The sequence below is a fragment of the Choloepus didactylus genome, chromosome 6 (assembly GCF_015220235.1).
Source record: "Choloepus didactylus isolate mChoDid1 chromosome 6, mChoDid1.pri, whole genome shotgun sequence".
Classification (NCBI taxonomy): domain Eukaryota; kingdom Metazoa; phylum Chordata; class Mammalia; order Pilosa; family Megalonychidae; genus Choloepus; species Choloepus didactylus.
In genome coordinates, this window is record NC_051312.1 from 47,764,390 (window position 1) to 48,052,747 (window position 288,358).

The 288,358-nt window shown below is 40.9% G+C and overlaps 2 protein-coding genes across 2 annotated transcripts; one reads left to right on the forward strand and one right to left on the reverse strand.

Annotated features, from left to right (window-relative positions):
- The first annotated feature begins 14,525 nt into the window (after positions 1 to 14,525).
- On the forward strand, positions 14,526 to 230,110 carry LOC119536404. The gene is made up of 3 exons (XM_037839177.1): positions 14,526 to 14,735; positions 112,624 to 112,869; positions 229,679 to 230,110. Exons 2-3 carry the CDS (start codon positions 112,652 to 112,654, stop codon positions 230,061 to 230,063), a joined length of 603 nt encoding a protein of 200 aa, XP_037695105.1. The 5' UTR covers positions 14,526 to 14,735; positions 112,624 to 112,651; the 3' UTR covers positions 230,064 to 230,110.
- A 6,701-nt stretch (positions 230,111 to 236,811) lies between these two features.
- RCN1 (reticulocalbin 1) lies at positions 236,812 to 250,626 on the reverse strand. The gene is made up of 6 exons (XM_037839176.1): positions 250,122 to 250,626; positions 245,364 to 245,557; positions 244,168 to 244,346; positions 242,400 to 242,460; positions 239,521 to 239,720; positions 236,812 to 237,962 (listed from the first exon to the last, which is right to left on the reverse strand). Exons 1-6 carry the CDS (start codon positions 250,370 to 250,372, stop codon positions 237,855 to 237,857), a joined length of 993 nt encoding a protein of 330 aa, XP_037695104.1. The 5' UTR covers positions 250,373 to 250,626; the 3' UTR covers positions 236,812 to 237,854.
- Positions 250,627 to 288,358: the final 37,732 nt, after the last annotated feature.

Here is a 288,358-nt window from a genome sequence, read left to right on the forward strand (position 1 = left end):
AAAAGCATCCTGGATTTCACACCTAGATCCTGGAACACACTTTCCCTCTGCTTGCAGTCTCCCTCTCCCTTTGCATCCGGCTAACTTCCACTCTTCCTTCAATTCCTGCCTCATGGGGCACCTCCTCTGGGAAGCCACCCTGGACTGCTGGCTCTGGTGTCCCTTCCCTGTGCTTGGAGGGCTCCCTGTGCTGTCCTCCCTCACACGGGTTCTCTCTCTGTAATTGTGGACTTACTTGTCTCCTTAAATAGACTCAGAACACTGTGAAGGGCTGTGTGTCATTCTTAGTTCCATTTATCACAGCGTCTGGCACAGAGTAAGTGCTGAGTATGCATTTGTTGAATAAATGCCTGATTGCCTATTCCTAGTGCCTAAAACAGCACTGGCTGCCGGTATGTGTTCAACGAAAGTTTAAGGAATGATTTGGTATCTGCTGATCACTAGGGCTTAGAAAGGTGGTGGAGCTCTTGAAGGACGCAGCAGCCTGAGGGAGGAAGAACCCTGGAGATCCCTGAGCGCATCTGCAAATCTGGAGAAGCTCTGCACAGGTCTCTTCCTGTCGCACCGAGCCCACTGTAGGCTCACTTAGTGCCCTGCTTTCATCATGCTTGTTGTGCCTCTCACTTCTCTTGACTTGATAAATAGAACTGAACTCTCTGGTCTGAAAGGTGCTGCTTTTTTGATTCAAAAGCTGGCAACAGTGACCCCAGCCCAGAAACATTTCCTGGGGATCAAATAACCGGCTCCTCTCAACACTCATCAATCTGCAGCTGGGCTACATGTCCACTTACTCTAGGACTTACTACCTGAACCCTAACCCTAAGTCCCCCAGGCCGGAGAATGGCCTGACTAATTTACTGTCCTCTTTAGTTCCCAGGGTTGTAATTTAGAAGGGCTTGCGGTTAGAGGGAAAACAAAGCCAAGGTTCTGAGAGGTGCTTTCAGGGAACAGTAGTAATAATCCCATATCAAAAATACTTTTTATGTAAATTTTCTTTTCTCGGTTACACACAAAACAGCTGGAGCTAGCTGTTAATATCCCTAGTTTATAAATATGGAAAGAAGTTCAGAGAAAATGAATAACCTACTGTAAATTGCCCTCTAGCTATGGATATAACACTCCTCTAGATGGTAATAATAAAAATAATAGTAATGATGGCTTTTTTATTTAGTACTTAATGTTTATCACACCAATTTTATAGGCAAGACAGTACTATTATCCTCATTTGACAGTCACAGATACTGAAGCTTAGAGACTTTGAATAATTTGCCCAGGATTATGTAATGAGTAAACGGTTGTGCCCGTTATCTAACCCAGATCCTGTCAACTCCTGAACAGGCTCTTCTAGTCTCTCCTCTGCCACTCCACTAGCATGGGGACCCGATTCACCTACCCCGCTGCCATGTCCTCGTCACCCGACACAGAGCCAGCCTGTGGTAAGCATGCAACAAATAACTGTAAAATGAAAGAAGCCCCATTCTGTTTCCAAACCTGATGTTCTTTCTTATTTTCTGTTCTACCTTAAATGTGAAGAAGGCAGCTCTGTGCTATGCATCAGGAGGCAAAGTCAGCCCATCTTCCCCCACCACCAAGGCTTTTCAGCTCCCTGAGCTTCAGTTAGCTCCTCACCAGAATGGTCACAACCACAGCTGCCAGTTATCAAGTACTAACCACATGTGCAGCAGCTTTGCAGGACCTCTGGGGGCATTAATCCCATTCCCACAACCCTACAAGGGAGGTATTATTTCTTCCAGTTTTCAGAGAGGGCAGCCATGATTCAGAAAGTTTAAGTCACTCAGCTAAGGTCATGCAGTAACTAAGAGACAGAACTGAGATTCGAATCCATATCTAATGCTGAAGTCAGGTTCCACGATGTTACCTCTTTTTAACAGATTTGTTGAGATATAATACATATCCCATACAATTCAACCATTTAAAGTGTCAAATTCAATAGCTTTTCGTGTATCCACAGAGTTGTGCAACCATCACCACAATCAATTTAAAAAGCATTCTCATCACCCCAAAAAGAAACCCCTCAACTCTTAGCCATTCCAACAGCCTACGTTCTGTTTCTTTGGATTTGCTGATTCTGGACTTTTCATATAAATGAAGTCACATAATATGTGGCCTTTTGTGTCTGGCTTCTTTCACTTAGCATACTGTTTTCAAAGTTTATCCATATTGTATCCTGCCTTAGGACTTCATTCCTTTTTATTGCCCAAAAGTATTCTGTAGTATGGATATACCACATTTTATTTATCCATTCATCAGTTGACGAATGTTTGGGTTGTTTCCATTGTTTCCTCTTACCCACCGATTTGTCTTCCAGAGTTGTTCTGAGAACCAAATAGAAACGAGACAAGAATGCATTTTTGAACTATGAAGCACTCTACAAGTAGTAGGCAACAGTTTTTATTGTGCTGATAGAAACATAATGAGGGCATGCTGGCTAATGTTTGTTTATTTGTTTCCATTGAGCCCAGCGAATCCTGCAGCTGTAGTTGGAAATTTAGTACTGGAACAAGAGCTGTTTGTCTTCTTATCACTGTTAGTGCCTCTTCAGCATGCCGTTCTGTGACAATAGTTTCTAGTTCAACTTTTATTTTTTGCTATAAAGCAAATGATAGCAAGTGGCTCTTTAAGGGAATGATTTTTATTCCGAGTGATTCAAAAGTCTGGCATTTAACTTTTATGGAAAACAGATCTATCTTCTGCCACTAAACTAGGGAATTGTTGACTGGAAATAATCCTACCAAACCAATTAAAAAAACTGTTTGTGGATCTTTCTCATCAGCAGTTCAACAATTCATATATCTTTTCAGATATCAGAAGCGGCTAATCATGTGTGTGTTACTAAGGAGTCCACTGTGTATACTTTGTAAACACACATGGATGATTCCAAGAAGAAAACCAGGACAGTCAGGAAACTTGCATGCTCTTTTCTTCCTTATCCTGGGGTGAAATGAAACAGAAGTGGGAGATTATGTTCTTTTCCCCCTTCTTAATTTAGCAAACTAGGAATTGTCTCAAGTAAGTCTTATAGAGATTGCATATGCTGCACAAATATTTCTCTATATAACAAACTTCGGGGTTAGGTTTTTCAGCAGCCAGTCTGAAGGCAGTGTAAAAATATCCCTGTAAAAATCTTTTGGGTTTTCAGCCAAAGGCTGCTTCTGCCATTTTCAAAAGGGCCTTTACACAAGTCAGCAGATTTATTGAGTGCTGACTGTGTCTGACAAAAACCATGGAGACAGACATATAGAGAAGGACCAGCCAGATCATGAGAGAAGTATTGACCGAGGCAGGGAGAAAGGATGTGGGGGCCCAGCGCGGAGAAAGATTCTGTACTGGGCAGCAAGTAGAAGGGTCGAGTGGTGGGAATACTAATAGCTAATATTTTTACACACTTACTCTTTGCTAGACACTGTGCTAAACACTTCACGTGTTTCCTCATCTAGACACCATAACGTTAAGATGTGGGTATTCGCATGAACTCCCTTTTAAGATGAAGAAACAGAAGCTTAGAGGCTTATTTGCTCAAGTAACACCCTTAATAAGTGACAGGGAGAGGCCTGGAATCCACACTGACTCCAAAGCCCAAGTTCCTAACCACTATCCTAGGCTGCCTCTCAATCAAACAGAAACCAGCGTACTTAGTACATGCTGTATTAGAAAGTAGACAGGATTTTTTTTTTTTTTTGGAAATAAAGTTTAATTTTCTCACCGCAGATTAGTTAATTTATCTCTGGAATCTGAATGTTGGAGATGAAGGAGACTGGAGTTTATTTTTACCATTCGAAAATTTCTGTGATGAAGTTGTATTGGTGTGGTCCTTGATGAGGCTGGGAAGAGGGTGACTTTCATCTGTAGTTCTTTCCCACTCTACCCCCTTCTCTCCTGTTCGGGCCTGATATCCCCTTCTCTGTCTACCACCTTTCAAGTTACCATTTGGCTGCCCATTACACCCGAGCTGCCCCATATCCCAGCTCTGATATTTGTTTTCTTTGGTAATAGAGGAAGCAGTTTCTAGAGCTGGAGGGACCTCAAGACATTGCAAATAAGGGAAACCGAGGCACACAGCAGTGAATCACCCCCACTCGCAGAGCTAGATACTAAGTTTCCTGTGTCCAGTAAGCTGTTCCTTCCTGTGTGAAATATATTGTCTATTGAGAAAACAGGAAGGGGGCCCATAGAAGTTCCCAAAGTAGGGGATGAAGACCACTAGCAGTTCTTGAGATGATTTAGGTGATGCTCAACAGCATTTAACTTCTCTATTAATCCTTGTGATTTAGGTCAAGGAGATAATCTCTGTTTGGCCCTGTCTTTACCATCTAACACTTGGTAAACTTTTTAACAGGGAGAACAAAGCTCAGGCTCAGAGCCTTTGGCAGGCAAGTAGACAGCTAGAGTCTCATAAAATTGTTTTGCTTTCACTGCATTTATTATTATGGTTACCCTCCATTTATTGAAAATGATACTGACTTTCAATTTACAGTACTGATATAAAGTTGCCTTTAAAATATATCTATTTGAGTTTTAAAAAATTGATCAAAACTGTTGAGCAAATCATGGTACAGATGATTTCTAAATATGACCAAACAATCTTGATTTTGGGAAGCAAATGACTAGAAAAAGCAGGAGATATGGCTATAAGCCATTTCAGTGGCAAACAGTCATGATTTTGGGCCCCATACAGGCCACTGAGGTAGGCATACCTTAAATCACACTTCCCAGCCCCTTGCCAACTTTGAGAAGGGTCACCTCTGTGTGAAGATTAGGGATAAATCACTTAGTGTCTTCTATCCTCTGCCCCACGAATCTACCTCTCCTGAAGTCTGGCTTCTCCTCAGTGTGGCCATTCCTCTGCGCCCCCACTCTCCACTTTCCCCTTCAATCCCACGTGACCTCCAAGTTCCCCCTCTTTTCTCTCTGGATTCTGACACTCAAGATGCCAGATAACTGAAGGGAATTCCTTCACATTGAAGAATGGTGTTTCACCGTGACCTCCCTGACCAGGCTCGGGTGAGAGAAAAATGCAGAACGATGCTGGTGTGGGGCTGGGGGCTTCCCTCTGCCTCTCGGGAATCCTCCAGGCCACGTGTGGAAACTGCTTTCCTTCTCGAGGCCTCAGTTCCTTCATCTTTACAATAATTGTCCACCAGTGCTGAGGACTGTTGGAATGGTTCTGAGTCGGAATGGATCTGTCTTCCTTGATCTCACCTCTCTGTTCACAGTGTAAGTATGCTGAAGAAAAGAGAAAGAAAGAAAAGGGAAATGATGAGGCAGGCAGGAGTTTTCTGAACTGTGAATCCAGAGGGCTAAGTGAAGCCAATTTGAGACCCAAACTCACAGGGTTGTTGTGAGGATAGATTAATGAAAATAATGTCTTACAGTGTCTTACCACAATACCCAACACACAGGAGGTGCACAAATATGGCAGCTACTCTTATTATCATAGGGCTGCTGAACAGACAAGGCAACGTCTACAGAAACCTGAGCTGGGGGTTAGGGGACCCTGAGAGGTGGGTCTAGTCCAGGTCAGCTGGTGGTGGAGCCTCGTCTCAGCCCTGGGACAAGACGGGAGAGAGTCGTCCTTTCTCTTTCTCTGGACTGACTGGGGCCAGGGGGCACAGTCAGAAAAATAACACCAGGAAGCGCGTAAAGGGATTGGGGGCCCCTGTGTGGAGAAAAAAAAAATGACAAGAAGCCAGTCAAAGGTCAAGAAATCAATTTTTTTCTCCTTACAGATCTATAAGTTTAGAGGCTTGTAAAGGTCAACATTGTCCTTTTAAAGTACCTCCAGGATTTACATCCCCAGTAACACTTGGTTTCCTCCATGGTAAACATGAAGATCCAATTAGTTTTCCCTATAATTCAAAGAGATCAAGAAACAGGGACCTTTCCTGTTGGGAGTCAGTTTGGCCATAAAGTTTCTTGCTACACTATTCTGAGGATGAACTTTAATCCATATCTTATCTCCTGCTTGAAAATGAACATCCCTTCTCTTCTTATCATCATGTTTCTGCTTTCTTTTTCATTTTTTTCCCCTTTTCCTTTGGAGCCTTGGCCATATTCCTTTTTGGCAATTAGAATAAATTCTTCATACTTAGTTATTTGTTGCACTCAGTTACCTTAAGAATTTTTCTCCCTGACTTGACTCCAGAAGGCATTTTAAGGTCCTGCCAAAGCAGAATGTTGCTGGAACCCAAGCCTTCTGGGCCCTGATTCTAAGTCTTTTACAGAAATGTGAAATGGTGATCACTAAATATTTCTCTTTTTTATGGCATCCTTGACCAGGGATGAAGTCACCGATGCAGCCGCTCCATGAACCCTGTTTACTGAGGCTGCTTCTCAGTCTCCTGGTTTTTCCCTTTCCCTCCAGGCTCACTATCCATCGGGTCTTTCATGGAGAATGAAGGGGCAGTGGACAATTGCCAGGAACCAGCAGCCCCTAGGGCAGGCTTTCTCCTCCTTGCTGAGCTGTGGTGCTGGTGAGCTGACAAGCAGGGTTAGTTCTGGATTCCTGAGCAGGGTGCTCAGGGGTGTCCTTCCCACCCCTTCGTGGGGTTGCTTTGTAAGTACTCTGCGCATTTCTGAAAGGCAGGGCAAGCTGGTAAGAGATCTATGTTTGAGTTAAGGAGTTGCGGGACCTTTTCGGAAATCTTGAGGTATCTTATTTTGGTCTTTGACCAAAAGAAGAGGAGTGAGCACTTCAACAAGAAGATGGTATCCTGTACAAAGATCATGGCTGGAAGGCTAGCAGGTGACCTTGGGCCTCCCTAGCACAATTGTTAGTTGACTGGAGATTCCTGATAATCACAATAACCAGCATTTACTGAGTGTTTACTATGAATAGGTCCTGCTGGAGGCACTTTACATGTATTATCTCATTTAATGTCAGAGCCTCCCTATGAGAAAGATATTATTATCATCTCCTTTTTACATAAACAGAAACTGAGGCACAGACAGCTTAAGTAACTTGTTCAAAATCAAGTGAGTAAGTGATGGGGCACATTATATGTGACAATTTGATGATTTTTTTTTTTTCCCAGCTTTGGAAACGATAGATGACCACACATTTATTTAACGCAGTTGACATATGAGGGGTGTTTTGGGTTTTTCTCTTAAAAGCTTGTGTTTTGGTTTTCTTCTTTGCCTGTTGCCTAACATTCCAGATGGGAAGTATATCAAATCAGAATGCCTCCCAAAGTTGCAAAGAACAGAAAATCCAACTCAAACTGACTTTAATAAAGGAGATTTATTGGTTCATGTAACTGCAATTCTGAAACTACGGTGATCCAGCACCTCAGTGACGTTATCATGGACTTAATTTCTTTCTTTCTTTCCGTTCTGCCTTCTGTGATGTTTAGCTTCAAAAGGCTGGCTTCTATCATGGTGACAAAATGGCTGCAGCATTTCTGGGCTTCACATCTGTGTAGCCAAGAAGGTGAGAGAGCACTTCTTTTCCAGCATTCCAAGCAAAGAGCCAAATATTCACTCTGGTTGGACAACTTAAGTCGCAGCTAACCCTTGGCCTATCTCCATTTGGGAGAGGAATTTATTGATTGACTTAAGCCAGCTAGTGATCACTCCTGGACATGAGCACAGAATCTGCTTCCACTGGCTCCATGGGCTACATGAGACACATAGGAAAATCTGGGTACAACCTGGAAGGGAAGAGCATAGAATTGTTACTGGGCAGTGATTTAGTTTGCATATCTTCAGATAAAAGTGAATGAATGCCTAACAGCTTAAATGTAGGGGCTTATTGATCTCATTTAACATGAAATGTGAAGGCAGGCCGTTCCAGTTGGCATGGTGGCTCTACAAAGTCCCCAGTGACCTGAGCTGCTTCTGCTTTGCCATCCTCAGGTTCAGCAATGGTCATAAGATAGCTCCCACAGCTCCAGGGATTACATCCTCACATATGACAGCGAAGAGGAAGGAAGCAGGAAGGATGGAAATAAAAGGGCTCTCCTCCCATGTATCTTGTATTTTACTGAGGTAGGAAAAATCTTTCCCAGAAATGCTTTATCCAACCCTCGGATACATCCTATTAGCCTGAACTGGGTCACAGAAGCTGCAGAAGAGGCTAAGAAACGGAATAATAGCAGGCTCTGTAGTGGGGAGTTGGCAAGGAAGAAGTGGATTGAGAATGGCCTTGGATAGTCATCCAAATAGTGTCTTGTTTTGGTGATTCTGTGCTAAGAAATCAGAGTCTATGTCCTAAGATTTTGCTAGTGTCCATCACAGAGGGCATTACCAGGACATGGTTTTAGGTATTCTTAGCAAAACTCACACTCACAAACAGTTAGCTCTTGTCTGTACTATCTTTGCATACAAAGTTCAATGGAGCATTAGGTATTCAAGTGTTGACAACAATGAGAGGTTTATCAGAAGCAAATTTAGGCATCAGTTTACTTCACATGTCAGCACTGGATGAACACTTCACACCTAATTAAACATCAAATGCCTGAAGTAGATTTATAAAAATTGGAAATTCCAACATTAGTCTGTTAATTCATCTGAAGTTTGCTTTTTCTAGACGGCAAAAATATTTCCCTACTAATTAATTGCTTACTCTTTAGTATCCTAAGCTCAGTCTCAAATACATTACACATATCCTATCACTCAATAAATTGTGGTTAGTATCAGCAAAATATTTCTGGCTTATTTGAGGACTGAAGCAACGAGGCCAAGAAAGTGACTCAATAGATTAGAGGAACAGTAGAGTGAGGGATGCTGAGAACAATCAGATTACACACACATACATCCATTATGTTCCTACTTTCAAACTTATTCCAACTTTGGACATTTTATTTCCCCTCCTGACTTCCTCTGAAAAATGACATGAGCAAAATTTTCACTGCAGTTGGAAGCAGACTCTGTTAGAAGAAGGAGGCCAATACGGGGGGAAACTGACAAATGAATCTGCTAGGAGGAAAGAAAAACTTAAGCCATTCAGAGAGCTATGGATCCAGGAGTGATTGCAATGCAGACTTAACATTTAGTACTGACTCACAACCAACATTTCATGGTGCTTTAGCATTTATGAGGCATTTTTACTTACACTGCCAATTGGCTCAGGCTCTAATAAATCTCTCCTAGAGCATATTTGGTATGTATAATTATAATGGGATGTAATAGATATTATTTTTGGCAGCCAGTGGTTTTTACCCCCTATCTTCTTTTTCTGGCAGCAGACTCAGGCCTGGCCAATCACAGACCCAATCACCTGAACCCAGGGTTTCCCCCTGGGATTTTGATATATAGTCATATAGTTACCCACTCACCCCATCTCCACCCTCTGCTGCAAAGCTGGAAGGTTGAGACTGGAGCTGTAGGCAGAGGAGAACAATGGAAAGGGAAATAACTTAGCAACACTTTTGGACCCAGGCTCAATCTTTACCTGACCAGATCCCCTTGGGATATTCTAGTTAAGTGAGCCAGTATGTTCTGCTTCTGGCTTAGCTAGTTCGAGTTGAGTGTCTTTCACCTCCATGAAACAGTCCCGACTGATACCACCATTTTTACAATTTGTACAAGCTACTTTCCAGGTTCAGCTTGGATTGAACCACCTTGAAGAAGTCTTCCCTGCTGACTCCCCATGCAGAACCCTCCTTTTTCTAGGAGCTACACACTCAGCCGTACCAAACAATTAGCACAGTGTGGAATGCAACTGCAGTATTCTCTGATTTTTATGTCTTTTCAATTGTATTGCAAAGTCCTGTGGAAATGAAAAGACAATCCCTAAATAAAAAGCAGGAGGAGTTCTAAAAGTATTTTGGAAGTTGTTTGTTTAGAACTTGAAATACATTTCTCCAGAGAAGTAATGTATGCAATGGTAAGTCCCCCAGGCTAGTTTGCAAAAGCCTATTTTATGAAAATGTGTGTACAATGGCAGGAGATGATAGGAGTCATGCAGAAAACTACTGCTTGAAAGAAAGTTCGATTTGAGAGACTAAAGATGTAGAAGCAGACTTTTCTGGAATATCTGAAAGACCTTTAGATGGTCCTGGTTAGATGGTGCTTGTTCTTCTTTTTTAAAAATTAGTTTTATCAAACATATACATCCATATAGTATAAAGAGTCAAAAAGTTCTACAAGATTTCTTATAGAAAACAGTAATCTTGGGAGGCAACTGCTTTTAAATCTTTCAGTTATTCATTTTGGTATTTCTTGTCTTTCTATTTGATTTTTCTATTTTAGGCATGCTCTATTAATTTCCATTAAGGAATGTAAGAATTTGGCGTCATCTACACCTGTCCACCCTGGCATAGTGTTTATATATCCCCATTTTCCTAATGCAGTTCTATCATCATTTTGGTTAGATTAATATTTTGTCATAATGATTATGTACATGCAATTCACAGCTGAGCCATATAGTATAAAAAAAAGAGTACTAAGATTACTCTTCTACCACAACTTTGTGTTTTCCAGGAAAAATAATTGTCTTTCTTTTTGTTTTTTCTTAACTTTCTAAGTAATCATCATTAACTCAGCTTCATATTCTCTCCTAATTGGCTATATATCTTCCTGGTAAGTCCAAAAACATTATACATGTTGTCAATTTCATTTTTTTGAAGACATAATTCCCTGAGTCTTCTGACCCAGTTGCAGTCTGGAATGGTTGCTTTCTGGGCCTGCAGGATAGTTGTCTTCCTGGCATATCCCTTTATCCTTATTTTGGGTGGTTCTTTTGCCTTGCTTCTTGAGTTGGATTTCTTGCTTCCTGTATCCCAAGTTTCCTCTTTGTTGATTTGCTCTCTCACTTTGTTGGAGTATCTCCTCTCTCTGAGCTTTTTTTTTTTTCTTTTTTCTTTTCCCATGTAAGAATGTTCAGAGCAGTTATTTTCTTTTTTTAACTTTTTATTTTGAAATAATTTCAAACTTAACAGGACAGTTGAAAAAGTAATACAACCCCATACAGAGAACTCCAACATATCCCCATCTACCCACCCCCAATAACTAGATCCAATTTTAACATTTATAGCAGCTTTATTTTTAATAGCCAAAAAGTGGAAACAACCTAGATGTCCTTCAAGCAGTGAACGATTAAATAAACTATGGTATATCCATACAATAGAATACTACTTTGCAATAAAGACACGAGCTATTCATACACAAAATAACCTGAGTGAATCTAGGAGCTTTTTTTAAAAAAAAAGTGCACGAGAGGCATATATTTTTGAGAACATGCCTATCTGAAAATGTCTTAATTATTTTCCCATGCATTGGTAACTTGTCTGGGTTGGATACAATTTCCCCTTATAATTTTTAAGCATTGCTCCAGTATGATGCACTGATTAGGATCATGGACTCGGGAGCCAGACTCTTTCAAGTCCCAGCTCTGCCTGTGTTTTTATTACCTGTGTGTTACTGGGCAAGTTACTTTGCCTCTTCGTACCTCAGATTTCTCATCTGTAAAATAGAGATAATAAAATTATCTTCTTCATAAGGTTGTTGTGATGGCTTTATATGTAAAGCATTTAAAATAGTGCATGGCATATACTTAAAGGCTACATAAGCATTAGCTGTTACTGCCTTCCAACTTCTAGTGTTGCTATTGAGAAATGTGAAGCTGTTCTAATCCTTGATCCCTTCTGGATAGCTTTTCTGGAAATATTTAAAAATCTTTTTGTACCAGTGTTCTAAAATTTCATAAGGATGTACCTTCAAGTAGGTCTATCTTCAAACCTTGTTCTAGACACTCGATAAGTGGGTCCTGTTTCAGTCAGGAAACGTCCTTCAATTTGGGGAAATCCTTGTGATCAACTGATCTATCTATCTAATTATAGCCCCCCCCCACATTTTCCCTGTTCTTTCTGGAATTCCCATTATTTAATTGTTAAACTTTTGGATCTGTCCTTTATTTTCATCTATAGCTTGTATCTCTTAGGCATTTGGCTAAACTTTGGGGAGACATTTACTCAAATCTGTCTTACAACCCTTTTCTGGAGTTTTTTTCTTTTTTAAAAAAATCTTTCATCATATATTTTGTATCCCAGAGAATTGTCTTGTTCTTGTTTCATTTTAAAAAAATTTAGAAACAGCCTGTTCTTGTTTCATGGTTGCAAATCTTTTATCTGAGAATTTTAATGAAATTTTCTTTGCTTTTTTTTCCCTTTATAGCCTTGGTTTCCTCCCAGTTGTTTTTTGCATTTGCTCTTACCTCTATCTGTAGTATTAGAACCTTTCTTCTAACACCTGGTGATTCTTGAGTATCTGCCAAGTGGGGCAGAAAAAAGTTAACTGGAAGCTCTATATGTGTGTCTATGGTGGCCTGTGAAGACAGGCTTCACTACAGGGTGAACTTATTGGGTCTGATCAGAAGACCCTCATACCGGTATCTTTTGTCTTTTCCCTTCGGATGCTCAGATTCACCAGAGTAGAATCTGTCTGTCTCCTCTTTGGAGACTTTTGGGGAAGAGGGCTTGGACAGTATATACATTTTTGTTTAATTCTCTTGTTTTTAACATTCTTATCCTTTCCAGAGAATAAATCTTCAATGTTTTGCTGGTGTGGGTGGGGGTCAGTCACCCAGCTTGGAAAGAAAATCTAATTGCTTCTTTTGTTCTATCTGTGTTCTGCAGTGCAAATGGGATACTTTTCTGTGTTCCCCACTGCCAACTTAGGATCTGCTTTCTTGGGTCTTCTATCAGTTACCACTATTTTTTTTTTCCCCCAAATTATTCCAAAAACAATTATTCATGGTGCATTTTTCACTCAATTCATCAGGAACATCATTCCACGTCAATAAATATTCTCTGAACTGTAACTGTTAATAGTTTTCTCATATTCTCTTGTATAAATGTACCATAATTTATGTAACCACTGTTAGACATTTAGGTTATTTTCCAATTTTTATATTATAAGAAACAGTGTGTTGAACATTTTTGTTGCAAAAATTCTGTTTATAGCCTTAATTATTTCCTCAAGTTCAATTCAACGTTTCTAAGGCCAGTATCACTTTTGATAGTGCATTATTCACAATGAGATGCTTTGTGAAACACAGATTCAGCAAATAAATTATGTTTGGGAATGCCAGGATTCTGTGTAGGTCCACAAATCAGCAGTTTACAAAGCTCCACAGGTGCTTCTGCTGTGTAGTTCAGTTTGGAAACCACAATGATCACAGACTCAGCTTCCATTTTAACCAGGGAAATCTGTTCTGATCAAGGCCAGAGTAAAATGGCAGGGAAAAATCAGCAGAGAAGGGCAAGGGTGGGGGTGGGGTGGGGGGAATGGTGTTCTGCTCAGAATTACAAATAGCCCAAGATTAGTAGGAGGCACACATGATAATCCACCTACTTAGCATCTGTAGGATGTGCACAGAACCCTGTACAGTAGGACATAATTTTGTTTAAAAAATTCATGACTCTCTGAAATAAGGCACAATTTGTTTGGAAGCCAAACTTCATAGTTTACACTTTTCTTTTTTCAAAAGAATGTTTTACATTGCTGAGAGTTTTGAGGGAGAGCTCCATATGGAAAAACAAGTACTGTTTTAACAAAATCAAATGAAGGGCCGAATCTAGTTAATTCTGGAGCTTTTGTGAAGAAGCAGTCTCACAAGGCAAGCTTGTTAGAACGCAGATTTCTAGGCCTCATTTCCCTAATCTAACCCAGAGGCTATGGTGGAGGCTCCAAATCCTGAACCTATAATAGGACTCCAGAAATCTGATGTAGGACCCACGGGCACCACAGCCCAATGTGGACCAATATTTGAGAAACTGGCTTAGACTGTTTTGCCAGAAATTACCAGTGTTGCTGGAATCTGGAAACATCTCTGGAATTCCCTTGTTACCTGTCACAGGATCTGGCATTAAGCCTGAGAACAGTTTTTATTATCAAGCAGCACACTAAGCCCAGGTGACATTTGGGGTGACACAGCTCAGAGGGGTTTTTATGGAGCTGAATGTGTCAGGCAAACATTTGGGATGCTAGGCTTTCTAACCTTCTTGTCTGGTGGGATGTTTCTTCACTGGGATACTAAAATTCATGCAAGCCCTTTAGAAAGCAAGGACTGCCTGGTTGGAAGGTTCTGTAGAGCCATGCAAAGGGCTTTTAAAATCAGTAATTAGAGAAAATGAAAAACCAGGCAGTCTTGCTGTTTGGTGTAAGGAATAGGAAACGGTCACTTAAAAATTGGAAGAACATTTTTTTGGCGGAGGTTGGGGGGTGGTCCCTGTTTTCTGAGCCCTGATTTTTTTGTGTCCTAAACATGTTCCCCCTTCTCTTATGCGTAGAAGTAGCCTTCCTCCTTTGAGTAAATCTAGGGTCTAGGTAAAGTCGCAAATACTCAAACCTTTGACCCCAACAAGTAGCCAACCCTCTCGTCGTCGTCGAACCTCGGTCGGGAGGCCGGGGTCGTGCTGAGGCGGGTGGAGCTGTCACTGCTCGGATACCACTTTTACTGAGAGCTCGAATAGGGGGTGCCTCTTTCGGGCAGACGGACCCTTCTGCCCTTCTGGCCACCGGCTGCAGCGGGGGCTGCCCGGCATTTACGGGTCGGCAGTGTGGGGTGGTTAGGCGCTCGGGTCAGAGGTTGCGGGAGACCAGACTGAGCAACCCGGCGCTCCTGAAGCTCACAATCTCACGGCGCGGGACAGCCTCGGGGAGGTCGCTGCTACCGCTGCGCGCCCTGCGGCCCAGGCCACCAACGTCACTCGTGACCTGGCCCCGCCCGGCCGCTCCCGAGTCCCTAGAAGCGCGAGCAACGCGGGCCACCGAGGGTAAGCACAGCGGGACCCCCAGACGTTCTGGAACCTGGCAGGGGCTGCGGGCGCCGGGCGAGCCCGGGGAGTCACCGGCTGCCGCGGGCTCCTCTGCGCGCCCGGGAAGCAGGCGCGGGGCGCAGGCCTGGCTCGAGCCGCCACCAGCTCGGGTTTCAAGTTCAGATACGCGGCGGCTTCGCTTCCGCCCAGAGAGAGCGGTGGTTCGGGAGTTCGAGGAAACCCTTAAACGTGCGCGGAAACCGCAACTCCGTGGCCTAGGGCGGAAATGTCAGTCGCCGCAAGTTCTTTAATCCTCTACCTCACCTACTGCCCTTGTCTGCTTTGCCCTTGTAGTCAGGGCCGCGCGTGTGGCTGCAGGTCAGTCCCCGTTTGCCCGGCCCGGAGAAGTTCCGTGTTTTCTCATTTGCTTAGATAACAAAAATCCCCTTTAGACACACACCAAAAGGGGGAGCTTTGGGTCAAGCGAAGGCTTTTCTGTACAAGAAAGTCCCGCCTCCCGCGCACCTGGTTTTAATAAGAGCCTGGGGAGAAATATAGCCGGAGGCCCGAAGGATCCCCAAGAAATTCGGTGCGTAGAAAGAAGGGTGTAGATGGATTGTACGTGCGCAGACGCACTCGCTGTATGAGTCGAAAGACGCCGTGCACTTTTCAACTTTACAGCCTTGAGAGGATGTAGGTTGTAGTCATGTCAGAAATGGGGTATAAACAGTATTTAAAAACACATTCGTTAACATCGAGGACAGGGAGACTCTGCACCGTGTATTCTTTTCTTCTCTGTTTTAAAAACAAAAACGGATATTGAAAAAACAACCTCCGCCCCTTCCTATACTCCCGCCTCCTCGGTCCTCGTGCACAGATATTTTTACATAGTTGCAATTAGAGGTACAGGGTATTCTAATTTCAGATTCTAGGACAAGGGAGAAGAGAAGGTAAATTACATCCCGACAGAACAGAAGTCTTCATTAGTGCTGGTAAAAGGCTCTTCATACGTGAACTAGAAGTTAGAATTTATCATGCTTTCAATCTATATTATAAAAGTTTAAATTAACTAAACAGCTTTTTAAAAAGACCCTTGTGATTTTATGTACCTATGAATATATATTCACACACATTCTTTTTGTATCTTGGTTTAAAGCCAAGGAGAAATTTCTTTCCAATAGAGCACTTTGATGTTCACACTCCTGAGAAAATAACTCTTACTTTGCCTTGTGCTAGAGTTTTGAGAAAACAGTAAGCTTCATAAATATTTCTTAAGCCCCTAAATGTCATTTAATCAGAGGCTGCCAGATCTTGCACTTCTGTTCCCTCTGCCTGGAATTCTCTTCCCTTCCCTTTGCATGGCTACTTTCTCTTTATTGAGCTCTTAGCTCAAACACCCATTTCCCTGACCACTCTATATGTAATAGAATGTCCACCCGCATGCCCAGAACAATATTTTAATTTCTTCATAACACCTCAATCGGAAATTATCTGATTTGTTTTTTATATTCTCCTCCCCCTCCTCCAATAATATAAATTCCATGAGAGCAGGGACCTTGCTGTTTTGTTTGCTATTGTATACTAAAATCATGTTCCCCTTTGCTCCTCCTTCCAGGGTCTACCAGGACCAGGTTCTTAGTAAATACCAAAAAAAAAAAAAAAAAAAAAAGAAAGAAAAAAGTTTGCAGCACATAATGTGGCCTCAGGAGCACTTGCTAAGAGAATGTGACCCTCAGGGAAACATCTTTAGTCCCTTGCTCTCCACTACTCCCTAGCCCCTTCCTTTCCCCTGGGTGGCTTGGGTGCAGCTGCTTTTGGACCCACTGACCTTTCTTAGGGCCCACCTGCAGTGTCCCAGGCCAGCCCCAGGAAGTAAACCCTGGAGGCAGCCAGGGCCTCGGGCAGTTTTTCTGGGTCCAGGTTTTGGACTGGAGTGTGCTTGGAGCTCTCTCCCAAAGGCTTGGGGAAGGCTGGCTGCACAAACCCTCTGACCCTTTAGCACTTCCCAGTGCTTGACTGCGTGTGTGAGGTTCCAAGGATCATGGTGGGAGCTGCTTGTGAAAGATGCTCTGTTTATGTTGGACTCCAGGCACGGGGAATAATTAGAGGAGGGACATGCCGCTGAAGTAGAGGCCGTTCCTAGTGGGATGGGCCGCAAGGCTGCTGACTGGCCTGCTTGCTGCAGATTCCTGCACAGTTCATGTCTCCGAGGAAGCTGTGATGAGGAAGAGACTGGGGATGTGGGGAACAGAAAAGTTTGGAATTTCCCTTGGTTTCTTGGGAATTGGCTATTGTTGGAAACAACCCTGGGCAACTCCAAGGTGGAATGTCTGTGCCTTCTTAGGGGTCTCCTTCGAGGTCTGTTTGCTGCTCCTCAAGGACCTGCAGGGTTCCCAGGGTCTCAGAGCGGCCTCTGAAGCCTGCAAGACGAGGGGGTGGAACTTAGATGGAAAACCACAGCAGGAGAAAGCAAGCTCACTGTTCTGGGAACTGCCAGTTGCCAGCAAGGAGGAAGCTTTCCCTGTAACTCCTCAGTGCCCAGCACAGTTTAATGAATGTTCATTCAGGTATGAAGCATGAATGAACTTCAGACTGTTTTAAGCCTGGATGTGTCATTGTGTTCTGCAGAAATATTTGATTTGGAGAGCTGGTGAATATAGGCTCTGCCTGGGTTCACATCCCCTACAGGCTCTGCAAGCATGGGCGTGCAATTGCACCTCTCCACCTCAAATTCTTCATCTGTAAGATGCATGGAATAATAGCATCTACTTCATGGGGGTGTTATGAGGATTGAATGTGTAATTGTTGTAAAGCATACTTATTTTTAGATGTTTTATTAACTGCTCAATATGTGATAAAAACTTGAAAACTGTACCTTCTAATGTGTCATATACTGACTGCATTTTAACACATCGAAGACTGTTGCGGCATTAAGTTGTGTTCCCTCTCTTGTTCTTGTACAAACTTATGAGGGAAGTACTATTACTAGTTCCATTTTACAGTTGAGGAAACTGAGATTGAGCAACTTGCTTAAGGTCTGTATTGTTAAGTTAGTGGAGCCAGGATTTATATTTGAGTTTGGTTTATAACTGTTATATATGTTTTTTTATGTGTCATGATATAACAGGTCGTATATAAGCTTAAAAAAATGAAATTCAGTCCTGTGAATGTCCACTCACATAAAATTGTACACTGTGACTTATATGTGTGAAACAGGATTTTCTCAGTCTTTTGGAACAAAGTCAAAATACAGAAATAAGCTGGACACAGAAATTGCTGTCTTCAAATTGTCACTTCTGACCCTCTGCTTCAAATTTTATGTTCATCCAAAACAACTTATTATCAATAGTTCACTTAATAAGAATTGCTGTATATTTTAATTTAAAATAAATGTATGCAAAATGAGATACCACTTATATGTGTTTTAATCTGTTTTATGTATTGGATTCTACCAAAATTTCAGTAGAAAAAGATCAGGAATGCAAGAACAAACAAACAAAAAATTGAATATCACTGGCTTAAGAATATAGTTGAAGTTTGGGAATTTGATAGGGTAGGAAGCCAAGCTAAATGTTATTTGTTAATTCAGTAGGCCTTTATTAAGGGCTTCTTACGTCTAAAGCACTGTGTTAGACACTTGGGGAAAATATAGAGATAAATAAGACTTTGATATTAAATGCTATTTGTAGTCCTTCACTGTGTAGCACAAATACATAGTTGACTGTACTGCAACTTACAACACTAACCAAAGCTGAGTGTATGGACAACTACAAGGTTCTTACAATTGAAGTGTTCTGGGGAATTCAAAGAAAAGATCAGTTATCTCACGAAGACTCAGAACTTGAGGTGGACTTTGAAGTTGGGAAAAGGAGAGGGGTTCAAACACAGTTGAAGATGAGCAAATGTGTTGTGGTAGGAATCCTTGAAGCCTGTCTGGGGAATGGAAAATAGTGGAGTTCGACTAGAGTGTTAGATTCCCTGTGGTGGGAGATGAAGCTGGGAGGGCAAGTTGGAGAGAAAACTACAACTCACACTAAGAGGTCTGGCCTTCCTTGTCCAGTAGGCAATGGGGAACCACTGGTGGTTTTTAAGTGTAGTTGTGTCATGCTCAGGCCTGTGCTCTAGACATGTTTTTGTTAGGATATTATTAGGGGAAAGAGAGCTGACAGATACAGAGATCAATGAGGAGGCTCTTGGGATAGTCCAGGGTGGACAGTCATAAGGGCTTAAACTAGTGTGATAGCAGGGGAGATAGGTTGGAGCTGAATTTATAGTTTGATAACTGATGGAATATATTGACAAGAGGAGATACAAAAAAAAAAAAGGACTAAGGTTTTGAGATTGAGTGCCACTGACAAAATAGAGAACTCAAGAGGAGGAGGAGGAGCTAGGCACAATTCAAAAATGAACAATGGGTGTGGAGCTGAGAAAAGCTGAAATTCTTATTTCTGTGCCCCAGGACTTCTCAGAACCTTTAGAGAGAACGCAACATATGGTGTTTCCCAGATTGATCACAGGAATCCCCCCTCCTTCTTCCCCAAATATTTCTGAAAACACAGATTGAGAAATGGATCAGTATACCATGCCCAGAAATAAGGAGAGAGCCAAGGGCCTTGGACTCAGGCTGTCACCTTTAGCAGCGTTGGTCCTATATATCAGAGCACGGAGCATCTCACAGTAAGGCTAACACCCAGGACACTGGGACTGGGTGGGTTTGCATTTGCCCATCTTTTCAAGCTGCTGTTTTATGCCCCATTTCATTGTGCCTTGGCTTTATAGCACATGGACAGTACAGTATCATCTTTGAAAGTAAGATGAGTGAGATGTCATACTCATGGGAAATTTTGACTTTTTCCTTCTTAGGAGTACTGTACTCCTCCTTCTGAAGGCCTGAAGAAGACAGAGGACCAGTTTCTATTATTGGTGCTCTGTTACTGTTCTTGTTTAGACATTGCTTCCTTTAGAATGGGGTCTTGGGTTTTGAAACATCATGTGTACTATTTAACAGTAGATCATCCAAATTGACTGATCCCCAGATCTGCTGTATCTAGGCAAAGGACCCAAGTGACATTTGGGGGCAAGATTCCAGTCAAATGTAAAGCTCCCCTTACCAGAGAGACCCCCTCCAATCTTGAGGAAATTCTTTAAGTAGTCCCTGCTTGGAGCTTCCTTCCACACAAGCTGGAGATGCCTTTTAGATTGTTTTTAATGATATTTGAGATGATAATAGGTGATTGTAACCATGCCACTAAATTGACGTGAAATTGGGCTCATCAAACGTTAGAGAAAAAAGACAGCTTTTAAAATTCCAATTTAAAGTGGCCTAGCTGCACTCTATACTTAATTAGGAGTCATTGTTACGGGTGCCAACGGGTGTTTTCTGGCTGGAGAAAATCCTCTTTAGTTTGGGAAGGGGATGGGACTACATTGTTGGTTTAGCAGCTCAGCATTGTGGGGTCCATGTTCTTCCTAGATTTTCGCGAGGCTTCTGGCAGATGGATAGGGGTTGAAGATTAAGTAGGTTGGCTGGAAATCCAGGCTCAGACTCCATGAAAAAGGGGTGTTTTCTTGGCTACTTTGGGGGCTGCTGCTGGTTTTTAGTTTTGAGTTGGAGAAAAGGATGGATTAGAAAGAGGACTTTGGTAAATGGGGGAGGTGGTACCCAACAGATAGTCCTGAGCTCAGCTCAGCTTCTCACACCATCTTCCTCTTTCCTTTTTTCCTTCTCAGAGGAGTTCGGCTCCAAGGAAACGAACTTCATTGTACCTGAGCTGTTAGATGTGGAACCATTTTAAGGCTAGTTGGGAAGTCGCCATTTGATGAGGATTTTTTTCCCCCTTTTTCCAGCCTCACAGGGAACCAGCTTTATCATTTGAATTCACCGGTTCCCAAATTGTGTGCTGAGGCACCTTGGGGTGCTGCAGTAAACTCACAGGAGTGCCTAAATGTTTAATGGAAATACAGCGATACTTGACATCTATGGGGCACCTGTGAACTACCAGCTCGAGGGAGTTCATAGTTTCAACATTAGATTATGCTACATTCCTTTCAAGAATATCATATCTTTGTGAAGCTGGGTTTTTGGTGGCTCCTGGGATAAAACCACGTACCTAATTAAAATCAGTGTAGAATAGGAAATGAGGGTAGCAGTAGCCAATCTGATTCCAAAATTTAAGAAGTTGTGCAGTGCCCAACAGGTACACACATCCAATTAATAAGAAATTATGGTTATTTAAGAGTGAAATAAAAATATATAGTTTTTCAATTTATGAGTATTAGTTTTTCAAATGGCTACCAAGTTGTTAGAACATATATACTTATTAAATTGTTTGTACCTAACTATCTTAACAAATGGAACTGTTAGGTACTTCTTTAATCCTAGGGTGCCATAAAAAAATTACTGAGATGCTCAGGGCACTCTCTGCCAAGAAAGTTTGGGAGTCTCTGCTTTAATCTATCAGAAAATATAAAAATTGTGTATTTTTTTTATTGTTGAATATAACATATTTACATAGAAGTGAAAATTTTCCAAGTGCAATTTAACAAGTAGTTAGAGAGCAAATTTCAAAGAATGTTATGGGTTATAGTTACACCATTTCATTTCTTTCCTTCTAGCTATTCTAATACCTTAGCAACTAAGGAAAAGAAAATTATGTAGAGATTCAGTATTTGCAATCCTTTGTTAAATTCTATATTGTCTGTTGCTACCCCTTCTTCTAGTTTAATCACTTTCCTGATTTTCAGGGATGTCTAGGCAGTGACCACCCTAACTTACTCATATTGAAAAGGGGTTTCGACATTATGGGAAAAGGGGATGGAACTGGTTGATGTTCTCGATGAGGCTGTTGTTCCTGGGTTTTGGGACTTAGCTGGCATAGGAGTTCTCTGGAGGATTTAAGTTTCTGAAGAATCAACACAGTGAGTGAATGTATTTACTTTTATATATATCAAACATAGGAATGGAGATGAGATGGCAAGAGGAATAAAATGGAACACTTTGCTTGAGATTTTCTAAAGTAAATAGCTTATTTTCTATTATAAATTAATATGTATTGATTATAAAAAAATTTAGAAATGGACAAAGTGAAAAGTAAAACTCCCATATTCCCACCACTCCACCTATAGATAAGAGCTGCTAATGTTTTGGTGGATATTCTTTCAGACTTTCTTTGTGTATATTAAGAATAGATATTTCATAAAAATGGGATCAAATACATTCTATTTTGTTTATTGCTTTTAAAAATTCACTATATTAGAGCTATATGTCACCATGTATGGATTAGTTTCTATATATAATTCGAATATAGTTGCTTTAAACAGATTTGCAAATACACTTTCAATGGAGAAAAAGCCCAACAATTCTAAAAAGTTTTAGTTATAGGATGTTTCCACCATTAGAGTAGCTCAACTATGCCCCCTTGTGGCATATGTAATATTTAACATTTTTCTTCAAATATGTTTGTGTAAGGCTTTGTACTATGTATGACATGGGGGATACAAAGGTGAATCAATTAAGATCTTTTCTAGGAGCTCACAGTCTATGAGGAGAAATGAAACATATAATTAAACAACTATGAAAGTAATAAAAAGTAATCAGGTAACATAAGAGAGCTCCAGCTAAAATTCTGTGGGAAGAAGAGAGTAGTTCATAGGTGAAGATTAAAGACTTGATGGTACAGCCACAAGGGCAGCAGCAGCAATAAAAACAGGTAACATTTGTTGAGTGTTTGTCATGAACTTGTCTAAGCTTTTAACTATGGGTAGGATTTCTACTTCGATAAGGAGTGAGAGGATGAGATGGAGGAAGGGGCTGGTACTGCTGGGGGAGGGAGGGTCTGCAAGTCCAAGGCATGGGGAGTCTGCACTGACAGGAGTGGGCTTCACAGGTAGCTTGGAGTGAGGAGGGAACTGACATTAGAAAGTTAGCCTCGGGCCTTAAATTCCAGGCTGAGGAACGTGACCTTAATTCTGTTGGCAGGCAGTAGGGACCAGTGATTCAAGCTTTTAGATAGGGGGAGTAATTAGACCAGAACTGAACTTTGGGAAGATTAACATTCAGTTGCGTGAAAGATGGTGGAGGATCAGTTAGCAGGCTACTGCAGTCGTCCAGGTAGGATATAATGCAGATCTGAGCAGGTGCAGCAGAAAATGGAGAGAAGGGGATGAATCTGAGCTTGATAGGGAAGCCAGCACTGACAGGATCTCTTTCTTGAGTTTCACATTTTTATTTTTCTTGTAATGCTACAGTAACATTTGGTGAACTTTGCATGGAGGTCTCCTTACCCAATGAACTTGTTCTGAATGAACTAAATAGATTGACTCTCCAAGTTTACAGGCTTATTTCCTCCCCAATTCTTGAAGAAAATAATGATTTTGAGAACACTAGCTAGACCATGTTATTCAGTGTCTGATTCGGTAATTTTGACAAACACGTATCCTATGGTATGGCACACCATCCCCAGCCATTCTCTAGGTTTGCAGTAATGGCCTGGTATTTGGAGAATGATGTTAAACTATGTTGCTTTTTCCAATGAAAATAAAACTGGAGGGAATTTACTGAACTGGAGCAAACAGGATTTGGATCAGACCTGAAAAACTGACTACAAGGTTGGGCTGCAACTGGAATTGTGTGATCAAGGAGGACTGCAGCATGCTGTTTTGTGGCCATTTTAAAAGATGAGGCAGGTAATGGACTGAGATGATGGGAGTGTAGTTTTGTCTTCCAAAATAATCATTATTTTAATTTTATTTATAAATGCTTATACAAGAAACCTTGCCTTTCATATTAAAAGCCCCTGGAGCAGGGATTCTCAAAGCAAGCTCTGCAGTCATTGGCAAGCCATGAAGAGCTTCCTGATGGGCTTAAGCTGATCCCCAAAATGTACAGGGTGTTATTTTATAACCTAAAGTCATTTACATGAGCTCACATATATCTTTTACAAAGCTAGCGATAAATAATTCCAGTATCTTCATCTCCATTCTTTGTTTTCACTGGCTTTTCCATGCCTCTGTGGGCATGTCCCTCATAGTTTGAGGACCCTCGAGTGGAGAGAAGTGATTAAATTGATCCCCACTTGTGCACTTCCCCAGTAACGAGCGAGCTGCTCTGTACTTCTTGGGCCTTGGAGATACTGTTCCTCAAGAAACTGTCTTGAGTTTTAACACATTTTTACAGATCAGTAAGGTGAGTTGGGAAAGTTATGCCAGATATTTGTAGAGTATCCGGGGCCTAGAATTCAAGAGGATTCACATAGCTTTTTTCTCCAAATGCTAGAGAATATGCTTTCACTCATGGGCAAAAATGTACAGCTGAATATAATGTAAAATATAACATAGCATAATATAGCATAATACAATGCAATATAATAATATAATAAAATACAAAATACAATATAATATATTACGTAAAGTAATACATAATGTAAAGTAATATGTAATTCTTAAGTTTGTGGATCACTAATTAACATGCTCGAGCTATTTCAAACCTTACTGGACTCATATTTCAAAACTGATAGGTCATTGGTGCACAGCAGTATCATGTTTCAGACCTTATCAGATTATAGTTATGTACTTTATCACTTTTTAACCATTTAAATTACATTCCTGTTAATAGGATCTATGTTTTACCATCAATAGGCGGATTGCATGGTTCATGTCTAGTTGAGTTTTTATGGCTACTTGGGCACGTATGTACTTAACTAACCCCTCCATTTGGAAGTGAAGGGTTTGACTAAAAATGAGCAGATTTTTATTACAGGCAGCTTGATTTCATCTGCTTAAGTAGCTTTTTAAGCATGCACCATTTTTTCAGTACAACTGTATCTTGATGTGTTAACTGTATTTTTTAAAATTCAGATTTCTTTCACTAGCTTAATGGGAATTCACAGAAATCATAGGCTTTTAATTGAAGCCAATATGTTTCAGTGCCAGATATTCTGAAGAATTCCAATGAACCAAAAAAGAACACATTTCTGAACGGAAAGTGTGCATATGGGACCCTTCAGAAGCCTGACAGAAGTGCCTGATGGAAGGATTTGAAACAGGAAAAAGATTAATAAAAAGAATGTCAGGGTAGTTTTCAGAATAGCTTAAATAATGTGTGTAGTGAAATGATTTTCTACACCAAAGGATGGCTTGATGGAAAATTTGAGGCTGTTGCATGGTCTTAATAGTTTAAAGTCTAAATCTGAATTCAGTCCATTTTGAACTAATAAAAACACTAGCTCATGATAGCTGTGTTCTCCAAACCTAAAACTGTTACAAGTCTCTCTAGTTTCAAAACTAGTACAAATAGTCTGACAAGCAAAATTTGGAAGACAAGGGAACACAATATTTGAAATTGAAAGGATCCTTGAAAATCTGGGATTACAGTGACTGTAATATCAGTTGAAAGGAAATTACAAGATACATCTGGTTACAGTTTAATCAAACAGTAAGAGCCTGGGACCAGATGTCAGATGACTTATGCTTTAGTTCCTGCTCTGAGCCTAACTAGCTGTGGGACTAGGCAAGTCACTTAACTTGGCTGGGTTTCTGTTTTCTCAGTTGTTAAGCAGAGACTGTATCTCCTTTAATGATCTTCCAAGGTTATCGAGAGGATGTAATGAGCTATTGAATATGAAAGCTTCCTGAAAAGTAATGCTAAAGCCATAGGCAAGTGGAATTATTCACATGGTTGTGAACAATGCAGAGACCCCGCTTTATTCGCCACTGCCTCACTCAAGTGACTAGTACACGGCTGGTGTAAGGAGAGGCTGCACAGACCTTGCCAAGTGAACAAATGAACAAATGAATGAATATTTTTCTTTGCTCTAGTTTTATTTTCTGCCAAAAGATAATACTAAATTTGTCATTTGGGATTCTCTACGGTTTTGTTCAGGTGCTCTGTGCTGACACCCATCCAAATCTAAACCTAAATATAGTATATAAACCTAAATATAGTCTGATAGATACCCTAGCATCACAACTATATGGGATGTTTGGTGAGACTTTTCCTATGGTATTGGATTTGGCAACTGAGCCCCAGTTGCAAGTGCAACATTTTAAAGAAAGCCATCAACAGTGGTGGCCCTATCCATTCCCCTCACTCCCTCTCCCTGCTCCCCTTCCGCAGATCCTGCTGTGGGGCAGCCTGCTTTGTCCTCCAACCTCCGGCTGATGGCCCAGCTTCCTCTCCCATCCTGTAGGCCTTTTATGGGGGTGACTGGAGGATGGGAGAGAGGGAGAGAGTTCTCTTGGTTGCAGTTTTTTGGGGGCATAGTGTTCATAATTTTCTCCCCTTTCCATGAGTGTGGGAATAGAATGGGGGTGTTTTCCCAGCAAATTGAATGAGGAGAAAAACTTCAAGAGATTGGGATTGCCTGCAAGAAGGGAAAACTGGCTTTCGGCTCCTCCGTTGGACATCTTCTTTTACAGCAGTTGGAGATGTATCCCCTGTTGCACTGGAGCAGAGAAGAGAACTGGAGAGATGGCAGGATGCAGAGAGGGACCACCATGGGCAGCTTACATGTATGTGTCCTGTTGGGTGTGACAGCGTTTCCTGAGTTTATCATGGTCAGGTACACACTGATGCAGGTTTGTTGGATTTGTGTCTCTTGCTGGTTCTCCCACCCATGAGGGTAGTCCAGTGGGTGGGGATGAATTCCAGAGAGCCTACCCTGCAGGGGAGGGAGACAATGAGCTTTAAACTGAGTCTAGGTTGACATTTTAAATCGAACTACCTAGTAATAAGTGACAGTGACCTGGAGGTGATGGGACTTGTCTGAGATCCACTACCCCACTGGGGAAGGGAAATTTGACAGTACACAGTTGAAAGCAGTGATTAAAGGATAAACAGAAAACAAGCAAAATAAAACTCAAACTGTTTCATGTTTCATGTTCTGCACTGAGCAGACTCTTCCATAAAGCTTTTACACTAATTAGAAACATGTCCTTAGGTGGTTTGAGTCCAGATTACTTAATCACAGAATAGTAGAATCATCACAGACTCTGGGCAGAAAAGACCTTAGAGATAATTCTTTCTAGGCCAGTAGATTTCAAATTATGGTCCAGGAAGTCTGAGGTGGGGGAAGTCTGAGGAAGTCTCTCAGCCCAGAGAGGTTGCTCAGGACCCCTTGGGGGTGGGATGGGGATAGGGTTTAGGTGGTGGGGATATGGATGACGAAGAGATGCGAGACTTTGAGACTTCTGATCTCCCTCCCTTGCATTAGCCAGAAACAAGTTTGCTTTTATCTGCTTTCTATATCAAGCTTCATTGTAATATTTCTTTTATCCAAAGGGTTCCCCAGTTTTTTAAAGGATTCCTTATAATCCTTTCCCCTTATTTCTGAGGTGAGTCTAATGAAATCGGATTGGGGAAGTGACAAGCCACAGGCCCCAGCGCCTTAGATGACAGAGTGGGGACAGAGGTCATTCATTTAGTACAATAGCCTATCCCAAATGGAAAGGTATATTTAGCCTTATGGATTCAATATGCATTTCCTGAATGCCTACTAGATAGAGTCATGCAATAGATTTTTTTCTTCTTCTTCTTCCTAAAAGATTAATGCAGTTATTGCATCCATTTGGTTCCTTTACTGCCGGAAAAATAACAGCCAGCAGGGACTTTCTTGGGTTACCTCGGTAAGAGATCTCTGGAAGTCAAACACTATTAACTTTAATGAAGCAGCTTTGATGGTGGGGAAGAGACAGCTGACACCACATTTCCCTAACAATAAACCACTCTGACAGATAAAAACAAACAGGCTCAAGATAACATATAGCATTTCGGAGAACAGGGCCAATAACGACTGCAGACGGATGTGAGCTGCGCTTTCCTCTAAAGCTGTGTTCCTCCATCTGTTGTGGAAACTTCTAAAAGGCAGGGCAGAACGATCTAATCCGGCTTTTACAGAAACCACTGCCTGGCTTATTATAAGGATGGGTCAGGGAGGAATTTTTAAATAAACTCAGTTTCTACCGGGGGTTCTTTGAGAAGACCCTCTTTGCTCTGCTTTAGCCATCAGATGTGGACATCGATGGTTTGTTTATCCCGTTCTAGCAACCTGGACAATAAACTCCTTCACCTTCCGTGCTTTGAGGTGGCCTAACCTGCTGAGCCCTCTTTGTGGGGTGTTTCTCAGCCTCCAGAAACTCTCTGGGGATCGTTACACATGGGGCTGCCAGGGCTTACTCCATCTTGGCAGATCTCGATGGAGAACTTTGTCTAAAACAAAGCAAAAAGCAGTCGAGGTTAGACTAGGTTTTGGTGCTCAGTCCTGTGGGCGGCAGCAAAGAGGAAGGTGGTGTTTAATTTTGGAGCTCTCTGACATGATGTGATCATTACTTATTAAACCCAGATTTCAGTTAGTCCATGACGAGTGATAAATATTCATTTTAAAAATATGTGTATCGCAGTTCCCTCACCAGGCTGTATCACTTAACAAAGTGCCCTACACTGTGTTCTCTCACTGGAGCTGGGTTTGTGTGGGGGGTGAGGGGGGTGAGGGAGGGATCTGTATAGTTATACTTCTGAATTTTTAAGTCACTCTCTATGTGTATTTTCTCATTTGAACTTTACAACCTCCCTGTTCAAGTAGGTTTTCTATAACCCCACTCACTTGCCTGAGTCACACAGGTAGAAAATGACAGAGCCAGGACTTGAATGAATTTTGAGGCTTATTCCACTCTGGAAAACTCTGAGAGTTCTATCTGAAAATGGATGGTGTGGGGTGGGGGAGGTGGTGGTAAGGGAGGAGAGAGGGGGGTGTTTGGAAGGTAAAAGAGCCCACCCTGAATTACTTACTGAAATCCACGGTAATTCCAGGGCCCTGGTTTAGTCTTAAACATCATGCTCTTTCCTTAGGAGCATCTTTCCACCACTAAGACAATCAGGTCTCCCAAGTACTTGCTTTTTTCATGGTAATAATTATTATATAGCAGGTGCCCATTGTATTAGGCATTTATACAAACACCTAATGTTATCTTTACGGTTCACAGCGGTCCTGGAGGGTACTCTTATTTACCCTCATGCTTTAGACATGGGAATTGAGGTGAGAGACATAAAGTAACTTTGCCATTCATGTGGTTGGTAACTGCCTGTCTCCAAGCCTGTGATTGTACTGCCAGACCACACCACTCCAGGGTTTTGAAGTGGTCAGAGGTGAACAGCAGGAGGGAGAGGCCCCGAACTGACCAAACAAACATTAAAAATAATAAAAAACAATAACAACAATAGTTACCCTGTGTAGCAACCCCCATGCTATGTATTTGACATGCATTATTTTATTCATATCACAGTGATCCCACCAGGTGAGATGGGGTTCAACCCCACCTCCATCCTTACCTATAGTGTGCTTTAGAGAGAACTCCTTAATATCTTTAAACCTCAATTTCCTTGTCTGCAAGAAGGACAAGAAGGTTGTACTCTTGGCACAGTGCCTGGCCTGCAGGGAGGACTGCATGGAAGTTATATACTTTGATGAGATGGACATTATTATCTTCATTTTACAAAAGGGGAAACCGAGGCCAAGAGGGGTTATGTATAGTAACTGGATGTGCTCTGAACCCTCTGACCTGAAAGGCCAGGCTTTCAGCTGGCTGCACAGTACAGCCTCCCCTCACCCCAGTGGTTCTTAGCTTGGTATATAAAAATCCTTCCCCTCTTTTGTGGTTTTGTCATGAAAAAAAAAATTGCTCTGTCCTGGACACTCCTCTTTCTCCCATTATCTAGAGATGTCTTAAAATGGAGAGAAAGCAAACTCCACTGAAGACAGAATGCAGATTCAGAATGACCTGTACTGAAGCCTCTAAGATAAAACGTATAAAATTCTGTTTTAAGGGCAAACATTCCGTTAGGGGTGATGGAAGCCTGCTTCAGGGGTTGCTCTTAAGAAAAAGATCTGGGGATTTTAAGTGTCCGCAAGCTTAAGGTGAACCAGTTTGTATATTTATGTCCCCCAGAAAAAGCCTTATTCTTTAATGCATTCTTGTGGGGGCAGATGTATTATTAGTGTGGAATAATTTCCATGGAGGCATGGCCCCGCCCATTCAGCGGGGGCCTTGTTTAGTTTACTGGAGCACTATATAAGCTAAGACAAAAGAAGTGCATAGCTAGCTGGAGCTGAGACATACATTTTGAAGACGGCCGTTGGAAGCTGAGGCAGGCATTTTGGAGAAAGCCATTTTGAAACGGAACCTGGTAACAAGCAGATGCCAGCCATGAGCCTTCCCAGCTAACAGAGGTTTTCTGGACACCACTGGCCATCCTCCAGTGAAGGTACCCAATTGTTGATGCGTTATCTTGGACATTTTATGGCCTTAAGACTATAACTGTGTAACCAAATAAACCCCCTTCTATAAAAGCCAGTCCATTTCTGGTGTTTTGCATTCCGGCAGCATTAGCAAACTAGAACAACCAGTTATGGGAAATGGCTGCTAAAATTGCAGATGCAGTCTTAGAAATAGGATGAATTATGGGTTGTTCTGGGAGCCCTGAGAGAATTTAGGGATCATATAGTCTATTTTTATTATTTTACAGATGAAGCTAAGCATAGTTTCTGAGGTCACAAAGGTGAGTTTGGGGTTATTTTCAGGTGACAGGCAGAAATAGGCTTGCTTACCCTGAGGTCACATCCCTTTGAGTCCCAGTCCAAGCTCTTTATAGGAAAGCAGGCCATCCTTGAGATGGTGGGCTGCTTTCACTGGGGTCCAATAAGGAGCAAGCACTAAGGGCTTTACAAGGATTATCTCATTACCTCATTTAGCCTCTTAGTGAGTCAATAAGGTAGGTATTCGTGTTCTCACTCCTTAACAAGCCAGCAAACTGAGGTTTGGCACAGTTCAGAAGAGGCTGCCTGTATGAAACTGATAATTATAACTGGTTTGGGACTCAACCTGAAGTTTGAAAGAGAAAATTCCCATTGCCCCTTCTTACACCCTTAGCTGAGATCAGGTTTATCTTAGGCATGCTGGGAGGCCATGGGCTAATGGGGACTTTTACTGCAGGGGTGGGTGATGATGACTCCAAAGTAGTCACAGCCCTTGTGTTCAGGTCCCCAGGCAGGGAGACAGGACATGAAGGAACTCAGGGCCCCAAGAACACATTCGCTTGGGTTCTCGCCCAGGATCTTCTCTCAGGGGCCCAAGTCATGGGGGTTTCATGCGAGCCTTTAGTGACAGCACCGAACTGATTCAGAGCAGCCTACTCAGATTTCTCCTGGCGGTTTCCTCTGCACCACAGAAGCACTCACGAGGTTGTTTGCATTTTGACTCTGGCTACTCCAGGCAAACAGCCTAAGGGAGGACAGTGAGCTGAAAGTAAGGGTTGCATTGGGCCCCGAGTCGATGCTCCTGATCTCCTGTATTTTGTCACCCTATATTTTTATATGCAGATGAGATTAGGTTAAAATGCACAGCTAGGGGCTTTATCAGGGAGGAAGGTGCAGCTGCAGTGAAAAGCAGCCTCGGGTCCAAGTGGAGTGTACCCCGAGTGGTAGGGAAGTCCCACCCCCGCTTGTTTTAGTGACAATGGAGGATGCAGATGCTGACTAGCTTTTACTGAGTCTCAGTTCTGCCTTGCTCCCCTGCAGTCGGGGGTACCCACCTCTCTGTTGCCCTCTATCAGGCAGTTAGTGGGGCACTCGCTGTCATAGTCCTGCTTTCCTTCTACCCAGAGGGATGCAGGGCCCTTCAGAGAGGTCTTCGCTGTTGTGCTCTCCCAGGCCTTTGGCAAGGGGGAGATAGTCACCGGCTTTCCAGAAATACCCTTGCAGCCCTTCTTGTGATACTCCCTGGTTGTAATCACGAGGAAGCTGGGCCGATTTAGCAGTTTTTACTTTTGGAACATTATGAAGCGCCCTCTAGTGGTTCTTTGAGAAACATTCACATTCTCTGGGAAAACAAAAAAACAAAACAAAACAAAAAACACTGCTTTTAATGAGAACTGGATTTAAACAGAATGGTCAGAGAACAGATGATTTGAGAGAGCTGAATCCTTGAATCTCCACAGATGAACATTCCTTTCTGCTCCACTTACCTCCTTCAGGTCATGGATACGCTTGGGAACAGTACAAACCAGTTTAGGTTACCTTAATAAATAAATGAGGCAACAGGTCCCTAAAACCAAATTCAGTTTGGGTTCCTTGTTGATTAGGAGAATGCCTCTTAAACCTTCAGATTGTAACTGTTGTTTGCTCACATTATTGAGTGATCACACAGTTTATTCACAGATGGCATCAAACCCCCTCTCTCTGTCCTTTATGAAACATCCCACTGGCATTTCTCACCCTGTAACAAGTAGTTTATTCCTATGTTCTTATATGTTGGGAACAAAATGCCTTTAGTAACATGCCCACCTTGATATTTTATTTCTTCCATTTCTTCAAAGTGCAGACAGATTTTAATTTATATGGCAAGCTGAACTGTGTGCTCCCTTCTTAAAGTTTTTAACTTTACCCTTAAGTTGACTCTTGCCTACTCAGTGACCTCACACCCTAATTTTTCCATTTACTTCCTGTACTGCATTTGAAGTGCCTATAAATCACATCTTAGGTCAACCCTTTCCTTTAACATGGATGATATTTGTATTCTTGCTGTGCAACACAATTTTACAACAATGCCAATTTATTTTTTTGGCAGTCTAGACTTGCGTTCTTTTTTCATTTCTTTTTCAAAGCCCTATTAAATTTCAAGCCTCTCTCTTAGTTTTTGCAGTGATTACTGCTTTAATGCACTAACTTTTCACCTCTCAAGGTACATCTGGAAAATGTCTCATGAAGTTCTAGATAGGCTGACCCAGTTTGTTGTGGGTTCAGAGCAAAACTGGGCCTTGTCAGGGACTGTGATGTGGAGGCAGAACTGGAAGGAGGGATTGGTGAGACAGAGACCAAGTATGTGGATTCTCAGCTGGTACTTGGGTTCACCAACAGGCCTACCGCCCCTTCCCTCTTCTTGCAGGACCCTTCTATAATTAAAGCAACTTTAATGATCTTGTAATCATTGGTTTGTTTCCAGAAGCTATCAGGTTGCACAAGCAAAAGTCAGTGGAGCCGAAGCAACAGGATCCACCGACCTCCTCTTCTTCCTCCCAAGCCATGGGGGACAGAAATTCAGCATTTGGCACAAGCAGATAGGATTAAAAAAAAAAAATAAGTATTTTATTTTGAAATAGTTTCAGAAGGACAGAACAGTTACAAAAATAATACAAACGCCATATAGAAAACTCCTAAACATCCTTATGCCCCCAGATACCCAGATCCACCAATCTATCAATCTGTCCATCTGTCTATCTATACATCCATCCATCTGTTTGTCAATCCATTTTCTGGATATTTGAGTGTAAATTGTATACATCTTACTCCTTGAACACTGAATACTGTCCTGTACATTTCCTAAGAACAAGGGTATCCACTTATGTATCCACCTTAAGTGCAGTTATCAAGTTTAGGAAAGTTAACATTGATAAAAAGCTTATAGCCTATATTCCAATCTTTTCATATGTCCCAATAATGTCCTTTTGAGCTTTCTCTTCTCCCGTATTAGATCCTGTCCAGGATCATGCATTGCCTTTAATTGTCATTGTCTCTTTAGCTCTTCACTTTCCCTCCCCTCCCCTCCCTTTCCTTCCCATATATACAATATAAACTTAACCATCTCAGCCACTTTCAAGCAAACCATTCAGTGGGATTAATCAAATCCCCACCTTCCATTACTAAAACTTTCCCATTTCCCAGCAGAGAGGATTTTGATTTCGATCATATCTTCTAAAAGTTTAGCTTTTTCTGATAAACTCAGGCCAGTGCCTATCTTACCATGGTCCCCTTGTGAAAAATCACTCAACTGTAGTTGTACCCATTGTTTGCTGTTCTTTGTGAACTGTATGACTATTTAATGTTCTCTGTTGGATGGCTTACATTTCTGATTACTTGTACCCTTACATGGTGCCAAAGTCATTGAGCACCTTTCTAGGCAGTCAGCAGTATTTCCAAATGTGTGGGAGCTCAGAACCTTGGGGTGTCCACCTGTCATAAAATCCCGAGGGTGTGGCCCGCTTTGACTTTCATGTAGGTGTAGCAGAATGATTGACAGATGACCCTGCAGTTGGATGACTTCCTAGCTGTGTGACCATGGGCAAATTATGTTTCCTTTCTAGGCCTTGGTTTTTTTAATCTGTAAAATGGGAATAAGAGTGACATAGAGTGAGGATTATGCAAGGTGATGCACATAAAGCTCTTAGCCTATAATGCTCAATAAATGCTAGTTATTAGAATTAGGATTATGGAAAATATGTTATAGGGGATCAGCTTGTGTGGTGAGAACCTGGGCTGTGGGGTCAGAAAAGCCTGAGTGTGGGCCCCTAGCTCATTATGAATTAAGTTCTGTGATCTTGGAAAACTCACCTTATCATTTGAGCCTTCATGTTCTCTGCTGTCAGTTAATGACTATATCCCTCCACCCCAGGGTTGTGGTGAGGCTTGTATCAGATTCAGGACATACCATGCCTGACACATAAAACTCCATAACAAATAATATATGATTTCCTATTCTCTAGGCTTTGTGAGATGACTTGTATTGTCTACAACAGAATTTCAACCCTAGTTTTACTTGATAAGAGTCAAAGATAAACAAAATGAGGATCCCTTATTTCAACGCCCTCCTTCCAAGTTAAACCAACCATCTAACATTTCCTTTTGGACATCTTCAAAAATCCAGGGGCCTTTGGCTTCATAATTTAAAATATTAAGCTAACTGAAATGAATATTGCTGCTCCATTAAAATTAAATGAATGCTGCAAGTATTAATTGTTTAAAGAGCATAATATACACAACCTACTCTCAAATGTTCAGAAAACAGGTAGATGATAGATAGACAGATGGAAAGAATAATATGGCAAAGCAAAGTTGGCAAAATGTTGAAATTGGTGGATTTGGGTTTCTGGGATTGGGGGGTCATGATGGTTGGAGTTCTCTCTATGGGTTTTGTATTATTTTTGCAACTGTCCTTTAAGTTTGAAATTATTTCCAAATAAAAAGTTTTTTCAAAAATTAAATGAATGCATCTGTTGTTACAAAAACAATGAACTGAAAGTTCTAATCATTATGCTCTAGAATAAAACCCCCTGATTGGGAAGTGGTACACAGTGTCCCAGAAGTTCTTCAGGACTCCAAGTGCTTCGGGTGTTGACAGTCTGGTTGGAGAGATGCCATCGCCTGTGCCTTCCGTGTGACTTGTCTTGGGGCTCGTACCTAGCATAGCCCTGGGCAGAATTTTTTTTTTTTTTATTAAATTCAGTTTTATTGAAATACATTCACACACCATACAATCCTCCATGGTATACAATCCACTGTCCACAGTATGATAACATAGTTCTGCGTTCATCACCGCAATCTCTCTCTGAACATTTTCCTTACATCAGAAAGAACCAGAACAAGAATAAAAAATAAAAGTGAAAAAAGAACTACCCAAATCATCCCCCCATCCCACCCCATTTGTCCTTTAGTTTTTATCCCCATTTTTCTACTCATCCATACACTAGATAAAGGGGGTGTGATCCACAAGGTCTTCACAATCACACTGTCACCCCTTGTAATCTACATTATTATATAATTGTCTTCAGGAGTCCAGACTGCTGGGTTGGAGTTTGGTAGTTTCAGGTATTTACTTCTAGCTATTCCAATACATTAAAACCTAAGAGGTGTTATCTATGTAGTGCATAAGAATGTCCACCAGAGTGACCTCTCGACTCCATTTGAAATCTCTCAGCCTGGGCAGAATTTTTGCTGAGTGCCCAAAGGGACTTTTTTCTTTTGTAAATAAAGAATGATGCTTATAATCAGTGCTTTCTGTGGAGTGAGAGAGGGGGTTCAGTGGCAGCCGAGCGACATGAGAGCTTCCTTTGGCTCTGTTGTCAGCCGTGAGGGCCTGTCTGCTTGACGGGCAGGTCCTGGAGGATAGGGACACTGCTCTTGGTGTGAGCAGTCTGTTTTCTGCTTACATACACAGACTTGATTTATAATCGCAAGTCCGGACAGCATCTGAGTCTAATTACCTGGGTATATGAAAGTTCAGGAGATCTCAACTAAGTTAGCAATTCAGGGATGTGCTTTACCAGAAGCAGATGGGAAAAATAAAACACTTTAGTTTATGACTATTTTTCTATTTGGGAGAAGGATGAAGAACAAAAAGAGTTGCCAAATTGATCCTTGTCAAGCCCTAATTAAATATTATTCATGATTAATTCTGATGTTGATGTATTCAGTGTTTTAGCAGTGTCATAAATATCTGAAAGAATGAAATAACTCACTTTGTGTAGCTATAATAAATCATGCATACCGCAGTCCCCACGTGGCCTCTTGAGCCGGCCTCTTATTTATTTATTTTCTAATACATAAACTTGCTAGTGACTTTTGTGGAATGTTATTAGAGATATGAGGAAATAATCTCCCAATCATGCTTTGCTGTTGCCATTTCATCCTATTAACAGCAAATACTTTGAAGATTACAAAAGAGTCCCTGCCATTTAGATATAGATACTAAAACATTTACAGATGAAATATGATATCTGGAATGTGCTTCCAAAAATAAAAAAAAAATCAAGTTTGCTGGAACAAGGAGGGTGGGTAGTGATATAGATAAAACAAGACTAGCCATGAATTGATAATTGTAAAAGTTTGGTGACAGGTCTATGGGGGTTCATTATAATATTCTTCAATTTTTCAATATTTTTGGAATTTTCTGTAATAAAATTTTAAATGACATTTTCTTGGGAAGGCACTCAAGTTTGTTCCTTAAGAAAAAATACAGTAACCAGTTTTCATGAAACGCTTATGTTCTTTAAGTTATGAATCATCGGTCAAAAAATGTTGTTAAACCGGTTGATAGCCTGATGATGATGATGATGATGATGTGGATGAAAACACCAGTAGTAGAACTGAACATCAGTAGTATGCCAGGCAGAGTATTAGATGCTTTGCATGCTTATTTAATCCTCAAGATGACTATGCAGGTTATATATTTTATCTTTGTTTGTGGATGAAGAAACTGAGGCTTACAGAGATTAAATGACTCATCAAAGGCCACATAGTCCATGACAGAGACCAGGTCTCCACAGTTCCCAAACTAATTCTTGTTCTTTCTCTCTGTTTTTCTTTTTCTCTCTCTCTCCAACCCCCCTCTATCTAATTATGAAGAGACTATACTTGAAGAGATAGCTGGGCTGTGTATCAGTGTGCTACAGCTGCTGGAATGCAATATTAACCAGAAATGGGTTGGCTTTTACAATAAGGATTTATTAGCTAACAAATTTACAGTTCTAAGACCATGAAAATGTCAAAATTAAGGCATCAAGAGGATGATACCTTCTCTAAGGACAGTCTGCCAGCATCTGGAACACATCTGTCACATGGGAAGGCACATGGTATCTGCTGGTCCTTCTCTTCCAGGTTTCGTTTCTTTGAGTTTTTGGCTTCACTGACTCCCTCGCTCAGCTTCTGTGGGTATGTCCTTGTCTCTCAGCCACCCTGGGGCTTCTCTGAGCTCTCTGGGTTTTTTCTGTCCTTATCCTCTCATAAAGAACTCCAGTAAAAGGAGTAAGACTCACCTTGAATGGAGTAGGTCGCATCTCAATTGAAATAACCCAACCAAAGGTCCTATACCTACAGCAGGTCTGCACCCACAGAAATGGACTAAGAGAACATGGCTTTTTCTGGGATACATAATAGCTCCAAGCTAACACAGGCTGGAATCATGAATTTAAATGATTTGAGCAGGAAAGGACCTTAGAGATGGTTTAATCAAAAGATGACAAATATACCTTTGTGTTCTGAGACCCTGGAACTCCAAATAGCTTCTGTCTTGGCCTGCCCCATGTCTGCATTTTCAATACTTGTGTCGCTATTTTGACCTAAGGAAATATTTCCCAAAGTTCTGTGTTGTGCAGGTGTTCTTGAAACAGTAGAAGGTGGAGGTAGATCAGCACAGTCTCAGAGTCAAGACAGATTAACCCTTTGGGAGGCAGAATAATGGCCCCTAAAAGATGCCCACACCCTAATCCCTTGGACCCTTGATGAATGTTACCTTATATGAAAGAAGGGACATTGCAGATATGATTAAAGCTAAGGAGCTTGGAGTGCAGAGATTATCCCGTATTTTCTAGGTGAGCCCAATTGAATCACATGAGTCCATAAAAGTAGAAGAGGAAGGCGGAGAGGGTAGATGGCAGCATGAGAAGGATTTGACATGTTATTGCTGGTTCTGGGATATAAGGAGTTATATGCAAGGATGGAGAGAGGCTTCTAGGAAGTAAAGGAAACCCCCCTGTTGACTGCCAGCCAGGAAACGGAGACTTCAGTACTCCCAACTCATAGAACTGAATAATGCCAACACCCAACTGAGCAGGAAATGGATCCTCTCCTAGGGCCCCCAGCGTGAAACATAGTCCCGTGGACATCTTGATCTTAGTCCCCTGAGACTCATGGTAGTCTTCTGACCTACAGAATTGTAAGGTAATAAATTTTGTCTTAGCTGAAAAAAAGCAAACATGGCAAATTCATGACCTGCCTACTCCCTGTCCTCTTGCCCATGTGCTGCAGACATTGCTAATCAGTTGTGACGCTTTTGTGTGCCAGCTCAGAAGCCTACAATATAGTTCCTAGAACGGCTCCAGGGGCTCAGAGTTGGCATTCATGTAGAAACCTATTTATCACCTCTCCTCTATCTTGTCATCCACCAGATAAGGAAACTGAGGTCCAGAGAGAGGCAGTACTCACTCAAGGTCTCACAGCTAATAGACATTTCTCCTGACATAGGTCCAGGGTTCTTGCTACCACAATAGCTAAGGCTCCTTCCAGTTCAAACTTCCTATGATTCTGCACTTAGATGTGTTAATACGTGGAAAGTGTTTAGAACAATGCCTGCTTGTTACATGCTAAGTATTGGACTCATATCGGCTATTACTATTATAGAAGGGAAAACTTAAAATATGCCGATTTTAAGATGTAAGAGCTGTGAATAAAATCAGATCAGTTTGCAAAAGCATTTACTAGTTTCCTACGATGGCCACGGGGCTCTGAGCTGAAGCTGGCCTAACAGCTGCAGCCTCCGGCCCCAGGGTCCCCGGCAATGTGGGCTCCTCAGCCTTCTGTCCCCAGTCACTGCTCCTCAGGAATGTGCAGGGAAGGCATGGTTCTGAGGGCTCTGCCCTGTTTAGATTGATGATGCGAGCAGCAGACCTTAGCATCGCCTTCTTATGGCGCCAGCAGTACCCCACTGGCCTTACCTTGCCTGGGCTCCGCAGACGCACAAACCACTTGGCAGACCTTGTCGAGTTCCCGCTTTGATTCGGCATCCACATTTGGGCTTTACTCAAAATCTCATGTATCCCTCTTGTCCTCGGAAGGCCTTTGAATCCTTAGACAACTTTGACCAATATTGTTTTCACCACTCGCAGCAGAATTTTCATACAATGCAGAAAATTGCTGTTCCTGCAGCCTTTATTCTTTTGGTGGTTTTATGGGTTGGTTCTGGCTTCCCCATGAGATCCAGGAATGATGCAGGTATTGTGAGTGGAATTTTTTTTTTTAATCTGTGAATTAAATGGCTAATAGAAGCCCATGTAATTTGTGTGACAAGTGACAGCTTGTGTGAAAATAACTTTCCCATATCCTGTTACACATTTGCATCCATTATGCTGGGTAAAGCCGTATGTCACTGGTAGACCATTAAGTCGTAGTCACCAGTGTTTTCCTAGGTGAAAGGGTAATTATTTTTGCTGTTTGTTCGTAATTTATTAATAGTCAGTGAGGAGCATTAGAGTAAAGGATTATTTCAAAGTGACAGATCAAATGTGTGGAAGGCATAGTGATCCAGCAGTTGTTAAGAAAAGCTATTAATGTAAAGATAAGCTTTAATTTGGGATCTGCATGTGATACTGATTGGAATTTCAGATAAAATAGGTGCATGCAGAAGATGGGAAGAAGCAAGAAAACTGAAATAATTCAAATTGGATAGAATCCTCTACGCTCTGGAATAAAAGCACCATTTCTCCTCATGTTTATGTGCGTGATACTAGTACAGAGTGATTTCAAGTGGTAGATGAACATTTTTTTATTTTAATAGCTGTGGAATTGCCATAAATGTGTTAGGAAAACAACATACGAACATAGCAAGTCTGCGATTTCATGTTATTTATTTATTTAATTAATTTTGCATAGACATGAATATGTTTTAAAAGAATGAGTTAATTTAAAGGAAATAAATACATAAATAATAGGGAAGGTGGTATTCAGACAAATTGAGGTAATGGTATGTGAATGGATGATATTTAGGGCACTGGACTAAAGTCTTGTTCCCTTGGAACCTCAGTATTAGCCTTTGTTATGTCTTGATACAGCATGTCTTATGATGAAATCGACCTGTGCTCTTACAGCATTTCATCTTTGCTTTAATTTTTCAGTGTAATGTTGTTCTTTAATGTGTGAAGCAAAAAGCAAAACAAAGCATGGAATGCAATTCCGAGCAAGTATTGGGAGGGATTTTCTGTATTTTTCTTCTGTGTGGAGATGAAATGATTGAAGTCTTGAGTGTGTTATCTTCTTAAAGATGAGGTGAAGTCCCGTGTGAACTCTGCCATCAACTTTCTACTTGCTCTCTGGTGTGACCTGAACTTCCTCTGGACCCCAGTTTTCCATATTCCTGAAATGAAGGGTGGTTGAATATCTCCAAGTTCCCTTCTAGCCCCAGTTTTCTTTGATTTGGTCACAGATTCTGGAAGACAGGAAAAGTAATATCATCTTTAGTGGTCGGATGTCCTGGGAAATTTAACACATTTCTGGTTTTCCTAAGAGGTTTATTAACACTATATACACAGCTGATTTCTTAAAATGGACTAAATGACTTCTTTAAAGGGATCAACACCAATTTGAATGGGTAAATTTGAATGTGCTTGTTTAAAGTAAAATCAATTCCCATTTCTTTATCATGCCCAGGAACTTAGATAATTGGTGTCCCTAATCCAGCTCAGGGAGAGGGTCAAAGATGATTTCTCAAGTGAGGAGAACTCTGAAGCTGATTCTTGTAAAATGAGAGGACGTAAGCCAAGGTAATGGGAAGGACAGTTTGATCAGAGAGAGTATCTTGAACCAGGACTGGGAGATGAAAATGCAAGTATTCATTGCCATAGCAAATGATTATTACGTTTCCCACCTTTGCCAAGCATTGTGACCATACAGCAGTGATCAGTACAGACGGGTTTGGTAAGGTTTTAGCATGGGATGGGAGCAGGGAGGAAGTAAAAATCAGTGTTTAGCGTGAGAAGGGGTTGGCTCATGAAGCACCTCAAGGCCATTCTGAGGAGTTTGGACCTCTAGCAAGCCATTGTCAACTGCAAAGAGGCACGTAGTTAAGAAAACTTTGAGACTGGAAGAACTGTGTGTGTGTGTGGGGGGGGGGGGCGGGTAATGGAAGCTTTGGGTTGTGTTCACCCTTGTTTTAAAGGAATGAGCTTCCAGAGCTTCTCCCTTGTTGGAACCTTTCCTTTGAGGGAAACTTTTCTGAATCTGATGATTGGAAGGCCCTCTTGAGCCTGTAATTATAAATGCTCCTGTTGCCCTAACTTTGTGTGTGGGTGAACAGCTGTGTCCCACTCATGTTGCCATTGCAGATTCTGATCCAATCAGATTTGGTGAAAGCTGACTCCCATTTGAGCTGGTCTCCTCAGAAAAGGGAGCAAGCATATAAGGAGATACTTCCATGGATTGAAAAACATGAGCATGCTTCCTTTTGTTAAAATTCTTCACTTTGTAGCTAATTTGCTCAGACCATGTAAAGTGTGTCATTTTAGAGAAAAGCTGCTTGTTCCTTCTGATTATGTTAGACACAAGCTGCTCCTTCCTTCCTATCAAGCAAATCTGGATAAACTATTGCCAATTTGGTGAAAGTATAACATTGGAGCATCAGATAATGCACGAACCAGGTGGCCAGAGGCAGGCACTGGCTATTCTAGAAGGTGTTAGATACATTATGGAGAAAGGATAAAGAGAACCTGGGAACATAACATCCCACTGTTATTTATTTTAAGCTTTGTGTTTGCTCTCCATCTCCTTGAGGAGTTAACAGAACAAAGGAAAACTGCTTGTCTGGTGAATTTGTCAGATTTCCTACATTCAAAATCTGTCTCTGCTGCTTACTAGCTTTGGGATCTTGTGCAGATGGCCAAATCTCTCTGCACCTGCCTTTTCCCATCTATAAAATGCAATAGTAATGTACCTACTGTTGTAGTTTCCCATGACTGCCTTAACAAATTACTACTGGGTGGCTTAAAATAACAGAAATTTATTCTCTTACAACTCTGGAGGCTAAAAGTCTACAATCGAGGTATTGGCAGGTTTGGTAACTTCTGGAGACCGAGGGAGAATCTATTCCATGTCTCTCTCCTCACTTCTGGTGGCTGCCACCAATCCTTCGTGTTCCTTGGCTGGTAGATGTGTCACGCCCATCTCAGTCTTCATATCACCATCTCTTTGTCTTACGTGTCTTCATTTCTGTCTTTTATAAGGATACTTGTCATGGATTTAGGGTCCACCCTAATCCAGGATGATCTCTTCTCAAGGTTCCTACTTAATTACATCTTCAGAGACTCCTTTTTCCAAATAAGGTAACATCCTGATGTTCTGGGTAGACTTATCTTTCAGGGGATACAATTCAGCCCACTACACCTACTTTTTGGCTTCAGGGAAGAGTAAATTTAAATAAGGTAGCAAAGCTCTTGGTAAGTGCTCAATAAATAGTAGCTATTGTTGTCCATTATGCATTTTTGGGGGTAACTATCACCCCTTTCCAACCTTAAATAGTGAAGTAACAACAGCAATTTATATGCTTGCATTATAGAGTATAGAGCTTAGCAAATTTTGCATGGTTTTTAAATATGTGAGCTCAGCTGAACCTGGAAGGCAAGTAAGGCAATTGTTCTTCCATTTTACAGGATTGGAAAGGAGAATTGGAGCAGCTAATTGATTGGACCAAATTACAGGAGTGAATGAGTGGTAAAGCTGGCATACCAACTTCAGTCATTTGATTAAGCCTTGTGCTTTCTTTTTTACCACAGCATCACTCTTCCACCAAGAATGTCTTGTGAGAGACATTTCCATTTAAACTCTACTTGCTTCCTGTGAGTGAACAATCCTTACTCCTATGCATCAAACATGACCAGTCACCAGTGTCCTGACATCAACACTTGGCTTGGCACATCTGCTTTCCTGGTTCCAGGGTTCAGCCAGGCAGAGGAGAGTGCAGTCAGGTGTCTCTGCAGGGCTTTGACAGAGGTGGTTACTGATAACACCTGTGATGTACCTCAGACAGAACCCCAAACCCAATGTTTCATTCCATTTCAGCTCAGAGAAAAGTTACTTACAGTTACATGGCTGCTTTGGGAAATTTGTATGCAAATTAACGTCAGCTGGGAGAGTGAGTATGATTAAATCTTTGCAGGGGCAGCAACAGCTAGAGAGATGTCCCTTTGCCCCCTCCTGTGTAATTAACAGTGGGCGTAAAGTTTGGGCCTGGGACTATTAATCAGCTCCCTCGGAAGATTCCTACTCAAGTTGGTATCCTCCAGCACTGTTTTTTATTGATTTACTCTGGTTTATGGGAGTAAGTTACCAGCTGTCTTGGTTTGCCAGGGCTCATACAACAAAGTATCACAGACCTGTTGACTTAAATAATAGAAATTAATGTTTCATAGTTCTGGAGGCTTGAAGTCTGAAATCAAGGTGTGAGCAGAGCTATGCTTCTCTTAAAAGGGCAGACTCCGTCCCCTGCATCTCTCCTGGACTCCAGGTGTCCTTTGGCGTGTGGCAGCGTGACTCAATCTCTGCTTCCATCACGTGGCCGTCTCTCTCTCTGTTTCCTACCGACTATGTCTCAATTTCCTCCTCTTATAAGGACACCAGTCATATTGGATTAGGACCCACCCTAAATCCAGTGTGGCTTCATATTCACTAATCATATCTTCAAAGATCCCATTTCTAAATAGGATCATGGCCACGGGACCTGGGATTAGGACTTGAATATACCTTTTTTTTTGGGGGGGGGGTGTCACAGCCCAAGAGGGCCATGCCAGTCCAGAGGCCAAAGAAGACAACGAGCATTTTCTGATACATGAACTTTTATTCAGGGCTTAGTTACAAGGTGAGAAGTCGTGGAGAGATCATGACGGCTCTCTCAGGCCAGGCAGGCATTGCATTCACAGGGAAATCGACTGTGTTGCAAAGAGGGCAGAAAGCCTTTTATAAAGGCTTAAGACAAAGGCCTTCCTAAGGGTGGGGGGAGCACAGATGCAGGAACAGGTCACTCTGACCTGAGGGGTGGTGCAAGAAGGACTAGAATAACACTTGAACAATTACATTTTGCTCTTTTTGTGAGACAAGAGCCTCTCGCTTCCTGCCTGCTTCCCATAAAGTTACATTTTAAGGTTAATTTACCGTTTTTTTCTTTACTGGCTTACAAAGATAATAGGTTAAACATTTAGCTGCCTAGGTCACGCAGACTGCTGTGCACCAAAGATCTGCAGTCATGTTTTGCTCAGGCCACGGGTTGCTATGGGACGGTGGGGGGGGGGGGGGGCACAGTTCAATCTATAATACCCATATGTTGTAGATTCCAGTCTTATGACTTGCAGATTCCTTCTTGTTAGAATGGCCTAAAATTCCTTGGTTTGAGTCATAGCTTAAATGCTGCTCCTTCATATTTGTGGTATTTGATTTTATGGTAACTGAAGATCTGCAGTATAAACTATTCTTATAAAATGTCCTGTGATGTACTGTGAGCACTCCTACCTTAAACTTAACAGGACTGTTGCAAAAATGATACAATCCCCAAACCAAGACCTCCAACATAACCCTACCCCCCAGTACCCAGATCTACCAGGTTGTACATTTTGCCATATTTACCACACCATCCTGTCAGTTGGGCAGTCTGTCTGTCTGTCTGTCTGTCTGTCTATCTAGCTATCTATCTATCTATCTATCTATCATCATCGTTTATCTAGTTTCTGAACATTTGAGAGCAGGTTGTATATCTCATAACCCTTAAACACATAATACTTCTGTGTACATTTCCTACAAACAAGGATATTCACTTATTTAATCACCTTACTTGCAGCTATCAAGTTTCAGAAATTTAACATCAATACAATGTTTGCAGTCTATATTCCAGTTTTTCTGATGTCCCCAGAATTTCTATTTGAGCCTTTTCCCCTCCATTTTTAGATCCTATCCAGTATCATGTATTGTACCTAGATGTCATTAAATCTTCAGTTTCTGTTTCTCTTGCTTTCTTTCTTTCTTTTTTAATTGTGAAGACATATATACAACATAAACCTTTCCATCCCGACCCTTCCCAAGCATACCATTCAGTGAGATTAATCTTATTCAAAATGTTGCAGTATCCCCCACTACCTTCCATTAATATACCTTTCCTTTCACCCCAGACAGAAATGTTACACTCATTTTGCATTAACTCCTCATTCCCTCTGAGTTTGCGTATTCTATATTTTTGTTTTTGTGGTTACCATGGGACTTAAATTTAACATCCTAAATCTATAATAATCTCCTTTGTTTTGATACAAACTTAACTTCAATAGTATACACAAAATATGTTCCTAAACCCCTCTGTGCCCCTGCCTTTATCACAAATTACATGTTTATACATTGAGTGAAAAACTACTGATCTATCATTATATTTTATGAGTTTCCTTTTAGATCCTGTAGACGTAATAATTGGGGTTAAAGTAAAAAATCCAATAGCACTGGTATTTATATTTACCCATGTTAATATCTTTGTTTCTTTATGTGGCTCCAGTCAAGTGTCTAGTGTCCTTTCCTTTCAAACTGCAGAACTACCCTTAGCATTTCTTATAGAGCTGTTCTGGTGGAACAGGACAGCTCTGAGCATTTTTTTTTTTTTTTTTTTTTTTAAATCTGGGAGTCTCTAAATTCTTCCCTTATTTTTGAAAGATAGTTTTGCCTGATCTAGAATTCTTGGTTGGCATTTTTTTTGCTTTAAATATGTCTTCTCACTGCCTTCTTGCTTCCATGGTTTCTGAGAAATTGGCACTTAATCTTATTGAGGCTCCCTTGCACGTGATACATTGCTTCTTTCTTGCAACTTTCAGAATTCTCTCTCTCTGTCATTTGGCAGTTTAATTCTAACATGGCAGGGTGTGGGTCTATTCTAGTTTATCCTTTTTGGAGTTCATTGATAGTCTTGGATGTGTATATTCATATTATTTCTTTGAATATTCTCTCTCCTCCTTTCTCTTTTTCTTCTTCTGTAATTCCCATAATGTGTATATTGGTACTCTTGATGGAGTCCCACAGGTTCCTAAGGCTCTATTTACTTTTATTCATTCTTTCTTCCTCCTGATCCTGAGATTGGATGATTTCGATTGTCTTATTTTCAAGTTCACTGATCCTGCCTTCTGCCAGCTCCAGTCTGCTCTTGAACCCCTCTGGGGTATTTCTCATTTCTTTTACTGAGGCCTTCAGCACTGTTTGGTTCATTTTGATAATTTCCACCTCTCTACTGATATTCTTTTTTATGTTCTTCTGTCATTTTTTGATTTCCTTTAGTTCTTTGTCTATGTTTTCCTTTAGCCCTTTGAGTATATTTAGAGCCATTAAAAAAAAAAAAAAATCTTTGCCTGGTATGTCCCAGGTCTGGTTCTCCTCATTGATGGTTTGTAAGGCTTTAATCTTCTCCTTTTCCTGGGCCACACCTTCCTGTTTCTTTGTATGCTTAGTAATATTTTGTTGAAACCTAGACATTTTCATATTTTAATGTGTTATCACTGGAATGTAGATTCTGAGATGTCTGTTCCTTAAGCTTGTATGCAGCTAGTGTTACGATGGATCTTTCCTTGGATGCTAGGAGCTAACCAAAAAACAAAGAATGAAAAAAAAGAAAACACCTTTCCCAGTTATTGGAGATAGACCTATTCAAGTCCTTTCCTTAGGGCTTATCCATACAATGAGTTTAGAAAATAGCCCCAGGCCAAAGCATAGGGGCATCCCTGGTCCTTTCTGCACATATGTCTAGCCTTGGGCTTTCAAGATTAGCCCTATTAATTCCCCCATTTACATGGACATAAATGTCCCCTCTTCCCTAGGGAACAGTTTCCTCAAAGTTGCAGGCACTGCACTGGATGTTTTATAGCCACCATTCCCTTGACCCAGGCAATATGACTTGACTGTTGTCCCATAACGATCTGTAGGAACTTCTACATGCAGGACAAGTTCTGGGATGGCAAGGCACTCAGGCCAGCACCAGGCAGACTGGGCCCTCAGACATACATGCTACCAGTATGTGCATGAGGGTTATTCTGCTCCCTCTGAAACCAGGACCAGAGATCTGCCCTGGGAGCATGGGCCAGCTCTGCACGGAGGCAGTGAGTGGTAGGGAAGGGCCAGCCAGGGCACTGCGGGATTCTGTAGCTTTTAAGTGACCTTTTTCTTGATTAAGTGCTTTCCTGGTTATCACAATCCTTTAACTGTTTTCTGGAGCTTTGAGAAGGATGTTTCTGCCAGTTCTTGATGGTTGATCAAAGCTTCTCTTGGGGGACGGAGCCCTGAAGTTTCCTGCTCTGCCATCTTGAATGGGTAAGCAGCATTTCTAAGGCTCTTATAAAGCCTCCAGTGATTAGGGATTTGGGTTTAGGGTCAGAACTAGATTGGAATTCAGATCCTCCCACCTACTGTTGTGTGACAACCACAGCTTTTGTAAACTCCGTTTGCCTTCATTTGTGAGAAGGGGATAATCCTACCATTTTGTAGGGTTATTGGTAGAGAATAATGTCCAGCACATGGTAAATGCTTGAGAGATGCCAGCAATTACTCTTATCCTCTGTACCCTTTTCTCCTCCCCCCACCTTCTGATACACCCCTGGAAGAGCCTCCTTTCCACCTTCTACCATCAACACCCGGTGAGACCCACTAGGCCCAACTATTTTATGAAAAATTATTCAGGAAGTTCATCGATTCTGCCTTTGTTTGGAGTTTGCTGGTTGGTGGGGGCCTTTAGACTCTGGAAGATTCATTTGCTGAACTGGGTCTCCCAAGGCTGTGTGTAGCTTCCCCATTGACACATATCTGGGGCCAGAGCTGCTCTATCAATTCTTTATTAAGACCTGTTATTTTTTATTTATGATGCTTGCGGGTTCATTAAAAATGGCACTCCCTGTTGGGGATACCAGCAAGGCTTTTAGCCAGTTTTTATCAAGTTGTTAGAGTAGATATGAATATTTTAATAGAGAGAAAGAGCAAAGCCTTCAACAAACTTAATTTGTTCTAGAATCTAAGTGACAGGCTTAAAAGGGGTGCCAAGTAATTCAGTATGGTCAGACCAGATAGTGGAATAAGGAACACAATTAAATGGACCAGGGAGCTTTTCCAGAAGGGCCACAGGGGTATTTTTCCCCTTAAGCAGCTGTAAATCCCTGTATCCCCTGGATCTTTTTAGTTCTTGTAAGGGCTAGCATAGCCACAGGCAGCTTCTGGGCCCAGTTGAATTCCCAAGAAGCCAGGAAGGTGTTTTTACAGATTCTGTTTTAACATTTACAGAATTCTTTTCCCAAGATGCTGCTCTTCTTAAATTATGTAGAAAATGATGGATAAGCCAGGTCCCTGCTGCCCATCAAAAGCAGATGTGGGACCTTAGTCTTGATTGTCAACCATATAGGCAGTGGCTGGTTTCTTGGTGTAGTTTAAAAAATATCCACTTGGGGGAGCTTTATGATTGAATTTTTAAACCCACATCCGATTTTATTTGAATCTGAGATTCAGATGACTACACCCTCCGCACTCACTACAGTGAAAAGCTACTGAAGCAAGCAACGGTTGCTGAAATACAATGATAAATCAATGTGGATGGTTTTATGTTATTGACAATTCCTCCCTCTGGATTTTGAAGTTATTCTTGATTTTTTACAAGCAGCTTCTTCAAACTGAAATAGTTTAAAGATAAAATAAAGATAGTGGTACTTCCTGCTGTGGTTTGGATGAACGTTCTGCATATGTATACAGACACCAAGGCATACTTAAATGTGTATTCTGGTTAAATTCAAATAGCCAAGCACCAGAAAAGTCTCCTTTGGAGTTTTATGAACGCAGTCAGTTGCAAACAACAGAGAATCATAAAACTAAATGTGTGAGCATGGAATGCTGTTTTCCAGTGTATCCATAATGAAACTCTCTGTCTCTCTCAAATAGGTGGGGCATAGAGAGGTTTAATGAAGGACCGTTCATTGCTTCCTGGGCATAAGTCCAGGTTCCAGATGGTCTTTGGGGTCTACCCAGATTTGGACAATTTTGAAGTAAGGGAAAGCTAGTTAGGGTTCCTAATTAGGACATTTGAAAGAGAGTGTTATCACAATATGGATATGCTGTTAACCCATTTTACCATGGAATAAAATGGAACCAATTATAAACCCAAGTATACATGTGTGACACTATTATCCACCTGCCCACACAGAAGGCACTGGAAAATGTTTCTTAATGGGGGATGGCTTGGTCATTGTCGAAGTCTCAGTTTTATTCTGGTCTCTTTTTTAAATGGAAAAATTACAAAACTTTAGTGAAAGATAGAAGAAAATTTAAATAAATGAATAGCCATATCATGGTTGTGAATGGAAAGATTCAATTTCAATGTTTTAAAAACTTTTTTATCATACAAAATTTCAAACATGCACCAAGGTACACAGAATCATATAATGAACCCCCGAGTGCCTGTCACTCATCTTTTATCTCACCTACCTCTACTCTTCCGATATTATTTTTTTTAACTGTTCATTTTAAAATACTTTCAAACTTACAGGACACTTACAAAAATAATACAAACCCCATTCAGAGAACTCCAGCCTACCCAAAGCTTCCCAGATACCTAGATCCACCAATTTTTTAAATATGGTTTTATTGATATAGATTCACATACCCTACAATTATCCACATTGTACAGTTAGTCATACTACCATCATATAGTTGTGCATGCATAATCAGAATCAATTTTTGAACATTTTCCTTATTCCAAAAGAAATAAAAATAAAATTAAAAAAAGAACACCTAAAACATTCCTTCTCCCCTATCCCACCTTATTTTTCATTTAGCTTTTGTCCCCATTTTTCTACTCAACTGTCTAGATACTGGATAAATGGAATATGAGCCACCAGGTTTTCACAGTCACACAGTCACACCATGTAAGCTACATAGTTATGCAATAACCTTCAAGAATCAAGGCTACTGGGTTGCAGTTCGACAGTTTCATGTATTTCTTTTTAGCTATTCCAAAATACTAAAAACTAAAAAGATATATCTATATACTGCATAAGAATAACCTCCAGAATAACTTCTTGATTCCATTTGAGATTTCTCAGCCACTGAAACTTTATTTTGTTTAATTTCTCTTTCCCCTTTTGGTTAGGAAGGCTTTCTCAATCCCACGATGCCGGGTCCAGACTCATCCCTGGGAGTCATGTCCCACTAGCGAGGAGGGCAGAGTTCACCTGCTGCTTGGGCTTAGAGAGAAGAGAGAGGGCCACATCTGAGCAACAAAGAGGTTCTCTGGGGGAGACTCTTAGGCACAATTATAAGTAGGCTTAGACTCTCCTTTGCAATAACAAGCTTCATAAGGGCAAGCCCCAAGATTGAGGGCTCATCCTACTAAGTTGTTAGTCTTCAAAATTTGTGAGAATATCAATAATAACCCAGCTTGGGAAGTACAAAATTCCTGCATTCTCCCCCAGTTCCTCAAGGGGCCCCTGCAAATATATTTTTATTCTCTGCTGAAATTGCTTTGGGATGTATCACAGATTCACCAATTTTAATATTTTGTCAGATTTGCAGTATCATTGTATCTGTCTATTTATCGATCCATTTTCTGAACACTTGGGTGTAGGTTGTATGTATCAGGCTCCTTGAAGACTTAATCCTGCTTTGTATATTAACTGTGAACAGAATATTTAAGTGCAGTTATCAAGTTCAAGAAATTTAACATTGATTTAAAGCTTACAGCTTATATTCCAATGTTTTATTTGTCCCAATAATGTCTCTTTGAGTCTTTCCTCCTCCCTTGCTAGATTCCATCCAGGATCATATATTGCATTTAATTATCATTGCCTCTTTCCTCTTTTTTTTTTTTTAAACTGTGGGAACATATATACAATATAAATTTTCCCATCTCAACCCCTCCCAAGCATACCATTCAATGGGATTAATCACATTCACAATGTTGTGGTACCGTCACCACTTTCCATTACTAAAATTTCCCTGTCTTCCCAAACAGAAAACTGACACCTCTTCTGTATTCATTAGAAAGCTGACTCAGAGTATTGTGCTCTGTGACTGTATTTGGAAATCTCTAAATTAGGTTATCTGCTTTCTGGACACTGCAATGCTTTCAGCCCCAACTGCCTTCTGTGGCAGAGGGTATCTTTCCCTAATACAGGGCAGGGGACAGCCCTCTAGCACCACAGGATGACTGAAGGTCCAGGCATGGGAAGAGAATTCCAGGGAGGGAAAGAGTTTCTTCCTCCAGCCTGGGCTTGCCCCCTAAGGTCTGGTTTCTTATCTGAAAATCTATCTCATTCTCCATAATTACCATGGGGAGTCTCCTTGACTCCATCCCCACAGGACTTTGACCTCGCTCACTGAACTTTGGCCTCACCCTCTGGCCTGAACAAAATAAACACAACAGAATACAACACATTTAGTCTTCTCCAAAGTGAAACAAACCAAAGCTCAGGGGATTGTTTTCTCTTAGTCAGCCTGGAACCTGGTTCCTTGACTTATAAAATGTGTGTGTGTGTATGCAAGCATGTGTGTGAAATGTGCTTTACATCTAAATGATTGAGTTAAATGAATAATCACAGCCACAAAACCTTTTGGAATAGAACTCTTAGACTCTGTGTGACTTTGCATTTTGTTTAATGTTTTCAAGATAATGCTCTCTATCCTGTGTTGTCCCAAATGCATGCCCAAGGAAACTCAAAGATGAGTATAAAAGAGAATGTGGCCTGACAGAGGAAGATGGTGGCCAAGAGAGGAGTGGAAGCTAGTTTGTCCCCCTGGAACAACTAATAAACAACCAGGAACAACCAGTAAATAATCTGGAATAACTGTGGGGGGACAAACGTGACTGTCCACTCATCATACAGCAACCTGAATTGGGAAGAATGCCTGAGATTGCAGCATAAAATCTGTAAATAAAAACTGTGGCTCCAAGATGGGAGCCCCCTCCCCCACGGCCCGAACTGCAAAGCCGCTCAGTGCTAGAGAGCAGCTCTCTCCAAGGAAGTGAGTATAGCTCAGCTGAGCTCCAACTGGGTTTTAATTAACAAGTGTGGACTGCTCAATACAAGCTGCAAATCCCCAACAAGCAGACAGAGGTTTTTGGTGAAGACTGACCTTGGAGAGCCAAAGGGTGGCTGTAGACTGACCCTGAAGGGGGCTTTCTGTCCCTTTTTTCGGCTCAGTGGAGAAAGACTCAGCCATTTTCAGTTCCCAGTGCTTTGACCCAGACAAGGGTGGGGATAGCGCAGGCAGAAAGAGACCATTGAAATGCTAATGACCTCTCCCTAGGGGGTCTGTCTTTTTTAAGAGGAAAGGGGTGGGGCCCAGCTCTACTACCCACCTTCCATTCAGAACCAGACCCCAGAGCCTGGGGGAAAACAGCCATGGGCCACACCTCCTTACATCAGTTTGGAGCTACAGGCTAACAGGTGCCACGTGCTGGGCAGAAAAGTACGGTGACTTGAGGCCTCGCAGGGTGTACCAATCTTCTAAGACAACCTCAGGGAAAATGGATACTATTCTCTCTTTCCAAGACCTGAGGCTTTTCTGGTCTGGGAAAACCTGATTGGGGTAACCAAGAAAACTAGATGTCTAGACAACAGAAAACTACAACCTACACTAAGAAAAACGAAGTTATGGTTCAGTCAAAGGAACTACATTTCAACTGAGGTACAGGAATTTAGACAACTAAGTACTAAATCAATTCAAAAAGTTTAGGGAATATATGGCAAAAGAGATGAAGTGCATAATGAAAACACTGGGCATACATAAGGTGGAAATCAAAAGTTCAAAAAAACAACTGGCAGAATCTCTGGAAACGAAAGGCACAACACAAGAGATGAAAAACACAATGGAGAAATACAACAGCAGATCTCAAGAGGCAGAAGAAAACACTCAGGACTGGAGAACAAGGCACCTGAATGCCTACACACAAAAGAACAGATAGAGAAAAGAATGGAAAAATAAGAGCAATGTCTCTGGAAACTTAAGGACAAAATGAAATGCAAGAATGTATGTGTCATTGGTGTCCCAGAAGGAGAAGAGAAGGGAAAAGGGGCAGAAGCAATATAGAGGAAATAATCAATGAAAATTTCCTATCTCTTATAAAAGACATAAAATTACGGATCCAAGAAGCGCAGTGTACCCCAAACAGAATAGATCTGAATGGGCCTACGCCAAGACACTTAATAATCAGATTGTCAAACATCAAAGATAAAGAGAGAATCCTCATCTCTAATTTGTCAGATCTACAGCTTCGTGGAGTACACTTTCTCTATCTAACCAGCAGGTGGTGTCCACGAGCCACCTATTCCCCTCAAGCCAGTTCTCCCCTGCTTTGTCTTTGTGGTGAGTGGGGTAGTGAGTCTTGTGGGGTCCAATTGGCGTACCAAGCTTGCGTGTGTACTTGGAGTTGCTGCCCTGTATATGGGGCATGTGTCTGGGCAGTCAGGGATGGGGGGGGGCAGCTCTAACAATCAAATCTCCCTGGTATTCCTGGAGATTAAAGCTGCTGCAATAGTCTAATCCTTCAGTTCAGTCCTGCCACAGTTTGTCTCTGCTGCTGACCCACAAGTCCTTGGTATTGGTGTATGGACTCTGAGACTTGTGAGTGGGTCCCTCTTTCAGGCCATGCACCCCCAGGTCCTCTGTTGAGAGATGACTGTGCTATGTCACAGGTGAGTGTCATCCCCCCAGGGCAGTTCTGGACTGCAGGGCTGTGTAGGGAGGCTCCCAGTCTGCTGAAAGGATGGCTGAATGGGGCATGTTAATTCACACTGCTCCACCTTCCCAGCTCTGGGAGAACCAGCTGAGGGTGCAGGGAAGGCTAATGTCCATGCCCGATTTTGTGGTGTGTGCTTGTGTTATTGGAAGCACTTCTGTCACACTGGATTGTCTGGGGCAGCTCTGGGCTATGGAGCCTATGACGGGCAGGACTGTTCCCTGTCCACCAGGATGATGGCTGTGAGAGGACGCCCCCCTTTTCTTGGGAAGTTATGGTATTTAGTGAATTTTCTTGGCCACTGGATTATTGCCCTTTGTCTCAGAGCTCTCTTAGTTCTGCTCTTGTCTTGACCTGCCCAAATTGCAAGTCTTTGAGGCTTTCTGTATTGGGCTTCTTAGAGTAATTGTTTTAGAAAAAGAGAAAAAGATAAAAAAAAAAAAAAAAAAGGCCCTCCTCGCAGATCTAATGGGTTATTGAAATGCTAAGAGACAAAGCAATTAGGGCCATTAAGGAAAGGTCCAGGGAGCAGAGAAACCGATTTTTCTTCTGAATTTGCATATGAGCCTGACTCTGCCTGAGCTCTGCCCTTCCCCTTTCTATGTTCACCAGAACTCCAAAAAGGCTCCACTTTTATTTTTTGGGGTTTTCTTGCTGTTTTTGCTATCCCTATCCCCTCTCCACTGGCCTGGCTGCTCCCAGATTCTCTGGTGTCTGGTCTCAGTCTATCTATGATTGGAGTTTGGATCAGTAGAATGAGTTTCCGATAAGAGCCACAGCTGCAGTTCTCCCTCCTCGTTCCCAGCACTGATGGCCCCTCCTCCCACGGGACTGAGCATGGCAGGGAGGGGCGCAGGTCCCCTGGCTGTGAAAACTTATAGATTTCACTGATGTCAGCAGTTCCACATGTTCATGAGAGTTGTATGAAGTACGCCCAAAGTCAAATTGCTCTGAGGTGTCCAGTCCACGCAGTTCTGGCTTTCTACCTAATTCCCTGGAGGAGTAACTAAAACGTATACCTCATCACTCTGCCATCTTGCCCCACCCTCCAAAGAGAGAATCCTGAAAGCAGCAAGAGAAAAGTGATCTATCACATACAAAGGAAGCTTGATAATACTATGTGTGGATTTCTCAATAGAAACCATGGAGGCAAGAAGGAAGTGGGGTGATATATTTAAGGTACTGAAAGAGAAAAACCACCAACCAAGAATCCTATATCCAACAAAACTGTCCTTCATATATGAGGGAGAGCTTAAAATAGTCTTTGACAAACAGACAATGACAGAGTTTGTGAGCAAGATACCTGCTCTACAGGAAACACTAAAGGAAGCACTGCAGACAGAAAAGAAAAGACAGCAGTGAGAGGTTTGGAAAACAATTTTGGGAGATAGTAGCACAGCAATGTTAAGTACACTGAACAAAGATGACTGTGAGTATGGTTGAAAGAGGAAGGTTAGGACCGTGTGGGACACCAGAACGAAAGAGGGAAGATAAAGACTGGGACTGTGTAACTCGTGAAACATAAGGTGCTCAATGATTGTAATAAAAGGTACAAATATGTTTTTTCATGTAGAACAAATGAATGTCAGCATTGCAAGGTGTTAAAATAAGGGTGGGATTTGGGGGAAAATACAATCAATGCAAACTAGAGACTGTAATTAACAGAAACATTATATTATCCTTCCTTTAATATAACAAAGGCAGTATATCAAAGCTAAATGCATATGGGGTGGGGAGGGACATAGGGGAAGGGTATGGAACTTCTGGCATTGGTGATGTTGTCTGACTCTTTATTCTACTTTAGTTTAATGCTGTCTTTCCTTTGGTTGCTTTCTAGCTGTCATGTTTTTTTTTTCCTCTCTCTCTTTTTTCTTTTTCTTTTGTCCCTCTACCTTCTTTGATTCTTCCTCCTTCTTTGTGGAAGAAATGGAGATGTCCTTATATAGATAGTGGTGATGCTGCTGAATACATAAATATTGACTATACAGCGAACATAAATACGTGACTATACAGAGAACCAACGATTGTTTATTTAGGATGGAATGTATGGTGTGTGAACAAAACCATCTTAAAAAAATGGGTTGATGAAGAAATCTTGAGGGCATTATATTGAGTAAAATAAGACACATGAGAACAAATATTTGAGGGTCTCACTGATATGAACTAAGTATAATATGTAAACTCATGGACATGAAATATAAGTTACCAGGATATAGAACGAGGCTAAAGGATGGGGAGCAGTTGCTTATTATGAGCAGAATGTTCAACTAGGGTGAACTTAAATGTTTGGAAATGGACAGAGGTGATGGTAGCACATTGTGAGAATTACTAGCAGAACTGAATGGTGTGTGAAGGTGGTGGAAAGGGGAAGCTCAGAGTCACTTATGTCACCAGAAGGAAAGCTGGAGGTTAAAAAATGGGAATGTATAAAACAGTGAATTTTGCAGTGGACAATATCTGTGATTAATTGTACAGTTATTAGAAATCTCTCTCATGAACTAGAACAAATGTATGACACTATAACTAGAAGTTAATAATAGAGGGGCATATGGGAAAAATATATACCTATTGCAAAAAATATACTACAATTAGTAATATTTTAACATTCTTTCATCCAAAGTAACAAATGTACTATACCAATACTATGAATCAATAATGGAGGGGGTTGGTTACGGGTATGGGAGAATTTGAGTTTCCTTTTTTTGTGTGTCTTTATTTCTTTTCTGGAGTAATGAAAATGTTCTAAAAATTGAAAAAAAAATTGTGGTGATGGTTGCACAGCTGTATGATGGTACCATGGGCAACTGATTGTACACTTTGGACCTTTGGATAATTGTATGGTTTGTAAACAATCTCAATTAAAAAAAGAGAGAATTTGGATAACTGTCAAGCCCAGTAGCTCCTCCTGTTGGGCCTTTGGTGGCTACAGTGACATGTGACTTTCAGGAGAGATTTTCAGGTCATTGGTGACCAACATTGTTTTGGGTAGAGCATAGTTTTCAAAGTTTTAATTTAACAAAGTAACAAGATCAACCTAATCCTTGACTAATTTAGTTCTCCAAGGAATGCAGGAGCTTCCAAAGGGATGGCCAGCTTCTGTGGGAAAACAGTTCTGCCCTCTCCTTCCTGCAGACCATGTTTCCAGATGGCTGATGGATGCCTGCAAGCTTTCCATGTTTTACTCAGTCTGTGATTATTGATGGGCCATAGAATAGACTCTTGAGGTGGCATAAACTCTTAGACTAAACCTATCAGCTTGGCTGCATTATTACTTTTCTTCGTAAATGCCAGGAACTGGCCCCTGATGTGGCTGGTAGTATCTCTCTCTAGCTCACTTGCTTACTTGGCTTTTTTTTTTCACCCTCTTCCTCTCTCTCTCTTCTTTCATCTCTTTCCACATTCTCACATGGAAAGAACCTGTGTTCAAATCCTATTACTTGCTTGCTGTGTGACCTTAACCTCTTGAAGCCTCAGCTTCCTCATCTTTAAAGTAGGAATAATAATAATATTGGCAGCCTTAAAGGGTGGAATCAGGACTGACTACACAATTTGTGGGGCCCTGTGCAAAATGAAAAAGCAAGGTCTCTAGTTTAAAAATTATTATGAATTTCAGGATGGCAACAGCAAAGCATTAAAACAAGTGTGAAGACCTTCTAAGCACAGGGCCCTGTGCAACTGCAAAGGTTGCATAGCCATGCAGCCAGCCCTGTATAGAATCAATGAGATAATGAGTAGTATTACTATTACTCTTGTTATTTCCTGTCTTCCATTTTCTTTTAATATATAGGCTTGTCAGTAATAGCAAAATGCTCCTCCATCAACACACACATTGTGAAGACCCAGGGCCTGGGGTCCCCCTCCGTATTGAGAGCAAGTCACTGCAGTAGCCACCCACATGACTGGGACAGAAGTTGAAGGTCAACAGACCTCCTTAACGAGGAAATAACGTACACATGGAATTGTGAACCACTTATCTTGTAAAGCACTGAAACGCCCCTCTCCTGATCACTGTTGCTGACAAATCTCCAGAACTCTGTGTGATGGGACCCACTGAAACTCTGTTCTCATACCCTACAGAATGTTTTTTTTGCAAAAACATTCCATAGGGTTCCATAAGCTGCTGCTTGCACTCCTGCCTTTGTGGAGCATGGCTTCCTGAATGGCTGCCACTGGGAAAAATCTTCTCCTGTTTGTGAGTCCTAATAAAACTCAGTCTGATTCTATGCCTAGTGTGTTTTTTGGTCTTGGGGCTGCACTGACCCAAGCCCTTCAGGAGCTGGGCTGGAACACGCTTGCCCACATACAGATGGGTATTATTCAGTGGGCTTAGGGTGCTTCAAGTCTGTGGAATTTGCATTTTTCTCACTTCTTGATTGGCCCTAATAATAGAATCATTAGGTATAAGGAAAGTCACTCTAAATGCTTCCATTTATATTTTTCAGTTTTCCTTTTATCCTTTTTATGTTCATATCTGAGTGTAATTATAATAGTTAATTTTGTAGTTTCCTTATTTCCATGTTGTTCCTTACTTTCATATTTTTCCTAATTAAATTCTTGTAAAAGAAAATAACTTCAAAATTCATGAAATTTAGATTCTAGTAGGTCCTAGGATCTGAAGAAGGAAATAGGGGCTAGTGAGGGTGGAAATGGGAAGGAATCAAGAACTGGAGAGAAAGATAGAAGAGAAATTGAGAGGGATGAAGTATTTTCATGCATGGGATTTGGGGCCCCAGATGGGTGAAGAGCATATTGGTTAATAACAATTATAGCTAACATTTTGTGCTGTATACTATACAGAGTTCATCTCATTTGATCCCTACAGTAACCCAAGAAGATAGATGCTATTGTTTCCTCTGGCACACAGAAGAGGATGTTGAGGCATTGAGAAGTTAAATAACTTGCCTTAGATTAGATGGTGAGTGTTGGAGCTGACATTGGAACCACTCAGATGGATTACTGCAGACCCTTTTCTCTTGTGTGCGCATCTGTTTTCTTGTTGTTATGGCTGTTACTGTTACTGAAGTATTTTAAAGCTAATCACAGTCCTCACCATTCTACCCCTACATTCTTTGGTATGTATGAATATTTTTTTATGTAATTGTCATTCGTTGATGTTATATATAATCCAGTCATATTCAAATATCCCTGTCTCAAAAATGTCTTTTAAAATCTTGATTAAAGAACATTAGGATGCCTTTCATGATCTATACATTGAAATGGCTGTTATACCTCCTAACCTTATTTTAGTCTAGAGCAGATCCATCTCCTTCTATTTTTTAAATGCCATTAATTCATTGAAGAAACCTGGTCAGTTGTCACCTAGAGGTCCCCAGTTTGGATTTGTCTGTTTGCTTCCCTAAGGTATCAGTCAACTTGCAGAACCTGTTTGTTTAATCCCTGCACTGTGTGCTGCCTCTCCTGGACATATTGTTCTGGGTCGTGCAGTGCAAATCTCCTTAGTCGCTTCTTTGAAAGATATCAGAAAAGATTGAATTTATTTCTCAGTGCCTTTTCTGTGGATTTCTGGATTTGTTTTTAAATATCAGCCTTGTAGTTTCCCCAGAGTGGACTGCCATTATTTAACTATTTTTCTGCTGTTTTATATATTTTTGCATATAGTTTTTTCTTCTTTAAATGTGCTTCAGTGAACCTCTTTGAAAAATACTTCTATTGTTTCATTAAAATAAATACCCAGATGTGGGGTTACAATGTCAAAAGTCATGGCGATTTTAATGGATCTTGAAATATATGAAAATTACTTTCCACAGGAATGCATTTTATTTATATAATAAATTAAAACTTAAGATTTCTCAGATTCTGTTGGAAGATTCCCTGGACTCCCTGGGTAACTACAGTTTCAGGGGTGAGTGTGTAATTGGAGATTACAGTGATGTTCAGATATACTGATTTCATATCACGTATTCTGATTTGGGCTCATTTCAGTTCACCGTCATCTATTTTGAAGGGGATTTCTACCAAGAGCCAATTTAGATTCTCTATTTGAAATAGATTGCTTGTTAATTTAAATGTCTTAGAGCAAAGTAAAAAGAACTAAAAAACCTTACCTGTTTGCCTACTATTTGCTAACCATTTACATCCCAAATAGTTGTTTTTTGTTTTTTGTGTGTGTTTTATTTTTTTCATTAGAGGATGTTTTGCAGGTGACTATTGTAGAGAATACTTTATCATCTTCCAGAATGACATATTACAATGGTGATTTTATAGAAAGGATACAGTAACTACAATATTAGTCAGACTGATTCCCTCATACTTACCTTGAAGCCTTCTTCCACCTTTCCTAAGTCTATAGTGTCTCTTCCTTACTCATGAGAATACATTTTGGCTATATTGGTTAGGGTTAGTCTAAGCTATTGTAACAAAGGAACTCTAGCAGTACAGTGGCTTAAATAATAGAAATTTCTTTCTTTCACATATGGGGTGGCTCTGCTCCATGCAGTCATTCAGGTACTCTGGTTCCTCCAGTGTTGTTAATCCATCATCCCTTTTGATATAATCGCTGTCTGCATTATTGGAGCTGAGTCAATGATGAATTAACAGTTCATGGGAAGGGGAAAGAGAGGAAGTCTGGGGCAAAGGTTTTCCTTTTGACTCAGAAGTTGTATACGTCACTTCCGCTCATATTCCTTTGGCAGGAGCTTAGTTACAGGACCATACCTAACTGCAAAGGAGGCTGAGAAGTATAGCTTCTGGCTAGGCAGCATTGTGCCTAGGAAAGAGGGGAGAATAGATTTTGGTGGGCGAGTAGCAGTCTGTGTCTTGTTGTCTGAGACAGCGAGCTCTGGAGTTGGATAGTCATGAATTCTAATCTTGGCTCTGCCACTTACCAGCCATGTGACCTAGTACAAATTATTACTTTGTCTACATCTCAATTTTCTTGTTAGAAAAATGGAGATAATTTCTACTTTCAGGGTTGTTATGGAAGTAAGGATTAAATTAAATTAAAGGAGAGGGTACATGCAAAGTGCTTAAGAAAAAAGGTTGGCGGTTAAGAGCACAGATTTCAGAATCAGACTAGCTGAAGTAAAGTCCTGGTTCTATCATTTGCTAGCTGTGTGGCTTTGGGCAAGTTACACAAACTTTCTGAACTCCACTTTTCCTCTTTTATAAAATGGGATATTATTAGTACCTTCCTCTTAGAGCTATTGAAAGGATTCAATGAGGTCATCCATACTGGGTTTTTTAAATGATTTATCCATGCTTGATAAATCATGGTGGTCTTTTTGTTATTATTATTCTCTGTTCATTTTGTCAACTCCTGAGTCTAGCTCCAAAAAAATAAGTGGTAAACTTGAAATATATTCTTGTGTAAGCATGCATCTCTTGTAAGTTGCTGCATTTTCTTATAATCCTCATTGCTGCTTTGCTCCTATGCCCTGTTAACATGTTTGTTCAGCTTACTGAACTGATTTACCAGTTCCTCTTTGATTTATTGGGTAAGCATCTATTGATGACCTTGTATTCTAAGTTACAGAGTGGGCTATTTAGTGTGAACTCTATGGTATATACAGTATATCTCAGAAGTCGAATACATTTTTTTTTTTTTTTCATAATGGCCTGAGTCCCTTGCAACCATTTCAAATGGATTAAGCTGGCCAAAAAGAAATCTCCCTGTGGATAGGTAAGAAGTATCATAAAAATGGAAAATACAGCGAATGACACTTACATGGCTGCTTTAACCTCAGGGATTGCTCTCCTTCATCACTGCAGTGACTCTGGAGGACAGCGTATGATATTTTTCAGCATGACTTTGAGATTTATTTGCAGATTTCTACTAATCTGGGTAGTAGACAACCTGCAGCCCTGTGATTGTCCCTCATCTCCAGGAACACTTCCACAGTTCCCACATGACTGCAGGTGTACTTCCCTCTTATCCATCGTGCCACACACTAACAGAGCCGACACACTGCTCTGTTGTTGCATTGTGCTATATTGAGTACTGTGGCATTCAGCCTGGCTCCAGGGATGCAAAATGAGGGGTTAAGGGTGCCTTTTTCAAACTTGAGACTAGCAAGTAACAAAAACCCCTTTTATTTGAAACCATTGGAAATGTAGTCTTGAGTTCCAGCTCTTTTAGAAAAACTCTTCCACTGCTACCCCTTGGCTACTGTAGTTTTGCATGGAGTAATTCAGCAAATGAAATACCACACATAAAAGGTAGCATTATCAAAGTGAATGAACGAATGCTTACCTAGCAGAACTGTAAAATATGGAAAAATAGGAAGACAAGTTAATGATCTAGAAATTGTAAAGCTTTGCTGTCTTAGAATCATGGCAAATGGAACATATGGCATTGGGTCATTTTTTGCATTGATATGAAAAGAAAATGAGTTTATTTTACAAATAAATGGAGTTTGTGTTTCTGTTTGCTATTCATGGCTGCAGTGTTTACTTCTCCTGAAATAGAAATATGTCACCTAAATATTAAATATAGAGAAAGATTTTTTCAGCTATTAATGAAGAAATTTTCTTTACATGCCATGCCTTTATCCACTTCAATAAACAGCTTATGCTTTTCTGTTCATTTGCTATTACTTTGTCTGTGATGAGGCGGTCTGTGAACAGAGAGGAAAAAAAAGAGAATTGGTGAAATGACAGGCATATTGTTATTTGCCTGAATATTAGAATTTTAGATTAAAGCCTAAAATTATTCATTTTCTCATGGATTTCAAGATATGGCAGTGTTTCTATTTCCTATTTTGAGATTCAGAATAGGCCCAGATTTCATTAGGGTCACCATTAGAAAAAATTGACTACATTCATTGTTGTCATTTTACTGGACATGTACTGTATTTGTCTTTCCAGAATTCCCTTATTTCAGGAAATAGAATCCTTCTTTTCCTTGTAGAAGCCACCCCTGCTCCATTCTCAGTTCATATGACCCAAGCCTGGCCAATCAGAGTCCACAGTAATTGGGCAAACAGTGGGCTTGTGTCGGAAACTAGGTTAGTCCACGTTTGTTCCAAGACTTTTGAAGAAAAGAGAGTTATCTGTCCTTTGAAGTTACTGGGCTTGATAATGAAGTATGAACTGACAGAGGTGATCTTAGCTTCCACGTGGCAAGAATCTGCCTCAGAGTAAGGCTGCTCAGAGAAAACTGACCTAAGAGGTTGAGAAAGACAGAGTTCTGACCATATAATTTGAGCATCCATGCCTGAAGTGAGATTTGCTTGCCTGTTACCCAGGCCTTGGACTTCCTAGTCCACCCATAACCGCCACCCCAAACTGTTCTGAATTTGATTTTTCACTTGCAGTTGCAAGAGTTCTGACCAATATAACCATCATCATTTTCCTCAGAGAGCATTTGTTCAGTGCTTGGATCACTGCATATTAACTCCTTAAAAATGGCTTCTTATGTAACAGGGAAATGCAGTTTTCATTGAATGTTAGAATTGGAAGGTAAAGCTGGTCCAGTGTTCCATCCAAGGCAGAACTCCTTTCCTCAGCATACTTTATTGATAGTCACCTAGAATCAAAGTCCCTTCATTTTTTTTCCAAGGACCTCAAGACACAAGAATGTTTTCATTTCCTATTCTGAGTTTCAGAATAGGCTTTGAATTCCATTATAGTCCTAACTTTTAAAAAATTCTACCACCATGCCAGGTAACTCACTACCTTATAAACAAGTACATTCCAATTTTGGAAAGTTCTAATTCTCAGTAGATTTTCCCTTTTATTGAGTTGAAGTAGGTTTTATTTTTACTTCATTTATTGGCCCTAATTCTGCTTGGAGCCACACAGATTAAAGCGAATCCCTCTACTACAAGATAGCACTTTGGATGTATTTTTTAAAACATTTTTTATTGTGAAATATAGTGTTCTAGTTTGCTAATGTTGCCGGAAATGCAAAACACCAGAGATGGATTGGCTTTTATAAATGGGGATTTATTTGGTTACACAGTTACAGTCTTAAGGCCATAAAATGTCCAAGGTAACACATCAGCAATCGGGTACCTTCACTGGAGGATGGCCAATGGTGTCCGGAAAATCTCTGTTAGCTGGGAAGGTATGTGGCTGGTGTCTACTCCAAAGTTCTGGTTTCAAAATAGCTTTCTCCCAGGACATTCCTCTCTAGGCTGCAGTTCCTCAGAAATGTCACTCTTATTTGCACTTGGAATATTTGTTCTCTTTCAGCTTCTCTGGAGCAAGAGTCTGCTTTCAACAGCCATCTTCAAACTGTCTTTCATCTGCAGCTCCTGTGCTTTCTTCAAAGTGTCCCTCTTGGTGGTAGTAGCTTGCTTCTTCTGTCTAATCTTATATAGTGCTCCAGTAATTTAATTCAGACCCACCCTGAATGGGCAGGCCAACACCTGCTTGGAAATTATACAATCAGAGTCATCACCCACAGTTGGGTGGGGCATATCTCCATGGAAACACTCACAGAATTACAATCTAATTAACACTGATTGGTCTGCCCACACAATATTACATCAAAGATAATGGCATTTGGGGGACATAATACATTCAAACTGGCATACATAGCATATATGAAAAAGTGATAAATTTCAAATTACAGTTTAACAAGTAGTTATAGCACTTTGGATGTAGTTTTTAAAACATTTTTTATTATGAAATATAACATATATGAAGAAGAGTGATAAATTTCAAAGTACAGTTTAACAAGTAGTTATAGTACTTTGGATGTAGTTTTTAAAACATTTTTTATTATGAAATATAACATATATGAAGAAGAGTGATAAATTTCAAAGTACAGTTTAACAAGTAGTTATAGGGAGAATTTCAAAGTATAGCATGGGTTACAGTTCCACAATTTCAGGTATTTCCTTCTGGTTGTTCTAATACACTAGAAACTAAAAAAAAGATCTATATAATGACTTGGTAGTCATAATCATTTATTGAATCCTAACTTCTCTGTTACACCTCCTCCCTCTCATTTGATCATTCTCTCAATATTCAGGGATCTTTGGGCAATGACCATTCTAACTTCTTCATGTTGGCAAGGGGTGTCAACATTGTGGGGTAGGGGATGCGATTGTTGTTCTGGGAGAGACTGGTGCCTCTGGGTTTCAGGGCTTATCTGGCATAGGAACAATCTGGAAGTTTTCAGTTTCTGAAAAATAAACTGAATAAGCACTTTGCATATTTGAAATACCAGTCATATCACGAATGTGTTTTCTCTCAGCTACATAACCCTGGTTCTTTCTCCCATCCTTCACAAATCAGGTCTATCCAGGCCATCCTGGTTGCCCTCACCTCAATTTACCTGTTAAATGCCCCTTTTAACATGGGACCAGCACTGGATATAGTGGTTCTGGCACTTCCTTTATTTTCTTCTAGACAACTCTATGAGTTCAACCTTATGCTGAATTTTATTTTGGGGCCTCCATTTCCTACAGTTTCTTATTTATAATGAGATTGCTGTGAACTAATGTTCTCTTTTTTTTTTTTTTTTTTTTTGGTCCAAACAGTTCTTAAGCTAGGCCTGTGTTTGAAGTTTGATTATTTGAATCTGTGTTAGGACTTTGCAAACAAGGATAAGCTTTCTTCCATCTAAACATTCAATACCATGTGGAGGATATTGTTTTATTATGTGTTTCTGCCTCATTATTTATTGTGTAGAAAGATGCAAGAGAGATTAAAGAGTTAAACACCTGGGCCACTGAAATAGCCTATTGACTAGATAAGAGTACTCATTTTATCAGGTAAGAACTGCATTCATATGTAAGAAAGACCCTAAAAAGAGTGGCTTAAATATTTAAAGGTTTATTCTTACATGTAAAGAAGTATGGAGGGAGCCAGCCCAGAGCTGCTGTGATATTTCCACAAGGCCATGAAGGACCCAGGTTCCATCTATATTTCTGTTCCACCACTCCAGTGCCTGACTTCCATTCTTAAGGTTGCCTCATGGTCTAAGATGGCTCTTTCTGACCCCTTGTCCCCATTCTAGACTGTGGGAAAGACAAAAGGTTGCTTCTCCCAACCAAATCAGCTCTTTTAAAGGAGTTGTTCTAGTTTGCTCATGCTGCCAGAATGCAAAACACCAGAGATGAATTGGCTTTTATAAAAGGGAAAGTTTATTTGGTTACACAGTTACAATCTTAAGGCCATAAAGTTTCCATGGTAACACATCAGCAATCGGGTACCTTCACTGGAGGATGGCCAATGGTGTCTGAAAAACCTCTGTTAGCTGGGAAGGCACATGGCTGTTATCTGCTCCAAAGTTCTGGGTTCAAAATGGCTTTCTCCCAGGACGTTCCTCAAAAATGTCACTCTTAGTTGCTCTTGGGGTGTTTGTCCTCTCTTAGCTTCTCCAGAGCAAAAGTCTGCCTTCAACGGCCATCTTTAAACTGTCTCTCATCTGCAGCTACTCTCTCAGCTTCTGTGCATTCTTCAAAGTATCCTACTTGGCTGTTGCAAGCTTGCTCCTTCTGTCTGAGCTTATATAATAGTGCTCCAGTAATTTAATTCAGACCCACCCTGAAGGGGTGGGGCAACACAGCCATGGAAATTATCCAGTTAGAGTCATCAGCCACTGTTGGTTGGGTCACATCTTTATGGAAACACTCAAAGAATTACAATCTAATCAACACTGATACATCTGCCCACACAAGATTTCATCAAAGATAATGGCATTTTGGGGGACATAATACATTCAAATTGGCACAGGAGTTTTCTCCAAATCCCCACAGTCCTTTCCTCACTATTTTACTGTATAGAATTTAATCATATGGACAAAACTACCTGCAAGGAAGGCTGAGAAAGAGAGCCTGTAGTTCTGGGTAGCAGCACAACTAGCCAAATATCAGGATTCCACTACTAAGAAAAAAGATAAACTGGATTTTGGAGATCACTGAGCCATGTATTGAAATATTTTATTTCTGGCCGTGGAAGTATAGAGTAATAAAATAGCTACTTAATTTGGACAATACCTCTACTGTACTCTGAATGATCTATGAGCTTGGTTGTGCTATATTTCCTCTCCAGGAATTTTCCTCTAGGCCTATGTAAAAGGATTAAAATGCAGCTGTTAATTTCAGTCCTTCCTCCCCACTTCTTCCTTCTGCTTACAGTTTAATCTGCTAGACCTTGTGGAGGTAAAGATGAAAATTGTTGGGAGTCCAGCACATGTTTTAAGTACATCGAATTTCTTCCTTAATACAATAAGAATGAAGTCTTGTCTTTCTCTCTTTAATAAAAATTGTGGCAATAATTGAACTTTATGTAATTTTTAATAGAGGCAATCCTTACTTTGCACAGTTCTGATAGGCACATATTTCAGTTATCACAGTTTAAATAACACCAGAATCCTGACAACATGGTTTGAACTTCAGTTACCATGTATACTAGCTGTGAGAAATTGTATAAAGTAGAAACTTCGTTGCTTTGTTGCTAGCTTTTCAGTCCATACATCACTACATAAATAACAGATGCCTGTCATGACCAATGAACAATGCATCGTCTTTTTAAATTGTCCTAGTGATTGGTCAGTGCATATTTATTCATCAGTTCACACACAGACAGCAAAGTGTATAGGTGTGTTGCATCCTTGTTTCCCAAACATAAATCCATGTGACATTTTATAAATATCAGTGACTGAAAGAAGGAAATAGCCAACAAACATGAAAGTGTAGCAAAGAAACACAAAGTAATAAAACTAAAAGTGAAATTCTAATTTACCGTAAATGGAGTTATAGAAGAAATAGCTGATTGTGAGAATGCTGACACCATTGCCTTTTGGGACAAATGCAGAGGAACTTAGTGAAGGTAAATTTATTGATGTAAATGAGGAAAGTGGTTGTGATGAAAAGGATAAAGAAGTCTCAGAGGCAGTGATGCTGGCAAAAGTTCAAATTAAAGAAACTCTTGGAGATATTTGATGACATTGAAAGTGCAAAGTACAGATGGAGGATCCAAGATGGCGGATTAGGAGAGATAGAGCAAAATACTTCTCCATGAAAAACACTAGATAAAAGACAGAAAGTGCTCCAGAATACCAGTTCCAGGGTTGTGCTGGCTGGACAAGGTCTGCTGCATCCACAGTGACTGTGCACTTGGTGAAACTGAGAGTCTGCATTGGGAATCGAGTGAGTGAGGTTGCTGGGGAAACGGCAGCTGTGCTGCAGTGGGGAGACAACTCGGGTTGGAGATTAGAGGCAGCTTGGTTTAAAAATCCCAATAGCGGCCGTGGATCCAGCAGAGAGAGCTATGCAGTTGAGTGTGGTGGGGAGTGCCTTCCATGCTCTGGGCACCCGACTCAGTACCTGGCATGGATGATAGCCTTTTGCACACCTGCAGCTAATTGTTCTTGAGCTAGGAATGGCCCACTGCAGCAGGCAGAAGTCTGCAGAAGTGGGAAGTTACCACGCCCCATACAGCCATCTTTTCAGTGGGCCAGGAGACTCTCCTGTGCAGTGCCACAGCTGAGAGCTTCCTTTGGGAATTCTGCTCACCTGTGATGTTGCACAGTCTTCCTCCACAGAGGCCCGCGGAGTGCATGGCTTGGAGGCGGGGTCCTTGTGGGCCCATGGCAGAGAGAGACTATGGGGAATCTGAGCTGAAGAGTTGGACTCTTGCAACAGTTTAAGACTTTGGAAATGGCTCAGAGTTCTGAGTCTTAAAGCCGCCCCCCCTGCCTAACTTTACAGGGTACACCTCCCACCCTCAGGGCTGGAGGCCCCAACTGCACATGGAAATTTGGTGCACTGATTGGACCCCCATAAGGTTTGGACCCCCATGCCACATAGATGAAGATGGGGAGAACTGGCTTGAGGGTAACAGGTGGCTTGGAGTTGCCATCTGCTGGTAAGTCAGAGAAAGTGCACTCCAACAAGTTGTAGCTCTGACAAATTATAGATAATTGTTCAAATAAGTCTGCATATCCTAAAAGAACCCTATCAGGATAAGCAAATTCCAAGAGGCGAAAAAGAACAGAAAATTTTAAAGCATATGAAGAAGCAGAAGATATGGATAACCTAAACCCCAACACCCAAATAAAAAAATCAGAGGAGACACAGTACTGGGAGCAGTTACTCAAAGAAGTAATCACAAACAACAAGATCATGACACAGGATGTAAAGGACATGAAGAAGACCTAGAAGAGCATAAAGAAGAATTTGCAATAGTAAATAAAAAAAAAAAATAGGTGCTCTTATGGAAATAAAAGAAACTATTGATCAAATTAAAAAGATTCTGAATACACAAGTACTAGACTAGAGGAAGCTAAGGAAAGAATAAGTGAACTGGAAGAGTGCAGGCTTGAACGTGAAAGTACAAAAGAAAGAATGGAGAAGAAAATAAAAAAATTCAAAATGGATCTCAGGGATATGATGGACAACATGGAAGCACACAAATGTAAGAATCATTGATGTTCCAGAAGGGGAAGGGAAGGGTAAAGGGCTAGGAAGAGTATTCAAAGAAATTGTTAGGGAAAACTTCCCAGTGCTTCTAACAACATAAATACCCAAATCATAGATGCCCAATGAACTCCAAACAGAATAAATCCAAATAAACCCACTCTGAGACATATTCTGATCAAATTGTCAGATGCTGAAGAGAAGGAGCAAGTTCTGAAAGCAGCAAGAGAGAAGCGATTCACTACATACAAGGGAAACAATATAAGACTAAGTATTGACTACTCAGCGGCCACCATGGAGGCGAAAAGGCACTGGCATGACATATTTAAAATTCTGAAAGAGAAAAACTGCCAACCAAGAATTCTTTATCCAGCAAAGCTCTCCTTCAAATTTGAGGGAGAGCTTAAAATCTTCACAAACAAATGCTGAGAGAATTTGCTAACAAGAGACCTGCCCTGAAAGAGATACTAAAAGGAGCCCTACAGGCAGAGAAGCAAAGAGAGGAGAGAGAAGTATGGAGAAGTTCAGAACTAAAGAGATTTAGTAAGGGTACATTAAAGGAAATAAAGAGAGAGGGGGAAAAATATATTTGAAAAACAAAAACCAAAGGATAGGATGGCTGTTTCAGGAAATGCCTTCACAGTCGTAATATTGAATGTGAATGGATTAAACTCCCCAATTAAAAGATATAGATTGGCAGAATGGATTAAAAAATATGAAACATCAATATGTTGCTTACAAGAGACTCCTCTTAGACCCAGAGACACAAAGAAATTGAAAGTGAAAGGATGGAAAAAATATTCCATGCAAGCTACAGCCAAAAGAAAGCAGGAGTAGCAATATTAATCTCAGATACAACAGACTATAAATGCAAGGATGTTATAAGAGACAAAGAAAGTCACTATATACTTATAAAAGAGACAATTCAACAAGAAGAAATAACAATCATAAATGTCTATGCACCTCAGAAGCAACCAGCCCTCTATGTGTCAGCTTTTAGACCAGGAGACTACAAATCTAGGGCCAGGATGTCTTCAGGGCTGGCCAAATACATACTACTCTGAGTTCACTCACCAGTGCTATAAACCCCACTCCTGGGAGTTCCATTTCTTAGTTAAAGGCCTTAATCCCTATTAAAATGGTAAAATCCTTGCTGTCATCGATCACTGACACATTTGTATGAGTGAATTTGGGTCCAGTTTGAAGGGTAAGCTTTCCTGGAGGAAAAGGCTCCTAGGGAAGCTGGGAGAAGAGGTATCTTCCCCGTCTGACTGTAGAGTGGGAGAGAGGGATGTTTGGAAGCTGGGGCTGAGGAGGGACAACTGTTCTGTCTAAGATTGTTCTGTCCAGAGAAGCCCACTGGGCCATCTTGTATCCTCAATGCAACTTTATCTCCTGTGCCCCTTCTCCTGCAAGTTGGCACTGATTATACTTACCGAGAGGGAACATGGATTTTCTCCCTGATTCTATTTGTTCTAGGAACATTATTAGCAAGGAAAGAAGGCTTCATGAGTGGTGGGAAACTGCATTTCAGGCCTATTTGTAAGACCTTGCATTTTGATGGTGTATATTGTCTCCAGGGCTTTTAAAATATTGAATAAAACCATAAAAAAGTAATAAAGAATTTTTTCATAGCCCAAGGTGGATAATATAATTCTTCTCGTGGGAAAATTATTATGTAATGTTGAAAAATCATTCTTCTTCATGAAGATTTTTTTTAATGAAGAGGAACTAATAAAGACTGAATTAAGAAAAAAAAATGTCTATGCACCCAATCAAGGTACCCCAAAATACATGAGACAAACATTGGCAAAATTGAAGGAAGAAATAGATGTTTCCACAGTAATTGTGGAGACTTCAATACATCATTCTCTCCTATAGATAGATCAACCAGACAGAGGACCAGTAAGGAAAGTGAAAACCTAAGCAATCTGAATAATGAATTTGAATTAACAGACATATAGAGAACATTACATCCCAAATCACCAGGATACACATTCTTCTCTAGTGCTTATGGAACTTTTTCCAGAAGAGATCATATGCTGGGCCATAAAACGAGCCTTAATAAGTTTAAAAAGATTGAAATTATTCAAAGCACCTTCTCTGATCACATTGGAATACAATTAGAAGTCAATAACCATCAGAGACTTAGAACATTCACAAATACCTGGAGGTTAAACAACACACTCCTAAACAGTCAGTGGATTAAAGAAGAAATAGCAACAGAAATTGCTAAATATATAGAGATGAATGAAAATGAGAACACAACATATCAAAACTTATGGGATGCAGCGAAGGCGGTATTGAGGGGGAAATTTACAGCTCTAAATGCATACATTTAAAAGGAAGAAAGAGCTAAAATCAAAGAACTAATGGAACAACGGGAGAAGCTAGAAAATGAACAGCAAACTAATCCTAAACCAAGTAGAAGAAAACAAATAAGAAGGATTAAAGCAGAAATAAATGACAATAGAGAACAAAAAAAAAAAACAATAGAATAAATAAAACCAAAAGTTGGTTCTTTGAGAAGATCAACAAGATTGACAAGCCCCTAGCTAGACTTACAAAATAAAAAAGAGAGAAGACCAAATAAAATAATGAATGAGAGAGGCAACATTACTGTGGATCCAAAAGAAATTTAACAAATTATAAGAGGATACTATGAACAGCTGTATGCCAATAAACTAGATAATATGGAGGAGATGGACAATTTGCTGGAAACATATGAACAACCAAGACTGACCAGAGAAGAAATAGAAGACCTCAACAAATCAATCACAAGCAAAGAGATCCAATCAGTCATCAAAAAGCTTCCTACAAATAAATGGCCAGGGCCAGATGGTTTCACAGGGGAATTCCACCAAGCTTTCCAAAAGGAACTCACACCAAGTTTACTTAAACTCTTTCAAAACATTGAAGAAAATGGAACACTGCCTAACTCATTTTATGAAGCTAACATCACTCTAATACCAAAGCCAGATAAAGATGCTGCAAGAAAGGAAAACTATAGGCCAATCTCCCTAATGAATATAGATGCAAAAATCCTCAACAAAATACTTGCAAATCAAATCCAAAGGCACATTAAAAAAAATTACACACCATAACCAAGTGGGGTTCATTCCAGGCATGCAAGGATGGTTCAACATAAGAAAATCAATCAATGTAATACAACACATTAACAAATCAAAAGGGAAAAATCAAATGATCATCTCAATAGATGCTGAAAAAGCATTTGACAAAACCCAGCATCCTTTTTTGATAAAAACACTTCAAAAGGTAGGAATTGAAGGAAATTTCCTCAATATGATAAAGGGCATATATGAAAAACCCACAGCCAGCATAGTACTCAATAGCGAGAGATCTCTCTAAGATCAGGAACAAGACAAGGATGCCCACTGTCATCACTGTTATTCAACATTGTGCTGGAAGTGCTAGCTAGAGCCATCTGGCAAGACAAAGAAATAAAAGGCATCCAAATTGGAAAGGAAGAAGTAAAACTGTCATTATTTGCAGATGAAATGATCTTATATATGGAAAACCCTGAGAAATTGACGACACAGCTACTTGAACTAACAAATTTAGCAAAGTAGTGAGATACAAGATTAATGCATGTCAGTAATATTCCTATACACTAGAAATTACCTAACTGAAGAGACACTCAAGAATAAGATTCCATTCTCAATAGCAACTAAAAAAATCAAGTATCTAGGAGTAAACTTAATGAAGATGTAAAAGACCTATACATAGAACACTACATAACTTTACTAAAAGAAGTAGAAGGGGACCTAAAAAGATGGAAGAATATTCCGTGTTCATGGATAGGAAGGCTAAATGTCATTAAGATGTCAATTCTACCCAAACAAACCTACAGATTCAATGCAATTCCTATCAAAATTCCAACAACATACTTTGCAGATTTGGAAAAGCTAGTTATCAAATTTATTTGGAAGAGCAATGCCTTGAATTGCTAAACATATTTTCTAAAAAAAAGAAAAATGAAGTGGGAGGACTTACACTCCCTGACTTGGAAGCTTATTATAAAGCCACGGTAGTCAAAACAGCATGGTATTGTCACAGAGATAGACATATTGATCAATGGAATCAAATTGAGAATTTGGAGATATACTCCCAGATCTACAGTCGACTGATCTTTGATAAGGCCCTCACAATCACTGAACTGGGACGTAACAGTCTGTTCAACAAATGGGGCTGGGAGAGCTGGATATCCATAATCCAAAAGAATGAAAGAGGACCCCTACCTCACACCCTACACAAAAATTAACTCAAAATGGACCAAAGACCTTAATATGAGAGACAGTACCATGAAACTCCTAGAAGATAATGTAGGAAAACATCTTCAAGAACTTGTATTAGGAGATCACTTCTTAGACCTTACACCCAAAGCACAAGCAACAAAAGAAAAAATAGATAAATGGGAACTCCTCAAAATTAAAAGCTTCTGTACCTCAAAGGAATTTGTCAAAAGGTGAAGAGGCAGCCAAATCAATGGGAAAAAATATTTGGAAGTCACATATCTGGCAAAAAGACTGATATCTTACATATATAAAGAAATCCTACAACTCAACGACAATGGTACAGACAGCCCAGTTATAAAATGGGCAAAAGATATGACGACATTTCTCTGAAGAGGAAATACAGATGGCCAAAAACACATGAAAAAACGTTCATCCTCACTAGCTATTAGGGAGATGCAAATTAAGAACACAATGAGATATCATCTCACACCAATTAGATTGGCTGCCATTAAACAAACAGGAAACAACAAATGCTAGAGAGGATGTGGAGAAATTGGAACTCTTATTCATTGTTTTTGGGACTGTATAATGGTTCAGCCACTCTGGAAGACAGTCTGGCAGTTCCTTAGAAGACTAGATACAGAGCTACCCTTCGATCCAGCAATTTCACTTCTTGGTATATACCCAGAAGATCTGAAAGCAGTGACATGAATGGATATTTGCATGCTGATGTTCATAGCATTAGTCACAATTGCCAAGAGATGGAAACAATCCAAATGTCCTTTAACAGATGAGTGGATAAACAAAATGTGGTATATACACAGTAAGAAGGAATGAGATTGTGAAACATATGACAACATAGATGAAACTTGAAGACATAATGCTGAGTGAAATAAGCCAGGCACAAAAAGAGAGATATTGTATGTTACTACTAATGTGAACATTGTGAAAAATGTAAAATAAATGGTTTGTATTGTAGAATGTAGGGGACCTAGCAATAGACAGCAAATAGTGAAGGGGGAATGATAATCTAATAAGAACAGATAAGTTATGAAGGGTAAACTTAATGTTATGGGAATGCTCAGGAATGACTGTGGTTTGTTAATTTCTGGGGAGTATGTTAGGAACAAGTTCACATAAATGTAGTTATTTTAAGTTATTTGTTTTTCTTATTCATTTGTTGGGTTATAGTCTGTTTATTTTCTTGGTGTAGGGTAGGAACATGTTGGAAGCAATGTAGCTATTTTAGGTCATTTGTTTTTTCTTATTCCTTTGTTTTGGTTTTGTTTGAAATGGTTCTTTTTTGTTTGTTTTTTAATTTTTTGATAAAGTTAAAAAAACAATGAATGAGTGTGGAAAAAAAAAGTAAATGAACAATGTGGAGAGGAGGGGAATGAAATGTTTTGGATGTTCATTTTTATTCTAATTTTATTTTATTGTTTGGAGTAATGAAAATGTTCAATGATTGTGGTAATGAATGCACAAGTATATGATGATACTATGAACAACTGATTGTACACTTTGAAGGGTTGTATGTTATGTGAATTTATCTCAATAAAATTGCTTTTAAAAAAAAGTGCAGAGTATAAAATGTTGGTAGCTGATTCAAACTAATAAAGGGATATGTGACAGTTCACCAAGGCATATAAAAGATGATCACTCCCTATTTTAAGTTAAATGATGTCAAGAAGGCAAGAACTCTTTAAACTTCTCTTGGTAAATTTTACAAATAGATAAGATACTTTATTCTCAGTGTTGCTAATGTTTTAAACTATAGTGTACTAAATAAATGTTTTAAATTTTTTTCATTTTCCAATACATTTATAATCAATAGTAAAAGTGTTTTAATGTTTTGACAAAATTTTTTAAAGACCACAGAACAATTCTAAAATTCCCCATTGATTATTAAGATTGTTTTGTACAATGTCAAAAATTAATTTTGGTGAATGCACAACTATATAATGGTACTGTAAACAATTGAATGTACACTTTGTTTTGTATGACTGCATGGTATGTGAATATATCTCAGTAAAATGAATTAAAAAAAATATAGCGCAGCTAGGGACCAAGAGTAAAAGATTCTCATAATTTAAATTCCATAGTAGTTATAATATTAAGGATTTATTATTGCAGAAGCACTGCCTAGTTTAGCTAGTTTAGTTAGTTGGGGGGTGGGGGTTACCATAGGGCATAAGGAAACTTTTGGGGGAACATGGAAATGTTCTCTACTTTGACTGTGATAGCAATTACATGGGTGTACAAATACATCATAACCTATCTCATTGTACACTTTTATGGGTGCATCTTGTTGTAAGTATATCAAACGCAATAAAGATGATTTAAAAATGAAAAAAAAAGATTGTTTTGTACAGTTTCAATTTGCACAGTCATTTTTACACACTGCAGTACCTTGCCAAGCAAGGACTGTTCATAGTTCATAGAGTTACACTATTTCATATTCTCAACAATTCTTCAACTCAGGGCAGATATTATCACCCCCATTTTATTTTATTTTTTGATTTGCTGAATGTCACAGAGATTATTGAGTTCAGAATTACACTACTAGTAACTGGTAGGACTTGAACCAAGACAATTTCATTTTAAATTCTTTGCTTCTTATAATCCCACAATGACACTCACATTCTTTTTAATTAATACCATTAGTATGTGAAATGTAAACAGGAGAAATGTTCCAAAAGCTCAAAAATCTAATGTGTTCCAAATCACAGTGCTATGATTGGTGTATAAGTTAGGGTTCTTAGGTTGTAAGCAACAGAAACCAACTCCAACATTACAGGTTGCTACAATAATGGTCCCTAATAAATCATACCTCTGTCTACCCACTTTTCTTGGCAATATTTCTTTGCTGCTCCTATCATTAAAAGACGGAGTCTGCTTTTCTACCACTTGATTCTGGACTGGACTTCAGACCGTCTGTGACCAATAGAATATGGTGGAAGGATGTTGCAGTGTCTGCTTTTGTCCTCTTGAAACATTTCTCCAACATGTAGTAAAGCCCAGCTTAGATTATTGGAGGATGAGAGGCCATATAGAGAACCAAGGAGCTCCAGCTGACAGCTCCAGTCAGCTTCCAGGTCGTAAGAACATATCCAGAATCAGACTCCAGAAGACCTGCCAACTGATTGCAAATGCTTAAGTGAACCCTGCTGACACCCCCCAGAGCAGAAACAAAACATCCCAGCTGAGCTCTACCCAAATTGCCAGTCTATAGAATTGTGAGTAAATAACTGGCTATTTTGTTAAGCCATTATCACAAAAAATTTTTTGTGTTAAAATGTACATAAAAATCATTTTACCATTTTAAGTGTACAATTCTGTGACATTAAGTACATTGACAATGTTGTGTAACATTCACCACTGTCATTTCCAGAACATTTTCATCATCCCAAACAGAAACTTGTACCCATTAAGCAATAACTTCTCATTCCCCACTCCTGCACAGCCTCTGCTAACCACTATTCTGCTTTCTATGTTTTTGAATTTGCTTATTCTAAGTATTTCATATAAGAGAAATCATGTAATATTTGTCCTTTTTGTGTCTGGCTTGTTTCATTCAACATGATGTTTTCAAGGTTGATTCATGTTGTAGCATTAAATCAATACTTCATTTCTTTTTATGGATGAATAATATCCATTTATGCATATATCACATTTTGTTCATCCACTCATCTGTTGATGGACACTTGAGTTGCTTCCACCTTTGGCTATTGTGAATAATGCAGTTATGCACATCGATGGGCAAATATATGTTCGAATCCCTGCTTTCAATTCTTTTGGGTGTATACATAGAAGTAGAATTACTGGGTCATAGGCTAATTCTATACTTAACTTGCTGTGGGACTGCCAAACTGTTTTCCTCAGCAGCTGAACCATTTTACATTCCCACCAACAATGTACGAATGTTCCTATTTCTCTACATCCTTGTCAACACTTCTTCTTTTCTTTTTTTAAAATGCTAGCCACCCTAGTGTGTGTGAAATGATATCTCATAGTTTTGATTTGCATTTCTCCAACGGCTAATGAGGTTGAGCATTTTTTCATGCGCTTATTGACCATTTATATATCTTCTTTGAAGAAATGTGAATTCAGATTCTTTGTTCATTTTAAACTGGGTTGTCTTTCTGTTGTTGAGCTTTATGAGTTCTTTATACATTCTGGATATTAAACTCGTATCAGATAATATGGTTTCCAAATATTTTCTCCCATTCTATAGGTTGTCTTTTCACTGTCTTGATAATATCCTTGGCTACACAAAAGTTTTTAAGCCATTAACTTTTGGAAGGCAAACCACTAACTTAAGGAGAAAAGGTAGTTTATGGATGCATATGGGTTTTTTTGGGTAGGATTGAAGGGAAAACTGAAGAAAAGAAGGCCTTGTAGCAGGAATTACTCAATAGTCTTGCTTGGGCTATGGAGTGAATGAAATCTAGCTGTTTATTTTGTTCTTGTGTTGTTCTGCTAAAGAGTCAAAGTGCTGGGGGAGAAAATCTGCTTGCCTATGCATAGGTCACACGTCCATTTTATGGAAGTATTGATTTATGAGAGGAGAATTTGGCAGAAGGAACATCTAGGATCCTCTTAAGTTTTTGTGGCTGGGGAGACAAACACTTGGACTTAGCCCACAAAAACTTTACACAGTAGGAGATAGATACTTCCCCCAAAAGAAATCAGAGTGATGCCAAGAAGGGGGAAATGAATGCTGGACATCTCCAAAGTGTACAGTCACTTCTGTTCTCCTATGAGTATTTTAATCTGTTAAAAAAACATTTAAAAGCTTTTATTACCACATTTATTTTATGGCAAGTAAGTTTGTGGGAAATCAAAGGAATTTTATTCCCTTATGACATACATACAAGGCAATGTTTGGAGAGAAATTGCATCTTAGGCTCATGGAAGGTTAAAGGTAAAAAGAACTCTAGAACCCAGCTAGTCCAAGTCCCTCATTTTATAGATGAAGAAATGGAGTCAAAGGTCATTAGGCCAAGGCTGAGTCAAGTTCATGACAAAAACAAGACTAAAACCTTTAAAAAAAAAAAAAAATCCCATAGCTTAGTTGGATTAGGAGGGGCATAAAAGGATTTGGTGTGTTTGAAATTTGCATGTTACCTTCCTTTTTGAGTATTCACACAGCAAGGACTCTTTGGAAGCACTTGCTGACTGTGTGGAACCCTCCTTATCTTCCCTCCCATCTCTGCTAACACCTGTCATCTCTTTTCCACTCCCAGACACATTCAGGGGCACTCAGGCAAATGACACTCTGGGGTCAGTATAACTCCAATCAGATGAGGTTGATGTTCCAAAATCCAAGCCAGCTGGCACTTGATTCAGGGTAACACTGTTCTGTCAAGACTCAGACACTCTAAAAACTTCCCTTCAGTGGCAGCTACATTATGTTTTCCATTTTTTAAAAAAACTTTCCAGTTTTTTTGGTAGGATATTTGCATTAAAATATGATCTCATTTGTGTCAGTTCCTGGTGCGTACTGTTTCTTTAAAGAAATAATCCTGTTAGTGAGACATCACATCTGAGAAGAAACAGTTAAGTACAAGCTAAACCTCTGTAAGAACATAGACCTATCAATGGGAAGAGATCCTGATTATTGTTAATGAAAAACAGTTACAAGAAATAAAAACAAGGGAGTAATGGGAGAAAACATATAAGAGACTTGTTTTAAAATTGAGTTTAACGAGTATTTAGATCTCTGGTGTGGAAGGAAACAAAGAAACTGGTGACAGTGGCTGCCTCTGAGAAGGGGAATGGGTGCCTAGAGATAAGGGCAGGAGGGAGATTTTTCAATTTTGAATCACACGAATTCTTACCTGTTCGAAAGTAACTAAATTAAAATAACAAAATTAGTATGAAATGCTGCAAACAGTCTTTCACCAGGAATAAGCACATGTTTTGATTTGAGAACTTCTAATGCATTTTTAATGTTTAAGCAAGTGTTGCAAATAGCTTTGGGAAAAGGGTTATAAACACATTTCTCTTAGCTTAATTCGCTTCACTTAATTTGGGGTTTTCCTTGGCTAAGATTTTGGATTTTGCTACTCATACCACCGTTAAGGGTTTTCTTTTTGTCACTCACACCTTATTTAACTGTTTTCTATCTTGGCATTAATCGATTTTTATCATCCTGAAGACTCTTTGGCCATAAAATAATACTGAATTTTCCATCTTTCTAGTCTTCTTTCATACTGATATTTTAAAAACACATCTCCAACTCCCTTTATTTTCTCTCTCCTTCTCTTAACTGCCATCCTAAGTAATAGCATTCTAAAGGTAGATTATTTTGTCTTTTGTTGACTGTTTCAGTGTGCAATGTGTTAAATCAGGGTTTGTAACTCTAAAGCTTCCATATTGGCATATATGGAAATAGTGGTTCTCAGTGGGTGCAGCTTAATGGAGACTTTTCCATTTTGAAAGACATGATTTTTTATGTTTCTGCCGTGATTTTGCCTCCCCTAGAAATAATACCAGGGTTGCCGTTATTTGTGATAGGAGAGACTGTGGAAAGAAAGGATGTTGGCTTCAAGGTAAGGGTTTTGGCAGATCCAGTGCCATCTCATTGGTTACAAAGCCTTCCTGGAAAGCGTGCAATTATTCCGCTTGCACAGCACAATTAAGCAAACAATTCATTTAGTCTCTCTATTGATACTTCATTGCAAAGGGACCGGGGTGGCTCTGGAGATTGGGAATGGGAGCTGTAGCCTTTTCCCTCGATGTAGTTGGTTTGGATCCATTTGCCAGGGTAGTGGCCACATGGCATCCCCATCTGATGGCTGTGCGATGACCCATGTGAAATAGATTGGTGGTTTGAAGCCCATGGAGAGGCGATCACATCTCAACATCCAGGATCCCAGCTGGCAGAAATATTTGAGGATTATACCGACATGATTCTATTCAGTTTGTGCTTTAGTGAAATCCATATCTTGAAAATCCTACTTGCAGAAAAGTGAGCTTTAAAATATCTTCATAGAGCTCTGAGTGAAGGTCTTAGCCTTCTACATTTGTCTGATGATTAGCACTTTGGCTTGTTTACTTTGGCTTAGAGCTTTAAAAATCTTTAGGTTCGTAAGATTTCACCAGTTTTCCCCCACATTTGTGAGCATAAGGGATAATATATTGACCCACAGTTAGTACAAGTCGCCCAAAGAAACACTGTATTTGGGTACAGAATTGTTTGCAATTTTTAGTAATTCGTGGCTCATGTTTGTAGTTTTAGGCTGAATGAAGCTTCTTGTAATTATACAATCTATGCAGATATCCTTATAAATAAAAAGCATCATTCAGGACTAAGGTATTTCATAACCCTAGACCTGGGGGGTCCTGCTGATTTATATACCACTGGTCTTCCTCAGTATTTTCATTTTCCAATCCTAGTGTTTAACAGCCCTCTCCTGCACACTTACACAAATTTACTAATTCCATTGCTTTTTCTAGTTGGAGGGAAGAATCTTCAGATAGCTTTTCAAAACTGATAAAAAAATATATGCATGCAAAATTCTGGGGTGCCATAGTTAGCTCTGACAGCTGCCTAAGAATTCTTTGAAGATATAACAGGTGTTGCAGTGTTGGGCATATAAGTAAATCTTAATTTTAAAAAAATGTATAATAAAATTCTCTTGAGAGCTTGTGAGGCTGGGCAGATCGAGAGCTGGGCCTAGGCATGGTAAAGTCTAGGACCTCTTCCACCAACCTTTCTGCTGTTCAATATTTTGTTGCGGTCTAAGAGTTCTAAGAATTGGATGCCTCTTGGTGTGGAATCTAACTGATCTCTGGATTTCTGGATCTTGATTTGCCAACCTCAGGCATCCTCCTGCAGGTGAAATCTCCATCCCACCCCCCAACTGCATTACATAGGTCCTGAGATAATTTGGGGAAGTGGTGGCGTTGAATTTTTGACAGCCCCCTCTGTTTATGACATCATAAAATGCTGGGGTTGACTTCTTTCATTAGCTGATTAAGGTTTATTATTTAAACTGCAAGGTGTCGCTTCAATATGAACTGAATTGGAGGAGAGTTAAGTTGCATCTTTCTGTTGACAAGAAAATCATCAACTCTTTCTCTTATAACTTCATCTGCAAATTAGAGAAACACAGTGGGATTTTTGTTTTTTTTTTCAAGTCCTTTGGCGAAGCCTGTGCTAATTCATTTTGCACATGTTTTGAGAAGAATCTTGTGGGAGGTTATAGAACTGATTGACTGATTTGTGGGAAGACTGATTTGACTTTTATCTCCTGAAGTTGGCAATAAATGCTTTTATTTAGTTTCTAGGAGAAAGGCTTTATAACCTTCTCTTTCACATGACTCGTAACTTTCTGAGCAGTCACATTGTGCTTTACAATGAAGGATGTAGTGAGTGTTTGGGGGAAAGCCTTATCTAAACTGAGCCAGCCATTCTGAGTGAGAATGTGAAATACAGAGAAGCAACTGATCTTTACAAACTTCAAATTTGCAATGACTTTAAGAGCTAACTTTCCTCTTAAGAGGAAAGAAATTTGTTGGATATTTTAAAACAAACAAAATTAATTCTGGCTTTAAAACTTTCAAACAGACCTTTCAACTTGCATAGGCTGCCCATATTTTAGAAAAAGTAGGTAGCTTTAGGTTAGATTGTTTTCTCTGTTGGTGGATGTAAATGTGTATGAAAGCTTTTTGTTTTTCACATAAAATTAAATCTGTTGACATGAGCATATTTTTTAAAGCTTGGCTATATAAGTCTGCATGAAAAACTTTTCTCAATGTTGTCTCTTCCTGTGAACTGGAATTTAATAAAACATGTTACTATGAGATGTCACAATTTGAAAGAAATGTTTTACGTAGATTTCTCTCTTTAACTTTGTATCAGAATGGGTTCGTAAAGGACAGTTAAAAGTAAATTTCAGTAGATTGGGGAGTGGGATGGGAAGCCTCTAGGATTTAAATGTCATTTAGGAAGGGAATACTAGAGCTAAAATTAAGTAATGCTATTTTACATTTCTCTTCCCTTGTTTTACTTTGTCATCTTTCTCTGAATTTCCAATCTGTTTCTTTTTTTTTTTCCATATTGAAAATGAACTAGAGTTGAACTAGAAAAATACAGAAAAGATTATAAAGTTAGATCCTTAGATTTAGGTTGTAAAGCTTTCACACAGATTTCATATTTCATTATAATTTATAGCCTAATAGAGCAAAGCAGGCATCATTTCAGTGTATTAACAGGGAACTAAAATAATGTTTTTGTTAATGTTCTAAGTTAACGTTCATACAGGCTTTTAAACTTGTTTTTCAACAGCATAATTTGGGGTTAAAATTTCAACTTTGCCCCCCCCACCCCCACCCTGTAACATTTTGGAGTTCTAACTTTAGTGTCCCATAGCATATATTTAGCAGGCTTTCTTCAGAAATCAGTGCATAATTTTACCCTCCTCCTAATTTGCATTCAAATATCACACCTTCCCTTCTAACCAGGATTGGAGGAGGGAGGAAAGGAAAATGCAAATATGTGGCTATTGAGTACATGCAATCACTGTGCACTTTCCTAGTGCTGCTTCATTCATACTCAGTCGAGTCAGAAGAGCAGTCTGTTTAACTTTGGTCAAGACTCCTTAACCTCTCTGAGTCCCAAGTTTTCTCACCTGTTAAATAAAGTGGTTGGAATAGATAATCAGTAAAGACCTTTACTTGATTCTATGCATAGTCTTTAATTTCTTCAATTTTCTTTAATTTCTCAGGCCTCTTTCTGGGGACATTTTGTTTTCTGTCTGATTTACCAATTAATGGAGAATTTTATGGGCGCTTTGGCCGGCAGGGTGAAGAGAAGCAGGGATTGGGTTCTGCAGCAGAGAATTTTCCTTAAGGCAGCTGTCACCACTCCCATCCAATCTCACGTGTCATTTCTATTTCCTAACTATTTCTTGCCTCTAACTTCTGTCCATTAACAATGCCCTAGACCAGGCCAGCCTATACAGTACCTTGGCAGCCTCCTAACTGATCTCCCCACTTTCAGTTCTGTCTCCTCCATCTCTAAGCCATTTCCCACACCATAGCCAGCGTGATCTTCTCATTTTATTGCACACTCTACTTCACCCATGTGTTCAGCAGTGGCCAACAAGCAGTAACATGCCAAGTTCTTTTTCTTACCAGGAGAAGTGCTATTCCCACCATCTGGAACACCCTTTCTCCTACTTTTAACCTTCCCAGGACCTTTTCTTGCATCAGGTTTTGGCTTAAAACATCACCTCTCTAAAGAGATCTTCCTTCAATAAACAATTCTCTATCAGTCTTCCCTCTATCACTTTTTTCTCTTTCCTTCTTGGCACTTGTAAAAAGTTGTAAAGTATTTATTTGCTTGTGTAGTGAGTATAAATTTTTACCAAATTTAGGTGTGCAAAAATGGAATGTTATTTCTCTATAACTGAACCTAACTCAGCTTATGAGCTCCCATTTTGACTGATGGTGTGAGGGAGAATTGCCAATTCAGGGTACATTCAGACAATTCTGGATTTTTCTCAGTTTCTTTTTCTAAATGCCCTATTAATTAAGAATGCTTTCCTTCACGCTTCTCTTTTTCTTCTCCCTGAGGTAATCAGAATTCTGGAGGGGCTTATGTATTTTCTCATCATCAGAGTAAAGGTGTCTAATTTGTGTCATCTCTGATGTGACATCACTGATGTCCCTAGTTGAGCTATATGAATTTTAAAGAGAATCAATAAATAATGCCCCTCTTCCCTTCCAAAATTCTGAACAATTGAGATACAAGACAAAAGAGGAAGGCATATGGAGGATGAAATATCCGCATTCTAATCATTAAAGCTGAAAGTAGAGGATGTGACTCTAGAGGATGTGACCCTAGTCTGAGAATTAAAATGTTCTTAAAGTGAGACCCTAATTCACAGATGCTGAGGTGATTTTAATTCAAAAAGAACAGTAGTTGTCTTAATCTTTATTCGACATGTATCTCTCCTTGGGGGAAAAGGAGCTTGGTCATGGTCTTAGTGAATTTTTACAATGCAATTTTAATTATTTCTTTTTAAAGAAAGTTCCCAGAACAATGTCTGGTCTAATTAGGCACTTGGTAAATATTTGTTGAATAGATGCATTTGTTATCCAGTAAAGAGAACCAAATACATGGACATTTTCTTAAATCCTTTCATTTAGCTGTAAAACAGAAATGTTGAGAACGAGAGTTACTTTGTAGATGTGTGTGTATCCTTCAGAAGCACAAAAATGCAAAATTGTTTTTATCTGTGGTAGACAACTTCTAAGATAGTCCCCAGTGATGTCTGCCCATTGGAATTCACAACCGTGCAATTCCTTTGCCTTGAATGTGAGCTGGACTTCGTGACTCATTTCTAACAAAGAGAATATGGCCAAAGGGATGGACTGTCACTTTTGAGATTAGATTTCATGAATACTCTGGCTTCCGTATTGTGTTCTCTCTCTCTGAGGGAAGGCAGCTGCTACACTGTTAGGTGTCCCATGGAGAGGCCCGTGTGTCAAGGAGCTGAGGGATGGCGCTGGCTGGCAACCATCAAGGAGCTGAAGCCTGCAGCTCAGCGGCTCTTGAGGACTGGGTCTTGCCCGTAGCCACACGAGGGAGTGTGAAAGTGGAACCTCCCTCAGTTGAGTCTTCAGATGAGGTTGCAGACCCAGCTGACAGTATGGCTGCAGCCTTCTGAGAGACAGAGATACCAACTAGGCTGTGCCCCGATTCTTTATGCAGAGAAACAGTGAGATAATAAATGTTTGTTGTTTTAAGCCATCAAAGTTTTAGGATCATTTGTTAAATGCAATAAATAACCAATTATCTATGTGAAGTGCGATAGCAAAATGTATCCTATCTAGCTCCTAGTAGCAGAGAAAGCGAGCACTCAAAGGTGCCTGATAAATGCTTATTATTATTTATAAGTGGTAGGCAACCAAAATATTTGTTGAATTGTTCTAGGCATTACAGTTTTCATGTTGCCTTTAAGGAAAATGAACTCTTTTGGGGAGAAAGCAGATGACTGTAGAGGGGTAGTTATCCATCCTTTTCTTCTGGATTTATTGTAAAATGCAGGTGCCTGTCATAATTGCTGCTCCTGAAGTGAGGAGGGGGCAGGGGAGGATCTAAACAATTATAGCACATCACATTAGGTAGAATATTGAAAATGATAACCTACAAAAGAAGATCACATTGAAATATGGGCCAGAAAATCTGGTAGAACAAACAATAGCCGAAGCAATTTCAATGGATTTAGTATTTAAAACAGTTTAGTAAATTTAAGTTTAGGGATAGTCTTTATAATAAACATTAGTCATAACAATTTTCTCTCATCATCATATGTTTGTAGTATTAATGCAATAATATTTTCATCATGTTTCTTTCCATTTTAGAGGGACTGAGAAGATGCCTGATTGTATATAGCCTCTGAAGTGAGGTAATACATGTGAGAGGTGGGAAATCCTAGTGGTTGGGAGCCTGCACCTTGGAGTCAGGTGAGCTGGATTTGAATCCAGGCTCCACCACTCCATTTACTAGTCTTGTGATTTTCAGCAGATTGCTTAATATCTCTGAGCTTCAGTTTCTTCAACTTAAAATCACAATAATGGTACTTATTATTGGGAGGAATAGATGTCCATATAAAGATTTATTAAAGTTCTTGGCATGTAACTGAATGTTGGTGGTTATTACTTTTATTATTATTACAAATACTGAACTCTGTGCTGGAGACATAGAAGGTATGCAACAAATATTAGTTCCCTGCCCTATCTTTTTTCATTCAAGAAACATTTTGATACAAAGAATTTTTAAAATACAGTGCTTATTTAATGCTGTTTTATTTTCTCCTTTTATTCTTAAAGGTTTTAATGATTATGCTAGTAAAGTATCCATCTTCTGAGATTTTCAACATACAAGTTTAATCAGTAGCTTGAACTTACTAATTAATAGCAGATTTTTTCTTTAAGTTTAGAAATTATTAATAATCAGGTGAACTAGAGGGGAGATTTTTATTGTCTAGTTATTCTGGCTTTGTAGGATTGAGACCATTTTGTGTGTTTTATGTGAGTAACCAGATTAGCAGGAAGGGTGCTAGTTGTCTAAAATTGTGGGAGCAAAAAGAGTGAACTCAGTGCTGTACCAACAGGCTACAGTAATATAGGAATCATATAAGGAAAATGAGCGATAGGTGATTGTTTTAGACAAAAGGCACAAGGGTGTACCTACATTAAAATAAATTTCACCTATTATTTTAAATAAAACCTTAGTTTTGGTTTAACACTAATGTTATCAATAAACTTAGAAGAATTCTGCCTTTGCAGGCTTTTGAATTTAAAGTAATTGAGTTGAAAGAAGTAATTTTTTTATCTCACCAGGTCAGTGCCAACAGGTGAATTGAATTCATTGCTCAGTTTCTAGGAAGGAATTAAGGTGTATCAAAGACAAATAAATTAGGGTATTGCCAAGAGGCTGAGAAGTGTTCAAAACTCTATATGATCAGGTTTTCATGACATGAAAAGGAACGGGAGGATAGTTTAGGATATTTAGGATATTTAGCAGTGGAGAAGAATTTAAATGCAAAAATAACCTATTCTAGAGAAGTAGAGCCTTGAAAGTGAAATCCTCCAAGTTTAATATTTGATCCGAATACTTTCAAGTACTTTCCTTTGTATGGAAGTGATTTTGTACATTTGTTTTTTAATGCAAACATTGTAAGTGATCAGGTTCAGGTGCTTAAGGATTATCCCTAAGCAAAGCCATTGGGGTTTACTTCTTTGCTCATCCATTTGTTCATTGATTCATTCATTCAACAAGTATTAAAGAATAGCTACTCTCTGCCAGGCCCTGGGATATATTAGGAAATCAAGCAGGCGTGTTGGGAACATTTTGGGCAATGTTGTCTTTTATATTGAATCCCATCTCCCCATCTACAGGAATATTTACAATGCCTGTTAGCACACTAAAGGCTCTGAGAAGTCCCACAGTACTGAAACCTGTTTAACTTTCTTTGACATAATGTCTCCCAGACTTACTTGACCACAAGACCCATTTTTTTTCATGAAACACATTTTTTTTTAAAATGAAGTTCTATTGAAATATATTCACACATCATACAAACCATCCAAGTATACAATCACTGTCTCACAGTATCATCACATAGTTGTGCATATAACCCCATGATCAATTTTAGAACATTTTCATTATTCCAGAAAAGAAATAAAAATAAAAAAGAAAACTCAAGTCCTCCCATACCCCTTGTCCCCTCTATTACTGACCCATAGTATTGGTGTAGTGCATTTGTTACTATTGATGAAATAGCATTAAAATATTACTGTTAACTATAATCCATAGTTTGCAATAGGTACATTTTCCTCCATATACCCCTCTACTGTTAACTCCTTGTAATAGTGTCATACATATGCTCCTGTTCATGAAGGAACTTTTTAAATATTTGTACAGTTAATCACAGACATTGTCCACCACAAGGTTCACTGTGTTATACATTCTCATGTTTTAATCTCTAACTTTGTGGAACACATTTTATATCCTTCAGTGCCCTTTTTCTTTCTTGTAACACACTATGGGAAAGCTAGGTTAAGATGGAATATGCTGCCTAGAACGGCAGGATGACATTGGATAGCAAGGCATGCAAAACACTGCTTTAATTCATACTTGCTGATTGTGGGGGCTCTGTCACTGACCTTCCACTTAGCAAAGGGTGAGCATGTTACTGCCTTGATTTTGTCCGAGACTTTTCACTCTCTTTATTTGAACAGCCACGTTTTTCAAGAAACTGTACAAGTTCAATATCACAAGAAACGCTTTTTAAGTGTTTAACAGTGGTCATGGAGCTAGCTGTTTGTCAAAGGGAACTTCTTTACCATTCCTGACTCTCCCTGTAGGGGGGAATCGATAAAGGTGTTGAAAATCCGGTAAAATTAGGTTCTTTGTAAAAACATTCCAACAAATCTAACTGATCTGAAGTAAGATATAATCTGCCTCTTTTAGAATTGTATATTTTCATAAAGTTAAAATACCATCAGAAGTACCTTAGTGCACTGCTAAGAATCAATACATGCAAAGTAATGTAAGCACATGCTACTTTTGATTTTTCAGTGGCCCTGGGGCACTGTTATCTGCTCTTTTCTGGGAAATCACTCATCATATAGCTATTGGGGAAAGGAGTACTTTGGCCCCTTTTCTGGGAGCAATCCAATGCAGTATGGATATTAATTAAATTTATTAAACAAATAACACAGCGACTCGGGGAAGCAGGGGTCCATCTGCCAGCTCTGCAGACGGATCTCTGCAGAGACGCGAGCTGAATATAGTTCAAGCGAAGTTGCCGAGCTCAGCAGATGGGCTCTTGTCTCCAGTGGGGGAGATTTGGTGGCGGTCCAACAGCTCTTTTTCCCCTCCAGGTTTTTGTTCCTTGCAACTGTGATTGAAGAAGCCCTTCTCTGTCTTTTCCCAGCCTTGTGCTTCTCTCTCCCACCCTACCCCCCTTTGTTTATGTGAGCAATGTTTAAATCTGAGTGATTTGTTAGAGAGGCAAGTCCCGGCTGATCTCATTTTGTGTATGTGCTGTAAAGCTCAAGCAGAAAATAATTAGGAAAATGTAATCCCATTGACTTTACACCCCACTTGTGTACATTGCTGCAGCTCAGTCGTGCCCTGGAATAAAGTCTCTGAACAGATTTGAATTTAGTCAGCATCCCTCTTCTCTGCACTTGGAAGTTCATATTATTCTGAGGTTTAGATGCTTATTCTTAAAGCTGTTTCTGAGATTGCTTTTAGACCTAGAAGCCTTTTAAAGGATGCAATTTAGGGATTCTTGTTTGTTAATTTTTCCGCTAATGTCTTCATATTCTGTTGGCATGTGTCTAGGTGCCTTAAATCCCAGTGTCTCCTTCACTTGCCATCTGGGATGAGATGTCATTGACTGTGTCAGATCAGTACATTTGTGGTCTGCTGTATTTTTTTAGAAACCAGCTTACCCACTTTCCTCCCCAGCCCTCCTCCCAAAAAGATGGTGAATTTGAAACCTTTCAGTAATGAAGGATCACTCGGCTGTCAGTTGACTATCACTTCCCAGCATTTGGTATAATTTTTAACAAAAGCCCTCTTGGACAGAATTTAATGCTAGGATGCTAGGCTAATATAAATCACTCCCTATGCCTTCTCTCTCCCTGAACCTTTGTAAAAATTATTTTGTGGAAGGATCTTTCATCTCTGGCTACCTCCCCTCACCTGGGACCAGTACCTTTCACAGGGAGAAGAGTTAGGGGGAGCCACACAAACCCTGCTAGGCAGATTGTGCATTCTACTGAAGGCAAAGGTTTGGACTAAATAGAAACTACCTTGGGCTGAATTCTGAAATGCCCTTGCCTTGGAGAGATAGGTCTGGTTCCAGCCAACCTGCCAGTGGGGTATATTCGCAGAGATACAGGCACCCTGTGGAATGGAACCTCCTCCAGTCATAATGTATTCCCTTTGCCCCCCTCAAAACCTGCAATTCCTTCCCTGCAGAAATCTCAGCTGATTACAGAAACCAAAGAGAAGAGTGGTTGAATGTGGGATTGTGATTATTCCAGGATGTATTGAGTTTTATGGGAATGTGGAGGCCAAACCCTTGTTATACCTTGTAGAATGTAGCAAATGGATCTGTTTATCAGGAGCACAAAGAATTCTTAGTTAGCCAAATCTCTGTCCATCCAGGGTGCTCAGTTCATTTGTGTTGCACATTAAGGTGTTGGGCCAAGTCCATCCTTGATGCTCATCCCTGTTTGTGCTTTTTGAACCCAACTTGAAAGTCAAATCTCATTGGGTTTAACCAGGAGATGATATATTTTTGATGCTATTGTCAGTCCCTGCCTATCAATCACCGAGATTCTAGCTCCCCTTCAGGCCACGTTGATAATAATAATATGAGAGCTTCTGTTACTATGGCAAATTGCTGGAATTAGGTGAAGACTTTTGTTCTTCATTAGAGCCCTGCCAAAGTTTATTGTGAACTCTAAGAATTACTGTTACACCGCAGTCCTTTATGGAATTTAAAAAAGCTCAGCTTAAAAGACAGTCATGAAGTGGCTGGTGAAAAATGTTTGTTTACCAGTGAATCATAGGTGAACTGCCAATTTATTTCTCTAATTTCTTGGAAGTCAAAATCTGCTGTGGGGTCGGACTTGGGGGGTTTGGGGGAAGACGACTGCATTTTGAATTCACAGGTCATTTACCATAGTGCCTGCTCTGTCTCTCCTTCCACCCTGGTGTACCTGGACTAATTTTGTTCTCTGATTTAAATTGCAATCTAGTTGCTCTGGCATCTCAATTTAAGGGAAGATTGGATGTTGTTTTTCAAAGGGAATTGGAAGTGTTTTACTGTTGTCTGGAAACAGATTGTGGCTTCTTTCCCTAGGATAGACTTGGAAATTACATATAAATCTCAGGGTTTCGTTCTTAGCAAAATGTTTTCAACCCTCTTGTCCACACATTAGTATAAATGAATAAAACAGAGAAAAAGCCAGAAAACACCCTGACGGTGTGTGAATATTTCTGGTCTGTTTCCTGAGCTCACCATTCTGCTGAACACATTTTGTTTACTCTAGAGCTTCTAATTGCTTTATTGCAGATTCTGTGGGCAGCATGACAACTTGGGACTAAATGCCTTAAAAAAGCTTTTGATTGGGAGCAAAAGTTAATTTTCATCTGTAGGGGACCGGAGAGTGACTTCAAACAACAACAATAACAACAACAAAACAACAACAACAAAAATGCAAACAGTATTTTTAAATTACCTGATAAGGACAATTACTTTTCAGATGTTGTTTTAATTCATTTGGTTTTGATGTACTTTTCTTCCAAGTGCTCAAGTGCAAACTTTAAAAATATCCAGTGGAGAATTTTTTTTTTTTTTAAATTCAGCAGATATTTACACTGTTCATAACTCCAGGGGCTCCTCTATTATTCCTGAATCTTCTGATGAACATTTTGCAAAGAAACCATGTTTGGGAATCCCATCACCAGCTGTATGTGTCCACTGTCTCCAGAATTGAATGCTGTGGTTATTCAGAGCATGCATCTCACTGTCTAAAAGAGGAATTGAAGAATGTGGTATTTCTGTGCAAAATTGAGTGAGACCCAGGCTTGGTAGCTTGTAACTGAAAACATCGATGTTTGACCTGTGCCTCAGGGGATATAGCTCAGCTCCTGAGATAAAAAGGAAGGTCCATGGTCATTGTCATCCTTAATGATCTCATTCTTAATATCTTAATGATATCTCAATGTCTGAGGTTTCCTGAACCCTGTCTAGTACTTGCTTGGTATTACCCCATTAAAGCTTTTCACAGTCCTGGATACCATTAATACTGATGACTTGTTGATTAAGTTTGCATTTGGTTTCCAGGAGTCAAGCAAAATAATCCAGCACTCTGTGTGTTGGCCTCTAAGTCTATGGTGGTCCAGGAATCCCTTATCTTTGCAGCACATCAGAAAACTTCTTTGCATTCTTCTAATCCAGTCCTCTTCTGAGGTCAAGCTGACGGATGGCCCTCCTGGAGCTGCCATGAATTCTTTTGTGCTCAGTCTACTATGGCAGTAAATTTTCATTCAAATTCAAAGTCTTACAGTCAGAAGGGACCTGATAAGCCCCCAGCCCAACTCCCTCCTATTGGCAACAGAAGAGAGCTCACCCCCACACTATTGCTGTTATAACTTTTGTGACAGTTTTTAAATGCTTTGGATGTTAGAAACTTATTCCTTATTTTAAGGAGTATAAATCTCAATCTAAGGAAACCCATCCTTTGTTTTTAGTATGAATTTGATAATAAAGCCACAGTTCAGCTTACTAGTGTCACTATTTCCTTTTCTACATAACGTCTTCAAATATGCATTTATTTAATGAAAACTAGCTACCTCAAGTGGACACTTACTTTTTGCCAGCACCTGTGCACTTTACATACATCATGCCATTTAATCTGCAAAGCATAGTGATATCTTCGTTTTAAAGATGAGGAAACTGGTGCTAAAAGATGTTAAATAACTTGCCCAAAGTCCCATAGCTCTTAGCCAGGCCTGGATTTGCAGCCAAGACAGCTGACTCTAAAACTCATGCCTTTAACCACTGTGCTATATTGCTGCCCTGTATTTACTCATTTCTAATTTGTAACTTATTTAGATCCAAAATGAACTTGAGGCCTCTCAAAGTAAAACTGCACAAAAATTTGCATAGTTAAAAGCTAAAATAAAAAGAATAAATCATACGGGAGCCCTTCACATTATTGGAAAGAGCAATCCTGTCTGCACTAAATTTGTACTTCCTTAGTCAGCATTGCCAGTTTCTTTAACTTTCTATCCACTATAGAAAGAGGCTGGGCCACCAGAATGTCAGCTCTTTGGGTGGAGCGGTCTTGTCTGATTCCTGTTCTGTTTCTAGTGCCTAACAGACTGTGTGAAGTAAATGTTGAGGGAGTGGCCAGAGACAGTGAAGCTGAATACATAGATTTGATTCAGGCTGCAGTGGCTGAAGCCGGCTCTTTGAAGATAGGGCAGGTGTTGGGTCAAACTGGATGGCATTTATGACTTGGGGACTCAAGGCAAAAAAGGAGTAGAAGGAGAGAATATTTATCTTCCTTGTCTATTCTCTCCTGTATGCTATTAGCATTTTTTATATATATCACTCACTGTAAACCACCTTGAGCCCTTTTTTTAACTTTATTTATTGGAAAATTAAAACAAACAACAACAAAAAACCACAACATTTCAAACAAAACAAAGTAAAGGATTAAGGAAAACAAATAACCTAAAATAACTGCTTAGCTTCCAACATGTTCCTACTATACCCCAAGAAAATTAACAAACCATAATCAAACAAAGGTATAAGAAAAACCAAATAACCTAAAATACCTACATTGAAGCTATTTTTTTAATGCAATAGCTTTTTTTCACTTTATCAAAAACTTAAAAAAACAAACAATTCAAACAAAATCAAAGGATTAAGAAAAACAGATAACCTAAAGTAACTGCATTGCTTCCAACATGTTCCTACCATTCCCCAAGAAAATTAACAAACCCTAACAAAACAAAGGAATAAGAAAAACAATCTAAAAAATTACATTGCTTCCAACGTGAGAGCCCTTTTAGAATGAGGCAGGATATAAACAAATGGTTATATATTTATACAGATACACATGCATACACATAAAATATTAGCTCAAGTTGACCTGTTAGTGAAATCCTTTGTTGTCTACTTAGATAAAGAAAGGGTGATTTCATTATCAGGAAGGGGCTGGTGATTGCCAGGCAAGCAGAAAAGGTGGGGGGGCATGAGCTGAGCTGGTCAGAAGGGTTGGGGGTTCTTTCTGTGATAGGAGGCACCCCTGCCGGCCTCGGACCGTGATCATCACAGGTCCTGCAGTTTCTAGCCCTTTGCCATGCAGATCGTTTTCTTCTGGATTAACTCCTGTATGAGAGTTCCTCTTATGACTGACTGCTATACCTCAAAGACATGCAGAAAGAACAGAGATGTTCTCACCTTCTTTATTCTTTATTGAATGGGGTTACTTCTATCCATGCAGCTGAAGGCTCTGTTTTGTAATGCTCACACACATCACACTCCGGGTCATCTTGACCCTGCGTTCAACTAAAATCCCTGCTTCTCATCAGAGATTCCTCTTGACATTTTGCTCCCATTTCGTAGATGGAGGAGAATGTTGCGGGAAGCTGAGTAACTCTTGTCTCCCTTGACCTCTTCATTTTTCTCCCTATCCCTTGTGATCTCTGTTCTTTATATGCTCCCAATCCTCAGAGCTCTCCCTATGATGGTTGATTCCACTGTATTCTTTTTTTTTTTTTAATTTTTATTGGGATTGTTCAGATACCATACAATTTTTAATTTTTATTGGGATTGTTCGGATACCATATAATTATCCAAAGATGCTGTGCAACCATCACCGCACTTAATTTTTGTTCAATTTTTAGAAACTTTTCATTACTCCAGGTAAGAAATAAAGTGAAAGATGTAAAAAGAAAAAAGAAAAAAAAAAAAAGAAAAGGAAACTCGAATCCTCCCATATCCCTAGCCAACCCCCGTCAATTGTTGACTCGTAGTGTTGGTAAAGTACGTTTGTTACTGTTTATGAAAGAACGTTGAAATACTACTAACTGTAGTATATAGTTTGCAATAGGTATATATTTCTTCCCTATATGCCCCTCTATTATTAACTTCTAGTTATATTGTCAAACATTTGTTCTGGTTCATGGAAGAGTTTTCTAATATTTGTACAGTTAATCATGGACATTGCCCACCATAGGATTCAGTTTTATACATTCCCATCTTTTGACCTCCAGCTTTTCTTCTGGTGACATATATCACTCTGAGCTTCCCCTTTCCACCTCATTCACGTGCCATTTGGCACTGTTAGTTATTCTCACATCTTGCTACCGACACCTCTGTTCATTTCCAAACATTTAAGTTCATCCTAGTTGAACATTCTGCTCATACAAAGCAACCGCTCCCCATTCTTAAGCCTCGTCCTATATCTTGGTACCTTATATTTCATGTCTATGAGTTTACCTATTATAATTCGTTCTTATCAGTGAGTCCCTGCAATATTTGTCCTTATGTGTCTGGCTTATTTCACTCAGTATATTGCCCTTGAGGTTTTGTCATCAACCCCTTTTTTTTTTTTAAAGATGGTTTTGTTCACACACCATACATTCCATCCTAAGTAAACAATTGATAGTTCTTTGTATGGTCACATCTTTATGTGTTCACCTTCACCACTATCTATATAACGGCATCTACATTTCTTCCACAAGGCAGGAGGGAGAGTCAAAGAAGGTAGAGAGGCAAAAGAAAGAGGAAAAAAAATGACAGTTAGGAAGTAGCAAAAGGAAAAGTAACCTTAAATCAAAGTAGCGTAAAGAGTCAGACAACACCACCAATGTCAAGTGTCTAACATGCCTCCCCTATCCCCCCCTCTTGGTATATTGCCTTTGTTACATTAAAGGAAGCGTAATACAATGATTCTGTTAGTTACAGTCTCTAGTTAACGTTGATTGCATCCCTCCCCCAATGCCTCCCCATTTTTAACACCTTGCAAGGTTGACATTTGCTTGTTCTTCATTGTAAAAGAACATATTTGTACATTTTATCACAATTGTTGAACACTCGAGATTTCACCAAGTTACACAGTCCCATTCTTTATCTTTCCTCCTTTCTTCTGGTGTCTCACATGCTCCCAACCTTCCTCTCTCAACCGTATTCATAGTTATCTTTATTCAGTGTACTTACATTGCTGTGCTGCCATCTTCCAAAATTGTGTTCCAAACCACGCAGTCCTGCTTTCTCCTGTCACTCTGTAGTGCTCCCTTTTGCATTTCCTGTAGGGCGGGTGTCTTGTTCACAAAGTCTCTCATTGTCTGTTTGTCGGAAAATATTTTGAGCTCTCCCTATTTGAAGGACAGCTTTGCTGGATATAGGATTCTTGGTTGGCGGTTTTTCTCTTTCAATATCTTAAATATATCACACCACTTCCTTCTTGCCTCCACGGTTTCTGCTGAGACATCCTCACATAGTCTTATTAAGCTTCCTTTGTATGTGATGGATTGCTTTTCTCTTGCTGCTTTCAGGATTCTTTCTGTCTTTGACATTTGATAATCTGATTATGAAGTGTCTTGGCATAGGCCCATTCAGATCTATTCTGTTTGGAGTACTCTGTTCTTCTTGGATCTGTAATTTTATGTCTTTCATAAGAGATGGGAAATTTTCATTGATTATTTCCTCTGTTATTGTCTCTGCCCCTTTTCCTTTGTCTTCTCCTTCTGGGACACCAATGATACAAACATTCTTGTACTTTGTTTCATCTTGAAGTTACTGGAGACGTTGCTCATATTTTTTCATTCTTTTCTCTGTCTGCTCCTTTGCGTGTTAGGCTTTCAGGTGTTTTGTTCTCCAATTCTTGAGTGTTTTCTTCTGCCTCTTGAGATCTGCTGTTGTATGTTTCCATTGTGTCTTTCATCTCTTGTGTTGTGCCTTTCGTTTCCATAGATTCTACTAGTTGTTTTTTTTGAACTTTAGATTTCTGCCTTATGTATGCCCAATGTTTTCTTTACAGCCTCTATCTCTTCTGCGAAATATTCTCTGAACTTTTTGAATTGATTTAGCATTAGTTGTTTAAATTCCTGTATCTCAGTTGAAGTGTACGTTTCTTTCTTTGACTGGGCCATAGCTTATTTTTTCTTAGTGTAGGTTGTAGTTTTCTGTTGTCTAGGCATCTGACCTCTTAGGCCACCCCAATCAGGTTTTCCCAGACGAGAACAGGTTCAGGTCACAGAAGGAGGAAATATTCAGTATCTGGTTTCCCTGATGGTTTTTCTTAGAGGATTAATATGCCTGTGCTTTTCTGCCCGGCAGGTGCACCTGTCAGCCTGTCACCACCTGTGTAAGAGGGTGTGGCCTGTGGCTCTCCTCCCCCAGGCTTTGGGGTCTGGTTCCTGAAAAGCGGGCAGTAGAGCTGGGCCCCTCCCTTTCCTCTTGGGAAGCTATGCCCCCTCCAGAGATGTCATCTGCATATTAATAAGTTCTTTGTTTCTCTGACTCTGCTGATCAGAGTGTTTTGATTTTAAAATGGCTGAGGCTGTCTTTACCGCAAAGCGCTGCTGGCTGGAAATGGCTGAGGTTTTCTCCACAGAGAGAGAGAGGGACAGAAAAGCTCCCAGGTTCACCCGTCAGCCAGAGATAGCACCCGATCCTCTGGGCTCCCCGTCCTGAGACGGATATGCCCCTCGACTCTCCCAAGGTCAGTTGTCACAAAAAGCCGCTGTCTGTATTGAGCAGTTAACATTAAAACCCCAGTTGGAGCTGGGCTGAGAGAGTGCTACTCTCTAGCACCGTGAGGCTTCCGTGAGGGAGGGGCTCTCGGCTCTCGGCTCTCAGCTTGGGTCCGCAGTTTTACTTACAGATTTTGTACTGTGATCTCGGGCAGTCCTCCCAATTCAGGTTGGTGGATGATGAGTGGACAGTCACGTTTGTCTCCCTGCAGTTATTCCAGGTTATTTACTAGTTTTTTTGTCATTTATGAATTGTTCCGGCGGGGACTAACAGTCTTCCACTCCTCTCTATGCCGCCATCTTAGTTCCTCCTCCTCCACTGTATTCTTGACAAGATGGTACCAGGGCACTGAATGGGGGTGTGACATGGAGGTGAGATGTTAGAGGGGCTTTTCCCAGTGGTCGTCTGTGGGTGGGGAGGGTTTGCAAAATATGATAATCAATTCATTGGATGTCTCCTATACTATCATTATGCTAAAATGGTTGCCTTCCTCTGTCATCCCTATGCACTATGTCTCCAACCCCAGAAAGAGGGAAAAAAGAGGAAGAAACCCTCCCTGGTTTGAACAGAATCCTACATCCCAGTTGTCACTGGGTGCTATTGGCATATCCTTGTTCTGTTCTCCCTGGAGAAGGTTTGAGGGTGAGCTTGGACTGATACCATGGGGTGGTACTGGCTTCGCTTCTCTAATCACTACCCTGTCTGGCCATGTTCAGGATGCCAGAGTCAAGGGATGGGTTCTGTACTGTTACTGCTGGAGGTGAAGGTGCACATCAGTTGTTTCCATGGGGACAGAGGTTTGGGTCATGGATGGCCCTTTCTCTCCTGAGTCAGGCTGGATCAGTCCTATTCAACATGAGAAATCTCCCAGGCATCAGAGTCTTCTGTTTCTGAGAAAGGAAACTTTGGGAGATAAAGAGAAACCTGATGAAAAAGCTTCTTCTTTTGGACAGGCTGCAGCACAAGGAAGAAATCTTTTGTTTCCTTTCCTCTAAGCCTATATATAGGCCAGGGCTACTGCATGACACAAGGAACAAGAAGGTCTTGACTTGAATAATGGGTGTAGCCTTTTTTATTTCTGATATCTGTGTCCTTCCTGGCCCTTATCTGCGGTCACTGAGGTGCAAAAACAAGTTTTGGTTCAGTTTTTGAGAACTTTCATTGTTAGTAATACTCACTGAGATTCATTCATTCATTCATAAAATATTTGTTGATTGCTTACTGCATGCCAGTCACTGTGCTAGGATCAGAGCATACTGTGTACAACAAACAATGGGTCCCTGCCTTCAAAGAGCCTGTTGTCTAGAGGAGGAGATGAATATTAAACAGTCACTGTAACAAACACATAATTACAAAAACAGGTAAATGATCTGAGAACAGATGGACAGGGAGACCTCAAATAGTCTGGCAATTCATGTAATCCCATCCATGAATGTGGACAGCCAGACGTGAGGTGGAGGTGGGGATGGGAGTGAGGATTCAGTGTGGCTGGACAGTAGAGAACAACACGTTGAATAATATGGTAATAAATATTTGTAATGATAACCTTTGAGGAAATGAACTTTTCATTTAATGTAATCTTTGAGGAGATGAACTTTTCATTTAATGCTCTTCTGTTAGTGCTTCAATTGTTTTATCAAGTACGTATGTCAGTTTTATAATAAACAAATTATTTTAAGTAAAAATTAAAGATGATAAGTTGTACTGTTTTATCCCTGTCAGGAAGTTCATTAGTTTGTTGAATCTTTTCAGATTCTATATTTATCTGTATCTCATTATAAACTTTAAGGGTCAAATGCTGTATTTATTCAAATGCTTTTTCTAGTTAAAAAAATGTAGATGTGAAAATGGAAAAAAAAACACGAATGTGTGTGGAATGTTGAATAAACAACTGATACATCTTCTAATAAGTGTTTTCAGATTAGAAAATGCATTTTAAGTAGTTGCCATGCCATTTTTCTGTGTATAATTTCAGCCATTTGGAAAACAGCAGGAAGAATACGTTTACCATTGATATGTGGCCTTTTGTCTTTTGCTATTAAATAATAAACCTCAAGAGAAGATTGTTTCTGGCTATACTTGACTTCAGTGGCTTAATTGAGTGAGTCTGTTTTTTTTTCACAGCCCAAGGCTGCTAGAGGGTGGTTCCATGCCCCTTACATCTTTCTTTTCTGATACCCTTATGGACTTTTTCTTCAGGCTTGTTGCCTCGTGATCACAAGACAGCTGCTGTTAGTCTCAAGTCAGAAGTCCAGGCAGAAAGGAGGGAGGGGTGAGGTCTGTATTAGTGCACCAACAACTTTCCATGAAATGCCCAGCAGATTTTTAATCTGAGGATTGAGTCATCCTCTCCAAAATTTAGGATTCTGTTAGTAGGTGTATGAATGGATATTGGGTAGGCATCAAGCAATGTCTGCTCAAGAGACTTCTAAATTTTGATTATCAAGTTCAGTAAAATTTTGTAAAGTGAATAAGATACAGTATACATAAAAGTAAAGTTTCATCATTACTGATATGGTTCTATGTCCATATTTAAAATAGTCTTCTGGATAATTTTGAATTCTTCTGGCCAATTTCCTGACAGATCTGATTAGCTAATTGTTTTTACCCCATAGGGTAGGTGACCTGTTTTATACCAAGAATTAGGGAGAGATCAGCTGTGCCATTCTCTTACTGCTTTCTTCTACTTGCATTATCGGTATTGTCGTCAATCTGTGGAATTGTTTTAAAGCCACTTGCCTATATATATTTAGGTGTAGATAATACACGATGTGAAAATCCACTTATTACAAGGTCCTAAGTGAGGATGCCACTCTCTAGAATGAAAAATAACCCTTCTGTTAGGATGCCTGAGTCACCCTGTGAGTGAAGGTGCTGGCATCAACCTGTATTTTATATTCTAGTAATGCTTAATTTCCGTTTTAGTTTTGATGTAAAATAATGAACATGAATGGAAGTTCTAGTAGTTCCTTTTTGCCTCCCCCTTCTTCTTGTCATTGGATTATCCTGGGTAGCCCCTTAATGCATACCCCACACTTTGGAGATCACTGGTTTGGAGGAGGAGATGATTTGGTGGGCAAGGGGAGGTTATCAAAAACTAAAGGCAGAGTAAAGCACTGTTTAAAAACACAGGCATGGAAGAAGTGACTGCTTCTTTGACTGTGGAGCCTGAGAAGAGTTTGTTTCTTTCATTGTTCATTCGACAAACAATGAATTGAATGAATTGAGCAATTCCTGCCAGAATCTGTACTACACACTGGGGAGAAAAAGATAATCCACTTAGTCCTTGCCCCTGGGGAGCTCACAGTTTCATGAGGAAGACTGACATGTGAATGAGAAATTGCAAAATTATACCTGCAAGAGAGGTAGTACCAAATGTTCAGAGGCCTTCATCGCCTTATCTTTGTCACTTTCTTAATAGACTCTGTTCTAACTACCTCTTTTAATTGCAGCTGCCCCATCCACAACCATCAATTCCAATTTTTACCCTTCTCTATCTTTTCTCTATACTACTTAGCAGCATATAACATTCTATATAATGTACTTATTTATAATGTTTATTTTTCTTGTTTGTCTCCCCCCACAAGAATGTCAGCTGCCCAAGGGCAGGGATTTTTGTCTGTTTTCTTCTCTGATGTAGCCTCACACCAGGAATAGTTTGTTGCAAAGAATGAATGAAAGAGTGATCACTCATCTCTGTCTGATTGTTGGAGGTTGTAGAGGGGGAGAGGAGAATGGTCAGCATAGATATGGAAACAAGGGTGATGTTGGTGCTGGGTCTTGCAGGGTAAGTTGAAATTTTGAGGGGGATAGACTTACTGTACAGAGGGAACAGCATATGCAAAAGTTTGGAGGTGAGATTGAACCCAGCATGTTGGGGGAAATATGAATGGTTCAGTGTGATTGGAGCACACAGTGGGTGATGGGGCTGGAAAATTGAGGAAGTTATGAAGTTCTTCATGTATTTTGTTTATCTCTGGGGGATTGCAGGCAGCAAAAGCACCCTGAAAATCTGGCAAAAGAGAACTTGAATAAACTTGTATAGCATATGGAACATCTTACCTCCTCTTTTCTCAAGCTCTTTGTGCTTGTCCAAAGCATGCCAGCTGAGAAAAGGACTCTTGATGGGCGTCCTGCGCTTTGGAAGAGGCCCGAGAGAAGTAACTGAGCATCTAGGTTAGGAAACATGTTGTTTTACCTTTATCACTTGGCACAGTGCCCTCCACATAGTAGCTTCAAGAAACATACTCAGAAATAAATGAAATAATGAATTTGCTAAGCGGTATCCAGATCACCCCCCCAAATGAAAAGTATCTAACTTATGAAGAATAACATTTAATTGGTATCCAGTTTGGTTCCCATTGGAATTAATTTTTGCTGATGTGAATGTCCACAGAATACATTTGCTGGTAATCTCTGCAACTCCTTTCTGCTGTATTGTATTGTGATTAAAAGCATGCGATTTGGAGTTAGATCAACTTGGATTTGAATCCTGGCTCCATTGCTCACTAGCTGTATAGCCTTAAATAAGTTGCTTAACGTCTCTGAGTCTCACTTTCCTCAAGTAAGGATGCCAGCACCTATCATCTAGGGTTGTTTGAAGATTAAATAAGGTAGTGTATGAAAGGGTTTCACACAGTACTTAGAACTTGGTAAGCAGTCGATAAAGGATGACTATTAGTTTTTTATATTAATGGGGAGGAATGAGGTGTTGGGGTCAGCTTTGATAAGCATGTATCGGCTTGGGAAACAAAATCATTGTAAAATAAACATGGCCCATTCATTCTGTTACTTAGTAAGCTGGTAAATATTACATTTGTGCTAAGCAGTATTTGTGGAAATATAAACCCAGCATTAGGATTCTGGAAAAGATGCAATTTTCTAACAACACGTAATGACTGAACGTTTCATGTACTGCTTTCTTCGTATATAATGACCCTTTGGAGTGACACCTAATAGATATGGTTAGTTTGGGATGATGGTAAGGTCACAATTGCGGTTTTAATGCCTGAAACAGAGCAGTTAGCACCATACAGGGTAAAGTTCTGCCTTTTGACTCCTAAGAGCCTGGAATGTTGAAAATGACACATGGGATGAAGAAGGGCTCCTCTTTCCTGGAAAGGTCCTCTAGGCTCGTGTCCTATTGGGGTTTCAATAATGTCAATCATGTTTTGAACCCCAACAATGTGTCATTCTCTGTGTTAAGTGCTTGCCACATGTCATTGCATTGAATGTTCATAACAGCAGTATTTTAGGTGTTGTTTCCCCCATTACTTACTCATTATGAGGTTTGTGAAGCTTAGTGAAGTAGAGAATCTTGTCCTGGTTCCCTTGGAGATGATGTGGTGGAGGTGGGACTTGAACCTTGGTCTTTTCCAACCTGATTTTTAAATCTCCAAGCTGTGCATTGTTGTCTCAGGGTGCAGCTATATTGGGCTTATAATGAAGGATAGTCGCTTTCTTAACAACACAGATTAGAGAATAGAGCAATTTTAATTTTGCAAGAAACAATTCATGTGGTTTTTCTTAATATCTAATGTCTAATGATTATTAGATGCTAGCAGAATCATTTGTAAAGGTGACTCAAACAACCATGTATCCAAATGAGCTCAGTAGTATACTAGACTTTGTTATTTTGTTTGTTCATTCAAATGTGCTTTCAATAAGCCTGCATGTATGTACTCCTTTAAATAGTGACTTCATTGAGAAGGTAGGAAGAAGTAATATATCTAAGTAAATTTTACTTACTCCTTGTTGTGATGATTAGCCTGGTGGTTTGGATAGGATATGCATAATTTTTGTGTTGTAGATATATAATCATTTTTAATATTCCTAGTTTCAGGTAAATGTGTTTTATAAAAAATAATGAATTAAAAAAAAATCAGTGCAATGATCATTTGGGCACAGCCAGATTTAAGATACCCAAAGAGCCAGATTACTATAGGTAAAATTCTTCCTAGAACATAGAGCAAGAATTTTGGGAAACTGTATTAAATCTTCAGACTCACTCAGGATTATATTTCAGCAGATTAATATTCTGTGATCCACAAAGCCCAAACTATCTGATATTCTTAAACATTCTGTGAGCAGCCACCTTCCGGATTTGGCCTAGTAGACAAGCTGCAGCCTGCCCTTGAGTTCCCCCCGCCCATCGAGTGGTGCCAAGATGGCGCCCACATCCTGCTTCCGGCTTCTGATGTATGTAACCACCCGCTGTATTCACCAATCATGCTTGTGTGCGTGGCGTTAGCCCATTGGATACACGCAAGGTTTATAAGAAAGTTCCCGGGCAAAGCTCGGGGAGACAGCCCACAAGGAGCCGTGCCTGACGGCCACATCGAGGCTGCTCTCCCACGAGGCGCCGTGCCCCGTGTGGGAACCAGTAACACAGAATGTTCATCTAGCTGTAGTAAAGGGCTTGCTTTCACAACTGCCGTGTGGTTCGAGTCGTGATTCATGACCAGGTTAGTTCGCGCAGTCTGCATCTCTCTCTCTCCTTCCCTGTTTCCCCTCGCCGGCCGGGAACCGGGGACCGAGCGGGGCAGCGCCGGACAACATTCTGAGTATAAGCCCAGGCTGAAAGTAAATTTGATTCGTATATGGATCACTTAGCATCACGCTATTCCCTTGTCCTAGCCTGTCTCTGATCCTCCAGATATTATCTACGTATTGCTTTGGTTTCACAAGGGACTGGTGACACTAGGGTGATCTTTTAATGCAAATCCATCACCATTTCCAAAAAGAGAGTACCCCCCTCCACACGTGCGCGCGCGCACACACACACACACACACACACACACACACACACACACACAACCCTTTGATGGTAAGTTCAGCCACTGCTCTTGAAGAACAATTGACATAAAATTTTTGAAAATTCTTAAGTGTTAGACTTTGGCCTTTGTTTATGTAAACATTATTCTACTTAACTGTAAAATACACGGCTGAGTCCCTTTTAATTCTTTTTTTGTTGTTGTTAGATTTTTAATTCAACTATAAAGACAATTCAAGTGAGAAACTTCAGCACGTTGATTTTGTTCTTTGAGCCATTGCACTGTAATTAGCTGAGTTGCGTTTTAAATGCAGCACAAGAACATCTTTCTTGTCTGTTTATGTCAGAAAAAAATGGCTAATGAGCACTTATCAAAAAGATGAACATTTTTTTTCATTAGATTAAGTAAAATCAAAACAGATTTATAAAGTACTATTATTTTTCAGCTTGGAATGAATTGAGTAAAATAGCTAATATCTTCACGGCTTTCTGTGAATTTCTTTGCACAGCAGGATCCACCTCCTCTGCCCCTCCCCCCACACACCCATAGACTTCAGGAAAATGCCCGTTTGTGACGACTTTCTTTGTGGAGTCAAGACACAATTCCCAAAGGGTCTGGAATGAAAATATTATTTCTAAAATCTGAATGTTCATGCAGCAGGTGTTTATGAAGACTTTCTTTGCATTATGCCAATTTGATTTGACACTTAATAATAAAATTGTTTTTAAAAATGGCTTCTCTCTCCTTTCTCATACTGGGCAGTCAAAATGCGCCCAGATACTCCATATCAGGCAGAGCCTTCTTTTATTTTGAGATTTTTGTACATGTTCTAGTGGATGAACATTAGCTTCTGTGCCACAAAAAGGGACAGATGATGAAGACTGATTCCTTAGGAAAGTTTATGGTGGAGATGTAGAAGTTTAAGAACGTTCTTATTTTAAATATCACTTGCATGTGAGGTTATTTTCAGGTCACCAAGGACTCTAAGCCATTTCTTGCTCTTTCCCTTTGTGAAAGCTAAAGTCCATCTTTATCCCAGGGCCTCCTTGCGACTGTGTATAAACATGTGCACATCCACAAGACAATTTATATAACGAGACTTTAGATGGATAAAGAAGAATCTTGACTTAAAGTTTTCAGAGTTTGCATTAGGGTGAATGGAGAAGAGATTAAATCCTGTATTTTAAAAAAATGAAAAATAAACTGTTCTATACACTAGAGATTTTTACTGAAATCTGACTCTCATGTAAAAGGCTTGATGAATTTTTACAAAGTGATCATACCTGTGCAAACACCACCCATACCAAGGTTGAAAACATTACTAACACCACAGAAACCTTCCTTATGCCCCTTCCCTCTCATTTTCCCCAAGGTAACCACCATTCTGATTTCTGCCACTGTGGATTGCTTCTGATGTTTTGGAACTGTTACAAACAGACAGCAGTTACTTTTTTTTTGTTTGGCTTCCTTCCCTCAGTGTTATGTCTGTGAGCTTTGTGTCTATCAGAAAGTCATTATTTTTCCTTGCTGTATAGCATTCCGTTATATGCATATACTGCTATTTATTTATACATTCTACTATTGACGAATATTTGTGTTGCTTCCACTTTGGAGCTATCATGAACATTGCTGCCATGAATATTTTTGTACATGTCTTTTGGTGCATATATGTATTCATTATTATTGGGTATATTACAAGGAGTAGAATCACTTGGTCTTAGGATATGTGTTCATACAATATTAGTAGATACTGACAAATAGGTTGCTAAATTGTATGTATAAATGTATATTCCTGCCAGCGGAGTATTAGAATTCTAGTTGCCCCACATCCTCTCCAACATTTGATAAGATTTTAGCCATTCTGATGGGTTTATTTGCATTTCCCTGATGACTAATGATGTTTTATTATGCTTATTTTTTTGTTACTTGTTTTTAGATTAATTCCGCTGTGGTCAGAGAATATACTCTGTATCATTTCAATTCCTTGAAGTTTATTGAGCCTAGCTTTATGCTCATGTATACGTCTTAGTTTGGTAGGTGTTCCATTTGTGCTTGAAATTAATACGTATCTTACAATTGTTGGGTGCTCTGTTGAATTTGTTAATCATGTTCAGATTTTCTATATTCTAACTAATTTATTTTGTGCTTCTTATTTTAGCTATTGAAAGGGGTGTGTTAAAACTGCTTATCATTATTAAGGACTTGTCTATTACTTCTTTATTTTTGCTTCATATATATTTGAGGTTGTGTTATGAGAACTTTTTGTTGAATTGATCCTTTTACTTAATCAAAAGCCCCTCTTTTATATGTAGTAATACTTCTTGCCTTAAAATCGATTTTTTCTGTTATTAATATATTTACACTAGCCTTTTTATTGTTAATGTTTGTATGTTATCCATTGTTTTGTTCCCAACTTTTCTGTGTTCTTGTATTTAATGTCTTTCTTATAAGTAATATATAGCTGGTTTTTAAAACCATTATGGCAACCTTTGTTATTTATTTGGAGTATTTAGTTACAGCTAATGTTATTAATGCTATTTTTCATTCAAATGCACCAGTTTTACTGTTTGATTTTTATTTGTCTTACATTTTTGTTTTCGGTTCTTTCATCTCATATAATGCCTTCTTCTGGATTTGTAAAGTATTTTTTTGTTGTTAGTTTTCCTTTGTTAATTACACATTCTTTTTCTATTATTCTTGTGATTATCCTAGAGGTTACAATATGCATCCTTGAATTGTTAGAGTCAACTTTAAATTGGAATCTTTAATACTTAACTGAAAAATGCAATGGCTTCACAACACTAACTAAATTTACCCTACTATCTTTTCTGTTACCATTGTGACATATTTTAATTAGCTATTTTAAATCCCACAAGACACTATTATTGCTATTTTAAACAGTTAATATTAATTTAAATTTACCAAGTTATTTGCACGTTCCTTTGTTCTTCATTCTTTTCTACATTACTATGATTTCATTGGGGATCATTCTCCTCCTGCCTGAAGAACTTTCTTCAGCATTTTGTTTAGCATAGGTCTGTTCAGGATGAATTCTCTATTTTTATTCATTTGAAAAATCTCTTTATTTCTTTTTCCTTCATCTTTGAAGGATATTTTCTCTGGATGTAGAATTCTAGGTTTGTAGTCATTTATTTTAAGCTCCTTAAAGAATCCATTCTTTTGTCTTTTACCTTCCATTGTTTCTAATGAAAAATCTATTGTCAGTCTTACTGTTGATTTGAAAGTAAAGTGCCTTCTTTTTTCTTTGCTTCTTTCAAAATTTTCTGTCTTTGGTTCTCAGAAGTTTTACTATGTTCAGTTTTCTTCAGTTTATCCAGCTTGGGGTTTATAATGATTCTTGAATCTGTGGCTTCAGGTTTTCAGTTTTGGGAAATTCTCTACCAGTATCTCTTCAACTATTGCTTCTTACCCATTATCTCTCTCCTCTCTGACTTGAACTTCAATTACACCAATTATATTAGAATTTTAAAAATGGTGTCCTGCATGTATCTTATGCTCAGATATGTATTTTAAATCCTTTTATCTCCCTGTGCTTCAATCTGAATATTTGACTGACCTGTTTTCCAGTTAATTAATCCTCTCTTCTACTGTGACATCTGCTGTTGAACCTGTTTATTTAATTCCATAATATCAATTATTGTATTTCATAGATTCCAGTGATCTGGAGAAATTATCAACATTTTGATCTGTTTTCTCAAACATATTAATGACAAATTTTTTTGGTAACAATTTTTTAAAATTTCAAATTTACAGAAAACTTGTAAAAACAATATTAAGAATAACTACATATCTTCTACCTAGATTCACCAATTGTTTACCTTTTTCCCCATTTACTTTATCACTCTCCATGCACATGTGTACATACACACACATACACACAGACACTCATTATTGTTTTCTGAACCATTTGACAGGATGTTGCAGATGACATGTCTCTCTATTCCTAAATTCTTCAGTTGATATTCACTAAAAACAAGGGATTTCTCTTATATAACTACAGTATAACTATCAAAATTAGGGATTTAATATTGATATGATACTTTTTTCTTTCTTTACAGTCTAAATTCAAAATTTATCAATTGTTCCAATAATGTCCTTTATAGTTACATATTTTTCCCAGTCTAGGATCCAATCCAGGATAATGTGTTGCATTTAGTTGTCATGTCTGTTTAGTTTCCTTTAATTGAAAGAGTTCCAGCTTTCCTTTGTCTTTCATGACCTTGATATTTTTGAAAAGTACAGAACAATTATTTTGTGGAATGTTCCTCAATTTTGGTTTGTCTTGATATTTCATCATGATTAGATTCATATAATGCATTTTGGGCTGGAATAATGCAGAAGTGATGTTATGTCCTCCTTGCTCCATCATATCAGGAGGTACATGATCTCACTTGACCCATTATTGGTGATAATATCTTTGAGAACTTAAGAAAGTGTCTGCCATTGTGCTCCACCATAAAGTTACTATTATTCATTTGTAACTAAAAAGCAATTTGTAGGGAGATATTTTGGGACAATGTAACTGTTCTGTTCCTCACCAAACTTTTGCCCACTATATTTAAGCATCTATTTTGATGACTTTTGACCAAATCAATTATTACTATAATTTTTGCAAAATGAAATTTTCTAAATCCATTATCCTTTCCCTTTTATTACTTTGCACAGTCATGTAAGGAATAATGTTTCCTTCACCCCATTTATTAGTTTATATTAATGTGGACTGAGGAGTTCTTATTTAATTCAAAGAGTTATAATATGTTGCTCTCATTTTCAAATTTCAAATCAAAATGTTCCAGATTTGGCCATTGGGAGCCCACTTAAGTGGGTTCCTGTGAACCCTTGACATACCCCATCTTTTTTTGAGCATTTTCTTACTTTTTGGCATAATAAGATGTTCCAGGATCATCTTGTACTTTCTCTGCCCCAGTCTGAGAATCAGTCATTTCTTCAAGGAGCCCTGGCTCTTTTTGTGGATAATAGTATTTAGAAACTAAGATTTGGGAATTAAGTGTGCTCATTTTGCTATTGGACTGCTTTTGCGTGTAGACTTAATAGGGCCAGGAAATCTCTATCTTTATCTCTAATCTATGAGTTTGTATTGATACTTCCAAATCCAACCTAACACCAAAAGGTTCATTTTAGCCTTTCTTTCCATATTTATAAACCCTTTCTTCAAAGTGAGAAATCTGGCTTACATTATCCTCAGTACCTTTACTCATTACCTCAGGCTTAGTCACAGAAAGCAGTTTCAGAATTGCTAACTCTACCACTATAAAAAACAAACCTGCAAACCAATGTTCAATTGTTTTTACAGTTCTTTTTGTCTTTAGACTAAGGGTGTATAGTAAACCAGTATATTCAAGCATAATTATTTTTTTCATTCAGTGTGATTATGTTATTCATTTGAAATGAGTTAGGTTCATTATTTTTGTGTTCTAGTTTAGGGTTTTTTCCCTCTACCATTGTTAATTTAGTTTCCTCAATGTCATCATAATCAGCCGAAGTATTTTGTGTGAGTATATACAACATCAACATGGTACCAAAACTCAAAATTATACCAAAAGGTATATTCAGAGACATGTTACTTCCACTAGCCACCTTATTTTAGCCCACCCTCATTAGTTTCTGACTGAATCTTCCTGAGTTTCTTTTTTTTTTTTTTTTTTAATTCAGTTTTATTGAAATACATTCACACACCGTACAATCATCCATGATATACAATCCACTGTCCACAGTATGATAACATAGTTATGCGTTCATCACCACAATCTATCTCTGAACATTTTCCTTACATCAGTAAGAACCAGAACAAGAATAAAAAATAAAAGTGAAAAAAAAACACCCAAATCATCCCCCCATCCCACCCCATTTGTCCTTTAGTTTTTATCCCCATTCCTCCACTCATCCATACACTAGATAAAGGGGGTGTGATCCACAAGGTCTTCACAATCACACTGTCACCCCTTGTAATCTACATTATTATATAATTGTCTTCAAGAGTCCAGACTGCTGGGTTGGAGTTTGGTAGTTTCAGGTATTTACTTCTAGCTATTCCAATACATTAAAGCCTAAGAGGTGTTATCTATATAGTGCATAAGAATGTCCACCAGAGTGACCTCTCGACTCCATTTGGAATCTCTCAGCCACTGAATTCCTGAGTTTCTTTTTGTAATTATAAGTAAATACATGAATATTATCTTAGTTTACCTTCTTTTTTGTACACTCTGTTTTGTACATATTATATATGCTCTTTTGCACTTTGCCTTTTTCACTTAGCAATAAAATATCCTGGAAATCACTCCATATCAAATCCCCCTTAATCTTTATTTACAGCTACATGGTACCCCATTTTATGAATGGACCATCATTTATTCAACAAATCTTCTATGCATGGGATTTAGGACCCATTCCCCAATATTTTGCAATTACCAACAGGGAAATAGCATATATATATGTGTGTATATGTATATATGTATTTTTGTATTCTTGAAGGTGTCTCTCCACTAGCAATGTTTGAATATCTGTTTTCCCATGGCCTTGCCAAGAGAATATGCTGTCAAGTTTTGTAATTTTTGCCAATCTCATAGATGAGAAACATTATCTTAGCATAGTTGTAATTTGCATTTCTCTTAATATGATTGAAGTTGATCATCTTTTCAAGTATGTAAAGGTCATTTAAAAATCTTTCTTGGTGAAGTGTCTGGGACTTTTGCTTATTTTCTATTGGATTTTTATCTTTTCCCCCTCAATTTTAACAAGTACTTTATGTATTGGGGATAGATGTTAGTCCTATCTCTGTGATTTGTGTGATGTTAATAATAGTTATTTTAATGTCGTTTTTGTTATTGTTGTTATTCATTCTTTTGGGTTTTGGTCACTTGTTCCAATTTCCTGGCAGGCCTGATGGTTTTTGACTGGATGCCAGATGTTGTATTTAAAAAGTCACAGAGATGCTGAATGATGTTATTTTCCTCCAGAGGTGATCTAGTTTTCCTTCCTTCTGGAATAGTGTGTGGGTACATAACCTCGACCCAGGCTTATCGATTTAAGGTTTGTCCTCACTGTTAGGGAGTAGAACTTTTGGGGTTACAACTGAAAGTCTGGGGTTTTTGCCTTCTTCCCAGTAGCCCTGAAAACTAATTTTTGTATGCCTGGCACTTTGAGTCCCCTGTTTTCTCCTTGAATTTTACCTTCATAGCTGCTTTCTGCTGGAGTCTCTTCATCTTGCTCAGAGCATGTCCAGCTTTAGAGTCAGAAAATGAATGAGGGGAAGTTGCACTATAAGGCTCACTGCTTTGCAGTTCACACTTCTCCTGGACATTGGCCTCTCAAATTTTGCCTCCTCTTCTAGCACAACAAGCCAACCACAAGCCCTAAGTTGCTGCTTTTTCTCCAGGTTTTATTTCCCATTTGGTGAATTGGCAGATACCCCAATGGGAATCAGTAGTGGCAAATGCAAGGCTCATCTCTGTGTATCACCCTCATCCCATTGGATTTATAACTTTACAAAGCTCATAAATTCTTGCTGCCTTATTTTCTGATACCTTCAAAGAACCCATCCTTTACATCTTTTATCTAGCTTTTATAGTTACTCTGAAACTGAGGGATTACTCTAAAACTAGTTATTCCATCATTGTCAATAGCGGCAGTCATCTTTCCACTTAGCACATTTCATTAAATTTGTATGGGAATGAGAAAGTACAGTCAAACTGGCAAAGTATTTAAAAATTGATGGTGAGGGTAGAAATTGGTAATACCTTTCTGGAGGGCATTAATTTCTATCAAAAGTCTTATCGATTTCATTTGCCCCTTGACCTAGCAATTTTGCTTCTAGGAATTTATCTTAGGAAAATAATCATGCATGCATGTGGAGATTTATTTACAAAGATTTTCATCCCAATAAACAAAATTAGAATCAAAGTTCAATGCAGCAAGAGGGGATTTGGTTAATTGTAGTGCTACAATACGATGGAATATAACGGAATTCAACATTACAAATGTAGATGAATATTTAAAAATATTAATAGTCTGTTGTTAAGTGCAAGAGGTTATAAAACAATATGTACAGCATGATGTCATTTAAAAATGTATATACAGATGTATAAATATAAGACTAGAATAATGTGCATGGAAGTGTTAATAGCTGATACTATTGGATTGTTGGCTTTTTCTTCCTTTTGTTTATGCATGTTTTGAAATTTTTCTATATGGCATTACTTTTGTTATGGGAAAAATTAATATACATTTTTTAAACTTATAATTGGCAGGGCCAGTTGAAAATGTTTTCTGGCAAACATTTTATTTTATAATGGAATCCTGAGCTCTGTCTTTATGCCATTTAGTTGTGTTATAGAGTTTATCAGAAAGGATTGAAAATCCTTTGTGGAACAAAAGAGTTCTATAAAAAACATACTTTAAATCTCCAGTAGTCAAATTCAAACAAAGGTTTCATTTCTTTCTATGAATCCCAAAGCCTTTTTTAGCAAGGAGAACATTTTAAAAAAGGAGAAATAGGTTTGTGACAAGGACCTGGATTATAAAGAATATTTATTTCTTAGAAAAAAAATCTAATTTCCTATTGATATCAGTGGGTAAAACTTAATGCAGTTGTTTTTATGAAACTAAAATCAAGATTTCTGAAAAACATTCAGGTCCGTCTGTTGTGTTTTTTCTTAAAGATACTCTCCAAGACACCAGCCACCAGCTATGATCTCTTGGGTTTCGAGGCTGCTTCCTAGGAATGTCCGTTCCTTGGCTACATCATCAGAAAATCAGAGGGTTGAGACCGCTCATCAGCACCTCAAGGCCTATGGGTACTTCTTGCCCATCCAGACGAGGTGGCAGGACAACGACCAGTATGGCCACGTGAACAATGTCGTGTACCACAGCTACTTTGACACCATTATCAACCACTACCTGATCAGGTAGGCTGGGTTCTGTGCACTCAGACCTTCACGCCTTCAGCTGGGAGTCCCTGCAGGGCATTCCGGGAAGAGGTTCCTGTCATTTTTGTCTGCTAGTGCACTTCTTTGGTTCAGCAAACTGAAAGCCAGACTGTTCCAGAAGGACCACTCTGTGAGCAAGGACCATGTTGCCGTGCTGCCCCTGCAGGCTCAGTCGTTTGTATATCTGGGCCTTTGCATTGAATTGTCAGCAAATGTGCAATTTGAATTTCAAATAAACACCTACCCACCATAGCACATGATGCTCGAACTCTGGGCTGCTTGAGCAGACGGCAACATCAGCCCTCCAGGCTTTTTCATGAGAATAGCAGCTGCTTCCCCCAAAGAGGGCACACAAGGGAGAGAGGAGAGAGAGGAAAGAGGAAAGTTAAGAAATATCCTTGGAATGCCATGACGCCATGATTGCCATCTGATAATTGTGTTTGCAAGACCAGCTAGGGTATCTTTGGTTAGTATAATCCTCTTTATGAAAGATTGTCAGTAAGAGAGATGTGCAGAAATCGTAGCTCCACCTTGCATTAGCTAAGCAGTTTTGATCAAGTTATTTAGCCTTATTGTATCTGCTGTAAAAATAGCTCACATTTATTGAGAGCTTCTACTGTGTTTCATTCTGTGAAGCATTTTATACAAATTTCCTTATTTAATCCTTACAGTAACTCTCAGTGAGTAGCAGAGGTTGTCAGTGCAGTGCCTAAAACTTGTTGCCTGTATCCTCCCGGATACACTGAACCGACTGTCAACTGCTGGCACCAACATGTCTTGGCCCGAGGACCTTCTCTGGCTGCCAGAACCCCTTTTTCAGGCAGACCAGAAGTGCTTAGGAATTACTGCCCTTAGAAACAGCCTTCAACCCCTGACTAATGGGAGCTGGTATATAAATACCCCAGCTTCCTCACCTAAGAAAACTCTGAAGTACATGCTTTCCATGGCTCCCAGACTTCCCCACTGGGATTAAGCTCCAGTTACCCAGAATAGTGACTACTTTTTAAAAACTGTGATAAAGTGTACATAATCTAAAATTCCCCATTTTAGCCGTTTTAACATATCCAATTCAGTGATTTTTAGTATTTTCATATTGTGCAACCATCACCATGATCTAAGTTCAGAACATTTCCATCACCCCAGAAGGGAACCCGTTATCTGTTAGCAGTCACTCTCAATCCTCCCCTCCCTCTACCCTCTGGCAACCACTACTCCACTTTCTGTCTATGGATTTGCCTGTTCTGGACATTTCATATAAATGGGATCATACAATATGTAGCCTTTGTGTCTGACTTCTTTCACTTAGCATAATGTTTTCAAGGTTCATCCATGTTGCAGCATGTATCTGTACTTCATTCCTTTTTATGGCAGGATAATAATTGTATGGATATACTACATTTTGTTTATCCATTCATCAATTGATGGACATTTGGGTTGTTTCCACCTTTTGGCTAATGTAAATAATGCTGCTATGAACATTCAATTTTTTGTGTGAACATATATTTCCAGTTTCTTGGGGATATACCTAAGAAGTAGAATTGCTGGGTCATATGGTAACTCTGTGGTTAATTTTTGAGGAACTTCCAAAATGTTTTCCACAGTGACTGCAACATTCTCTATTCCCACCAGCAGTGTATGAGGGTTCTGATTTCTCCACATCCTCATCAACACTTATTATTTGTCTTTTTGATTATAGCTGTCTGGTGTGTATGACGTACATATCATTGTGGTTTTGATTTGCATCTCCCTGATGACTAATGATCGTGAGCATCTTTTTATATGTTTATTGGCCTTGGTATATCTTCTCTGGAAAAATGTCTATTCAGATCCTTTGCCCATTTTTAATTGGTTGTGCACATCATTGTCTTTGAATACATAACATTTCTGTGTACATTTCTGACAAACAAGGATATTCACTTATGTAATCACCCTAAGTGCAGTTATCAAGTTCAAGAAATTTAGGTTGATGTAAAGCTTCATTCTGTACTCCAGTCTTTTCTTATGTCCCAGTGATTTCCTTTTGAGCAAACTTTTCTCCTCCATTATTAGATCCCATCCAGTATCATTTGTTGCATTTAACTGTCATTATCTCTTTAGTTTTCTTTCTTTTCTTTTTTTTTTTTTTTTTCAATAGTGGAAGCGTATATACAACATGAATCTTCCCATCCTAATCCTTTCCAAACATACCGTTTGGTAGAATTAATCACACATACAGTGTTGCAGTACCCTCCCCACCATCCATTATTAGAACGTTCACTTCACCCTAACAGAAACCCTATGCTCATTTTGCATTAATTCCTCATTCCCTCTTCCTCCCCACCTCTGGTAATCGGCATTTTGCTTTCTGTCCCTGTGAGTTTGTGTATTACCTGATATTTTCTTTGTGGTTACCATGGGGCTTAAATTTAACATCCTTAATCTATAACAATCTCATTTACTTTGCTACCAACTTAATGACTTCAATAGCACACATAAACTATATTTCTGTATCCTCTGTCCCCTTTATGTAGTTCTTGTTACAAATAACATATTTATGCATTATGACTAAAACTGTTGGTTATCATTAAATTTTTATTACATTTTACATTTAACATATATACATAACAGTGATAACTTTCAAAATATGATTTAATAAGTATTTAGAGAGCAAATTTCAAGGAGTGTCATGGGTCACAGTTCCACAACTCCAGCTATTTCCATTATTGTAAAATATAGCATAAATATAGAAAGGTGTTAACTTGTGATATACAGCTCAACAAGCAGTTATATAGGTAATTTCAAAAATTGTTATGGGTTACAGTTCCATAGTTTCAGTTCTTTCCATATTATTATTACGCAATATAGGGTCTATACAGAAAGGTAAAGACTTTCAAAGCCCAATTCAGTGAGTAGTTATAGAGAAATTTCAAAGGACGTTATAGGTTACACCACCATGTCATTTACCTCCTTCCAGCTATTCCAACACCCCAGCATCTAAAAATAAATAATATTTATATAAAGTTTCAGTATCCATAGACCTTGGTTAAATCTTATCTTGTTTGTTGTTATCCCTTCCTCACACTCAATCTCTTTCTCCATCTTCAGGGATGTCTCTATTATTACATTTTATGCATTTGCATTTTAGATCCTGTAGGAAGGAAAAAGTGGGGTTAAAATCAGAAATACAATAGTACCAGTATTTATATTTTCCCACACCATTATCTATGCTAGTGATCTTTATTTCTTCATGTGGCTTCAGTCAATTTTCTAGTGTCGTTTCCTTTCAACCTGTAGACTTCTCTTTAGCATTTCTTGTAGGGCTGGTCTAGTGGTGATGGAGTCCCTCAGCTTTTGTTTATCTCGGAATGTGATATCACTCCCTCATTTGTGAAAGAAAGTTTTGCCAGATATAGAATTCTTTCTCGGAAATTTTGTGCTTTTAGCACTTTGTCATCCCACTGCCTTCTTGCCTCCATGATTTCTGATGTGAAATTGTTGCTTAATCTTACTGAGACCCCCTTGTCTGTGGCTTTCAGAATTCTTTATCTTTGACATTCCAAAGTTTGATTATAGTATGTTACGGTGTGGGTCCATTTGAGTTTATCCTGTTTGGAATTCATTGAGCATCTTGGATGTGTACATTCGTGTCTTTTGTTAAATTTGGGAAGTTTCCAGCCATTATTTCTTTGAACATTCTCTCTGTCTCTTCCTCTCTTTCTCCTTCTGGGACTCCCACGATGCATATAGCCCACAGGTTCCACTGGCTCTCTTCACTTTTCTTCATGTTTTCATTGTTCTGCTCCTCAGACTGGATGACTTTGATGGTCTTATCTTAAAGTTCACTGATTCTTCTCCCAGCTCCAATTGCTGTTGAATCCCTCTAGGGTATATTTAATTTCTGGTACTGTGATTTTCAGGTCTCTTTGGTTAATTTTCATAATTTCCATCTCTCTACTGATATTCTTTGTGTTCATCTGTCATTTTCCTGATTTCTTTCAGTTCTTTTCACATGCTTTCTTTTAGCTCTTTGAGCATATTTAGGACCATTTAAAAAAAGTCTTTGCTTGGAATGCTCCAGGCCTGATCCATCTCATCAATGGTTTCTAAAGTTTTAATCTCCTTTTCCTGGGCCATCACATCCTGTTTCTTTGTATGGTTTGTCATTGTTTGTTGAAACCTGGACATTTGGATATTTTAGTGTGTTATCACTGGAATTACACTCTGAGAAATCTTAAGCTTGAATGTAGTATTATAACAGAGCTTTCCTTGAATTCCAGGAGCTAACCAAAAAAAAAAGGTGGGGGGGGGAGAAAACGCCCCTCCCATTCTGTGCAGGTTAACCTGGGCAAGTGCTCTCCTTCAGGGTTTATCCAAAGAATGAGTTTAGAGAATAGCTCCAGGCCAAAGTGTAGGGGATTTCTTGGGTCATCACCAGACAGATTGGGCCAGAAATACAGTACTCCCAGTAGGTTCCCTCTGGAACTGGGACCAGGGTTCTGCACTGGGAGCATGGGCCAGCTTCATGCCAAGCAGGTGATCGATGAGAGAGGGACCAGCCAGGCTGCCACGAGATCCTACTGCTTTAGATTGCCTTTTTCTTGATTTAGAGCTTGCCCTGTTACTGCAATCCTTTAACTGTTTTCTAGAGCTTTGAGAAAGATGTTTTTGCTTGTTCTTAATGGTTGTTCAAGGCTTCTGTGGGGTGATGGAGCCCTGAAGCTTCTCTATCATCTTGATTGGGGCAGGCCCTCCCATTTTTAGTTGGATTATTTGCCTTTTATTGTTGAATTGAAAGAGTTCTTTTTATATTTTGGATACTAGACCCCTATCATATATATGATTTACAAATTTACAAATATTTTCTCCCATTCTGTGGGTTGTTTTTTCACTTGCTTGCTAGTATCCTTCGATGCACAAAAGTTTTTTTTTTTTTTAATGACAGAGAATAGCTTTTTTTTTTTTCATTTTTATTGAGATTGTTCAGATACCATACAATTATCCAAAGATCCGAAGTGTACAATCACTTGCCCCTGAGTATCCTCATACAGCTGTGCATCCATCACACTTAATTTTTGTTCAATTTTTAGAAACTTTTCATTACTCCAGACAAGAAATAAAGTGAAAGTTGAAAAAAGAAAAAAAGAAAAGGAAACTCTAATCCTCCCCTATCCCTAACTAACCCCCCTCAATTGTTGACTCATAGTATTCATATAGTACATTTGTTACTGTTTATGAAAAAAATGTTGAAATACTACTAACTGTAGTATATAGTTTGTAATAGGTATATAGTTCTTCCCTATATGCCCCTCTATTGTTAACTTCTAATTGTATTGTCATACATTTGTTCTGGTTCATGGAAGCGATTTCTAGTATTTGTACAGTTGATCATGGACATTGCCCACCATAGGATTCAGTTTTATACATTCCCATCTTTTGACCTCCAACTTTCCTTCTGGTGACATATGTGACTCTGAGCTTCCCCTTTCCACCTCATTCACACACCATTTGGTGCTGTTAGTTATTCTCACATCTTGCTACCAACACCCCTGTTCATTTCCAAACATTTAAGTTCATCCTAATTGAACATTCTGCTCATACTAAGCAACCACTCCCCATTCTTAAGCCTCGTCCTATATCTTGGTACCTTACATTTCATGTCTATGAGTTTACATATTATAATTAGTTCCTATCAGTGAGACCCTGCAATAATTGTCCTTATGTGTCTGGCTTATTTCACTCAGTATATTGCCCTCGAGGTTTTGTTATCAACCCATTTTTTTTTTTTAATATGGTTTTGTTCACTCACCATACATTCCATCCCAAGTAAATAATCGATGGTTCTCTGCATGGTCATACATTTATGTGTTCACCACCTTCACCACTATCTATATAAGGGCATCTACATTTCTTCACAAGGCAGGAGGGAGAGTCAAAGAAGGTAGAGAGGCAAAAGAAAGAGGAAAAAAAAATGACAGCTAGGAAGCAGCAAAAGGAAAAATAACCTTAAATCAAAGTAGAATGAAGAATCAGACAATACCACCAATGTCAAGTGTCTAACATGCTTCCCCTATCCCCCCCTTATCTGCATTTACCTTGGTATATCATCTTTGTTACATTAAAGGAAGCATAATACAATGATTCTATTAGTTACAGTCTCTAGTTTATGCTGATTGCATCCCTCCCCCAATGCCTCCCCATTTTTAACACCTTGCAAGGTTGACATTTGCTTGTTCTCCCTCGTAAAAGAACATATTTGTACATTTTATCACAATTGTTGAATACTCTAGATTTCACCAAGTTACACAGTCCCCGTGTTTATCTTTCTTCCTTTCTCATGGTGTCTCACATGCTCCCTACCTTCCTCTCTCAACCATATTCATAGTTACCTTTGTTCAGTGTACTTCCATTGTTGTGCTACCATCTCCCAAAATTGTGTTCCAAACCACACACTCCTGTCTTCTATCACCCTGTAGTGCTCCCTTTAGTATTTCCTGTAGGGTGGGTGTCTTGTTCACAAAGTCTCTCATTGTCTGTTTGTCAGAAAATATTTTGAGCTCTCCCTCATATTTGAAGGACAGCTTTGCTGGATATAGGATTCTTGGTTTTGGCAGTTTTTCTCTTTCAGTATCTTAGATATATCACACCACTTCCTTCTTGCCTCCACGGTTTCTGCTGAGAGATCCGCACATAGTCTTATTAAGCTTCCTTTGTATGTAATGGATCGCTTTTCTCTTGCTGCTTTCAGGATTCTCTCTTTGTCTTTGACATTTGATAATCTGATTATTAAGTGTCTTGGCGTAGGCCTATTCATATCTCTTCTGTTTGGAGTACGCTGCGCTTCTTGGATCTGTAATTTTATGTCTTTCATAAGAAATGGAAAATTTTCATTAAGTATTTCCTCTATTATTGCTTCTGCCCCCTTTCCCTTCTCTTCTCCTTCTGGGACTCCAATGATACGTACATTATTGTACTTTGTTTCATCCTTGAGTTCCCGGAGATGTTGCTCATATTTTTTCATTCTTTTCTCCATCTGTTCCTTTGTGTGTAGGCTTTCAGGTGTTTTTTTCTCCAGTTCCTAAGTGTTTTTTTCTGCCTCTTGAGATCTGCTGTTGTATGTTTCCATTGTGTCTTTCATCTCTTGTGTTGTGCCTTTCATTTCCATAGATTCTACTAGTTGTTTTTTTGAACTTTTGATTTCTGCCGTATATATGCCCAGTGTTTCCTTTACAGCCTCTATCTCTTTTGCAATATCTTCTCTAAACTTTTTGATTTGTTGTTTAAATTCCTGTATCTCAGTTGAAGTGTACGTTTGTTCCTTTGACTGGGCCATAACTTTGTTTTTCTTAGTGTAGGTTGTAATTTTCTGTTGTCTAGGCATGGTTTCCTTGGTTATCCAAATCATGTTTTGCCAGACCAGAACAGGCTCAGGTCCCAGAGGGAAGAAATATTCAGTATCTGGTTTCCCTGAGGGTGTGTCTTAGAAAATTGCTCCATCCTTTGATGCCTCAGGTCACTGTGCTTTGCTGCCCAGCAGGTGATGCTTGTTAGCCTATAATTCTTGACTGGTGTGAGGAGGTATGGCCGTGTTCCCCCAGGCTCTGGGGTCTGGTTCTGAATGGAAAGGACCCCACCCCTTTCCTCCTAGAGAAGACAGACCCCTCAGGTGGAGGTCATTAGCATTTCAATGGTCTCGCTCTCTGCTTGTGCTGTCTCCACCCTTCCCCGAGTCACAGCCCTGGAAACTGAATATGACTGGGGCTTTCTCCACTGAGAGATTTTATGCTGTGTTCTCGGGCATTCCTCCCAATTCAGGTTGGTGTATGATGAGTGGATGGTCTCGTTTGTCCCCCCGCAGTTATTCTGGATTATTTACTAGTTGTTTCTGTTTTTTTGTAGTTGTTCCAGGGGGACTACTTAGCTTCCACTCCTCTCTATGCCACCATCTTGCCCATCCAGAGAATAGCTTTTTAAATAACAAACCCTGTATTGGTGATTTCCGTTCTGCCCCATTCCTCACTTCCTCAGGTGCACTTAATCCACAAAATGCATCAGGTTGCAGATTCTGTGTGTTAGGGACTTGAATTTATTTTTCTTTTAGAAAGGATATGTATAACCCAAAGCCTATTGAACAACTTTATCTTTGACAGTCCCTGCTTCTTTCCTATGTGCTATGTGGTTCTGAATCTTCACACTAATTTTACTTTGTGAGTACCTATCAATAATTTCTCTGGATGAAGCTCTCACTTGCTTACTTACGAATAATAAAATAGTTTTTTTCAGCACTCATTTTAGCTTTTAGGAGAGTGTGCACTTTGTACATGGAAAACCACCACAGGAGGTAAACACAGTATTTGAGGCTGTTTATAATCTCTTACCATTTGTCACATAGAGAAACCTGACTGAATTTTTCAACATGCTCTTTCTCAGGAAGGGCGAGCCTGTAACTTTCTTTGGGTTGACTCTTAAAAGTAACCTAAATGCAGACGAGACCTAGTGGTGTTTGGCTTTTGTGGCTTAGGGATGTCTCCCATTCACAAAAAGGGCTTCTGGAAAGATGATGTGCAGGTCCTTTTCCCATGAAGGCTGAGGCCTTTTCCCATGAAGGTTGTGTCTCTGTGGTCCCAATTTGTTATAAACTGTTTTAACAACAGTCTGCCTGCTTGGGGGTTGGGGATGGGGCTTGGCAGCATGTAAGGAGGAATTCCTGCCAGAATGGAGGGTGCCCCATCTCATGCAGGGGACTCCAGGTATTGTGCATGGATTCTCAAGTTGTGAAAATACCCTGACTGTTGTGGTCAGGGCCTTCTGATCATGATTATGTAGAGAAAATGAATTTATCTTTACACTTTTTCTAAGAGACCTGAGGATTGTTTAATAGATTGCTCACTGACTGTCAGAAGCCAGGTGAGCTACAGCATCTTAGAAAGGTGTGAGATTGTGGGGACGGCGGTGAGAGAGGCAGCCTCAGTTCACCAGTGCTCGGCAGCATTAGCCAAGAAAGGGAGGAGAAGCAACCATTGAAGTTGCTGCGGTGCCTCAGCCAGCGCAAACACCAGCCTCCTTCACCGGGCTTCCAGATGGTGGACAGCACCCCACGGATGCCAAACACCCAGCAACTAGCTGGCCTAGAACATTCGTTTTCCGAGGAGGGTTTTCTCCAGGAGAGGGGGCTGGAGAAGGGTGAGAAACTCCACCGAACGGGCTGCAGTCTGCCCAAAGTTCCCGCCACTTTGACACGTGAAGGGGTTAAGTCATTCTTGAACAGTTTATCACTCATCAATTGTAATTAAATATGTTTATATTAAATTATGTTCTGTAATTAATGTAAAATCTTTTAGCCTATGCTGTTATTAGAACCAGATGCTGAAGTACCAACAATATTTCAACGTGACTGTGCTGTCTTGCCAGCTGTCTAACTGTAATTACTTTAATCTCAGCTTGTTATCTAATTATCACCTTTGTAAAGGGAAAAGTACTCTCTAATGCTTACTGATTGTTTCAGATGATGATGAAGAGTGGGAACAGCTGTCAGAGATCTTGGGCCCTGTTTATCGCAGCGAGGGAACTTATCCTGAAGCCTAGTCAGGGCCAAACTGCTGAAAAAAGATGGGCAGGGAGGGAACTGGGTGCTGCCCAGAGAGGGAGACAGTTGGGGTGGGGGTGAAGGGAGTGGCTTCTGGGGATAAACTGTCAGGTGGCACCTGCCTGCTCCAGCTATGTGGGAGGGGCAAGTTACTTGATCTGTTTAAGACTCCTTTGCCTCACCTGTAACATGGAGATAGTCATAATAATTAGAATCTACCTAGATGATTATTGTGAGGATTAAATGAGATAATGCTTGTAGAGCCCTTGGCACAGGGCTGGACAAGATGTACATACTTAGTAAATGAGCTTAGAATCATTTACTACCACAAGAAGCTGGAGCCTATCGCTGACTGCTGCTGCTGGAGAAATGCTGACAGAGCTGGAAGAAGGAAGAGGCCTTTCTCCGCCCTTCTCCCACAGTCCAAAGTCCACCGCTGCCTTGCATTGGCAGAACTAAACCAGTGGCCAGCTAGCAAGGGGATGTATGGGTCCTCATGCCTTTAAAATAACAGTAGAGCAGAGAAGGGTGGGAATTGGGACTGAGAGCAAGCAGGCAGATGAGCAGCATGGGGAGCCAGGCTGCCTTGCATGATGTCCCTTTCCCTGCAGGTAGCACCTCACGGTGTCTCTGGAAGATGTTCTTCAGTCATTGGAAGAGGGAGCCCTGGTCCCTTTTGCTTGGTGAACTTGTAGCTCTTCTAGACTCCCCTGGCCTGCTACTGCCCATAACCCCAGACTCCAGCGTGACCCATATCAGATTTATTTTAGGTCCCTATTCACTTCCTTCCCTCCACCTGGCATTTTTAAGAGCTTGAGTAGCCTGCTATTGATTTAATGTCTTCCTGCTTTTTTTATTTTTTCAAGTGAAAAGCAAGGTTTAGTTACAGGTTTTATTTTCATTTGGCTGCAAAGAGCAAATAAATGAAGCAAGTGTGCTTTATTTCACCTGTAGGAAGCAATACTGCTTGGCAGTTAAAAACATGGGCTGGAGCCAGAAAGACATGTCTTCTATTCTCTGCTCTATCGGAAGTTGTGTGACCCAAGTTACTTTTCCTTTCTCAGCCACAGGTTCCTCATTTGTTTAAAGGAGTAAATAATATTATCTTCCCTTGTGAAGGTAAATCCCTTAATACAATGCCTGGCACATGGTAAGCAATCAAAGAATGAGGGGCATTGTGTAATTATTTATTCTATTACTGGATTATATTCCTCACCTGGCTAACGTGGCTTGTTTCAGAGCTAGTCAACAGGTATTTACAGAGCTCCAAAAGATAGCAACATCTGACACTGAATTCTGCATCAACATCTTGCTTAAAAGTGATGTGTAGTAGTCACACACAGATAACAAGAAACCTTCCTTGGAGAAAGTGTACCCTTCGACTGGTGCTGTTTTGCTCGACTTCATGCCAACCTCCAGATGAAGCCAAAGCTCCCAGAGGGTGGGAATTGTCCTGCCTAACCAGAAGTGTGGGTCCAGGCCTCATGCAGAAATTTAGATCCACTTTATTGGTGACGTCTACATCCTGGGCAAAGGAAAAATGGGTTTATCTGTCTTCAGTGAAGCAGAAAGCTCTACTAACTGTTATTTCTCCACACAGCATTGCAGTAATAACCAAGTAGAGGCAGTGACTCGAGCTCCATGAGATTCTAAAATGACTGTGACTTCTGGTTACCAAAGACCATCTAAATGTGTTTCCGCTTAAGGCACTGAGTGCCTTACAGTTCTTTGAAAATCAGACAGGTGTGTGGAAGCCCAGTAATGCTCAGGTGAGCAGACAGTCACAGTGAACATTTTCCCAGGTGGACACCCTGTTTCCAGCTCTGCTCCTTTCATCTGCCTGGACTGCACTGCTCCCGGGGCCTCTGGTAAAGCTGTCCAAGCATCTTCCCTGAAGCCTCCCCATAGGCAGAGATGCTGCTGCTTTTTCTTATCCCATCTCTGTACCCAGTGAGCCACAGGGCAGCATTTCCACTGTGCAGTGTGGGTTTTTTTTTTGCATGTCTGTCTCCATTGGCCTATGTGATGGTTAGGTTCATGTGTCAACTTGGCTAGGTGATGGTATCCAGGTGTCTGGTCAAGCAAGCACTGGTCTAACTATTACTGCAAGGACATTTGTGGCTGGTTAATAAACCAGACTGCTGGTTTATTAAATCATCAGTCAGTTGGCTGCAGCTGTGACTGATTACATCAACGAAGGGTGTGTCTTGCATAATAAGAGAATTCAACCAGCTGGATTTAATCCAATCAGCGGAAGACTTTTGAGTGAGAGAGACGACCTTCACTTCTTCAGCTAGCCAGTGAAGCATTTCTTGAGTTCATCAAACACCTTCATTGGAGTTGCCAGTTTGCTGCCTGCCCTACAGAATTTGGACTTGTGCATACCCACAGTTGCATGAGACACTTTTATAAAATCTCATATTTATAGATATCTCTTGATGATTTTGTTTCCCTAGAGAACCCTAATACAGCCTGTGAGCCCCTAAAGGAAAGGACAGTGTCTATTTGTTTATATATCCTGAGTATATTACCTTGCCTGGCACATATTTGGTCCTCAATGAAATTCCTTCAAAGAACCAAAGTAACACCCCTTTTTGGACAATGCTGGATCATCCAGGGTTCTTTCCCTGCCAATGTCATGGGGAAGTACCACTTCCTGGGGTTCTGTGGCAGGTCTCAGCCTCCCACGATTATTCTCGCCCTCGTTGCTGGACTCCTCCTACAAGGAAAGAGCAAAGCAAGCCTGCCAGGGGAGGCGTCCTCAGAGCAGCCACTGGGTCCTACCACAGTGGTGATGACTCGCAGTGGCTAATTTAGCAGCAACAGGAGCAGGAGACCAGAGCTGGCATATCCCAAGGCATAAACCTAGAGGAAGGCAGAGCCCTGGGTTGCTAATGTGAGGAATGCCCAGGTGCCAAGGGGGTTGCTTTCTGAGTAGAGGCCCCCACCATTCATCAGAAAAGCATAAACTTCATCTAACTCCCTTCAGCAGAAAGCACACAATGGGCTCTGGAGTAATTTAATTATAGCATGTTTGGCTACTGAAGAAAATATGAGAAAAATAAGCCAGCAAAGATGCCTTAATGAAATCTATGCCTGTAGCCTCATCTGTCATCACTTCCTGCTTAGTTCTTTCTTCTCCTGCAACAGTAAACTACCCATGGTTCGTTGCAAGCATTGTGTTGATTCTCACCTCTGCATCTTCAGTTAAACCCTTGCCTCCACCTGGAATGCCCTTTTTCTTATTCTTCAACTGTCTGGCTCTTCCCTGCTTTTTCTGACCTCTCCAACCACCACCCTTCAAATGGGATAGGTGCCCATTTTCTATATTCCTAGAGGACCACAGGTTTTCTGCATTATAAGTTCACAAACTTTTTTCCGTGAACAGCCAGATAGTAAATCTCTTAAGCTTTGTGGGCCATAGGTCTCTTTTGCAACTACTCAGCTCTGCCATTGTAGCAAGAAAGCAGCCATAGACAATACATAAATGCATGAGCGTGGCTGTGTTCCAACAAAACCTTATTTACAAAAACAGGTGGTTGGCCACATTTGGCCCATGGGCCATTGTTTGGTGGCCCCATTCTATGCCATAAGCCTGTTGCTTCAATTATTGTTCCGGCTTTCAAGCAGTTTTATTGCATAGCAAACAACACCCAAATCTCAGAGGCTTTCAACAGGAAGTAACTACTTCTCCCTCATGGGTTGGAGGATTGGCTGTGGCTCATCTGGGTTCAGCTGGGCTTAGTTCAAGCCTGTTCCAAATGTCTCCTATTCCAGCTCCAGGCTGAAGGAGCAATGGTTTCCCAGGGTATATTCTTCTCACAGTGGCTGGCAGGAGCACAAGAGGACAATCAAACAACCTGGGCACATTTAAAGCCTCTGTCAGATGTGGCATGCATTGTTTGCTTGTATTCCAGTGGCCAAGGTAAGTCACAGCCAAGCCCAAAGTCAGTGGGGTGAGGAAGTTTAATGTATTCTGCATATGGCAAACCGTGGCAAGGGTGGGGAGGAATGAAGAATTAGAAAAAAATAATACAATTTACCTCTTGATATTGACATTATTTAAGTGTCAGTCTTCCCCATTAGACTTCAGTTCCTTGAGGATAGGAGTTGGCATTTATTCTTCGGGATTTAATACAGTGCCTGCAACATAGAAAGTGCTTAGTGTGTTGAATTGAACTGAATTTCAGTAACTGGAGTTTAATGATTGTGTGATAACAGGAATTTTTTTTTCTAGTTAAAGGGGAGGGAGTGTGAATGTGGTAGACTGAATCCTGTCCCCCAACAAAAACATGTTCATAATCTTCATCCTCATTCCTGTGGGTGTGAACCCATTTGTAAATAGGACTCTTTGAGGCTGTATTATCAGTTGAGGTGTGGACACATTTGTGAATAGTATCATCTAAGGTCCCAGTTTGTGTGGTCAGTGAAACCAAGGTGAGCCTTCATCTGTATTGCCAAAGGGCTTATAAAGAGAAAGCTGCAGGAAGAAGCTGGAATTCAGTGGAAACCAGAAGAGCAGACACAAGGAGAGAGAGTGCCTTGTGACAGGAGGTAGAGAAGCAAGCCAAGAAACCTCAAAGGTTATGGGAAGCCAGCAGCAGAACACTACAGACTTCTGGGGGAAAGCATAACCTTGCTGATACCTTGATTTTGGAATTCTGGCTCCTCAAACTGTGAGCTGGTACATTCCTGTCATTAAGCCAATCCATTGTATGGTATTTGTCATAGCAGGCCTGGCAAACTAAGGTAGTGAATAATGCTGTTTGGTTTGTATGAACAAATGAAACAACTAGATTGCCAGGATGGGTGTTTTTATTCTGGTTCCCACTCCCCATGGGTTGCCACTTTGTGCTGTCTCAATGAGTAAGGTGCTTTCTAACCCACTAAGACAGAGTTGTTTCCTGGCACAGAACCCACACAGTGTCCCACAGATGGGAATGACTTCTGACCTTCTGAGAAAGGGAGTCATGGGGCTTTCTTCTTTTATTTCCCCCTTACCTTTCTGGATTCTGTTCAGGCTTTGGTGCAACTTTGTTACCTTCTGCCATATTATTGTGATGGTTTGAAGCTGTATGTCCCCCAGTAAAAACATGTTCTGAAATCTAATCCATTCTTGTGGGTGTGAACCCATTGTTTGTAGGATCTTTTTTGAGGCTACTTCAGTTAAGGTGTGGCCCAGCCCAATCAGGATGGGTCTTAATCCTATTGCTAGACTCCTTTATAAGAGAATGAAATTCAGACAGATAGAGAGAAAGCCATCAAATCAAGAAGCTGAATTCATCAGAACTCAGAATAGACGGGAGCAGCCAGGAGAGGTCATGTGCATTGCCATGTGACAGAGGAACCAAGGACCAAGGATCACCAGCAGCCAGCCCCAGAGCATCAGTCTTTGGGAAGAAAGCATCGCCTTGATGATACCTTGATTTGGACTTTCTTTCAGCCTCAAAACCGTGAACAAATAATTTCCATTGTTTAAGCCAAACTGTTGCATGATATTTGTTTAACAGCCAAAGGGAACTAAAACAACTATAAACCTTGGAGCCCTGCTTGTTACATTATTACAGGCAGAGCAGGCCTATGCCCATTCATTCTGGCCTCGCCCTGATTGAGATGCTCTGGGCAGGGTGAAAGCCAGACCCTGGACAAAGGAGGGGGTGCTTGGTATCTGGCCTGCCTCTGGCCCTTTGGATTAAGTTGAATTTCTTAGGGGAAAAGAGTTGGAACTCAAAGTGGAAGAGGAAGGGTTTTTAGGGAACTATGGGACTGATGACAAGCAGAACTGCTTCAAGGGTACAGGTCACTGTTTGTGTAGACAGACAGAGAGACAGACACCTGTACACATGGCTCTTGTAAGTCCAAATGATTCTGTTTTGTGTTTTAGAAGGTACTCCCCTCTCAGAGGACTCAACTTGGAAAGTATAGCATCTCCCTAGGCCAATATATGGAAGCCCTGTTACACACGCATACACACAAACACACACACAAGTACACACACATAAATGCAATTTTACACAAATGAGTTCATATGCTACATAGCATTTTGTGACCCACTTTTTCCCCCATAAGAGGCCAAATGTGTTATCATTTGGTAAATGGCTGTAGAGTATTCCCCCACACTATTCATGGATATTGAAGTTGCTTTCTCAGAGCAGTTTCTTACCAAGCAATTCTTATGAATGCTTAAAATGAAGTCCTCTGAAAAAGAATGAAAAAACAGGAATTTTCAACTTTTGCAAATCCCTTGTAAAGTAGATGGAGGATAGGGAGACAGCAATCCTGGGGAGAGAAGTAAAAGTGGGTAAACAGGAATGTGCTATAAAAGAGCATGTACTGAGAGTGTCAGGACATCAAGCTGTTAGGTACAGGACAGCACCAGATGGAATTTCCTACAGTAAATTTTTACTCACTGTACTTATGGCCTGAGTCAGCATTTGGCAGAACTTTGAAGCTGTTGTTCTTCTCCCAAGGATCTCAGGCCCTTATTCTGCTCCCGTCTGTCCAGAGTTTCCCCACTAGACCTCCACAGCCATCCTCCCTTCCTTCCACCCATCCTTCTGACTTTTTCCATGATCCTGCTTCCATTCCAAGTTTGCCTATTGCTTGGGCGTTACCGTCTGCTTTATAAGGTCATCCTGTGCTAACCTGATGGGCTGATCTAGGCTTGTAAGTTCTGGATAATAACATACTATAGCAATGATTCATTGACTGTTTACCATGTTTAAAGTACTGATATAAGTATCTTACATGTATTGACTCATTTTTAATCTTCCTGCTAACTCTGTGAAGGAAGTACTATTTGTTCCGTTTTGCTAATACTGCCAGAATGCAAAACACCTGAAATGAATTGGCTTTTATAAAAGGGGGGTTATTTGGTTACACAGTTACAGTCTTAAGGCCATAACGTGCCCCAAGTAACGCATCGACAACTGGGTACCTTCACTGGCGGATGAACAGTGGCATCTGGAAAACCTTTGTTAGCTGGGAAGGCATGTGGCTGGTGTCCGCTTGCTCCCAGGTTGCTTTTCAAAATGGTGTTCTCCAAAATGTCTTCATAAGCTTCCAATGGCCGTCTTCAAAATGTCTGTCTCAACTTCAGCTAGCTGTGAGCTCCTTCTGTCTGAGCTTATATAGTGCTCCAGTTAACTAAACAAGGCCCATGCTGAATGGGCGGGGCCACACCTCCATGGAGATTATCCAGAGTTATCACCTACGGTTGGGTGGGTCACATCTCCATGGACACTGAACCAATGGGTTCCAACCCAATCCACACTAATACGTCTGCCCCCACAAGAATGCTTTAAAGAATATGACTTTTTCTGGGGGACATAATATATATGAACCAGCACACTATTATTAATCATATTTTACAATGGGGAAATGGAGGCCCACAGAGAGGTTAAGTAACCTGCTGAAAATGATATAATCACATTCTCTTCTTCAATTCAAACTCTATATGCTTGTTATGTTCCTCTCCAAATCAGCTTATGATCCCAACTTCTTAAGGCTCACCCCACGGCCACCATTCTCCCAGTCATCTTTCCTCTCCAAATCCCAGTCATCTTTGACTAATTCTTCTCTCTCTCCTTCCTTGTACTAATAAGTAACCAAGTTGAGTCCATTCTTTTTCTGAAAAACGGATATTCTGTCAGTCCTCTATCTCCATTCCTACCCCCAACATCTACTCCAGGTCACCATCCCTTCCTACCTGGATGCTGGATGCTGGAACAGCTCTCTAATTTGTCTTCCAGCTCCTGTTCTCCCACCTTCATTCCATCCTTCCCCCACTGCAGTGTTAGCTTTTTACACCCTATCTCTCTTTTCTTCCTAGGTGAGAACTGGACTCCTGTCAGCCTGCTTTCCTTTCAGTATAACAACTGTTCTAGACTGATTCGACAATCATAGCATTTGCTCATGCTGTTCCCCATATCCAGTATGCTTTTCATTAACCTTCCACTAATATTTCAATGCACAAAGCCCAGATGCTCCATAGATACTTCTCCTGGTGCAGTTTCCTACTTATTCCTCTTTCTCTGTGCTCTTCCATTTCTATAGCTTGAACCACTCTTCTATTTACTTAATCATAGATTGTTATGCATTGTTGCCGAATTTTGCCTTTTGCAATCTAATTTGAACTCATCCAGCTAGGAGCTGTAGTGTCTTAGCCTTGGTTTCCCCCCGCAAAGCAAGCAGACACATGATCTTGCATGCAGGTAGTTTGTTTTATAAATTGATCCTGAGGAGCAAGAGGAGGGGACTAGAAGGAGGGATCAAGAGGAAGGAAAGCCAACTCAGGGTTATTGAGCTGATGGACAGGGCAATGTGGAAAACAGGGACTGTGTTCTTCTGGGGGTCTCTGTGGAGTCATGTAGAATGGGCTTCAGAATAATCTGCTCACGGGAATAGAAATGGGGAGCAGTTATCTACCGACTCCATCCCACACTGGTCAAAGCTTGCCCGTGGGGTGTTAACTCATTCTTCTAAGTGTGTGCACGAGTCAGAAATGTTCAGCAGTTTTCTGCAACCTCCCATGAGGTTGGGGCTGAGACCCCTCCAGGGCAGAAAACTGGAGGTTTTCTGTGCTGCAGTGGCAGAGCTATCAGTTTACACCTGAGCATGGCTAGTTGCTGCAGCAATGGCAGGAGTAAGAAGGTGGGTGGAGAGGATGTGAGGCAGCTCAGAGATGGCGTCCTATATAGCGGCATCCAATATTTGTAACTTGCATTTTTTGTTACCCTAGCAGAATGTGTTGCATAAACTGAGATGGCTAAGAGGCTCTGGTGCCAGATAACCTGTCCCGGCCCGCGGGACGATCAACGGAGGCTTCAAGTCCTGCGAAGGAAGAATGGTATGGGACAAGAGACACGAAGAATGACAGCAAGACAGGTTTCTGATCAAGCTGCAAAACTTTATTGAAAAGGCAGGGTATATATACTCTAAGGGTGGAGGGAGTGGCTAGTAAGGACGGGTGGCGACCTAGGATTGGCTGCTGCTGTTGCTAGGGTGGAAGGCAGATGTAGGGGGATTGGCGGTTGCTGTTGCTGGGGTGGAAGGCAGAAGTACGGTTAGCTTTTGGCGCGAACTGGCTACTGCTTAGGCGGGAACTACTGTTACTTCCTTGAAGAAGGCTAATTATAGCTTAGGCTGTTCTTGCATCAGCCCTGGCGGCCATGTTGCATGTCACCGGTATCGCTGAAGGTGAATATTATATATGCTACCTTAATTGTCCCCAACAATAACCCAAGCTTTAATCTTGGTTTCATTCCTTACTTAATGTGTGTCATCTTGGGCAAACTAGCCTCTCTGTCACCTCATTTCTTCATCTCTAACATGGGGTTAGTAATAGTCTTGCCTCAGAGGGCTGTCGTGAGGATCAAAGTGCTTAGAAAAGGATCAGTGTCAAGTGCTCAGCAGGTGTTAGTTTTTGGTAGGCACTTAGGATTTTTAACAGTGGCCTTTTGTAAGTCAGTGCTTCTACCTTTGTTTATTTTTCAAATATATAAACTATACTCTTTTCAAAAATGAACCTGAAATGCCTTCCCAAATTAAATGTATTTAAATAAAGCTTTTCTCTAGAAAGATGATAAAAATCACACAGAAGGAAAAAGATACAACACACCCATCTAATGCTGCAGCCTCACTTGAGCGTAACATTAATCTCTGCACTTCCTGGCACCCAAGAAAACAAGGGGAACAAGATGAGCTGCGTTAATTCTTATTATCTGAACAAAGGAAACATATTATTTCTTCCAGAGAATCAGATTTTTTTTTCCTCACATCAAATTCTAAAAGGAATTTAAAGGAATTTACCAAGGAGGTTTGAGCAACAAAACCCAGAGTGCAGGTAGCCAGGAAACAGGGGCTTTGTATGTTTCGGGTCTGTCCCCTGAGTGTTTGGCACATAGTAGGCACTCACTGAATGAATGATTAGTTCTGAGAGTTTTCTGTAGCAGATTTTTGTAAGAGCAAGCATATTGCTTTTGATGACTGGCAGGAAAGAGTGGCTTTGCTGTTAAGGTTTGGAGTCAGCGTGGAAGACAGAGATGACAGGGGGGATTGTTTTTTGTGGGGGGAGGATGGGGTGGGGTTGGCAGTAGATCTTCCTGATTCCTTGCTCATTCAGAATGCTGGCCTTGACCCCTGCCAGCATCCTGCTGCTTCTTTCCAGTGGTCCCTCTCCTGGTTCCCTGTCTCAGGTTTAATGAGTAGGTTCTTTCTGCAGTTTCACCCAGGGGGTAGGTGAGAGTGAAGCAGCTTCCTGTGCCCATCAGCTCGGTGAAAGCTTTACCCTGTGCTGGGGGGGCCTTGAGCTGTCCCGCCTAGACAGGCATCTCACGGTGCCTGGTCTCTATTCTTCCTGTCAAGCTGTGTTCTCTGAGACCCCAGATGAGGCCACATTCCCTCTTAGGTATGTTTGCATCTCGGGGCCTCAGGTAACATATGGATGGTCCATCAATCTGAAGGCCTCAGTTAAAATATCGTGATCTCTCTCTTTGAGCCCAGGGAAATCTCATTATAAATAAAGTAATCTCATTTGCTGGTGTTTTCTGTGACCCACAGGCTCAGAAATATATGGAATACAGTATGCTTGGAAAGTAGGGCTGTCAGATTAATACATTGTGTGAAAATTGGGGCCGGAGGTCACCAGTCTCCTGCTACACAAATCTCCCTCTGAGAATCTCATTTCATTCAGACTATCAGCTAGATTAGAAATACCCTAATTATCCCACTGAAATTAAATTACTTTATGTTAGGGTGATATAATGAACAACCATAAAGAGGATAGATACAACCAATCATCTTATTAGTCACAGCAAGTCTAGACCATACACTAAACGGACCTTGCTGATTATTTTCAGCTATTCCCTGTCACACAAAAAAGGGTGAAGAAAAGAGGAAAATGAGAGTGGTTAGCAGTGGTTCTGCCTCTGGCTGTTCTTGTGTTTTCCCAGGTGTTGGGTTCCTGCTGTGCTCCTGGGCTGAGTTGCTAAGAATTTCTCACAAAGGGGCTGCTCTGATCATTAAGAGTGAAAGAACTACCAAGGATCCAGTGCCTTCTTGACCTTCTTCACCCCATGGCGTTTTGGGGCCTCATGATTCAAGGGATAGGATCAGGCATCTATTTCCCTTCATTTCTTCATTCTGGAAACCTTCACAGTACCTGTCAAGTGATATGGCCTTACTGCACACTTGTCCTCCATAGAAAGACTAATCTCTATCAGTTCTGTTTGTTAAAGTAAATGATGCTAGCTGCTGTAAAGAATTACCACCAAATCTCAGTGGCTTAGCACAATAAAGGGTGATTTCTTGTTTAAATCACAACTGAATGCAGGTCGGTGTGTGTTGGGAGGCGGTGTGGAGGCACTCCTGTGGCTCTCGCCCCCTCCAGGTCAGGATTTCTCAACAACAGTACTGCTGAGCTTTGGACAGGGTAATTCTTTGTTATCGGGGGCTGTCCTGTGCATTGTGGAATATTTGGGAGCATCCCTATCATCTACCCATGAGATGCCAGTAGCATCTTCCCCTAGTTGTGACAACCAAAAATGTCTCTCAACATTGACAAATTTCCCTGGGGGAAGGGGGCAGAATTACCCCTAGTTGAGAGCCACCGCTCTAGGTCAGTGGAACCTTCTTCATTCATCAGGGAGATGGGGAAACAGAGCGAGGAGGTTTCCGCAGGATGTTTTTATGGGCCAGGCCTGGAATGGCACATATTACTACTACCCACACTTACACTGGGTTGAAGTCACATGGCCTCACACAACTGAAAGTGTGTCTGGAAATGTATCTAGATGTGTCCCCAGGAGGAAAATGAAATGGTGTTGGTTGAACATGTAGCATTTTCTGCCACCCTGATCTTGTTCAAGGATAAACTAAGGATAAACCAGAACCTGAGATTTGGTGCCACCACGTACTGGTACGTGATGCTTTCGAGCCTGTTGGAAGCCACCATAGGTGTCCACTGAGGCTTGACTTTGTCTACCCACCTTCCTTTGCCTCCCGATCAAAGCTTATCTGTCTTGCCTTCCATTTGTGCAGAACTTTGATTTCTGCTCTGGATTATGGGTGGATGAATGAATCCATGCTGATGTGGTTAGAGTGGTGATGGGTTCGTGTGTCACATCTCTGGGGAACATAATAACGTTTAAAATTTTGAACAGAAACAGAGAGATGGTGGGCACATGAGCCCTTCTGACAGAAGGGGACTGTATCTGTGGTATATGGTATCATAGTTTGCCAGGTTGATTCATCATTTCTATTGGAAATCTTACTGGAGCCCAGAAATCCCATGGCCTTTCAAGGGATTTTATTTAATTATGTATCTGGGCAATCCACAGGCAGCCAGCCATGCCTGGGAGCCTGACTGTGGTGGGAAGCAGAGTTTGTAGGTAAATAACCTGAGTTGGGGGAGAAGACTTCAAATCACGTGCAGTGACTGCAGTGCTCTGAGTTGTGTAATTCTCTTCCCATGTTAAGGGGCAGGAGTGTGTGGTCCATGAGTGGCTATATGTCAAAGTTGGAGGATGGCTCAGCGGCACCACAGAGCCTCAGCCTCTTAGGATTCATGGCGTGTGGCCACCTCTCAGCTCCAAACAGAGTGAGGTATGAAGTCAATTCCAAAGCAGCATCTATGAATTTCCATTACCCTGTGCTTTTCAATTTAAGGGGAAAGACCTTTGCTGAAACTAATTTGCAGTTGCTTTCATCGTGGAGCTCAGAGATGACATACTTTCCCAATGGCTGTGGCTACAAAAACTTCACACTGGTTTTACAGATTACCCCAGCCTCCAGCTCCTCAATTCCTTCTGTGGTTTTTGTACATCCCTTAATTTTAACAATTTTTGAGGCAAAAAAGAAGTAATTGCATTCAGTCCTCATGGTGAATGTGAATGTTTGGGGAACAGAACACATTTGAAAACACCCTGAGTTAAATCAGTGCAAATAGGATGTGCTCCAGGAGGATTTTATTTAATTATGTTTTTATTTTATGTTTATTTTATGTTTAAATTATGTTTTTATTTTATTTAATTTAATTATTTAATTATTTATTTAATCCAGGAGGATTTTATTTAATTATCCAGGGGTTGTTTCTTCTTTCCTGCCAGCTTCTCATGCCTCCCAGGGATGTTCTCGTGGGTCTTTTTGTTCCTTTATTCACTGGCACCACTGGGATTTTTCTCGACTTAATTAGGAATCAAGAAACCTGGTCTAGTCTCAATTCTCAAAATCATTCCCTTGAGCAATTCTTTTAGCTTTTCTCAGTATGTCATTTATCAAATGAAGATGGTAATACTGGCACTGAATATCACACAGGGTTCTGGGGGGAGATTGAGTGAGATAAAATGTATAAAAGCACACCAGAAATTCTAAGGTTTGCTCAAAGGTAAGGGATTTTTAGAGAATTCATGATACTGCCAAATCCAAAGTTATTTATTGAAGAGAAGTTGCCAAATTAAAAAAAGCACTCCTTGCTGACTCCAAACTTCCTAATGTAAATTTCATAGCTGCTTGAAATTCTTTTGAATTGAGGCTTTGTGGCTCCTAGATTCTCCTATGAAAAAATAAACATTCAGGAAAGAATCAGAGTCCAGCTAACCCATTTCCAGTCATCAGCATTGAGTACAGATTTGTGTATCAGGTAACCTTGACTTTCTTAGAGAGAGTCTGGGATGTGGGGACAGGTAGGCTTTCTAGGTGGGAAGATTTGGGGGAAAGGGAGGGGGTGGTTGTAAATATCTTTATAACATGGTGTTCTGACACTGTTTGTGCCCCATACAGACTTGGATGGGATAAAGTACAGGTGTGAAGGGCACCATGTCAGAAGCTAGATTAAGTACTTTATTATTTTAATGAATGCTAGTCATTCTTTTTGGCTGTCAGCAACTGAACACACTTCCTGAGAGTGGAAGATATCCCCTTCCCTCCAACGCACACACCTGTTGGGACACAGCAGATCTCCCACTACAGAAACTGAAAATGCCAGATATTTGTTTTCCCAGACTCCTTTTCAGCTAGGATGCAGGCACATGACCCGGGCTTCACACTGCACCCACCCCAGGCTGTGACTCGGCGACTGCTGATATGTTGAGGTAGGGACCATGCAGAATCCATTCTGGCGAGGGTGGTGGCCCTATGTCAAGCTGCATCTTCTTGTGATGACGTGACAGTGACCCTGATGTCAGCATCTAGAGTATGTCTAGGGATAGTGGCCATGCCAGAGGAACCTCTGGGGACCAGCTCTGTGTTGTGATTTTGGCAACCTAGTCTTTAAATCTGTCCTCCAGCCCTTGTGGAGATCTGTGCATTCTCCAAGATCCTTTTAATAAATCCTTTTTTCTTCCTAAATTAGCCAGAATTCATTTCTATGGATTGCAACTAAACTCCTGATTAATACACATATTGTATGCATTTTAACTCTTACACTAGCCCGTACCTGTATCTATTGTTTGCATTTTATGATAATGAAACTGAAATGCAGAGGGGATGTGTCAAGCTGAGTAGCAGACCAGTTATTTCCAAGGAGGGCTGTTGAACTCCAGGGTCTGGGCTCATTCCCCAGGGCTGGGTAAGCAGGAGGATGCTGAGGAAGACGACCCAGCAATACCTGCTGAAAGGATCGGGTTGTGGCCTTATAAACTGGTGCAGGAGAAAGCAGCGTTGGGAGATGGAAGCCCCTGTGCCACCCCTGCTAATATATATGAGGTTCTTTATCAGCTACAGAGAGGGGTTTTAGAAATGTGTAATACAACAATAAAAAATAACAACAACTACAATAATGATGATGATGATACCTGACTACAGGATCATTCCAGAGCCTCTGTGCTTCTCACAGTGATACATCCCACAGGTGCTGGGAAGCAGCCAGTATTTTCTGGGACATCTCTAGCCATCCTTTGCAAGAGAACTCAACCTAGTCCCTCCCACTGCAGTGAAATTTCTGCCTGTTTTGTTTTCAGCCTCACAGCAAAAGATAAGGGCACCCTCTGGGTTTGCAGAGATGCCCTGCAAGGGAAACCTACTCTGGCACAAGGCACAGGATGGGTTCATGTTCCTTTAGAAGATCTGAGGAACTGCCTCTTTAGTTTGGCTGGCAGGAACAATCCTCTTGTCTTTGAAGACTGGATTTTGGAGGTGGTTGTTGGTTAATGCCCTAGGAGCTCCTTCCTTCTCTGAGCTTTGACCTGGTTTATTCCAACACTTCTAGGCTCAGAAAACTCAGTCTTTGAAGGGGTCAGAAGTCTTTACTAAAGAGTTTGCTGTTTATTTACATGATAACCTTCACTATGAATGGAAAGAAATGATCAAGTATTTTTGTAATTAGCATGCTCCCAAGTTCTTTCAGTCTAGAAAATGATGTCACACAGGGATTTATTACACTGGGTCTGGTGTCAGAGGGTCTGGGTTCACCTCCTGGCTCTGTCTAATCCTGGGAAATATATTTAGCATCTCTAGGTTTCCATTTCTTCTTCTTTAGAATAGGGATATGAATAGCATCTGCCTCATAGGATGGTTGTGAGAATTAAATGAGATGGGAATTAAAAGAGAGATGGGAACAAAGCCAGGAAGGAATGACATTGTGGGGGAATCTCAAAGAGGGAATGAGAACAAGAGTGAACATTGCTGTGAGGCTAAGGGGGCAAAGATTTCTTGACATGGATGTCATTGGAGACACTAGCTAGAACTGTTTCAGTGCAGTGTTGGGACATAACTCCTAGAGGAGGAGGTTGAAAGGTGGATACAAACTGAGGAAGTAGACACAAACGCATAGACAACTCTTACAGGAAATTTCGCTGTGAAGTGGTTAAGAGAGAATTTGGGAGCAAGGGGGGTGGGTATGTGATCAAGGGAGGTCTTTGTATTTCTTTTGTTTTTATTAAAATGAGTGAGACATTAACATGTTTTAATGCTGCTGTGCAAACAATTGAGAGGCAGAGGTTGAATTATAAAAGAGGAGGGATGACTGATAATGAGATTTCCACAGCCAGATAATGATACCACAAGAAAAGCTTTCAAACCAATATCTCTTATGAATATAGATGTAGAAATCCTCAACAAAATATTAGCAAACTGAATCCAACAGAACATTGAAAGAATTATACATCATGGTCAAATGGAATTTATCCAAGGTATGCAAAGGTGGGTCAACATAAGAAAATCAGTACTGTAATACACCCACATTAACAGAATGAAGGGGAAAAAAAACCCACACATGCTCCTCTCAATTGACTTGGAAAAAGCATTTTACAAGATCTAGCACCCTTTCTTGATAATAACACTTAGAAAACTAAGAATAGAAGGAAATATCCTCAGTGTGATAAAGGGCTTGAAAATCCCAGAGCTAACATCTTACTTGATGGTGAAAGACTGTAAGTTTTCCCTCTAAGATAAAGGAACAAGACAAAGATGCCCACTGTCACCACTGTTATTCAACATTGTACTGGAAGTTCTAGCCAGAGGAATTAGGCAAGAAGAAGAAATAAAAGGCATACAAGTTAAAAAGGAAGAAATAAAACTTTAGATGACTTGATCCTAGATGCAGAAAATCCTGAAAAATCTACAACAAAGCTCCTAGACCTAAAAAATGAATTCAGCAAAGTGACAGGGTACAAGATCAACACTTGAAAATCAGTAGTGTTTCTATATACTAGTAATGAACAATTGGAAGAAGAAATCAAGAAAATAATTTCATATTTAGTAACAAAACTAAAAGAATCAAATATCTAGGAATAAATCTACCCAAAGATCTTAAGGACTTGTACACAGGAAACTACAAAACATTGCTAAAAGAAATCAAAGATGACCTAAATTAATGGATAGGAAGACTAAATATTGTTACGATGTGAATTCCACCCAAAGCAATTTACAGATTCGACACAATCCCAATCAAAGTTCCAGCAGCCTTCTTTGCAGAAATGGAAAATCCAATCATCAAATTTACATGGAAGAGGAAGGGCCCCTGAATAGCCAAAACTATCTTTTTTTCTTTTTGTTTTCCTTTATTAGAGAAGTTGTGGGTTTACAGAACAATCTTGCGTAAAACATGGGATTCCCATATACAACTCCACCACCACCACCTTGCACTGGTGTGGAACATTTGTTATAATTGATAATAGCACATTTTAATAATTGTATTATTAATTAAAGCCCATTGTTTAACTTAGGGTTTGCTGTGTAGTGTAGCTCCATGAATTAAAAAAAATAGTTTATTCTGTTACTGTGTCGGTTTGAGTGTATTGTGTCCCCCAAATGCCATTATCTTTGTGGTCTTGTGTGGGGCAGACATTTTTGGTGCTGGTTAGATTTGCTTGGAATGTGCCCCACTCAGCTGTGGGTAATGATCATTTCGATGAGACGTTCCCATGGAGGCGTGGCCCCACCCATTCGGGGTGGGCCTTGATTGGTGGAGCTATATAAATGAGCTGACTCAAAGAGAAAAGAGAGTGCAGCTGGGAGTGATGTTTTGAAGAGGAGCAAGCTTGCTAGAGAGGAACGTCCTGGGAGAAAGCCGTTTTGAGGCCGGAGCTTTGGAGCAGATGCCAGCTGCCTTCCTAGCTAACAGAGGTTTTCCGGAGGCCATTGGCCATCCTCTGGTGAGGGTACCCGATTGCTGATGTGTTACCTTGGGCACTTTGTGGCCTTAAGACTGTAATTGTGTAGTGAAATAAACCCCCGTTTTATAAAAGCCTATTCATCTCTGGTGTTTTGCATTCTGCAGCATTAGCAAACTAAGACAGTTACCATATATACAATCTAACATTTCCCTTTTTAATCATATTCAGTTGTATATTTAAGTGCTGTTAATTGCATTCACAATGTTGTGCTACCATCATGACCATCCATTACCAAAACATTTCCATCATTCCAAATAGGAACCCTGTTCATTTTAAGCCTTAACTTCCCACTCCATATCCTCCTTTCCCCATCCCCTGGTAACCTGTATTCTAGATTCTGACTCTGTGAGTTAGCTTATTCTAATTGTTTCAGATCAGTGAGATCATACAATATTTGGCCTTTTGTGTCTGGCTTATTTCACTCAGTATGATGTCTTCAGGGTTCATCCATGTTGTTGCATGTTTCAGGGCTTTATTCCTTTTTACAGCTGAATAATTTTCCATGATGTGTATATACCACATTTTATTTATCCATTCATCAGTTGATGGACACTTGTGTTGCTTCCATCTTTGGCAATTGTGAATGCTGCCATGAACATCGGTGTGCAAATATCTGTTTGAGCCCCTGCTTTCAATTCTTTTGGATATATACTTAGTAGTGGGACTGCCAGGTCATATGGTAGTTCTATCTTTAGCTTTCTGAGGAACCACCAAACTGTCTTCCACAATGGCTGCACCATTTTACATCGCCACCAGCAAGGAATGAGTGCTCCTATTTTCTTGCATCCTCTCCAACACTTGTTATTTTCCATCTTTTTAATAGCAACCATTTGAATGGGTATGAAATGGTGTCTTATTGTGGTTGTGATTTGCATTTCCCTGATGGCTAATGATGTTGAGCGTCTTTTCACATCCTTTCTGGCCATTTGTTTATCTTCTTTGAAGAGATGTCTATTCAAATCTTTTACCCATTTTTTTTTTTTCACTTGAGCAACAGGAATTTATTGGCTAATGGTTTTGAGGCTAAGAGAAATCCAAGTCAAGGTGTCAGTAAAATTATGCCTTTTCCCTGAAGACTGTGACATTCTTGGGCTGAGTGCTAGTGATCCTTGGGTCCTTGGCTTTTCTGTCACATGGCGATGTCATCTCCTTTCTCTTTTGGGTTCCATGGACTTCCAGCTTCCTCTCCACATGACGTTGTATTCATAAAGGCTCCAGTAATAGGATTAAGGCCCAAATTCATTCAGTTGGACCATGCCTTAACTGAAAAATAACATCTTCAAGAGATTCTATTTACAATGGATTCCCCCAAGAATGAATTGGGTATACAATTCAACCTACCATACTGATTTTCACTTTTTTCCTTTTTTTTTTAAATTGGAGAAGTCATGGGTTTACAGAACAATTATAAAATTGTTCTGTAAAATACAAGATTCCCATATACCACACTATTATTAACACCTTGCATTTTTTTTTCTTCTTATGTATGTATTATTTTGGGCCAGATAGCAATTCCTTGGCACTTCAGGCAGTCCTGTGGTGGAGATAGCTCTTGGTTTATGTTACTTTTCAAGAATTTCCCAGTAATGGCCATATAAGCAGCATACCACTAAGAGTGACTCTAGCAATATAATTGTCCCCAGTTGACTAAAAACAGACAGACAAACAAAAAACAAAACCAATTCTAAGTAGGAGTTGTGTGTTAAGGATCTTGAAAAATGTTATGTACTTTGATGAGAAGTTAAAGATTGGGACTCATTAAAAGATTTTAAGTAGGAGTGAAATAATTCAGATTTGTATTTTAGAAGGATCCTTCTAGCAATAGTGCAGAAAATGGATTGAAGAGGGAGCAACATTGGAAGCAGGGTGATCAGTTAGCAGGCTCCTCGTGCTCTCTCCTTCACTTGTGAGGGAAGCCAGAGGCCATATTGTCAGCTGCCCCCAGAACTACTGAATCCAAATCTCTAAACACCACACATTCTGTATGTATTAAAAGCTCCTTAGAGACTTCCTCTTGCATCCAGTATAGAATAACAGGGACTGGATTCTCTCTCCTGCATTAAAAACTCTTCCCGCTGACCAGCTATTGTAGTGATATGCAGGGCAATGAGGCCACCAAACCCGACCTGCTGAACGTCAGCTCCACTGTGACACAGGGAAGTCAACAATTCTTCACCGTCTTGTAAACTGCCAAGCGCAAGGCTGTAAATCCATTTCTTGTCATTCAAGATGGGTGGAGGTCTTTTAACATAAGAGTTCAAAAATGTGACTTGTTACCTCCACAAATGCAACATAAATGAAGTAGAGACAGCCCATTTCTTGTGCAGTAATTTAAATTGACTTTACTGTAGGCTTCATCATAGTTAGAGGAGATGATTTGTTCATGACGGTGGTGGGCCTAGAAAGATGGAAGGTAGCATTCCACCCCCCTTTTAAAATTGGGTTTTTTGTCTTTTTGTTGTTGAGTTGAAGGATTTCTTTATATATTCTGGATATTAATCCTGTATTGGATATGTGGTTTCCAAATATTTTTTCCGATTGTATAGGTTGTCTTTTTATTTTCATGATAAAGTTCTTTGAGAACAGAAGTTTTAAATATTGATGAGGTATCTATTTTTTCTTTTGTTGTTTGTGCTTTGGGTGTGAAGTCTGAGAAACCATTGCTGAACACAGGTCCTGAAGATGCTTCCCTACATTTTCTTCTTGGAGGTTGATAGCTCTGTCTCTTTTATTTGTGTCTGTGGTTCATTTTGAGCTGATTTTTGTATATGGTATGAGGTAGGTGTCCTCTTTCCTTTTTTTGCAAATGGAGATCCAGTTTTCCAAGCACCATTTATTGGAGTAACATGTTCCTTTTCTCTTACAGCTTTCAGAACTCTCTCCTTGTCATTTGCATTTGATAGTGTGAGCAGTATATGTTGGTGTGTGTTTTCTTCATGTTAATCCTGTTTGGTGTTCTCTGAGCTTCTTTAATGTACATATTCATATCTTTTGCTAAGTTTGGGAAGTTCTCTGTCATTATTTGTTTGACTATTCCTTCTACCCCTTTCTTTCTTCTCCTTCTGGGACTCCCATAATGCATATATTGGTGCACTTGAAGGTGTCTCATAACTGTCTTAGTCTATTTTCACTTTCAGTGTTTCTTTTCCTTTCTGCTCCTCAGCCTGACTCATTTCAAGCATCTTGTCTTCAAGTTCACTGATTCTTTCTTCTGCCAGCTCCATTCTGCTCTTGAAATCTTCTGGGAATTTTTCATTTCAGTTATTGTGGTCTTCAACTCCAGTAGTTCTATTTGGTTTCTTTTTAAAATTTCTATCTCTTTACTTTGACTCTGATATTGTTCATTCATTCCTGATATCCTGTAGTTCTTTCTCTATACTTTCCTTCATCTCCTTAAGAATTTTTAAGATCATTAAAAAAAAATTGTCTCGTTTTCTTCGTTGATATATTCTGTACTTTTATCCTATTCCTTTGGATGGGCCATCATTTCCTATTTTTTCTTTGTTTGTCTTTTACTCTTTTTTTGCACACTGTATATTTTAATATTTTAAAATATTAACTCCGGGATTTACTCCCAGGGATGTCTGTTTCCTGGTTTTGTAAGTAGCTGGTGATAAGACAGAGATTTTGTTGAGCTTCAGCCCTCCTGTCAGGAGGGTCTGCCCAAGGTGAATGCTCTGTGCAGGGTTTTACCTGTCTTTTTGGGCCTTTGTCTTGTCCTGAACTCTTTCTTATTAGTTGTTTTGGAGTTCCCCTATTTACAGGAGTTTGGTTGTCCCCTCTGTTTCCAAGGGACAAGCCTTCCTCTCCCATGTATCTGAAGCCAACAAGTCATTGTCTCAGACTATCTGCCTCTGTAGTTTTTAACACTTCTTTGGCTGTCTCAGGCTGCTTTTGTCTGGGGGGCAAATTCTTGGAGGAGGGTCACCCTGGGAAGGACTTTCCCAATTCTGCCTCTCCCTGCCAAAACAGAGCCAAGGACCCATGAATGGGGCATAGACCAGCTCCAAGTATCCTGTGGAAAGAGTCAGGAAGGGCACCAAAGACTTTTCCAATGATTCACCAAAGCTGAACTTTCCTGGCCTGCCCAGCAAATGCAGCCCTTCAGCTAACTTTCCCTCACAGCCTTAAGGAAGCCCTGCATCTTCAGATCTCCACGATTCTGCCCCTATCTGGGGAGGGTTGATACAATGGCTGCCACTGCCTTTGTCCAAAGTGGGGTTGAAATGATAGCTGCCCCCAAAGCAGGGACCCAGAGATCCTAATTCATTAATCAAAAGCCACAATCAGGGATTGGCCATGCTCTACCCTGTTCTTGGGGAAGAGGATTTTATGTCCCTTTCTGATAGCAGCAGCTAGCCAGGGGCTGGACCCTGCAGCAGCCTGCCGTGAGATTGGGGGATGGGTGCCAATAGCCAACAACTATGGTACAGTTCTTTACCATAATTTATCAACCTCTTCCTCCCACTCTTCCCTGGATGCTGTACAGTGTTCTTCTGGCCTTAGGTGCTTCACAATAGTTGTTTCAAACAGTTCCTGCCTGTTTAATAATTGTTTTGGTGGGGGCACTGAGTCCTGAGCTCCCTGCTCTACATCTTCCCTGGAATTCACCAAAGTCATCTTGAAAAAGAAGAATGAAGTTGGAGGACACATACTTCCTGATCTTAAAACATATTACAAAGCCACAATAGTCAAAGCAGCATGGTATTATAACAAGGACAGACATACAGAATAACGGAATCAAATTGAGAGCTTAGAAATCAACCCTCACATTTATGGGCAACTGATTTTTGACAAAGTGGAAAAGACCACTTAATTGGGAAAGAATAGGCACTTCAATAAATGGTGCTGGGAAAACTGGATCTCCATTTGTAAAAAAAGAAAAAGAAAGAGGACCCCTAACTTATACCATATACAAAAATCAACTCAAAATGGATCACAGACCCAAATATGAAAGCCAGAACTATCAAACTCTGGGAAGAAAACCTAGGGAAACTTCTTCAGGACCTTGTGTTAGGCAATGGTTTCTTAGACTTAACCCCCAAAGCGCAAACAACAAAAGAAAAAATAGATAAATGGGACCTAATAAATATGAAAAACTTCTCTTCCTCAAAGGACTTTGTCATGAAAGTAAAAGACGACCTATACAATGGGAAAAAGTATTTGGAAAACCACATATCCGATAAAGGTTTAATATCCAGAACATATAAAGAAATCCTCCAACCCAACAAGAAGACAAACAACCAAATTAACAAATGGGCAAAATACTTGAACAGACATTTCTCCAAAAAAGTTATACGAATGGCCAAAAATCACATGAAAAGATGCTCAACATCGTTAGCTATTAGGGAAATGCAAATCAAAACTGCAAGATACCATTTCACACCCACTAGAGTGGCCTACTATTAAAAAACAGAAAGTAACAAGTATTGGAGAAGATGTGGAGAAATAGGAACATTTATTCATTGCTTATGATAATGTAAAATGGTGCAGCTGCTGTGGAAGACAGTTTGGCAGTTCCTTAGAAAGTTAAGTATAGAATTAGCATATCATCCAGCAATCCCACTTCTAGGTTTATATCTAGAAGAACTGAAAACAGGGACTTGAACAGATATTTGCAAAAGATGGAAACAACCCAAGAGTACATCAGCCAATGAGTAGATAAACAAAATGTGTTGTATACACAGAATGGAATATTATTCAGCTGTAAAAAGGTATGAAGTTTTGATAAATGCAACAACTTGGATGAACTTGAAGATATCATGTTGAATGAAATAAGCCAGACACAAAAGTACAAATATTGTATTACCTCACTGATATGAAATAATTAGAATAAGCATAATCATAGAGTCAGAATCTAGAATATAGGTTACCAGGGTACGGTATGGAAGTAGAGAATAAGGAGTCAAGGCCTAAAACATGTGGTTCCTATTTGGGATGCTGGAAAAGTTTTGGTGATGGATGGTAGTGATGGTAGCACAACACTGTGGACATAATTAACTGTAATGATTTATATATTTGAATATAGTTAAAAGGGGAAATTTTATGTTGCACATATGTTACTAGAATAAAATTTTTTAAAAAATCTGTGGAACTATACAAAGCAAACAGTAAACTTTAAGTTAAACCATGGACTATGGTTAATAGTACTATTATAAAAGAGCACTATCATCGATTAAAACAAGTGTTCCACACCAATGCAAGGTGTCAATAATTGGGTGATATGTGTGGAAATAAAAAGAGAGGAGGGGTGATTGATAATGAGAGTTCCTTGAGGGGTAGGAGGCCAGGGACTCAAAGCCCATGTGAAACCCTGGCCAAGATAGGAAGGGGGATGTTTCTATATTGTCACAGCAGGCAGGGCAGTAACAAGCTGGATGCATATGTCAGCAAGTGTCAGGTTAGGTGTTGGTAGCTGAGGGAGTGCCCATACGCTGGCTACTTTTTCTTTCTGAAATAGAAGATCAAATCACCTGCTGAGAGTGCGGGGTTAGGTGGACAGGGCAGGTCAGAGATCCAGTGAGAGTGGAGAAAGTTTGTTTATCAAGTGCAGAGACCCAGAGGATTGGTTGGGATATTGTCTAGGCTGCTGTAACAGGAGACCTCCAAGAGGAGAGATTGCGATGTGACCCTCTTCCATAGCAGTCCAGGTAGGGGGTCTGGGGCTGTTAGAGGAACCCAGCAGTGTCGGGAACCCAGGCTCCTTCCTTCCTGCTGCTCTTTCATCCTTGAGGTATTGCCTCATCCATGTGGTTGCAGATGATGCACCATCAGATCTGTTTCATCTGCAGGAAGGGGAAAGAGAGAAGGGGAGGTTAAACTCTTTAACTTAAGTTGCACGTTTCACTCACTGTGAGGACCCAGGGCCCCACCCTCTCCTCCATTTTGGGAGCAAGCCACTGCACAGGGCTGCCTACATGACCGGAACAGATGTTAAAGGTCAACAAACACCCTAAGAGGGGAAAGAGTGTATGATCAAAACACTAAAACTCCCCTTCCCTAATCATTGTTAATACCCAAATCTCACAAGACCCTGCTGAAACTGATGTCACACCCTGTGGACCTAAGCCTTTATAAGCCACCCCTTGGCACTTGCCAATCTCTTTTTTTTGCCCATTTCACTTTCCACAGGCAGCTATCATCGTGGGTCCATCTCCTGTTCATAAATCCCAATTAAACCCATGTCCACTTCCATGCCTGGTGTGTTCTTTGGTCTTAGGGCTAAACTGGGTTAAAACATTCACATACCTTTGGCTAGAATCTAGTCACCTGGCCATATTCAGCAGCAAGGGAGTCTTGCAGTGGTAGTTATTTAGTTGAGCAGCTATGTGTCCAAAAGGAGAAGATGGATAGCTGGGGAACATCTGCCAGTCTCTGCCATACCAGGACAGAGAAATGCCATTGGGTGCTTTGTGACCTGTACTTGCTGGATAAGAGGATCTATCTATCTATCTATCTATCTATCTATCTATCTATCTATCTGTCTATCTATCTACCTATCTATCTATCTATTCATTCATTCTTCCTGGAAATGAATAGTTCTCTCTTGCTTGTTTGGTTTGTTTTAAGATGTCATAGTTCTACTCAATTGATTTATCCTTGTGTTGTCCAGGCCATCATGTTTGGCCTGGCTGTGGTTCTAACATTTCCTCTCCCTGTTCTCCCACCATATGTGGACAAAAGAATCCAAAATTCCCCAACTTTTCCACCTCTGTTTGAGAGGAGTGCATGACTTTTCTCTGGTTGCTCACTAAAGATACAGTCTCCTCACCATTCCACTGTGGATGGACATCACAGGTTGGCATTTGGGTGAGAGACTGGAGGTGTGTCCCTGTGGGGAATGGGGGTGAGCGTCAACCGGAATGGCCTTCACACCCTCTGTCTTTCAGATTAGAGGTGGACACTATTTCTGAACTGCTAGGAAGTTTTTTTTTGACTACGGAATGTACCTACTAATCTCTAGGTGATGCTCTCTCCTTAAATACTCCCTTATCTGCACATGGTGTGGGCCAAATCTTTACTTCTAAAGCAGCTATTAGTTTCTGAGCTGGGGGTTTTTAAGCAGATTTGAGAAGGCTGTCAGAGAGCTGGAAGAGATTGCAAATTTAAGAATTTAGAAATGGGAAAACTTGAAAAGCCTCAATTCTCTTTCTCTCAGTTGGATATGCCAAGATACCTGGATTAAATTATTTATCTTCTTTGTACCTCCTATAAGGTTACATAACTCTTTATTACAGATTAGAATACAAAGAAAAGTCCCTGGGTTTTAGACTTGACTCTAAAACCACTCAACTAGCAGTGTGGTACCGTAAACAGGTTGCTTAACTTCTCGGGGCCTCCCTTTCCTAACCTGTAAAATGAAGGAATTGGAGCAAAGGCCTCTTGGGTGAATTCCAGCAATATGAGCCAGTGGGCCTGAGAATACTCACGTGAAGGTGTTTTGCCCTTTCTAGAGTGAGTGGTGTGATGTTGTATAAAATTAAAAGCAGGATCAGACCTTGTAGGGCCTTGTTGGCTAAGGGAAGAACCTTGGATTTTATTCTGAGTGTGATGGAAGTCACCAGAGGGGATAAGGAAGAAAGAATGTGGTGGGCATCGTGGAGGAAGTTGAGGGGAGCACCCCATGACTTACTAATATCTAGAGGCTGAGAAAGTCTGATGAAGTAGAGAGGGCCAGGGGGTCCCCTCACCTTTTCCCCTTGAGCACAGAGGAGCTGTGGACACTCACCTGCACCCCCCCAAGCATGTGGTTGTGTTAGTGGAGGAAGAGAGGAGAGGAATTTGACTTCACTCCATGTCCTGAAGTCCTTGCTTCTCAGATGGTTAATTGCCCAGGGTGTCTTACTTTTAATGTTAGGTCATACACATACACACACAACACATATACATGTGCACACACACACTTATTAGGGTCACAGTCTTTGCAATCAGGTAGACTTGGGTTTAAATAGAACTCCTGCACTTACTAGCTGAGTGTCCTCTGGGAAGGGACATCCTTTTAGGGCCTCCATTTCCTTCTCTATAAAATGGTGATATGAATAGAATACTCCTCATAAAGTTGTTGCAATGATCAAATCAGAGCACAGTTCCTGGCATGTTGCAAGTGCTCAGTAAATTGCAGCTACTGATATTATTATGCTTAATAATTAGTAGCTATCATCATTATCATTATCATCATCATCACTTACCTTCTTCCAAGAAGTTTCCTTCATGTATTAACCAAAATGCCCAAATAACTCAAAAGGTACATTTGCATTTCAAAAAATGTCTATTTTGAGCCAGTGTGTCTCTTCTTCTGCAGCCCTGACCAGGTGGCCTGGAGTCTGGAGAGGAAGTTATGGGTGACGCTTTTCCATGGGAAACCACCTGTCCACCCTTTTGTGTTCTTCTCAGAGAAATCTGTTGTCCTGGGAAGTCTTTTATTTGGATGGCGATTTGGCAAAATGAAGCTTGATTTCTTTGTGTTTGATCACAACAGTGGTTCCAGGCTCTGCATGGGGGTTGGAACAGCTTGTCTCTAGCAGGTGACAGTGGGGAGTCCTGCTGGTGGCACTTTCTCCTCCTCTCAGAGCCATGTGAGTCCATGCCGTCTGTTTGTGAGCACTTTGGTGTGTATGTGTGTGAGTGCATGCATGCAGCTGTGCATGTTTGTACGCGTCTTGCTCTTGACAGGCTTTCCCAGGGATCTGGTATTGATCTTCCCTTCCACACTGTGATGCTGCATGTCCCAGACATAGATAGAATCGCCCCCCTGCCTGAACTACCTTCCAGGAAGTTAGGACATTTCACTTCTGCCTGAGCGGTTGTGACTGGCTACGTGTGAGGAGCTCCAGAGACTCAGTGAGCCATGCCTGCAGGGCGTGGGGAGCCCTGGACCTAGAGGCTATGTAGTGTGGGGAATAAGGGTTTGAGTTCCAAATCAGACATCATCAGATTTGAATCCCAACTCTACCATTCATTTGGTAGCTGTGAAACTTTGGGCAATTCACCCCTCTGAGCCCCAGTTTCCTTATCCATAGAATAAATGCCTTGCTTATAGTAATACTCAATAAACAGGTAAGGCATTGATAAGACATGGGTTCTTGTCTTGGCTGTGCCATTAACTAGCTGAGTTGCCTTACCTGTGTCATTTCACCTTGATGTCCTGATGGGCAGAATGAGTGGGGAAACTCAGAAGTGTCTTCTGGCTCTGAGGGATTCCTCCTTTGGTCCTTGCCCATCTCTCCTGAATTCCCCCTCTCCTTCTCTGGTCAGTCAGTCCCACCACTGTCCACTATCACACAGTCCACTATCTTCCATCTTCAAAACATTCTTCCATCACCCTTTACCATATCTTTGTTACCTTTCCCAATAAATACCTAGAATGTGTTGGCTACACATTTTCTCATTTTTGTAAGGGTACGGATGCTGGGGAAATCAGAAAAATGATGTGCAGAACAGAAGCTGTGCAGTAGTCTTGCATTATCCAGGGTCTTGGCCCAGGGGAAGTTTTGAGATGACACCAGCTTTATCTCTCCTTCCTGCCCTATCCCAGCTTGTTCACATGTGTCCTTTCCTCTGGCTCTGGGTTTCTTTCTTCTCATAAAACTCCTTGACAGCTGTGTAATTCAGGAAAAAAGTGACCTGGTGAACTGAGCCATACCAAGGCATTAGAGTTAGATGTGTGACCTCTATCCCAGGTGGGATTTGCCTATAGAAGAGGAGGACACTGCTTAACATAAAGATCCTGGATATTTGTGGATATCCGTGAATGGATATTCAGTCACCAGATACCGTAACTGTTATAGCATTAGAGAAGAGCAAACTTGTAATGAGAAAAAGATGAAAAGTTAACCTGTTGAGTTCAACCTGCTAGTACGTTGGTGAGGAAAAGGCAAGGGTTTTGAAATGTGATGGGCCACTTTTTCAATTGCATGTCTTTGGGCAAATCCCTTAACTTCTCTGAGTCTCAGCTTCCTCATTTGTAAACTGGGACTTTAATACTGCATAGGATTGCTATAAAAATCAAGGGAATAAACACATGTAAACTGTCTAGTACATGGTAGAAACTAGATGCTAGCATTTTCGTCTTCTTAAGAGAGGGATTTATTTGGGGGTAGGTAGGAGAAGTGAGAATGAAAGCTATAAGTGAATTTGCAGCAGCAGCCATGGTACGAAGTGCGTCTTTCTGTGCTGCCTTCCCTATGTTCTGAGTTTGCAGATGTGCATGTAATTGTAGAAGCAGCAAGCCTATTACAAGAGCTGCTCATCTTTGCAAAGTGGCTTGAGGGAGCTTCGCCCTTCGCTGTCCTCCTGCAGTTGTTTCAGGGCATGGATGGGCGCAAGATGGTCATCTCTTCTATGCTTTGAGGGAAGCTCTTTTCTCCTTTGCTCTGACATGGATTCCTGAGTTCACCTAGGTCATCTCTGTCCTGACCAGAGTAGCATTGAATACAGGCAGCCCTCCTTTCTGTGGCTTCTGTGGAGAAATGTTGTAGACATTGTCAGAGTGAAGAATCAACAGAAGCCTCAGGAACAAAGAAAAGAGGCACTGCACCTCACCTGTGCTGGTTTGAATCTGTTATGTACCCTAGAAAAGCTATGTTCTTTTAATCCACTCTTGGGGGGGGGGGCAGACTTATTGTGGGTGGGACCTTTTGATTAGGTAGTTTCCATGGAGATGTGACCCCGCCCATTCAAGGTGGGTCTTAATTGCCTTGCTGGAATCCTCTATGAGAGGATAAAGGGCATAGACATTTTGGAGAGAGCTCAGAGAAGCTAACATATGTAATCCAGAGTTTGCCCCTGGGAGACACTAAGAGAGAAGAGAGACAGAAACCCAGAGACATTTTGGAGAAAGCCAAGGAAACCCAAGCTAAACCCAGGAGAGGGCCAGCAGACTCCAACCATGTGCCTTCCCATGTGACACATGGTAATCTGAGGAACCCCAGATGCCATCGGCCTTTCTTCAGAGAAGGTATCATCCTGTTGATGCCTTAATTGGGACATTTTCATGGCCTTACAACTGTAAATTTGTGAACTAATAGACTCCCATTGTAAAAGCCAATTCATTTCTGGTATTTTGCATTTTGGCAGCTTTAGCAAACTGAAACATCACCCTTCTGCTAGACTTGAAGACACTTCAGAAACCAAGACTAGCTAATGGATAGCTTTTGAAAAATTTCATTTTGCTCTGACCTGGCTAATCCTTTTCTCTTCCTCAAGCCAATTAGGCTATACTTTTCAAAGGAAATTCCTTTTTTTGTAAGTATCTGGGAGAGTGTTAAGAATTCCAGCCATGCCTTCTGCATGGTTTGGTATTCTTCAAAAAGCCTACTGAGATTCAAGAATGGAGAAAACTACACCCTCAGTGCAGATCTGTTTTTTCAGCACGAGGTTTAATTTAGAGAAACCACATCACCTGATTGTATAGTTTCCCTTACTGACTTCTAAGCTCCTGTGGTAATCACTCAGCCATGATGTATATTTAGTGAGAAGTTGCCATGTTTCTAGACAATGCTGGGTTCCATGGGCCCTGAGAAGAGTAAGGCATGGCAACCTGCCCTCAAGGAGCTGTGAGAGTTTACAACTTCAAGGAGGCTCTTACCCTATCTATATCCCACCTTTCATGCCATGGTGCCCCATGACAGGTGGCTGTGTAAATTATCATCCATAGTGAAAGTGGGTGCTGTTAGTAATTGAACAAGAGATGTAAACTGAGAAATATGGCCACCCTGCTTGGTGCAAAAGCTCTCTGGGTACATCATAAACATGACCAATCTCTCTCTCCCTCTTAAAATTTACTCATGTTGATTGAAACCTGTTAAAATTGAGATTTTGCTTTAATTTCAACAATTAGAGAAGTGAGGTAGAATGGGTGTGGCAAACATAGGACTTAACCTAGACATTGGGCACCCTAGTGTGACATGGGGGCAGACTCCAGTCAATACCTGTAGTAACACGATGCATTCTGGGCTGTCAGCCAAACAGCAGCAGAGTTGCAATAAACTGCCCTCAAGCACTGACCAGGCCTGTATAGCCTAGAATAAGGATGAGTAAAAAGAGCAGTGAGGCTTTGTTCCGCTGAATGAGGGAATGAGGGAAGAAACTTTCTGTGCCCTGTGAGTTCTAGGAGAATTGGACTCTACTCCAAAGTCAACCAGCCAAAACTCTCCAAGAAGTTCAAGGTTGCCGTAAGCTTGAGAAGAGTTTGATGAGTGGCTGAACATTTCTCCCCCATTTTTGGATAAGTTTTTATAAGTGACATTTTGTTTCAAAGTCTTGTCCATCCATCAATCCTTGTCCATCCTTCTGTTGCCTTCCCAAGTCAGCAGTGCCCCTTCCCAGCCCACCTGGCACCAGATGTTCTCTCAGCCACCACTGTGTGTCCCATTTCCTCCGAGTGGCAGAATGCGAAATCTCAGGCGACATTCACCTGGAAGCGCTTAGCCCTCAACAGCTGCAGCCCCTTGATTACCTTGCCCGCCTCGGCAGCTCCGTGCCGCCACCGTATCAATTGCTTGTCAATTCGGTTTAGCGATGACTTTGACTGACTGAAATGAGGAGAGTGGGAATGGGGTGTAGGCGAATGGTTAAAATTAATTGCTACATAAGAAAAAATTGAAAGATAATTATTCCTGCTTTCCTGTCAGTGCTCGAGGGTAGATGACCTCATTAAGTTGCAGCTTGTACACAATTCAATTACTCGGAGATGGAAAATACATTTTTAATTACCTCAGTGGCCTGCGTACCATTCATCTCCATTTGCATGGCTTTTTTTTTTTTAAACTGTTGTGCTCTAAAGAAGTAGCACCATCTTATGAAGGTTGCCATAAAAGCCTATTCCTTGTTTCTATTATTCCTGTTTAAGGGATGATATTAAACATGGGAGGTTAACTCCTAGATGCCAGGTGAGCTGCAAGGCAACCGGTGCTGTAGTAATGTGTTTTTAATTAGCTTGTGTCAGGAAACTCTCAGCAACTAGTGAAAGAGAATCAAGAAGGATAAAATTGTATCTCTGGTTTCCAGTCATTGAAAGAAGAAATTAAAAGCTGTAATGGAAATCAGGAAGGTGGGTGTTGGGGATTGAATCATGTCCCCCGCAAAAGGCATGTTCAGGCCCCAACCCCTGGTCCTGTGGGGGTGAACCCATTTGTAAATAGGATCTTTGAAGATGTTATTAGCTAAGATGTGCCCAAACTCAGTGAAGGTGGGCCTTAATCCAATATGGCTGAAGTCCTCAAAAAGCAAAGAAAATTGGACACATGGAGAGAAGCCATGGGGAGCAGCTAGATGCTGGAATTCAGCCCAGAAGAGAAAGAAGAGCCACCATATGCATTGCCATGTGATGGAAAAGCCAAGGAACCCAAAAGATTGTCAGCTGGCCAGAAGATACCAACCTTGAAGGAAGCAAGCCTTCTAGCCTCTGAAACTGTGAGCCAATAAATTCCTGTTGTTAGACCAACCCATTGTAGGCTACTAGTTTTAACAGTAGAGAAACTAAAACAGTGGGCCAATACCAATATTCATATGGACCTCCAAGGAGAATTCTGGTCCTATTTTGAAGTCTTATTATTTCACTGATTGAATTAAAGGCTGACTTAATTATCTTAAGGGTATTGCTTTGCATCCTTTATTTTTTCATTTTTTCTTCCAGGCCTAACTTAGAACACTGCCTATACTGTGGTTTGCTGTGCAACAGCTCGTGTGTGTGTGTGTGTGTGTGTGTGTGTTTGGCTATTATTTCTCTCAGTATCAGTTGTGTTCCAGAAAGTAGCTGTTGCCCCTCTGCATCTCAGTCTCCTGTCCTCAGTGTGCACTTGGCATGGTAGGTGTGATGCCCTATGGGTAAAATCTTACCTTTAGGACCTCCTCCCAGCACACGCAGCCACACAGCCAATAATAGATTTGTTCTTCTCTGTACTGTACAAATACAGAACTCAGAGAGAGGCAAGTATAGATTATATTTGCAAAGTGTCTTTAGCCCATATATTTGGGAATTTGGGAAGATCATATTTGCAAAGACAGCTTAATCAGTATGTATGAACCTCATAGATATTGTTCAGTATTCATGATGGTCATGTGCCATATTTAGTAGGCATAGCAAGTGTATGTAGTATATTTTGGAAAATTTGGGTGACCTTTTTGAATTGACTTGCTGTTGCATCTGTTTGGATATAGCATCATGATCAAAATATTACACTTGAACTATACTAGAAATACCGAAATAAAACAATGAGACAGATGTTAATTCTGCTCTCTCCCTCTCATCTTCTTCCCTCCCTTTCAGCCTCCATGCATGAGCTCAAGAACATTGACTGAAATCTTGCTGGGCAATGGAAATGCCAAGATGAAAAAGAGACACTCCTATTTCCATGAAGCTCCCAGTTTAACAGCTGAGATTGACATGTAACTCAGTAACTAGCAATATTGTGTGATAAGTGCAACAATAGAATACCCACATGTGACTCAGAAGAGGCAGCGATTAACTTTTTCCAAGGTGTTCAGGAAGGCTTTCTAGTCTCATAGGGCTTGCTTTGTTTCTAGCTCATCTTTCAGGGGAGAGTTTCTAATTCTTTTGAGTGATCTGTTGTTAGTTCTCTGAAAGATGGGCCCAGAATTCGTGACCTTAAATAAGTTGGGAATTGGGATGTGTGTTTTCTAAAAATGGCCAGGTCTGAAATGTCATTTCCCTAGGGGTTCCTTGCCTCACTGAGGACCTTGTCTGTACAGTTCTGAGAATTTGTTATGTAGGTTGTTATGATTCTAATCAGTTGTGTGCCTTATTTAACAACTGGCTCTCCAGAAAAAGGTATGCATTTATATAATACATAAGTTTATTATAAATTTTACTGACATAAAAGACCTATAGCTCACATTTTACTAATAACATTAAGATATACGATACTGTTTATTGGAAATCTCATGTAGTCAGATGATTATCACAGAATGCTTTCATTGATGTTTATCGAACTCTTGTAACTGTAGCCAACCTATGGTTGCAATTCAACCATGATTTCATAAGATCAGACTACAACTAAATGCTTGAATACAATCCAGTTCATCAAAGAAGTTGATCACCTCATTGATGAACGAGTGTAGTTCGAACATGATGGAAATAAAGACCTTTCAGAACTTTACTCGTTTGTCAATGATGTGAGCTACTTCCTTGCTGAATCAGATAATGGTTTTCATTTGAAAGAATGTTTTTTCATTTATTTTTTTTTTTTTGCTATTCACCACATAATGGCTACAAAGATGATGCACTTTAAATTTTAACCTGTATTTTAACACTTTCTCCATCACTTTCTTAAGTCTGGGCAACCAACAGAACAACAAAAATGCAAGTCCTGATTTGTGGTGCTTGCTGATTTCCATGGTGTAAGTACTCTCCCCATGGCTAATTTCAAGCTACCTACAGGATGTCACTGAATGCAGAGTTAGGAAGGGATGCATAGCAGCCCACTACTATACAGATACAATAGACATCAACAACTTCAAGAGCATAGTTAGTAGTAAGATGTAATAAATTAATTATGAAGTGATGAGTTTTTAGTACTATATTAATGTTGCTTTTAGATTTTAACATTTTATTTTGAAATACTTTGAAACTTACAGGACGGTTACAAAAATAATATAAACCCCATGCAGAGAACTCAAACATACCCCTACTACTCATCAGATACCCACATCTAACAATTGTAATATTTTACAGTCTTTGCTGTATCATTCTATTTATCTATCCGTAATCTATCAATCCATCTATCTATCCATTTATTTTTCTCTTTGTCTATCTACTTAATCTGTTTTCTGAACACTTGTGTGTGGGTTGCATACATCATGCTCCTTGAACACTTAATACTGCCATATACATTTCCTAAGAACAACAATATTCACTAATGTATTCGCCTTAAGTGCAGTTATCAATTTCAAGAAATTTAACATTTATATAAAGCTTATAGTCTATATTCCAATTTTTTACGAGTCCCAAAAATGTCCTCTTAGGCCTTTTTTCCTCCATTATTATATCCTGTCCAGATCACATATTGTATTTAATTGTCATTGTCTCTTTAATTACTCTTTCTTTTCTTTTTAATTATAGGAATATACATACAACATAGACTTTCCCATTTCAACCACTCCCAAGCGTACCATTCAATGGGATTACTCATATTTACACTGTTATGCTACCCTCACCCTATTACCTGTACTTTTAATATAATTTATTTGATTGTCATGGCTGCTACCTATTATTTCATATCTGGCAACCTCTTAGATGGACATCTGGAATACTTCATCAACACTTATGCATTCTGTATAAAAATTAACAAATTGATTCCTTGGGTGGAATAGTAAAAAGACAAAAGGCTTTGGAGTCAGACAGAAGTTTGCAACTTGTCTCTTTTGGTTACTAGACATGAGGGATTGGGCAAATGACCTTTGTTACAACTGATGCAAGAATACTGTTATAATTGTACTTTAAGTATGGTCAATAGTAACACATTATTGCTTGTGTTATGTTTTGTTTTTAAATTTTTATTCTAGTAACATATATACATCCTAAAATTCCCCTTTTAATCGCATTCAAATATGTGATTCAGTGGTGTTAATTACATTCGCAATGTTGTGTTACCATCACCACCGGCATTACCAAGCCCACCATTAATTTTTATAGCTGGATCACGTGTGTTTGTAGGAAAGTAACTTAATATATTTACTGGGTACCCTACTGTTGGACATTTATGTTATTATAGTATTTTCTGGGATCAGATTTCTTTTCTTCACAAGTAGAATCGTCTGAGTCAAAATGAATGCACATTATGAATTTATCCATTTTGAGGCTCCCTCTGGCCTCTTCCGCAGGAGGGTGGCGTTCACACCTGCTCCATGAGCAGGACTTCCACGCTTGTGAGGCTGGGAGGTACAAATTCCTGATCTTTTCCATTCTTCCTCACTTCCTCCTCCCCAGGACTCTGGCTTCCCTAAAGGGTACAACAAAGGGGGACAAGGGCCCCTAGAGCTGTGACCGCCTGTCCTTTCCAAGAAAAGCCCCCTCTGTGGGCAAGTGTGCCTCACTGGGCTGCTATCCCCCTCACACACCTCACCCTTTTCAGGTTTCCTGCCTTTGTTGATGCCATTCTTTCCCCCTTTCCCTTTCTCCCTTCTAAAAGTAGAGTCTAGGCCCCTTCAGACACGCGTCCACAGAGAAGCCTTCCCCTGTCTCTTGCAGTTGGATTGCACTTTCCACGTCTACACCCCCACTTACCATGCTCACCTCGAGCTGTTGGGTGCAGGGCCTGTCTCCTCTCTCGGGATGTAGACGGTGTGAGGTCAGGGCTGCTGTCTTAGAGTCTGCATGTTGGCACTGCTAGCCCAGGAATCCTTGCACGCAGAAGTGATTGTTTGTCTATTTAGTGGGAGTGACTGACGGTTGGAGGTGGGTATGGAGCAGACACGGAATGGGGCTGTGATTTCAGATTTTTTTTTTTGTTTTTTTTGTTTTAAATCAGTGGAATCCTTTAATTCCAATGAACCCTTACCCAGAGCTGTGCTTTATAAAACAAAGTAAACTGTGGCTCTGGTTGAAAGCTTGGAGCCTTGCCCCATTTGTCTGCTCTTCACCCCACCCAGGCAACATACACAGAACCCTGAGACCCCTTCCTGGATTTGAATCAGAAGACCTGGCTTTAAATCCTTGCTCTGCTGCTGGATGACCTTGAGCAAGTATCATCTGTATGTCTGATTTGTTCATCCCTGTGACTTAGCAAAAACACATAGCACAGTGCCTGGTTCATAGCAGGCACTCAGAAAATGTCACCTAATTCATTTCTTCCTTCCTCTCTCGCTTTGCTCTTTCCTATTCTCTTCGCTGGGCTAACAAAGTTCCCAGTCCAGGTTTCTAAATGAAATGTGTCCTCCCAGTTCAGGGTCTGGTGCTGCCCAGCTGCCTCTCGCTGCCTCTGCTCTGTAGAGAATTCCACCTCCCACTGGGACACTGTCCTGAGCCAGGGGCCAAAGCACCAGGCAGAGTCATGCAGGTTTCTGGTGCCCCGTGGCATACTCTCTGATTCTTAATGTTTTTGTTTTAAAGGTTTAAGTGTCCTTCTGACTCCCAGAGATCAAGGCTGCCTTGGGATTCTAGTGTACCAACCCCTATTTCTGTGGGGAGACAGCTGAGTAGCAGTTACAGTGGCTTGTGTTACTGGCAGTTTGGTGTAATGGTTAAGGTTGTGAGCTTTGGGATCAGAAAACCTGGGTTCAAATCATGACCACCCCTCTTAGATCTGTCTTTGAACAAGCCACCCTACCACTCCATGCATCAGTTTCTTCATCTGTAAAGTGAGAATTACTAATGGTACCAGCCTCCTTAGGTTGTTTTGAGAATAAAATGAGAACAAGTATGGAAAATGTTTAACAATTATTACAATATTTAATTATATTTCAAACATACTAATATAGACTCCTTTTAAAACAAAAAGAGAGCCATAACCTCTCCAAGGAACTCATGAGAACAAATGTCACTAACTCTAGCTCCCATTGTTGAGGGTTTGCCGTGTGCCAGGTTCTGTGCTGAATGTGTTCATTTAATTTAATCTCTACAATAACCTGAAAGATAGGGAATATTATCACAGTTTTACAAGTGAGGGAACTGAGGCCCAGGGAAATAAGGTAACTTCACAAGTCATAGAGCTGGTGAGTGGCAAAGGTGGGCCTTAGACTTGACCCCAAGATCTATTCTCTTAACAGCTTTGCAGTGTCTGCTTAGGATGAACACAAGGTGGTTTAGACAAGTAAAGACAAGTAATGGGGTTGCAAACCTGGGGAAGAAAACTAACCAGTGGAACTGAGGGGTGTAGCAGCTGCACACAGATGGCAAAGAGGAGGTGAAGACCACATAGATGTGTGCTTGGAATAGTGCCTTGCACATAAGCAGCATTGACTGTTATGATTTAGCAAATATTTATTAAGAACTTAAATAATTATATAGGGTGATAAAAATACAATGAATATAATAAATTCCTGTATTAGTCATGTATATTTAGTGAAATAGAAATATTTGTATTGCATTAGATAAATAATTACATAATTATATTGATCAAAATGATGTTCAAACTCACTAGTAATAAAAATGGGAATAAAAACAATAAAATGTTAATTCGTTTGACATTTTGGCCAAGACTAAAAATGCTGATAGTACTAACATTGGTGAGGATATGGGAAGCAGGTACTGTTTTGCACTGTTGCTGGGAGTAACTAAAACTGACATTATGTATACCCTTTTCAACTAGTATGCTTTTTAGAATTTATCCTAAAGAAACTATGTTATTTTGAGGTGATTCCTTGCAGCATTGTTTGTGATTATAAGAAATGTGCAACAACTTAAAGGTCTGTTAGTAGAGAAATGATAAAATAAATTTTAATACTCTAATACTATGCTTCCATTAAAAATTATATTATAAATTTATATTTCTTTACATAGGAAGATTCCATGATATATTAAGTGAAAAGAGCTTGTTACAAAACAGCATGCTATGGCATGATTCCTTATGTGTTAAAAAATGTATCTGAGCATGTATGACGTGCACACGCTCACATGAGCAGGTGTGTGTGCACATAGTGAAGTTCTGGAAGTATATACACCAAAAATTTAACAGTGGGTAAGTTTTAGAAGATTCTGGAAACATTATTATAACCATTTAAATTTTTTGCAATAAATATTTATTATTTTATGAGAAAAAAAGAATAACTGTACTTTCATTCATTAAGAAGAAAGGATTGTTTTGCAAAGCTATGCAAGATAGACAGCGATATCTGGTGAGAAACTAGGTGGTGAATTTATTCCAGCTCCATGGGGGGAGGAGCTTCATGGAGGAAGCGACATTTAAACTGGGCCTCGAGGGCTGAGAATCAGCAGGACGTAAGAAAAAGCATCTGGACTGATAAAGCCAATTGTGCATATGCTGTTTACTGCCTGAGCTTAAAATGAGGAGTTTACTCCCCAAAATTGCCACTCTGAAAAAAGAGAGCTGCTTATATTCAAGACCTTCAAGTTCCCTCATATTGTGGGATTCTCTTTCCATTATTTTATTTGGAAAAATCATATTAGCCTTAAATGACCTAAATCAAGTTAGTTTTGGAAGCTCTTAGAGGATCGTGGAACCGACTTAGGAATTGTATGCTTGGACATGACCTCACAATTGCGAGTGTTAGATTTTATTGTAAACGTGCCTTTTAGAGATCACATAAAAAAACAGTAAGGTAAATGGTTACACTACACTATGAAGATCATGAATACACATGCTTAGGAATGAAAGAAGCAACAGTTATAATGTTATGTGAAAATAGTGCTTGTGGCTTGGGATAAAACTTTAATGTTAGCATTACACACAGATTCAAAAGCCCTGCATCTTAAATAACTTAGATGGAAATGAAGATGAAGTTCTCTGGAAAACTGACTCCAAAGAAGGGCTCTGGTGATGATAATGACTGATGTTAGAATAAAATTATTTCATGAAATATGAAAATGGAAAAAAGCATTATTTCCAAATCAATGTATTATTTTGTATACCATGTGATTTTACATGTATATGTGTAATAAATTAAATATTCTAAGTAAATATTTGGCTATTTTATCTTCATCTCTAAAAGTTTTCTTTTCCTGATTTTCTCTTTGGAAAAATGGGGGATTGACTTTTGAGGGTTGCCTTAGTTTCAGGCATGGTATTTCCTGTTTTACCATACATGTATAGCTGACACATATGTATTGTATTGCACTTTGGACACTCTTAATAAGTAATATTAACAACAGCTACCAACTTTCTACCTACTGTGAACTGTGGAATGTGTTTCTTATGACTTTATTCCTCATGATAACCCTACAAGGCAGGTGTACTCTTGCTTGAAGTTGTACAACTAGTAAGTGGTGGATCCAGGAATTGAACCCAGCTTGGTCTGGAGACAGTTCTTTTGTCTGTTCTGCCATGCATTGCCTTCCCCTGTCTGTGTACTGTTGGATACTGCGTTATGAAAATTCTCTCAGAGGCCATAGGGTCTGCTAGGTTTTATCTGAAGAGTTGGTGCTACAATTAAACTCTTTCATCCTGATAGCTTTATGTCCAGTTGTGAAACAGAGTACAAGAAGGTAAGCTTTTATCTTTGTACAGATAATCTTCACCCATAGGAAACCCAGTAGCTAAAACCTGAGATTGTGATTCTTTCCTTTGTTCATTTTATATTTATTAAGCACCAGCAGTAGGTAGGTACTGCTGAGAAAATATAAAGAGACAGAACTCTGGCCCTCATCCATTCCTGTTGCTAGTCTGAGATGTGCATAATCAAGTTAAAATTTAAAATGGGAAACCACATTGAGAATAAATTTGGCTTAGAAAGCATGGCAGAACTTTGGATTTTTAATTAGTTTCAGAAAAAATAAACCTAACCCATTCTCAGTGATTAATAGCTTCCTCTTCCTTGATAGTCCTTCTTTGAAGAACAGAGGATTTGGGGTACCTCTCAGAATTCTGAAAGAGCCAGCTGACTTTCCCTAGTTGTGGAAATGGAGGCATAGCAACCATTTATTGAGTCCCATGAACGGCTCTGTGCTGGGAGCTTTATAAAAATTATCTCATTTCATTTAATTCTTGCATCAAGCTGATGTCTAGGTGCTATTATCTCCATCTCATAGATGAAGAAACTGAGGTTTAATGAGGCGAAAGAGTCAGTGCATTGGTTAATTCAACAGATGTTTCCTGCGCATCCTCTGTTTTCAGGCCCTAAGTGTGCAGTAGTGGACAGGACAGACCGATCCCTGCCCTTATGGAGTTCACAAGCACAGCCCATTGGCAGAACTGCAAGTCGGATTCAGCCATGCCCATTTCCAAAGCCTGTGCTCTTAGCAGACGTGAGGGAGAAGTGCTGATCAGTTGACAAGAAGGTAAAGAGGACCAATCCCAACGAAGCCCCAGAGATTGGATAAAAAAGCGTCAGACTGGCCACAATGGCAGTAACTTGCTCACGATCTCTGCCAACACCATGGAGCTACCGTCAAAATGGCCATAATGTTATCAGTGGGGTCCAACATACTCGACCCTGTAAAATGTGGGGTCACATTATTGCTTATTGAGAGGTTAATGGAAAGTCTGGGGTGGGTTTGCTGCAGAGGACAGGAGCCAATCATTGATTGCATTTTATCCAAAGAGCCTGATCATAGGGCTTGGGACCACAGGGTCTCACTGTTACAACTCTAAAATCATGAGCAGAACTCAGAGAAATACAATCTAGTAAAACATTCTGTTTCTAACAGTTTATTGTTGTTGTATTCCCCAAATCTTGTTTCTTTCTTAATTTTCTTATGGCCGTAGCCCAAGGTCTTTCAACCTCAGGACTGTTGACATTTGGGGCTGAATAATTCTTTGTTGTGGGTGGGGAGTGGCTGCGCTGTGCAATGTAGGATGTTTCGCAGCATTCCTGGCCTCTACCCGCTTGATGCCAATGGCACCTCCCCCCCCCAAGTTGTGACAACCAGATGTCTCCAGACATTGCTAAATGTTGCTTGGAGGACAAAATCGCCCCTGAGGGATGGGACGTTGAGAACTACTGCTCTAACCCTATGGTATTTGCATGATCAGAAAGCCAGTCAACCAGCAAACATTTATTAGGTATGCAGTGTGCACAAGGCAATGGCCTAGAAAACAGGAGGCCCAAAGTGATTGGAGTTGTGTTGGGGAGATGAGATGTGTGAGGGCCCAGGAGGAAACTGGAGATCAGAAAGGTTGTCACAGGTGGTGGGCACTACCTGCTGAGGGAGATTTCTGTGGCATCAGGCAGAAGGTGAGGGAGGCTGGACCTTGAAGGATTGGGAGTGGAGAAGGAGAAGAGGGGACTTTCCAGCAAGGGGAGGAATCGAGTCTAACTGTGAGACCAGTCAATTTCTATTTATTGTAGTTTGTGCCTAGTCAAGCACTGAGCTCTCATTTAATCTTCACCAACCACAGTCCTTTGAGGTCTCTACTGTACTTACTAGCTATGCAACTCAAAGCCACTTTGGTCAACTTTGAGCTTTGATTCCCCTCTTTGTAGAATGGGGGATAATTCCAAACTTTAAGAATTGCTGCAAGGATTACTTGAAATAGTACAGTTCAAGTGATTAGCTCATATATGCATTTCAATTGCATTTTTATAACTCAACATTCAGTAAATGGCATCGAAATGCATTTTAAACCACTTTTTGGATAAAGAAATGGAAACCTCTCTGTACTTGTTAAAGGTCACACAGTATGTGGCAGAGCAGGGATGCCAATCAAGGCCTGACTGAAATATTGTCATCCTCCATCAGAAGGAGTGTGAGCAGGAATCCTCACGGTCTGGTTGGGTCCCAGGAGTGTTGTTTGTGGGAAAGTAGAGAGCTTTGAATGGCCACCTAGAGGGAACAGAACTTTCAGGAGCTCTCTCGAGTCATAGGAGCTTCTTGTCAGAATCGATAGGGACCCCCTGAAATTCCTCATCATCCTGAATCCAAGGTGTCTTCCTTAGAACCTAGAGTTGGATATCTTTATTCCTGCACCATGCCAACAATGTAGTTGCTGCTCCCCTGGTCTTCTTTGCATCCTTTTGAGTGTTTTGTTCCTGCTCCTGATGCCCACTGGTTCTGCACCTCTCTGTAGTGTTCTGTTCACATTCTAGAAGAAGACTCTGAGACTGATTGGCTTAATGAGTTACTGTTATCCTCATTGGGCAGCATTTCTTTGCCGGCCACCATAGGTCATGGGCCAGCCTATGGTTGGGCTATTTTTTGGGGTCTGGTGACCAACTGTGGGTCCAGTTTAGTGGTTGTATCTTCCTTCTGGATCAGCCTTGGGCCACTTCCCACAGTAAGGGGTGTAAGGTGGCTAGTAGCATGGTTGATTATCTGGAATGGCAACCTAAGGAATCCAAATTCTAATTCTGTGGACAGTGAGCAGTGTCCCAAGGATTATGAAGGAGCAAAAGCTGATCTTCTGAAGGATACATGTTGGAGGGGGTCGTCCTTTGGTTAAGTGCCCAGACTGGGTTCAAACCCCAGGTTGTTCACTGGCTGGCCAGTGACTTCAGGTAAGTTATTTAACTGTTCAAAACCCAAGTTCAGAGGCTGATGATGATAATTACTATCACATCTCTAGAGGGCAGGGACTTTGTTTTTTTTGCTGTTGGATCCCCAGCTCTCAGAAAAGTACACACACTAGGTGCTCAGTACATGTTTATTAAATAAGAATAGCTGCATTTACTGAGCATAAAAAACATCCCAGGTACTGTTCTAAGCACTTCACATGCTCCAATCATTAATCCTCAGAACAGTAGTATAAGGTAGATACTGTCACAATTCCCATGTTACAATGAAAGTCTAAGTCACATCATGGGGACAGCTACAAATAATCCAAGCACTGGTTCCAGAGCCAAAGCTCTTAACCCCTATGCTGCATTCCTTTTGAATAAGTCATGAGTTGATATCCTCTATGAAAAAAGTAAACCCTTAATGGATGTTAGCCTCTTGAAAAAAAATCCTTCCATTAAAAGGTAGTTCCTGAAAATAATGAGACAGAAAGGGTAGTATCTCAGTACTAGTTATTACACAAATGTTGGTTAGCTGAATAGTCTCTCTGTCCCACTCTGGAAAGCTGATATTGTTAAACATAATAGTCAATGTGGACATAGAGTTTACAATATTCTAACCACTGTACACACACACACACTCAATTCTTGTAATGATTCAATGAGGTAGATAATTATTCTCTCCATTTATAGGAGAAATATTAAGGTACAGAGAGGTTAAGTACCTGGCCCAATGTCACAGTGTTAGTAAGTGGTTGAGCTGGGATTTGAACCCAGGTGATCCGGCTCTCAGCCACCAGGCTGCATTACCTCAGGAGAATCCCCTACGTGGACTGATCACGATGATATAATCTAACAGTCATGTGCAACAGTATAAACAGTTTCAGAGTGCCTTTCTTCCCCCAAACAAAGTTGAAAGTATTTTAAATTCTAGTCATCATGTAATTCAGTCAGCATAACACCACACACACACACACACACACACACACACAAACTCACTATGGTTTGCATACATTGTGCATAATCTCTGTTTTGCACGCATGCTTGAAGAACATTGTTTTTCTTTACATTAGTTTGTGGCTTTTTAGCGCACAGACATTCACCTATATTGTCTCAAATATACCGTGAGCTCTTTAAGAGCCATTGTCTCATCCAGAGTTGCTTCTTACCATGATCCTGACCACAGCAGTTTTTACACCCAGATGAACCTATTTAAACACAACTCATAACTTTTTTATTCATTTATTATGTTAGCAGTTAATGAAAATACACTGAACATCTTCTGTGCTCAAGACAAAGGGGAGGTTTATAGAGCTGGAGGATTCTTGCACCTGAGAGCTTACGATCTGGCAGGGCCAGGCCACCATGAAGCAACCAAATGTAATAATAGGCAGAATCAAAGAAGTGTTCAGTTAAGATATAAACCATGATATAAAATGCTGCAAAGGGAGAGATTAATTTTTCCTGGAGAGAAGGGGGGCATTTTAGTTGGATCTAAAGGATCAGTGATTACTCTGATGGGAAGAAGTGCTTGTAAGCAGGTGCTCAGAGATGAGGCTACAAAAGTAAGTTGAGACTAAATCATTAGCAGATCTTAAATGGCAAGTGAAGGAGTTTAACTTTATTCTGCAGGCAGTGGGGAGCTATTAAAGAATTTTGAGCAAAAGAGTGACATGATCAGCTTGTATTTTAGGAAGCTAACAAGCTCCAATGTGAAGCCTGGACTAGGGAGAGAGAGATTGGGTGCTGGGAGAGCAGCTCTTGGCAGGTGACTTCGTAGCCCAGGTGAAGGATGAGAGGTCCCACCTAGGGTAGTAGAAGTGGGCATGGGAAGGAGGAATGGTTATGTGTGACTGGAGATGAGACTGATATGACCTCACTACTGATCAGCTGTCAGGGGTGATGGAAATAGAGGAACAGAAGATACTGTGTTTGGTTCCCACCAAGATGACTTTGCAATGACAGAGGAGCAGTAGAGCAGGCCAAATACTATTCTCCTTACCCCCACCCATTAGCAGTACACAATAAAAGCCTGATGCTACAAATGAGTCGGGGGAACGGACTTCAGCATCATGACCTGCAAACGAGGTATTCATCCTGTCCTTTGAATAGTACCTGTTAGAGAAAGGTGCCAAGGCCTTTTCTCTTGGAAATCAGAGGCAGGATGTAGGCCGTCTGTCTACCAACACCAAAACTCACAAACCAGGAAGCAATTGGAACGGGGCTCAAGTGAGCAGTCAGGGTGAAGATGTGTTTGAAGAAGTGAGTTCAGAAATGGGGGAAGTATGACTTAAAAATGTAGGAAAGGGGGATGGCTCCAAAATTCAAGCTCATTGATGGAACCTGGGTAATTCCCCAGAGGCCTGTCTCTGGTAGGAGCATGAGAGTTTTTCTGGGCATCATGGGTGAGCTATCCTCCTCCACCCAAGCCTGGCTCCTAGGTTAATATCTGTGTACACAGCATGATCTTTCCCTTTCCTATCATTTATTCCTCAAATAACTGTTGAACCCCTACATAGGAGAGGTGCCATATCTGGTGCTGGGGATACAAAATTCAGGCTTTCGACTCAAAGAACTCATAGTCCTATGGGGGAAGCCAAAAAAGAATTAAGTAGTTACAGAAGTCAAAGGAGGAAGCGATTAATCTGGAAATGGCAGAGGGAGTTGTTTAGTGGTCTTCTTCCCAGAGAAGATGATGTTGATTTGGATTTTGAATAATGCAGAGCAAACCAAACAAGAATATGGGGAGTAGCCTTTAGGCAGAGGCACCAACAAGCAGGGGTATGAAAGTGTCAAGGGATATGGTTCTCAAAGAGATGAAAGAGTAGAGCAAGGAAGGGGTTGTCAGAGATAGGAACTGAAGATGGAAAAGTAGATTTGGGCCACACTGTGGTGCTGAGGAGTTAGGCAATGGGGAAGACACAATCAGACTGTGCTTTAAAGCTGCAGGGTCGCGGAGGGATGAGAGAGAGCAGAGACCGGAGGCTGTTCTAATAGCCCAGGGGAAAGAAGGTGAAGGCTGGCATTCTGGTGCTGGGCATAGAAAGGACATGGAATTTGCCAAGCTTGGTGACTGTGGATGCCATGGATGAGGAAGAAGGAACACTGGGGAGACAGCAGTTCCGCTGGGACAACGGTGGGTCTCTGGCCCGACCCACACCTGGCTGGCAGATCGGTCTTGTGTCCCCAGCCTGCCTCTTTCCTCTTCAGGATGCTGAAGGCTCACAGTAGTCACTGATAAGACTGGCGACAATCCTGTCCTGAGTCAACTGCAGAGCTGCAGACCTGCCTGTGAATGTACGACCTCACCAAAAGCAGCCTTATTAGACTGTCAGAGGAAAAGGCATTTCATTTTCATTTCACAAATCAAACTTGCAGCTTTAAGAAAGCTAGATTTTAGTCTGGTTGACTTGGTAGCAAAATGAGGGCAAGCCGTTCAGGACTGGCCCCATCCTGCCTATCACTAGGTCCCAGGGGGATGGGGGATGACTTTCAGGAGGATGCTATTTTGAAAAAAAATTGAATGGAGAGTGGGGAGAGGGAGATGTCAAAATCAGAGACAAAAAACTCAGGCACATCTCCAAGCCTGGCTGAGGAGCTGCCAGGAGGCCAGGTGCTGCTGCTGGAAGCCACACTTTCCACTTGGCATCTCCATCCCTCATGGCGGCCATTTCCTGTGCTTGGGCTGGGAGGGTCTGGTCTCCCCGCTGGTGGACACTACAGTGGTCTCATAGAGAGAGAGAGAGAGAAAGAGAGGGGGAGAGAAGAAGAGAGAAGGAGCAGGAGGAGGAGGAGGAGGAGGAAGAGAGAGGGAAGCATCAGAAGTCCTCTTGGGGAAGATTTCTCTGAGGACTTAAGGGAGAGGCTTCTACGTTTCTCCTGATAACTCACTTCCTGGTTTCTAAGGGAGTGTCCTGAGGAGGAATGAGGGTCTTCTCCCTCACGGGGCAGGAACACTTAATTGAGAGGCTGAGGAAAATCCTTTCTGGTCGGGCCTTCTCTGGCCCCAGCCCAAGCCGAATCTCCATGCTGAGTCTCCAGAGCCTCTTGGAGGACGCCTTCTACATCCTGTTCTGAATGTGGAGCCATTGTCTTCTGGAATTAGAGCATCGCGCTGGGCCTGCCTCCAGGTTGCTATTCCTTACTTGTTTTCAGCCTGCAGTTGGTTCTCTTTTGTTTCTGTGAAGATTTTGAGGAAAAAATGTGGCTCTCTTTCCAACTGCCCCTCTCAGCAATCAGGATGTGTCTTGAGGGAGGGTTCCTTCCTCGGTCGGTTGACAGTTGCACTCGCGATAGACTTCAGTTTACATCTCTCTGGGGCTGCTTCTCTAGGCATGGAGATTAATTTCCAGTTTTGTCTGATTTTTAACCCAGGTCTGTGTGGTGGGATAGGAATGAACTGATGCCGGACCAGCCATTTACTCTGCCAACATTTATTGAGCACCTGCTGTATGCTGAGCACTGCAGGGGGTGGGAAGTACATGACATAGTAAGAGACTGCTACTTAAACAGTTTACAAAACAATATGACTTGGTCTCTAGGGCCAGATGACTTGGGGTTGAATCGCTGCTTCATTTTTTACTAGCTGCAAGCCTCGAGCTAGTTGTTAGCTTCTTTAGGCCTCAGGATCTTAATTTGTAAAATGGGAAGTAAATGCACCTACTTTGTAGGCTGTTAGGAGGGTTAAGTGGGTAGTCCTTATAATAAGGCTCAGTAGGTGGTAGCTGTCCTGATGAAGGAGCTGAGTGGTAGGCATGTGGGAGCAGCAGAGACAAGCTCCTAATTGAGCTTTGCTCGGGGGAGGGGGCATCAGACCTAAATCATAAAGGATGAGTAGGAAGGAGTCAGGCAACAGGGAGGTATCTGAAAGCTTCATTGTGGAAGAGGCTATTGTTAAAAAGTCTTCTTGGAAGCTTTGTCCAGCATCGCTGTTATACTGATTGACCAGTTCTGGGACTGGCACAATTAAACATTCTTCAGGGGGTCTTGGGAGTTAAGCTTTGCCTTTTGGGGGCTGCAGGGTTTGTAAAACAATGAAAGGACTACACTGCCACAAAAGCAACATACTCTTGGTGGTATGCTTGCTTGTAATTTGCATTAGACATAATTACATTTCCTAAATATAAAAAGGAGTCTTTGTGATCTGCAGAGGAGAGCCCCTAACACACAAAGGCAGGTCTCTCTTGGTTCCCTGACCCATTAAGTTTCAATTATGGTACCTGTGTTAAACATCTTCTAAGTGAAATAACTTGCCATATCTCTGTGCTATTAATGCTTGAAATAATGGCATTCCCTCACCCAGTTGCATAAATGTCAGCATTTATGATTTTAAATAATAGCACATAAAAGCCCAGAAGAAATCTCAGGAGTATCTGTTGGTTTTCTCTGCCACCCCAACTTAGGATTTTAAGTTTTTTCCTCTATTTTTCTCCCATAAATAACTGTTGATCCCCCACCCCACCCACCCGTAGCAGGTAGGAGCAGGAATGGCCACAAATAACAGAAAACCCCAAGTATCAAGGACTTCAACAAGATTGCAGTTGATTCAAAGAAAAGAAATCCAGGGGTAGGCAGTAGTGGCTGGTATTGACAGGGACCCAGGCTTCTTCTGTCTTTCTGCTCCACTCTTGTATCACGTGGTCTCCATCCCAGAGTCACCCATGATTTAAGAAAGGTGCTGGAGCTTCAACTATCATTGCAACAGGAAGACGGAAAGGGGGAAGGACGAATGGGCAAAATTTCCCGCAAAGTCCGTTTCCTTTTCAGAGTTTTCCTGAAAGTTCCACACAATACTTTTGCATATATCTCATTTGGTAGCATTTAATCTCAAACCCACACCATCTGCAAGGGAGGTTGAAAAATGTAGTCTTTTAGTTGCCTACATTGTTGTCCAAAATAAACTTAGGGTTCCTTAAAGAAAGGAGGAGTGGATTTGGGTGGCAGAGTCTTGGCCACACTGTCTTCTTTGAGGCATTTTTTAAAAAGCAATTTTATTGAGATATATTCACATACCATACATTTCATCGAAAGTGTACAATCAGTGGCTTTTAGTGTAATCAGAGTTGTGCATTCATCACCACAATCAATTTTAGAACATTTTCATTAGTCCAAAAAGAAAAACCCCATACCTCTTAGTAAACACCTCTCAATCCCTCTATCCTTCTCCAGTCCTATATAACCACCAATCTAATTGTTTCTATTGATTTACTTTTCCTACAAATGGAATCATACAATATGTAGCACTTTGTGTCTTGTTTCTTTCACTTAGCATAATTTTTTAATTATTGTTTTTTTAAGAGAAGCTGTAGGTTTACATAAAAGTCATGTAAAAAATGAACTTTCCCATATACCTTCCTATTGTTGACACTTTGCATTGGTGTGGTAACTTTGTTACAATTGATGAAAGAATACTAAAATATTAATATTACTAACTATAGTTTGCATTAGTACATTTTTTCCGATTTACTACCCTATTACTAACACCTCGTAATAGTGATATACATTTGTTTTAATTCATGAAAAAACATTCTTATATTTGTACTATTAATCACAGTCATCATCCGTAACAGGTTTCACTGTTATACAGTCCCATGTTTTATCCTCTAGCTTTCCTTCTAGTGACATGCATGACCCTAAATTTCCCCTTTCACCCACATTCACAGACATAATTCAGTACTGCTAATTACACTCACAGTGATGTGCTACCATCACCACCATCCATTTCCAAACATTTACAATCAATCTAATTAGAAATTCTGCACAAATTAAGCACCAACTCCCCTTTCTCTACCCCCATTCTATCCCCTGGTAACCTATATTCTAGATGCTAACTTTGCGAGTTTGCTTATTGTAATTACTTCACATCAGTGAGATTTTTATTTGCACCACTTGGCTGTATTTTTACATGTACCTTGCTCAGGAGGATTCTGTGGTCTCTGCAGAGAGGTTACTATTTTGCCCCTTTCTCTATCTGGCCCCATTAGGCATCTCAAAGGCTGTCCACAGCCTGGAGGAAAATGCCAAGACTTGCTTAAAAGGAATGCTAGATGGGTGCCCAGAGTTTCCTGTCTTGAATCTCAGCTCTGTGAGTTTCAGTCACTAGGCTCCATTTCTCAACTTCCTTCATTTCAGCCCCACTTGTTCTGATTTAAGAGCTGCCTTGACTCTTCTGTGTGATGAACCCACTGGCTACTTCAGTACCCCCAGCTCTATTTTTTAAACTGCTGGACATCTCTATCTCTGGAGCAGAGAATTTCTGTGGATGGCCCTTTGGGCAGTGCTCCCAGCAGCCCCCTTACCTGTGCACCCCCCCCAAGTTTCTGGGCAAATTCCAGCCTGATGGGGGCACCCGACATTCAGAATGATGGGGGAAGGTCCAGGTTCTTGGAGCACCCTATTGTGACTGGGGTATAGAATGAGGAGAGGGCAAAGCATCTTCACTCAGAGAAGAAACTTAAGTAAGATGACAGTTTTCTAAAACCTGGGGATATTTGTAAGAAAGAGTGGGAATAGGTAACAGCTTCATGGTCAGGTTGTTTTTTTTTTTTTTAGTAATTTAAAATAACTTATTTTCTTTTGCTTTTTACAAAAGCAACACAATTTGATTGTGGGAAATTAAAAGTTGCAGCTTAGCAGAAAAGTTACAATTAAAAAGCACCATGATATAATTACCCATTGATAACTACTGTGAACATCTTGGTGAGTATCCTTCTAGACCTTTCTCAGTAGTCACATACATACATACATTTTTAAATAAAATGGGCTTAGGCTGTGGGTATGGTTTTATATTATGCTTTTTTGATTTAATAATATAGCGTGAACATTTTTCACTGTCAATAAATATTAATCTACTTTAGACTGATGATGTTCCATTGGATGGATACTATAATTTCATCAACCAAACTATTATTGTGCATGATTCCAAATTTCACTATTGTAAATTATACTGTGAATACATCTCTGCATATATATATGCATGGTCATTTATTTAGGATAAATTCTTGGAGGTGGATGGCAGGTCTCAAAGATGTACACATTTTTAAGACTTGGTAAGTGTTCTAGTTTGCTAATGCTGATGGGATGCAAAACACCAGAAATGGATCAGCTTTTATAAAGGGGGTTTATTTGGTTATGCAGTTACAGTCCTAAGGCCATAAAGTGTCCAGGGTAACACATCAGCAATCGGGTACCTTCACTGGAGGATGGCCAATGGTGTCCAAAAAACCTCCGTTAGCTGGGAAGGCATGTGGCTGGTGTGTGCTCCAAGGTTCTGGTTTCAAAATGGCTTTCTCCCAGGACGTTCTTCTCTAGGCTGCAGTTCCTCAAAAATGTCACTCTTATTTGCTCTTGGGGCATTCGTCCTCTGTTAGTTTCTTTGGAGCAAGAATCTGCTTTCAACGGCCGTCTTCAAACTGTGTCTCATCTGCAGCTCCTCTTTCAGCTTCTGTGCATTCTTCAAAGCATCCCTCTTGGCTGTAGCTCCTCTTCAAAATGTCACTCTCAGTTGCTCTTCAAGATGTCACTCTCAGCTGCACTGAGTTCCTTCTGTTTGTCAGCTCATTTATATGGCTCCAGTGATTTAATTTAGACCACCCTGAATGGGTGGGGTAACACCTCCATGGAAATTATCCAATCAGAGTCATCACCCACAGTTGAGTGGGGCACATCTCCATGGAAACACTCAAAGAATTACAATCTAATCCACACTGATATGTCTGCCCACACAAGATTACATCAAAGATAATGGCATTTTGGGGGACATAATACATTCAAACCAGCACAGTAAGTATGCCAGATTGCCACCTCTCCCCTGAAAGTTTCTCACCTGCCGTGTAGAGGAATGACTTTTGGGGTGATCAGTTGAGATACACAGGCCAGCAATCTTAATCTCACCTCTCAGGTAAGAGCTGACACCTTTAGTAGCTTTGTAACTTCTTTAACCTCAAACCACTCATTCCACCCAATGGTGGTGGGGTATCCATACCTTTATTCTGTAGTAAAACAGTGCAGCAATGAGAGGCAGGGGGTGAGGAATCAGAGTGTGACCCCCAAAGCACATGATGGGATAGGATTGACCCCCTTCTGTCAGATGGTTTGGGGATGCAATGTGGATAAAATAAGCCCAACAAAGAGGCTGAAAACAGAGAACTGTGTGTGTGTACCTTTTCTCCAGATTCCCTCAGTCAGTGGCTGAAGAACTTCCCATGAACATATTTGGCTTGAAATATTTGCATGTTCTGAATCTGTGGAAAAACAGGGTAGACACCAAGTGGTTAATGGGGAACCAGAGTAAGCAGGAGGGGTAGCAAACCAGGGTCACCCAGACACTGAGACTCCATCTCTTGCCCCCTCGGCCAGCCCAGGACAGCTTGACAGCTGACCTCTGGGATCCCACGTGGGCTTGGCTGGCCCATCCAGGAGTCTAGCGCTAGCTCCTGTGCCGGAGCCACCCCAGTCCCAGGCTCCTTCACTCTCACCATAGCTCAGCTCTTTAAAGTCCCTTGACTGGTTTCCCTGCTTTGCTTAATGACCAGGCTTTAGCACCTCTGGGCCCCGGGCCTTCCCCAGTTCCTGGTAACTGGAGGCAAATTAGGTCAAAGTCTCTCTGAGGGAAGAAACTGTTTCTGATGTCCTTTGAGTCCTCTTGGCCTTTCTCTCTGGTTCTAAGCAGCTGGGTCCCCTGAACTTGTCCTCTTTGCTGGGCTTTTTTTTTGTTTTTTTTTTGGCCCAATAAAGGCCTCTGAGGGTTGTTAAAATGGGAAATTTTATGTTGTATCTATGTTAACACAATTTAAAAAAACAAAACATAGGACTGTACAACACAAACAGTAAACCCTAATGTGAACTATGGACAATAGTTAATAATAATATTGGTGTAACAATTGTAGCAAAGGTACCATACTGATGCAAAATGTTAATAAAAGAGAAAAACTTTGGGGAGATGGTGATTATATGGGAACTCTGTACTTGGCTCATGATTTTTCGGTAAACCTACAACTGCTCTAATTTTTTTAAAAAGCCCCTGAGAGATTGGGAGATGGAAAGGCGGACAGAAAAGCGAAAGTTCTTTATACAATAATAAGCAGAGAGTGGGTGGCTGCCTTCTGACATATGAGGAACAGCACAAAGGGTATAGAGGAAGAACCCTGAAGCTCTGTCACCCAGGAAATGTGGTTGAGGGTCACTGAGTGGTTTGGTTCAGCTAGCATTTTCTGAGCCCTGTTGAGTGCTAGGCACCATTAGCCAGAAGAGACTAAAAAATAAAGCAGCCCTTAAACACTTGGCCTGTCGTCAAGAGCTCCCAGTATGGCTGGCAAGATGGAAGCAGACCTAAATACTTGTAGTCAACTGTGACCAGTTATAGAAGAGGTCGGGCAGTGTGCTTTGAGAGCACAGGGAAAAAGGAGACTAACTCTGCCAGAGAGGGCTGGGGTAAGCTTTACCGAAAAAGTTTCCTATGAGCTGAGCTTGCAGAAAGAGGAGTTTTCCAGATTGAAAAGCTGAGTATGGTCAGTCAAGACAGAAGGCCAGTTTTAGTTTCCTGTTGCTAAAACAAATACCATACAATGGGTTGACTTAACAACAAGAATTTATTGGTTGAGGGTTTCTAAGGCTTGAGGGCTGCTTCCTCCCAGGGTCAATATCTTCTGGCTGGCCAGCAAACTTTGGGGTTCCTTGGCTTTTCCATCACATGGCAGTGCACATGTTGGCATCTTCTTTCTCTTCCAGGTTCCGTTGACTTCCAGCTTCTGACTGCTCCCAGTGGCTCCTCTCTCCATCTGATTTTCAATCTGTTTAAACAAGGACCCCAGTAACCCAGATTAAAGCCCAACCTGATTCAGTTGGGCCTCACCTTAACTGAAGTAATATCTTGAAGAGATCTTGTTTACAATGGGTCCACATCCACCAGAGTGCAGCCCAAGACCAAGAACATGTCCAAACTGGGCTCCATAATCCAGTCCACTACAGATGGGCAAAAGGGTGAATACCTGAACACTGATGATGTTTTTGGGGAAAAGGAGTTCCCTTATCTGAAACTTGAGATCAGTGGAAGGTAATGGCAGGAGGCAGAGTTGAGAACAGATAATGAAGTGTCTTGTTTATTGTGCTAAGAAGGAGGAACTTCATCTTGCAAACGTTTTGGAGGCCATTTGTCAGGAGCAACAAAAAGGTTGTAGAGATAACTGAATCTTCGTGCAGAGTAGGGGAAGGTTTGGTGAAGGAAAAAGGATGTGGAGAAGTGGGAAGGCAGATTACAGACAACCCAGAGTAGGATGGGGCCATTGGCATGACAGAGACTTGGGGACAGGAATAAGCAAGGCATGTGTAGGGGTTGGTAAAAGGCCAGCCTGGCTGGTTGGAGGATTTATGTGGAATAGTGCTGAGAAGTGAGTCTAGAAACAGATCCATGTGTGGAACAAGGAGGCATTGGGGGATTTTGAGCAAAGACGGGTATATTAAAGTTAAGTGCTTTAGGAAGACTCAATTTCTTGGCTGTATATAGATGGCTTAGAGAGGGGAGAGACTGAAGCCAATCAGGTCAGTTACTAGGTTCCTGTAGAAACTCCCAAATTCCATGTGAAGGAATGCCCTAGTCTGGATCCTAAAGCTGCTGTCATCACAGAGATTCAAGATAGGGCATCAGAAAATACAGAATTCCTACAGAAGTGTCTTCAGCAGTTTAAATTTAAAGTTTTATGCTTGTCTTTTATGGAGGGCTAACATAAGTTCTTTCTGATTTTTTGCTAAACTGTGGTTAAGCATATTGACAGTCCTCTTTTGCAGTACTCTTTCTGAAAGTAACCACACAATCAAGTGCTCTAAACTTCAGCACAAGGAAGGAAATGAGTCTGTCCCTAGAAACTTATATGTTACTCTAAGGACATCAGATAATGAGAATTATATATCCATTGCATTCAGCATTTTTGCTTTGGCTGCCAGGAAGCTCAGAACTAAATTTGCCATGTGAATATGAGGGAACTACCTCATTCTATTGCTCTGTTTTCTCTTTCTCATTGATTCTTGACCTTTTTTCCCCTTTTTTAAACAAACTTTTATTCTTTTTCATATGTGTTTGAATAATGTAACCTGCCTCAAATCCTTCTGGGAAATAGACGGATAGACTGAGTATGTAATATGATTAAATTTATATGAAATAATTTCCTCCTTTCTGGAAAAGCAGCTCTTACTTTACTTTTCCATGCAGCAAAAGCCTCTCCCCACTCATACTGTTGGCCCTGGCTCATGTCTGGTTGTGGCTCCCAGCCGGCCTCAGGATCAGCTCGTCCTGGCCAAGCTCCTTAGTGAGATAGATCACTCCGGGTCCATCCGCCTCTGTTCACCAGCCTTTTTGGCTTGAGATGTTTTCTATCTTCTCTATATTTCAAAGCTTTGTGGTAAATAATCAATTCAAACCAGCACTGAGTCTCTCTTTCTGTAATTCTAAAAACCCATTAAATTATATTGTTGGAAGAAAACAATAGCTGTGCTAATCATGCCCTGTGCATGTGCATCTTAATTTCCCCAGAGGCCTGAATATGAATTTTTACTAACATGTTAATTTTGTGTGTTAATCAGTAGCTGTAGGCCGAATGAATGGATTGACTATGTAAAACTGTTTGATATTGAAACAACTCCTTTTGACCCCCTCAAATTGGCTTCATTCCCCTAAAGACGGTTAAAGTTAATTAAGCACTCAATAGGTTTATGGTGTTTAAATTAAAATATATTACTCCTCATTGTGTAGTCATCAAGTGAGAAAGACATCCTCCTCCTGGCTGCCTGGCTGGCTAATGGGCTTATCAAAATTCATGATGTAATAAGAAGGCCGACAAGTGCATAAGAGACGCTGGCTGTCACTCAAGGAAGAGCACTGACCACCTATGTCCACTAGAGGGCACAAGAGAGCCATGAATGCCTGGGACTCAGGAGTTGGTTTTGGGAATGGGATTAAAAGGCCCTTTGTAGGCCTGTTTCTCTCATTTTTAAAGAGAGCAATTTATTATTCTTTTTTTCCTATAAATGCAGAGAGTTCCTATATACACAGAGCTATCTCTTCATTTCTAAAACTCCATTCTTTTTCTTTCCTTTCCTGTTCATTTTTTATGCCCTTCTCTGTCTTCCTAGATTTATTTGTGACTAGGTATTTATACAGTAGGATGTGGCAGCAAGCAGCCCACATGGCTCTCAGAAAAAAAAAATTGCTTTCATTAGCCTTGATAACTTTTCCAAGAAATTTTTATTGGGTGGGGGGTAGGGGCTCATGCTCGTCGAGAAAATCACTGGCATGGTGCAGAGAAAATATATAAAATAACACTTAACTCTTCTCTGCAGAAAGACACATGAAAGCTATAATTGTGCATGCTGACTTCCCCTCTGGGCCTCTCAGGGACTGGGGGTAGGGAATACTGCTTTTCAGCCTGCCACGACAGTTAGCATTTATATCTGGGAGAATTGCTTAATAAAATTGGCAGAGTGCAAAAAAAAAAAAAGGGAGGTCATGGTGAGTCCTGCAGGAACACTCCGAATTGAAACAGGATGAAACAGGTGAAGCTGACCCTAGCTCTGCTAACACCTGTGGGACACAAAGAGGCCAGCCCCTCCTATGTCCAGGAAACTCCATTCTTGACCACAGCGACGATCTCTGGCCTGAAACAGTGATCTGTGGCCACTTATGAAAATCTGGCTAAGTGTTAGGGATTCATTCAAAACGGTTCTTATCAATGGATCTGTGACTTGTTTTTCTTAGGCTGGTTTTCAGAAACTTGTACTTTTTATCCAGCTATTGTGTGTATGTGTAGGGGGAGTTACAAGATGAACAGATCATTTCTTTATAGGATAAAAATCCATGTGCAGAAGACATGGAAGGGATAGGGTGAAGCCTTGAATGAAATAGAAGTGATCATGAGGAAGCTTAAATGATGCCTGGTTGTTGTAATAAATTCGTATTTAAAGAGGCAGGATTCACCCCTGGAACAAACTAGAACCGTCAATGTGGATAAGGATTTGAAGCACTTTGCTTGGTCATCTTTCCTTCAGGTTATCAGTAATAGCATGGAATTTTATTTTAAAAATCCTTTTATTAGAAATGAGTAATAATGACTATTATTCAACAGCAGTGGTTTTCAAACTATAAGGAGGGCAGTACCTGGAGGGGATGGTGGTTTTGTGCCTGTTTCAACCAGGACACTCTGCGTTTTTGCTGTTTCACATTTCAGAGCACCACTTAAGATTTCATTTGGATAAAAGGGTTCCACTGAAAAAAAAGGAAAAAAGAGGGAAGAGAATTAAAACCTCTGATTTTTTTTTCCTTCTAGTTTACAGAGTTTGTCCATTATCTCATTTGAGCCTGACATCAGGTGTTTTCCCGCCATGATCTCTATTTTCAGCAGAGGAAGCCAAGTTGAGTGAGGTCAAGAAATGCGTTCCCTGTCACACGAGTGGCAGAGCCAGGATTTGAGCCTGAGTCTTCAGATTCCAAATTCAGGACTCATGCCCTACAGCAGGCTCTTCATAGTTCCCCAAGCCTAAGATATGACCTGAACAGGGCAATGGTTTGTGCCCCTAGACTGGGTGACACAAAAAGCAGAGGTCTTGGAAGGTAGAGCAGTCGGTGGTGATTACCCAGACGGAGGGCAAAGCCTGAGATTTAGGACAGCAGGAGGCAGCAGTGCCTCAGGTGGTGTGAGCCCCCCCTGCCCAGCCCGGCCTCTCTGTGCTGGGGGGATGGGGGGTGGGGATGGGGGGTGGAGGTGTTAGTAAGGGAGTGGGGGTGGCAAGGGCTTCTCCTTCCATTTGGGGATTGTCATCATCCTCCCGGTCTTCCAGCTGGTGGGGAAACTGAGTCACGGGTGCCTGAGCCAGCAGGGAGTCAGCTCTGCCTAGATCTTAGTGCCCAGGCCACAGATGCACCGGTTTCTTTCCAGGGAAATGATTGACTTTGGGGGTGTGGAATGGGAACAGTTGTTTCCCATCAGCTCTTCCTGGCAGCCTCCTTTCTAGAATTACTCCCACCAGCTCCTTTGACCACAAACCTGTGGACGGGCCATTCCATTCACCCTATTTACGCCACCACCTCCCCAGTGTGTCCTGCTCTTTCTTGAGTTAACCAGTAACTGGTCTTTTTGTTATCCCATTTCTGTGCAAGAAACCCTTCCGACAATCTTTACCCAGGGAGCACTTCTGATTTTTGTTTCCTTTCTTTTTAGGGTATGCAGAAAACCTTTCATGTCCCTTTGTGTCCAGGAGGGCTTCTCACTGCCTGGCGGAATTTGTAAACCTGCCTTCACTCTCCCCAGCACTGCTGACGGTGTTCTCTGCTATCCCCTTTAATATCTCAACTCACAATAGAACGGGTTGGGAAGATTTAGGGCTGTACTTTTTGGAGACTCTCTTGGGAAGGAGTGGCAGGCCAAGAGGAAGGATAATTGCATCCAAACTTCATTATTTGTGCAGTTTCCTTCCTTTGTGTGGAGTTCCTTCCCTGAAGCCCAAAGAGGGGCCCGATAAACAGCAGAAAGCCTACGGAACCAATTGGCTGGAAAAGAAATGACAATAAAAGTCTCACAGAATAAAGTCTTCTGTCAGCACCCATTTGAGAAAAACAGGTAACAAGTTGCAGCAGAGAAATAACTGATTTGCTATAAGCCAAGAGGACTTTCTGCAATTAGAGTAGGAAAAAAATAATTTTATGTTTAGTTTACATCTTAATTTCCCAATCTGGGACCTAATTGATGCATTTTCCTTATTCCGGCTTAAGGACTTCATTGGAAAGTCCAAATGTGAGGCCCTCAGGCAGTCCGGATGGGCCTGGAATTCGCAGCCCTGGCGTACACTCTGTTACAGAAAACTCTCCATGTCATCTCTCCTAATTTGTGCACTTAATTGACAGCTTGTTAACAGTTCATTAGGAATACTGAAAACCATGTGGCAAAAACAAATCTATCTAGCAGAGAGGAAGTGGGCCCTTCTTCTGAACCACTGTTTATGAAAAATTTAGCCAGCAGCAAAATAGCAGGAAACACCCCACTGCCTCCTTTTAAAATCCTCCCTCCCTTTACCTTCCCATTTCCCCAGGGTGCTGTGATGTCCCCTGGCTGGGGCCCTGTTCTAGCAGACCCAGAATCCGTGGGCCTGAGATGGGTTTTCAGAGCCACAAAGGAAAGACTCATTCGTCCGTCCATCCATCCATCCATCTGTCCATCCATGAAGACAAATCAGCCACTCATAACGGTTCTAGAGATTAGGATTCAAGTGCTCCTCTGATCTTCCTGCCCTCCTACTCACCACTGCTCCAGGTCTCTGGAGACCTTAATTATTGTCTTTGTGGAAGCTTCTGGAAGGACCCATTGTAATCCAAAATTATTTTCTGTGATCCTAGAGAAAATTCTCATTTTCATGTCCAGGGCACTTTACACTTACTCATGTTAGATATTATCACATTATATAACATTGCTTTTATTGCTTTTGGGTCTCTCTTGCCCTGAGCATCTGTGAGTGCCGTGTCTTCTCCATTGCTGGGTCCCCAGCACCAGGCAAAACAGGATCGAATTGTCAGAGTAATTGCTTTTAGGTAATCTTTAGGCACTGTGCCAGTTTGAATGTATTATGTCCCCCAGAAAAAGCCATATTCTTTGATGCAATCTTGTGGGGCAGACATATTAGTGAGGATTAAGTTGGAATGTTTGGATTAGGTTGTTTGCATGGAAATGTACCCCACCCAACTGTGGATGATGACTCTGATAGGATAATTTCCATGGAGGTGTTATACCACCCATCCAGGGTGGGTCTAAATTAAATCACTGGAGCCATATAAATGAGCTGACAAACAGAAGGAACTCAGTGCAGCTGAGAGTGACATTTTGAAGAGGAGCTACAGCCAAGAGGGACACTTTGAAGAATGCACAGAAGCTGAGAGAGTAGCTGCAGATGAGAGACAGTTGGAAGATAGCTGTTGAAAGCAGACTTTTGCTCCAGAGAAGCTGAGAGGAGAAATGCCACAAGAGCAACTAAGAGAGACATTTTTGAGGAACTGCAGCCTAGAGAGGAATGTCCTGGGAGAAAGCCATTTTGAAACCAGAACTTTGGAGCAGACGCCAGCCACATGCCTTCCCAGCTAACAGAGGTTTTCCGGACGCCATTGGCCATCCTCCAGTGAAGGTACCCGATTGCTGATGACTTACCTTGGACACTTTATGGCCTTAAGACTGTAAATGTGTAACCAAATAAACCCCCTTTATAAAAGCTGATCCATTTCTGGTATTTTGCATCCTGGCAGCATTAGCAAACTAGAACAGGCACTTCATCCTCAACCACTCCCTTAATACCCCCCATTTCTAATTACCTGAAAGGATTTACATTAGAGTACATGGACATTTCTTCAGTCTAAGTCTGTGTGTTAAAATGAGTCGGCTTCTACAAGATAAAGTCAATCTGATTTTATTGCATCAAATGTTTACTGGGTACCTAGTATGTCCCACGACTTGGGTACATAGTGTAAACAGATACAGTTCCAGCCCTCATGGATGTCACTGATTATTAATTACAGTAATTGCTGTAGTTTATAAAGTTGGAAGGAGCATTATATCTTTTGTATGAATGCCCTCTGGAGCAGAAACATACTAGGGAATACTCTAATATCAAGAAGTATTCTCTTTCAAAGTGCATCCCTTGCTTCCTAACTCCTTAAGTCGCTCCCCTACACAAACAGTGTGATTTGTCACCACAAGGAGCCAGCACAGCAATTTACAAGCTTAAGAAAAAATTTGACATCACAAGCTTCCTTAAATCTTTTTACTAGATGTTGAAAGATGTGCCAACCTCATGCTTGATCAGGCTTTACCTGTGTAATCTTAGGGTACTAGCTGATAACACTTGAGCTTTGTTTATAAAATTGTTCTGCAATTTTTAACTCCTATGAGGTGTCTGTGTCTTAACAGCCTTGGGTTATATTCAGGCTTTCAACAGAGCAGTCTGGGGAAGTCCCACCCAGGATGGGGGTGCTCATTTTCTAAAAAGCGTTGTGCTGGGGAGGCTTTCCTCCAGTCAAAGGAGTTCATTGGTTATGACAGTTTTCTGGAGGGATTGAAAGTAATTCTGTGTGACATAGTTGTAGCTACCAGAGGATTCAGCATTCCCCCAGTTGAATACCCACACATCAGGCTAGATAAAGTTACTAGCTTAGACACATCATGCTGATTGCTGTAGACAATTGTTGGGGCCTTTCCAATATCTAACCCTAGCTTCTTGTCCTAAGAAGCCTTGGTTTCTACTCTGGAAAATTCATTCATCTCCATTTTTAGCCATACAGGGTGGATGAGATTAACCCCCTCTATCAGCTCCTGGGATGAATCTGAATGGCTTAAACCAGTTCAGGAAGCCAGCCCTTCCTCACAGTGATTGGTTCAGAGATAAACATGTAACCGGTTCCAGCCAATGGCAGAGGGTGAATCCCAGGATTTGCGGGGAGTTAGTGGAGGAGTCTCTTTCTTTTCCCCAGGGTATGAGGTTCGCTGCTGCTCAAGCTACTTTGAGACCACAAGATGATTGCCTGGAGCTGCCAGAGGCCACTATATGAAACTTGAAGATTATGTTGACTCAGAGGAATGCAGTGTGGACAAAGCGGGATATCAGCCCCTTAGTGAAATGTGTGAAATTGGTGAAGCCTCTCCTAAAGCTTAGCCCACTTTGGGCTTTCTGGTTATGTGGCTGATAAAGCACTCATGCCCTTTACCTGTTGTATGTTTGAGTTAATTAGGGTTGGTTTTCTGTCACTTGCAACCAAAGAATTCCTAACTGATATTTCAGTAATATGCAAAGTGTCTTATACATTAGAATCAACTTGGCCAAGGATTAATAAATAGAATGGAATTTAGCAAGAGACAACAGTTGTGAAAGCCTTTGGGAAGGGTAGCTCAGCTTCTCAACAGGCTCTTTTTTTCCCCTTGTAAAAAGCTGTCACAGCAGGGATCCCAAGGAGGGTGATGCTGTCAGGTCAGCAGTCTGGGGTGCTGATGGTGTCTCTAGCACCAGCTGTTCCACCCTTTGGATCTGCTCCATTCCCTGGCATAGAGGTTGGCACAGAGTAGTTCATCCTTGTGTAAAAGGGTGAGCTAAGGCAATTCCCCCTGAAAAGTCCTGGGCTACTGCCCTCTGAGTAAGTGAGGGGACAAGTTCTAAGTCTGAACATCGCTTTGCAGGGAGATGTAATTAGAGATACTGAGAACATCCTTCAGTGATGCTAGATGCTAAGTAAGCCTTTAGAGCTGTGCTGTCCAACGCAGTGGCCGGCACCACCAGTGGCCGCTGAACACTTGAAATGTGGCTAAGTCTGAATTGAGGTGTGCTCTATGGGTAAAACACACATAGGGTTTTGAACACTTGGTACAAAAAAATTGTAAAATATCTTACTCATAATTATTTATACAATTATAAATTATATAATATTAAATTATATTATTTATATTAATTACATGTTGAAATGACAATATTTTAGATATATTTGATTAAATATATTATTCATATTAATTTCACCTATTTCTTTTTACTTTTGTTAATGTGGCTGCCAGAAATTTTACCCTTATACTTATGGTATATTTCTGTTGGACAGTGCTGCCCTAGAGGACTGAGACCCTGTTTTATTTGCTCTGTATACCAGTGTCTGGCCCAGAGAGAGTTCTCCATGTTGTTTTGAAGTGAATGAATGAATACATAAGTGAAACCTGCCATTGAAGACCCAGTCGGCACATCGCCACAGCCTGCTTTTCCCTGTGTGATGGCTGTTCTGAGATGATGTGTCCCGAGGTAGCGAGGTCCTGAGTAAGGGCCACACCCCTGGGAGTGAAGGGGTCTTGTCTGTCCCTGGACCTCACCCCTTTGGGTCTGGACAAGGAGTGCTTGAGGACACTTCTGGAGTGGGAAGAGGGACTGTGGCTTCTGCCACACTGAGGCAGGCTGGAGGCAGTGGGGAAATGGTCTTGGGCAATGAGAGACAGAGAGCTAAACCTTGAAATCCAGATTATCCAGGTGTGTGTCACTCTGTGTTAATGGCCTTGAGTAAAGCCTGACCTTCATGTCACTGCCGGCTTCAGCTGAGAGGGGACTGCTGGTCCAGGCTGGGTGGAGCTTAGGTTGATCACGGCAGCAGAGCCTCGTGAGACGTCGCAGGTGAAGGAGAAGCCCGAGAGCCGCTGTCCCTCTGTTGCTCTGTGGACGACTTCAGAAGATCAGGGTTTGATGCTAATGGGAGTTGTCTCTCAAGCGACATGTCTCTGAGGCCTGTCTGGCAGGATCAGATGATGAGGAAGGAAGTCCTCCAGCCTGGGCAAGCTCAGGCTGCTTTTTGCCCATTGGCCTCCAGGACTTGCGTAAACCCAGGCTTCCATTGACCCAATGTCGGGAGCCCCTTCTAGGGTGTTCCCTGACCCCATCCCACTGGACAGAGGATTGTCTTCTGTCTTTGTCTTCTCTACCCCGTGTCTGCTTTGATTGTTGCATTTATTGTGTGCTAATGGCCTCATCTCCTTGACCAGATTGTGTACTCCTCAAGGGCAGGACTCATCTTTATACCCCTTGTCTCTGGCACGATGTCTGATACACAGCAGGTGTTCAAGCAATTTTTTAAAAGGCAGGCGGGCGGTTTAAGGTATGGGCTTTTATGGACAGACCTTCCTGGGTTTGAATTCTGGCTTCACCCCTTGATAGCTGGATGATCTCCCTGAACATCTCTCAGCCCCAGTGTAAATGGGCACAGCACAGCCATATTTCATTCATTCATTCAACAAATCTTTATTGAGCACCTACAAGGTTCCAGACATGACACTAGGCACTGAGAACAAAGAGAGTCTAGGTAAAGTGCTTAGCACTGTGTCTGGCACATAGAAAATGCATATATCCATTTTATGTACCCACACATTGGCACGTACACACATATATACGTATGTACACACACACCTGCATTTATGACCATATTGCCCTTAACATTTTGATCTTCCTTTCTGCTCTTGTTGGAGAAATGCTGCCTTACTGTCTCAATGGGAGAAAATTGATGAGACTATATTTAAATGTATTTCCCTCCCCCAGACCTGAAATAAGGGATGATGAGGGGCTGAATTCAGGATGTGACTTGGTACAAACTGCTCGTGGAGGTTTGAATTGCAGTTGAGTGAAAAGAGGTGGTATCTGAATCAGCTTACCTCTTAAAGCTTGGTGTAGACAAGCAAGTGACCCAACTTATTGCATGATCCTGTGAGCTGAGGAGCAAAGGAACCCCCAATCCTATCCCTAAAGGAAGGGATATACGTGGCCCATCAGGAGTCAGGTTATGCTCTGGTGATTTGAATCCTTTTCTGGGGTTCTCTGCAGCCCCAGGACAGCTCAAATGCCTTGATGACACAGGGATTAATTTTTAGGGAGAAATGATTAAAACAAATTTAATAGTTTTTACCAGGGCCTTCAAATTTCCACTTTAAAGTTCAGCTTGCAGTGGCCGTTCTGCAATTTTCCAGGTGCACTCCTGGGGAGACCTCAATCTAGAGCTGGGGAGTGATAGAATTTACAGTTGTTTGGGGGCTTGGGAGAACTTCGTGCCAGCTATTTATTTTAACCCTGAAAGTAGTTTTCAGGATTCGATATTTTCTAAGTAAACAATTCAATATAACTTGCAAGCAAAATCCACAGTGTTGCTGATGAAACAATACCAGAAGCTTCAGAAACTTTGGGTGGGAGCTTGATGTTTGCTTTTCAAGGAGCGCTGTTGAAACTTGCAGCTTTCTGGTTCACTGGTACATTCACCCAATCAAGATCTTTTAAGGATGACACTAAGAAAGATAGACAGTTTAATAAGGAATTGGCATTGATTCCCAAGATCAAATTGAGCACTGCTGTCATTTTTCATCGATGCCAAAGACCTAAAATCAACCCCGTGCCCCAAATTCATTTTAAAGGCCCATTCTTCTCTTGCCAGAGACTGTCCATCTTCCTTGATTTGGTGTTTTTGCCTCCATCCATTTCTCATTCAGCCTGTCAGTTTTCAGTTTTATAACTGGGTGGGCACTCTTCCATCTCCACTGAATTCCATTGAGAAATCTCAACAACATTACTTTTTGGAATAAATGTCCTTGTTTCCAGATCTCTGACTTACAACCTCAAAGTCTTTAACTCACTTCCTTACTACACAGAAGCTTTCCCTCTTCTCCTTGGTGTGCATGGTCTGGTGCTAATTGTGGAACAAAACTAGGGGTGAGGAGTCCAGCTTTTTGGTCTTCTTGCTGTTTTGGGTTATGTTTCTTACTTAAATCTCAAGCATCAAACATGTTCCAGAATGCATGATGTGGTAACTTTGATCAGAGTTTTTAGCTTGTAGCCCAAGAATTTCAGCATTCTTTCTTAGAAAATATCTCCTATTTTTAACCCTTCACAACATCTCCTCATCACACTACTAGTAATGCATGACCAGAATTGGAAAATGTTTCCTCAGTCTGTAGTCTTTATTTTTTGCTCTTGTTTGTCCTTGATATACTCTCACTTCCCTTAAACCCTACTTCTTTGTTTTGAAGCTATCAAACCACATATACTCCTTACTATCTGAGAAACATGGATTGGTGAAAAATTCTGCCCTTTTAAAAATGATTCACTTCATGTAAGTGAGAATGGTTATATGTGTATTTATATATTTAATTGTCTAATGTAACAGAATTGATTGGACTCCATATTGTTAAGGTGCTAGTTAGTTACATTTACTTGAACTAAATTCTTTGCCTCTCTCAGCCTCAGTTTCCACAGCTAGAAAATGAGGATAATGGTATTTACCTCAGAATTATTTTGAGGTTTATGTTAGATTGCTTGATGGCAAATGGCAAAGGCCAGAGATCAATAAAATTAAATTTTCACCCTTTTCCTAAATGCCCTTTCATAAGAAGAACTAAGATGGAATATAGTTATACAATGATAAGCAGACTCCAGACAGATTTTTGTGATATAATTACTTTGTGAAATCTGCAAACTTTTGCTGAGGTGAAAAAAAAAATGAAAAGGAGGCCAGATATTTTACATACTTTTGTGGAGATTGCAAACCAATTTGGATTGAGTGGTGCTACATAAGTTAAAAGTTAAAATCAAAGTAAAATTAGAAATAGAATTTCTATGAAAATTTCATATGTTTAGACAAAAAGCTGAACTTCTATACCTGTTTTGCAAGGTTGCATTTTTTAAAAAGACCTACAATTTACTCAAAATAGGTCAGCGTCATTGCTTTGAAATGCCAAGACTTACTTCAAAGGCATCTATAAATTTTCATTGCATATGCATAGTGAGGGCTACCAACATGCTGATAACATGCTTCTTTAAAAAAAAAAAAAAAAAAAGATTCTATCAGATCATCTTTTACTATCACATTTGCCCCCATTATACAAGAAGAATCACAGACTGTCACTCATAGGATCAGCTGCTCTCTATGGGGTCTTTGTGTGCAGTATGATAAAGTTGGGCAACCATGCCCGTCCTAGTTGAGTGTGCTGTCATGAAGGGACTTAGGAAAGGCTGGCATTTTGCTATTCATGATTTGGCTCAGATGCTAAACCAAGTTCATTAATTCTCCCCCGGAGCAGTTTCCAGCAGGCCTAGAGTTTTGCAGTTAGGAGGCCTACTTTATGTATTCTTTTGAGTTCAAAATGACGAATACAAAATTAGGTCCAGAGCCTTAAAAGGGGTCCCTGTGAGTGAAGGGCCTGAAAGCTAAAGCTTCAGGAGCCTCTTGTAAATCCAAGTCCATAGCTCTTGGTGCATGAAATGTGGAAGGAGCTGAAATCCTAGAGAAGGATGGGAAGCCAACCTTGTAAGGCTGGTTATGGTTGATTGTCCTGATCTTGCAGTTGTCAGAAAACTGGGAATTGCAAACAATGAATTTGAGGATGAATACCAAGATATTTTCTGATTATAATTTGTGTTTCATTATACCGTGCAAAATGTCAATGCTAAAATCATTTTTAAGCTAATAAAAATGCCATGAATTACTAAATAATTTGTTTACTATGTGCAATTTACCATACATCTACAGATGCATTTTAGTGCTATATGTGGTCTTTTAAACTAACTTGCAAACTCTATGTAGCATAGTAGGTTTTTCACTAATCATGATCTCTCTGCCAATTGTGAATTCTAAGCTACCGGGAATGTTTGTGTAATTGATCCTGGAGTTCTTATATTAGCATAAGTATCCAAAAGCTGATTTTTAAAATTTCTGTTCAGACTCAGGTTTGGGAATTTATCATTTGGCTATTTTAATCTTCATGCTTAAGTCAGAATGTCAACTATCTTTAAAGTCTTTTGACTCTTTCTAAAACTTAAATTGTGTGTTTCCCTTTTTAACATTCCTTGAATTTAGTCGTAGACAGATTCTAGAGTCTGAAGATCCAGGTTTATTTGGGGCAACCTGATAGGATTTTAGAAATAACGTTCTTTGCTTCTGTACTTTTTCTCTGTGGAACATTTTGCTAACTGCCCTGAAACAGTTCTTTGGTCCTCGGGGCAGTACAGGACCCTGTCTCCAGGAAAATGCAAAACAAGATTGCCCCTTTTCCCTTTTCCTTCTGGTGTCTTTTCTTTGGCCTTTCCCGCACCTGGATTCTAAGGAACTACAGCTTGTTCCAAGCCTACCGCCCCCTCTTGTTTTGCTTGCAGGCTGCTTGCTTACAACAATTGTAATGTACAATTAGCGCTGAAGAACATGCAGATAATAAGAGAATCATCATAAAAGCACTAAACAGAGCAAATAACATTTCAGGCTGGATTTAATCCCAAATACCTGGTGCTCTGAAGCTGGGAGGTACAGAAACCAAGAAGCCAAGTAAGACAGCATTCTGGTTAGCTGTAGAGGACTGGAATCATATATAATATAAATACACACAAATGCAATTTCTGAACCCAGGGATTATTCAGGACTGCATGCAGAGTGAGTAAATATTGTAAATTTGAAGCTAAAAAGGACTGGGATAAAAAGGTAAGCCTTTTAAGTTTAATGTAGCATTAAAATAGTTCTAGTGGCCTAAGGAAGGTGCTCAGGAGAGCTGGAAAGAGGGAGACCTTCATGAGGATAAGAGCCTGGGGTCTTGTTTAGGGCCTGAGACCAGGGAGCTGAGTCACCATCTTGACCTTGGCCTGGCCGTTTATACCTCTGTGCCTCCGTTTCCTCATCCAAAAAATGGGAGTAAAAATCCTTGTTTGCATTATTGAACTACTTCTACCAAGCAGCCTGGGATGGTTTTTCCTTATGAATCAGACCCCAATAGGAGATTTTTCCCTGGAGATGAGAAGCCATTGCTTCTATTCTAACTAATAATTAAGTTCATTTTTAAATCATTATTTTTTTTATTAGAGAAGTCGGGGGTTCCAGAACAATTGTGCATAAAATATAGGATTCCATCCTATTATTAACACCTTGCTTTGGTGAGGAACATTTGTCACAATTGATGAAAGCACATTTTTATAATTGTACTATTAACTACAGTCCATGGTCTAACTTAGGGTTCACTGTTTGTGTTGTGCAGTTTCATGGATTTTTTTTAAAGTTAATTGTAGTAATAGCAATGGTTCATTGTTAAGTGCTTACTCTGAAGTGGGACTGAGAGAAGTTAAGTCACTTTCCCAAGTTCACACAGCTGGGCAGAGCCTGGATTTGAACCTGTTTAGTCTGATTCTGGCTTAAGGATGCTCTGCTCCCGCAAGGACCTGTCCCTGGAGCACTTTCCCCACCTGGTCCCCTCCTCCCTCTGGGCTTTCTTAAGGCTGCCATCACAGGGGGGTGGCTTTGGTCAGTCCCCTCGAGGTACTTTTGTTTTTCAGCCTCTCCATTCCTGCTTCGAGTTTATGAGGCTGAGATGTATGAGAAGCCCAGGCTTGGAGACCAGACTTAGTAAGAAACAGGAACAATTCTATGAGCTCGGAGGAGAAGGCCGAGTTTCTGCATTTAATCCAAACACCTTGTTTTCCTAGGGATCCTGGGTTACATAAGAAAGGTTTCAAGGCAGAGCTAGGGGCCGATATAATAAGTAGGTCTTAAGTTTTTCCTTCTCTTTCTTGTACGCTCTATAAGACAGTCTACAGAGCTGAGACATGATGATTTATTAATTACGTTTTCCAAATGGAATGGCAGCCTGAGGGATGGTTTTCTACTTAAAATGGACACTGAAAATGCAGACGTGCTCAAGATCCAGGAACTGACCTTAATGTTGTCATCTCTGCAGTTTAGCTTGAAAAAGCTGTCAAGTTGGAGGCAGCTGTTCCCTTTTCTGAGAGGTTGGTTTTATTCTATGGATAAAAACTTCTTAACTGACACCTTCAGCCTCAAAAATTTCATTTTTACAGAACTAAATCAGAAGGTTAAATTATATTAGCAGTTTACTATTGCATTTATATCACCATATCTTTCCAGCGAATTTTTAACAGTCCTCTGAGTAAGAGTGAGATGAGGTTGGAGTCCTTTTTTTTGGTAAGAAATTGTTTGAAATGCTGCATAACATTTGGTACATTAAATGCCTGGAGGGGCATTTTTGCTCAGCCACTTTCCTTCTGCCTGTAAGTTGGACCAGTCTTCAGCACTCTGTTTTTATATCCAAAATAAATAAAACTGTTTGCAAAGCCATAACTGTTTTTTTTCCTGTATTGTTTTTTAATCTAATAATGCTTCTGAATTTTAGAAAGTAAACCACTCATTTCCAAAGGTTGCTGAAAGTTATTATATTTGTTTGCTCAACAGGAAGATAGCTAATCCTCCACCACATCACATTGTGTGTGTTTTTCTCCTCATAGTATTGAAGAATTAGTCCTCAGGACAATATATACTTACTAGCTATTTTTCCAGTTTTCGTGGTATGTATTTTAACAGCAGAAGGGGATTTGCTGATGATTAAGAAGGAAAATAGAGGGAGAAAGGTTCTTATTACATAAAATGATTCTTTGCAGATGATTCTCTGGGGATTAATTGGGGGAAAAAAAAAAAACAGGAGATAAATATCCAAGAAATTTGCAGGTTAAACATTCCATAAATGGCTCTGAACACAGCACTTCCTGGCAGTCTCAAGGTGGCTAATTGCAGGAGCATGGCAACCGTTTGAGCGACTTCATTTTCCCCAGGGACTGGCACTCACAACAGGCTAATGCTCACCCTGATAGAAGTGTCACAGTGGGGACTCGGCATAATTTGCTGATATGATATCAAAAATAGCATTAAGGTAATTACATTTTGCACTTGTAATATTTCACAGGCAATAATACAGTAGAAAATTGCACTTCTTTTGGTATCCTGGTCATTTAAAACTTTTTTTTTTTTTTAATGGAGCTGCAGTGAAGCTGATGTATTTGATGGGTTGTTGTTTCTTAAATGTGTGTTCAATTTATAGATGCATAAATGCAGTCATTAGTTCAACCATTTGACCGAATTAAAAGACTGAAGAGTAGTAAATGGGTATCATAGAAGGTGTTTTTTAATCGAGGAGCAGAGAAATGAGAAAGGGTAAGAACCCCCTTTGCCAGGGGCAGCTTGTTATAGTAGAAACACTGCATTAAGAGGCTGATAACATGGTTACCTAGGTCCCCTTCCCCTATAATTGCTCTGTGACTTCAAACAATTTATTTAACCTCTCTGAGCTGCTGCTTCAAAGAACACTGCTAGATGTACTAATCTCTCCCAAGCCATCCCAGTTGTAGTATCTATGATTCCAGAAAGAATTAAAAAATTTCCAGTGTATTTTTTTACTTTGCGAAACATTTTCAGGTTCATTTAAAAAAAATGCTGGATACTTTTTCACCATAGAGGTAAATTTTCTTTTTGCCAAGGGAGCATCATGGCCCTCTGAATATTATGACTCCTGCTGAAGACAAAACTGTATTTTCTTTGTACTGTTGAAATTTCAACAATAGCCTCTGTTTTCTGGTGAAAAACATTACTGATTTATTTCACCAGAGAAACCCTCATCTTTCCCTTGTTCCAAGTAGACTTGGTGAGGAATTTCAAAGGCTGCCAATTTCTTATACCACTCACATCACAATTTTCTCATTTATGCATTTATTTGGCAAATCATGGGCTGGCACAGTGCTACACTCTGAGCATACAGCAATGAATAAGACACAGCCCTTGCCCTTGTCAAGCTTAATCACAATGGGATATTTCTAATTTCAAGGAAAAGAAATTCCACTCATTAAAAGCTAATTTAAGAAAAGGGGAATCTATTATAAGGATGCCAGGACATCTCCTGCAAGCCAAGGGCAGGAAGCAGAGCTTCCAGGACACTGGGGCTACAAGTCTCTCATGACTACCACCCATCTGCTTCATTCTTGTTCCTGTAGACCATCTTCTCTGTACACCCATCTACTTGCACCCAGGTCCCACTACCAGCCCTGTGACAACTTTGTGCAAATTAGAAAATGTGCCCTCTCCAGGGTGCTCAGCTTGGCAAGGTGGACTTCAGTGCTCACTTGCTGCTCAGCATGGTGGCCCTGCTTGCACATAGTCTTATCCTGGCTATCCCAAAACGGTATCCTCAGTCCCTAATTCCACATGACCATTTACCTACAGGTAAATGACTATGTCTCCATGATCTAAATTCAGTTTCCTTAAAGAGACAAGTTGGATCAGGTATCCGTCTTTATCCAATTGGAGGTGTCTGGGGTGAGTGAGGATCAGACACATGATAAATAGGGCTCTGGGAGGAGACGCATATGTCTCTAGGAACCACACCTCTGCCTGGGATTGGGCATTTCCCAAAGGCGATTCACTGGAGTGGAAGTATGTTATCTGAAGCATGTGGAACTTTGTGGAACCTAAACCTAGGTTTTGCACCTAGAGCATTTGTGTTGGATGTTGATGACAACTGTGCTCCCTCCAGTGTCGGGGAGTTTACGGTCTGCTGTGGGTCTGATTTTGTGCATTCTTCTCCTATAAACTTCATTTGAGACTGAGACTCCTGCCTTGGGCATTTGCACATGTAGAGGTCTCCTTTCCATATATAGTACTTCTCAATGGATCACCAAGACACAAGGAAACAGGGGACAAGTTGCAGAGGAAAGAACCTGCATTTGTTGAAATGGAACCCTCAAAAATCTCTACCCTGAACCCCCAGCATCCTGTGAATGTGGAAGAAGCTTGCATCTGTCTGTGGTATATCCTTTTACGTCTCTGCCAGCTGAAAAGCTTCTAGATGGGGAACTTTTTAAAGGCTTATTTTAGCTACCTCCCTAAAATTAATGCTGAAAAGATTCTGTTTAGGGAGTATCATTTCATTATACAGTAAGTTATATCAGGTCATAATGCAACACATCTGATATTTTCATTTAAAAATAAAGAAAAAATAACGATTGATTCGTGTAGACTTGTCCCGTTGAGAAGTTGGCCTGGGTCAAGATGGATCTGTGAGTTCATGCTTTGGCTTAATGTCTCTGCTCTACACATTGTAGTCATGAGAGAGAAATAATAAACTAGAAAACCAAAAAGGTACAAAAGGGAGAGCTCAGAAGCAAGGTAAGTCTATGGACTAGGAATGCAACAGAAACATGGTGAATGAGGCTGAATCCTTGGCCTTTGGCTCTGGGTCTGGAAGCAGACAGTGGTGATTGGGAGGTCCAACTCTGAGGGGATAAAGGATTAACAGGGCTGTCTCACTGCTGTTTAAGGTTCCTCAGTTGTGAAAGGAAGTTAAAAAGTGCTGATGACTGCCTGGGGCTATGGCAGAGTCTCTCAGCCTCAGCACAATTGGTGCTTGGGCCAGATAATTGCTTATACTGGGTTGCTCCATACATTGTAGGATGTTTAGAGCACCCCTGGCTTCTACTTACTAGATGTCAGTAGGCCTCTACCCAGTAGGCCCCTTGCCTGAGTTGTGACAATCCAAATTGTCTCCAGACACTGCCAAATGTCCTCTGGAGAAAATATCACTCCTGGTTGAGGACCACAGGGCTATGGCTATGGGAATGGTGGGAGGCTTTGGAGGCTGGGGAACACAGAGCCTCCAGAGCAGGAAATTAACCAACCTGCCCTCTGTCTCATGACTGGATCTGTAATAGCCCCAATTATACATGTGACAGGATCCCTGAAATGCCATTAAAAGGTAGGATTGGAGATAGCCTGGGTGGACATAATTGCAATAAGGAGAGTTGAGCAGGCAATGAAAGGCAAAACAAACCAATAAGTTAAAAAAGAATGGGTAGATATGAATAAGAACCAATTAGAAATCATGGAAACAAAAAATTTAGTCACCAAACATTAAAGTATTAGGACAAACTCTTCAAAACAGTTGAAGAAAGAATTATAGCACTGCGGAATTAACTCAGAATATGACACTAAGTGGACATTTTAACAAAACAAAACAAAGCAGTTAAGAAACTACAATAGATCAGGGACTACAATATAGGAAATGGCAGAGAAAGAGAATCTGAAAAGGAATTAAAGAAAAACATGACCCCAAGGTGTATGCCAAATTCCAAGAAGTATACATAAGGAAAAATTCACAGCTAGACACATCATAAAGCGTATTCTCCTGTTACATAAGAATACATAAATACATGAGGCATAGTTTTCGATTAGCAACAGTAAAGTCAAGCAGACAATGAAGACAATGATGTTCAAAGTGTTGAGGGGAAATAACTGTCAGCCTAGAATTGTTATTCTAGAGTAGGGGTCTGCAAACTTTTTCTTAAAGGGATAAATAGTAAATATTTTAGTCTTGGGCCATACAGCCGTTGTGACATGCTAAGATCTGTGTCACATTTGGACAGAAGACAGAAATTAGAATAATCTTAGACTTTGTTGTACAAATATATAATTAAGTAGGTACTTTAAAACATTAAGGGTAACCATTAAAAGAATAGAAATACAATTAATAGCTTCTGAATCAACAAAATAGAAAAGAGGAATATAGAAAACTTTATCAGTCTAAAACAAATCACAAAAAAGAGGGAAATAAGCCAAGAAAACACAAATAAATGTCATTAAAAGACAGAGACTACCAGATTGTGTCAGAACAAAATAAAAAATAAAACACTGCAAAGTAAAACTAGATTTTGGCTCAGAACTTTTCTAAAAGACTCTCTACCCCAAACTGCATTAGAAATAAAGGACCTTCAGATTATTCCTCTGCTCTAGCTATGTCCAGATCCTGCAGAAGACAAATAATTTCATCCAGCCACTTCCACGAAGTCATTGCTCAGGAGTGGGCAAGTTCGGTCAGAAGATATCTAAGGTCTTTTGGCTCTAAAATTCCAAGATTAAATGCTTTCCCCCAGGCAGGACATCTTTTGGGCAAAGCTTTGTGCCGGCATTCTGCAGCATCACCGACACAGTGTAACCACTTGATGGAGACTGGCTTTGTCACCTGAGCATTTAACATTTGGAATGTGGTCCCGATTTTCATGTTTCATTGGCCTATGTTAATGGGCCTTTTGCAGACAGACAGATGCTTATTCTTGCCATACACTCACAGGAGACATGGAGATTGACCTGTAAGAGACAGGGGAGGGCCTTTCCCTCCTAATATATTAAGAAAGTTTAATCAGAATGGGTATTTTCTGTCATGGGTGATTAGTATCAGCTCAGATTAATATTCCCTTTCCCTAATTCAGTATGAAAAGTGCCAACATAGGAACACTTTGCTATGAGATAAAGAAAGGATGCAGAATGATGCCACATAGAAGTTTTAGTGTCTCCACCTTTCTGAAAAATGAGGCTTTTTTTTCCCCCAGTTCATTCTTTTCCAGAAAAATTTAGCCTCCCTTTTTCTGCCCTCATAAAGATTCCTAAATTAATTGAGCTATCCACCTCAAATCACAGAGGCATGGGAAGGCAGAGTTTCTCTCCATTTCCATTCACTAACAGTAATAAGTTGATCTATAACTACCATGTATCAAGTGCTTACTATGTTCCAGACACTGGCCTGGCCTAAGGTCTTTCCAGATATTAATTCATTGAATTACCTCCAACATCCCTCTTATCTCATTTTATGTATATAGAAACAGGCTTAGAGGGGTTGTGGATTTCCCCAAGTTCACACAGCCAGCAAGCAGCAGCACGAGATCCCAGCTCAGCAGACGGTACTGGGATTCAACTATGCAGACCAGCGTCACCCCAGCTGTAGAGAAGAATGTCTTTTTTTTTTTTCCAAAGGGTCTCGTAGACTAAGATCAGGGTTTCTCAACCTTGGCCCTATTGACAGTTTGGGCCAGATAATTCTTTATTGTAGGGGGCTGTACTGGGCACTGTAGGGTGTTTAGCAGCCCCTCTGACCTCTACCCACTTGATGCCAGTAGACCCCTTTTATCTAGTTGTGACAACCACAACTGTCTCCAGACAATTCCAAGAGTCTCTTGGGGTTGGAAAGTGCTGCTCCAGACCCCTCTCTCCAGCCCTCTGCTGTGGTGTCTCACTCGGCCTGCTTGAATCCAGCTTCCTTCCTGCCTCTGGACATTTGTTAGGAGCTGCTTGCAAATATGGGAGTAACTATTGAGTTTTGTTTCTGCTGAAGGCGGTTCCCAGACTCCTGAGCTTTTGCTGTGATAAAGGCATCCTTGGCTTATACGAGTCCAGTAAAAATGGAAGGCTCCCTCATCTCTAAGGCAGACACTCTGGGCTCTCTGCCCAGCTCCTCTTCCCTGGGAACTGCTCAGTATGCCCACGAGGTGCCATGTTTCTGGCCATACCTGGTGGGCCCAGGGCGGAGATCTTACTCAAACTGGGCCAGTCAGTTCTGTCTCCCAATTGGAAGTGAGACCAGGTGTGCGTCTCTCCTGGTGGGTGGAGCAGTGACCTGTCAACTGGGCAGCTCTAGTGGCTGTCTTACATCCCTGTGGACTAACTGATGAAGAGTAGTGGCTCCCAAAGTGTGGTGCCCATACAACAGCATCAGCCGCCTGGGAACAGGTCAAAAATGTAAATTCTCAGGCCCCACTCCCACCCTACCAATTCCAGTAATTCTGGGGTGCATTCCAGCAATCAACATTTTAATGAACCCTCCACATGATTCTGATGCTTGCCAAAGTTGTCATAGAGGGTGAGAAAGACTGAGAAGAATTTGATTCGTGGGATGGAGAGTGAGAACTCCCTGCGGAAGAGAGAACTTCTCAGTTCCCACTTCCCCTTTCCCTGGGCACCCAACTACCTTCTTGCCCGTGGTTTAATGAGACACTTCTATGTCTTAATAAAATATTATGTCTTAATAAAATCCACCCCTGACTGTTTTTCCTTAAGTTGATTGAAGTCGGTCTCTGTTGCATGCAACCAAAAGTCCTTACTCATCCACCTTACAATATGACTATGTACTTCATGTGCAGAGGAAATGATATAGCGCAATATCACCCCAGCTGCTCAAGAAAAGACTAATTTTATATAGGGCTCCTGGAAATATTTAAAAATTCCAGAGAAAATATCCCATGATTTTTTCTTATCCTCAAGAACACAAATTATGTGTGTGTGTTTATCTGTTTAAAGAAGTTTATCTGCTAAAAGAAACACTTTTTTTTCTTATCTCTATTTTTTATTTTTCAGCATGGTGTTTTCTTGACTTTTCCTTCACTTGTTTCTCTCAAGTTAACCTAAAGTTAAACTAGATCTGTCAGCTAACAAATATTTATTAAATCCCTACATTTGCCAGGTGTTCAGAGGGTCCACAGGTCATGGTTTCCAGATAGTGTCCCCTCAAAGGGCTTAAAGTTTTGTAAGAGGAGTGTAATTATCTTCATATTTAATTTACAATGCAGTGTGATAAGTCCAGGATTAGATTTGTGTACAAGGTTCACAGGAAACCCAGAAGAAAGAGTAATGAACTCTCAGGGTGGGGGAGTTCTGGAAAAAGGGGAAGGAGGGGTTGTGGTCAGGGAAGTCTTCCTGGAAGAAGTTCCCTGAATTAGACTTGTTCACCAGGCAGGAAAGGCAAGGGAAATTGACTGCTCCATAGTCATTTGCAAGGACCAGAGGGAAAAATTTGATGTCTCATTGCTCACCTCTGTCTTAATTCTGGCTGATTTGGAATGCTACAGTATCAAATAAACATTGAAAACAAAGTAAAGACTTTTCTAGATTTCTTTAGTCAATAACTTCTAGAAACTGCCCCCCTTTATAGTTTTGGCAAGTACTTTTTCTGGACATATTTATTAACTGGACTAAGATGACATGGTTGAATATTACTGGCCTTTTAAAGTCATGCTTGTAAGAACAGACTGTATGTTGGTTTATCTTGACTAGGAGAAAAATAAAGAGTATAAAGGGGAAAAAATTCCCTATTAAGTTTTATAATTATAATATGAAAATTCAGTTAATTTAATTTCTTTTATCATAGTGAGTCATTGAAGACTGAAGTAGGTTCCCAGCCTTTTGTTTCCAGAACAATCCCCTAGAGGCTTAGTGCTCCGTCATCCGAATGGGCCTGATTAAAACAGGGAACCTCTATCTTCAGATTACTGCCCTCTGTCATTAGCATTATGTTATCTTGCTCTTCAGACTGATTTTTAATTTTTATGCTCACAATTATAAATGATTTACAGGGACATTCATCGCCCGACCTGTCCTGAGTCATTAAATTCACCTAGGTTGAATAGCCCGATGTGCACCTGAAATTAACCAAATCAGTGACATTATCTTGCTGGATTTTTCAGAGGCTGTAGAAATAGAGAAAAGACTTCTTTCTCCTTCTCAACTCCTAGGCTTAATGGGAAAATATTTTTAATTGATAAAAGAGGTAATTAGCCAAGGCTAAGAGGTGCACACTAATTGTGCCGTATATCTTGCAGAGTTAGTTTGGCTGTGGTTTCTGGAATAGAAGAGAAGTTGACCCAAATACAGAGTTGGCCGCAATCACATGGGGCTAGTTTGGATGTGTTTTAACTCTCTCAATCAAGGCCAGAGAACTGCCCTAACATGAACTACCATGTGCCGGAACCTTCCATCTCACGGCAGTCCTTCCTTTCCCCTCCCTATTTTGTCCCGTTTTGTTCTGATGTAAGGAGTGGAAACCTGCTCAGGTTGGCTCAGATGACGTGGGGCTGTCCGTGCTCGCTCTCATTCTAGGGCCAGAGGTGGGATCCGGGGCAGCCGCTTTGACACGCTTCATCCGCAGGAGCCAGGTCACTGTTCTCATTCTGCTTCTCTTTTTCTTATAGTGACCGTTTACCTCCCACTTCTCTTTTTCTCTTGGCTGGCTTTCTCTGCTTATCCATTATGTGCTTGGGCCCAAACAGCCATTCCAACTTCGGGGCCTTTCACCTCAAGTACCCACCGCTGCCCGGCAGTTGTCTCTACTCTTCCCCTCCCTGTCCTCCTTTGCTATTAGACTTTTTTTAAACAGTTTTATTCACACAGCATACAATCCATCCAAAGTGTACAATCAGTGGCTCTCAGTATAATCACAGAGTTAAGCATTCATCACCAAAAACAATTTGAGAACATTTTCATTGCTCAAAAAGTATATATATATGTATATAAACACCCCATATCCCTTATGTCCCCCTATCATAGACACTTAGCCTTAACATGGTACCTTTGTGACAGTTGATGAAAGAATATTAAAATATTACTGTTAACTAAGTCCAGAGTATAGTATAGTATAGTCTCCACATTTCTTACTTGAAACCCTGTAGAGAAGGTCAGTTGTTTCTGTCCAGCCAGTGGATTGTCTGTCCTTGGTTGGGAAAATATCCCTTGGCTGCTATGGCCAGAAGGGGCAGGATTTATGGGTAGAACAAGTAGAATGTGGGTAATAATCTCTCTTTGGTGCATCTTAAAGCAGGTGTGATGCTCTGCATTTTACAGATGAGGAAACTGAGGCTAACAGAGGTTAAAGGATTTGTTAGAGGTCGTACAGCTGGCAAGTGTGAGAAGCAGGAATTAGGTCCAAGGTCGGTCTGGAATCATTGCTCCGTTTCCCACTTTATGTTCTGATGCTCCAGCCTCCCTGGTATTTGTTATATAAGGTGTAAGACATGGGAGGCTCAACAGACAGGCTGATGGCTGGTAAGTTCGGTTGGGGCCTGTTCCGCTTTGCTAATGCTGCCATTATGCAAAATACTAGAAATGGATTAGCTTTATAAAGGGGGTTTATTTGGTTACAAATTTACAGTTATAAGGCCATAAAGTGTCCAAGATAAAGCATCAACAACAGGGTACCTTCACTGAAGGATGGCCGATGGCATCCAGAAAACCTCTGTTAGCTGGGAAGGCATGTGGCTGGCATCTGCTTGCCCCCAGGTTGCATTTCGAAATGGCGTTCTCCAAAGTGTCAGCTTCCAAGGCTGTCTTCAAACTGTGTCCTTCAGCTGCAGCAAGCATCTTGGCCTGTGTGGCTGTTTTTAAAATACTCCAGTAACCAATCAAGCTCCATGCTGAATGGGTGGAGCCACACCTCCGTGGAAATAATCCAATCAAAGGTATTACCCACAGTTGGGTGGGTCACATCTCCATGGAAACAACCTAATCCAAGGGTTCTAACCTAATCAACACTAATATGTCTGCCCCCACAAGATTGCTTTAAAGAATATGGCTTTTTCTGGGGGACATAATACATCCAAACTGGCACAGGGCCCCAGTGACAGCTTGGCTGTTTAGACAATACCAGCTTCTGCCTTCGTCTCTGACTTGTTTATGTGTCTGTGCAGGAACACTGAAAGAGCATGCCCCGCTCCCCACTGCCATAATCAGAAATGAAAGGGAAGACATCTTGCTTCATCTCAAGCTTTGGAAAAGGCCCAAAGAAAATCTGGTTGGGAAGGGTCATAATAAATAATTGCAGTGCTCTGATGATGAGGCCTGATAAAAGAGGGGACCAAAATTGAGCCCTTCCTCACTCCCAGGGGATGGAAACCCATGCCACCATTTACAAACTTTGGCTCTTGGTAGTGGTTTGAATTACTAGTAATACTGCTATCACTAGTGATATCATTAGTATATTACTATTGTCTTAGTTAGTGTTCTTCAGGAAACAGAACCAAAAGGAGATATCTATAAATATGGGATTTTATACAAGTGTCTCATGCAACTATGGGGATGCATGAGTTCAAATTCTGTAGGGCGGGCAGTGAACCAGCCGCTCCGATGAAGGTGTTTGACAAACTCCCCAGAAGATGCTGGCTAGCCAAAAAAGAAGTGAAGGCTCTCTCTCTTTTCCCTTAAAAGTCTTCAGCTGATTGGATTAAATCCAGCTGATTGAATTCTCTCCTTGCGGAAGACACACGCTTCATTGGTGTAATAAGCCAGAGATTCAGTCAATTGACTGATGAATTAATAAACCAACCTTCTGGTTTATTAACCAGTCACAAATGTCCTTGCAGTTTTAATGGTTAGGCCAGTGCTTGCTTGACCAGATACCTGGACACCATCACCTGGCCAAGCTGACACATAAACCTAACCATCACAACTAGTGATACCATTTACTAGCAGAATGACTTACTAGTGACTTTGGACAAATTACTTAACCTTCCTGATCCTCTGTTTCCTCCTCTGTAAAAGGGGCATGATATAATTATAAAAATTATATGAGGCAGGAGGTATTCCAACAAGTACTCCCCTCACATGCAGTAGTCATCCAGAAGCTGGACTCTCTCCCTTCCTCCCTGTCTTGCCAAGACACAGAGGGCCTGGCCCCTTAATAACTGTAGCCTCGGTGTTATCAGTTTCTCTGTGTCTGAGATTCCCATGGGATTCCCATGGGATTCAAGCTTTTTTATTTACCCAACATCCCTTCCCTCCTAAGTTAGTAGTAATAGCACCTACTTACTCAGTGGACTGTGCTCCTTTCCTCCATGTGTCCTGGCAAGGTGGCCAATTTGGTACCACCCCAGGTCTGGGCAGTCTTACCACCCATCTGCCTGGAGCAGAGTCAGGCACATGACTGAAGGTGGATCAATGAGAATTTATACTCAGATGTTGGCAGACAGGAGCTCTCTCTTTTTGGGGGGAGTGTGAAGGTGGGATCATGTAGCCTTGAGTTGTCCTCAGTCATGTCCTTTGTTTGCTGTAGGAGTAATGTCTGCAGAACCAAAAAGAAGCAGTGCCAGAGAGAAAGCAGGACAGAGACAGTTTTTGAGACCATCGCTTCAGTCCTCAGCATTCCTGAGGCCACCCTTGAACTTCCCAGTTATGCAAGCCAGTAAATTCTCCTTTTCTCCTTAAGAAGGCTTTCTGTCACCTGCAACTGAAAGAGCCTTGAGGAAAACAGGGAGTTGTTTCTCCCTAGGCAGGTGCTTCGGCAAGGCATGGTTCAGGTCCCAGGGATGACGTCTGCTGCAGCCATTCTGCCACTGAAGGCCACAGATGGCCCCTTGCAGGAGTGGTACTGTCATGGTGACGTTCTGTTTTCTTGCTTGTGGTCTTCCAAAGAGTTGGCATGAGCCCTGAGGACCATTTATGTATCCTCCCTCCCTTCCCTCTTCCCTCCTTACTTCCTTCCTCCCTCCTTCCCTCCCTCCCTCTCTTCCTCCCTTCCTAAGCTGTAACGTCAGCACAAATGCAGTATACCTTACCATCGACTAGCACAATTCCCAGCCGTGGCCAGGCACCTCCTATTAATCTCTGAATTCTACTTGAAAAGCATGCTCCATTTCATATCAGAAAACCATTTAATTTGATTATAGATTCTTGCACTCACAGTATCTTCATCATTACAAACCATCATTGATGAGGTGAAATGTGCTTACTGTTGCAGCTCTGACACAGTGAAGTTCCCCAACCCCGTGTCCGAATGTTTGCACTCAGCCACATCAGTAATGCTGCACCTTGTGGGTGTGCCCCGTCACAGCCTCCCCTTCCCCCAAGGCCTGCCTGACCTGACCTTCACCTGGGGTACTGGCTCATGTTATGGACTGAATCATGTCCCCTACAAAGACAGGTTCAAGTCCTAATCCCCGGTCCTGTGGGCGTGAACCCATTTGTAAATGGGATCTTTGAAGATGTTATTAGTTAAGTTAAACTGGCCAAACTGAACCAGGGTGTGCTTTACTCCAATATGACTGGAGTCTTTAAAGCAGAGGAAATTTGGACACAGGAGGAGACAGGAGGAGACAGAGGACCATGTAATGGAGGCAAGCCACCCCCAGAACGTGGTAGACTCCAGAGAAGGCATGATCCTGCTGACACTTTGATTTTGGACTTGTGGCATCCAAAACTGTGAGAGAATGAATTCCTGTTATTAAGCCAACCGTGGTATTTGTTACAGCAGCCTTGGCAAACTAAGACAACTTCCCTGCGATTTCTCCAAGCCTCCCTTAACCCATTTCCAAACTGAGGCTCATTTCCAGCTTCCCTATGTTCTAACCAAATACATAGTTTCTCATGAGGCAGCCTCAAGGGATGAGCTCTGGAGTCAAACAGACTTAAGTTTTAATTTCAGCGTTATCAATCTCTAGCTACACACCTCTGGACGAGTTATTCACACCTCTAGGCCTCAGTGTTCTTTTCTATAAAATGGAGCTGCCATAGAATTCCTGGGCAGGCCTAAAAGGAGCTTCAGATACTTCTCAATTGTGATGTTTGGCAACAGTTCCCTTCCCCTGGGTCTGTTTGCTTCTACTCTTTTGCATCAGGACCAGGAGCCCCCTGAGCTCAGGGGTGCTGCTAAGTTAACAATCAGAATATACATATGTACCTAAGTTCATTGTAAATTTTACTGATAAAAAAAGGTGTTTGGCACAAAATTCCCAGATCATAAAAACATATACAATACTCTTTATTGTAAATTTCCTATAGCCAAGTGATTCTCACAGAAGACTTTGGTTGATTTTTTGCAGAACTTTTCTATCTGTAGTCAAACTGGACAAACAAATGTACTTATGACATGAATGTTTTTGTTATAGTAGAATAAGAAGTATGTTGTGAGCCAAAAAAGAAAATAGTTGTTGAATACTGGAAGAATATTTCCTCAATTTTTTGTTCTATTCATGGCTAGACAAGATGCGCTTTTAAAGTTAACTTGCATTATTAACATTTTCTCAAGACTTTTGTCTAGACCAGGGATCAACAAACCCTGGACCTTGGGCCAAATCTAACATGCTGTCCTTTTTATAAATAAAGTTTTCTGGAATAATGCCATATCCATTCATTTAGGTATTGTCTGTGGCTGCTCTTGTGCTACAGGAGCAGAATTGTATAGTTGCAAAGAGACCAGATAACCCACAAAGCCTAAAATATTTACTATCAGGAGAAGTTTGCTGACCCTCCTCACTCCCAACCCATCTAGATAACAAAACAATAAATAAAGCCTTGATTTGTAGCATTTTTTGATTTCCATGGTATAAATACTCCCACCAGGGCTGATTTCAAGCTACCAACCTGGTATCACTGATGGCAGAATTGGGAAGAGATGTGCAGAAGCCCTCTGCTGTATAGTATTCCCACCAGACAGGTGTAATAGACAGAAATGACCTCAAGAGCAGAGAGAATAGTAAAAGGTAAAGAATTTGGGCTGGTGAGTTTTTGAGTATTTATTACTTTGTTGTCATATGATTTATTTACTTGTAAATTTACATCATTTAATTTTTGAATAATGACCTTGTTTGTAAACCAACTTCCAAAAAAAATCCTGAAAATTTTAACAATTGGTTCTTGTGATGTGGTACAAACTGGCTCAAAGCACATCACTGCTCCTGGGGAAGACACCAGAAATGTTGCCATGCTAGCATTTGGATATATGAAGGCATAACTGGTAATTTAGTTGGAGATGGGATGGGCAAAGAGAAAAGGGGTGGGTCCCACAGCAGATAAAGAGAAAAGGAGTGAGTGGCAGGCTCTGTCCCAGAGCCCTGGCAAATTAAAACAACTCACCTGCTGTTTCTCCATGTGTCCTTTAGCCCTTTTCCAAACTGAGCCTTATTTCCAGCTTCCCTATGTTCTTCTGAACCAAATACATAGTTTCTCATGAGGCAGCCTCAAGGGATGAGGTTTGGGGTCAAAGGAGAGAAGTGCTCTTCAGGCAGCCGTCACTTTAATCTCTGGCAGAGGTCACATGCCTGATTGGGAAAGGGGCTGTAGATAAAAACCTAGAAGAACTGAAAGGCCTCTGGACACATCAAGTTTGTTATGGGCCACCACTGTGTCAGTGGAATTCCAACCAGTACAGCTTCCTTACCCAGGGTGTGACAGGCAAAGGAACATTGTCACTACTGGTACCATTATTCTGATATCCCAAAGAAGCTACATCAACTTTATTATCTTGGTTCCAAAGTAACTTGCCTTATCTTCCAGCCCTGGTAACTTACTGAGCATTAGTGGGCTTGAAGCTTATATGATGAGTTAGCTCTTGCTGTGTAACAAGCTGCTCCTAAATTCATTAAATACAATAATGATTTAGTTTTGCTCATGAGTCTTTTTTTAAAGTTCAGTTTTATTGAGATATATTCACATACATACAATCATCCACAGTTTACAATCAACTGTTCACAGCACCATCATATAATTGTGCATTCATTACAACAATCAATTTCTAAACATTTTTTATTGCTCCAAAAAAGATAAAAATAAGAATAAAAATAAAAGTATAAAAGAACACCCAAAACATTCCATATCCCCCATCCCCCCCTATTTTTAATTTAATTTTTGTCCCCATTTTTCTACTTATCTGTTCATACATTGGATACAGTGAGTATGAGCCACAAGGTTTTTGTAACCACAAAGTCACACTGTGTAAGCTACATAGTTATACAATTGTCTTCAAGAATCAAGGTTACTGGGTTGCAGTTTGACAGTTTCAGGTACTTCCTTCTAGCTATTCCAATACACTAAAAACTAAAAAGGGATATCTATCTAATGCATAAGAATAACCTCCACAGTGACCTCTCAACTCCATTTGAAATCTCTCAGCCACCGTAACTTTATTTTGTTTCATTTTGTTTCCCCCTTTTGGTCGAGAAGATTTTCTCAGTCCCATCATGCTGGGTCCAGGCTCATCCCCATAAGTCATGTCCCACATTGCCAGGGAGATTTACACCCCTGGGAGTCAGTCATGTCCCACATAGGGGAGAGTGCAGCGAGATCACCTGCCAAGTGGGCTGATTGAGAGAGAGAGAGAGAGAGAGAGAGAGAGAGAGAGAGCCACATCTGAGCAGCAAAGAGGCTCTCAGGGGGAGACTCTTAGGCACAGTTATAAGTAGGCTTAGCATCTCATGAGTCTTTTTACTAGATAATTCTTCTGGTCTTGGCTGGGCTCACTCCTGCACCTGTGATCAGTTAGATGGCCTTCTTGATCTTGGTTACATTCACATGTCTGGGGCTTTGGGACAACTGGGGTAACTTGTCTCTGTTCTTTGTGGTCTCATCCTCCAGCAGGCTAGCCTGGGCTTGTTCTCATGGCAGATGAGGGATGTAAGAGATATTCATTCTCTTAGACCCATCCATCACTGACTGAGGGCTATTCCTGAGGTGTGAACCCCTGGCACTTCTGAATTAACCAAATTCAGGCTGAGAGAAAGCCCAGATGGAAAGTTTCAATAAGATTCCATCAGAACATCTGGGCACAGGAGTACTGAGTAGATATGGGCAGGGCTCTGAGAGCATCTGCCAAAGCCCCTTAAATTCAGGTTTGCCCTCAGCTCTCTTCTCTGCCTGTCCTCAGTGCTCTCCACATATGTGCATACATGCTTCATGGCTTTAACACCCATCTGCAAATCAGTGATTCCCAAATCTCTATCCCCAGCACCCTCTTTCTCAGGTTCCAGGCCTCTGTTTCCAGCTGCCTACTGAACTTCTCCACCTGGATGTTCCATAGCCATCTTGAAGGAAACACACTTCTGAAGCTAAACTCATCACCTTCTCTTTCCTACCCTGCCCCAAACCACATGTTCCTTTTATAGTCTCATTCTTGGTGAGTGACATGACCATATTTTCATTCTCCCAAGCTAGTTTAAGAGTCATGTTTTTTGCAATAGCCTTATGATTAGTACTCCTGCTATAAAATTCTCCTGCTCCCAACCCAACCCAGAATTATTTTCATACAATCAGTTCACACCACTCACCTGTAAAAAAGCCTCTGTTGTTTTTTTTTCTTTTTTTTTTTTTACAGGTGAAAGCTGCCTCTGTTCATCCCTCTCCCAAATGAACTTTCTCAGAATTTATTCTGGTATATTCTTCTTGTTTCCCAAACAGTGACAACTTACAGTCACACTAAAAAAAAAAAGAATACCTCTGTTGTAAAAATTTATAAAATACAAAGTTCAAAATAAAAATCACCCTTAATTCTGGTACCTAAAGAAAACCACTGAAACAAGGTCATGTAAGAAATGTCCTTAACACTAATATGTAATGAGCAACTTGTATCTACAGAGCCTTGAGAGGTTTTTCAAAGTTCATTATGTTACATATATTCAATTATTTTTTCCTTCAATAAACATTTTTAAATATAAAAAAAGCCTCTGTTACCTGTTGTAAAAGACACCTTTTGCAGTATCTGTCTTGCCCTGTTGACCCCAGTAACTCCCCCCTCTAGACACAGAGATGGACCTGTAGCAGCCACGTTAGCCCTAAGACTGCCCACACCCCACCACAGCAAGTCAACGGACAAGCTGCCTTAGTCAGATTCTCCCTGCGATTTAGAACTGGGGCTAAGAAGTTCTTGACCAGAGAGAAAGTATAACTTGGGGTGGCACTGTTTCTCCTGCCATAGTTAGGGTTCTGCAGAGAAACAGAATTGGCAGGACATATATATACGTAAACATTAAGAGATTTGTTATAGGAATTGGCTTACAAAGCTGTGGGGATTGGCAAGTCCAAATTCTGTAGGGCAGGCCACAAGTTGGAAACTTGACAGCAGTGAAATCAAATTCCCCAGGAGAAAGTGCAAGTTGGAAACCTGATGAATGTGAGGTTGAATTCCCCAAGAGAAGCTGGCTGGCTGAAGTACAGATTGAGATTCTTCTTTCTGGCTGCTGAAATCCTCAGTTCTCGCGTTGAGGCTCCCAGCTGATTGGATGAGGACACTCCCCATTGTGGAAGGCAGTCTCCTTTGTTGATTGTGGATGTAATGGGCCATAAATGAAATCGACTGACTAATGATTTAAATCACAGTAACAGCCAGGTCAGGGCTTGCTGACCAAACTACTGTGCATCATATCCTAGCCACGATGACACATGAAATTAACCATCACACATACTGATTGAAAGATGAGAAAACTAATCTGCAGAGAAAGGAGAATGAAACTGTAATGGATATGTTTTGACTGCTCAGTGTCTCTTTTGGGAAATCATCCTTCTCTCATTCTCAGTCCATGTGGTACAGGTGGGGCTGACTCCAAGATACAGGCACAGAACCAAAGCCTGGCTGCAGTGATTGGTTGAGGTTTTGACACATGATCCAGGCTTGGCCAATCAGAGTACTCTCCTCCCTGGCTCTAGTGACCTCTCTTGGGCTAGGATAATCCCAAACCAGGCCAATCATTCAACCCCAGAACTTCAGCTAGGACTATCAGGCAAGAAGCTTTCTCTTGGCTGCTATCATTAGCTCTATAAATGATGTAAGGTGAGAGTCACCCTCTTGGCCACCACCTCAGGACAACCTTCTTGAAAATGAATCAGACACAGAGGAAAGCAGGGCTGAGAAGTAGAGAGCAACAGGATCAGATGATGTCTGTTGAATCCCTGCATCTAGCAGGGTCTAAGTTGTATTTACTCCTGGACCTTCCCACTTTTGAGAGCTCACACATTCTTTCTTTTTATGGCTGGAATTATTTTGAGTTATATTTCTGTCACTTGTGGCCAAAAGAGTCCTGAATAATGTAAAAAATAAATGTGGAGAGAAAAAAAAAAAGAGAAAAGGTAGCTAGCTTTCTAGTTTTCCAGTTCCCAAATCCAGCCCCTTTCTGGGCCTGATTGCATGACACCATGAAGTCTCTGAAGACTGAGGGCCATCTCTCTCTCTTAAGCTAATTCATTTCTGTTACAACCGCAGAGTTATAACCAGCACATCTCCTCATTCCCTCTAGGATAAACCTGAACTTCTCCAGCATGGGATAAAAGGCCTTCATCTTCTTCAGGTCCTGGAACCCATTCTTAATTGTCACTGAAGCTTTTTCCATTTACCAAATATTCTCTGCCTCCTAGTTCTTCTCTGCCTTTGCACGTTCTCCGCCTAGAATGTTCTTCTCTCATTTTCTAACCAGAGAACTCCTACACAGTTGTCAAGACCCTGCTCAATGTTTCTGCTTCTCTGTAGGCTTCTCTGACTTCCTTTTCATACTCCCAAGCCAATGACACCTTGTACTGCAACTCTTTATAGGTTTCTCAGTCATTAGACCATAAGCTCCAGGATGGCATGGCTTGTATTTGCTACTTTGTGTCCCAGGACCTAGCACAGTTGCTGACATTTAGTGACTTTTTGCTGAATAAATGAACATCAAAAATTACGTGATCAGCCTCAATACTTAATAATGAAATAATTAATGTGCTGAGGACTTTTAAATAGTTTATCATCTGAGTAGGCTGGCTATGTCCCCTGAAACCTTTTTAAAAACTATTACTTTCACTATTAAAAATTCAGAGAGAATCTTCAGCCCAATCAATGCAGACAGCTTTAGCAAACATTTCCAAGGAGTGGAAGCCCAGATTAGTGAGATTTGACCATACATGGTCAGATGTGGAATAGCATCATTCCATGGCCTAACTTGTACTTTGCAGTATGTAATCTTTTAAAGGATATTCAGTGCAGGTCACTTGTTAATTATGTTTATTATTTCTTAATCCTTATACTCCTGGGAGAACTCAAGAAATGCTAGGTCATGACAGCATGTAAAAATTCACCTTCCATGGCTAGCTGGCATCCTCTTTTCCTTTCCCCCTATTCACTCTGTCTCTCCCAATGATATATTTGAAACACATTTGAGCTGGACAGTTCAGCTAAATGATGCATTTTGTTAATATTTATCAGTTGCTTTAGATTTAGACATTTTTTGTTCCTGTAGAAGTTATAAAAACCCCTCATAGCCCCTCTGGTCTAGTCTATCTTTTTTTTTAAATCACATTTTTTATTGTGGAATATAACATAAATACGTAGAAGTGATAACTTTCCAAGTGCAATTTAACAAGTACTGTAGTTAGAGAGCAAATTTCAAAGAATGTTATGGGTTACAGTTTCACAGTTTCAGTTATTTACTTATTGTGAAATATAATGTATATGCAAAAAGGTAATAACTTTCAAAGTATGATTTAACAAGTATTTATATAGGAAATTTCCAAAAATGCTGAGTTACAGTACCATAGTTTCAGTTATTTCCTTATTGTGAAATGTAACATATAAACAAAAAGGTGATGACTTTCAAATTACAATTTAATAAGCTGTAGAGCAAATTTCAAAGAATGCTATGGGTTACAGTTCCACCATTTCAATTTTTTCCTTCTAGCTATTCTTATACTACAGCAAGAAAGAAAAAGAAAATTTATAGAGATTCAGTATTCATAATCCTTTGTTAAATTCCATCTTATCTGTTGCTACCCTTCCTCTAGTTTAATCACTTTGCAATCTTCAGGGATGTCTAGGCAGTGACCACCCTAACTTGTTCATGTTGAAAAGGGATGTCGACATTATGGGAAAAGGGGATGCATCTGGTTGATGTCTTTGAAGAGACTATTGCCTCTGGGTTTGGGGACTTAGCTGACATAGGAGTTCTCTGGAGGATTTAAGTTTCTGAAGAATAAAGTTAGTGAGTTAAACTTTTATGAAGTCTCAGATAGGGAGCCAGGTATTCTTAAGGTTTTGGGGACTACTGTTGATTTGGGCTTATCATACTGTGGCCATTTGGCATATCTAGCTGAAGCTTCAATAGGAGTAACCACCAGGACAGCTTCTCTACTCTATTTGAAATCTCTTAGCCAGTAAAACCTTATTTTGTTGCCATTCTTTTCCCCTTTTTGGTCAAAAAAGGCATTCTCAACCACTTGATACCAGGGTCAGGCTCATTTCTGGAATCTGTGCCCCATGTCATCAGGGAGACTCATTCACCTGGGGGTCCTGTCCCACATCAGGGAGAGGATGATGAATTTATGTGCAGGATTGGGCTTAGAGAGAGAAAGTCCACATTTGAGCAACAAAAAATGTTCTCTGGAGGTGACTCCTAGGCATAATTATAGGTGGGCTTAGCCTCCCTTTTACAACCATAAGTTTCACAAGAGCAAGCCTCAAGATCGAGGGTTTGACTTATAAAGGAGAGGGTTCATAAGTTCACAAAGCATGTCTTCTATCCAGGATAATCCATCCATATCTCACCTTATCATCACTTAGCTGTACAATCTTCATCACTCTCTGTTTTAAACAATTCTTATGACCCAAAACACCCCATGGCTCTTTCCTTAATTATTTGTTCCTAGTATTTGTGTGGTACTGGAAAGGTATTCCTGTTAATAATGCAATAGGTAGATTTTTCCAATATGCCATTCTGTTGTCAACTCTCTGTACCAGTGTCATAGTTTGGAAGTATATCATGCAAGCACCTATCTATATTTGTAGTGCTGATCTGTGGGAAACATGCCTTTAAACAACCCCTTTCAATCCTATTTACTTTCAATACAGCTCTGATACTTATTATCCCATTAACAAACAATCATCACCCCATCTATTCCAATTCCTTTGAATTCACCCGCATTAACCTATTTGAACATATTAGATTATCATTCCCCCTTCACTAGCTTCTGTCTATCACTAGGTCCCATATATTCTACATTATAAGACACTGATTTTACATCGTTCAGGGAGTTCATAGTAGTGGTAACATACAATATCTCTCTATTTGTGTCTGACGTATTTCACTTAGCATTATGTCTTCAAGGTTCATCCATGTTGCCATGTTTCAGGACCTTGTTCCTTATTACTGCTGCATAGTATTCCATTGTATATATATATACCACATTTTGTTTATCCACTCGTCTGTTGAAGGACGCTTGGATTGTTTCCGTCTCTTGGCAATTGTGAACAATGCTGCTATGAACATCAGTGTTACAAATGTCTGTTCATGTCACTGCTTTCAGATCTTCTGGGTATATACTGAGAAGTGGAATTGCCAGATCATAGGGTAATTTGATATCTATTTTTCTGAGAAACCGCCAAACTGTCTTCTAGAGCGGATGTACCATTATACATTCCCACCAGCAATGAAAAAGAGTTCCAATTTCTCCACATCCTCTCCAGCATTTACTGTTTCCTGTTTGTTTGAAGGCAGCCATTCTTATTGGTGTGAGATGGTATCTCATTGTGGTTTTGATTTTCATTTCCCTAATAGCTAGTGAAGATGAACATTTTTTCATGTGTTTTTTTAGCTATTTGTCTTTCCTCTTCAGAAAAAATGTCTTCTCATGCCTTTTGCCCATTTTATAATTGGGATATTTGTACTATTGTTGTTAAGTTGTAGGATTTCTTTATATATGCAAGATAGTCTCTTATCAGATATATGGTTTCTAAATATTTTCTCCCATTGAGTTGGTTGCCTTTTTACCTTTTTGACAAAGTCCTTTGAGGTGCAGAAGTTTTTGATTGTAAGGAGTTCCCATTTATCTTTTGTTGCTTGTGCTTTGGGCATAAGGTATTATGTCTTTTGAAAGAATGGAGTATCTTTTGTCATTTGAAAGGTGTCATGTCTTTGATTTTTTTCCCCACTTAAGACTATTTTCTCCATACTCTTCTATTCATCAAATTCTTTTTTCACAAGTGGAGTTTCTGTGATTTTGTTATTATAACATGCTCATTTTGGAAAGTTTTGAAAATCTGGAAAAGGATAAAGAATGAAAAGATCATTATTAATAACCCCACAACTCAGACACACCCATTTACTGAGGTATTGATATATCTCTCTCCAGTGTATTATTTTTTAAAACAGCTTTATTGAGATTTAGCTGGTATAAAATAAATTGCACATATTTAAAGAGTACAGTTTGAAGAGTTTTGACATATGTATACCCCATGAAAACTCACAACAATCAAGGTTTACTGGTTTGTAATCCTTCCCTCCCCCTCTTCTCCTACCCATCCCCAGGCAACCATTGATCTGCTTTCTCTTACTAAAGATTATTTTGTATTTTCTAGAATTTTATATAACTGGAAACATACAGTATGAACTCTTTTTTTTTGTCTGGTTTCTTTCACTCAGCATAATTATTTTGAGATTCATCCATGTTGCCATGTGTTTATTCCTTTTTATTGCTGAGTAGTATTCTAGTGTGTGGATATACCACAATTTGTTTATAGGTCTGTGGACAGACATTTGGGTAGTTTCCAATTACTTCAAGTAAAACTTCTGTGAGTATTTTCTTGCAGGTTCTTGTGTGGAAATATTTCATTTCTCTTGGGTAAATACCTAGGAGTTGAATGGCTGGGTTGTAGGGTAAATGTATGTTTAACTTTTTAAGATACCGCCAAAATGTTTTTCCAAGCAATTGTACCATTTCACATTTCCATCAGCAGTATATGAGCGTTCTATTTGTACTACATACTTGTATTGTAATTAGCCATTCTGGTGAGTATATAATGGTATCTCTCTGTGGTTTTAATTTGCACTTCCCTAGTGACTAATGATATTGAGCATCTTTTTGTGTGCTTATTGCCATCTTATATATCCTCTTTGGTGAGGTGTCTATTCAGAGCTTTTGCTCATTTTTAAATTGGGTTACATGTTTTCTTATTTTTGAGTTTTAAGTGTTTTTTATATTCTACATCCAAGTCTTTTGTCAGATATGTTTGGCCAATACATTCTCTCAGTATTTGGCTTGCCTTTTCATTGTTGTAATATTGGGCTTTGAAGAGCAAAGGGTTTACATTTTGATGAAGTCCAATTTATTGATTTTTCCTTTGTAGTATGTGCTTTTTGTGTCCTATTTAAGAAATCTCTGTTAAACCCAAAGCCACTAAGATTTTCTCCTGCTTTTTTCTATAAGGTTTTTAAAATTTAGTTTTTACATTTTGATGTATGAACCATTTTGAATTAATTTTTGTAGCTGGTGTGAGGTGTGCATACAAGTTTTCTCCCTCTTTTTTTTTGCATATGGTTCTCCAGTTATTCTAACACCTTGAATAATTTTGTATTATTCATTAGTACATGTGTTAGGTCGAACTTGGTATCTCGGCTGTGCCATTGACTAGTTGTGTGACCTTTGTCATGTCACTTTGACTTACTGAATCTCCATTTAATAATCTGTAAAATGGGGATAATAATTATTTACCCCATCTGTCAGGGTTGTTGTAAAGATCAATTTGAGATATGTAATGTCAATTCATGATTTTTCTCTCTGAAAAGTTGGAAACTTGGGAGTCAATCTCAGTTCCTTCCTCACCCCCACCCCACACTTAGGCACCTCTTAGATATTTCTTGAATCTGTGTTTCCTCACACCCTCCTAATCCCACTGTCCTGGTTCAGACCAGACTCTTCTCTCACTGAGACTGTTGCAATATCCTACTAACGGGTTCCCTTCCTTCCAGGCTTGCTGCCCTCAGATCTGACCTCTCTGCTGCCCCTGCGTGATCCATCAAACCTTGCTGGTTGTGTTATCTTCTGCTTACACCACGTCATCTTCAGGGTCAAGTCTAAGCTCTGTATCTTGCATACCAGGCCCTGCCTCACTTCCAGCCTCATCTCCCACTGCTCCCCACCTGGCACTTAACCTGCTGGAACAAACACCCTCCCAACCCACCATCACCCCCTAAACACACAGGCGCGCGCGCACACACACACACACACACACCTCTTGCCATTGCTCACCTCCATGAATCTTGACTCCAGCTGTGAGATTTGCTACTTCTCTATGTTTCCATTGTTTTCTGGGTCTACCTTTATGCCCAGAGTATCATGTGGGCATTATAAGTGCCTGCCTATGCCTCTCCCAACAAAACACTAGTGGCCCAAGGTAAGGCATCATGTTTTATCCATTTTTATTTCCCTGATATCCAGCATAGAGTCTCGCCCAGAACAGAATCAAGAATTGTTTGAAGAACTAAAACATGATACCAGGAAAGGGGTGTCTGTTACCGTGAAGAATTATAGCAGTTTGGTACAGAAATTGCTCTTAGAAATTATCCATCTTGGTGTTTCCTCATCCAGATTGAGTGATTTTAGAAACTTTCCACCCTCAGCCCCAGAATGAAGAAAAGGCAAAGGGGAAAGGGCTGGAGTTAACTTGAGGCTGTAACATTTTGTCTTGGCAAGAAATCAGGGATCAGAGGGGCATGGAGAAAGGTTGTTGAAGACATTATCTGAGGATGAGACTATCTAAGGATAATTTTCATGTCACCCCACAAACTACCTATTAAAAGGAAAAATAAAAACTATACATTGGAAAAACTGGACAATAAATAACTTAATCGAGTGATCGAAATTAACATCACTGATGAAGGGCAAATGGACATCCTGGGCCCCTGGGTGTGATCCCTGATAAGGACCCACCAGCCCTTATACAGTGTTTCAGCAGAAATGCAGAACCTGATTCTGATCATGAGGAATCATCAGGCAGACCCAAGTTAAGGAACATTCTATAAAATAACTGGCCTGTGTTCTTCAAAAAATGGCAATAAAGACAAACTGAAGGACTGTTCCAGATTAAAGGAGACTGAAAAGATATGGCAACTAAATGTAAAACATGATCTCGGATTAGATCCTGCACCAGAAAAAGAATCTTTTTTTTAAATTAATCAATTAATTAATTAATTTTTTATTGAGATTGTTCACATACCATAAAGCACTTTATTGAGACATAACAGAGCACTTTATTGGGACAGCTGGTAAACATAGAATATAAACTGTAGATTAGATAAAATTATTAGATAATGCTAAATTTCCTGAACTTGATAACTGCACTGTGCTTTTGGAAGAGACTATCTTTGTTCTTAGAAAATACACACTGAAGTATTTAGGGGTAAAGTGGCATATGTAAACCTTCTCTCAAATATTTCAGAAATAATGAAAGATAATGATAAGGCATATGTAGCAAAATGTTAAAGATTGATGACTCTGGGTAAAATATACATGGAGTCCTTTTTAGTATTCTTGCAAATTTTTCATAATTTTAAAAGTATTTCAAAACATAAAAGTTTTAATAGTTGCTTTGGTATTGATTAAATACATCCATACAAGGGCATACTTGGCAGCCATTAAAAATAATGGTAAAAAATATACTTACTGACATGGAAACAAGTTGATACATAATTGAATGAAGAACACAAGTTGCAGTATGATCTCAATTTTATCCAGAATAAAACAAAAATCTACTTTCCTAAAAAACAATCTGGAAAGACGTACATCAATAGGTTAATTCTGGTTATCTCTGAGATTTGGAATAAATGATAATATAAATTTTCTTCTTTATGTTTATGTGCATTCTCTACTTTTCTACAGTGTGCATGTGTTAATTATGAAATAAAAATTAAATTATTTAAAAATCATGAAAAAACAAATGATGAAAAACTAGTTTCCTGAATGCATGGACTGATGTTGGGGCCCTCCCACCTGGGGTACCTGCCTTGTTTAGTAACCTCTTTCTGGGGAGGCTTGCAATTCTTTCAACTTCCAATGTCCCGCTGTGGCAACTAAAAAAAAAAGAAAAGCTCTTTATCCTCCATCCTCTGTCTCCTTCTGTCTTGACTTCTCTTGCTTTTGAAGTCCTTAGAGAGTTGTTTCTGGCACATGTCATATTCTAAATGGTTCTCTGTGTTTTTTAAGTATTTTCTGCCAGTTGGTGATTTAAAATAGGTTTTAAACCTCTGCTCCTCACGTACTTTCAGGCTTTTCCGTAACCAATTCCAAGATGCTGGAGTTTGGGGACCTCACTTGAATGCATCTGTTCTCCGTGGTCCTGGGATTGGTTACTGTATCTCTGATCAGTTTACTTTTGAGGGCTTGAAAGACCTAATAATCATGATTCAGAGATGCTTTCTCTGAAATTTCTCACTTAGGGAGTGTCTCCAGCAAAGGCAAAGAGTTCAACAGTTGTGAAATCATTAGTAGGTCAATTGAAAGTTTCCCTCTAATCATATCTCCCTTTCAGAGGGGTCTTTAATGGTTGATTCTGTTTCCTGATGTCTTAAAATGAACATCATCATCTACCACACTTACCCTTTAAGATTGTGTTTTCCTGTTAATTGAGTGTAACGTCACAGTCTTTTTGTTTTTATTCAAAATGTTTTAATGAGTTTGTTTCTCATCCTTCATTTTTTTTTTTGTCTTGAATTCTTCATCAGATCCATTGACATTCAATTTCTGAGCACAGATTTGGAGATTTGTACTTGGTATATGCTGTACCTCTTGAGACATGTTTGATTTTCTTGTCATTTTGACACTGATTTACCAGAATGAACTTTCTGCGAGAACACTGTTGTAAAGAAATTGTTCTGCTCTAACAGTAGATGATTTTCATTAGTTTTTCTCAGTTTGGGAACCCAGTGCATGAACTTTGAAAACTGCAGTAACAATGATCTGAAATCAACTGGATATGGGCATTTCCTAATATGAACTATTGTCAACTCATTCTATTCCCTTCTGATATTTGGGGATGGGAAATCTGTTTTAGAAGCACAAGTGGTTTTTTTTTTTTTAATATATATTACTGTATTACCAAGTAACAAGATAAACATAGCATGGAGTAAAGGCTTAATTAGATTTTTACTCAATTTCAAATCTTGCTAGATTTGGTTCCAAGAATTTTTTCTTCTTACCTATGATATCATAGGTAGGAAATCAGTTTATCTTTTCAAATAACGTAAAATGTGCTAAAAAGCAACATGAAACTAAGCAAAGGAAAAACTTAGTGTTCTTCGGGTACCAGTTCAAAATGTAAGGTTGTCGGAAAACTTTTCTTCTCATTTTTATATTATCTGCCTCTGATCCCTTTTGGAAGCAAAGCATTTTATAAGTTAGCAAATAAATCTATTTACTTTTATGGTCATTTCCCCTAGGTTTGAAATAATAAGCTTTTTGAAACACTTGGAAAATCTAGCCCTAAAATTATACTGAGATAAAAATGAGATGAGATCACAGGTATTGCCATGCAGAGTGACAGGTAACTGAGGCACAAATCTACCTAGAGAATGTGGCAATCCTAACAGTGAACGTGTCATCAATAGCCTCGAGACTGGAAGGAGTTGGTGAAGACACCTGCCTTTGCTCTAGGAGCTATTACTACCAAACACTGGCCTTTGTGAGAGGTGGAAACTGGTCATCTGGGAAAAGCCCAGATATCTGTCCTTTTACCCCCTCCTTGACAATCTCTGGAAGGCACAGCTTTTCATCCTCACTGCCCCCACCTAAGCTCAGCTCTCCTCATCTTGATAGTCTCCTAAGTAGTCTCTCTGCACCTACTCTCATTTTCACCAGTCCATTTCCTAGAGTGCTAATTTTGAAATGCAGACATTCTGCCACAGCCCCTTCTTCTCCTTTTTAGCCCCACAGTGGCTTCCCATTGTGTTAGAATAAAGCCCAATTTATATTTGATGGGGCCCACGCTCCCTGTCCCACCTCATCCAAAACCATCCTCCCTCCTGTCCTGCAGTTCAGCTAAAGGACCTCGTTGGCCTCCTTTCAGTTCCTCAGAAGCAATACCCTCCTGCCTACCTTTGTTACAGGATGTCATCCAACCATATCCCTTTCTGGCAGAGCCCTTACCCTCCATGTAATGATGTCTCATTAGTCTCTCTCGTGGATTAAGTGTAAGCTCCACCAGAGAAGGGATAAGGTTTAGTTAGTAAAACTTAAGCTGAAGTCTAGATTTAACTCCCAGTTTCTGTTGAGGAGGTCTTAGCTCTACAAATGGGTTATGCTCACATCATTTGCCACCAAGGAACCAAGCAAGACTCCCATCATACCTCTTAAGTAATTTCTTGTCTATTATGACATTGCAGTAAAAATTAGTTGAATTATAGAATGTTTACTGTGCAAATTGCATTGACTCAAACTTCCTCTGGCTCAGCTTTTGGACCCCAGTCCCCTCTCCCCTGCAAAGCATCCCTCAGCTCTTCCTGTAAGTTCATAAGGAGTAACAGTCGCCACTCCTCATCTGTCCTGTTCTTTCCTTCCTGCTCTGCTCCCCTGGTTCTCATGTCCACTGTTCTTGAAACTGCCTGGAGGATCAGTGCAATGGTCTTTATTGATAGTCCCCCTGTGAGGTCACCAGTGTCCATACCCCAGTTGGTCACTAGGGTCCTGAAACAAGGAGTCTTCCCAAAATAAAAGACAAGGACTCATCACCCCACCCCAAATATAAATCTCCACCCCTAGAGACCAAAACTATTTGAAACTTCCATTAAAGTTCAAAACAAACAACAGTGACAAAAGTCTTTAGGGTCCAGAAATCAGCCAGGACACATAAAATATGCATGACTTTATATAATCTTCACAAAACTCCTAATAGGTCCGTGTTATTAGCTCCATTTTAGAGATGAGAAAACTGAGTCTCTAGGAGGTTGCATGACTTATTGAGGTCAGACAGCCACAGAGCCACAGTTCAAATCGAAGTCTAACAACTTCAAGCCCTTAACCAGTGTTCTATATTGCAAGATGGCTTTAGTAAAAATGGCTGACATGGTGATGCATAAAATTGATTTTAGTTAGCCTTCTTGGGTCCTATAGACCAACATCATTCTGTAATGGCAACATCCAAATAGGCTTGCAAATGAAGAGAAGTTATTTATATAAAGACATACAGAGTCTATTTCTAAGTGCTAGTTTCATCATCTTAATTTTTAAATTTCATACATGCCCACATTCAAGTATTTCCTCCCCAGGTATGTATTTCTAAATGTGTATATTTCTCCTTGTAGCCACATAAGCTACTGATACCACAAAGTCAGAGGCCTCCCTTGTGCAGACTCCCAAAGCCTGATTTACCCTTCAGCTGCCCGTGTGATGCTCCTTGAGGACTCAGCTCGGAGATTCATGCTGCCAAGCTAGTGCTTATTCTTAGTTGAGGGGAGTGTGGGGATGGACTTTGTGCCAGAATCCTGCCCTGGCATTCCAGGTAACTGACCACAAGCTATGGCCCATTCCATGCTATTTATAGTGAGTAATGAAAATAGCCTCACCCTCTGAAAGGTGTATCTGTGCCATATGCCCACAGGCCTCCTACCATCTGACAGGCGCTTTCTCTCCAGACCTCAGGAGGAGGCAAGTCTGTGTCATCACACAGGCCCAGAGGCACTGTGAGCCTCACATGCACACATGCCTCCTGCTCCAGGGGCATCCAGGGCCTGGGGAGATGCCAAGACTCAGGGCCCCAGCACACAGGTCAAGGCAGAACCTAGTTATGGACTCAAGGAAAGACGTAGGGGTTTGCTGAGATGGGGACAAGATTAAGACCGAGTGCCATTGATGTGGGTTTGCTGAGATGGGGACAAGATTAAGACCGAGTGCCATTGATGTGGCTGGAACATGGGCATTGCTGATCTGATTCTGACCCGTGAATGCCTCGGAAACTCATCGCTTCTCAAGCCTAGGTGGGGGCTGAGGCTGGGGGTGTGGGTGATTAATGGATCCAGCTGAAGGGACTGGAATGACAGGCAGGGTATAGTCAGAGTCTGCCCCTTACTAGCAGTGTGATTGTTGGGGATTTAATCGTGTCCCCTACAAAAGTCATGTTCAAATCTTAATCCATGTTCCCAGAAGTGTAAACCCATTTGTAAATAGAACCTTTTAAAGATGTTATTATTAGTTTACTTGTGGCCAAATTGAAACAGGGTGGGTCTTAATATGAATACTGGAGGCCTTATGAATGGAGGAAATTCAGAAATACATGGTCAGTAGAAGGCAGAAGACAGAGAGGTGAAAGAGATCACCATGCAATGGAGCATTGCCGTCACCAGAACATACCAACTCTGGGGAAAGCATGGCCTTGCTGACATCTTGATTTTGGACATCTAGCCTCCAATCTGTGAGCTGATAAATTCTTGTTGTTTAAGCCAACCCATCACGTGGTATTTGTCATAGCAGCTCCGGCAAACTAAGACCACAGCCTTGAGCAATTTATATTATTCTCTCTGGGCTGTTACCTTATCAGAAAACGTGGCCCTAGAGGAGCAGCTCTTCCACTCAGGTGTGTGCGTTACCTGGGGTGCTTTTTAAAATATGGATGCTTGGGTCCCTCCTTGCAGATGGATTCAGAAGGTCTGAGAGGAAACCAGGTGTCTCTATGTTTAACAGGTTCCCAGGAAAATTCTGACCCACCAAGGGGTCTTCCAATCCTAACATTCCTTTATTCTAAAGTTCACTAAATCAGGGATAAGAAAGCATGGAAGATAGGCACTCACCACATGTGACTGTTAGGCAGTATCAGAATCAGACACCCTTATCGTTGCTTGTTACATACTAACATCATCAACTGGGAGCTTATTAAAAGCTAATTGTCTAGGCAGGGCAAGATGGTGGTATAGAGAGGAGTGGAAGCTAAGTAGTCCCCCTGGAACAACTACAAAAAACCAAAAACAACTAGTAAATAATCCAGAATAACTGTGGGGGGACAAACGAGACGATCCACTCATCATACACCAACCTGAATTGGGAAGAATGCCCGAGAACACAGCATAAAATCTGTAAGTAAAACCTGCGGATCCAAGTCGTGAGACCCCCTTCCCATAGCCCGAGCTGCAAAGCCTCGTGGTGCTAGAGAGAAGCTCTCTCCCAGCAAGCGAATACAGCTCAGCTGAGCTCCAACTGGGGTTTTAAGTAGCGAGTGTGAACTGCTCACTACAGGTACGCATCCCCAAAAAACAGACAGAGGCTTTGGGTGACGACTGACCTTAGACAGCCGGAGGGTCGCCTTGGACTGGGTCTGAAGGGTACTATCTGTTTCTTTTTCGGCTCAGTGGAGAAAGCCCCAGTCATTTTCAGTTTCCAGGGCTGTGACTCCAGGAAGGGTGGAGACAGCACAAGCAGAGAGTGAGACCATTGAAATGCTAACGACCTCCACCTGGGGGGTCTGTCTTCTCTAGGAGGAAAGGGGTGGGGCCCTTTCCATTCAGAACCAGACCCCAGAGCCTGGGGGAACACGGCCACACCTCCTCACACCAGGCAAGAATTATAGGCTAACAGGCGTCACCTGCTGGGCAGAAAAGCACAGTGACCCGAGGCATCACAGGGTGGAGCAATTTTCTAAGACACACCCACAGGGAAACCAGATACTGAATATTTCTTCCCTCTGGGACCTGAGCCTGTTCTGGTCTGGGAAAACTTGATTTGGATAACCAAGGAAACCATGCCTAGACAACAGAAAATTACAACCTACACTAAGAAAAACAAAGTTATGGCCTAGTCAAAGGAACAAACATACACTTCAACTGAGATACAGGAATTTAAACAACTAATGCTAAATCAATTCAAAAAGTTTAGAGAAGATATTGCAAAAGAGATAGAGGCTGTAAAGAAAACACTGGGCATATATACGGCAGAAATCAAAAGTTCAAAAAAAACAACTAGTAGAATCTATGGAAATGAAGGGCGCAACACAGGAGATGAAAGACACAATGGAAATATAAAACAGCAGATCTCAAGAGGCAGAAGAAAACACTCAGGCACTGGAGAACAAAACACCTGAAAGCCTACATGCAAAGGAGCAGATGGAGAAAAGAATGAAAAAATATGAGCAACGTCTCCGGGAACTCAAGGATGAAACAAAGTACAATAATGTACGTATCATTGGTGTCCCAGAAGGAGAAGAGAAGGGAAAGGGGGCAGAAGCAATAATAGAGGAAATAATTAATGAAAATTTCCCATCTCTTATGAAAGACATAAAATTACAGATCCAAGAAGCGCAGCGTACTCCAAACAGAAGAGATATGAATAGGCCTACGCCAAGACACTTAATAATCAGATTATCAAATGTCAAAGACAAAGAGAGAATCCTGAAAGCAGCAAGAAAAAAGCGATCCATTACATACAAAGGAAGCTTAATAAGACTATGTGCAGATCTCTCAGCAGAAACCATGGAGGCAAGAAGGAAGTGGTGTGATATATTTAAGATACTGAAAGAGAAAAACCACCAACCAAGAATCCTATATCCAGCAAAGCTGTCCTTCAAATATGAGGGAGAACTCAAAATATTTTCTGACAAACAGACAATAAGAGACTTTGTGAACAAGACACCTGCCCTACAGGAAATACTAAAGGGAGCACTACAGGGTGATAGAAGACAGGAGTGCGTGGTTTGGAACACAATTTTGGGAGATGGTAGCACAACAATGTAAGTACACTGAAGAAAGGTAACTATGAATACGGTTGAGAGAGGAAGGTGGGGAGCATGTGAGACACCACAAGAAAGGTGGAAAGATAAAGACTGGGACTGTGTAACTTGGTGAAATCTAGAGTATTCAACAATTGTGATAAAATGTACAAATATGTTCATTTACGAGGGAGAACAAGCAAATGTCAACCTTGCAAGGTGTTAAATATGGGGAGGCATTGGGGGAGGGATGCAATCAGCATAAACTAGAGACTGTAACTAATAGAATCATTGTATTATGCTTCCTTTAATGTAACAAAGGTGATATATCAAGGTAAATGCAGATAAGAGGGGGGGATAGGGGAGGCATGTTAGACACTTGACATTGGTGGTATTGTCTGATTCTTTATTCTACTTTGATTTGAGGTTATTTTTCATTTTGCTGCTTCCTAGCTGTCATTTTTTTTCCTCTTTCTTTTTCCTCTCTACCTTCTTTGACTCTCCCTCTTGCCTTGTGGAAGAAATGTAGATGCCCTTATATAGATAGTGGTGAAGGTGGTGAACACATAAATGTATGACCATGCAGAGAACCATCGATTATTTACTTGGGATGGAATGTATGGTGAGTGAACAAAACCATATTAAAAGAAAAAAAAGGGGTTGATGACAAAACCTCAAGGGCAATATACTGAGTGAAATAAGCCAGACACATAAGGACAATTATTGCAGGGTCTCACTGATAGGAACTAATTATAATATGTAAACTCATAGACATGAAATATAAGGTACCAAGATATAGGACGAGGCTTAAGAATGGGGAGTGGTTGCTTAGTATGAGCAGAATGTTCAATTAGGATGAACTTAAATGTTTGGAAATGAACAGGGGTGTTGGTAGCAAGATGTGAGAATAACTAACAGCGCCGAATGGTGTGTGAATGAGGTGGAAAGGGGAAGCTCAGAGTCATATGTCACCAGAAGGAAAGTTGGAGGTCAAAAGATGGGAATGTATAAAACTGAATCCTATGGTGGGCAATGTCCATGATCAACTGTACAAATACTAGAAATCACTTCATGAACCAGAACAAATGTATGACAATACAATTAGAAGTTAACAATAGAGGGGCATATAGGGAAGAACTATATACCTATTACAAACTATATACTACAGTTAGTAGTATTTCAAGATTTTTTCATAAATGGTAACAAATGTACTATACCAGTACTATGAGCCAACAATTGAGGGGGGTTGGTTAGGGATAGGGGAGGATTAGAGTTTCCTTTTCTTTTTTTCTTTTTTCATCTTTCACTTTATTTCTTGTCTAGAGTAATGAAAAGTTTCTAAAAATTGAACAAAAATTAAGTGTGATGGATGCATAGCTGTATGAGGGTACCCAGGGGCAAGTGATTGTACACTTTGGATCTTTGGATAATTGTATGGTATCTGAACAATCTCAATAAAAATGAAAAAAAAAAAAAAAGCTAATTGTCTGTGTGCAAGGCTGAAACTCTGGGCTGAAATTCATTCCTTTCTATAATCTCCCCCAGGGGATATCCCCCTCTCCTATGGTTTAATTATCATCTCTCCCAGAGGTCACAAACTGGGGTCCTGAAAGACAAATCTAGGCAGGCCATACCTGAGTTTTATTTAGTCATCCCAGTGTATTCTTAATGGACTTCAGAATAGAAATTCATAGGGCAGTTTTAGCTTTACAGAAAAATTGAGAGGATTGTACAGAGAGTTCCCACACTCGGCACACGGTTTTCCTTGTTAACATCTTACGTTAGTATGACACATCTGTCACAATTAATGAACATTATTATTAACTATAGTCTCTACTTTATTCAGATTTCCTTAGTTTTTACCTAATGTCCTTTTTCTTTTCCAGGATCCTTTCCAGGAAGCCACATTGCATTTAGTCACTGGGTCTCCTTAGGCTCCATTTGGCTGTGACAGTTTCTCAGATTCTCTTTGTTTTTGATGACCTTGACAGTTTTGAGGATAACTCGTCGGGAATATTGTCCAGTGGTCTTTAAAAATCTGAATTTGATTGGTGTCAGTCTGGGCATTTGCCTTCCAGCTTACCACAGATCCCACAACATCTTCCTGCTTTATACCCAGCCTTTGCGTTAGCTGCTTGGACCCTGATCTCATATCTAATTCAGTCTCTCAAATTTTACATCCAGCCTAGACCTCTCTTCTGAGCTCCAGATCAGAATATCCAAATGCCTCTGTTTGTGTTCCCAACAGAAGGCCTGGCATGCAGGTTAGGTCTGAATAACAGTTAGTGGTATTATTGTCCCTACTGTGTGCCTGCCCTTAGAATCTCACAGTTGCCTCAACTTAATCTATTCAAAACTGAACTTACCACTTTCCTTCCTCATCTTCCTCCCAAGTCTCTCCTTCTTCATGTCCCCATTTCCAAACATGGAATAATCAGTAAATTGCCCAAGACTGGGAATCATCATGCGCCCTTTCCTCTCCTTCACTCCAATTTATTCCACATCATATGCGAACTCTCGCTTGAATCCATGCAGTTCTCTCCATCTCTGCTGTCACCATCCTAGTCCGAGCCACCATCATCTTTGCCAGGTCTGCAGCAGTTGCCTTACTGTTCTTGCAGACATTATTGCTTCCATCAAACCCATTGTTCAATTTGAAGCCCCAGGGACCATTTTACTAAACAAAATTGATCTTGCCTCTCCTTTGCCTACAGCTCGTTTAGTGGCTTCCCATTGCTCCAGGAGAAAATCCAACCCCCTAGACAAGATCCTCTCCAGTCTGGCTCCCACCTCTTCCCCTGCCTCCTTGGCAGTCTGTGTTCCAGCCTCTGCGACTTCTGTTATCTCTGGAATGTGCCTAACTCTCTCTGGCCTCTGGGCCCCCTCATATGCTGTTCCTCTTCCCCAATTGGTCGCTTAGATAACTCCTGCCTTTCTTCAGGTCTTGGCTTAGATGATCTTTCCTCAGGTCCTCCCTGATTCCCTAGAACAAGGCAGACCCGCTGCTACGATCTTGCCAAGCCCCCGTCCCAGGCATAGCATTCATCGCAGTGCATCATGATTGTCTGATGATCGCTTCCTCTCTAGACTAAGGCTACATAAGGGGAGGGGCCATCCCCATCTTCACTGCTCTCTCACATGCCTCACTCATGCTTGGGATGTAGTAGGTACACAATAAATGCTTGTTGAGGAAAGGAAGAAAGGGAGCAAAGAAGAGAAGAATGGAAGGAGAAAGCCTGACTTTTATCTGTTCTGCAACCAGAAAGGAACACAACTAACATCTTCTTGCCAAACTGAGGACAAGAGCAGACACGGCCCAACCCAGGCCCCTAAAATTGAGAACTCCTGAATGCAGGAAATCTGTCTTGCTCGTGTATCCTCAGCATCTAATAAATAGGAGGTGTGATTAGAGAGTTGAATGAATCAATTCATTCTAAGGACTATTTGACCTATGCTATAACAAGTGGTACAAACAGCCAGAGAACTGCTATTTTTTTGGTAACTATTTGACTTTTTTAAAGTATGTATATGTAAACAAACTGATAAAAATAAAAACAGAAAACAGAAAAAATGGAATAAATTCTCACTAGGCATCCTGTTGTTACCACCAACCGAGTCATATTGGATTAGGAACTTGCAAACATGGGATGATTGACAAATGTGATGAAGCCATTCCAATGTCACAGAAACACTTAAAGAAAACGCAGTTTATCCACTGGACTAAAATGTGCATCTTGGCTTTGTGTAGTGTTTCATCATCTAGAAAGCCAGAATGGGGGGAAATGTGAACTTTGGGCATTGAGTCCCTGAAGTTTGGGTCCAAGGCTACCACTTATTTGTATGTACATTCGCCTTTGAGAAAGTTACTGAATCTTTTCACTTTGTTTTCTTTCCTGTAAAATGGGGAAAATAAAACCTACTTTGCAGAGTTGTTTTGAAGACTGAGTATAAAACATAAGGCATCTAGCACAGTGCTGGCAAATACCAGGCACACAGTCGATGAATTATTTAAAAGTACTCTTGCATTTCAGTTCTTTAAAAGTATCGTGGCTGCGTTCACACAGAAAACAAGGAGTTCATAATATATGTCTCTCCTGGTGGGAAGAGGCTCTGTTTCTTTGCTGTTCTGTGCCCTAAAAAAGAAAAATGATGGCAGAGAAATAGGAAAGCAGCAGTGACTAAGAGGTGTGAGAATGAAAACAGGAATTTGATTCTCACTGGATCTTGGAGTTGTGCTGAAGCACATGGCTCTTTTTATTTTGTGCTTTTCCCTCTCACAGTATTCATGAGGAAGGGTCCCTAAGGGATGGGAGCCAGAGGCAGGATCCCTGCCAATGGGGCAGAAGGAGCCTCGCTTACCCAAATGACTGCTCATCTCTTGAGTGGCTTTTTTTTTTTAAATGAAATTTGTATGCAGACATTTTAAAAAGTAACTTTCTTTCTTTTGCAAAGGCAAATCATGTTCATTTTGGAAAATTCATACAAGCAAAGAGAAGGAATAATTTTATCCAAAATGCCACTGCTAGATAACTACTGAAAACATTTTGGATTCTATTCTTTCAAAGTTTTTTTCTAGGCAATATATACATAAACCAGTATGTTCTTGTACAACCAGTGAGGTCATAGGGTGCATAAAGTTCTGTTACCTGATCTTTTCCATTGATCATCTCCCCATGTCAGTAAATGAATATATCTTACGTCAGAGAGAGTCTCTGTTTCCCTTCCTGTGAACAGTGAAAACTGTCTAGTCAGACTTTTGCATATCCCATAATTGTTCCCTTACAGTGAATTCTCACAGTCAATCTTAATTTTCTCAAGAAAAGAAGACAATTTATCAAAAGGTCTAAATTGTAAGTGGGCTTTGGGGAAGGAGGGACTGTAATTCCACACTATGTTTTTTATTTTCAAATCTGTTCAACCGCCAAGTTTTTTCTCAAGCACCGCCTCATTTCTATGCAACAAACGTAAAAAATGAACAAGATAAAGTCCCTGTCCTTGACAAAGTTACAATCTAGTAGCATAGATGAGATAATAACTAAAGTTACTAAATAAGTTTTCTCTCCCATTTAACACAAAAGTACCTTGGTTTTCACCATGAGAAGCAAAGACAACTTGGACATCATAGTATTAATAATAGCCAATGTGTAAGAAGAACTTACTATGTCTAGGAACTGTTTTTAATGAAATTCGTCATTTAATTCTCATGATCAGTCTAAGGTAGGTCCTGTTAAGAACATTACTTTGTTGCAGAAGCTGAGGTATAGGGAAATTAAATAACTTGCCAAGTAGTTGCTAAGTGGTGGAGCTGGGATTTTATCCAGAGTCCTTTGAGGCTAGTAGAGTCCTGTACCCCTGAAACACACTGACTTCCTCCTAGGAGGGAGCTTGTAACAACCACCTGGAGTAAGTGTTGTGATTTAACCTCCTAGGTACTGTGGCCTGAAAACCAGTTTGCTGACGTCAGCCTTGGTGGGGTTCATGGTGACCAGTCAGTGCCATTTCCACACACCCATCAGCTTTCCGCAGATCCCAGTGGCTGCCTTGGCTGTGGAGAAAGTGGGTCACTCCAGCGTGCATTACCGACTTGCCCTGTTTCTGTCAAAGCCCGCCAAGGACCCCCCCTCGGTGGATCTGAGTGCCCTCAGTGATGGCTGTTTCTTTGGCCACACCACGCTGGCACAGTTTGATACTTTGGCCTGTACGACTGGATCTTCCGTCCACGTCTTTGTGAATCCAGCCACCAACAAGCCAACGGGTCTCCCAGAAGACTTCAGGAGTGGTCTCCTGAAGCTGATGAGGCCAACTGCTGTGTGAAATAGCCACACATGAAATTGTCGACCTAGTAAAATAAAGTTTATTCTCTAAAGGACCTATTTTCATTCCTTAACGATTTTCCCCTTCAAATGACTGTCAGTTCCTTAAAAGTTTTTATACAAAGTTATACAGCACCAATGATCAAGCATCTCCTGTGTCAGGCCTTGGGCTAAGTACTTTGAACACATTATCTCACTGACTCCTCCCAAACCCAGTGAGGCCTATTATAATACTCTTACCCCTGTTTTATACAAGAGGAAAATGAAGAGAAAGCCATCGTCCCAAGGTCATTTAGGTGGTGAGTTGTCTGATTCCAAAGCCATGCTCCCAACCTCCATACCAATATTGCCTCTCCAATCCCCGCCAGCTCTCAGCTTCAGGAAGAAATATCATGGTAGGAGACAGTCTACTTCCTTGACGGGAGCCCCATTCACTGCTTATAAACAAGCTGCCAGTATCTTAGCAGCACAGCTCCATGCTTGTCTTGGTTTTGGATTACTAGTTTGATATGACTTGATAAATGTCCTCAGCTTCTTACAGATAATAGCCAAGTGACTTTTTTCCTTTTTAGCGTGTGAACTTTGGTGCTGTAAAACCACTTTTCTTTCATATATTTGAAACGACAGACACGCCTTTGATGGTTTCTGATAAATACATAACCTCAACAGTCAGGCCATGGGTGGAAGTCCAAAAGTAACCAGAAATAAAATAAAATCTTTGATGCTGAAACACATAAGAAACGTACTTTGGTGATATGATAAAAATGATTACCGTTTTCTCAGTGCTGAGTACACAAGTGCTTTAGGTCATTACCTTAATTAATCCTTATACTTCTAAATGGTAGGTGTTATCATCACCATTTTTCAGTTGAGAACACTGAGGCTTCAAAGAGGGCAATTGGATTCCAGTGTAAGCTCTCCCTCTGCGTTGATGCTCTGACCCAGGGAGAACAGCTGGTTTAATCTTTCTGGGCCTCAGTTTCCTACTCTGGGAAATATAACCCCAAGTGACTTCTTCCAATTCAATTCCTGAATGTTTCTTGGATGTATGGAGATTCTCCATCCATTTTTTAATTGAGTTCCAAGTCCCTACCAAATATTAATAGCTTTGGGAGGCCCTTACCGTGCCGGTTTGGATATATTATGTCCCCCAGAAAGCCATATTCTTTAATGCCATCTTGTGGGGGCAGACTGAATAGTCTGTTGATTAGGGTAGACTGAATTATTTCCATGGAGGTGTGAAACCACCCATGAAGGGTAGGGCTTGATTAGTTTACTGGAGTCCTTTAAAGGGAGCTGACACAGAGAGCAGAGAGATGCAAATGTCCAGAGATATGCTGAGCCAGGACACACAGACGCTAGAACTTGGAAGCTGACAGAGATGCTTAAAGATCCTTAGAGATGTGGACAGAAGGACATTTGGAGATGCTAAGCCAAGAGATGAAGCCCAGGGTTTGCCCCCAGAGAATCTAAGAGAGATCGAGAAACATTTTGGAGAATGCCGTCTTGAAACACGGCACGGGAGCAAAGGACCAGCAGACACTGGCCACAAGCCTTCCCAGCTGACAGAGGAGTTCCAGACGCCATCGACCATTCTTGTTGATGCCTTAGTTTGGACACTTTTGTGGCCTTAGAACTTTAAATTTGTAACTGAATAAATCCTCATTTCTGGTATTTTGCATAAAGGCAGCTCTAGCAAACCAGAACACTCACCACGATTAAAAAACAAACAAAAAAACAACAACAAAAAAAGTTTTTTCCTTTGCCATTAAGTCTTTTCTGTTTCACCTGGTAATAGATTGATTTTGAGGTTTTACGTCATGCCGTAATTCCAGAACTTAGAAAGACTATTAATAAGGAGCTTAGTGTTTGCAGGCATTGATTAACCCAACCTCTGGCATTCACCCTGTTCAGGAAGGTCAACAGGGAGAAATCCCTTTATTTGTATGTCATTTTTGAGTTCTTGCGGTTCTTATGCATGCATTATCTAACCTAATCTTCGTAACTACCCTGGGAGGTAAGTATTGTCGTCGTCATCATCGTCATCGTCATCATCATCATGCATGGTCAGTACAGGCCCTTAAGGAGAAGGTGGCCTGCCTAATATCACAGAACTCCTAAGTGGCAGAACTAGAACTCAAATCCAGCCAGGTCTTTGTAGCAATGTCTTTCCCGCCATCAACTCTGCAACTCATCTCAGGGGTCCTGAATTTTCAAACTATCTGTGTTTTACACCAATTTTTTTTTTTTTAATGTGATGGCAATAGTAGAGGTTTCACCAATAGGCTCTAAAATTGGAGGCAGAGTAGTGGGGTGATTAAGAGGGTAGATTCCACCATTAGAAAGACCTGGATTTGCATCCTGGATTTGATGATTCTCAGAAGGGGAACCCCAGGTCTCAGTTCTCCCAGGATAGTGCTGGTTTTCAGGATGGTGGCTGGCCTGCCCTTATGGGTCCAGGGTAGGAGTACAAATGGAGATCCGTGGGCCACTCTTGCATTTTACTTCCTACCAACGTGTGTGTGTGTGTGTGTGTGTGTGTGTGTGTGTGTGTGAGTGTGTTGATATTCCAGTGTGTGTTCAGCTTCTCCTTGACCACCTATTGGGCCTAGGGGTGCACACTCATGGCTTTACCTACCCTTTGGAAGATGCACCTGGGGAATAGGCCCACATAGGCAGAGGCTTGGGGTCACTGGGGAAGGGAATTCTGGGGTCCTCCAGGAACTTGTTCTAGAAGGAGATGCACTAGTTCTGAATGCACAGAACCCTTTAGCTCATGAAATCCTCAGCCCAGGAGGAGAAGCAGAGGCAGAGGAGGAGTAGAGTGGGTCTTTCTAAATGCTAATGTGTGCAGGGCAGGTTGCCCTGGACCTGGGGAGGTATTGATTAACTGGTTAACTTTTACTGGCAAAGGTGTTCTGGCCTAAGCAATCACACAGTCATCTAATTCATGAGTTGTGTGACCTTGGGTATTAGTTATCCTCTTAGTTCCCTTACCTGAAAAATGGGGTTAAGCACAGTGCTGTTCACGAGGGTTTTCCACATACTCTCTCTGAGCAACAGCAGGATTGCACTTCCCTGCCCCATGAAGTTGGCTGGAGCCATATGGTTTGCTTTGATCAAAGTGAGCCTGAAGGGCACAAGGCAATACTGATTGCCTGTGCTTGACTCTCCAGTACATGTGGGTGCACATGGAGATGCGCTGCTGAGCTACCCCACTGCTGAGCCTGTGTATTAGTTAGGGTTCTTCAGGGAAACAGAATCAACAAGAGACATCTATAAATATAAGATTTTATAAAAGTTTCTCATGCAACTGTGGGTATGCACAAGTCCAAATTATGTAGGGCAGGCAGCAAACTGGCAACTCCGGTGAAGATGCTTGATGAACTCCTCAGGCAGTGAACTGGCAACTTTGATGAACTCCTCAGGAAATGCTTCGCTGGTTAGCCAAAGAAGAAGCGAAGGTCCTCTGTCTGTCTGGCTGAAAAGTCTTCGACCAATTGGATTAAATCCAGCTGATTGAATTCTCTCGTTGTGGAAGACATGCCCTTCATTGATGTAATCAGTCACAGCAGCAACCAATTGACTGATGATTTAATACACCAGCCATCTGGTTTATTAACCAGTCACAAGTGTCCTTGCAGTAACGATTAGGCCAGTGCTTGCTTGACCAGACAACTGGACACCATCACCTGGCCAAGTTAACACATGAACCTAACCATCACAGCCTGGAACAACAGCGGACTTTGCAAAAGCAAAAAATTAAACCACTGTTGCTTCAAACAACTGCGATGTTATGGTTGTTCATTATGGCAGCATAAACCAACTCATCCTCTTTGTTAGAAGTACCAACCCCACAGAGTTGTTGTAAGGGTTAAATGAGAAATGTGTTTAAAGTACTTGGCATGGTGCCTGGTACAACACCTATTAGTATTTAACCTCAGAGAAATGAAATGCTTATATGCACCCACTACACAAACCTATTCCAAGTTAGGAAAATAATCCATCCATTATTTATTTATTTTGCATGTGTTTCTGTGGGGAATTGTAAACTGTTTGATAATTATTATTTTATATGAGAAAAATAGAAGTATTTAAAGCACAGGGGATGGTGAGATGCATGGAATGTACATAGTGTGTCCTCAGACCTAAGGGTTGACCTGAATTGAAAGTCGGATGGATTCTTTGGAAACTGCCCTAAGGTCATGTAAATCTCATGAGTCTAAGTACCGATGATGCAATCTTTCCACTGCTCAAATTTTTAATGCTTAAATGTGAGCCAAAGCAGTGAACGTTACGGCACTTGTTGGTTTTCAGTGGGAAGTTCTAGCTCTGTAAACTTGTTTTAAGACTTCAGAGAGTCAAATCCCAATTACATGTTTCTGGAGAAGCCAAGATTTTATTATAAAGGTGGCAAAATAAATCTAGAGAGACTTAAAACAAAAAAATCCAATCAGCCATTCACTGCTTCACTCCACAAGATGTTTTAGCTGAGCTGTTAACAAACAGCCACGTAACTCCCCGTTTGCTGGGCATTTCTGAGTGCATGTGACTCATACATTTGTTAACAAGGGAACAGCTACCAGAGCCCAAGCAGGTGAAGAAAACCTTCAGGTATTGCAGGTTTTCTAACTACATTTTTGTTACACTCGAATTCATCATGAAAACACACAGTAAGAGACAGAGGTACAAAGTGTGTTCTCATGTTTTGCTTGGACAGATTGTGGCTCCTAGCAATTAATGCTTTCAGTCACATTAAGCGCATAAATAATGTTTTGTGACATTACAGTATTTCCCATTACAGATCAATTTTGTTGCATTTGTTCATAATCAGACTTGAAATGTTACCTAGAAACAAAATATGTTTTCCTTGAAACAGTCAGGCCCTATTAGAAATACAAGGCTTTACAAATCATCATGTTAGCAGTTATGTCCCCTAGCTAAGATTTTCTTTCCTTAAATAGTGTTAAATTCAACCCCAGAAGCTCTAGTTTCTTTGAGGGTTACTCTTTTTATGTGCACTGACTTGAAAGGAAAAACTTAGTGTTCAAAATATATTTAACATTTTACTGTGTGCAACTTAATAAATCAGCCAGTGCTCCCTTTTTGGGGAAAAATAATCTAGTACCTTTAAAAAGTATTAGGCTTATAATTAGGTCACACACTATTATTTTCTCTAACTCTTCTCTTTTCTCTCTGTCTGCCCTCATCCCCTGCCCTCTCTCTAAGACATAGGTTTCCATTGCTTATAAAAGGTCGGTCCATTTCTAAGTAAGAGAAGTTCTCATTTCCTCACCACATAATCATATGCTGTCAATGTACAAAGAAATAAAGAGAACATATATCAGATTCAGGTATTTTGAGCAATAAAACTTAGTGCTAAACGGCAGAGACATTGAAGACAGGAACATCTGGATTGAGTTCTAGCCCCACTATTTAATTACTGTGGAATTTAGGGCAAATTACTCAATTTGCCATACAGCAAATTTTAGCTATTTTTATATTTTTTTTTACAGAATGTTTTTCCCCTGAGGAATATTCCCTTTGGTTCAAGCTATCAACCTTGCATTCGCTCAGCAATTACTTACTAAGTACTTACAAGCTGGATTCTGCTGTTGTATGTTCTGGGAAATAGGCCAGACTCCTGCTCTCACGGAGCTTATGTTCTAGCAGGAGACAAGCAGGATACGAACAAGATGATGTTAAATGGTGTAGTAAGTTGAATAATGGCTCCTGAAAGCATATGTCCACATCCTAAGCCCCAGAACCTGAGACCCTGACAGGTATTCTGAGCATTCTAGTAATTGGATTAAACAAACAAACAAAACCCAGGAACTTCATAATCTTACTCATAGAATGAAGGATCTCCAGATGAGATCAACCTGGATTATGTGGTGGGTCTGAAATCCCATGACAAGTGTCCTTATAAGAGACACAGGGGAGACCCAGAGAAGGCTCTGTGAAGATGGAGGTAGAGATGGGGTGAGGCAGCCACAAGCCAAGGAGCCTGAAGCCACAAGAAGCACAAAGAGGCAAGGAAGGACTCTCCCCTAGATTCTGTAGAGGAAGCCTGGCCCTTGACTTCAGACCTCTAGCTTCCAGAACCAAGAGAGAATAAAGTTCTGTTATTGTAAGCCACCCAGTTTGCAGGTATTTGTGTGGCAGCCCTATGAAACTAATACAAATGGTGCCATGTGCCAATAAGAAAATGAAACAGCAAGATGAGGTAGTGTCTCAGTGGGGTCCGGGAGGCTTCACTGAGGGGGCACTGGGGTTACCCAAGGATGTGGAAGATGGGTATTCTGAATCCGAGGCCACTGTAAGCACCAAGGGCCCAACCTAGGAATGAACTTGGTTGTTCCAGCACTGGAAAGACAGTGGGGCTGGAACATGGGAGGTGACAGGGAGAGTTGCGAGGAGACAATGCTGATGAGGCAGGTAGGGGCCAGACCTTGTAGGGCCTCGTAGGCCGTGGTAAGAAGTCTGGATTTTCTCTCAACTGAAACTTGTCTCAAAAAGGTCTTACAGTTCACATGACCTGCTGATTGCTAACTAGCTGCAAGAAGGAAGGATAGTTATGTATTTATTAAATTAGCAAATATGGGTATATTCTGAACATTCTAGTAATTGAATTTTTATAAAAAACAGAACCTTTATAATCTTATATAATCTCATCTTGATGTGTAATTCTGCATGAATAATGGTATCACAGATAGTATATGTGAAGTCAAACACCACAGGACACAGGAGAAAATCCTCAGTGGGATCCTTTATTTCATTCACTTCCTTACAAGGTGGAATTTCAAACTGTCAAAGTTGCTTCAACAAGTTCAATGTCCTGGAACATCACCTTGACCTTATTCCATGGTGAAAGCAGTCCTGGGGGCAGGTCCAGGGGTTGTGGGATCACTGGGACCGGGTGGGACATGTTCCAGCACCCCACCAGACTCTGTTTCCATAGGATCCCACAGCCTCATTCCATTAGATGACCAGCAAGGAAAAGGACTGTATTCACTCCTTCAAAGATCAGACCTACCTCATTTTCATGTCCAGAACATTTTCTTAAGTATATTTAAAGTGTTTACTATTTTCCTCTGGTTCTTCAAATGTCTGACATTCATCTTTTCCCTCCCTAAAATTTCTTTCTTATTCACATTATCTTTCTTGATTGTTTCTTATTGTAAAAAAACAGAGGTGTGGATTTATTGTGCATATGAGCAGGTCTGTACAGAAAAACGCACAGAGGTTTTATATTCCATTTGCAGAAATAGCTCAGAGTACAAAGTCAAGAAGGAAGAATTTGAAATATTGGACTTGCTCTGAAATAACTCTACCTAGATTAAACCACCACAGCTTAACCAGAATTTTCCCGCACTATTTAACAGAGGCCAATGTAAAAATATTCAGTTGAAATACATAGGAGTCACTCCCTATATTGCCCCCACCCCCCACCCCCCGGCAAACCACCTAAGTTCTAAATAACAGGGCTTTTTCAAGTTTTATTTCCCTTGAGTTTAAACTTAATGGGGAAAAAAAATTAAAAAGTCATGTTTTAGCAATGTATCCTCATTGAGAATTTACCAAGATTTTAATGTGTTTTGAGAGAAATCTTACTGAAAGAATAGTGATGACTATTTTTCAGTAAACATGGAGTGGAAAGCAACTTTTACCCCAATCTGAGGTAATAAAACTGCTTTTTTGGGGACACAACTAGTGTAAATTAGACAAGTGCAGCAACCAACCAAGATGATAATGAAGTCTACAACACTCTGCCTTGTTATGGTGAGTGTGCTCAAAGTTCATCATGATTTTTTGTGAGATCTTCTCCGTAATTGGTAGCTTGGCTTCCAACAAACATGTTCCAATTCTCCAATATCTCCTCTTTAGTTAGCTTTTCATCCTGTAAGAGAGAGGACAGGGATCTGTAACAGAAGCTCTTGTAACTCTGAATAATAATAGTTCAGTATAAAGTTCCTGTTATTTCACTGACTTGCACTGTTGTTAGCACTACATTTAATAATTAAGAGACTGCTGGGTACCTCCTCCATCTACCATTATCTGCACTGCAAAACCCCAAACTGGAACAGCCTCCTGCTATAAAAGCTGTACTAAAATACATCAGCTAAGTCATTGAATAATTTAGAAACTACAATCCGTTTATGTCAAAAAGCAGTGCTAGTACATGGGACATGACTCCCCGGAGTGTAAGTCTCCCTGGCAATGAGGGACATGACTCCAGGGATGAGCCAGGCCCTGGCATCATGGGATTAAGGAAGGCTTCTTGACCAAAAGGGGAAAGATAAATGAAACAAAAAAGTTTCAGTGGCTGAGAAATCTGAGTCAAGAGATCATCTGTACGTTGTTATTATGCATTATATAGATATTCCTTTTTAGTTTCCAGTGTATTAGAATAGCTAGAAGGAAATATCTGAATCTGTTGAATGCTAATCCAGCAGACTTGATTCTTGATGATAACTGTATAACTATATCACTTTTATTATGTGACCATGTTATAGTGAAAACCTGGTGACTGACACTCCCTTTACCCAGTATATGGGAATATAAGTAGTAAAATAATGACTATATATATATATATATATTAGAGAAGGGATAAGGGGTATGAGATGGCTTGGGTGTTCTTTTTTATTTTTTTAATTTTTAATATTTAAAAATTTTTTTTCTTTATTTTGGAGTAATGAAAATGTTCTAAAATTGATTGTGGTGATGAATGCACAACTATATGATGATACTATGTGCCACTGATTGTATACTTTGGATGGATTATATGGTATGTGGGTGTATCTCAATAAAATTGCTTAAAACAAAACGTACTAGTAGCAACAAAAAATGGCTTTTGGGATTGAGCAAAAAAAAAAAGCAGTGCCGGCATTCCCACAACAGGCCTTTGTGGCCTAAGTGGATAACCTATCTCTCTAGAATTTGGAGTGGTGATCAAAGTATCAAAGTGGGAATAGGCAGGTCTTCTTTTTAAATTTTTGGATACATGTCAACAGACATCAAAGTGCTGGGCATCAGAGCCAGAAGTCTGAGTTTGCCTGAGGATGTCCTGGGCTTTTCTGCCTGAAATTCCATGTGCCTGCACATCGCAGATGTTTGCTAACTATCCACTCCCTCAACAAATGGGTGAATAAGCTTGTCGTAGGGCAGTGCAGGTTAGATGTCTTAAATCCATGTCCTGCCCACATCAAACAAAGTTACTGGTTCTGCAGTCTTAAGAGATGTGGCCTGCAGTAAACTATCCAGGAAAATCTGGGCCTAATGAGCTCATATGGTTTATCATATTGGCTCAAGTTTACAGGTCACTCCTGTAGGGCAAGAATGAGACAAGTCAATAAGTACACGGTCAGGTGGGCCACGCTATCGCCAAGGAAGCAAACAGAGCCAATCTTAGGTAAACTGGCTCCCTTCAGCGGACATTCCAGAAGAACGCCCAGTACCTTGTTTTGGTCCGACTCGTACACCAAGTGCCTGGCCTCAGCCTGTGCGTGGTCATAATCCTGAGGGAGGATCCAGTGGCGAATCTCCTCTTTGTCCAGCTTCCCGTCCTTATTCAGATCCCGGAATTCACTAAACTGCTCCCGTTCTGACAAAACCCAGTCTGGCTCAGGGCCATTCTCCTCATGGGAAAACATATCCGCTGGAAGAGAAGGCAGTTCTCCAGTTACAAAGATCAGTGGGAGGATAAAAGCCAGAGATAACTTGACCTCCTGGGCTTGGGGAAAGGTGATGACCAATCAAGAGACCTAACCCAAAGAGCTGGGGGGAAGCTTCTCAAGGGAAATAATGTAATAATTCATCCGCTGGGAAGGCTGGTTGGTGAAATAGAAGGAACTGCACTTAGGAGCCAGCGGATGAATCCTTCCCCTTGACTTTAGTTCAGTGGCAGTGATTAAGTTACTTAGTTCAGTGATTGTGACTTGTTTCCTCTTCTGTAAAATGGAGATAATTTATAAATCACTATGGGTTACTATGAAGATCAAATGTGAAAGCAAAGGAAAAAACTAATTCTAATGACCAACAGCAAGCCTTTCTATGGTGCAGACACTGCACAAAGTATTTCTTTACAAATGCATTTCTTCATTTGATTTTCACAACATCCCTAAGAAGTAGGTTCTATTATTGCCCCCATTTTATAGATGAAGACACAACACTGAGGCACAGACTTGCCTAAGGACCCATAACTAAGCTATTATGAGCTTCAGCCTGCAGAAGGCATGGACATTACTTCCAACCCACAGTCTTAACCACTGTGTTTGTTACTATTGTTTACATCATTTCCAGTGAACTTTCAGGTATTTCATTTTGTTTGATCCTTATAACAACCCTATAAGATGGATCAACCCATTTTACAAAATGAGAAAGAAAGGAAAAAGAAGGCAAAGTCTATCCACTGTGCTTTGTCACTAGGTCTTCTTGGAAAAGAGAGATATACTATTGGCAGTTTTTCTTTAATAGGAGCACAGCTTGGAAATGTTGGGAGGCAGAGGGAGTAAGAAGTGAATGAAGAAAAAGGAGAGGCAGTACCTTTGGTTCAACCATGGGGTTCAGCCACAGGGTACACCTGCACCTGACACTTGTACAATGCTTTGCAGTCTGAGTAAGGGCTGTTGCAGGGATTAGCTAATTTGAGCTTCATCCAATCCTGCAAAGATAGGTGCTATTTGCCCCCATTTCTCAGATGAGGAAACTGAGGCTTAAAGAGACCCTCTCCCAGGACTGCATGGCTGGTAAATGGAGAAGCCAGCACTCCTAATTCCAGTGCCCTTCCTTGTCTACCACTCCACCACCAGTTTTTCACCAGTCCTCATCCAAGGAGAATTCCCCATAAATGGAAAGTCACTTGCAGTCTCTCCAACTGCAAATAATTCCTCATTTATACCTTCAAGTGCAATGCCTCTCTGCTCGGTGTGAAGAATGGAATGTTTCTTTTAGGCAAAGCCACTCAAAGAGATTTGCCCCTGATTTTGCACCATTTCAAAGCAGAGTTCAGGAGGGTCGGGAAGAGTGTATACTTTTAATTAAGAGCACTACGTTGTTTGCTTTAAACAGTCAGGTTTTTTCGTCCGTCTGATTCCATCACACTGTCAAGGCGAGATGTCCAAGGCTCTGGGGGATTCTCTCACATGTACCCCCACAAGAGCAAGGCTCTCGCTAGGGCTCTGACAAGGTGGCTGTCAGTGTTTGCTATTCTACAAAGGCAGTGCCACCAAGATGACTTTCATTACCGTGGAGACAGCTTCCTATCTGTTGTCACAGCACACAGGGAACAGCGTTCAGTTCTTAGGATCGAAAATAATTTCTAGTGATTAGAGGAAACTTTGCTCTTCATGATTGAAGGTGCTTGTTCCCGTGTATGGATGGTAAAATAATACAGCCACAGAAACAGAGACTGATGGTGTCTCAAGCTCTGGTTTTACATGTACAGGTAATTAACTATCTCAGATATGTATACAAAAATTACATCTATCCCATCCCTCATTCATAGACCAAGACCCAAATCCAATGATTTCCCAACTTTTACTTTAGGAAGATTTGGGAGGGGCTGTCGTAAAAGGCAGCCTACATTTGGAGCCATGTGGCAGCAACTGCAGCAGCTGATGAGGATCAAATGGAAAGTTCCAGTATGCTTGGAGGGAATAACAATGGTAGGTTCTGACTTAAGTGCGTTAATTTGAGTATCACTCAGCTGGTGCTCACCGGTCACTGCTTAAGTGGAGACCTTCAGAACAAAACACCAAGTACAGTAATCCAACCAAAGGATCCAAAAACCAGAGTCACAAAATGGCTATATTAAAGGACATCTGTTCACCTTGCAAATGCATTTATCTAAGAAGGAATTTTTTTCTGCAGAGAGTTCCACTGGGGCAAGGAAACAGTTCTGTTGATCTTAGTGGCATCTACTCAGAGCTTCTAGGCACTGCTGAGTCACAGTCAGATTTTAGTCTTTCCCTGAGACTGTTTGCTTCAGTTTTAGTGTAAACCTACTGGATCTCCAATCCCATTTCACAAAGGCAAAACCGAGCGGTGTGATGAAGGGCACCCATCAGAGTTGTGGGGCCAACTGCTGGCCAGCCTGGTGGTAAGGCCAGCTTTTTCATCTCTTCTCCAGGGAATAAGGTCTAATAATGCCTCCCTGATACTGCACTGCTAGGGCTGGCCTGACAAATCAGGCTGGAAGTCTCTGCTCACTGGAAGTCATAGGAGTGAGACCTACAGCTGTTGCTAAAAGAGTCATCTGGGGAAAGAAGCTAGACATGTGGGTGGAGGAATGTCACCCAGTTGGGGCAGCTGAGCGGAACTCCAGGCCAGTACTCACCAATATACTCATCCTGATCCACGAACCCATCCCCATTCTTGTCGATGTCCTCCAGAGTTTCCTAGAAAGGAAAGGGGAAAACTGAATGTAAGATGACCACATGCTCTCTAACTGAATCTGAAAATTTTAGCCATTCTCTTCCTTTATTCAGCTTTACAGATGAATGCTGGATGACTTCTGACTTGTCTCTTTACCTCCCTGGGCATCAGTTTCTTATCTGTAAAAACCAGCCAGTGGTTTCTGTCTCCATTCCCCTACACCACAACTTTTACAGAAGAACCCTCTTTTCAAATGAAAATGTATCCAAGAGCCCAGAGCTGCTCTGATTTGTTATCAGGAGCAGACTGTCTTCACCGTCTGGTCAAAACAACCTCTGGGTACCTGCGAGGAACCCAGTTGAGAACCATTAGACTAGATGATCACAAAAATCTATTCCAGTGCTAACACACTGGGACTATGAACATTGAGTTGATGTCAGAAAAATATGAAACAGTGGACAATTGAAAAATAAAGGTGCATCCAACTTTTCAAGGTATTATGTATTTAGTACATTTAACTTCTTAATTGGGTTTTTGCTAGGGTCAAAAATTAAATGGGTTTACTGCTCATTGTCTCAGCAACTCAAAGGCAAACTTTGGTCAAAGAAAATAGCCAAATCAAGAGCAGTGGCTGATCCAGAAGGAACCTAATCAACTTGCATTTAATTCCCTATCATCATCCCCCTCTGCCAAATTAGCTGTCACTAAATGAATGTTGGGGTGGGTGGGTGGTAAGCAGAAATTACTTAAAGATCATGCTGGTCATGTGGAGGGAGCATGAGGCAAGAGTGGACCTATCCACCAACCAAGTAACTAAAATAGTCTAGAGCTGACTATAAACAAAAGCCTCAGCCACCTGTTTCCCAGCTTCAGAACAGTTGAAACTAGCCTGAGCTATGTGCCCAGGAAACAGGTGACGGCATTTATTTTATTGCCATGAAAAATGAAGACATTTAGGACCTAATGAGATGGTGTGGAAGACAACTCCACCGAGAGGCCTTACAAGCAGTGCCATCCTGCAAAGCCTAGAGTCTGATCCATTCACCCTCCAAAAACCCAGCCCTACAGGCAGCATCCTTTCCAAATTTAGTATTTTACTTCATGTTTCATTATTCTTTTAACTACCCGATGTGTTCCACTTCAGAGTCTTTTTCTAGTTTCCTCAAAGCTGAAGAAAGGGACAGAGACTAACTAGTTGTCACTAAATCCACTTGCTCTTCCTGGGCACATAGCTAAAGTGTTATTTCCCAGCCTCTTCACATGTAGGTAGAACCAGTGGAAAGTAAATGGAAGGGATGTGCCATTTCCTGGCCACAGTGGTTGAGACAGGTCATGCCTTCTCCTCATTCCCTCTCCTTCCCTTTGTCTGCCAGCTGGTTGTTGCCAGGGTGACCTTGAAGCCACAAGATGGCAGAGCACAAGATGCAAGGCGCCTCATATGATCTAGTACTTGGAGAACTGATTGGGAACATCTGCACTGGATTTGATATAAACATGAAATAAGCTTTTATGTGTTAAATGACTAAGGTCAGGGGCTACTTGTTACAGCAGCTTGCTGGCCCTGACCAACTGACTGGACAAACCAATATTCCAATGCATTCCACTTCCGAGTCCTTCTCCAATGCCCCTCAGGCTGAGAAAGGTTCTCCCTTTAGAAGAAGGGACAAGATTTTAGTAACTAACATTTAGTGTAGTTTTCTCTCTCAGCCCAATCTCTTCATTTATCTTACCAAAACCACAATTTCCTTCATATACTCAAATTCCTCGGGGTGCAGAAAGGCTGTGAACTCTTCCCGTGTGGCTGTCTGGTCACCATTGATGTCTGCAGTCTTGAACCTTCTCTCGTCACGTGGCAGCATTTTTTTGAAGGTGTGATGTTCTGAAGTATCAAGCAACTCTTCGGGGTTTCCTGCAGGATGCAAACAGAAAAGTTTAAACCATGCTGCTAAGGAAGGCATTTCATTTCAAATCACTCATCCTTCATGCACAAATGGTAGACATGGGACAGAAGGCCCATTCCCTCACCTGCCGAGTTTTTTTCAGCATTTTTTTTCAGAATGCCTCTAGCATCTGTCTTTTCATGGCACCCACAATACAGGCTCTAATAGCTTATTAGAGGCATTCTAGCAAGTGGTTAAGAGCACAGATTTTAGATGATACTAATGTCATACTTCTCTTTCCAGAACTCTGCTTTAATCATGTCATTTTTTAGTCCAGAACATACAGAGGCTCCTTGGTACCCATGACATCTTGTCTAAATGCCTCTGCCTGGCTTTCAAGATCTCCCTTAATCTGGGCATGTATGTGTGTGTGTGTGTCTTCAGTTCTCTTCAGGCCTTTCTCCTCATTGTCTATTATGCACCCAGCAGGTTTACACCCTGTGCCTTTGCACCATCCTCTTCCATCTTTCCCCCCCATCTAGTTTGTCTTTATTCACACTTGCGTGTTACTAAATGCACTGCTGTACCCAGCTCCTCCAATTGGTCCACTTTCCCCACCTGTCTCTACCTCTCCAAATATAAATCCATTCTTCAAAGCCCATCTCCCAAGACACCCTCCTCCAGGAAGCCTTCCCTGACTGCTCCACTCCCCACCTTTGGTTCTTGCTATCTGAAATTCGGCAGCATTTTGAAACTGTACCACACAAATGTTTCCTTTCTGCTTTGTTCTGTGTGAGCATGACTCGGAGATGGTAAACTCAGTGAGAGCAGCAGTCAGGTAGGTCTAGAGCATCTTTTATTAGTCCCTAGAACCCATTCCACCTCCTATCTAGGATTTTACTCAGAGTAAGCAACTTGCTACATTTTTAGTAAATAGAGGAGAACGTGACACAAGCAGGTTCTACTTAGGAGGTTGTGACAGGTCTCTTGCAAGAAGCTTGTTATCAGGGCCCCAGCTGTGTAACCTCTCCTGCATCCCCTCTTACCTAAATAGTAACCATAGGTGGCTTGCTTGTATTCTTCCCAGGAAATTTTATCATCTTTGTCCCGATCATAATCCTTCCACACTTTAGCAACATTATCATAGATGTATCTTTTCTGTACCCGTTTGATCCAAGTTTTCAGCTCCTCAGTGGTGACAAAGCCATCTCCATCACCGTCGATTCTATCGACAATCTTCCTGTAGTAAAAAGACCACAAGGCTATCATCCTGGTCCAAAAAAGATCAGAATCTAAAATGCATAAACAATTAAAACAGAATCAGTTATTTGATGACACTGGAAAGGATCTTAAATTTATCCCATCCAAGGATGATATGCCTTTTTCCTAACCAGTGCCAATGGCAGACACTGCTAATGAATCATGCCCCTCTATCCTAATAAATCTACATGTGGCCTCAGAGTTCTTTTTTTTTTAAATTCAGTTTTATTGAGATATATTCACATACCATAGAATCATCCATGGTGTACAATCAACTGTTCACAGTACCATCATATAGCTGTGCAATCATCACCCCAATCTATTTTTGAACATTTTCCTTATATTAGAATCAGAATAAGAATAAAAATTAAAAGTAAAAAAGAACACCCAAATCATCCCCCCCATCCCACCCTATTTTTCATTTAGTTTTTGTCCCCAATTTTTCTACGTATCCATCCATACACTGGATAAAGAGAGTGTGATCCACAAGGTTTTCACAATCACACTGTCACCCCTTGTAAGCTACATTGTTATACAATCATCTTCAAGAGTCAAGGCTACTGGGGTGGAGTTTGATAGTTTTAGGTATTTACTTCTAGCTATTCCAATACATTAAAATCTAAAATGTGTTATCTATATAGTGTGTAAGAATGCCCACCAGAGTGACCTCTTGACTCCATTTGAAATCTCAGAGTCCTTCTTAACACATACTCTGAAGACAACCGTGACAGTTTGATTAGATTTGATATATAGGATGAAACCTACTAGCTCTCACTAATGTAATCCAACTCCCTCATTTCATTGTCAAGGAAACTGAGGTCCAGAAGGTCCCAAGTTAGGGACACCATCCTTTCAGGGAACTTCAAAGACACCCACAAGCTACTTCCAGTATTTTAAAAAGTTTCACTCAAGTAGTCCATTGACCTGTGATGAGGTAAAACTTCCCTACTGTGAACAGAAGCTCTGACTGGCAGTTAATCTTTGATTAATTAAAAGTGGGAAAATTAATTCATTAATACTTAAAGAAATGCAGTTAGTCAGATGGATGAAATCTCCTACACTTTTCTTGCAGGGAGGGGCGGGGTGAATAATCTAAGTCCTCCTTGTTGGAAAATAGGTTGGGACCCACTGCCCCACGTACTGCTTCCTTCAGTCTTCTCAGTCTGCTCCATGAACCTGGGGAGTCCTTTCTCAGGAAGCTGTAAATATTGCTAACAGCTATAAAGTGTCCCTTCATTTATGATTTTAACAGATCACAAATCTAAAAGATCAAACCTCAGGCATCTTCACACTTATCTCCTGGAAATCACAGCCCAACACTGCAGCATTCTTTCAACAAGCCACCTACTGTGTGCCAGGCACTGCTCCAATCCTGGGGACACAGCAGTGATCATGCACATTAGTTATCCAAAGGCAACTCAGGAACAAAATCTCACACCAGCAAAGACCTAACAATGTCAGAATGTACAACCCTCATTTATGCAAAGAATGGCATCTAACCTATTCCAAACAAACATCCAAGACAGCTCAGCCTGACACATAGTAGGGGCTTAATAAATCTTTGTTGGATGAATAAATAAGAGCTTAACCTTTCTCTTTAAAAAAATCTTTGGCGTGTGCTATTGGGAAAGGCTGTTGTGAAGTAGATAGAGCCCAAGGATATAACTTGGACACCCAAATCCTAGAACTGGCTCTAGTTCTTATTGTCTGTGTGACCTTGGGTGAGTGACTTGACCTCTCTGAGCCTCAGTTTTCCCCTCTGTAGATTGGAACTAGAAACACCTCCTTCACAAGGAATGTTGTGAGGAATAAAGGAGAGAATATGTGTGCATTTCCTCAGTAAAGATGGGTAATCTACCTCAGGGGTGGGAAGAAAATTCAACAAACATCAGCAGGTAACAGAAATAAGCAGACAGAGCTTATGGAAAATCGGAGCTCCCCTGCCCCTAACAAGGCAGCCCCACTCCACATCAGACAATGACTGCCACGTGGGAATCCAGGCCCAGAGGTGTCAAGAGAAACCAGAAACTGGGCTCTGTATGTGAAATCACCCAAATTTTAAAATGTCAACAAGTGATTCACATTTTTTTGAAGACTCTCTGTGGCATGTTTGTGGCCATATGTGTCCTGTGGATCCCCATATTGCAACCCTCTGGCCTAGGTGTCTTGAGGGGCCCTTAGAGCTCATCTGGCCCTATGGTCAGGTGGTGGTGACAAAGTTGCCCAGACCCATTTGGCTCCTCCCCTCTGAAGGCTAGATTTGGAGAGGACCATTGCAAGAGGAGCTGGGGATAGAGAGGAGGCTTCTTGTGCTCAGCTGGGTTGAAAACTGGACCCATCATCCACCCCCAACCCCACCACCCATTCTCCCTCCAGCCTGGATTTCCCTCACAGGTGTGTGATGCATCTGCTACCCATGGGTGGCTCAGGCCAGAGACCCGGATGTCATCCCCGATTCCTCCCTCCCTCCTCTCCCGCATGTTAAGTCAAGAGCAGGAGCTGCCAGTTCCACCTCGTGCATGTCCCTGAATCCATCCTCTCCTCGCCATCCGGACAGGCCGGCCTCATCACCTCTCCCCAGCCCTGCCTCAGTTATGTCCTGTGCCCTACTGCCAGAGTCTGACTTTCCCAAAAAGTTTTTAGGATGATCACATTTCAACCACGTACAGGTACTTCCTCCCTTGGTTATGTCTCCACTCCCTCCTCCCATTTCTTCTTCCCTGTCCCTTTACTGTCCCCAAACCCTCATCCCTCAGAACAGGTTTGAAAACGTTTATAAACGGGCTGTCTTAGGGAATGCCTTTCCCTGCTTGTACATCTGGCAACCTGCATCATCGCTCAAGCTCTGAAAATATGTCACCCCCAAACCCTAACCACCCCTCTCTCCACCCTAAAGCCTTGGGGCTCCTTCTCCCAGATGTGCTCAGAGTACCCTGACATGCCACCACTACAGAGGTTATGTGCCGTGTCTGTGTACATGTTTGGCTCCTCTGCATTCAACTATAAACACTTTGAGGCCTAGGGCATTAAGTTTCATCCTTGTACCTGCCAGGTACACAGTGCCTGGCACACAGTAGCCATTCAAATGTTTGCTGCATGAGATAAATGAAAGAAGTTAAAGAGCTCATACAAGGATCAAACTCTGACCTACCCCATTAGCCCTTGCTTTCACCACTAGGCATACCATTCTGAGGAAGACATTATATTGGAAGCTGTAAGAACACAAACTAGAGTTCCCTACTCCAAATTCCAAAATCTCTCCCGGGCCTCTTTTCCAGTGACAATGCTGCAAAATGGCTGCCACTCAGGCCTCCAGAATAAATCAGTCTCCAAGTGCCATAAAGCATTACAACAGACCGAACTCATCAATGGCACCCCTTGTTAAGTCCCAAACTAGAAGAGAAAGTACTTCTCTGCAAAATAAAAGGTGATTGTTTGAGGGTGACTTTGAAGTTCAAAGATCTTTCTATCACAGTCAGGCAGATGGTGCACCTGCACAATAGGTATAATTTAGCCTCATATCCTAACCTAGCACAATGGCCTTTGGTAGCTTCTATCAGCAAGGGGATGGCTGGGTTTTTTAATGAACCAGGACATGAGAATCCCACATTAACCAGGCTTGCTGGGGGCCTGGTGCCCAGTGGGCAGAGCTGCTTGTAGGCTCCACAGTCCAGCCTCCAGCTGGGACCAGGCTGGCTGCTGATCTCTCTGTGGAAGCGTTTCCAGATAACTTCCCACAAATGTCTGCGTATCTCCCCAGGGAGACCTTGGGAGGCTGAAATGCACCAAAGTTTTGTTTCCCAGGTTCGGTTCCTGCCCAACTGCCTTCAACAGTGAAATTCACAATCCACCACCAAGTCACCCTCCAGTTTTCTGCCCCCAACAATTAGTTGCCAAAGAACTGACTGCCTCTACAGACATCTGCAGGAACAGGAACTAGGGGTCCAGTGTCCATTCCTGCCCCACCTCCCATAACCATCCCTCTTTTTAACAATCGGATTTTTATATCCCTAGGCCACATTTACTGGGTGATTAGACCAAAGTCAGGAGCACCCCAGAGCCAGCCCAGAGACAGGCCAGGAATCAAGCCGGGCCTGTATCCTTTTATGTCCATCCTTGAAATCTTCTTAGCAGTGTCTCAAAGACCCCTCCTTCTGCGAGAATGTAGAGAGAAACTACAAGGGTGGGGAAGAACTCATGTCACAGAAAGGACGCTCTGGACAAACTCTTCTCTTGTGCACTCTCTCTCCTCCTCTCTGATGCAACCAAGGGGAGGGGTGGGCCCTCATCGCCCTGGCTCCCGCGGCTGCTGCCACGTTCTCGCTTCCCCGCGGGAGCCACCCCAGCCGGGACGTTGCAGTGTCCCCCAAGCTGGGGTCCCGGCGCCCGCGGGCAACTTTGCACGAACGCCGCCGCCGAGCCCAGCTGGCCCCAGCCCTCGGATCCACTTTCGCTTTGCCGCGCGCGTCCCGCGTGGCCCTTTCCCGAGTGGCCCCAGCGAGCACCTGCACCGTCCCCAAGCGCGGCCCGGACCGCGGCCTCACCCCAGCCTCTCCTTGCTCTCCTCCGGGGTGAGCTGATCGAAAGTCTTGGAGTCCTCCTTGCCCAGGAAGGCCTCGTGGTCGTACTGGAAGCTCTGGTTGTCCTCGGGCGGCCGCTCGCCCAGCTCGGAGTCGGGCCGCACCACGCGCTCCTTGCGCACGGTGGGCTTGGCCCGCAGCGCCCAGGGTGCCAGCGCCAGCAGCAGCCCCAGGGCGAGCCCCAGGCGGCGGCCGCGGCCACCGCGAGCCATCATCCAGAGGAGAGGGCGGCCCGGAGGGAGGCCCCGTGCGAGCGACGCGAGCCGCGGTGCTAGACTAGGGGCTCGGAGAGCGGCAGCGACCCGCCTGGGGCTGGGGCTGGGGCCGGTGCGGGGGGAGGGGAGGGCCCTGCGCCGCAGCCAGTGCCCGCCCCGTGCCAGAGCCGAGGGGCGCGCCCCGACCTCGGGCGGGGAAGCTTCGGGCAGCCCCCACTCACGCGCCCATTGGCCCTCCCGGCCGCGGGGGAGGGAGGCCGGGGCGGCCCAGCCACGTCGCCTGCCGGGGTGGTGGGCGCGGGGCTCGGGTTTCGCTTCGGGCCCCTCCCCGCGATCTCGTCGCGAGGGGCGGGCCCAGGAGAACTGGGCTGGGGACTGGAGGGCTCAGAAGGAGACTGGGAAGAAGTTCCTTTTCAAGCAACAGATGTTCTGGATAAAACGCCCTCTCTCTTCTTCCAGTTCCAGAGAGCTGAAAGGAGGGAGGCGCTGCCCCTCCTCAACTTCTAACCGGGAGCCTTGGATCTCACCCCAGACCCCGCCTCAAGATACACTGTTAAACCAAATTCAACTCCATTTACCAAAATTTGGAGTGCGGTTACAAACACAAGAGACTGGAAGGAGACCAGGGTGGGCAAAGCTCCCCAGAAACGGGGGTCGCAAACTCAAATGTGGAGAAGGCCAGGCAGGTAACTTCAGTATGACAATAGGGAACTGAAGAATTGTGGACCGCCTCAAGGGGCACGTCTAAATGGAGCAATGCCTGAGTTCTCCAGCCCAGAGGTGCCAGAAGGAATGCTGGCCCCATGCAGGCAGATAGTCCCATTTCTCAAATCATGATTCCAGATTTTTATGTTTTGATTTCTAAATGTCAGCCACTCATTTTACAAAAGCATTATATGACTCAAGCAAATCTTGTTTATATACTGGGTCTGGAGTAATGCTACCAATATAGAGAAGCTCTATCCCATAGAATTTCTGCGCTAATGGCAATGTTCTATTATCTGTCTTGTCCAATAGGTAGCCATTAGCTACGGGAGGCAGTTGAGCACTTGACATGTAGCTAGTGTAACCGAGGTACTGAAAATTTAAATTTGTCTAACTTAAAATAGCCACATATGGTTAGTGGCTACATGTTGGACAAAGCACCAGACTGGATGCTGAGGTTACAGTGGAGAATGAGACCCTCATGGCTCTGCGGAGCTATAATGTATGTGAACAGATCACTCATTTATTCAGTAAACTGCATGCCTGCTAAATATGAAGACTGTGCTAGGTGCTGGTTTACTGAGTATTCATGGGTTGCAAATCAGCATGACAAGGGTTCAGGGAGGAAGGCATTCAGTACTACAAGGGTACATCAGAGGGACAGGATCAGACTTGGGGATTGGCAAGGGGATCCTGGAAGAGGGAACATCTAAACTGAGACTGAATGTGAGTAGGCTAAGCCAGACAGCAGGGAGTGTGGGTGGGTGAGAGGAGGATAAGGTCCTGTGTGAACTAACAGAAAGCAGTGGATTTTGGAGTTATGTCCTTGCAGCCCTGGATATCCCCACGGGCTGGTAGGGAGACCTCAGGATCCATTCCTTGGAGCCTGACATCACCTGAGCTGACCTTGCATAGCACATGAAGTGTTGTACCTTGAGACATGTCCCCTATTGCCAGTCTAGCAGCTTGAATTTCTAGCAATAGAGAGGCATTACTTTGGTTGTGTAAAAGTTCCCTGTTAAAATGCAAGTTCCCTGAAGTAGGTGGGTTAGTACTTTCTGTGCTCATCTGGCAAGTAGGATGTGAATTGTTGAGTGAGGGGTGGGAAGGGAAGAGTTGGAAGACGCACAGGAAAGAAATCAGGGCTAGAAAAAGAGGAAGAGAATTAGGAAGGGGGGTGGGGGGGGGAGTGGAAGGAGACTGGAGACAGTTTTTGCTTACTTCACAACTTTTGCCACAGGCAGAAGGGATTGGGTCCTTGGGATTGATCCAGACTCTTAGGAACGAGGACAGCACATCTTTTGCCCTTGCTCTAGTTGTCTCCCTGCCAGACCCTGCTGATTGCCAACAGTGGATTGTTCCAGAGGCAGCCTTGCCTCCCGTGGGAATTACCGGTAAATTCCAGCCCTGCTGTGAATCCGGAAGAGTTTACATAATTTCCCCTGGGCTTGCCTATACTCTCTTCCTTTATATTTTCAGTCTCCTACCCCATCATGAGAATTCAACAAGCCCTTCTCAACCAAAGGTCAGGTGTGGTGATGATACAAAATAATCAAGGTAAAGCACTGTCTAACTGTTTTCTTTCTTTTTAAAAATTGCTTTTCATTCTTCCCCATGTGCATGCATGGGGAGACTGGTTAACTAGCTTGTCTTAGATTAACATCCATTCTTGATGAAGCAAAAGAATCAGAAGTGAGACAGGTGAAATTTAGCAGAGGGTAGAACCTGTGGAAAGGAAAAGAAAGTTTCAAATAGATGTGTTTATCAAATTGGAAACATCTGGCTGCAGGTAACATTATCAACTAAAACAAAAATCCAACCAGAAGTTACTTGAACAAACACACACAAAAAACTTTATTATTTCATGGATCAAGAAGTCTGGAGTTAGGTCAGTTTCAGATTGGTTAATTTAGTGGCTTGATGATATCATCAAGGAACTAGTCCGTCCCCACCCGCCAAAGACAGGAAAAAAAGGACTGTTTCCTTCCTTTATCAGAAAGAAAACCTTCCCCAGCAGACTTCCTCTCACATCTCCTTGGCTAACATAGTATCATGTACTTATACCTGATCCAGTGACAGAAAACAGGAATGGGATTTCCACGGCCTATTTAGACCAATCGAGATTCACTGCCTGGGGCAGGAAGAGACACACCATCTTCTGAAGCACATGACCACGTGAAACCTGAACACAATCAAGGTTCTCTCAGCAAGGAAGAAAAAGGACAATGCTATGCCAGACCTAGGGAATCATAATTAACCACTTTCAGGTGAAAAAAAAAAAAAAGAAAGAAAGCATGTTGAGCATCTCTACCTCCTACTTCTTCACCATTCAAAATTCAAAAATACACACATTCTTCAAGGATCAACTAAAGTGCCACCTTTTCCTTGAATTCTTCCCTAGAATTAATTGCTTCTTCCTCAATATGCCCAGAGCTTTTGTATCTTAAAAAAGACACTCTTGATATTAATGAATTTGCCTTAATCTTTCCTAGTTCTGAATTCTTTGAGAGACAGGATCACATCTGATTCATACTCATGTTTATAGATCCAGAGGCCAGCACACTCATTGCCTTGATCATAATAGTTTTTCCCCGTAAGATGGAAGTGCTGTGAGACCAGGAACAATATCTATCTGGTTCATTACTATATAGCCGGCACCTAGTGTAATGCCTGGCTCATTGTAGGCGTCCAAAGATATTTTTAGTGAATAATAAAATTAAAATAGCCACCAACTTCTGCTTCTGGCTAGTGTGGAGTAATAGGGACAGATTTACCCTCCCATTTGAAACAAACAAAAAAAATGAAACCATAGTTTTTAAGACACTGGGAACCAGGCAATTAAGGACAGGGATCCCTGATAGATGCAAAATAAAGGTAAGTGCTGAAGTTGCCCCATTTTACTGCCATGAGAGTTTCCAAGCCACAGTGAAGGAGGGGGAACGAATATGGAGCCTGGCAGACTCCCTGAGTTGGAGAAATAGAGTTGAGCATCCAGAGACACCAACTCTGCCAGAGTTCATAGGACAGAATACCAGGGAGGAGTTAGCTGCACAGAGGGAGAACCCTGGAGGTCTGCAGGGGCTTCTTTGAGTATTCAGCCCAGTACTGATCAGTGTGTGCATATGAAGCTGGGGAAAGAACTATCTGAAAGGATTAGAAAGAACTGTGCCTGTTCTCACCACTCAAAATGGAAAAACTCGTAATTCATGAGGCGCTGGGTAGAGCACTCAGTAAAGCCTTGCCTCAGTGGTGTGGAATAAATATTATAGACTGAGCACTACTTCAGAACTCCCTAACAAAACATAAAAGCAAGATCCAAAAAGATCAAACTTTTTCCAAGTAATTTAGCTGCATTCCAGAACAAAGCTAAAAAAAATTTTATGAAAATACAAAAATATCCAGCACAAAATAAGGTAAAATTCACAATTTTTAACATTCAATCAAAGACACCAAGAGGCAAGAAAGTACAACCCATTATGAAGAGAACAAGCAATCAATCAAAACCAACCCAGAACTGATCCAGATGTTATAACTAACAAAGAAGAGCAGTAAAAATTATTATAATTGTATTCCATATGTTTAAAAAGTTGAGCAAAGCAGAAGTCTAAGGGTTAAAAAAAAGATATCTGATATGAAAAGTACACTAGGGGATTAACAGCAGATTAGACATTGCAAATGAAAAGATTAATGAACTTGAAGGCATAGCAATAGAAATTATCCAAAATTAAACATAGAAAAATGAATTTAAAAATGAGAAGAGCATTAGTGATCTCTGGGACAAGTTCAAATGGCCTAGTATATAGGTAAATTTAGTCCCAGAAGTGGGGTAGGAGGCAGAAAAAATATTTGAAGAAATAATGGCCAAACATTTCCCAGACTTGATTAAAACTATAAACTTAAGGTCTAAGAATCTCAATAAGCCCCAAACATAAGAAACATGAATAAAACTCCATGAAAGCACTTCATGGTCATATTGCTTAAAAACAGTGATGAAGAGAATACCTCTATAGCAGACAGAGAACAAAGACATGCTGCATACAGACAAACAAAAATAAGGACAACATCAGATTTCTTTTTGGAAATAGCACAAGTGAGAAGGCAATGGAGAACTGGTGGGGGAAAAGCTCCTATCAATGTAGAATTCTATATCCAGAAAAAATATCTTTCAAAATAAAAGGTGGGAATGAAACTTCTGGAATGACAGAAGTCTGCTATCCATTTCTGCTTCACAGAAAAGCAAGAAAAACTGATGAAAAATTAAGGTTTAAAATGCTGAGGGTTCTTATTTGGAATGACAGAAATGTTTTGGTAATGTTTGGTGGTGCTGGTAACACAATACTGTGAACATAATTAACAGCACTGAAATATGTGTCTGAATGTGGTTACAAGGGGAAATGTTAGATTGTATATATGGTAACAATAAAATTTAAAGAAAAAATTCATGGAACTGTATGACACAAACCAGTGAACTCTAAGTTAAACCATGTGCTATAGCTAACAAATGTGCTATACCAATGCAAAGTGTTAATAATAAGGTGGTATTAACCTGTGGGTGGGAAGCCTATATTTTATGCATGATTGTTCCATAAACTCACTACTTCTCTAATAAAGAAAACAAAACAAAACAAAACAAAAAACCCACAAATATTTAAATCCTCTGGTGATGGTTCTAACGGCATATAACAAATGAAGAATAATTTATTCAAGAAAATCTACCTCAGATATAGCACACCAAGAATAATGGGGCCCCAGTTGCCCTCACTCCATCTCATTTGTAAGGTGGAGGTTCCGTGCTGGGAGAGGCAAGCTGAGATCAGAGGCTACTGTCCCTGACCAGTACTAATATCCTGCTCCTAAAGCAGAGGTGCCACTCAGAGAGAAACATGTCATTGTCACTGCCCCCAGCTCCAGAAATGTGGCTCAGAGATTTTACCCAGTGGGAGAGGAAGGCCATAAAATAGAGAACTCTGCAGCTCTCCTCAAAGGAACTGACTTTATTTGAGGCAGAATGTGGGAAAGTTCAATCCCAAGGCACTCTTAAAAACAATGGAGATTTTGGTGGAAAGCAACTAAGAGAACACTGGTAGCTTCATGAGAGATACGAGCTAAGCCAGCTAGTTTACCAGAGAGAACCTCAGAAAGAGACAACTAAGAAGAGCCCTCCTGGGGTCAGGACAAACTTCAGACACTGACCTTAAAAAATTACCTCTGCAAAGGAGTCTGAATTTAAGGACCAGACTGTGAAGCAATTTATACCCCAGAAAATTGTCTAAAACAATAAAGCAATTAAAATTAGTGGAGTCTAACAGCTGGGTGTGATCAGGGAAAGAGACAGTCAAAGTGAGGTCTGCTAAAACTAGTGTCAGTCCAGGATGATGACGTTCTTGTTCAAGGATGCACCTTCTGAGGAGCAATATCAGAACCTTCACAATGTAGAGGAAATAAACTTCACTAAAATAGTCTAGCAGGTTACTAAACAAATAAACAAGCAAACAACAATAATAAGCCCTGGGGGCAGGGGAGGGGTTAGAGACTAGTATTCAGAGTAGCTATGATGTATTATCTAAAGTATCCAGTTTTCAACAAAAAAACTTATGAGACATGCAAAGAAATATGAAAATATGACCCATACCCAGGTAAAAAAGCAGGCAACAGAAATTGAATGTAAGAGGGGCAAGATGTCAGATTTAATAGAAAGATACTTCAAATTAGTCATTGTAAATATGCTTAAAGTATGAAAGGAAACCATCCTTAAAGAAGTAAAGGAAGGTATGATGACAATGTATCATCAAATAGAGAATATTAATAAAGAGGTAGAAATTATTTTAAAATAAAGAACCAAAGGAAGTTCTTCAGATGAAAAGTAAAATAACTAAATTAATAATTCACTAGAGGGTAACAATAATAGATTTGAACTAGAAGAATAAATAATTAGTGAAATTGAAGATAGATTATAGCAATTTTGTAATTCAAAGAACAGAGAGAAGAAAGAATGAATAAAAATGAATAGAACCAGAGGCGGGGCAAGATGGCAGACTGGTGAGCTGTATGTTTTAGTTACTCCTCCAGGAAAGTAGGTAGAAAGCCAGGAACTGCATGGACTGGACACCACAGAGCAATCTGATTTTGGGCATACTTCATACAACACTCATGAAAATGTTGAACTGCTGAGATCAGCAAAATCTGTAAGTTTTTGCGGCCAGGGGACCCGCGCCCCTCCCTGCCAGGCTCAGTCCCATGGGAGGAGGGGCTGTCAGCTCCGGGAAGGAGAAGGGAGAACTGCAGTGGCAGCCCTTATCGGAAACTCATTCTACTGATCCAAACTCCAACCATAGATAGACTGAGACCAGACACCAGAGAATCTGAGAGCAGCCAGCCCAGCAGAGAGGAGACAGGCATAGAAAAAAAAAAAAACAACACGAAAAACTCCAAAATAAAAGCAGAGGATTATTGGAGTTCTGGTGAACACAGAAAGGGGAAGGGCAGAGCTCAGGCCTTGAGGCGCATATGCAAATCCCGAAGAAAAGCTGATCTCTCTGCCCTGTGGACCTTTCCTTAATGGCCCTGGTTGCTTTGTCTATTAGCATTTCAATAACCCATTAGATCTCTGAGGAGGGCCCTTTTTTTTTTTTTTTAATCCTTTTTTCTTTTTCTAAAACAATTACTCTAAGAAGCCCAATACAGAAAGCTTCAAAGACTTGCAATTTGGGCACGTCAAGTCAAGAGCAGAACTAAGAGAGCTCTGAGACAAAAGGCAATAATCCAGTGGCTGAGAAAATTCACTAAACACCACAACTTCCCAAGAAAAGGGGGGTGTCCGCTCACAGCCACCATCCTGGTGGACAGAAAACATTCCTGCCCATCGCCAGCCCCATAGCCCAGAGCTGCCCCAGACAACCCAGTGTGACGGAAGTGCTTCAAATAACAGGCACACACCACAAAACTGGGCGTGGACATCAGCCTTCCCTGCAACCTCAGCTGATTGTCCCAGAGTTGGGAAGGTGGAGCAGCGTGAATTAACAAAGCCCCACTCAGCCATCATTTGAGCAGACTGGGAGCCTCCCTACACAGCCCAGCAGCCCAGAACTGCCCTGGGGGGACGGCACTCACCTGTGACATAGCACAGGCATCCCTCAACAGAGGACCCGGGGTGCACGGCCCGGAAGAGGGGCCCACTTGCAAGTCTCAGGAGCCATACGCCAATACCAAGGACTTGTGGGTCAGTGGCAGAGACAAACTGTGGCAGGACTGAACTGAAGGATTAGACTATTGCAGCAGCTTTAAAACTCTAGGATCATCAGGGAGATTTGATTGTTAGGGCCACCCCCCCTCCCCGACTGCCCAGAAACACGCCCCACATACAGGGCAGGCAACACCAACTACACACGCAACCTTGGTACACCAGTTGGGCCCCACAAGACTCACTCCCCCACTCACCAAAAAGGCTAAGCAGGGGAGAACTGGTTTGTGGAGAACAGGTGGCTCGTGGACGCCACCTGCTGGTTAGTTAGAGAAAGTGTACTCCACGAAGCTGTAGATCTGATAAATTAGAGATAAGGACTTCAATTGGTCTACAAACCCTAAAAGAACCCTATCAAGTTCAGCAAATGCCACGAGGCCAAAAACAACAGAAAATTATAAAGCATATGAAAAAACCAGACGATATGGATAACCCAAGCCCAAGCACCCAAATCAAAATACCGGAAGAGACACAGCACCTAGAGCAGCTACTCAAAGAACTAAAGATGAACAATGAGACCATAGTACGGGATATAAAGGAAATCAACAAGACTCTAGAAGAGCATAAAGGAGACATTGCAAGACTAAATAGAAAAATGGATGATCTTATGGAAATTAAAGAAACTGTTGACCAAATTAAAAAGACTCTGGACACTCATAGTACAAGACTAGAGGAAGTTGAACAATGAATCAGTGACCTGGAAGATGACAGAATGGAAAATGAAAGCATAAAAGAAAGAATGGGGAAAAAATTGAAAAAATCGAAATGGACCTCAGGGATATGAGAGATAATATGAAACGTCCAAATATAAGACTCATTGGTGTCCCAGAAGGGGAAGAAAAGGGTAAAGGTCTAGGAAGAGTATTCAAAGAAATTGTTGGGGAAAACTTCCCAAATCTTCTAAACAACATAAATACACAAATCATAAATGCTCAGTGAACTCCAAATAGAATAAATCCAAATAAACCCACTCCGAGACATATACTGATTACACTGTCAAACACAGAAGAGAAGGAGCAAGTTCTGAAAGCAGCAAGAGAAAAGCAATTCACCACATACAAAGGAAACAACATAAGACTAAGTAGTGACTACTCAGCAGCCACCATGGAGGCAAGAAGGCAGTGGCATGACATATTTAAAATACTGAGAGAGAAAAATTTCCAACCAAGAATACTTTATCCAGCAAAACTCTCCTTCAAATTTGAGGGAGAGCTTAAATTTTTCACAGACAAACAAATGCTGAGAGACTTTGCCAATAAAAGACCTGCCATACTTCAGATACTAAACGGAACCCTACCAACAGAGACACAAAGAAAGGAGAAAGAGATACAGAGGATTTTAACAGATATACATAGAACCTTACATCCCAAATTACCAGGACACTCATCTTTCTCTAGTGATCACGGATCTTTCTCCAGAATGGACCATATGCTGGGACATAAAACAAGCCTTAATAAATTAAAAAAAAATTTTTTTTGAATATATTCAAAGCACATTCTCTGACCACAATGGAATACAAATAGAAGTCAATAATTTTTGAACTGTAACTCCACTATTTACTTCCTACATGATATAAAATACACAAACTCTAATGACAAATCAGTGGTTTTGAACTCAATGCAAAATATGTAAGAACTATATAAAGGTGGGGGAATGGAGGAGTATAGGAACATAGTTTATGTGTCCTATTGAAGTTAAGTTGGTATCAAAGAAAAACAAGATTGTTATGGATTTAAGAGGTTAATTTTAAGCCCCACAGTAAACACAAAGAAATTATCAGAGAATATGACCATAGAGATGAAAAGTAGAGTATGGGTTAAGAGAAATGGGGGAAGGGGAATGGGGAGTTAAGAATTGAGTGTAGGGTTGCTGTTTGAGGTGAAGGGAAATTTCTAGTAATGGATGGTGGGAAAGAGATAGCATTACAACATTCTTAATGTGATTAATCCCACTAATGGAATGCTAGGGAGGGGGTGGAATGGGAAGATTTAGGCTGTATATATGTTCCACAATTAGGAAACAAACAAAAAAGACAGTCTAAATAGATGACAGTTGAATACCAAGGATGACCCTGGATGGGATCTGAGAATGGAGGACAGCAGGCTCAAAGGGACACTGTTGAGACATAAGGAAAAGGAAATATAGAATGTAAGCTTTGTATTAATGTTGAATCTCTTGTACTTCTTAGCTGCATTTAATGGGATTGCATAAAAGAATGTTCTTGTTCATAGGAATTGTATATGTGAATTATAGTGTTTGTTCAAGGATGTGTGCAGCTACCTCTCATATGTCCAGAAGACAGAGCAATAGATGATGGATGATAGATAGGGAGGGAGGGAAAGAAATAGCAGTGTGATAGCTTGTTAAAGTTGGTGGATTGGGGTATCGGGGGAGGGGGGTCAGGGTATGCTGGAGTTCTGTGTATGGGGTTTGTATTGTTTTTGCAACTGTTCCTATAACCTTGAATTTATTTCAAAATAAAATAAATAAATAAGTAAGTAAATACAAAAAAAAAGCAATTGTATAAAACAGTAAGTATATAATTGTATTGTTGGATCTGTAACATAAAGATGTAATATGTTGCCAATAACAGCACAAAGGAGGTGGGTGGGAGCAAAGCTGTCTTGGATTAAGGAAATGATACCTGATGATAAATCAAATCCACAGAACAAATAAAGAAAACCAGAAATTGTAAATAAGAAGGTTAATATAACAAAAACTATAAACATATATTTGATCTTCTTTCTTCTCTTAGCTCCTGTAAAAATCCTAAAGTTATATAAAGAAATAATTATGACTATGTCTTATTGGATTTGTGACATATATAGATATAATATGACTAGCAATAATAGCACAAAATGGGGAAAAGGGAATAGAGCTATGTATGAGTCATAGTTTAATATCTCACTGGACTTAGATAGTATAAATCTTAAGTAGATTCTGATGCATTATGATGTATAATGTAAGCCCTAGAGCAATGACAAAGGAAAAAACTTTAAAATATATGGTGAAAATCATTAAAGGAATTAAAATGTTACAATAGAAAATATTTACTTAAAGCAAAAGTAAGCAGTAAAGAAGGAATATAGGGGGAAAAGACTTGAGCAATAGAGAAGAAAAAGTAAACTGGCAGACATAAATCCAATGATATCAACAATAACATTAAATTTTAATAGATTAAACAATAAAATCAAAAGGATGCGATTTTCAGAATGGATAAAAAACTTCTAACTACATGCTGCCTACAAGAGACAAAATTTAGATTCATACATACAAATAGACTGAAAATAAAATGATCAAAAAATATATATCATACAAACAGCAACTATAAGAAAACTGGAGTGCCTATAGTAATATCAGACAAAACAGACTTTAAAAATGTTCCTGAGATACAAAAAAAACCACAACATTTTATTCTTGAAAGCATCAGTCCATCAGGAATATATAATAATTATAAACATCTAATGGCAGAGCCCCAAAATACATGAAGCAAACTAATGTAAATGGAGTTAGAAATAGACAATTCAACAATAATAGTTGGAGACTTCAATGCTAACTTGCAATAACAGATAGAAATTAAGATCAAAAAAGGAATAGAAGACTTGACAACACTGGAAAATAACTAGACCTAACAGATATCAATAGAACACTCCACCCAACAACAGAAGAACATAGATTCTTCTCAAGTGCAAATGGAGCATTATCCAGAATAGATCATATGCTAGGCCAAAAAACAATAAACTTAAAGGACTGAAATTATGCAAAGTAAGTTCTCCAACCACAATAGAAAGAAATTAAAAGTCAACAATAGAAGGACATTTGGGAAATTCACAAATATGTGGAAATTAAGCAACATATTCCCAAATAACCAAAAAGTCAAATAAATCACAAGAGAAATTAGAAAATGCTTTAAGATGAATGATGATGGAGATACAACATATAAAAAATGTAGGATGCAGCTAAAGCAGTATTTAGAGGAAAATTTATAGTTAGGTACAAGATTAATATACAAAAATTGATTATAGTTTTATGTATTTACAATGAACAATCCAAATATGAAATTAAGAAAATTCCATTTACAATAGCATTAAAAAGAATAAAATATTTAAGGATAAATTGAGGAAAAGAAATTCAAAATTTATACTCTGCAAAACATTGTAGAAAGAAATTAAAGAAGATATAAATAAATGGAAAGACATCTCTTGTTCATGGATTGGAAAACTTAAGATGGCCAAGATAGCTGTACTCTCTGGTCCCAAGACACTATCCAGTCCAGGAAAGAATACAGGAACTTGAAGATATGTCTATAGAAACTTTCCAAACTGAAATACAAAGAGAAAAAAGAATGAAAAAATAAAAATAAAAAGAACAGAATATCCAAGAACTGTGGGAGAATTTCAGAAGGTATAACATTTGCATAATTTCAGAAGAAATATTTGAACTATGTTCCGGTGTGTTAATGCTGCCATGTTGCAAAACACCAGAAATGGATTGGCTTTTATAAAGGGGGTTTGTTTGGTTACAAAGTTACAGTCTTAAGGCCATAAAGTTTCCAAGGTAAGGTATCAACAATCGGGTACCTTCACTGAAGGATGGCCATTGGCATCCAGAAAACCTCTGTTAGCTGGTAAGGCACATGGCTGGTGTCTGCTTGCTCCCATGTTGCATTTCAAAATGGCATTCTCCAAAATGTTGCTCTTGGGGTGTTTTGCTGTCTCTTAGCTGCAGCTCCTCTTCAAAATGTCACTCTCAGTTGCTCTGAGATCCCTTTGTTTGTGAGCTCTTTTTATAGGACTCCAGTGCACTAATCAAGACCCACCCTGAATGGGCAGGGCCACATTTCCATGGAAACATTCAATCAAGAGGTCACATACTAATCAAAGGTGTCACTCACAGTTGGGTGGGTCACATCTCCATGGAAACACTCAATCAGAAGGTTCCAACCCAATCAACACTAATACATCTGCCCCCACAAGATTGCATTAAAGAATATGGCTTTTTCTAGGGGACATAATATATACAAACCAGCACAAACTAATAATGGCCAAGAATTTCCGAAATTAATTACAAAGAGAAAACCACAGATCCCAGAAGCTTAAAGAATACTGAGCAGAATAAATACCAAAAATCTATTGATAGGCATATCATAATCAAACTACAGAAAAGCAAACACAAGAGAGAGCTTTGAAAGTAGTCAGGATTCTGGGAAACTTGTATGGGAGACAGACCTATTAATAAAGTAGCTATAGGGGAAGCTAGAATGAAATACATGTGCTAATATAAATGGCCAACAACATCTTTATGATTTCCAAAGTGTTCATGTACATGATCTCTTTTTTTTTTTTTTTAATTCTTTTGTAATTTTTTTTTTAAATCATCATTTTATTGAGATATATTCACATACCACGCAGTCATACAAAACAAATTGTACTTTCGATTGTTTACAGTACCATTACATAGTTGTACATTCATCACCTAAATCAATCCCTGACACCTTCATTAGCACACACACAAAAATAACAAGAATAATAATTAGAGTGAAAAAGAGCAACTGAAGTAAAAAAGAACACTGGGTACCTTTGTCTGTTTGTTTCCTTCCCCTACTTTTCTATACATCCATCCATAAACTAGACAAAGTGGAGTTTGGTCCTTATGGCTTTCCCAATCCCATTGTCACCCCTCATAAGCTACATTTTTATACAACTGTCTTCGAGATTCATGGGTACTGGGTTGTAGTTTAATAGTTTCAGGTATCCACCACCAGCTACCCCAATTCTTTAGAACCTAAAAAAGGTTGTCTAAAGTGTGCGTAAGAGTGCCCACCAGAGTGATCTCTCGGCTCGTTTTGGAATCTCTCTGCCACTGAAGCTTATTTCATTTCCTTTCACATCCCCCTTTTGGTCAAGAAGATGTTCTCCATCCCACGATGCCGGGTCTACATTCCTCCCCGGGAGTCATATTCCACGTTGCCAGGGAGATTCACTTCCCTGGGTGTCTGATCCCACGTAGGGGGGAGGGCAGCGATTTCACCTCTCAAGTTGGCCTAGCCAGAGAGAGAGGGCCACATCTGAGCAACAAAGAGGCATTCAGGAGGAGACTCTTAGGCACAAATACAGGGAGGCCTAGCCTCTCCTTTGCAGCAACCGTCTTCCCAAGGGTAAAACTTATGGTAGAGGGCTCAACCCATCAAACCACCAGTCCCCTATGTCTGTGGTCATGTTAGCAACCATGGAGGTGGGGTAGGCGAATACCCCTGCATTCTCCACAGGCTCCTCAAGGGGGCACTACATCTTTTTTTTTTTTTCCCCTTGTTTGTCTTTTTTCTTTCTTTTTTTTTTTTAACTTTCCCTTCTTTTTTAAATCAACTGTATGAAAAAAAAAGTTAAAAAGAAAACAAACATACAATAAAAGAACATTTCAAAGAGACCATAACAAGGGAGTAAGAAAAAGACAACTAACCTAAGATAACTGCTTAACTTCCAACATGTTCCTACTTTACCCCAAGAAAGTTACATAATATAGCAACATTTCGGTGAACTTGTTCCTACTACATCCATCAGAAATTAACAGACCATAGTCATTTCTGGGCATCCCCAGAATGTTAAATAGCTTATCTGTTCTTCTTGGATTATTGTTCCCCCTTCCTTAATTGCTCTCACTGCTAGTTCCCCTACATTCTACATTATAAACCATTTGTTTTACATTTTTCAAAGTTCACATTAGTGGTAGCATATAATATTTCTCTTTTTGTGCCTGGCTTATTTCGCTCAGCATTATGTCTTCAAGGTTCATCCATGTTGTCATATGTTTCACCAGATCGTTCCTTCTTACTGCCGCGTAGTATTCCATCGTGTGTATATACCACATTTTATTTATCCACTCATCTGTTGAAGGACATTTGGGTTGTTTCCATCTCTTGGCAATTGTGAATAATGCTGCTATGAACATTGGCGTGCAGATATCTGTTCGTGTCACTGCTTTCCGACCTTCCGGGTATATACCGAGAAGTGCAATCGCTGGATCGAATGGTAGCTCTATATCTAGTTTTCTAAGGAACCGCCAGACTGACTTCCAGAGTGGCTGAACCATTATACAGTCCCACCAACAATGAATAAGAGTTCCAATTTCTCCACATCCCCTCCAGCATTTGTAGTTTCCTGTTTGTTTAATGGCAGCCATTCTAACCGGTGTTAGATGGTATCTCATTGTGGTCTTAATTTGCATCTCTCTAATAGCTAGTGAAGCTGAACATTTTTTCATGTGTTTCTTGGCCATTTGTATTTCCTCTTCAGAGAACTGTCTTTTCATATCTTTTGCCCATTTTATAATTGGGCCGACTATACTATTGTCATTGAGTTGTAGGATTTCTTTATATATGCAAGATATCAGTCTTTTGTCAGATACATGGTTTCCAAAAATTTTTTCCCATTGAGTTGGCTGCCTCTTTACCTTTTTGAGAAATTCCTTTGAGGTGCAGAAACTTCTAAGCTTGAGGAGTTCCCATTTATCTATTTTCTCTTTTGTTGCTTGTGCTTTGGGTGTAAAGTCTAGGAAGTGGCCTCCTAATACAAGGTCTTGAAGATGTTTTCCTACATTATCTTCTAGGAGTTTTATGGTACTTTCTTTTATATTGAGATCTTTGGTCCATTTTGAGTTAATTTTTGTGTAGGCGGTGAGGTAGGGGTCCTCTTTCATTCTTTTGGATATGGATATCCAACTCTCCCAGCCCCATTTGTTGAAAAGACCATTATGGCTCAGTTCGGTGACTTTGGGGGCCTTATCAAAGATCAGTCGGCCATAGATCTGAGGGTCTATCTCTGAATTCTCAATTCGATTCCATTGATCTATATGTCTATCTTTGTGCCAGTACCATGCTGTTTTGGCAACTGTGGCTTTATAATAAGCTTCAAAGTCAGGGAGTGTAAGTCCTCCCACTTCGTTTTTCTTTTTTAGAGTGTCTTTAGCAATTCGAGGCATCTTCCCTTTCCAAATAAATTTGATAACTAGCTTTTCCAAGTCTGCAAAGTAGGTTGTTGGAATTTTGATTGGGATTGCATTGAATCTGTAGATGAGTTTGGGTAGAATTGACATCTTAATGACATTTAGCCTTCCTATCCATGAACATGGAATATTTTTCCATCTTTTAAGGTCCCCTTCTATTTCTTTTAGTAGAGTTATGTAGTTTTCTTTGTATAGGTCTTTTACATCTTTGGTTAAGTTGATTCCTAGGTACTTGATTTTTTTAGTTGCTATTGAAAATGGTATCTTTTTCTTGAGTGTCTCTTCAGTTTGTTCATTTCTAGCATATAGAAACATTACTGACTTATGTGCATTAATCTTGTATCCCGCTACTTTGCTAAATTTGTTTATTAGCTCTAGTAGGTGTATCGTTGATTTCTCAGGGTTTTCTAGATATAAGATCATATCATCTGCAAACAATGACAGTTTTACTTCTTCTTTTCCAATTTGGATGCCTTTTATTTCTTTGTCTTGCCGGATTGCCCTGGCTAGCACTTCCAGCACAATGTTGAATAACAGTGGTGACAGCGGGCATCCTTGTCTTGTTCCTGATCTTAGAGGGAAGGCTTTCAGTCTCTCACCATTGAGTACTATGCTGGCTGTGGGTTTTTCATATATGCTCTTTATCATGTTGAGGAAGTTTCCTTCAATTCCTACCTTTTGAAGTGTTTTTATCAAAAAGGGATGTTGGATTTTGTCAAATGCTTTTTCAGCATCTATTGAGATGATCAATTGATTTTTCCCTTTTGACTTGTTAATGTGTTGTAATACATTGATTGTTTTTCTTATGTTGAACCATCCTTGCATGCCTGGAATGAACCCCACTTGGTCATGGTGTATGATTTTTTAAATGTGTCTTTGGATTCGATTTGCAAGTATTTTGTTGAGGATTTTTGCATCTATATTCATTAGGGAGATTGGCCGGTAGTTTTCCTTTTTTGTAGCATCTTTGCCTGGTTTTGGTACTAGGTTGATGTTAGCTTCATAAAATGAGTTAGGTAGTGTTCCATTTTTTTCAATGTTTTGAAAGAGTTTGAGTAAGATTGGTGTCAGTTCTTTCTGGAAAGTTTGGTAGAATTCCCCTGTGAAGCCATCTGGCCCTGGGCATTTATTTGTGGGAAGATTTTTGATGACTGATTGGATCTCTTTGCTTGTGATGGGTTGGTTGAGGTCTTCTATTTCTTCTCTGGTCAGTCTAGGTTGTTCATATGTTTCCAGGAAATTGTCCATTTCTTCTACATTATCCAGTTTGTTGCCATACAGTTGTTCATAATATCCTCTTATAATTTTTTTAATTTCTTCAGGATCTGCAGTTATGTCACCTTTTTCATTCATTATTTTGTTTATATGGGTCTTCTCTCTTTTTGATTTTGTCAGTCTAGCTAGGGGCTTGTCAATCTTGTTGATCTTCTCAAAGAACCAACTTTTGGTGATATTTATCCTCTCTATTGTTTTTTTGTTCTCTATGTCATTTATTTCTGCTTTAATCCTTGTTATTTCTTTTCTTGTACTTGGTTTAGGATTGGTTTGCTGTTCATTTTCTAGCTTCTTCAGTTGATCCATTAGTTCTTTGATTTTGGCTCTTTCTTCCTTTTTAATATATGCGTTTAGTGCTATAAATTTCCCCCTTAGCACTGCTTTTGCTGCATCCCATAGGTTTTGGTATGTTGTGTTCTCATTTTCATTCGTCTCTATATATTTAGCAATTTCTCTTGCAATTTCTTCTTTAACCCACTGATTGTTTAGGAATGTGTTGTTTAACCTCCAGGTATTTGTGAATTTTCTAAGTCTCTGATGGTTATTGACTTCTAATTGTATTCCACTGTGGTCAGAGAATGTGCTTTGAATAATTTCAATCTTTTTAAATTTATTGAGGCTTGTTTTATGTCCCAGCATATGATCTATTCTGGAGAAAGTTCCGTGAGCACTAGAAAAGTATGTGTATCCTGGTGATTTGGGATGTAATGTCCTGTATATGTCTGTTAAATCTAATTCATTTATCAGATTGTTTAGGTTTTCAATTTCCTTATTGGTCTTCTGTCTGGTTGATCTATCTATAGGAGAGAGTGATGTGTTGAAGTCTCCCACAATTATTGTGGAAACATCAATTGCTTCCTTTAGTTTTGCCAGTGTTTCTCTCATGTATTTTGTGGCACCTTGATTGGGTGCATAGACATTTACGATTGTTATTTCTTCTTGCTGAATTGCCCCTTTTATTAGTATGTAGTGGCCTTCTTTGTCTCTCAAAACATCCCTGCATTTGAAGTCTATTTTATCTGAGATTAATATTGCTACACCTGCTTTCTTTTGGCTGTAGCTTGCATGAAATATTTTTTTCCATCCTTTCACTTTCAGTTTCTTTGTGTCCCTGTGTCTAAGATGAGTCTCTTGTATGCAACATATTGATGGTTCATTTTTTTTGATCCATTCTGCGAATCTATATCTTTTAATTGGGGAGTTTAGTCCATTTACATTTAACGTTAAAACCGTGAAGGCATTTCTTGAATCGGCCATCTTATCCTTTGGTTTATGTTTGCCTTATTTTTCCCTCTCTCTATTAATATCCTTTATTGTACCCAAACCGAATCTCTTTAGTACTGAACCTTTCTCCAAGTCTCTCTGTCCTGTCTTTGTTTCTCTGTCTGTAGGGCTCCCTTTAGTATCTCCAGTAGGGCAGGTCTCTTGTTAGCAAATTCTCTCAGCATTTCTTTGTCTGTGAAAAATTTCAGCTCTCCCTCAAATTTGAAGGAGAGCTTTGCTGGATAAAGTATTCTTGGCTGGAAATTTTTCTCACTCAGAATTTTAAATATATCGTGCCACTGCATTCTCGCCTCCATGGTGGCTGCTGAGTAGTCACTACTTAGTCTTATGCTGTTTCCTTTGTATGTGGTGAATTGCTTTTCTCTTGCTGCTTTCAGAAATTGCTCCTTCTCTTCTATGTTTGACAGTGTGATCAGTATATGTCTCGGAGTGGGTTTTTTTGGATTTATTCTATTTGGAGTTCGCTGAGCATTTATGATTTGTGTATTTATGTTGTTTAGAAGATTTGGGAAGTTTTCCCCAACAATTTCTTTGAATACTCTTCCTAGACCTTTACCCTTTTCTTCCCCTTCTGGGACACCAATGAGTCTTATATTTGGACGTTTCATATTATCTATCATATCCCTGAGGTCCATTTCGATTTTTTCAATTTTTTTCCCCATTCTTTCTTTTATGCTTTCATTTTCCATTCTGTCATCTTCCAGGTCACTGATACTTTGTTCAACTTCGTCTAGTCTTGTACTATGAGTGTCCAGAATCTTTTTAGTTTGGTCAACAGTTTCTTTAATTTCCATAAGATCATCCATTTTTTTATTTAGTCTTGCAATGTCTTCTTTATGCTCTTCTAGGGTCTTCTTGATTTCCTTCATATCCCGTACTATGGTCTCATTGTTCATCTTTAGTTCTTTGAGTAGCTGCTCTAGGTGCTGTGTGTCTTCTGGTCTTTTGATTTGGGTGCTTGGGCTTGGGTTATCCATATTGTCTGGTTTTTTCATATGCTTTATAATTTTCTGTTGTTTTTGGCCTCGTGGCATTTGCTGAACTTGATAGGGTTCTTTTAGGGTTTGTAGACCTATTGAAGTCCTTATCTCTAATTTATCAGATTTACAGCTTCGTGGAGTACACTTTCTCTAACTAACCAGCAGGTGGCGTCCACGAGCCACCTGTTCTCCACAAGCCAGTTCTCCCCTGCTTAGCCTTTTTGGTGAGTGGGGGAGTGAGTCTTGTGGGGCCCAATTGGTGTACCAAGCTTGCGTGTGTAGTTGGTGTTGCCTGCCCTGTATGTGGGGCGTGTTTCTGGGCAGTCGGGGAGGGGGGGTGGCCCTAACAATCAAATCTCCCTGATGATCCTAGAGTTTTAAAGCTGCTGCAATAGTCTAACCCTTCAGTTCAGTCCTGCCACAGTTTGTCTCTGCCACTGACCCACAAGTCTTTGGTATTGGCGTATGGCTCCTGAGACTTGCAAGTGGGCCCCTCTTCCAGGCTGTGCACCCCGGGTCCTCTGTTGAGGGATGACTGTGCTATGTCACAGGTGAGTGCCGTCCCCCCAGGGCAGTTCTGGGCTGCTGGGGTGTGTAGGGAGGCTCCCAGTCTGCTGAAATGATGGCTGAATGGGGCTTTGTTAATTCACACTGCTCCACCTTCCCAGCTCTGGGACATTCAGCTGAGGTTGCAGGGAAGGCTAATGTCCACGCCCAGTTTTGTGGTGTGTGCCTGTTATTTGAAGCACTTCCGTCACACTGGGTTGTCTGGGGCAGCTCTGGGCTACGGGGCTGGTGATGGGCAGGAGTGTTTCCTGTCCACCATGATGGTGGCTGTGAGCAGACACCCCCCTTTTCTTGGGAAGTTGTGTTGTTTAGTGAATTTTCTCAGCCACTGGATTATTGCCTTTTGTCTCAGAGCTCTCTTAGTTCTGCTCTTGACTTGACGTGCCCAAATTGCAATTCTTTGAAGCTTTCTGTATTGGGCTTCTTAGAGTAATTGTTTTAGAAAAAGAAAAAAGGATTTAAAAAACAAACAAACAAAAAAAAAAACGGCCCTCCTCAGAGATCTAATGGGTTATTGAAATGCTAATAGACAAAGCAACCAGGGCCATTAAGGAAAGGTCCACAGGGCAGAGAGATCAGCTTTGCTTCGGGATTTGCATATGCGCCTCAAGGCCTGAGCTCCGCCCTTCCCCTTTCTATGTTCACCAGAACTCCAAAAATCCTCTGCTTTTATTTTGGAGTTTTTCGAGTTGTTTTTTTCTATGCCTGTCTCCTCTCTGGTGGGCTGGCTGCTCTCAGAGTCTCTGGTGTCTGGTCTCAGTCTATCTATGGTTGGAGTTTGAATCAGTAGAATGAGTTTCCGATAAGAGCAGCCACTGCAGATCCCCCTTCTCCTTCCCGGAGCTGACAGCCCCTCCTCCCCCGGGACTGAGCCTGGCAGGGAGGGGCGCGGGTCCGCTGGCCGCAAAAACTTACAGATTTCGCTGATCTCAGCAGTTCCACGTTTTCATGAGTGTTGTATGAAGTATGCCCAAAGACAGATTGCTCTGTGGTGTCCAGTCCACGCAGTTCCTGGCTTTTTACCTACTTTCCTGGAGGAGTAACTAAAACTTACAGCTCACCAGTCTGCCATCTTGCCCCACCTCCTGAATGGATCTTGAGTACAGTATTTTAAGTGAAGCACACATCTCCCGCCTCCCGGAGTCTCCGCGGCGTCCTCCCGGCAGCCCCCGCGGCCCGCACAAGCGAGAAGGCGACGGGGGCGGGGCAGACGCCACATGATCTCTTTTAATCTTTACAATAATCACTTAAGATTCTAACATCTTCTTTCTTCTGCAGATGAGAAAACCAAGACAGAGAGTTTAAATTACTCACATTATGCAGCTTATAAGTGTGAAGCTGGGCCTTGAACCAAGACCTCCTGGTTTCAGGTTTTGGTCTCTTTTCTTCACTCCCATGCTGGGGGAGATAGAGAAAAGTTATTAAGTTATTCAAGGGTGGGAGAATTGGGGAAAACTCCACAGAAAGGGTAATATGGAAAGGTGAATAGGGTTTCATCTGTGATGAAGAAAAAAGAAAAAGAAAAAGAAAAGGTATTCCAAGGTGAGTAAGGAGCAAGGGGCTGAGCATGCTCCTGGAAGGGACAGCAGCTTTGAATGAGTTCAGGAGTGTCATAACTGATGAGTTTATAAAGGTTTGAAGATTATTTTACAAAAGCCCGAGTTCTGTAGACAATGCGGAGCCACTGAACTTTTTTGAGGAGCAAAGCAACATAATCCAACTTGTCTGTTGATTTGGTGGGTGGAGGGTGAGGGGCTAATAGATGATACTTCTCCTCCTGACCCAAGCTCTAAATCATCTGAGAAATAAGACAGAATAATTAGACTTTTGGGGCAGGGGGTGGTGGTGGGGGGATTTCATCTTATTACTAATAAAGCAGATTTTGGAGAACGTGACTTATTCCTGTGGACAAATGGGTTTGTTAACATTGAACCCTCGTATCTGGCAGACTGATAATACCCAGTCATGGCAGTGCTGGACTGAGTCAAGCTTCCCCATTTTGTCATGGAGGGCAGTCCTTGTAAGATTTCAGGCCTGGAGTGTGAAAGGAGAAAGTATGCTCCATGTGAGCAGCTCACTCCCAAGAGGAAGAGGAAAGGAAGGGGCAGGGCCACTAAGCAGAGTTTCTCAGGGGGCAGCAGGTAGAGAGAGGCCAGGAGTGTTACATAATGTCAGACCATCCACCCAGAAGAAAACATCAGGAGTGAAGACATTTCTCCCAAAACAATTTTTGAAAGGTGGTGCTAACTACAACCTGAACAGTAGATTAAAAAGCAGGAAGACAAGTTGAGAGGACACTGTCAATATAACAAAATATCAATTTTGTTCCTTAAATAATTATTTTATCCCTGGTAATTATAGTTCATGGTTGTTCCATGGCCCTGGTACACCTAGGTTGCATGTAAATGGAGAAGGAAAAGCCAATAGTAAAGGGGGAAGGCTAAAAAAGCACAAGAGAGGATAACTGATGAAGCAGAGTCCTAGATCAATAGAGCTCTTTGGAAATTAGATGAAAGCTACAGACTCTCATCAAAAACATGATGGAAGGAAACATTCTACCTTAATTTCAGAAGATTCATAGATCACCTGGAGGACCTTGTGGATTCCTCATGATTCCATGTGTGATGGTTTGGAGGTTTTATGGACCCCAGAAAATATCATGCTCCTAAAGCTAATCTGTTCCCATGGGTGTAGACACATTGTGAGTAGGATCTCAAGGTAAGACATGACCCACTTCAGTCAGGTATGTTTTAATCCTCTTACTGGAGTCCTTTATAAGAGGATAAAAGACAAGAGAAGACACAGAAAAAAAGCTCCAGAGAAGCTGAGAGAGAAAAGTCAGAGAGGCCGAGAGAAGACACACGGAAAACAGAGGAAGCCACCAAAGTCAGAAGCTGGAGGCAACGAAACCTGGGAGAGAAGGACCAGGAGACATTGCCATGTGCCTTGCCATGTGGCAGAGGAGCTGAGGATCACTGGTAGCTGGTCTTCAGGGAGAAAGCATCGCATGTTAATGCCTTGATATGGACATTTTCATAGCATCAGAACTGTAAGTTATAAGTTAATGAATCCCCATTGTAAAAACCAGTCCTTTCTGGTATATTGCATTTTGCTGGCTTTAGCAAACCAGAACACTGTGGATTCTGGCTTAAAGAACTTCTGTCCTAAGGGAAAGCAGTTGGGTTGGGACCAAGAGCTTTGGAGGGAGATGGTAGGGATTTCACAGGAAATGAGGAGGAGAGCAGGGAGATATTTTGAGGTGGAGGAGAGGGCAGTTGATGGAGCTCCTGTGTGGTGAGTAAATGCCTCAGTGGAGTCTGAGGAGGGTGGGGGCAGGAGTGCTAGGGCATGAGAAGGGTTGAAAGGTTAAGAGCTATTCAAATTAGGAAAAGGATGAGGAAATAAGTAAGAATAAGTAAAAGAACTCCAGTGTCTTAGGGATAGGCAGCTGGGATCGGATTATATGTCTGCTGTAGAACTGATCTGCCTGATGAGTAATTTTCAGGCTGTATATGGAGGGTTTTAGCAACATCAGTGGTAAGAAAGAAAAAAATGGACATGGGGTTTCCTTCATGTTGAGAATTGGCAAGGAGATTGCAGGGATAGATCTATTTGCCTTTAAAATTGGATGTATTTTAAATGAAGTCCTAACTGCAAATGTTGGGAAAGGAAAAAAGAAAGGAAAGGAAGGAGGGTGAGAGGAAAGGAAGGAAGGAAGAAAGGAAGGAAGGAAGGATAAGAGGGAGGGAGGGAGGAAGGAAGGAGGAAAAGAAAGAAAAAGAAGAAAAAAAAAGATGAAGAAAAGTCCTTTCAGCCTTTGAAAGAATTGAGAGTATTAGGTCTCCTTGGCCTGCCCTGAGGCAATGAATTTTTTATTCTGAGTGTATGAAATTAGACACCCTATTGGTGGAGCTTATGGAAAGGGCTCTTTTGTGTTTGCCCAAAGGTTGTAACTAAGCCCTGTAGACAGGAAGTTATTGGGAGTGTTGTGTTGGGCTCCCAGGAGGATGGGAGGCCACGGAGACTTTCCCCAACATCTGTCTCCCCTGGAATGGAACGCTAAGGTGCCCCTGGCTCAAATGATGAGCTGAGAAAACAGGGTTCTTCTAAACCCTAGGGCTGCTGTGAAGGCACTTCACACACAGAGCTTTTCTTCTCAGGCTTGCCAGTGGGATTAAATGTGTTCTGCTAACTGCAATCCTTAGTAAATCTGGTAATGGACGATGTTGCCAACTCTCCTGCATGAGATGCTGCAAGAATAACTAATCACTGATGAACTTAACAACAAAAAGTACTTGAAAACCACTCAGGATTGTTATTGATATGTCAATGGATAGTTAAACAAAATGTTACATTCTATGAGAAACATTTACTTCTCTTTAAATAATTATACAAACAACAATGTTCTTATAGAAAAATTATAAAACACAGATAAACCAAAAATTGAAAATCACCCCAAATCCTACTTCCCAGAGATAACTGTCTGTCAGGAACTTGTATATCAGATTGGATGTTTCCATATGCAAATGTATAAGTGTGTGTTTTATGAAAATGCTGTCACACTAAACACATTGTTTTGCAACCTGCTCCCCATCCCCCAAAAATTATCAATCTATTGTGAGCATTTCAAGTCAATATAAATCTACATCAGCATTGTTAATGGCTGCATGATGTTGCACAGCATGGATACACCACCATTTATTTAAGGAATTTTTCACTGTTGGAAGTTTAAACTGCAATTATATCAGATATCTATTGACACAATAAGGCTATGCAATGAACAACTGCAGAATCTCAGTGAATACAAGAATAAACACTTGTTAGCTTACCAGTGGGAGAGTTCAACTGAATTGGGCTTGGCTTGGCTGATCTCCACTGGGCTCATTCATGCACCTACAGAGTATCTGTAGTCAGCTGCCAGTCGGCGAGGTAGTTTTCCTAATCTTGGTTGGGCTTGCATGAACGTCTGGAGGTGGCTGGCTACTGGTTCCATGAGGATGGCTTCAACTGGGACAACTATGGCAAATTGCTTCTGTTCTATACCAGTTATGTTTCAACAGGCTAGCCCAGGCATGCTCTCATGTCCATTCAGAGGAGCAAGGGTTAAGCAGAAATGTGTGAGCACTTTTTCATGCCTCTACCTGTGCCGCATTTGCTCACATCCCATTGGCGAAAGCAAGCCATGTGGCCAAGTAAAGAATCAAAGTGGAATAGCTCTGCACAATTATGGGTATAGCAGTGGGGATGCAGGGAGGGGTGTAGAATTGGCAACTTGTCTGCAATAAATTCTTGTACAACTACCTTTGGGTATTTTCTGATTATTCCTGGAAAAAATTCCTAAAAGTTGAATTGCCAGGTCAAAGATATATCCTTTTCTGAAGATTCTGATGACCCACTGCTGAACTGCTCTTCAAAAAGGTGTACCAATTTACATTTCTATCAAAAGCAAATGAGAGTGCTGATTTCTCTATGTCCATGATGAACACAGAAATATGCAATCTATGGAGACTCTGGGGGTATATGCTTAAGCTGCATGATGTGTTCCAAAGTTATGCAGGCATAAACCAGAAAAAATAAGGTTATCTTTGAAATCCAAAGAGAGGTACCCTGGTGTGCTCCTTTGGAAACACATGCCCTCTTCTCTCCTTAAGAAGGATTGGAAAGACTCTAGGACAATTTGAGGGACAGAGAGGGTGACCATATTCTCTGATTTGCATGAAAAGTCTTGGTTTACCATTGTCGCACTGCAGATTATATGACCCCCAGGTAAAGGTTACTCTAAGATCACTCCTTTTGATCCCAAACTCCTTCTTTCATGCAACTCATGTTTAGGGTTTTTTAATATGTGAATGTTTATTATGTGACAAATACTGTGCAAGACACTAAGGATACAGTAGTGAGCAAATTAGACATGGCCCCTGCCCTTATGGTGCTTTCAGTGTAATAGAGAAGAAATATTAGTGGAATAATCCCACAAATCAATGTAAAACTGCAACTGTGTTGAGTACCACAAGGAAGTCTATGGTGCTTAGAGCATTTATCTAGTAGGGAGATTTGATCTTGTTACAGAGGTCAGGGAAGAATCCATGAGGAAGTGATGCTTGATCTGAGATTGGAAGGATGAGTTGGAATTAGCCAGAAAAAAAGGCATTCCAGGGACAGGGAAAAGAAGTATAGAGCAGACAAAGAAGTGAAAGATGACCCACGTAGCTGAATAAAGGCATTCTTTGAGAAAGCCAGGGGACTTGCACTGAGATTAGACTAAAGAGGCACGAGATAAGGGATAGTGGCACCCCTACCAAGGGTTCCCTACACCTTTCTTCATTCCCAATAAAGTCCGTATTTTCTTCAGGTACCCATCCCTCCTCAAACACAGCCTTTCACCTCAGGAAGAACTAACTCCACTCCCAGTTCAAGGAATTAATCCCTCTACCTGTGAATGGTTTACTTACAAGCTTGTTCCTCAATTCTGGTCAATGAGAAGTGGGGGAAAGTTTCCCAGAGGACTTTCAAGAATGAGTCACAAGAAAAGATGGACCCTTTTGTTTCTCTTCAGTATTGTCACATCTGGATGTGAAGCCTGGAATGGCTGCAGCCATCTTCTACTTTCATGAGGATAAATCTGGCACCAAGGATAGTAAATCATAGATGTAGAAATAACCTTCATCCTTGGTGTTGACTTGCTAAATCAACCTGCTCTGAAGGCCATCTTACCTCAGGACTTCCTGTTGTATGAAAGACTAAAATTCCTTAGTGTTCAAATTAAATTGAGTTTGAGTTTCTGTTATTTCATGCAAAATGCTGTAACAATAAAGAAGGGGATAGATCATGTCCCCTATGTATTCTGTAGAATACATTAAAATTTTTTTGTTTTGGTTTGTTTTTGCCTTTATCCTGAGATCACTGGGAAGTCTTTGGACAGTTTTAAGCAGAGAACATGACCCATATTTGCATTTTACAAAAGACCACCCTTGATACTCTATGGCGAGCAGATTCTAGGGAAGCAAAAATGGATGCAGGGTGGCCAGTTAGCAAGCCTTTCCCTTGGGTCAGGTAAATGGAATATCTGACTTGAGCCCATCACTTACGGTGGGAGGCTGAAAAATTCTGCACCTTACCCTCTTTTCTAAACATTAAGATTCAGTTTTGACATTTCTGTCTTTAACAACATCTCAGTGGGGGTCAATATCTGCACTGGCTTTGTGTTTCCCTAGGTCCTGCTTTCTTCTAAGGATATCTCTAGAGAATGACAGTGAGAGAGGTAGCCTGGTCAGACTGAGGTGGTAGTAGATATGGAGGAGAGTGGGCAGAAATATTCTGTAAGTAATATTTCAATGATAGAATGAGTAAACCCAATAAGGGGGAGAGAGGTGTTGAGTATGTCTCAGGTTTCTGTGTAACTAGGGCAAATAATGATGCCAATGGATGATAGGAGAATTGTGGAAAAGGACAAAATTGGGAGAGAGGTTTGATTCTGAGTTCAGTTTGGACCTGTTAAATTTGGGCAGACCTCTGGGATATGGAACTCAGAGGACAGGATTGGGATGGAGTCATTAATTTTTTTAGTCATGTGCATTTTAGGAATTAATTTAAATTGTGGGCCCAGATGAACATGCTTTGGGAGAGAAGAGACCCAGGAGAGGAGAGACCTCAAGGCCTGGAGGACTGGGCAGAAGAATATGAGCTCTGCAAAGACCAATGAGAAGCTTTGTCAGAGAGGCAGAAAGAGTATAGAAAAGTGATATCTTGTAGGAACAATGGATCAGAGCATTTCAAAAAGTAGATATTCACACAGGAGCTGAATACTATTGAAAAGTCAATAAGATGTGTGTTAGGTAGTCTCCAAACATGGCCCCCACATCTCAGAATTCACACCTGGTGTAGTGTCCTCCCACATTGCCTTGGAGCTGGCCCTGTTCAACAACTGTAGAAGAGGGGACACTTTTAATTTCCTTGCAAAGAATAACCATGCAAAGAGATGACTTAAACAATAAGAATTTATTAGCTCACCATTTTGAGGCTAGGAAAAAGTTCAAATCAAGGTGTAATCAAGGTGATGCTTTCTTTCCAAAGACTGGCTGCTCATGATCCGTGGTCGTGGGCTCATCTCATGGCAATGCACTTGGCAACTTCTCCTGGCCTCTACCTTCTCATCCAGGGTCCATTCATGTTCAACTTTGGGCTGCTCCTCTGTGGCTTTCTCTCTCTGTGTGTCTGAATTTCATTCTGCTTAGAAAGGACTCCAGTGATAGAATTAAGACCTATTCTGATTGAGGGGGGCTACACCTTAACTGAAGTAACCCCATCAAAAGGTCCTGCTTACATGAAATCACACCCACAGGAATGTATTACTTTTGAGAACATGTTTTTCTGGGGTGCATACAGCTCCAAACCACCACAGATACTATGTGACTTTTGATACTAGGTCATATGGATCCTTAGGTCTTCCACCTTGGTTCCTTGAAATACTTGCTCAGATGGATGCCGACTACGATTTAAAAAGTTCATCTATTCTCAGACCACTACAGTTCAGGGGTCCCCAAGACCTCCTTCAAGTTCAATGATTTACAAGAAGGGCTCATAGAACACAGTGAGGCTGTTATACACATGCTTATGGCTTATTACAGTGAAAAGATATAGATGAAAATCAGCAATGGGAAAAGGTGCATCGATCAGGGTCCAGGAGACACCTGGAGCAAGCATCTAGTTGCTACTCCCAGTGGAGTCATGTGGAGAGTACTCAATTATCTCAGCAACAATGTGTGAGAACACAGATGGAATACTGACAACCAGGGAAATTCAATTAAGCCTTGGTATCCAGAGATTTTATTGGGGGTCATTCACGTAGGCATGGATGTCCAGCCATGTGGCTGACCTTAGTCGTTCAGTTTCTAGCCTCCCTAGAGGAAAATTGATACCTGTGACCTAAGGCCCACATCACAAATCACATTGTTAACATAGAGGGTCTGGTGTGACCCAAGCCCTCCACCATAATTCACAATGTTAGTGTAGACTAGCTGGCATGGGCCACAGTCCCCCAGGTAAACAAAGACACTCTTATCAGGTAAGATATGCCAAGGGATTAGAGGTTAACTCCCAGGAACAGGTCAGGGGTAAAAACTTTCTTTGGAATGTGCAGGGTGTGTACAACCCAGACTTGCTAAGTTAATCCTTTACTGTGCAACCATCATGCTGTGAAGAAACTCAGACTAACAGTGTGAAGAAGCCACAAGGAGAGAAAGAGAAACCTGGCCAATGATTCCAGTCTGGGTACCAGATATCAGAGTAAAGAAGACATCTTGGATGTTGTGATGGTTAGGTTCACGTGTCAACTTGGCTGGGTGATGGTACCCAGCTGTCTGGTCAAGCAAGCACTGGCCTAACCATTGCTTCCAGGATGTTTGTGGCTGGTTAATAAACCAACAGACTGGTGCCCAGTGAAGTGTTTCCTGAGGAGTTCATAAAAGTTGCCAGTTCATTTCCTGAGGAGTTCATCAAACACATTCGTCAAAGATCCCAGTTCATTTCCTGAGGAGTTCGTCGAAGTTGCTGGTTCGTTTCCTGAGGAGTTCGTCGGACATCCTCATTGGAGTTGCCAGTTTGCTGACTGCCCTACGGAATTTGGACTCGTGCATACCCACAATTGAGTGACTCACTTTTATAAATCTTATATTCATAGATATCTCTCATTGATTCTGTTTCCCTCCAGAACCCTAACTAATACAGTTGTCTGGCCCAGGCATGCCATCAGAGGAATTGAGAGACCCCAAGGTAGAACTCCCCAGCTGGTCCAAGGCAATCCACAGAGGTAGGAGAGATGAAAAATAAATTCTTGTTTTAAACTACTAAATTTTGTAACTGGAACATGGGAATTCAAAATAGGTCTGTTCGATTTGATTGTATGGAGGTCACTGATGACCTATTGAAAGCTGTTTCTGGGAGTGTTAGAAGCAGAAGCCAGATCTGAGTGGGTTGAAGAGGGGTGGGTGGAAGCTGAAGAAATGAAGAAACGAGTATCGTCACTTTTCAGAGGAGTTTGGCTGTGGATGGGACAGGTATACAAAGGTTGATAGTTGGAAGAGGATGTGACGATGAGGGAGAGTTTTTCTAAAAGTTGTCTCTGCCACTTTATCAGGTTTAAAAATACTCTTGCTAAAAAAAAAAAAAAAAATTGAACCAGAGTCTCATCAATCCTCTTGATGTTATTACCAGTTTACCAGAAATAATGGGAATAGAAACACAAGTTATCAATACCGTGAAGACGTGATCAGTCAAACCAAGAATGTGTTTGTTATGTACATGACAATCTATGTACAAATGGCCCAGGTAATCAATGGCATTTTTTTAAAAAAATAGGAAAGGAGACTATTATAGGATAAAAGCAACTTAATAGACCCAATAATAAGATACTGTATGGAGACCTTGTTTGAATCCTAACTTGAACAACACAACTATAAAAAGACCTCTTTGAAACAAGTGGGAAAATGGAGTATGTATTGGGTATTAGATTCTATTAAAGAATTGTTGTTAATTATTTAGCTGTAAAAATAGCATGGTGGTAATATCTTTTAAAATGTGCCCTTATCAGTTAGAGGTGCATACTGTAATGACTCGTATGGGATTTGCTTTAAAATATGTATGTTGATAAAATGGTAATAATTGTTAAGGATGGGTGATGTGTAATTAGAGGTTCATTTTACTAGCTTTTATATTTTTGAGTATGTTTTAAAATTTCTATAATAAAATATTTTTAAAAACTGTATTGAAACATATTCTTCATTTTAAGGATTTACAGGCAGCAATCAGATTAACATTCATTTGTGGTAGCCAAATATGGATGATGTATTGACTCTTGCTGGGATATTGGAGAGAAGATCCATACTAATTGGTTACTCTAATGATGCTTTACAATGGGGTGTGAGGGAAGCCAATGGGAAGTAAACAATTGAGAGGAAGTGACTAAACGCACAGGAGAGAGAAGGCTATTGTTAGTGGAAGTTTCCAAGAAGGATGGTAGAGATAGGATCCCGAGTCCACGTTGATATAGACAGGTGTGTGTGTATTGGTATTTGGCAGCCTATAAATCCTGCGAAAGTAGGAGGTGATTGGGAGATCAAGTGCTGGAAGGTTAGGTGGATTAATAATAAGGAAATTGTAGTCTGAAGAAAGTGGAAAAGATTTGGCAGTTATTGAGGTATGTGGGAGTGAGTTTACTGGGGGAACACAGCAGACTTGCAAAGGAGTTTAGTATATTAGAAAGAGCATTATTGAAACGATGATCCAGGAGCCTTAAGCTGGATAAGAACAATGATGGAAAGAAAATCACAATGAACTGAGAGAAAGGCCTTACCAGTCGGGCTATACTGATGGTGTTTAAGAATGGCCCCACCCTCAGAGATCTGGACCCAGTAAATTTAGGATGGAGAACAGGCATCTGCATGTTTAACAAAGAGTGCAGGTGATTCCAGTGCAGACGGCCCTTGAACACACTTTGAGAAACACTGCCCTAGTGGATAGCACAATCCTGTGGCAGGAGACCTGTCATGCTCCGATGGGGAAGCATTGTGGATAGATAGCAAGCAGCAGAATGTGCATCTGATTATTGCTTCCAGTGACTTTGTAGCTTTCTTAGCTTGAAGGATTGTAATTTGGGGGCCCAAACTGTCCAGCGAGGTACCCTTCCCAGGGTCCTGGATGGGGCTCAGATACAAAGGTAGGTGGCCCTTGTGCCTGCCCCAGGAGCTTCTCATTCAAGGACTATAAAAATATTGAGTTTTTTTTTTTCTTGTTTGTTGTTTGTTTTTGCAAATTTTGTTTCTAGAAATAAAAATGGGCTTTCAAAATCAACGAACCAACCAATCAACACTGTCGAGGTTGGCACATACGGGCTAATTGTTTTCCTTTTCATTTAGACTTCCTTCCCACTGAGTGTGAGGTAGCACATTCAATAAACCTTTGGCAATTCCTAGGCATAAAGCAATTGCCTTCATTTCCCAGCAGGACATACTAAAGTGGTCTCATTTGCAGAGAACTGGAAGAGCAGTTTTTATAGCTTAATGCTTAGGGAAAAAACTGCTTTTTTTCTGACAATCATAATCCACTCATGCTTTAAAAACATGTTTCAAACTCTAAAGAACTCAGAACATCTGTGATGTGCTAGAAAGATATATTAAGACATCTCTTGTTAGCTATTTATCTGAAACCTCGATAAACTGACCTCGTGTTTTTCCTATCCGGCAACTTCCTCAACCACAAACCTTGTGAGTTGCCTGGATGTCAAAGAATTAAGCCTACTCTGAATTAGCAAAGCAATGGGAGAACAAAGAATTGCATTCTTTTTTCCTGGTCTCCACGTGGTTCTCTGACTTGAATTGCAGTGGCAGAATGCAGGAAAGGTGGGTGCCGCAGGAGGGAATGTACAGCCAGAATACAGGTCCAGGGCTGGCAGGTTACAGTCCACTGTCTGGACAGCCTGACTGAAGCAGAGGGGAAGCAAGACTGGCTTGGAGTGGGGAGCTGGCTTAGGCAGGCTGAGCGGAGGGGCTTTGAGTGGTGCCTGGGGGAATCCTGAGCCATTTAAATGAGCCATTTAAATCTGACAGACAAATTGGGTGTTTTAAGAAGATTTACCAGGTAGTGATGTGCAAGATGAAGCAGGGTGGGGGTGGGGGTGAGGGTAGTCAGGGGCAACAGAGGTAGGAGAAGGAAGCTAGGAGAAGAAAGATTATGCTTTGAGCCAATAAGCATTTACTGAGCACCTACTGTGTGCCTTGCCTTGAGACAGGCACCCCCTTCAGGGATGCACCCTTCTCAGTGAATACAGCCAGCATATGCCCTTTTGTCCAAGCCCTAGTCCTAATAACGTCCTTCTCGATGTCCTTCTCGATGCCTTCCTCCCCTTTTCTCTCCAGTCTATCAAGTCGTCCTGTCATTTCCATGCCTCCTCATCTGCCTACTTTCCCTCTTCCCCACTTCTGCTATCCTCCTGCAGCCACCATGGTCTCTCCCTGGATCACGGGTGTTCCTGCCTCCAATCTCTCCTCTGTGATTCATCCTCCACCGGCAGCTAGGGCGGCCTTCCTAAACCTCATTGCCCGCCCCAGCAGAACCCCTTCAGTGGCTCCCCATTGCCCTCAAGGTACAGTCCATGCTCCCCAACAGGGCCAGGAGGCCCTCAGTATCTGGGTCCTGCTTGGTTGTCCTTCCTTCCTTCCCAGGGATCTTGCCTCCCCCCCTGCCCCATCCCCACAGTCCCCCTTGGGCAGGTGGAAATGCTTAGAGTACCTCAAAGGGGTCATGTTCTCTCTCCTCCTCCCTGTGGGGATGATGTTCTCCATTCTACTTCTCCCCTCCGACTCACCCTTGGGAACACATTTAGAGGTCTCTTCCTTCCAAAGCTCTACCTGGAAGGAGGCCCACAGGTCTCTCCTAGTGCTTTCAAAGGACTGTCTATACCACTGTCTTTGTGCTTAAGATGCTGTATCTCACTGGCTGTTCTCTCCACTGCACTGAGTTTCAAGAAAGCAGGGGCTGCATTGTCCTCGTCACTGAAGCAGCCCTGGCGTCCAGTACCCTCCCCGACTCATAGAAGTGCTCAGAAAATATTCATCAAATGTGAATGAATGCATTTAACTTTTGCAAGAACCTGTGAGGTAGGTGTTAGTTCCATTTTACAGATAAAGAAACTGACCCAAAAAGCTTCCAGCTTCAGAGCCCAGAATCCACTTTAGGTTGCTGATTTCCAGTCTAGACTTTTTCTTCTTCCTTGTAGCCACAGAACCTATCATCTGATTGGTCATTCAGAAAGCTTTCAGCAAGGCCACTGTGAGAGTGAATGCAACTATGGATGAGAAGGTTTTGATGTATTTAGGCAGGAATTCCATAAACTCGAGTATCATTTGGTTTGGAGATTGCAAAGGGTCAGGAGTCCAAATGAACCATTTTCTGACATAATTTTAACATTTATTTCACAGATGTTATTTGAAACACACACACTCTCTGTTTCTGAAAGCCAAAAGATCTGGTTGCATGTATTCATTGCTAGCTTGTTTTATTTTCTTTCTTTTTTTCACTCCAATAGACACTCTTTGCCTACCTCTTTTTTTTTTTTTGGATTGACTGGAAGAACTGCGTTGCAGAAGGATATATATTGTTCATTTAACTCCTGCATTTACTTTTCCCTTAAACTAGTGCTCTGTTCATGATTGATCAGACTTCTCCTCCATTTAACACCCATGTAAAACATTGCAAAAGACTGGGTCTGCAGCTCAGAGAACGTTTTTGCAGCAATCTGTTCAAGCCACAGCAGGCATGCCGAGTGGCATGGAAGCCCTTAATGAAACGTTGGTGGATATTAGGATTTTATGGGCTGGAAAACAGTACAAATCAAAGAGCTTTGCTTACTGTTTTTCTGTTTAGAACATTTTTATTTTCTAAACCTAGCGATGTTCATCTTTTTTATCCAGCGTTGCTGTTCGGTTCTTTACATATTGATTTTCCTGTTCACTGGCATGGCCAGAGGAACTAAGCACTCAGGTGTGATGCCTGCATGAGCAGGGGCCAGGAGAGACATTATTGGAGTGCGTGTTCTGCCCCAAGACCCCCAACTCAAGGGATGTGTTTTGGGTTTGTATTGTGCCCCCAAAAAGATATGCTTCAGTCCTAATCCCTAGTACCCCTTATTTGGGACTAGGGTTATTACAAACGGAATTAGGCAAGTTAAAATGAAGTCATACCGGACTAGGTGGGTCCTTAATCCAATATGACTGATATCCTTATAAGAAGGGGAGAGGAGACAGACACAGAGAGAGAAGACAGTGCTGTGATGATGGAGACAGATAATGCGTTATCTTACAGAAGCCAAGGGATGCCAAGCCAGGAGAGAGACATGGAGTAATTTCCACCCTACACACTTCAGAGGGAGCACGGCTCTGCCAAATACTTGTTTTCAAACTTCTAGCCTCCAGAACTGTGAAACAGTAAATTTCTGTTCTTTTAAGCCATTCATCTTGTGATACTTTGTTATGGCAGCCCCAGCAAACTGACACAGTGGTAGAGAGCATGGCTCACTGTTTAAAAAAAATCCCTACACTTCTCTTTTTCTTGTATGGCTTTTTGCTGGAGCCAGAGGGTTGGCCTTTTATATTAGTTTCTTGTCAACATTTACATGCAAATCCTATGGCAAAAGTAGCTTTCTCTCCTTAAATTCTTAAGGAGGTGTAATAAACAGGGCCCCAGCAGAAAACGGAATCCATCCCAGATGATTTGTCCAAAGGTCAAAAGTAGGCAAGCTTTTTCTGTGAAGGACCAGATAGTAAATATTTTTGGCTTTGGGGGCCACATACAGGTCTCTGTCGCTACTATTCAGGTCTGTTGGTGTAGGATAAGCAGCCACAGACAATACAGAAATGAATGGGTGTGGTTGAGTTCCAGTAAATCTTTATTTATAAAGATTTTTTTTTTTTTGCTGGGGGTGGGGAGCGATTTGGCCCGTGGGCTAAAATTTGCAGACCCCTGGTTTAAATGAAAAGACTTTTAACGGAGGGAAAAGTACAGACATATGGACAGGAACAAGAGAATAAACAAGGGACATTGGGGTTCCCACAGACTGAGGGAGCAGGAAGAAGCTACCAAAGGGACAATTGGAGAAATAATGTTACTGGTGCCCAGCGAGAGTGGGGCCACAAGGGAGGTGTCAGAGCAGGGAGGGAGCAGGGAAGAAATACCCCAACCTTTCTCCTTGTTCCCTCAGATCTCCTGCCTGCATCTCCCATTGTCTGACCCCTGTCAAGCCAGCCAGGAAGGGGCCCAGGTGTGCAGTCCTCAGGCTTCACATCTCAGAGCAGGTGGAGCCGGGTGGATAATAGACCAGGGGGAGAATGGAGTGGAGGAAAGTAAAAAAATAGCATCGGCGATATCTCTTTGGGGACTAATTTCTCAGAATCTCCTCTGTTTTGGAGTGAAAGTGGTTGGCTAGACACCTCCCTTCACCCTGGTTGTACCCCTTGACTTTATTTGGGAGAGATAACTCTTCCCCACTGTCAGGCGGCTTTATCTGCCTAGTGTTTACAACCCCTCCCCCACAACCCTCCTCCAAGTTTGGGCATGTGACTCAGGCCTGGCCAATCAGAGCACTGCGTCCCCTTGGTCATACTGATTGGTTCAGGGATGGACACATGATCTAATTCAGGCCAATGAGACATGGGCCCGGAACTTTGTTTGAACTGTTGGGAAAGACAGAGCTGTCCTTTTTTTCTGGTGGTTATAAGGTTAGAACTTCTGGCAGCCAACTTACCACATAGTGAGGGACCTACAGGGGACGGTCTGTGCTCAGTTGTTAGAGAGGAAAGCAATGTGCATGGGGGTTGTAGAGAAAACCAGGTCCTGATACTGTCATTGAGCTTCTGGATCAAGCTGTATCTGAAACTGACACCGTCATTTCTCAGTTATGTGAGCCAATACATTCTCTTTATTTTTTTTTAAACCGAGATCACTTTTCTGTTTCTAGCAACTGAAAGAATCCTGGCTGAGAGGATCTTGATTTGTCTCTGGAGCCAAGGCCCGCCTACCCCACAGATGGATTTTGAGTGAGGCATATCAAATCACCAAAGCATGCAAGAGACAATGATTTTCATGTATGTGTGAATATTTTCATTGTGTGTATGCGGCTGCGTTCAAGCAGTGGTGTCTATTGCTCGCATGCACATTTCTCAGATGGAAAAATCTTTCTTTTCTGAATATCTTTGTGGCACAGACCCCATGTGTGTCACAAAGACAGCAACTTCCCAGGTAATTACACAGGTATGGTGATAACCATAGCAACCCGGCAGGTTCTGAGACATAATGTCATGCAGATCGCAGTGGTTCGGTGACACAGATGTTAATACACTAACTGCCCGGATCTGTGTTGTTTCACAGTGACTTCTCCTTTGCTTGGACACAGGGCTTCCTTATCATCCAACACCTCCCTTCAGTTGGTGATTCGTAAAATTTTGAATTTGGGGAGGAAGGGCAGTAAAATGTTCAAAACAGAGAAATGAAGGTTACCAACTTTTTATTTTGCAAAGTGAGGATATTTAACAAAAAGGATAAAACCAACAACTGACCAACAAACAACCACTGTTTTCTGTTATCATCATTTCATGAAGAACAAATTCACACCTCTTAAAGCAGAGAATAAGAAAAGCCCTTGAACATTTATCTTTTTAAAAAAATGCAGGACCTCAAGTCACCTCATGTGACTGGATGGTTACGCACAGCCAGGGCACCTGGACGAAGGGCACAGAGGACCCGAATCCAGTCCTCACTCTGCTTGCCAAGCCGTGGCCCCTGCATTGGCTGTGTCCACTAGGATGAAGAGGTGCTTTTTTCACAAAGCAGCTTCCTGCTTGCCAAGCTGTGTGCTGGCTGGGTTGTGTCTGCCTAGAAATGGCAACTTTTTCTAATCTGCACAAAGCACTTTTCAAGCTGTCAGTGGCCTTGTACCTCATTTTCCTACTCTTAAAGTTTTACTTGAGGCCTGTGCTCAGACACCAGTGCCCGGCACATAGTACATGCTCAATAAATACATGTTCAATGAATGTTAAATGGCTGGCAGGAACGTCGTAGAGTTTGCAGCACAGTCAGGGGAACCACATTTTGTGTAGATTTCTCATCAGTGTCAAATAGAAGGGAGTGAAGAAGACCAGAGAAGCCCTTCTCTATTCTTTGAGAGGTCCATAAGGAAACCAGCCCAGATTAAGTGCCTTTTATGTGTAACATAAGACACCAAGTACTTTGTGCTTTTATCTCATTTAACCTACTTTATAGCCCAGGTTGCTGAACCTTCAAAGGGTTAAATAATCTGCTCAAGGTCACCCAGCTGATAAATGGAAAAGTAGGATTTTGACAGCAAAATCCATATCCCTGAGATTTATGTAGAGTTACCCCAAGGTC

Coding starts and splice junctions, on each gene's coding strand:
- LOC119536404 (XM_037839177.1), top strand. CDS start 112,652: ATGATCTCTTGGGTTTCGAGGCTGCTTCCTAGGAATGTCCGTTCCTTG. Junction 112,870..229,678: donor ATCAACCACTACCTGATCAG/GTAGGCTGGGTT, acceptor TTAACCTCCTAG/GTACTGTGGCCTGAAAACCA.
- RCN1 (XM_037839176.1), bottom strand. CDS start 250,372: ATGATGGCTCGCGGTGGCCGCGGCCGCCGCCTGGGGCTCGCCCTGGGG. Junction 245,558..250,121: donor GAGAGCAAGGAGAGGCTGGG/GTGAGGCCGCGG, acceptor TTTTTACTACAG/GAAGATTGTCGATAGAATCG. Junction 239,721..242,399: donor GGATCAGGATGAGTATATTG/GTGAGTACTGGC, acceptor CTTCTCTTCCAG/CGGATATGTTTTCCCATGAG.